General features: G+C 40.7%; 19 protein-coding genes across 36 annotated transcripts; 8 read left to right on the top strand and 11 right to left on the bottom strand.

The window, feature by feature from the left end:
• Positions 1–32,622: 32,622 nt before the first annotated feature.
• On the bottom strand, positions 32,623–77,503 carry LOC116264574 (thiosulfate/3-mercaptopyruvate sulfurtransferase 2). 2 transcript variants are annotated; one of them, XM_031644878.2, is made up of 12 exons: positions 77,270–77,503; positions 76,165–76,347; positions 52,147–52,206; positions 37,342–37,404; positions 37,097–37,221; positions 36,822–36,984; positions 36,400–36,459; positions 36,037–36,095; positions 34,830–34,911; positions 34,543–34,606; positions 33,965–34,032; positions 32,623–33,047 (listed from the first exon to the last, which is right to left on the bottom strand). In XM_031644878.2, exons 1-12 carry the CDS (start codon positions 77,369–77,371, stop codon positions 32,952–32,954), a joined length of 1,125 nt encoding a protein of 374 aa, XP_031500738.1. In that variant the 5' UTR covers positions 77,372–77,503; the 3' UTR covers positions 32,623–32,951. The 2 variants fall into 2 exon arrangements, with proteins under 2 accessions (XP_031500738.1, XP_031500737.1); XM_031644877.2 differs by having other exon boundaries at positions 76,165–76,350; positions 77,270–77,502.
• An 11,884-nt stretch (positions 77,504–89,387) lies between these two features.
• Positions 89,388–96,263, top strand: LOC116264363 (uncharacterized membrane protein At1g16860-like). 5 transcript variants are annotated; one of them, XM_031644510.2, is made up of 5 exons: positions 89,388–89,551; positions 91,226–92,310; positions 93,297–93,452; positions 94,498–94,709; positions 95,726–96,263. In XM_031644510.2, exons 2-5 carry the CDS (start codon positions 91,402–91,404, stop codon positions 95,916–95,918), a joined length of 1,470 nt encoding a protein of 489 aa, XP_031500370.1. In that variant the 5' UTR covers positions 89,388–89,551; positions 91,226–91,401; the 3' UTR covers positions 95,919–96,263. The 5 variants fall into 5 exon arrangements, with proteins under 5 accessions (XP_031500370.1, XP_031500371.1, XP_031500372.1 ...); XM_031644511.2 differs by having other exon boundaries at positions 89,388–89,555; XM_031644512.2 differs by lacking the exon at positions 89,388–89,551 and adding an exon at positions 89,601–89,717.
• An 8,007-nt stretch (positions 96,264–104,270) lies between these two features.
• LOC116264991 (F-box/kelch-repeat protein At1g51550) lies at positions 104,271–108,321 on the bottom strand. Of its 2 annotated transcripts, none has more exons than XM_031645487.2 (2): positions 107,678–108,321; positions 104,271–106,097 (listed from the first exon to the last, which is right to left on the bottom strand). In XM_031645487.2, the coding sequence occupies exons 1-2, from the start codon at positions 108,144–108,146 to the stop codon at positions 105,121–105,123; spliced, it is 1,446 nt and encodes a 481-aa protein (XP_031501347.1). In that variant the 5' UTR covers positions 108,147–108,321; the 3' UTR covers positions 104,271–105,120. The 2 variants fall into 2 exon arrangements, with proteins under 2 accessions (XP_031501347.1, XP_031501348.1); XM_031645488.2 differs by having other exon boundaries at positions 104,271–106,079; positions 107,678–108,318.
• An 11,043-nt stretch (positions 108,322–119,364) lies between these two features.
• LOC116264653 (myb family transcription factor PHL8-like) lies at positions 119,365–122,660 on the top strand. Its single transcript, XM_031644987.2, has 6 exons — positions 119,365–119,729; positions 120,464–120,540; positions 120,777–120,834; positions 120,945–121,029; positions 121,203–121,272; positions 122,012–122,660. Exons 1-6 carry the CDS (start codon positions 119,543–119,545, stop codon positions 122,417–122,419), a joined length of 885 nt encoding a protein of 294 aa, XP_031500847.1. The 5' UTR covers positions 119,365–119,542; the 3' UTR covers positions 122,420–122,660.
• A 270-nt stretch (positions 122,661–122,930) lies between these two features.
• LOC116263734 (uncharacterized) lies at positions 122,931–129,722 on the bottom strand. Of its 2 annotated transcripts, XM_031643483.2 has the most exons (10): positions 129,384–129,722; positions 127,866–128,036; positions 126,886–127,080; positions 126,628–126,730; positions 126,451–126,530; positions 126,272–126,349; positions 125,499–125,590; positions 124,361–124,472; positions 124,161–124,286; positions 122,931–123,326 (listed from the first exon to the last, which is right to left on the bottom strand). In XM_031643483.2, exons 1-10 carry the CDS (start codon positions 129,663–129,665, stop codon positions 123,201–123,203), a joined length of 1,365 nt encoding a protein of 454 aa, XP_031499343.1. In that variant the 5' UTR covers positions 129,666–129,722; the 3' UTR covers positions 122,931–123,200. The 2 variants fall into 2 exon arrangements, with proteins under 2 accessions (XP_031499343.1, XP_031499344.1); XM_031643484.2 differs by lacking the exon at positions 127,866–128,036 and having other exon boundaries at positions 129,384–129,720.
• Positions 129,723–131,014: 1,292 nt separating this feature from the next.
• LOC116263987 (DNA ligase 4) lies at positions 131,015–154,830 on the top strand. Its single transcript, XM_031643851.2, has 27 exons — positions 131,015–131,508; positions 131,804–131,895; positions 132,900–132,985; positions 133,075–133,211; positions 133,939–134,013; positions 135,698–135,789; positions 141,853–141,924; positions 142,185–142,264; positions 142,408–142,445; positions 142,536–142,542; positions 144,881–145,036; positions 146,996–147,071; positions 147,892–148,016; positions 148,101–148,135; positions 148,227–148,285; positions 148,373–148,456; positions 149,148–149,240; positions 149,331–149,379; positions 149,506–149,593; positions 149,946–150,140; positions 151,216–151,341; positions 151,416–151,515; positions 151,622–151,727; positions 152,356–152,486; positions 152,596–152,757; positions 153,086–153,226; positions 153,487–154,830. The coding sequence occupies exons 1-27, from the start codon at positions 131,173–131,175 to the stop codon at positions 154,310–154,312; spliced, it is 3,567 nt and encodes a 1,188-aa protein (XP_031499711.1). The 5' UTR covers positions 131,015–131,172; the 3' UTR covers positions 154,313–154,830.
• Positions 154,831–158,104: 3,274 nt separating this feature from the next.
• Positions 158,105–159,864, top strand: LOC116264246 (probable sarcosine oxidase). Its single transcript, XM_031644356.2, has one exon. It carries the CDS (start codon positions 158,121–158,123, stop codon positions 159,408–159,410), a length of 1,290 nt encoding a protein of 429 aa, XP_031500216.1. The 5' UTR covers positions 158,105–158,120; the 3' UTR covers positions 159,411–159,864.
• Positions 159,865–163,244: 3,380 nt separating this feature from the next.
• Positions 163,245–166,000, bottom strand: LOC116264247 (uncharacterized). The gene is made up of 3 exons (XM_031644357.2): positions 165,767–166,000; positions 164,860–165,707; positions 163,245–163,666 (listed from the first exon to the last, which is right to left on the bottom strand). Exons 1-3 carry the CDS (start codon positions 165,894–165,896, stop codon positions 163,508–163,510), a joined length of 1,137 nt encoding a protein of 378 aa, XP_031500217.1. The 5' UTR covers positions 165,897–166,000; the 3' UTR covers positions 163,245–163,507.
• A 1,737-nt stretch (positions 166,001–167,737) lies between these two features.
• Positions 167,738–187,858, bottom strand: LOC116264066 (pyruvate, phosphate dikinase 2). 2 transcript variants are annotated; one of them, XM_031644002.2, is made up of 21 exons: positions 187,703–187,858; positions 183,704–183,979; positions 183,570–183,626; positions 182,792–183,025; positions 181,968–182,105; positions 181,630–181,792; positions 180,264–180,499; positions 179,798–179,926; positions 178,990–179,169; positions 177,885–178,022; positions 177,140–177,304; positions 175,035–175,196; positions 174,563–174,652; positions 173,325–173,463; positions 173,012–173,189; positions 171,631–171,760; positions 170,746–170,874; positions 169,428–169,565; positions 168,206–168,283; positions 168,033–168,124; positions 167,738–167,926 (listed from the first exon to the last, which is right to left on the bottom strand). In XM_031644002.2, the coding sequence occupies exons 2-21, from the start codon at positions 183,971–183,973 to the stop codon at positions 167,884–167,886; spliced, it is 2,889 nt and encodes a 962-aa protein (XP_031499862.1). In that variant the 5' UTR covers positions 183,974–183,979; positions 187,703–187,858; the 3' UTR covers positions 167,738–167,883. The 2 variants fall into 2 exon arrangements, with proteins under 2 accessions (XP_031499862.1, XP_031499861.1); XM_031644001.2 differs by lacking the exon at positions 187,703–187,858 and adding an exon at positions 185,362–185,501.
• Positions 187,859–197,223: 9,365 nt separating this feature from the next.
• Positions 197,224–199,266, bottom strand: LOC116264245 (actin-depolymerizing factor 2-like). Its single transcript, XM_031644355.2, is given in 4 exon segments — positions 197,224–197,691; positions 197,694–197,719; positions 197,721–197,899; positions 198,731–199,266. Coding segments are annotated over 3 exon segments (351 nt in total). The 5' UTR covers positions 197,882–197,899; positions 198,731–199,266; the 3' UTR covers positions 197,224–197,527.
• Positions 199,267–199,758: 492 nt separating this feature from the next.
• On the top strand, positions 199,759–202,983 carry LOC116264244 (methyl-CpG-binding domain-containing protein 4-like). Its single transcript, XM_031644354.2, has 2 exons — positions 199,759–200,157; positions 202,159–202,983. The coding sequence occupies exons 1-2, from the start codon at positions 200,113–200,115 to the stop codon at positions 202,630–202,632; spliced, it is 519 nt and encodes a 172-aa protein (XP_031500214.1). The 5' UTR covers positions 199,759–200,112; the 3' UTR covers positions 202,633–202,983.
• A 1,203-nt stretch (positions 202,984–204,186) lies between these two features.
• LOC116264887 (piezo-type mechanosensitive ion channel homolog) lies at positions 204,187–227,855 on the bottom strand. 3 transcript variants are annotated; one of them, XM_031645330.2, is made up of 22 exons: positions 227,453–227,855; positions 225,771–225,981; positions 224,697–224,777; positions 224,334–224,493; positions 221,563–221,723; positions 220,276–220,432; positions 220,011–220,197; positions 219,291–219,406; positions 218,651–218,735; positions 217,081–217,296; positions 216,789–216,966; positions 216,272–216,400; positions 213,313–213,486; positions 212,825–213,067; positions 211,096–212,631; positions 208,454–210,993; positions 207,870–208,265; positions 207,257–207,415; positions 206,139–206,636; positions 205,892–206,036; positions 205,620–205,764; positions 204,187–204,912 (listed from the first exon to the last, which is right to left on the bottom strand). In XM_031645330.2, exons 2-22 carry the CDS (start codon positions 225,817–225,819, stop codon positions 204,777–204,779), a joined length of 7,491 nt encoding a protein of 2,496 aa, XP_031501190.1. In that variant the 5' UTR covers positions 225,820–225,981; positions 227,453–227,855; the 3' UTR covers positions 204,187–204,776. The 3 variants fall into 3 exon arrangements, with proteins under 3 accessions (XP_031501190.1, XP_031501189.1, XP_031501191.1); XM_031645329.2 differs by having other exon boundaries at positions 225,771–225,953; XM_031645331.2 differs by having other exon boundaries at positions 225,771–225,933.
• Positions 227,856–229,612: 1,757 nt separating this feature from the next.
• Positions 229,613–232,005, top strand: LOC116264884 (protein RESISTANCE TO PHYTOPHTHORA 1, chloroplastic). Its single transcript, XM_031645325.2, has 4 exons — positions 229,613–229,908; positions 230,476–230,686; positions 230,868–231,037; positions 231,643–232,005. Exons 1-4 carry the CDS (start codon positions 229,666–229,668, stop codon positions 231,667–231,669), a joined length of 651 nt encoding a protein of 216 aa, XP_031501185.1. The 5' UTR covers positions 229,613–229,665; the 3' UTR covers positions 231,670–232,005.
• Positions 232,006–233,685: 1,680 nt separating this feature from the next.
• On the top strand, positions 233,686–234,975 carry LOC116264886 (uncharacterized). Its single transcript, XM_031645328.2, has 3 exons — positions 233,686–234,140; positions 234,256–234,301; positions 234,669–234,975. Exons 1-3 carry the CDS (start codon positions 233,958–233,960, stop codon positions 234,725–234,727), a joined length of 288 nt encoding a protein of 95 aa, XP_031501188.1. The 5' UTR covers positions 233,686–233,957; the 3' UTR covers positions 234,728–234,975.
• Positions 234,976–235,667: 692 nt separating this feature from the next.
• LOC116264881 (peptide methionine sulfoxide reductase B5-like) lies at positions 235,668–251,218 on the bottom strand. Of its 6 annotated transcripts, none has more exons than XM_050080482.1 (9): positions 250,931–251,218; positions 249,109–249,265; positions 240,657–240,869; positions 240,201–240,401; positions 239,937–240,014; positions 239,556–239,708; positions 237,162–237,270; positions 236,542–236,708; positions 235,668–236,118 (listed from the first exon to the last, which is right to left on the bottom strand). In XM_050080482.1, exons 1-9 carry the CDS (start codon positions 251,023–251,025, stop codon positions 235,735–235,737), a joined length of 1,557 nt encoding a protein of 518 aa, XP_049936439.1. In that variant the 5' UTR covers positions 251,026–251,218; the 3' UTR covers positions 235,668–235,734. The 6 variants fall into 6 exon arrangements, with proteins under 6 accessions (XP_049936439.1, XP_049936442.1, XP_049936440.1 ...); XM_050080485.1 differs by lacking the exon at positions 250,931–251,218 and adding an exon at positions 249,352–249,711; XM_050080483.1 differs by lacking the exon at positions 239,937–240,014 and having other exon boundaries at positions 250,931–251,217.
• Positions 245,948–248,554, top strand: LOC116264883 (phosphoglycerate mutase-like protein AT74). The gene is made up of 2 exons (XM_031645324.2): positions 245,948–246,670; positions 247,741–248,554. The coding sequence occupies exons 1-2, from the start codon at positions 246,232–246,234 to the stop codon at positions 248,187–248,189; spliced, it is 888 nt and encodes a 295-aa protein (XP_031501184.1). The 5' UTR covers positions 245,948–246,231; the 3' UTR covers positions 248,190–248,554.
• A 2,995-nt stretch (positions 251,219–254,213) lies between the features above and the next one.
• LOC116264979 (transcription termination factor MTERF4, chloroplastic-like) lies at positions 254,214–256,910 on the bottom strand. Of its 3 annotated transcripts, none has more exons than XM_031645468.2 (2): positions 256,679–256,910; positions 254,214–256,274 (listed from the first exon to the last, which is right to left on the bottom strand). In XM_031645468.2, exon 2 carries the CDS (start codon positions 256,052–256,054, stop codon positions 254,483–254,485), a length of 1,572 nt encoding a protein of 523 aa, XP_031501328.1. In that variant the 5' UTR covers positions 256,055–256,274; positions 256,679–256,910; the 3' UTR covers positions 254,214–254,482. The 3 variants fall into 3 exon arrangements, with proteins under 3 accessions (XP_031501328.1, XP_031501329.1, XP_031501327.1); XM_031645469.2 differs by having other exon boundaries at positions 254,214–256,221; XM_031645467.2 differs by having other exon boundaries at positions 254,214–256,214.
• Positions 256,911–258,684: 1,774 nt separating this feature from the next.
• On the bottom strand, positions 258,685–262,509 carry LOC116265078 (pentatricopeptide repeat-containing protein At3g18020). Its single transcript, XM_031645614.2, has 2 exons — positions 259,770–262,509; positions 258,685–259,625 (listed from the first exon to the last, which is right to left on the bottom strand). Exon 1 carries the CDS (start codon positions 262,261–262,263, stop codon positions 259,900–259,902), a length of 2,364 nt encoding a protein of 787 aa, XP_031501474.1. The 5' UTR covers positions 262,264–262,509; the 3' UTR covers positions 258,685–259,625; positions 259,770–259,899.
• Positions 262,510–266,597: 4,088 nt separating this feature from the next.
• LOC116264962 (AP-5 complex subunit mu) lies at positions 266,598–273,174 on the bottom strand. The gene is made up of 8 exons (XM_031645446.1): positions 273,000–273,174; positions 272,172–272,318; positions 271,241–271,552; positions 270,341–270,633; positions 269,335–270,233; positions 268,454–268,510; positions 267,725–267,772; positions 266,598–267,139 (listed from the first exon to the last, which is right to left on the bottom strand). Exons 1-8 carry the CDS (start codon positions 273,062–273,064, stop codon positions 267,068–267,070), a joined length of 1,893 nt encoding a protein of 630 aa, XP_031501306.1. The 5' UTR covers positions 273,065–273,174; the 3' UTR covers positions 266,598–267,067.
• Positions 273,175–286,245: the final 13,071 nt, after the last annotated feature.

Here is a 286,245-nt window from a genome sequence, read left to right as displayed (position 1 = left end):
CATGGTGGTGCAAGGGATATGTACTCTATCACCCATCTTTACATCGCAAGAAGGATGTTTCTAGGTGATGCAGCCAAGACTGTCTGCAATCTTTTTCCCTATGAAGTTTTGTGATGCCCCAGTATCGACTAGGATCACAACTTCAAAAGTGCCAATCTGCCCAGACACTCGCATTGAATTTGTGACAATCGCTCCTACCAACATATAGGAAGCGACATTAGGTATATCCTCTTCCTCTGTTGTGACTATGATTGTTTTCTCACTGTTCTCATATGAGGAGAGATTGCTGGCTTCCCAGCCTCGTCCTCTTTCTCCAATATGTGAAATATTTGTAGCTGTTTGCACGTGTCATTTTTCCCATTTTTCATCATAGTTGAAACACAACCCCTTTTTTATTCTTTCCTCATACTCTTGGGGTGTTATTAAATGGGTTTTAGGAGGTGCGGCTGGCCTCCCTTCGATAGGTGCTGCTTGTTGTAGGGGCTTCTTGTAGTTGCCCGACTTTGTGAGGCTTGTTTATGCTTTTTCCCTGACCATTCATAGAAATCAGCCCATGCTGGAAGGTCCAGTCTAGGCTTCCTCCCAGCATTTTGAGCTAGCTCCTTCGTTGTTATTGCTAGGTAACTCCCTGTTGGTCAAGCTACATAACATTTCTTGCATCCTGTTCATATGAGATTGTTGCTTTCCTCGGTATGTTGCTATCTCCCTCACTTGGATGGACAGGAGGTCGAGCTGCCTCCACCGGTTAAGTTGGTCCTGGAAGGTAGTCCTTCCCAGCCCCATGTGCTAGATGTCCTTCGTAGCTTGCTTGAGGCCAGTTATTTCTCCTACCATCCTTCCAAAAGCCTCCAGATCATAATCCATATGAATTTATGGAGATTCTAGTATAGGAAACATGGAAGTGGTGTCTTTGCCTTTCCCTTTGCTTGACATTAGAGAACCTTTCTATACTTTGGTTAATGCTTCTTCTCTCATCTTTCAAGTGTGAAGAAGTGATCAATCTTTGGTTGCTCACTGTGCCAAAGTTTCGTTGAGCACAGTTTGGCAGTTGTTGTAGCCCTTCGAGCTTGCACCACCACACCCGCTTGGTGTCGACGGTGGTGTGCTTGTCAAAGTAATTTGAGCAAGCGAGAGTTCTACCTTCGATAGTTGGAGACAAGGCTAGCATTCATGTGCTGCCACACCAGCTTGGCATCTCGGCAACTAGCTGCACCCTTAGCTGGGTCTGAAAAGAGACCAAACTTGTTGCGCCCTCCTGGTGCCTCGCAACAAACCTCGGGTTTGGCCACCAATTTGGCTGTGTTGGTTGCATAGCATCAGTCCTTCTCTTAAACTTTTAGTCTGAATGAAGGCCATTAGACCTTCGCAATGCTCAGATCTCTCTCTCAACCTGACTGTTCAATGGACGCATAGGTCAGAACCTGTCTACATAGTCCTACAAGTTTGTCACAAGGGCTAAACTCTCAATTTTCTAGAAAATTAGTCCCAACCAACCATCACACAGTATAGCACGACTACTTATGTGACTCTAAAAATTTTCAGAGAATTCTAAGCTCGATTTCTCTCAGCACTCCATTTAGGTTGCAGACTGTAACTAATTTTCTGCTGCACCAGTTGTTGTCCATCGACAGCTCTGATACCACTTCTGGTACACCCACCTGGCCGAGGCCCTGCCTAGGCCTACCATTGTTGTTGGTCTAAGCATCACCACTCTAGACCTCTGTTGGAACCTGGCACAAATCGATGGGGAGGTTAATTCCTGTACAATAAACTCCCTGGTCGAACAGGACCCCGTCCTTACAAGGAATCCCTTAGATGGTACAACATATTCCTTAGCCCTTTACAGAGATTACAAAATGGGGTTGAAGGTTGGAAATTACAAGCATGAGCGACACAAGCTTAAATCACTCACTACCGCTAACTTGCTCAAACTAATCCACAAACTATGCCTACAAACAAACCATACCCTCTTCCCAATAGGTCTAGCCGAATCTAGTTTTGGCTCAGCCCTGCTTGGGTGCCTTGTGCACTCCAAGGGTCCCTTTCGACTGGAGGCACGCAGTAGCCTGAAAGCAAAACACCCACCTGTATGTCTATAGGGTATTTGAAGAGTCTCACCTTGCAGTCCATGAAGTGGACTGTGCCAATTTCGGCTAGGGAGGTAGCAGGCTGCAGAACAACATATGTTCGGCCAAACGGCTGTTGCAATCCATCTGCTCTCAACAAGATGTTGCAACACACTTGGCAATGACAAAGCCAAGGAATGCCCAAGTGGCGCTATGCTGTTGCAGCAAGGTGACTTGAAGAGTCGGTGGGTCAGCTGAGAACATTTGCAAGGAAACTGGTAGGACGGTCCCTAAGGCGCTGCAAACTATCGCCGAAGTCACTGCCTATACTGCCGCCCCAACCTCTCAAGATCTCTTCAAAGATGCTTCGGTAGTACTGAGTAAAGAGCTCTACCCTGCTCGAAACAGACCCAGCAAAATTCCCAAGGGAAGTAGTACAAGTAAGGGCTTTTCTCCCAAGCTACACTAGGTCTGAACCGACTACAATAGGATGGTTTCAGGCCTTACAAGTGCAGCATACAAATTGTCTCTCAAGCCTCACTCAGCAAACCATGCCATGCATGCCTAGGAGTCATGCAAACCAACACCCACACCAATAGGATGGATCACAACTCGGGTTCGTGTCCTCAGCCAAGGTGCTCGGAGGGAACCCCGTCAGCCACGAACCGGTCTGGCAAGGCTAAAAGCAGTAAAACCCACCCACGCTCTATAGGGTGTGTCGAGGCGAACCTAGCTGGAGCAAGTCCAGCCCTCTCTATCAAGGACAAAAACCCAGGTCCTCGGCATCCAGCACTCCCGTTGTGTGAGGGAAGGCGCCAATCTGCTCCTCGTAGCTGCCCGTGCCTTTAATGATCCCTCAACACAAATAAACAGGGCAATCACCGATAAAGCAAAGAGCAAAAGATTTAAATCGCCCAAGTGGAGAAGCGTCACCAGAGAATCAGGTTAACCCCAGGAGCAGACGTGTTTGGGGTTAGGGAAGCACCGATTAACGCCGGTACACGCGCGCTGCTGGGCAGCTAATGCTCCAAGCTTCTCCTCCTCCACCTTGCAAATGAGCTCCTTGTTTCACAGGCGTTCACAGGAGCACTCCGCACTCTAAAAATTGCCAAAATTCGTGTAGGACTCCAAACGAGCTGAAATTCGGGCCATGGCTCCTCCAGATGGTTATGAACAGACGTCCCAAATATGAGCTTCTAAGGAGTCTTTTATCAAAGTCGAAGCTCTGGTGAAGATGCCTGACCGATATAGGCACTGGGTGAGTTTAGGTTCTGCCACAGAGTAGGGGAGGCTGAATCTTCAAAAATTCACCAAAAATCACCCGGAGCTCGGATCAAGCTGAGATTTGGATTGATGCTGGCTGGGATGATTAGGAAGGGACACCTAAAATGTGGAATCAAATGGAGCGGCCTAAGTGCCAGTGGTTGTGGAGAGAAGGGGCTGGGCTGTCACTTGCTGTAGGCATCTCCAGAATAGAGCAAGGCCACCACGAGCTCCTCCATGCGATGTCAGTAGACAACAAGGGTAAATCCAGCTCCAACAGCTAAGAAAGATCAAAATCAACACAAATGAGAGGTTAAGAAAAGTCAGATCACCGTTGGTGGGGTTTTCTCCAATTTTCAGACGAAGATTAGGGTCACTGCCATCAGATTGGCGGATTTAGCTGGAAGTAGCCACCTATGTGCGCCAGATTTCGGCAGGGGTGGATTTCTCAATCATCCACCGTCGGATCCCCCTCCATTTTGGTCCAGATCATCTCTAGGCCGTGTAGAAGGCGGCTGTGGCGTTCGATTGCTGAAGGATCTTCTCAGATTGGCGCTATGTGGGTAAGAGCAGAGGTGTATGGGCGGCAAGATGGGTATGCAATAGGAATTGGTAATCCTGGCACGCTCCTCTAGCTGTCTCTTATGTGCAGCAGCGAAGCCCCTCACTGTAGTCAGTGGGAACCACCTTAGCTGCGCCTTCCGTGGCTAGGGAAGTTTGGATGAGGTTTGGAAGGCGTCAAAGGAACAAACACCAGGAAGAAGATGAAGTAGAGGAGGAAGAAGAAGAAGAAGGTGAGTAAGAGGAAGTAGAAGAAGAGATCCTCTTGAGTGAAAGAGGAAGAAACCCTCATGGGTGGAAGAGAAGAAACTCTCACGGGTGCAAGAAAGAAAATGAGAAAAGGACTCTCATAACATTCATGTTCGATAGATGATCCATTTCACGCGGATGTTCAAGCTTATAAGCTTGAGTGACCCGAGACGGTTTCAACCTGTACCGGTACATTACATACCAATAAAATACACATGCATAAAGTACATACAAATTATAAACCTGAACGAGTCGGTCAATCAACTGAGTCAAAACACGCCCATTGCTTGGGCTGGGCATTCGTCGTAAAGCTCGGCTAGGGTGCAAACCCCTTCACCCCGTCTCGGCCAGGGTGGTCCTCTCCTCATGTGTCTCGGTGAGCTGGGCGTCCTCCATTTGTCTCTGTCCCATGCTCGACTGGATGCTCCACTCCTTGGTACCACTCGTCCCTGGCTCCTCACTCGCTCGGCTCGAAGAAGGGTTAGCCTCATAGAAAATAATATCAGCCTCAACAGTGTGCTCCTTCCCTGTGCGGTGCGTAAACGCAGTGCCTTCTATGCTCGATGCCCCCTCGGCATCTGCTGGCCTACGTCTCTCTACATCACCTTCGGCCAATATAGGCCACCTTCAGCGTCCCTCGGTGCTGGCACTGCCTGCCCTGGTCGACGATCCATGGCCCCTCTCATCAAGATCTGGCGCTGTGGGGTGCGATGCGCCTGGGGTGGTCGTCTCCTCTGCTAGCCTCGCTCGGCCTTTGGGCGGCAAAGGGTGAGTCAATCTACTCTCTCGGCACTTGGCCGGTGTGGCTCGCCGTCTCTCGGCATCGTCGGCCTCGTCTCTCGGTGGGCTCCTAGGCAAGCCCATATTAGATCCACCCCCCTTACTTTGAGCTTGTCCCCAAGCTCGTGCATACAAAAATTGGTGGGCGATCTGCTCAAACTCCTCCCACGATGTACCTTGGTCGGGTCCTTCCCACTCGACCAAGACCTCATGCCTAGTGTGCCCTTGGCGCTGTGCATAGCGATGCCATAAAATCCGATAGGGTCAAGGCTACTGCTCGGGAATGTGCTCAATCTGTGTGGGAAGCTGCCCGACATGTGGCTTGAGGCAGGTTATATGGGGATGGACTTGTGTTGTGGCAGGTAATGCTAGGCAATATGCTGCTCTGCCTACTCGTTGCAAGATCAAATAGGGGCCGTAGTACCTTGGAAGCAACTTCGAGTACGGTTGCCCCCAACAATGATTTTTGTTTGAGGGGTAGCCGTTTCAGCCACACATAATCCCCAACACTAAACTCTCGGTCCTTGTCATAGACTTGTTTCATTCGGTTCTATGACCTGAGGATATTCCGCCTAAGTGAAGCCAAAACATCCTCTCTAGTCCTCAGACTACAGTCCACCTCTTCATCCACGGTAGTGCTGCCCTCATACCTCGGTATTTGGGGTGGTGGAACCCCATATAGAGCTTCATACGGGGTTATGTCTGTCCCAGAAGGAAGACTCATGTTGTAGGCCCATTCAGCCCACGAAAGATACCGCACCCATGAAGTTGACCTACCTCCAACGAAGCAGCGTAAATATGTCTCAAGAGTTCGGTTGACAACCTCGCTCTGTCCATCAGTCTGAGGATGGTGGACAGTACTGAAATTCAAGGTCGTGCCAACTCTACTCATACACTCCCTCCAAAAAGAGCTCATGAAAATAGAATTTCTATCGCATACAATGGTGCGGGGCATGCCATGCAACTTGCCGACATGGTCCTGGAAGACATCTGCCACAAGAGGCCTATGATAATGCTTGGGCAAAGGTGCGAAATAGTTGTATTTCGTCAGGCGATCAACAACTACTAGAACGGCCTCCTTGCCCTCTGATCGCGGCATGACATCAATGAAATCCATCGATATGTCAGTCCATAGCTTGGTCGGAATGGGCAAAGGGTTCAAGTGCCCAGGAGGCTTCATTGTCTCATACTTCTTATGCTGGCAAACCTGACTTTGACATACGAACCCTCTCACATCTGTTCGAAGTCCCTCCCACCAGAATTGGGACTTTATTCGACTGAGTGTCTTGGCCACTCCCTCGTGGCCCGCCGGCTGGAGAAGCGTAGAAGTGGAGAAACAAATCTTGCTTCAGTGTCGATCCCTTAGGCACCACCACCCGCCCCTTGCAACATAACAAGTTCCCCTTTAAGTTGCAAAAGTGTATGGATCTTGGGTGGTCACGCAAAGAGTGCCTCATGAGCCGTATGTCCACATCTTCTAACTGTTCTGCATCTAACGGATCCCACAAGTATGTCTCAACCACAGAGAGGGTCATAAGATGCTCGAAAAGTCTAGACAAGGCGTCTGCAGCTGTATTTTCGGGCCCTCGTTTGTACTTTATCTCAAAATCATACCCAAGGAGCTTAGCAAGCCACCTCTGCTATATCAGAGTTGAAACCCTCTGAGTGAGCATAAATTTGAGACTATTGTGGTCTGTCCTGATGACGAATCGTCTGCCCAACTGATACGGCCTCCACTTACTGATGGCAAGGACAATAGCCAAACGATTCTTTTCATATGTCGAATGTGGCTTAGCTCGACTGGTGAGAGCTTTAGACATAAAAGCTATGGGATGTCTTTCCTGGCTGAGCACAGCCCCAACCCCAGTATCACAAGCATCGGTCTCCACCACAAACTGCTTGGTGAAGTCCGGCAATGCTAACACAGGAGCGGTCATCATCCCATCCTTCAATCAGTCAAAGGCTGCCTTGGACTTATCTGTCCAAGTGAACGACCATTTCTTCAACATACTCGTCAAGGGTGTTGCTATGATGCCGTAACCTTGAATAAATCGACGGTAATAGCCCGTCAAACCCAAGAAACCCCTAAGTCCTCGTAAGTCCTTAGGAAGTTGTCACTCTTTCATCACACGGAGCTTATCCGGGTTAGCTTTAACGCCTTCTTTTGTTACAGTATGCCTAAGATAGCCGATAAAAGTCTGGCCAAAACTACATTTAGATAACTTGGCGAATAGACTATGCTCACGCAGACTCAATGTTTGTGCCAAGTGATCCATGTGCTGCTCCAATGATCGGCTGTACACAAGAAGGTCGTAAAAAAAAACCAGTATGAAGTCCCTTAAGTACGGCTGAAGTACGTCGTTCATGCACTACTGGAAAGTGGCTGGTGCGTTGATTAGGCCGAAAGGCATAACCAAGAACTCATAGTGGCCCTCATGAGTACGAAAGGCTGTCTTGTGGACGTCATCAGCCCTTATCTGAATCTGGTGATAACCAACCCATAGATCCAACTTAGAGAAAATAATAGCACATGTTAATTCACCTAGGAGCTCATCGATCACAGGTATCGGATGCCTGTCCTTCATTGTAGCCTCATTTAGAGCCCTATAGTCGATACAAAATCTCCAAACTTTCATCATTTTTCTTCACTAGGAGCACAGGTGAAGAATATGGGCTGCTACTAGGCCTAATAATACCTTCGTCCAACATTTCTTTTACTAACCTCTCGATCTCTGACTTCTGTGCCTAACCATATCGATATGGTTTGACATTAATCGGCTCGGTCCCATGGGTCAAGACAATCTGGTAGTCATAAGATCGTGGCGGAGGGAGCCTCTTTGGCTCTTCAATGACATCATCATACTGACTTAGGATTTGCTGGATTTTAGGTGGCACTTGTTCATCGTCATTTTTGGCCACAGGAAAAAAATCGATGACTATCGAAATCACCCAACACGCTAAGTGTTGAGCAGCAAGCAGTTTGAGTGCTGCCTTGGGTGTGACAGAGGACTCAATTTCCTGTAGAGTGATATGCTTACCTCCTTCCTCCTTCTAAAAACTCATTTTCATCCTCGCAAAATCCCAAGTAATAACCCCAAGGGTTTCCAGCCACTGAACCCCTAGGACTATATCGGCCCCTTCAATGGGCAAGACGAAAAGGTCGACGGTGAAAGGCTCCCCTTGCATCATTATCTCCATTGCCTCACAAATATGCTTGCAAATAATTCGGGATCCATTCCCGACTGCCACAGTAAGAGGTCAGTATGGTGCCAAGGTGTATCCCAAAGTCTGAGCAACCTTCGTCCTCATATAATTATGTGTGGCCCCGGAATAAAGGACAGTCACTTCCTTGGTCTGAATGGTTCCAATCACGCGCATAGCCTTCGGGTGATTCGGGTCGGCAATGGTGTGGCAACCACCACTAGGCGATTCCGGTCTCTCCGAGGTAGTGTCCACCTCAACCTCGCCATTTGAGGTATCCGGGAGATGACTCTCATCCTCCTCTACAACAATGACGAGCTGGAAGGTCCTACAAATATGCCTTGGGTCCCATTTCTCATTGCACTTAATGCATAGACCCCTCTTTATCAAATCCTCCCCTTCTGCCTTAGAAATGTATCTCACGGGTACTTTATCTCGGAAGGCTAGCCTGCGTTCATAAGGCTTACCCGAACTCGATTTGATAGCCTTGGGTGAGGGTGCTTTCCCATAGTTCCTCTTTTCCTTAGGAATTTCTTTGTAAGTTCGTTGGAGGGCTTGTTTTCTTCTTATCTTTTCTTCCTTGTGCCTAGCAACTCGCATACATTCTTGGAGATCCCTCGATGGTTGGCCTAAGACTGCCAGCTGAATCTCGGGCTGAAGCCCACCAATAAAAACCCCTACTAAGGCTTCATCCTCCCAACCGGTCACTATGAGAGGCTCTCAAACTGATGCTGGTATTCAATCACTGATCTAGTTTGTGTCAAGGTTTTGAGCTGGACGTTAAAGTCTGTAAATCTAGAATCCTCAAACATACGCATCATGGCAACTCGAAATTCTTCCCATCCTATATTGGGGTTCCTACGAATGAGCCAACGGAACCATTGGAGTGCATGTTTCTCGAAAAGAAGCATGGCATACGTGACTTTGTGCTCCGGTGGTACTCCTAAGCATTGTAAGTACCTTTCAACTTTGAAAATCCAATCTCGGGTGTGTGTGCCATTGAAGATGGGACATTCAATCTTCAATGTAGGCATTCGGTCATTCACCCTTAGAGGAGCCCATGGCTGGAGCTCTCCTCTTTGATGAACTCTGCGGCCATTACGAGGTGGATATGGTTCATCAACTGCATCTAAATCAATTTCAACACCGTTCCTTTAGGGAGGTCAATCAACACTGGCACTGCATGCCTCCTCGCTTGGTCTAGGGAGTAAACCCTCCCAATTCGGCGCTCTACCAGCTTGCACTATAACCTGCTGCATTTTGTCTAACACCTGCTGTAAATATGACTCAGTAATCCCACGCGGCTGCGGGTAGGAAGTGCTAGGGACATTAAGGCCGGCTGATATTTGGCTAAAGTGCGGCCCTTGAATGGAAGCACTAAGGGACATCCTCTCAAGATTGTCCAGGCGTTCAACGACCCTTCTGTTCTCACTTTTAACCTCCCTCATATCCCTTTTGGCCTCTCTCATTTCTGCCTCTATCCTCGCTAACATGGCCATGATGGCACTCAAGCTAGCCGGTGAGCCTCCCTCAACTGTTTCAGCCACAGAAACAGCTGTCTCACCTTTGGTTGCCTCGATTGTCTCCAGATCCTTAGCAGGCTGTTTATCCTTACGGGGGCCATATCTGAAAAACTGACCCAACCAACTGGTAATACCCCGAAAATCTGCTCCCTAAAGTCGCTCTGATACCAACTGGTAGGACGGTCCCTAAGGCGCTACAAACTACCGCCGAAGTCACTGCCTGTACTGTCGCCCCAACCTCCAAAGATCTCTTCAAGGATGCTTCGGTAGTACTAAGTAAAGAGTTCTACCCTGTTGGAAACAGACCCAACAAAATTTCCAAGGAAAGTGGTACAAGTAAGGGCTTTTCCCCCAAGCTACACTAGGTCTGAACCTACTACAACATGATGGTTTCAGGCCTTACAAGCGCAGCGTACAAATTGTCCCTCAAGCCTCACTCAGCAAACAATGCTATGCATGCCTAGGAGTCGTGCAAACCAACCCCCACACCAATAGGATGGTACACAGCTCGGGTTCATGTCTTCAGCCAAGATGCTCGGAGGAAACCCTGTCAGCCACGAACCGGTCTGGCAAGGCTAAAAGCAGTAAAACCCGCCCACGCTCTATAGGGTGAGTCGAGGCGAACTTGGCTGGAGCAAGTCCAACCCTCTCTACCGAGGACAAAAAATCAGGTCCTCGGCATCCAACACTCCTGTTGTGTGAGGGAAGGTGTCAATCTGCTCCTCGTCACTACCAGCATCCTTAATGGTCCCTCTACACAAATAAACAGGGCAATCACCGAAAAAGTAAAGAGCAAAAGATTTAAATCGCCCAAGTGGAGAAGCATCACCAGATAATCAGGTTAACCCCAACAGCAGACGTGTTTGGGGTGAGGCAAGCACCGATTAACGCCAGTGCATGCGCGCTGCTGGGCACCTAATGCTCCAAGCTTCTCCTCCTCCACCATGCAAATGAGGTCCTTGTTTCACAGGCGTTTGCAGGAGCACTCCGCACTCTAAAAATCGCCAAAATTCGTGTAGGACTCCGAACGCGCTGAAATTCATGTCATGACTCCTCCAGATGGTTATGAACTGACACCCCAAATCTGAGCTTCTAAGGAGTCTTCTATCAAAGTCGAAGCTCTGGTGAAGGTGCCTGGCTGATATAGGCAATGGATGAGTTTCAGGTTCTGTCTCAGGACAGGGGAAGCTGAATCTTCAAAAATTCACCAAAAATCACCTAAATCTCAGATGAAGCTGAAATTTGGATTGAAGCTAGCTGGGATGATTAGGAAGGGATGCCCAAAGGATGGAATCAAATGGAGCCCCCTAAGAGCCAGTCATTGTGGAGAGAAGGGGCTGGATTGTCACCCGTCGTAGGCAGCTCCAGAATAGAGCAAGGCCACCACGAGCTCCTCCATGCGATGTCAGTAGACAGCAAGGGTAAATCCAGCTCAAACAGCTAGGAAAGATCAAAATCAACACAAAGGAGATGTTAAGGGAAAAACAGATCACCGTTGGTGGGGTTTTCACTAATTTTCAGACGAAGATTGGGGTCACTGCCACCGGATTGGCGGATTTAGCTGGAAGTCGTCGCCTATGTGCCCCAGATTCCGGCATGGGTGGATTTCTCAATCATCCACCATTGAATCCTCCTCCATTTTGGTCCAGATCATCTCTAGGCCGTGTAGAAGGTGACTGTGGCGTCCGATTGCTGAAGGATCTTCTCAGATTGGCGCTATGTGGGGAAGAGCAGAGGTGTATGGGCGGTAGGATGGGTTTGCAATAGGAACCGGTAATCGCGGCACGCTCCTCTGGCTGTTTCCTATGTGCAGCAGCGAGGCCCCTCACAGTAGTCAATGGGAACCACCTTAGTTGTGCCTTCCATGGCTAGGGAAGTTCGGATGAGGTTTGGATGGCGTCAAAGGAACGGACACCAGGAAGAAGATGAAGTAGAGGAAGAAGAAGAAGGAGAGGAAGAGGAAGTAGAAGAAGAGACCCTCTTGGGTGGAAGAGGAAGAAACCCTCGCTGGTTGAAGAGAAGAAACCCTCACGGGTGGAAGAAAGAGAATGAGAAAAAGATTCTCATAACATTCATGTTCAATAGATGATCCATTACACGCAGATGTTCATGCTTACCGATACATTACATACCAATAGAATACACAAGCATAAAGTACATACAAATAATAAACATGACCGAGTCGGTCAGTCAACTGAGTCAAAACACACTCACTGCTTGGGCTGGGTATCTGCCGTGAAGCTCGGCTAGGGTGGAAACCCCTTCACCCCATCTTGGCCAGGGTGGCCCTCTCCTCATGCGTCTCGGTGGGCTGGGCGTCCTCCATTTGCCTCTGTCTCATGCTCGACTGGTTCCTCCACTCCTTGGAACCACTCGTCCCTGACTCCTCACTCGCCTGACTGCAAGAAGGGTTAGCCTCACAGAAAATAATACCAGCCTTGACAATGGGCTCCTGCCCTACGCGGCTCGTAAACCCAGCGCCTTTTACGCTCAATGCCCCCTCGGCATCTGCTGGCCTACGTCTCTCGACACCGCCTTCGGCCAATATAGGCCACTTTCAGCGTCCCTCGGCGCTGGCACTGCCTGCCCTGGTAGACGATCCACAGCCCCTCTCATCACGATCTGGCACTGCGGGGTGCAATGCACCTGGGGTGGCCGTCTCCTCTGCTAGCCTCACTCGGCCTTTGGGCGGCAAAGGGAGTGTCACTGCACTCCCTCGGCGCATGGCTGGTGTGGCTCGCCGTCTCTCGGCATCGTCGGCCTCGTCTCTCGTCGGGCTCCTAAGCTGGCCCATATCAGAAACCTTAGTTGCGGTCAGTGCTAAGATGTAGGAGGCGGCAGCAACAGGCCTTGTTCCACAGCTTCCTCTCCGTCCACGAGTTGACACACAAGCAGTAGTCAAGAACATACACGAAATGGAAACCTGAAGGGGAAGAAGTCAATGCATTTACCACATGGGGATCAAACAGGGGGTCTGATAAGCCGGCTCTCACGAAGATGGGAAGTGCTCGTCCTGGTTCAGACGCAGCTCCAATTGGTGACAGAACTCTTCAGGAAGGAATGGAGTCATTTCGATGGGCTACTACTCTTTGAATAAGTGTTTTGGAACTGGAGTGACGTTTCAGCTATTGCATGGATAAAAGCTGTTCCACGGTGATGTATATTCTTCTACAGGTTTGAGGGCAGAAGATACCTGACTCCAACGTTGTTAGGGGCTATGCGTTTGGACCGTGTTGGTGAAGGAAGGGCAACCTCGGAGAGTTAGATTGTTGTCGGGGGTGGAAAGTTCTACGTTATAGTTGATGGTCATGTTGTTTCAGGTCAATCGGATGGCTAGACAAGTTCTGCTATAGAAAACCATGATGCAGAAACACCCAACTAATAGAAACAGCAAGGAGAACCACGTCTAGCTGCTCCCAAGGGTTGTAGGGGCTTTGGCGACGTAATGTACCCTCAAAGCTAGAAAGAACCACGTCCTAGTTGTGGAAAGGGGGAGGAGGACAACCTAAAAAACCTATGTCGGTATTGTATTTTTGATGCTCGGTTGCTACCAGAGAGAGGTGTTGTTGCACAGTTACAAGAGAGCTCTTGCTCTTAACGAAAATGAGGATTACACAAAACTTAACCCTAATCCTAAACATCCTTAAGTATTTAAAGGAGGGTTGGGTGCGAAATCGGCTGGGCCTAGGTCGGGTCCAGCCCAGAAAGGCTCAGACTGATCCGCTGTAGAAGTTTTTGAAAACTTTTTCAGCTGGGTAGATTTGGAGCGGAACCTCCTGCTCCTATGCGCAGGTGTCCCAAACCTGCCGCACAGGTCTATTCCGTTGTCTCCTTTGTTGGGCGCTTCTCGGTGTGAGAACGTGGAGTGAACTAGGTGCTGGTTCGGACTGCTGGGCTGGGCTAAAAGATCTCCTTCGTCTATAACTGGTGGTGGTGGTGAGGATGTTTCAGATGGTTGTAGCTCTCTAAGTGCTGAAGCTGAAGACATGGTGTAGGGTTGTGGTCCTCTGAGTGTGCGAACTGTAAGCATGCAAAGTGGTAACGTGGCTGGAGTGGTGCTGCCATGCCTGGCAGCCTCTGCTTGCACCCAATTGAGTAACCCTTGGTAGGGTTCATGGCCATTAGCCCCCTTGCGCTCGGCATGATCCTGTTTCACTTGGTCATGACATAAAGATCTCTCGGCTACAAGGGCTTGGGTCGTTTCTTCGCTCGGATGGTATTGATAGTCCTTCAAGACTGAACAACATACTTGTCGGCTATGGAGGCTATTGGTGTAGGTTGTTCTCTTGAAATGACATGGTCAAGGGTGTGTGCCTCTTAGCTGAAGGCACTTGAGGTCCTGGCCATGTCTAGCCAAGTGTTGGGACCCAAGGCCACATGGGTTGCTGCCACATCCCTAAGAGGATGGCACCCATGGGCAGGTGCCTGTTGTGGCCCGCCATGTATGGACATTTAGTCAGTGTGGCTGAATGTCTTTTGGCGAGATCTCTATGTGGATGCCCGGGTGGTTTGTTTTTGTTGTATTTTTGCCCTGGATTAGCCAAGTGCGGGCCATGCAGGGACCACCCCGCCTTGTCTAGTGGTGTGTGAGCTACCAAAGGCAAGGAGGGGCCACAAGGTATTCGGTGTTCGGGCCTTCATGGCCGGGCTTTGAGGCTAGCTAACCTCACTTTTGGCCATGAAGAGGAACCCTCATCTCCCTTGGCGCGGCGTGATGTCACTAGTAAAGCTGAGACGGCCTAGGTCGTATCACCATGCCTGCTTGAAGTGCTTGGCCATGCTATGTCCATTGCCAACCCTGGCTCGACCATGGCCAGCAATAACCCATTCTCCTTTGTGGTTGGGGTAGACTATGCTCAATATAAGGTTGGCCATGCCACCTAGCATGGTTGAGCCCATCTCGGATACTCCGCCAGTGCCAACAGGGCCTGTGCTCGGGATGCTGGCTCTTGGCTATGCCCAGCATCCCTTCTTAGCTTAGGTCGGGCCCTTCAAGTTGTCAACTGTGGCTGGCCTTGCCTCACAAGCTCTTTGGCTATGGCTGGACATTGTGCTTTGTCTTCATGCCTGCTCTCTCGGCCAACCTCAGGTGTGATGAAGGGTTGCTAGGAGTAGGGAGGTGGCCGAGAGAGAGGCTAGGGAGACTAGCAAGTGAGCTAGCTTACCGACTAGACCTAGGCCTAACTAAGGCTCGGTTTAGTTCGGGATGAGTGGGCTCTATGGGTAGGCTGGTCTAGTAAAGAGAGGCTAAGGATCGGGTCAGCTGGGAAGAGATGGGCTTAGGCGGGGAAATGGGTGACCTAACTAGTCGGTAGGCTCAATAAGGTGAGGCTTAAGTGCAAGCACTAGGCTCGGGTAGGTCAAGATTGACCAAGGAGGGAGACGGGTTGACTAAGGGGGTTAGGTTTAACTAGGTGCAGAGCAAGTCAAGATGGGTCCGAGGAGATAGGTGAAGTGGGTCCCGTGAGTTAAGCTCGGGACTTCTAGGGTTTGGCTTAGAAGAGGAGAGGTGGGCGGCGGCTGAGATATTCCTAAGTGGGCTAAGACAACAAGGAAGTTGTCGGTTTAGGAGCAAGGCTGAAATTTAGGGGATTTGCCTAAGGGGATGGAGGCGGCTAAGGAGGCTAGGGTTTAGCCTTGGCTGGTTATGCCAAGGAGGGAGCCCCGGATGCTTGCCACGTGGCAAGATCTAGGGTTACTAGAGAGGGCGCTAGAGGAGAGTCTAGCGACAAGGTAGATCTCTTCTTTCCTAAAGAGTTGGAAGAAGGATCAGACGAGATCAAGGGGATTTGGGTGTGAGCCCAAATGATTCTCTCAATATCTCTCGTTGGCTGAGATGATGGCACGTGGAGAAGATGTTGGGCTAGGGGATGATGCGGGATTTGGCTAAGGATTGGGTGGAGATCGGCTGGAGACAAAGTAGGAAGGCTAAGGATGACACGTTAGGGGTTACCAAAACAATAGGAAGAAAACGCGTGGACGTGGAAGGCAAATCCGCGTGAAGCCTGCGTGGCTGCCGCGTGGAGATGTGTGGGACCAGCTGGGATACGCCAAGGGTGAGCTAGCGGATGATGTGGTGATGGGAGCTGGCTGATGGAGACACGTGGTGAGATGGATGGACGAGGTGAGCTTCGGGTTAGGGTTGACCTCCACCGAAAGTGCACCGATAAGGAAGGAGATATGACGCGGCTAGGATGTTTGCCAAAAACATTGGACACGTGATCCGAATGGGATCTCAGCCAGGAACTAGGTGAGCTGGGGCTGACACGTGGCTGGATGGCTAACACTTGGCAAAACGGAGGGCAGAGATTGGGCCAAGGAAGACTTACCCGATTAGGACCGACGGCTAAGGTTCGAGCTCGCACACGTGCCGGCGGCTAAGGTTCGAGCTCGCACACGTGCCGGCGGCTAGGGTTTCTTTTCTCGCGGCTTTGATCACAATTCCCTTCACAAAACTGAATGTGACTTCACGATAAGGAGGGCAGAACTGTCCTTGTTGGCCAGAAGTTGCAGCGGCGACCGGAAGTTGCAGTGGCGACCGGAACTTGAAGCTTTTCCGGTGAGAGCCGTTTTCGCCTATTGTTGTCCGATTAAGCCCAAAATCGAGTATGTTGATCTTCTTCCAATGGGGATTCGTTTGGGTATTCTTCGAACAGAGATCTCGTCCAGAACTTGATGTTTTACTAAGATTTTGATTGCTGGAATCTGAGTTCTCCTTAGATTGCCGGAAGTGGTTTTGATGGCTTATATGCCTCAAAACGACGCCCGGTTTTCTTCCCATAGCTTGGGTGAGTACCAAGATGTTGGAGGAAGATTCCAAGTGGAGAGGAAGTTGTTTGTAGGCAGGGACACCGTACGAATCGTGACCTAACACTCGGGTATGCCGAGCAAGAGACCAAACCCGCGGGGGAGGCGCCCAAGATAACAAAACCAAACCGACGTGAAACTCAACCAAAATCCAAAGTACCAACCTGGTTAAGCCGTCGATATTGAAGCCGTCACCGTCTTCAATCTTCCCGATAGTGACTCAATCTTTCAACCTTCTTGGGGGTTGGCACCGAAATCACATTTGAATGCTTGCGGGGTACACCGTGGTCAAGGGAGCCGCCTTCACGGCCGGAGCCGTGGAGAAGTCCTTGCCATTGATCCTTGGGCCGAGGGGTTGAGGTAGACTGAAGATGAGATTAGGAGAAAGAGGAGGGGCCGTCGGGTTGAAGAAGATGAAGCCTTCGCCACGTGAGGACGCCGGTTGATCACCAAAGGGATTCGGGTGGATAGGGGAGCACCACGCGGGGAGGGGGTGCAACGGGGGAAGGAGAACACCGCTCGTGAGAGGGGATGTGAGAGAGAGAGAGATGGAAGGGTTCGAGAGAGGAGAGAGAGTCAATTCGTTCAAATGAACTTTCTTAATAAAAAAAGTATAGTTTACACTTGGATCCAAATCAACATATACATTTCAAATGTGGACCGGGTCACATGCATCGAGCCGGTTCCTCTACCCAAAACCCAATTACATTTGGAGTTTGAATCCGCTCCTATTTACAATAGCAAAACCCAATCCGAAATCCAAAATGCATAAGTAAAAATGAGCCCAAAGCAAAATGACTAAGTATGAAAGCGGGCCTAGTGCCCAAGTAAAATAGACCGCCCCTGAGCCTTGTGAGCCTAGGGTGGGGACCTTGTGCGGGGATCCGCCCGCACTTCGGATTTGGGTCAAGAGCCAAGTCTGAGTGATTTAGCCATTTGCCTAAGACGTTTGGCCTTAGACCGCCTCAAGGGACCGAGGGACTGGACTCGCGATGGGTTCAGGCTTATCTAGCTTGGTGAGTCCAACAACTAGCTCAGGAAAACCTTGAGGATCTTTCGGTTCAAGCACGCACCTGGACCTTGTTGCTCCACCCGCTCCACCCACTGCAACCGGTTCTGGTGCTCCTTTAACCTCCTTGGGATCGTCAACTAAGCTCTGAGCCCACATGTCTGATGCTTTGCACTTTCTTCTGTTGGGTTCGGCTTGTTCTGCCTCGTCTGGGGTTCAACCTACAAGGGGGTTCGTAACAGATCCTCCATTTTTAAATTGAGCTCATCCTCGAGCGTTTAAAGAGGGGAAGCGATGCGCAACTGTCCCAAATTCTTCCAGGAGGTGCCCCTGTCGGGCCCTTCCCACTCGACCAGTACCTCATGTCTGGTCCTTCCTTGCTGTTGTACATACCGATGTTTAAGAATTTGGTAGGGAGTAGGTTGTGCATCCGGCACTTGTTCTATCAATGTTGGTACTTCCCCGTGATGCGGTTTAAGGCGTGTAACTGGAACACGGGGTGCACCAATGAAGCTCGTGGAAGGCCTAGTCTGTAAGCTGCCTTCCCAATTTTCTGAAGTACTAGGTAGGGCCCGTAGTACCGGGGTAATAACTTCGAATAAGGCTGTCTCATCAACAACTTCTGCTTCAGGGGCAGTCTTTTCAACCACACGTACTGGCCCACCCCAAACTCTCGGTCCTTACGACCTTTGTCGTATGTTTGCTTCATGCGGTTCTGTACTTTTGCTATATTTTGCTTGAAGGAGTCAAGGACTTCCTCCCTTGTGCGCAGCTCACAGTCGATGTTGTCGTCTTCCATTGTTCCTCCTTCGTACCGTGGAATAGGTGAAGGAGGGAACCCATAAACGCACTCATATAGGGTGATCCCGGTAGATGAATGCCAACTGGTATTGTATGACCATTCGGCCCATGGTAAGAATCTTACCCAAGTATTAGGTCGTTCTCCCACGAAGCACCTTAAATATGTCTCTAAGGACCGATTAACAATCTCACTTTGCCCGTTCGTCTACGGGTGATGGGCAGTACTGAAATTCAACGTGGTACCCATGAGCTTCATATATTCCTACCAGAATGTGCTCATGAAGATGGAGTCTCTATCACATACCACAGACTGAGGCATTCCGTGGAGTTTTCCCACATACTCCTGGTATACACTGGCCACCATAGGCCCTTGATATGACCATGGCAAAGGCGCGAAGTGACTATACTTTGTGAGGCGATCGACCACCACCAAGATTGCTTCCTTGCCTTCAGACTGAGGCATAGCATCGATAAAGTCCATGGTGACGTCGGTCCATGGTTTGGATGGTATAGGGAGATGATTTAGATGCCCAAGAGGCTTAATGGCCTCGTATTTCTCCCGTTGACAAATCACACATTATCGGATGTATCGCTGAAATTCAGCCTTCATACCCTGCCACCAAAACAAGGCTTTGATATGGCTCATGGAAATGTCGTAGGAGTTTCTGCTTCAGCCCGGATTCAAGAGGAATCACTGCACGATTCTTCCTATATAGAATGTTCTCTCTAACCGAGTACAAAGGAATTGTGCCTGGATTTTGGGAAACCGATGTCTTGATTAGCCTTAAATTCTGATCGGCTTGTTGTTCTTCAGTTAGCCTTTCCCATAAATCAGTGGTAACAACAGAAAGCGTCATGAATTGCTCAGTTAAATGAGAGAGGGAATCCGCTGCCGTGTTTTTAGGACCATTTTTATACTCAATCTCAAAGTCATACCCCAGATGGAGTTTTTGGGGTAGAGACTCATTGTTTGAGCATGTATTTGAGACTGTTCTGGTTAGTCCAAACTATGAATCTGCACCCTATTAAATAAGGCCGTCATTTATTTACGGCCAATACGATTGCTAGAAGTTCCTTATCATATGTGGAGAGAGGCTTTGCCCTACTGGTTAGGGCCTTGGACATATAAGCAATCAGATGTCCGTCTTGCCCGAGGAAAGCTCCTACTCCAACATCATAAGCATCTGTCTCCACTGTGAATGTCTTGTCGAACTCAGGGAGGGTGAGTACCGGTGCAGTCATAAGGGCGTGTTTCAAATGTTCAAAGGCCGCCCTAGCCTTATCTGACCACTGAAAGGCTCCTTTCTTGAGCATCTGTGTCAGAGGTTGTGCGATGTTTCCATAGCTTTGAATAAACCTCCGATAATAACCTGTGAGACCTAGGAAGCCTATGAGACCTTTCAGATCCTTGGGCAGTGGCCATTTTTTCATGGCTTGCAATTTTTTGGGGTTTGCCCGAACCCCCTCTCGGGACACGATATGCCCGAGGCATCCAATCGAAGACTGTCCAAAACTACACTTGGACATCTTCGCAAACAATTGATGCTCTTTCAAAATTTGTAGAGCAATTCCAGATGCTTCTGATGTTGTTCTTTGTTCTTTGTTCTTACTGTATGTCAGGATATCATCGAAGAACACGAGGATGCAGTTTCTCAAATACTCCCAGAATACATCATTCATATACCTCTGAAATGTAGCAGGTGCATTCGTTAATCCAAAGGGCATCACAAGAAATTCATAATGCCCATCATGCGTCCGGAAGGACGTTTTCATTACGTCTTCATCATTCATTCGGATCTGATGGTAGCCGGCTCTGAGATCAATTTTAGAAAATATGGTGGCGCCGGCCAACGCGTCAAGGAGTTCATCTATTACGGGATGCCAAACCTTAACGGTAACCTCGTTGAGTGCTCTGTAGTCAACACAGAATCTCCAAGTATCATATTTCTTCTTCACCAAGAGGACTGGTGAGGAGAAGGGACTACTACTCAGTCGGATGATGCTATTCAGGAGCATCTCCTTTACTAGGAGCTCAATTTCCGCCTTCTGGTTGTGCCCATACCGATATGGCCTGACATTAACAAGCTCTGTACCCTGCGTTAAGATGATCCGATGATCATAGGCCCGTTTTGGAGGTAGGCCTTTTGGCTCGTCAAAAAATTTTGGAAACTGATCTAGCACTGCTTGCACTCTGGTAGTGATCGGTTCTTCTTTGTTTTCTTCTGATCCTGGGACATCAGTTGACAAGGTAATAACCCAACATGCTGGCTGCTCATGAGTAAGGCATCTAAGAGCAGCCTTGAGACGGGTTGAGCTAGCTAGTCCATCGATAGTGATAGACTCTGTATCACCGTCTGGGGTGAAAGTCATTCTGAAGTTCTTTGCATCCCAGTTGATGACTCCCAAAGTAAAGATCCAAGGCATTCCAAGTATTAGGTCGGCTCCGTCAAGTGGCACGACTATTAGGTCGATTTTGAAAGTCTTCTTTTTAATTACGACCTCAATATCCTTGCCCTCTTGTACACTCTTGAGTCGGTGTCCATCACCCACCATCACGGTCTGGGTCTTGCTCGGCTGGAGGTCGGCCTTGCATCTAGCAGCTGCTTCCACAGTAAGGAAGTTATTGGTGGTGCCGCTATGTAACAAGATCAAAATTTTGTGCCCATTTAACCGGCCAAAAACCAGCATCGGATTCGGTTTATAAGGGTCGGTGAGGGAATGACAAGACTCCTCCTTTTCAGGGTTTTCTGTGTCTTTAGGAGTCTCGGCCCTTTTGTTTGGCCTCTTCACTTTTACTTCTTCTTCCTCTTCTGATGAGGAACTGGATCAATAACTAGAGCTCGAACTTGAGTCACTATCCGAACTAGACTCACTGTCATCCTCCAATTGAACCCGATTATAAACCTTACACTGGTGGTTCTTGTTCCATTTTTCCTCACACCTGAAGCACAATCCTTTGCGCCTAAATTCCTCCATTTGTTTCGGTGTGAGATACCGGGTTGGAGGACCTTTGCCCGGTTTAGAGTTGGGCTTATAATCTCTCCCTTTTTGTTAGGGAGCTATCTCGTTTCCCTTATGCCGAGAAACAGAAGTGTGCGAGGGTCTTCTCTTCTGCTTGTCAAATTTCCGTGCTTTCTTCATGGCTCGTCTCTCTTCTATTTTCTCCTCGTATATGTGGGCCATTCCAAAGCACTCTTCTAAACTCTCAAAGCGTTGTACCTTCATTTCTAACGTGACTTCATGTTTGATTCCACCCTTGAAAGCGCCAATGAGGGCCTTTTCTAACCACTGTACCATACTGGCTAGCCTCTCAAATTGCATCTGATAGGCTTGCACAGTCGTAGTTTGGACCAAGTTTTTGATGTCCTCATCATAGTCAATAAACGTGGAATCCCCAAATCTGGGTTGAAGGCTTTTCTTAAATTTCTCCAAGGTTGGGTCGACAGTCTTATGAACGAGCCAAAGATAGAAACTAGTGGCTTCTCTAGTCATGTTGGTTGCAGCCATTTCTATCCATTTTTCTCTAGGAACGCGATGACACATAAAGTAGCACTCTGCCATAAACATCCATTCTCTCAATTGTTCCCCATTAAACTTTGGAAACTCATATCGGACTGTGGGAGTCTGCCTTTCATCATCGTCTTCTTCTCCCTTAGAATCGTAGTATGTTCGATTCTGGCTGCTATTTGCAAACCTCTGCGTACAGGTTGAGGCACGAGGTTGCTCATCAAATGGTGGCCGGAATGGGGGACCGACTGGAGGTGGTCCTGGGGGACCCATTCGGTTGGCCTTGGCACCTTCCATGCTGGTGCCTACATGGGAAACACACGGCTCTACCTCGTTGTCTGTGAGGTAGTTTGGAGGGCCACCCAAAATGCCCTTTCCCTTGTCTTTTCTTGCAGGGGCCGGACCTGGAGTGGTCGTTTCTAGTGGCAGGTTAATGGAAGCACTGAGGAGCCTGAACATGCTCCTAAATTCATCCATCTCCCGTTGTCTGGCCAAGTCCTGCCTATCCATTTCAGCCCGACGGTCGGCTTCTTGTCTATCCATGTCTCGGTGCATTTTGACCAACTCACGCTCAATATGCGCCTAGTAAGGTCTTGGACCTCTACCTATTCCGCCTGTACGGGCTCTTCTTGTCCCTGAGGAACCTCTTCGAGGACTGCTTCCTCTAGGGCGAGTTGCTTCTTGGACTTGCTCATGTGGAGTATTCGGGTGAGAGTTTCCAAGGCAACACAGTGTAAATTAAGGAAAAAGAACCTAACTACGGAAATCCAAAGAACTAACACTGTAACTCTCAAACTGAAATCCAACTGACCCTGAAAACTGCCTAATCTGACTACACGCTGCCGCTGTCACTGTTGCCCATGCGTTTGTAGGCAAGGGAGACGGGTTGGCTCGCCTACTGTCGCACTCGCCTAGTGCCTCGGCAGTCCCGCACACACTAACTGAATCGCTGCGGAAGACCTAGGAAGGCCAAGAAAACCGAAATCTGAAATCTAAGAAGACCACTGCCGAAAACCAAATCTGAAAACTAGAAAACCCTGCCGAAGATCAAATCTGCCTGAAATCCGCCTGCACTGTTTGTTGAAGCTGAATCTTCTAAGGTCCAAATGCGTACAGGGAGCGGATATATCTTCATGGCGGCTCCGATACCAATTGTTAGGACCCGACCAGTTGTGACTAGAAAGTCCGAACCAATCGAGAACCTAGTTCCCAAGACCTACTTGAGGATCCATCTAAATACCAAAAATCTTATGCAAATTAATACAAGAGATCTACCCGGCCGGACAGGACCCCGGCGCAAACCCAATAGGAATGGAGTACAAGTCGGGTATTCCCAAAAACCTATCTAAAGTCAACCTACTACAAGCAACTAAGAGGGTGTGAGGCCTTACAAATCGCGAGCGATACAATCTTTAAAACTCTCACAACTCACTCCACAAACCACGCAAACCATAAGTTAACGAACAAACCACGCCCTTACCCGAGTAGGTAGGTCAAGCTCCTTGTGACCGTGTCTTTGGCGCTTGCGCCGCTGAGGTGCCACGAGTGGGAGCAATGGTCGAAGCCGGTCTAAAGCAATCAAAAAGCAAACCAAATGTAATCCTAAAGCAAAAACAAGACAACCGCCCCGGATATATAAGGGGGACAAGTGAACAATACCGGCCAAGGGAAACCTTGGCTATGCCGGATAAGAGACCGCGGGGATAAGACCAAACCCCGGGTAATGCAGCTCACGGTTCAAGAATTCCAGCTGAGGAGAGCCTCCACGTAGCTTGCTGCCGAGAGGAGTCGCCTAGGATGATTTGTCGCCGCGGAAGGTGCTGGCCGAAGACACGGGCCGAAGGTGGCCGAGGACGCGGGCCGAAGGTGGCCGAGGACGCGGGCCGAAGTTGGCCAGGTGGCGTCCACCTTCGCAGCCACCCGCTGCAGAGGAGACGCGCGGATGAAGCAGCCGCCTGCTGCCGGGTGCCGAAAGTATCGATCGCTTGTCACTAAAGGTGCAGCCTAGGTGCCAGTGCAAGTGCCGAGGGGGGCAGATGTCGGAAAGCAGCAACGCCGACCTGCCTGCGTCGGTGTGGCTCGGCCACGCACGTCGGAAGAGGGCCGACGGAAGAGGGAGCTGGCCGAAAGAGAGGCCGGGGAGACTAGCAAGTGAGTTAGCTTACCGGCTAGACCTAGGCCAAACTAAGGCTCGATTTAGTTCAGGATGAGTGGGCTCTATGGATAGGCTGGTCTAGTCAAGAGAGGCTAAGGTTCGGGTCGGCTGGGAAGAGATGGGCTTAGGTGGGGAAATGGGTGACCTAACTAGTCGGTAGGCTCAATAAGGTGAGGCTTAGGTGCGAGCACTAGGCTCGGGTAGGTCAACATTGACCAAGGAGGGAGACGGGTTGACTAAGGGGGTTAGTTTTAACTAGGTGCGGACCAAGTCAAGATGGGTCCGAGGAGATAGGTGAAGTGGGTCCCGCAAGGTAAGCTCGGGGCTTCAAGGGTTTGGCTTAGAAGAGGAGAGGTGGGCGGCGGTTGAGATATTCCTAAGTGGGCTAAGACAACAAGGAAGTTGCCGGTTTAGGACCAAGGCTGAAATTTAGGGGATTTGCCTAAGGGGATGGAGGCGCGCGAGACGGCTAAGGAGGCTAGGGTTTAGCCTTGGCTGGTTATGCCAAGGAGGGAGCCCCGGATGCTTGCCACGTGGCAAGATCTAGGGTTACTAGAGAGGGCGCTAGAGGAGAGTCTAGAGAGCAAGGTAGATCTCTTCTTTCCTAAAGAGTTGGAAGAAGGATCACACGAGATCAAGGGGACTTGGGTGTGAGCCCAAATGATTCTCTCAATATCTCTCGTTGGCTGAGATGATGACACGTGGAGAAGATGTAGGGCTAGGGGATGATGCGGGATTTGGCTAAGGATTGGGTGGAGATCGGCTGGAGACAAAGTAGGAAGGCTAAGGATGACGTGTTAGGGACGTGGAAGGCCAATCCACGTGGAGCCTGCGTGGCTGCCGCGTGGAGACGCATGGGACCAGCTGGGACGCGCCAAGGATGAGCTGGCGGATGACGTGGTGATTGGAGCTGGCTGATGGAGACACGTGGTGAGATGGATGGACGAGGTGAGCTTCGGGTTAGGGTTGACCTCCACCGAAAGTGCACCGATAAGGAAGGAGATATGACGCGGCTAGGATGTTGCCAAAAACGTTGGGCACATGATCCGAATGGGATCTCGGCCAGGGACTAGGCGAGCTGGGGCTGACACGTGGCAGGGTGAATCCGGAAGGTGGCTGGATGGCTCACACTTGGCAAAACGGAGGGTAGATATTGGGCCAAGGAAGACTTACCCGATTAGGACCGGCTGCCAAGGTTGGAGCTCGCACACGCGCCGGCGGCTCCGGTTTCTTTCCTCGCGGCTTTGACCACAATGCCCTTCACGAAACTGAATGTGACTTCACGGGAAGGAGGGCAGAACTTTCCTTGTTGGCCGGAAGTTGCAGCGGTGACCGGAAGTTGCAGCAACGACCGGAACTTGAAGTTTTTTCGGCGAGAGCCGTTTTCGGCCATTGTTGTCTGATTAAGCCCAAAATCGAGTATGTTGATCTTCTTCCAATGGGGATTCGTTTGGGCTATTCTTAGAACGGAGATCTCGTCCAGAACTTGATGTTTTACTAAGATTTTGACTGTTGGAATCCGAGTTCTCCTTAGGTTGTCGGAAGTGGTTTTGATGGCTTATACGCCTCAAAACGACGCCCGGTTTTCTTCCTATAGCTTGGGTGAGTACCAAGATGTTGGAGGAAGATTCCAAGCGGAGAGGAAGTTGTTTCTAGGGAGGGACAGCGTACGAATCGTGACCTAACACTCGGGTATGCCGAGCAAGAGACCAAACCCGCGGGGGAGGCCCCCAAAATAACAAAACCAAACCGACGTGAAACTCAACCAAAATCCAATGTACCTACCTGGTTAAGCCATCGATATTGAAGCCGTCACCGTCTTCAATCTTCTCGATAGTGACTCGATCTTTCAACCTTCTTGGGAGTTGGAACGAAGGTATTGAAATCACCTTTGAATGCTTGCGGGGTACACCGTGGTCAAGGGAGCCGCCTTCACCGCTGGAGCCGTGGAGAAGTCCTTGCCGTTGATCCTTAGGCCGAGGGGTTGAGGTAGACCGAAGATGAGATTAGGAGAAGGCGGAGGGGCCGTCGGGCTAAAGAAGATGAAGCCTTCGCCACGTGAGGACGCCGGTTGATCACCAAAGGGATTCGGGTGGATAGGGGAGCACGCGGGGAGGGGTGCGACAGGGGAAGGAGAACACCGCTCGTGAGAGGGGTTGCGAGAGAGAGAGATGGAAGGGCTCGAGAGAGGAGAGAGAGTCAATTCGTTCAAATGAACTTTCTTAATCCAAAAAGCATAGTTTACACTTGGATCCAAATCAATATATACATTCCTAATGTGGACCGGGTCACATGCATCGAGCCAGTTCCTCTACCCAAAACCCAATTACATTTGGAGCTTGAATCCGCTCCTATTTACAATAGCAAAACCCAATCCGAAATCCAAAATGCATAAGTAAAAATGCGCCGAAAGCAAAACGACTAAGTATGAAAGCGAACCTAGTGCCCAAGTAAAATAGACCGCCCTTGAGCCTTGTGAGCCCAGGGTGGGGACCTTGTGCGGGGATCCGCCAGCACTTCGGATTTGGGTCAAGAGCCAAGTCTGAGTGACTTAGCCATTTGCCTAAGATGTTTGGCCTTAGACCGCCTAAAGGGACCGAGGGACTGGACTCGCGATGGGTTCAGGCTTATCTAGCTTGGTGAGTCCTACAACTAGCTCAGGGAAACCTTGAAGATCTTCCGGTTCAAGCACGCACCTGGACCTTGTTGCTCCGCCCGCTCCACCCACTGCAACCGGTTCTGGTGCTCCTTTAACCTCCCTGGGATCGTCAACTAAGCTCTGAGCCCACATGTCTGATGCTTTGCGCTTTCTTCTGCTGGGCTCGGCCTGTTTTGCCTCGTCTGGGGTTGGACCTACAAGGGGGTCTGTAACAGAAACCCACCATTTGTTGCATTTTCCCTTTGGTCAGAACCCTCGGTCAATCTAGTCTGCCGCCTATACGAGTGTCTCGGCTTCTACGATTAGCAAAAGCATGCGCTTGTGCTTCTCTGTCAGACATCGCCTTCAACCTGTAGCAAAGTCGGCTAGGTAGGGTGATTGGGTCATGGCCCTTGTTAATCGTACTTGCGAACCAATGGGTGAGGCTAGGGGCCCAACCGAACACATTCCACAACTTTCAGTTTCAGCCAGCCATCATTCGCCGGCATGGTCCCAAATAGTCGAACATCTTCCAATGGGCATTGTTGAGGCAGAACTTCTCTCAAGGCAGTGGCAGCTCTTCAACGACACACTTGTGGCGTGTTTGAGAACCAGGCGATAGCTGAGAACTGAAGCAGGCCTTCAAAGACCCAGGCACTCTTTACAACAGCTCTGCTTCTTGAGACACACTTGACTTGCTCTAACCAGTATGATCGTGTTAGACCCTCTTGTAGATGTCAGGTAGGGTTGGGTTAGTTGTTAGGCTCGGTCGCCAACAATTGGGCTGAACAATATGTTGCAGGTCTTGGGCTAGGCCGACTTTGGGTGTTTTGGCCGATAGCCATAGATGATGTATGTGATGGATGGTGGATGCATGCAAAGATTTTATCAATTGCTCCATACCCATTTGTAAATCATAAGGCCTTATCTTTGTAGTCCTTTTGTAGTAGGCTTTGGGTGGACTATTCTTGTATGGGCATTTAGCCAGGGACACTGTTCAGCAAAGGAAAACCCATCTTTGTGTTCACTAAGCAACCAACCATAGCTGAACCAATGCTATACCTAATACAGCTCATAGTATCTTGGTAGCATTTTGGATTCATTGGGCTGCCCAAATAGTGTCTAGTTATGAGGTAGATGCTTAAGCCATACCTAGCCTCTCACGGTAAATTCCCTCTTGGTGTGCCTCTTGTCTTTGTATTGTTTTAGCTGGTGCTAGGTGTGCTGGAGGTTCCAATGCAAAATAAGTATGATCTCATCTCAGTTCATGAAAGCCATCTCCAAATCCTCTTCACTGGCCAAGCCGGTCTCATATGTGCACAAGGTGGGCAAGGCTTTTGGCCGTATATGTCCTCATAGGGCATCATGCCAATAGCCATGTGGGGACTAGTATTATAAGCCTACTCACACCATAGAGGTACTTAGCCCATCTGGATGGTCGATCACTGGCAAACCTCCTCAAGTGTGTCTCAATAGCACGGTTCACTTCCTCAGATTGCCCATCAGTCTATGGGAGATGGGCTGAGTTGAAAAGGATGTGGAATCGAGCCATCTAGGTGTACTCTCACAAGAAATCGCAAATGAATATGTTTCTTGATCAGACACTATGGTATGAGGCATGCCATGGTGTATGTGTACATACTTTTGGTAACCTCTGCTACCAAGCAGGCTGAATAGAGTCCAAGCAAGGGTGCAAAGTGTCCATACTTGGTCAGATGATCAACCACAACCAACATCATTTCCTTGCCTTTTGATTTGGGCAAGGTGTCGATCAAATCCGTTGATATGTGTTTCCATGGTTGCTCTAGAATAGAAAGGGGGCAAAGGTATCCCATTGTCTTCTTTGCTTCATATTTTTTTGCACTGGCAAATGGTGCATTGTTGTACATAATGGGTGATGTTGGTCTTGAAGCCTTCCTACCAAAAAACAGGCCTTATTCGCCACATGGTTTGTCCTTGCCCTCATGCTTGGCTGCTGGTAAAATGTGACGACGTCCATGAGCATCCTTCACAATGCATGAGAGTGGCTGCAATGACTCCATACCTGCGAATAACTCTACGGTAATAGTCTGTGAGGCCTAAAATCCTCTCATCTTGTGGCGGTCGTTGGGTAGTGTCCAGTCCTACATGGCATTGATCTTCTCTGGATCGGCACTTGTACCTTCTGCTGTCACTATGTGGCCGCAATAAAATATTCTTTTCAGCTCAAAGTTGCACTTAGAGAACTTAGCATAGAGTTGGTTCTCCAGAAGGACTCCCCAAATGGTATCATTACCTTACCCACTAGCTCTTCCCAAGTGGGAGTTGGTCAATTTTGTGTACCATCTGTACAACCGTGTGGCCTTATCCTTAAAATGTAGAATGACAATAAGAACCCATTGCTCTTGGAGTACTTGTTGGCATTCAAAGTATTGGTAGACCTTGTAAATCCACTTTGAGCCTTTTGCTCATTGAAGCGTGAAGAATCAAATTTGATCATTGAAAATGGACATGTGCACTCTTCTCATGGGTCGTCATAAAATGGATTGAGATCAATCCTACTATATCTCGTCTGCCTATGGCGAGGGCTAGCCAGTAGCACGTCTCAATCTGTTTCTTCATTCGTGAAATGCTCGTGCATGAGCGAGGGTTGCCGACACTAGCGGGCTTGTGGCAGGTTGTTATCCCTTGGCCATCTCAACCGATCATCAAGCCCGAAACCAGCTCTTGGCCTTACCTCTACACTACCAGGGCATGGCTGATGTGCTGCACTTGGGCCAGCCAGGCAGAGTACAACGGCCTGGCCCGGCCACTCATGATTGAGACTGGCCCACCGTGGGGCTCAAACCCGTCATCTCTCCAGTATGAGTCCTTCCATCCGTGTGCACGTGAAGGAGACTATTGCAGCTGTCTATGAGCCTCTCGACCAGGGTGTCAGGGCCTAGCCCCTCATCTTAGCCTATGATCTCTAGTCGGGAATAAGTTAAAGTCCTCATCATCTATCAAGGGAGACTCGATGTCCACCCATGGTCTATCACCGGGTGGCATCAGGCCTCTCCTACTCCTACTACTGGTCAAGAAGTCCCTAAATCTGCCCGTGGATCCAGCCAACATGGGGCCTGTGCTAATGTTGCCCATGCCCTCTCTGTCAGATGCTCTAGTGTTAGGCTCGCTATTTAGGGCGTCGATTGTCAGTATGGTGAACCTGTTTTCAACCTCCTGCTGCCTTCGTAGACATGTACTAACCAAGGACTAAAGTTCTTTGGACTGCACTGATTGCCCATTGCCTTGAGCAATCAAACACTAAATCATCATGCAAATCATCTATTTTGTTTACTTCAACATGCATGGAGCTCAATTTGTCCTTTCTTCCATGTGCCATCTTAGTTACTTATACTCAGCTGTGGCAAGGGGCCCAAGCTGGACTCACACTAGTGCCCCCAAAATGGGTCTAAATCTAAAATCTGTCTCCCAACACTCCAAGGGTCATGCTAGGCCCATAATTTAGTTACGAACGTGTTGGTTTGCACTAAAGTGCAATATGTGAAAGCGACAAGCAATTTTTGTTGGCAGAGTGCTGAAAGAGACTATTCTACCGAGCATAGGTCTGGCTTTGGGGTCAGACCTTCAATTGTGCACTACTGTGCCTGTCTGGCGCCTGCATTGGCTCTCTTTTGTGCCTTCAAGCAGAGCAGCCACACATGCACCCGCCATGAAGAAGATTTCAACCGCAGGTCCGCAGCTATGAATGTGCAGCATGTACGTGTGGCATGCAGTAGACGTTTACAGAAGCAACATCCAACAGTAGCCCAACTGGGTCCAACACCAGGCCTTCCTACACTGAGTCGAGAACCTCAGTAGCTTAGTGAGTTTGCCATCTACGAAAGGAACACCCGGCCACCTTCAGCCAGCCCCGGTTGAAGGTCGCCACACCTAGCCAATGCCCACCGGCGAGATGCTGCTGGGCCTCTAGAGGCTGCTCGAGTTCATCCAACCGCTTCCTACGTGGAGTCATCTGGCAAGGCCCCAATCCATATTCCCCTTCTTCAGCCTATAGAATAGGGCAAGAGCATATTTTGTTTTTGCTCGGCCATTGGTCTTGCAACCAGAGAAGGGCTCCTTCACAACTTCATTGCACAAAGAACACAGCCCCGAGTTGCCTTATCCATGTCGAGACCAATCCCTTGAGTGGGTGTGGTTTGACCGACTTTAGGCATGCTTGAATTGTCTGTGTGTGAGTTGCGTGAGATTTAAAATTCCACACCATATGCACTTTGTATAGCTTACGGCCTGGGTAACCCTATGAGTATTTATGGTGATATTGAGCATCAAGATTGCTTGTACTTACCATACAAGCATAGCATAGGTCGTTGTCTAGCCGGATAAATCGTGTGCAGCCTAACCCTATGCTTAGTTAGGTGAGATCCTTGGGGAGCAATTAGGCTTGGGCGTCCGGCCGAGCCGGGAAAAACCTGGCCCGGGCCCGATAGGCCGGCCCGGCAGCGGGACCGGGCCAGGTTTTCTGGCCCGGCGGCGGCCCGGCCCGACTCCCGGGCTCCCCTGAGTCCCTGACCCCTCCCGCAGGCGCAGGCGCAAGCGCAGCCTCGCTCGCCGCTCTCCTCCTCCGCCCACCGGAAGCCACCGGCAACATCGTGCTCCTCCTCCTCCACCCACCGGAAGCCACCGGCAGAGGAGGCCGGCCATCACGCCGGGCGACGGACGGACCACCCAACGCCTTCAACTCCAGCCCAATGTTCAGCCATGGCTGAGACCATCGATCCCAAATCCCCTATCGCCATTCTCCAACGTCACCATCGTCTCTGTCGTCGTCATCACCCTTCGATCCCCAAATCTGAGCGAGAAGGGCTCGGGCACTCACCAGATTGATTGTACGGCTAAGGCGAAATCCGAGCGAGAAGGGCTCGGGCACTCACCAGATTGATCGTACGGCTAAGGCGAAATCCGAGCGAGAAGGGCTTGGGCGCTCACCAGATTGATCGTACGGCTCAGGCGAAATCCGAGCGAGAAGGGCTCGGGCACTCACTAGATTGATCGTACGGCTCAGGCAACTCCGTCTGCACAGTTCAGGTGCCTGAAATCGCTGGAGACACCGGTGGCGAGCTTTTGAAGACGACACCAGAGTTTGTGCAGGAAATACATAGGCAGCCGGGAAATCGCACGGGTCTTCTCAGGAGGTTCGTCAAGCCAAGGGAAGAGGCCTGAACGTTTTGGGCGGTTGACGCCGAAGGTGCCGCAGCCGTCGTATCAATTCTTCACCGTCTTCATCGCTGTTCATTGGGAAGAAGAGAGCCCGACAACCACGGCGGTCATAGCAAGAGAGAGAGAGAAAGAGAGTTGAAGGCGTTGGCTGAACATTTGTTTCCCTGCTGTTTTTCGGTGGGCGACGGCCGGCCGTCCTGGCGGCATCCGCCGGCAGCCACCCACGAAGTTGGGTGGCCTGCCGTCTGCCGGTGAAAGACCACTGCACTACTGTTCGGCACTTGGCAGGCGAGCGGTGACGGGCGGACCTCGAACGCGGGTTGGACCGAACTCACCGAAGCACAAGAAGATCCGACCCGGCCCAACCCACCAAACGGGCCCGGCTGGGCCTGATTTTGGTGGACCAAGCCCACTACCCAGCCCAGCCCGGCAATATTATCGGGCCGGGCCCAGGTTTCAGGCCCGATGGGCCGACCCAGGCCGATGCACACCCCTAGGAAGCATCATGGTCGCAGTCTGGCCGAGCCACCCTGGCAACTCTCGACGGCCATCGATAGAAGCGACCCCACCAAACTAGACCATCCTCTCACAGCAAGGCAATTGACAACGGAGTTGGTTAATATCGTTTTTCCCGCAAAAAGAAGAACAGCATTTATCTTCCTATACTATTGAGATTCGAAAACCAAATTATGAAAATAATCCATCAAACAAAATGATAAATGGAGTTTGATAAGCATGGGTTTGTCACCACAAGAACCATTTATCCATCTATACCGTTGAGGTTAGGAAACTCGATATGAAACATTCCTTCCATAGGGCATACTTCACAATTATAGGTGTTTTGAAAAACATAGACCCAGCAATTTGTAGAATGAAGCAGTGAATTATTATACAACCTTAGAGATACATTAATCTTTAGTTGGTGACAAACAAATTGGCGTAATCCAAGAATTTGCATGCATCCAAGCCAGGGAAAGGCGCAGTTCTAACGACTTGGGGATGCTTATCAAGCTTCAGCTGATCAGCAAGATGGACACTTCCTGTCTTCTGATTTGTTCAACTCATACAGAAATAGAAGAATTGTCTTCCCATTTGAAACAGTGACTAGAAAAGATGTTTATCTTGGCCTTGGTAGATTCAGCCATACATCCCCACAACATTCTGGGAGAAGCCATAACCAAGGTGAAAGCAGTTAAGCAGTGGAAACTGGTGTGTCGGGATGTCCTCCCCATTCAGTCCAAGAGCCATCATACACTGGAACATCGGTTTTGCCAAGGCGATGGAGCCCCTGAAGAGAAAATAATGAACATCAATCAACTAGAAGCCAAGGCTTAAGAGCCACCAAGATAAAGAGATACAATGAACATAAATCAACCACTTTCAGTTGAACAAAATATGACTAATTGACTAGAAAACATTATGGAAAGCAGAATCATGGAGTGAAGCTCTTCTAAGATCTAGTGAAGCAAGAAACATATGAATCCAGAAGTAAAAAAAAGAATTGAAAAATATATACAAATGTGAAAGTAGTTTCCAGTTTAATTTTTTCGAAGCTGTAAACATAATTGCACAAGGACTAGCCAAAAAGCCACAGAGATTTCTTATCAACTTTTCTAACTTCTTAATTAGTATCCGATTATAAGATTTCATTCATAGAATAATGTTGAAAATGCATCTGAAAACATGTTAAAATTGTGTATTCCCAAAACACACTATCTCAGTTTCAAAACCATGATGACTATCATCCAGGAATTAAAAGTTGTTAAAAGCATGTGAAACAAAAATCATCTTCATGCAATTTTATAATTACCAACCTAAAAATTCATTTTTCAGAAAGAAATAGCTTGCTATGGAACTATATGGAATATAAATCAACCAGAACTGCTCAGAAGCAGATAAAAATAACCATTTCATGACTTTAGAACTTTTCGACTAGTGAAAAATAGAAGTGGTTGGCAGAAAGATTGGTGAGCAGGACAAGCTGTGGGTTTGGAACTTCAGGGTACTGACTAGCCATAACAAGAAAATTTTACATTGACGTGTTGCTTTAATTCAGTTATAAAGATAAACTCCCTTGAATATAGTTTACATCCACAAAGATAAAATCCCCTTGTTCTAGCATATGCACTTGAAAATCTTAATTGTAAATCTTGATACATAATAAGAGTAATATGTTACCCATGGTATAAGCATCCATCAACTTACCAATGCAAGTATGCAAGCAGTAACACCAGTTCCACAAGAAGCCACAACAGGACGATCAAGGAACAAACCTGTGACATGAAGGACATGATAGAGTCTATATAAGGATTGGTAACACAAAACTATGGCAAGGTAATCAACCAAAGCAGAAGTCATAAACATTGAAGAAATGATAACGATTCATACATGATGCGCAAACACCTGTGAGCCAGAAACTAGGGATCAATGTAAAGGAGAGAGGAGGATCTGTTGCTCGACAAAACAACTTTTCACATCAAAAGTACTATACAGAATTACTAATGAGGCCATGACCTTTTGACAGCCATGAACGCTCATGATACAATATTCTGATATTTTATGATTATCATGTGCTAGGGTTTGACATGTATAAAAAATTAAACCTCAAATCTGGAAAACTGCAGTTTCAGTTTCAGGGTGAGAACTATTTAATCTTAAATTTTAATAGTCAAATCGGTTTCCAAGGATGCATCTTGAACCACATTAAAGCAAGTCACCTGCTAAATAAAAATAAGTGGATCCAAGGTTACAAAGTATAGGGTGTAAACTAAAAGAAACCTCACCTTCTCCCTCAAATACTTGTGTAAGCTCACTTGTGGGTAGTAGGCACTGATTGTCATCTATCATCTGTGTACATCAAGAAATGATTTTAAACTTACAACATACTCATCAGGAGACCAAAGCAAAAAAGAAAAGAAAAAAAAAAGTTCAAATTCAATTTAATAAACTTATACATATAAAGATTATTAGCAGTTATCACATGGCATGCTCAATGTGTCAAAAGAAGAATTAGAGCATTGGTGTTTAACAAAGAGGACGCAATATGACTGAAGGTGATTATTGAGCACACCTTTGGGAAAGGAATGCATTTACTGCCTGGCACATGACCACCTCGTACACCTTTTCGGGGCTCAGGAGCTATACCATCAAACCTGTGACAGTGAAATCCCATTCCAACATGTTCTAAAAAGAAAATATACACTTAACTTTGTGTGAAGTATAATAAAATGGAGTTTCTGCAACCCATGGACTAATGACAGTTTATGATCTTAAACTTTTGAAATATCAAAATAACAGGTCCCTCTTGAAAATTGCAGCTGAATAGCAAATGCATTTGCAAAATTTTCAAGACCAAGTGAAACCACCAGCCAACCCCTATAGCTTCAATGAGTTATGTTTGTGTTGAATATCTAACACATGGACAAAATTAACTCGATTCCATAAAAGGAACACGAGTACCACAATAATCAAGTTAGACTACATTCCACTTTGATTGGTTGACCCTTTGGCTCAGTTAAGAAACAAGATCAGATTGAATGTTGATTTACAGTGTAAAGAGAGGTGTAAATGGAACTCAATGTGAGCGGCTCTTTTCTGTGCATACACTTAAATTTCAGCAACAGATGCATTTGGTGCATGCATGCACATGGTCATACATATATACACTATTCTACAGTGTACAGTCATAACAAGATTTTATGATTGCTCTTAACCAAAATTCTGGAACAACTTTAATCAGTTCATCTTCAAATAATAACAAAATGTTCTGTCAGAAACTCTTCAGAAGATACCTATGGCTTTAAGCAAATATTGTCGAGCTTTAGAACAACCATCTACAGACAAGGCTAAGTTGACTAAAAAGCATTAAGCAAAGCATTTGGACTATTTTATTATCCTCTCATTTCTGGTCAAAACTTCAAAAACTTTTCCAAATCAAAATTCATTGTCACATAAAACGCATATTATTAAAAAAAACACTTATAATACCTGAGAAATAAGCCAGCCGTATAAAACGGTAATTAAACGCGTCTTTTCCAAAAAAAATACCAAAAAAAAAAACGTGAAAAACGCGTATTATAGGCATTTTTTCCACTTTGTTTTATTAATGTTTATTTTTTTATAATTTTCAGGATTAAATGTTTTAAATTTTTAAAAAATTTGCATACCATATTATACCGGAGAAATTCCTCGCCGTATAATACCCGTACAAGATATATGTGGCAATGGATCAAATGATGATGAAAGGTTGAAGCACCATGATGCATAAGATACAATACCTAGGCTTTGAACGGGCATCAATATGCTGGTGTGTTCTCTCTTCAATGTTTTGCTTAACCTGAAACACGAGTTCCTCATGGATGAAGGAAAATTCAATATAACTGCAATGTATATGTCATTCAGATGGAAGGAAAGAACAGTAAAACAGAAAACTTTTGTGTGTGTGTTTGTGTGTCTCAATGGAGAGAGTGAGAGAGTCCATAGTTGGAAACCAAAGTATCACAAGCACATTGATGTGAGAGCCCACTTATACATATGTGGCATTCAGAAGGAGAAGAAATCCTAAGAAGCTTCCTGGACCATTTAGAAACAATTATAGGAAAAAGGAGAGGAAGAAAAGATGACCATCCTTGACCCCCTACCTGCTCAAGCGACCAAATCAAATGTGGTTGAAACCTTGCTTGAAAAGATGTAGGGACAACCTGTATAGAAAATAAACCACATAAATGAATACAAATAAACACAAGATAACAAAGAAAAGATTGGCCTTTATGGTAGTGTGCATGACAGCACCTACCGTCATAGTGAACAAGCAGCTAAAATATACAATTCCCCAGGAGGATGCCATAATGCACTATTTTCTTTGAAATGGATGAGCTTGTCACATTATGAGGGTGAACATCATAGGATCCGGTTAAGGATCAGGAGATGACTTGATGTAGTAAGCAGATACACAGTTTACGGGTGAAAAAGACATGGATATTCTTAGAAGAAAATGAATAGCTAAAAAACTCGGGACAAAAGAGAAAAAAAAGAAAAGGCAGACCAAGGATGAGAAACTTACTGCTTTTCCTTGGTAGACCTTTTCTATTGCTTCACTTGCAGCACTAGCCTTGACAATCGAATCATCAGAGGCACTGGATTCAACATCATATCCAGAAGCTCGCCATCTTGGCAAGCCTCCATCCAAAACCCAAATTCTGTCATGACCAAAGACTCTGAACATCCTGGGCATGATCAGTTGTAAGTTTCTATGCTAAAAGAAAGTTTTTATGTAGATAAACAACTAGACAACGCATCAGAACTAAAAAAATTCTACCAATTCAGCCAATATCTTACCACCAAACACGAGCTGCACTGAATAAACCCTTTCCATCATAAACAATCACACCATCTTGATTCTGAATGCCAAGGGCAGAAACAGCAGCTGCAAAAGCATCCTCAGATGGCAGCATATGTGGCAACTGATTCAAGATGATAATTACACAAATGCCATTTACATCAACACACATAGCAAAGAACATATATGACTACAATGAAAAACAATTAAGGCTGCGAAATAATTTGCATAGAAGAAATCTCACACTAGAGTTCCGATCTGATATACCATCAACATCAAAGAACAGTGCACCAGGAATATGAGCCATCTGCAAGCAAAATAAAAATGTTAAGGAGCATGAAAGTTCTTCAAATAAACGCACAATGAGCACACTAAGAACAGTTAATATTTTCCGCAGGAAAAGTGAGGCAGGAACATAAAATCACTGCATGAGTTAGAGTTGTTAAAAGGAATGAAGATGCTGCAAAGTAACAAAGATGCCCACTTCATGTTTTCTGCTTCAGTGCGATCAATTTGAGCTAAAGAAAATTTTCAAGACTCTGACAGCATATAAAAGTGTAAAGCCATAATATAATCTTAAGATTCAAGGTAAACTAAATCAAAAGTCTAAGACAACCATAAACATTTGCAATTTCACCATTTCCCATTAAGGATGTGTGTGTTTACCATCCACCTAGCACAGCAAGTCAAAAATGAAAATAATAAGCCCCTGTAGTTTCTGGTAGCCAAGTAAAAAACAGAAGCAGAACATCACATACAAGTATTGCAGGATTCATTGTGAATAACCAATCCATTACGCCCACTTCCTTCAATCTCTACCTTCAAAACAATAAGTTGGAGATAAAAGATCCCACAAGGGGAAATCCATGCCTCATCTCATCCTCCTCAAGCAATCTTTGTCTATACGAACAAGTCAGGTCCTAAGTCATTAGGTTTTAAAACATTGCTCTAATATATCATTGGAAACAACTTGTAGCAAGAGAACTACTTCAGACCATAGATACAAGGAGATATGGCCTTCAAAGCAACAGCTTAATGGAGACACGTACCTCCTGAACCAATATTTTACAGAACACTAGACCAACTTTTACATCCAAAAATAATAGTTGTTCCAACATAGCTAAAACATGTAAAAGCCCCAATTGGAATCTACAAGAAATGTCAGAGGGAAAAAAAAAAGAAACATTTTCGATAGTTTCTCTAAGAGGAAGTAACCAAGATAATCTACTATTCTTTGTAGGCAATGCAACTATAATTCAACAAAGAAAAAAAAAAGAAGAAAAAATACAGCAATATGGAACATTCTTTGCCACTAAATCTAGAAAGAGTTTTCTCCAGTTCAGATTTTATTTAGTCCTTCCTTAACTATGATAAATCTACTGATAAAAGGCAAGGAAAGGAACTGTCAACTTTAAGTAGCAATGCAAATTTTAAAATTTTTAAAAGAATGATTCAGATATAAGTGAAAAAATAAGATTTGATTCTACAATAAAGAATAGAAGAGATAGTTTAGCATGAACAATTAATTCGTTGTTGCAGCAGCAATTGTATGCATTAGAGAGGAAGAAAGGAAGTGCACTTCATTGAAACAAGGCATGGTTAAGGGAAAAAATTACTTTTTGTTCCTTAACCAACTTAAGTTAGCCATCAAGTCGGTTTATTTGAAATAATGATGGATGAAAAATATGTTAAGTTTGTATGATATGGATCGGGTCACCCAGACCCGACCCATTTGATCCACATGCCCAACACATCATGGGCAGTAGCATACTTGTAAATCTTAATGTTATTTTATGTATTTTATGTTATACCCTAAATTGTGATTAGTATATAATGATAACAAGAGGCAGATGTCAATTGCTACTGCTCTCTTTCATCTCTCTCTTGCTTGGACGTACAGCCTACTTCTCTCATCCTCCTCTTGAATCTAACTTCATTTGGTAGTTTGGCATTAGATATCAAAATCTCACATGGTATCAGAGTGGAGTTTTTCCACTGAGAATGTGCAGTAAAAATCTCTAATTTCTGCCCTAAACTTTGTTTCTTTTCTGCCCTAATCATCAAATCTCTGTTTTTGCCCTAACCCTAATCCCCAAATTTTCTGCCCTAATCGTCCTAATCCCCAAAATTTCATCCCTAATTTGCCTGCATTAATCCGTACCGTCTGCCACTTTTACCCTAATTTTTGTTGGCCACCTAACCCTAATATCAAAATTTCTATTTTCCCTCTATTTTCTAATTATTGCACCTATGGATCCCACCGCAATTCCAGCATCTTGTCATTCAATTTCTCTCCCAACTCATCTCATGAAAGCTAAATCATTCCAACTATTTGACATGGAAACGTCAAATAGTCTCGTTCATCAAAAGTCACTGTCTCTATGCACATCTCAATGGCACCACACCTGCGCCACCTGAATGGATTATGCGAGAGGTGAAGAATGCTGTAGAGCAAATTCAAAAGACCATTACCGAAATCAATCCTGAATATGGGACGTAGATGGCTCATGATCAATCTCTTGTTGCTTATATCACCTCCACACTATCAGAGGAAGTTCTGGCGGGAGTTGATGATGATCTTTCAGCACTTGAATTGTGGAACGTACTTGCTACCACGTATTCTCAAGTATCAAAAGCAAGATTTCTACAACTTAAGAGGCAATTTCAGGATATCAACCGAGGCACACGTTCAGTCTTGGAATATATACATGAAATAAAAAATGTCAGCAATCAACTTGCAAACATAAAGCATCCAATCAGCGACAAGGACAAGGTACAACAGGCTTTGAGTGGATTGGGGTCAGAATTTGATGTTTTCTGCACTGCTTTGGAAGTATTGTTTGTTCTTCCCTCTTTTGAAGACCTGAAAGCAAAATTGATTCAGCATGAAGCAAGTCGTGTACAACGACATGAATTAGTTCATTCTGGCAGTCACAGTGTGTTGGTCACTGGGACCCATGCTTTGCAAGGAAATCGTCCAAGAGTTTGGAACTCACAGGCAAGGATGGGGAGAGGTATCCTTCCTACACCTAACACAAATGCACAGACAAATGTACCACGAAGGATACCTACTTGTTTTTATTGCAATAAAAGAGGTCATGTGAAGTAAGAATGTTGGTTTAACCCTCAAAACAAGGGAAAACAGGTCAGGCGTGACAATAAGGTAGCAGGGTCATCTGTTTCGAACACGATTGCGGCGTCGAACATTTCCCCTTACGTGCAGCAGATTTTAATGATAGCGTTATCTAAAGTCAATCTCAAGCAAAATGAGGAAGTACAATGGTATGTGGATTCTGGTGACGCAAGTAAGCTTTCTAGTGCTCTCCCTTCTTTAGCCAAAGGCTCAGTTGTCACAGGAGATGGTTCCCATCACAAAATATCACATATTGGACATGCACACTTATCCATGACTCATTCCTCAATACCTTTAAAGAATGTTCTTGTTGTTCCAAATGTCAAGAAAAATATCATTTCAGTGTCAGAGGCAGCTTGTCTGTCGGATTTCCTTTAGATAGTATTCGGAAGTGGTTTTCTAGTCAGAAGTTTTCGGTTTTATCTTGGGTCAGTCACGGTTATTCTGGTTGTGTTAGGCTTTTCTTGCTCCTAGGTAGGCGGGCCAACCCGCCTCCCTTGCCTATAAACACACGGCAACGCAGCGGCAGTGTGGAAGGCAGAGTTAGAGTCTTCGACAGAGTCGGGGTCAATTTAGAGACTCAGCGTGCCTTGGATTTCATTCAGTAGCAGTTGGATTTCGTGAGAGTGGCAGTTTTGAATTCGTAATTTGGATTTCCTTTCATAGAAGTTAAGAACTGTTTCCTTGGCGTTGGTCGACTTACACCCTCCAAATGGGTAAGTCCAAGAAACAATCTGTAATCGAGGAACCCATCCATGAAGAGGCGACAATGGGCCAAGAAGAGCCCCAACAAACAAACTCAGTAGAGATTCAGGACGTTGCATGGGCCAAAATGCAACACATTGAGAGAAAGATGGTCAAAATGAGGCGAGACATGGAACGGCAAGAGGACTATAGAAGGAACGAAATGGAAAAACAAAAAGCAGTTTGGCGGAAAGAAATGGATGAATTTAGAGTCATGTTCCAGGCTCTTACTTCGTCCCAGAACATCATACAAAGAGAACAAGAACCACCAATGTAAAGAGTTCACCAGATTACAGTTGGTCGAAGACTATAGTGAGGACAGTGAGAGCGAGTCAGAATCGGGTTCCTCAGAAGAGGAAGAGGAAAAAACTCCAGAAACAAAAGCCCCTAAAGTCGAGTCAAAAGAAGAATCTGAGGGGGCTTACCACTCGATGATGGACCCTCACAAACCCAACGCAATGAGGGTTAAGGGCACCATCAATGGAAAGAAGGTATTGATCATGCTTGATTCTGGGGCGACCCACAACTTCATGAGTGTGGAAGCCGCCCAAGCTACGGAGATACCTCTAGTTCCGCTCAAGCCTTTGCCAGTCTTAGTGGGAAATGGATCGCGCCTTTCTTGTTCGCACGAGTGTAATGGAGTAGAATTGGTCATCCAAAAGAAACCCTTCAAGATCGACTTATTAGTGCTACCCATCGAAGGAGTTGATCTCGTACTTGGGATGACTTAGCTTCAAACCCTTGGACTCATCACATGGGACTTCAGGAATCTTCGCATGACCTTCACCCAAAAAGGAGAAACTAAGCCCACTACTCTCACGGGCATTACCAACACGGTTAGTCCCAAGGCTGCATTAAAAGCTATTACATTAGAGCAGCCAGCTTATTGGGTAGTCACCATGGCTACCGATGTTCCCAAAGCGGAAGAGATCGAAGAGGAGCCAGTTCCGGAAAAGGTCCAAACAGTTAGATCAGTTTTCAGATATCTTCGCCGAACCAAAAGGCCTACCTCCCTAAAGGGCCTATGATCATCGGATTATATTAACTCAAGCAACCGAACCAGTGAATGTAAGACCGTACAGGTGCGGATACAATCAAAAGGCTGAAATTGAGAGGCTAGTAAAGGAGATGCTTGAAGGAGGCATCATACGACCAAGTGCCAGTCCCTTTTCTTCACCCGTCTTACTAGTGAAGAAAAAAGACAACACTTGGAGGTTTTGTGTGGATTACAGAACCCTCAACGAAGCAACAGTGAAGGACCGTCACCCTATTCCGATCATTGATGAGTTGTTAGATGAGTTAACCGGGCGACCATCTTCTCCAAGATAGACCTTAGAGCCGATTATCATCAAATCCGCATGCATAAGGAAGATGTCTCTAAAACTGCATTTCGAACACATGATGGGCACTATGAGTTCCTCGTCATGCCCTTTGGACTCACAAATGCACCAGCAACGTTTCAGAGGTGCATGAATGATGTGTTCAGAAAGTACCTCCGCGAATGATGTGTTCAGAAAGTACCTCCGCGACTTCATCCTTGTATTCTTTGACGACATCTTGATCTACAGTGGGGATGAAGACCAGCACGCTGAGCACTTGGCTGTCAGTCTTCGGGTGTTAAGGGAACACCAATTATATGCGAAGATGTCCAAATGTAGCTTTGGGCAATTTTCCATCGCATAGCTTGGACACATTGTGTGCCAAGAAGGGGTTCGGGCAGACCCCGATAAACTAAACGTCCTGGATAGATGGCCACTGCCCAAGGATTTAAGGGTCTACGAGGCTTCCTCGGTCTAACGGGATATTATAGGAGGTTCATCCAAGGATACAGAATCATCGCTCAACCTCTTACACAAATGTTAAAGAAAAGAGCTTTTCAGTGGACCGAAAAAACAAGGGCAGCTTTCGTCAGGCTTAAGTCAGCCCTTATGACAGAACCTGTGCTCACACTACCCGATTTCAACAAAACGTTTACTATTGAAACTGATGCTTGTGACGTTGGAATTGGGGCAGTCCTCGGCCAAGAAGGGCATCCTATCGCCTACATGTCAAAGGCCCTAACCAGTAGGGCAAAGCCTCTCTCGAATTATGAGAAGGAGCTTCTAGCGATAGTGATGGCAGTAGAAAAATGGAGGTCGTACCTCATAGGGCGCAAATTTGCTGTTAGAACGGACCAAAACAGTCTTAAGTATATGCTCAAGCAAAGGGTATCCACACCTACCCAACAACGATGGTTGGCAAAACTCTTGGGATACGACTTTGAAATTGAATACAAGAAAGGTTTGGAGAATACGGCAGCAGATGCCCTATCCCGCTTCACCGAGCAGCTACTCGCGTTGTCGGTAGTGGAAACCAATTTGTGGGAACGTCTAGCAGCAGAACAACAAGCTAATCAGAACCTCAGGTTGATCAAGACGTCAGTCTCACAAAATCCCGGTTCCATTCCCCTCTACACGGTTAAGGGCGATTTGTTATATAGGAAGAACCGAGCAGTGGTTCCTTTTGAATCCGAGCTTAAAAGAGAATTGCATCATTTCCATGATTCTCCAGCCGCAGGACATGAAGGGGTTGTCAAGAACCTAAGCAGGATTAAGGCCAAATTCTGGTGACAAGGATTGAAGGCCGAAGTGCAAAGGTATATCCGCCAATGTACAGTTTGTTAAAGGGAGAAATATGAGGCCATCAAGCCTCCCGGTCATCTAAATCCCCTCCCTATTCCCACGAAGCCATGGACGGACATAACCATGGATTTTATAGACGCAATGCCTCGTTCAGAAGGCAAAGAGACAGTTTTAGTCGTGGTAGACAGACTGACCATGTACAACCATTTTGCACCGTTGCCACGCATGTACCAAAGGCCAATGGTGGCTAATGTCTTTCAGGAATACGTTGGTAAGCTCCATAGAATGCCGCAATCCATAGTCTGCGATAGATACTCGATCTTCATGAGTGCATTCTGGAAGGAGTATATGAAAACCCTAGGTACAGAGATACAGTTTAGTACTGCTCACCACCCGCAAACAGACGAGCTAAGTGAGATTGTCAACCGGTCTTTAGAGACTTAGCTACGGTGCTTCGCAGGGGAAAGACCCAACTCGTAGGTGAAGTTTTTACCATGGGCAGTGTGGTCATACAATACAAGTTGGCACTCATCCACGGGCATTACTCCGTATGAGGCAGTCTACGGATTTCCTCCTCCAACAATACCTCGGTATGAAGGAGGCACGACCACAGATGATAATGTAGACTGTGAGTTGCGCACAAGAGAGGAGGTTTTGGACTCCCTTAAGTAGAACATTGCCAAAGCGCAAAACATGATAAAGCAAACGTATGACAAGGGAAGAAAAGACCGTGAGTTTGAGGTCGGGTAGCACGTTTGGTTAAAGAGGCTTCCATTGAAGCAGAAGTCTCTTATGAGACAGCCTTATTCGAAGCTTCTCCGTCGTTATTATGGACCGTATCCTGTCATTCAAAAAGTGGGTAAGGCAGCATATCGTTTGGGGTTACCTAGAGAAGCATAAGTTTACCCTGTGTTCCACGTCACCAGGCTGAAACCACATCACGGGGATGTGCCCGCCCTTATTGAGCAGGTACCAGATCAGTTACCCACACCATATCGTATTCTCAAGCACAGGTATGTACAAAGACAAGGAAGAACGAGACATGAAGTACTGGTAGAATGGGGAGGTCCCGATCGTGGAACCTCTTGGGAAGAGTATGAGTCAGAGCTTTGCGGACAAGCTCAATTTAAGGAGGGGGGGATCTATTACGGACCATACTCCAGGTCCTAACCCAATCATTGTGGACGCAGACCCACGGATATGATGGCTCAGACACTACAAGGCGTTTCGGAAAAGCTTAAGGAGGTTAAACCAACACTCGAGCTGGTTGCAGTGGGAGGAGTGGGTGTTGCAACAAGGGCCGAGTGCGAGCATCAAATGGATAATTCCAACGTCACAAGCATCAGTTTCAATAGTAAACGTTTTGTTGAAATCAGGTAGTGTGAGCACAGGTTCTGTCATAAGGGCTGACTTAAGCCTGACGAAAGCTGCCCTTGTTTTTTCGGTCCACTGAAAAGCTCTTTTCTTTAACATTTGTGTAAGAGGTTGAGCGATGATTCTGTATCATTGGATGAACCTCCTATAATATCCCGTTAGACCGAGGAAGCCTCGTAGACCCTTAAATCCTTGGGCAGTGGCCATCTATCCAGGACGTTTAGTTTATCGGGGTCTGCCCGAACCCCTTCTTGGCACACAATGTGTCCAAGCTATCCGATGGAAAATTGCCCAAAGCTACATTTGGACATCTTCGCATATAATTGGTGTTCCCTTAACACCCGAAGACTGACAGCCAAGTGCTCAGCGTGCTGGTCTTCATCCCCACTGTAGATCAAGATGTCGTCAAAGAATACAAGGATGAAGTCGCGGAGGTACTTTCTGAACACATCATTCGCGGAGGTACTTTCTGAACACATCATTCATGCACCTCTGAAACGTTGCTGGTGCATTTGTGAGTCCAAAGGGCATGACGAGGAACTCATAGTGCCCATGTGTTCGCCCCGGTTAAGGTCTATCTTGGAGAAGATGGTCGCCCCGGTTAACTCATCTAACAACTCATCAATGACCGGAATAGGGTGACGGTCCTTCACTGTTGCTTCGTTGAGGGCTCTGTAATCCACACAAAACCTCCAAGTGTTGTCTTTTTTCTTCACTAGTAAGACGGGTGAAGAAAAGGGACTGGCACTTGGTCGTATGATGCCTCCTTCAAGCATCTCCTTTACTAGCCTCTCAATTTCAGCCTTTTGATTGTATCTGTACCTGTACGGTCTTACATTCACTGGTTCAGTTCCTTGAGTTAATATAATCTGATGATCATAGGCCTTTTGGTTCGGCGAAGATATCTGAAAACTAATCTATAACTGTTTGGACCTTTTCCAAAACTGGCTCCTCTTCGATCTCTTCCACTTTGGGAACATCGGTAGCCATGGTGACTACCCAATAAGCTGGCTGCTCTAATGTAATAGCTTTTAATGCAGCCTTGGGACTAACCGTGTTGGTAATGCCCGTGAGAGTAGTGGGCTCAGTTTCTCCTTTTCGGGTGAAGGTCATGCGAAGATTCCTGAAGTCCCATGCGATGACTCAAGGGTTTGAAGCCAAGTCATCCCAAGTACGAGATCAACTCCTCCGATGGGTAGCACTAATAAGTCGATCTTGAAGGGTTTCTTTTGGATGACCAATTCTACTCCATTACACTCGTGCGAACAAGAAAGGCGTGTGATCCATTTCCCACTAAGACTGGCAAAGGCTTGAGCGGAACTAGAGGTATCTGCGTAGCTTGGGCGGCTTCCACACTCATGAAGTTGTGGGTCGCCTCAGAATCAAGCATGATCAATACCTTCTTTCCATTGATGGTGCCCTTAACCCTCATTGCGTTGGGTTTGTGAGGGTCCATCATCGAGTGGTAAGCCCCCTCGAATTCTTCTTTTGACTCGTCTTTAGGGGCTTTTGTTTCTGGAGTTTTTTCCTCTTACTCTTCCTCTTCCTCTTCTGAGGAACCCGATTCTGACTCGCTCTCACTGTCTCCACTATAGTCTTCGACCAACTGTAATCAGGTGAACTCTCTACATTGGTGGTTCTTGTCTCATTTCTCCTTGCATTTGAAGCACAACTTCTTGCGCCTCAATTACTCCATTTCTTTCGGGGTAATGTACGTGATTGGAGGTTTACGGCCCTGGGTGAGTTTAGCTTCTCCCTTTTTGTGATAGGGAGTCATGTCGTTTCCCCTTGAATGAGAGCCCGAGGGAAATGACGATTTCTTTTTATCAAACTTGCAAGCTTTCTTTAAAGCTCTTTTTTCTTCCAATCTTTCCTCAAAAATCCTAGTCATTGCAAAGCATTCGTCCATACTATCATAGCGTTGGGTCTTCATGTCTATTTTGATCTCACTTCTGAGACCACCCTTGAACGCACCGATGAGGGACCTTTCTGTCCATTGAACCATACTAGCAAGCCTCTCAAATTGTTTCTGGTAGGCTTGAACCGTGGGTCGTTTAAACCAAATTTTTCAAATCCTCATCATAATCTATATAAGTTGAATCTCCAAATCGAAGTTGAAGACCTACTTTAAATTGTTCACAGGTTGGATCAATATGTTTGTGGTGGAACCACATGTACCAACTAGTTGCATTGCTCGACATATGCATAGTGGCGGTTTCAATCCACTCCTCCCTGGCCACGTGTTGGCAGACGAAGTATCTTTCTGCCATAAACATCCACTCTCTTAACCCTTCACCATTGAACTTAGGAAATTCATAACGGACGGTGGGCGTCCGCTTGGGCTCTTGCCATTGACTCCCTTATGACGACGAGGAGGGGTCTCATCTTCTTCTCCATCAGACTCATAATAAGTTTGGTTTTGACTGCTATGAGCAAACCGAGGAGGACAATTGGAGTTTCTGTGTTGGTCATCGTTGGTTTCATTGTAAGGACGGTTCAGAGGACCATAACATAAGGGAGGGACTCCGTTTCCTGCTCTCCTTGTTTCATTAAGCCTAGCTCCTTCAAGACTTGTACCAACGTGGGAGACATTAGGATCCACTTCGGTTACCACAAGAGGGCTTGGGGGGGCTCCCAGGACTCCTTTTCCTTTTTCGTTGCCCGTGGGTTTAGGACCTTGGGTGGTCTGTTCTCCTTGTATGATGTTCTGGGACGAAGCAAGAGCCTGGAACATGGCTCTAAATTCATCCATTTCTTTCCGTCGGGCTACTTCTTATTTTTACATTTCGTTCCTTCTATAGGCCTCTTACTGTTCCATGTCTCGCCTCATTTTAACCATCTCTCTCAATCTGTTGCATTTTAGCCCATGCAACGTCGTGAATCTCTACTGAGTCTGTTTGTTGGGGCTCTTCTTGGCCCACTGTCACCTCTTCATGGATAGGTTCCTCGATTACGGACTGTTTCTTGAACTTACCCTTGAGTTTACATCTTCTTCTGTTTATGTTAAGGATGCTTGAACAAAAAAAAACATTCGTTGAGGGTGTTCGCAAAGGAGACATGTACGTCATTGAAGAAGCTTCAAAAGTGTCTAAGTCCTGTGTTTCAGATTTATCTTTCCCCAGTCATAGTGAAGTCAATGTCATCTCTTTGGCACGGTCGTTTAGTACATTGTAGTCGATCTTTCATTCAAAGTCTTGTTGCAAGCGGACTATTACAAAAGTCCAATCTAAATCCTGTCAATGAGTCTAGCATGTGCTCAAGTTATCATATTTGTAAGAGTCATGCTCTTCCTTTTCAATCAAAAAACAAGCGAGCTTTAAAGTTATTTGACACGATATATTCTGATGTTTAGGGGCCTGCTACTATTTCTTCCTCTTCCGAGAGTAGATATTATGTTGTTTTCATTGATTCTTATTCACGTTACACTTGGATTCACTTCATGAAGAGCAAGTCGGAAGTTTTAGGCTTGTTCACTCAATTCCATAACTTGGTCCAAAACAAACACTCTAGTGGTGGTGAGTTCATTTCAAATGAATTTACTGAGTATTTACTAAATCATGGGATCACTAGACAGATTTTCTGTCCACACACACCACAACAAAATGATATTGCTGAAAGAAAAAACAGACACATAGTTGAAAGTGCTCTAAGTATGATGCATAACACGGATGTGCCCATGACTTTGTGGACTGAAGTTTTTCATACTGTTGTTCATGTTATTAATCGACTGCCACTAGAAAATCTTCATTCTATATTTTACATCAAAAACAGCCAAATTATGATGAGTTGTGTGTTTTTGGATGCATCTGTTATGTATGTTTCTTTGAGAAATAAGTTTCAAGATCAAGCTGTCATGTGTAGATTTGTCAGTTATGCAGAAAATTATAAAGGCTATCGTTACTACAATCCAAAGACTAGACGTGTGCATATTTCATGACATGTATTTTTTGATGAGCTCAGGTTGAAAGATTTAAAGGAGTCACATGCAGCACTTAATGTAAGAAATGATGTATATGACTCATGGTTGAATGCTGAAATATTAAGCCAATGAGCATATACAAACCATGCACAAAGTGACAGGATTATTGGTAAACCCGAGACAGCCACAAACACTCAAATGGACAACGTACCTGCATCTACTCAGACCAACAACACGAACATGACTTCACCTAATCGGTTTTAAGGTGTGGTGTATAATCGACGATCAGTTCCAGCAACTGATCCAGAAACTACCACTACTTGTCCACGTAGATCAAAACGTGTGCGGCACCCTATTGATAGATGGGTCAGTTATGATAATTTTTCTTTGGATTTTCAACTTTTCATGACAGAGTTGAACAAAAAGGTGGAGCCAAAATGCTATGAGCACGCGTGCAAAACCAAATATTGGATCAAGGCCATGAATGAAGAAATGGCTGCCTTAAATGAATGTCAACCTTGGTAGATTGTTCCTCGTCCAGATGGTAAGAATATAGTGGGCTCAAAATGGGTTTACAAACCCAAGTATTAACCTAATGAAAGCATTGATAGATAGATATAAGGCTCAACTTGTGGCTAGAGGCTTCACTCAGCAGTACGGAGAAGTTTATGATGAGACTTTCAGTCCAGTCATCAAGATGGGAACGATCTGGGTTATCATCTCTCTTGCCGTCTCATATGGATGGAATTTATATTAGTTGGATGTTAAAAATGTTTTTCTTCATGGCTTCCTAAAGGAAGAAGTATATATGGAATAACCTCCAGGTTATGCTACCAATGATCTAGCCAAATGGGTGTGCAAATTACAAAAATCACCGTATGGACTTAAGCAAGCATCTCGCTCATGGTTCGATAGATTTTCCTTTCATATACAGCAGGTTGGTTTTCTCAGATGTTCACTTGATCATTCCTTATTCATCTATCATTCAGGTGAAATTACCACTTGGCTACTCATATATGTAGATGACATAGTCCTTACTGAAAATTTTTCATGTCATATATCCCATGTTAAGATGGTATTGCAACAAGAATTCAAGATAAAGGATCTCGGTGAACTACGGTATTTTTTGGGAGTTGAGATTGATAGAAAAGGTGACACATTAACCCTTACGCAGCATAAATATACTATTGATATTTTGGATAAAGCAGGTATGACAAATTGCAAGCCCATAAATACTCTTAGTGTTCCTCAGTTGAGAGTGATGCATACTCAAATCCTAGTTTTTATCGGAGTAAAGTTGGCATGTTACAATATCTCACTTTTACAAGTCCAGACATAATATATGCAGTGAATCATGTATCTCAGTTTATGCACACACCCACAGAGGGGCATATGGATGCTACCAAACGCATCTTGCGTTATCTTAAGGCAACTCTTGGGGATGGACTCGTCTACACAAAACAATCAACTGTTTTGCATGGCCACAATATCTTCACCTACACTGATGCAGATTGGGCAGGTGATCCAGATGATAGACTATCAGTTTCCGGTTATTGTCTCTTCCTTGATTCAAACCTTATTTGTTAGAGTAGCAAGAAACAACATGCAATTACTAGGCAATGGCTGCAGGCACAGCTGAAGCCTTATGGTTACGTCATTTGCTTGGGAAACTCTCACTTTCCATTGCCCAATCGTTTCTATTTTGTGACAACCAAAGTGCGATCAAGATTGCCTTCAATCCTATTTTACATAATCGCACTAAACATATAGAGATTGATCGACACTTCATTCGTCAAAAGGTTGCGGAAGAGGAGATTGTTCCCACTTATATAGCCACGTCTCAACAAGTGGCTGATCTTTTTATGAAGGAACTCACAGGGCACCGTTTTTGGGAATTGAAGAACAAGTCGTGCATGATCAAACCTCATGCACAACTTGAGAGGGGTTGTTAAGATTGTACGATATGGATCGGGTCACCCAGACCTGACCCGTTTGATCCACACGCCCAACACATCATGGGCGGTGGCATACTTGTAAATCTTAATGTTATTTTGTGTATTTTATGTTGTACCCTAAATTGTGATTAGTATATAATGATAACAAGAGGCAGACGTCAATTGCTGCTGCTCTCTTTCATCTCTCTCTTGCTTGGACGTGCAGCTTACTTCTCTCTTCCTCCTCTTGCATCTAACTTCATTCGGTGGTTTGGCATTAGTTTTCAAAATCTTACAAAATATGGTATATATTAACATCTCAAAAGAACATGATGAATTTGAAAAGCAAGAAAAGGACAATTTTGGATGATAGTGGATGAGAGAAGGAATACATGGAAACTACTCTATCAAAAGGCATTTGAGTCTTACACCATAGAGCTTAAAAATATCCTAAAGGTTAAAATTCAATAAGGTGCTTTGTTTATAACATTTCTGCCTTCTACACGCCATTGTGTGTTCATCTTTCCCTGACCCATTCAATCACAAGAGTCTAGCCATCTCAAGCAAGGGTAAAGAATGCATGAAGTATAAAGATGCCATCAGGACCTTTTAATAATTGATGACAACCTAAAGAGTTAAGGAGCTCTTATGAATTCTAGGAAAGAAATGTTCAGAATTCAAATTGATGAAGAAACAACGGACATATCAAATACTTCTAGCTCCCACTAGCCAGCTGCTAACTCGTATTTCTATGAAGCCCCATGATACCACTGGCAAAAGTCTTATGTTAGGCAGGTGTTTGGCAGTCAAGTATCCTAGGTTTTTTTTTTTTTTTGGCTAGGCAGGCATTAAGCAAAAACTAAGAGAAAATTGCAGGTTTACAGCCTCTCTGAAAAGTTACTTTTTAAGTTAAGAGAATTGTGATTGGCTTTAAGCCTCCAAAAGAAAGGAGGTCAAGAGTTTAATATCATTAATACATCTTCTGCCATAAGTTGCAACATTTTGGGATTACTTTTGGTTGCCAAGAAGGTTACCATGGGGTTTTATACTTTGAAACAAATGAAATAGGAAAACATGCACCCATGTAGTTACCAAGTTAAAGGGAGGTGTTTCTTGGAACATCACCTAGGTGAAGTGCATTTCCAGCTAATTTGTCAAAATCAGAAGACAGACACAAGTCGATCAATCCCCTAAAAGAACTATTAGGCTAATTAAAATAAAATCAACAAAATAACAATCAAGTGCCAAAAACATTGGAAAGCGTAAAATGATAAAAAATATCATTTGTGAATCAAATAAACCACATAGTTCGCGAAACAAATACCTGATATTCTTGTAGAGGATTTCTTTTCTCATCTGGCATGTACCAGGAAGCATCCAAAACCTGGATTAGACAAATGAATTATGGATGGGCACTTAACTTGGAAAAGAGAAAAAAATCTGCTCAGAGTTTCAAACTAGATAGGAGAATCACATCAGCTCCAAGTTGCATGTCAGAAAAAGGACAACATAACTAATACACCTAATCAGTAAAACAAATTGTCTGACAAAACAAGGCTAAGCATGCCAAAATGAACCAAAATAAAACAAAAGAAACATGAACCAAAACCCATAATCAGTATTGTTGGAAGTGTATGCTTCATGCCTCTAAGCATATACACCTAAAGGCAAAGCGCACTTTCACAACCTTGAGGTGTTAAGGTGGAGTCTCTTGGAATGAAGCATGTGCTTCAACGTAATGAAACACATGCTTTGCTTGAAGTAAGCCTCAACAGTGATGCACATGCTTAAAGCCTTCCTATGAAATTCTTAAGAAAACGTATTTTTTAGTAACTTTCTTCCTTGCTCTCTCTGTCTCTGTCTCTCAGTCACTCTCTTTTTTTCCCGTTGCACCCTCTGCTGAACCTCTAAAATGCCACATGAAGCCACAAAATGGATGAACTCTCTCTCCCCAACCCTCTCCTGTGATCCCACCAACCCACAAAAAAAAAAAAAAACGAACTCAATGAGTGAAGGCCACCTGCAGGCAGCCCTCCTTATCTTTCTGTAGCCAATGGCCCTCCCTTTCTCTTCAATTTTCTTTGTCTCTCTATGGTTATTATTTTACTTTCACTTTTATCTAGTTATTATGAAATTAAAGTACATTGTAATTTGTGTGTAACTGTACATTTCCTGTTAACTTTTTTTTTGTTGTTGTCTTACCAAATTAAGGTGGTTAAATGTTATTTTTACATTGCTTTCTTACTAAGTAATATGGTGATAATGGGCGTCTAAACCTCCTGCAAATGATCAAGCAATTTCCCACACACGCACATTCCCAACACGAGGTCAAGCTTGAGAAAAACTCCTCTAACCGAGAGGTAAGTATCATTAACTTTACATCACCCTATGCCTTTAGGATAACAGTGTATATACTGTTACACTGGTCGCAAGTATGAGGAGAGAGCAAGAGCAGTAAGTCATAACATTAATCTGCCCTAATCTTTTATTAAAAGAGAAATAGGGTAAAACTGAACAATTACATAATAGGTCCAAAAATAAAACAAATAATAATAAAGAGCTGCTCCTAACTATTTAATATTCCAAAGAACCACCTAACGTAAATACTATTCAACACTCCCCTCAAGCTGTCAGCTTGTCACAACATCTACAAAACTCAGTAATATGTAAAGCATTAGTAAAAATATTAGCTGCTTGCTCTTCCGTCACCCATGTCGACATGACTCGGGTGCGGGTGCGGGCACGGGTGCGGCTCAGATTTGCACCCAACACAAGTGAGTCGGGTGCGGCTGACCACACCGATCATTTTCGTCCATTTTGGACACGCACCCGACTCGTGTTTGACTTGAGTCGGGTGCAATCAAGCAGTGTCAAGCCTATTTTGTCCTTTTTTATCATTTTTATTTTTTCAACGTTAAAAAGAGGGTTTAGGGCACGATCATATACCCTCTTCCTCTTCTCCTATGCGCTCTTCCCTTGCGTTGGCTTTGTTGGTTTCATTGAAGCATCTAGCGGAATGAAAGTCATTTCCGGCAACTGAGGGGGTCGAACAACTGTCGGCAACAACGTGCGATGGGTCTTCGAGTGGAACAAAAGACTTCTCTGCCCTATTTCAGTAGTATTGTCGTCTACATCTTTCTCAACCCTATTTTCGACAAAACGGCTGTTTTTCTATCTGTTTTTGGCTTGCTTCTGCCATTTGCAGTTCCTCATTGCACTCTTGAGTTTTGTATTTTATTTTGTTGTGCAAGCGATTCAACTAAGGACTCATAGCATATGTGCTTTTATTTTTGTGTTTTATGCTTAAATCGGTAAAGGTTCACATTTGGCCGTTAGTTTTTTCACTTTCTCAGTTTTGTGTTTTACTGCAACGATTGCTATTCCTTGTTTAGCATCTTTTTTCCATTCCTGTGTTCTGACCTGGTTTTGTTGTTTTTTGTTTACTTGTTTAATGTTTATACTTTGTAAGCATGTTAATGCTTAATATGTTACATTCATATACACAATACATTCTAACTTATATGTAATATATAATATTCATATATAATTTATCCATAAAGCTTGTAGTGCAAAGTGTAAAGACTATAGTGTATACTCTAAATTTCTTAATTCTTATGTGTGTGTGTGTATGTGTGTATAATAAATTAATAATAACAAATAAAAATTCTTGCCGCACCACCACACATAAATTTTTGGGATATGCCACTCCGGCACCCGCACTTATGTGACATAGGCTACATGTATGGTAGATATGATTCCTCTTGGACCATGTCTCTGATGTAGTAGCAACTTACTTCAATGTGTTTTGTTCTTTCATAAAATACAGAGTTATTTGCGATGTAGGTGACAGCCCTGTTATCACAGAACATCTTCATAGGTACGGAAGAAGGAATACCGAGACTCTCAAGTAAGGATTTACACCATGTCATTTTTGCAGCAGTTTGAGCCATAGCTCGATACTCTAACTCCACACTAGACCTAAAAACAACATTTTGTTTCTTGTCTCTCCAAGATATGAGATTTCATCCCACAAACACACAAAACCCTGTGGCAGACTTTCTATCATCAATAGAGCTTGCATAGTTTGCATCACTGTAGGCTTCAACATCATAAGACGTACCCTTTCTGAAGAAAAGACCTTTCCCAGGAGAGAACTTCAGATATTTGACAACCATCATTGCAGCATCGCAATGTGCCTTTTTTGGTCTTTCCATGAATTGGCTAAGTTTTTACATAGCAAAACTAATAACTAGCCGAGTTACAGTCACATATAGAAGCTTACCAATCAACGATCTGTAGGATCGGGAGTCTACTCCTTCGGACTCATCATCATAGAGGTGTATTCGTGTATTCGTAAGAAGAGTTGTAGGTTTTGCCAACATTCCTGTGTCCGCAAAAGATCAAGTACATACTTTCTTTGCGGTAGCACAATACCTTCATGACTATGAGCAACCTCAAGGCCAAGAAAATACCGCAGCCGGCCAAGATCCTTAGTAACAAAATGTTTTTAGAGAAACTCCTCCATTAGTGCTATCTCCTGCTTACATTCACCTGTCATAACAATATCGTCTACATGAACCACTAGCACAACGATACCTCTAGAAATAGAAACGAACTAGAGAGTTTTACATTCCCAAATCCCATAATAGGAGAAAGCCGCCATCAGCAAGCCCTAACATGTTGAAGCGGTAAGAATCTGTGCAATGAAGTAAATAGATGAGGCTGACTGCAATAGTGTTTTGAAGCCCCAGAATCAACAATCCACATGACACCTGGTTGGTGAGTAATACTACCAGTAGCTAAAGCAGAATGCATCATAACAGTACAGAAAGTTGCAGATGTCATAACAGGGAGAGACCGCTGCGATAGAATCTGATCATACTCTACTTTGCTCAAGGTCAAAGTATAGTTATCAGGAGTCACTACGAAAGGAGTCTCCCCTAGTGGTGTGACCGCTCGAGCAGATCTTACTGGAGTATGAGTAATAAAGGTCCCTCTACCACCTAAAGGACCAGATCCTCTGCCTTGCCTTGAGTTGTGGAGACAGGACGGCCATGTTTGTCCCAACACCTATCTTCTAAGTGTTCCAACTTTCCACAATAAGTACACTGAAGTCACCCTCTCCCCCTGCACTGCGGCCTTATCCTCTTCCCCTAGAGGCCTGTCCACATCCTCCAGGCACTGCTAGGGCTGCTGCAGAAGCCTCACTCAGAAGCTGAGAAAGAGAAACAGCCAGTCGACTGAGTCTATTATGTCTCAACAAGATCTGGAATCTCAACTCCAGTAGGCATTTGTAGTTCAGCTACCTCAAACTTAGGCGACAAACCAGCCAAGAACTTTGCCACCATTGTCTGTTTGAAATGTGTCTTGTAGCATGCCTAACAAGGAGGCCGAAGGGCCTTCAGTCATGCATATGCTGCTTTAACTAAAGCAAGGTATTGAGACAATTCCAAGTCACCCTGCTGCAGTTTGAGAAGTTCTTCCTCAACTTTTAAGATTTTAGAAAGACTCTTGTCATGGGAATAAGTCTGTCTCAAGAATGTCACATGTGCTTCAAGAATGTCATGTGTTTCGTAGTCGTATAATAAGCAAGAGTAGGGGCAATATCAGGTTGCACACTATTCATAATCCACAACATAACAATGCTTGGCATACTTCCCTGTTTTAATAAATCGGTTCATCCTCCTCAAAGACGTGGTTTTTTCGATGCCCTACAACTGACATAAGCATATGAAACCAAATTTCATAAATGTGTCCATCTAATTTTACAATAGAACCATAAAAAAATGGATTGCCAACAACTTTATACTCATTATGGATCTCGTTCTTGGTATCATCAGCCATATTGAGCTGTTGTCCAATAATTCAAAGTTCCACAAATCGATAAAAAAAAAATTGAAGCAAACTAACAACACCACAATCCCCACAATCAAGCAGAAATTCAACTTAGCATATAATCACTTTTGATTATTTGATTCAGCAACATATAAAACTAACTTCAGAATAAGAAGACAGAAACCCACTTATTTTCGAATATCAACGACACTCAAGAGGGGAACGTATGCAGGTTACATGGAACTTTAGTAAAGAGACGTGGGAGGGAGAGATTTTCTCCATTTGCATCAAGATTTGCCAGTGAAGAAGCTTTATTTCTTGTTGTGGGGAGTCTCGGGACGGTGGAAAGCTTGGAGAAAGAAGCTTGAAGAAGAACAATCTGTAATACTTGATGACCTTGAGGACGATCTTGATTTTTTGAACCTTGAAGGAGTAGCAGAGATTATTGAAGGAGAGGCTGGAGAGCAATGGAATGTTGGTGGCATTCCATTTCCAACGGAGGGGAAAAAAGCACTTCATGAAGAAAATGAAGATGATCATGAAGATGATGATGGAAATGACGATTGACGAGGATTGTTGTTGAAACTTGAATGAATCATGATTGATAACTGTAGAAACACGCAATGGAAGAGGAAAACAAAGACAAAACATAAGATATACGTGGAAAACCTCAGGAAGAGGTGAAAAACCACGGAGAAGCTCTAACCTAGGGGCAAAACCGCAACCCTAGGAGAGAGAAGATTATTTCCACTTAATCAACTAATTTACAATAAGTGGAGATTATAAGAGAGAGAGGTAGAGAGCCCGCCTAGGGTACCGAGCCAGCCTTGGTATCCGCGCCCATGGGACCGGGTCCATATCCGGACCTGGTTCCCTATTACAAGATATTTTAACACTCCCCCTCAAGCTTGGCATACATGTCAAACATGCCAAGCTTGCTAACATTCTTTTCAAATTGAGATGTACATAAGGCTTTAGTTAAAACATCTGCAACTTGATCTTCAGACTTCATATAAGGCAAGATCAATTCCTTTGAATCTATGCATTCCCGTATGAAATGGCGATCTATCTCCACATGTTTGGTTCTGTCATGAAGGACAGGATTATTAGCTAGGTTAATCGCAGACTTGTTGTCACAATACATCTTCATCTTCTCTTCCATTTCAACCTCAATATCTGCTAGAAGAATCTTTAGCCATAACATTTCTGTAACCCCCATAGCAACTGCCCTGTATTCAACCTCAGCACCGAATCTATAACAGACTTCCTGCCTTTTACTCCTCCATACCACCAGGTTACCCCCCAGAAAGATACAGTACCCTGTGGTAGACCTTCTAGTATCTGTGCATCCTGCCCAATCGGCGTCAGAGTATCCTTCAATATTCAGTTGGTCCTGCTGAGTATACAGTAATCCTTTCCCTGGGTCATTCTTTAGGTACCCCAACACTCTTTCTGCACTCTTCCAGTGACAATCAGTAGGAGCATGCATAAACTGACTCAACACATTTACAGCATAAATAATATCAGGGCGAGTAAGAGTAAGATAAATAAGTCTACCAACCAACCTCTGATATCGTCCTTTTCCTTCTTCATCCAGGATGTTACCAGTTTTGATACTTATCTTGGTACCAGACTCCATTGGGGTTAGAAAGGGCCTGCATCCCAGTTTACCTGTCTCCTTTAGAAGATCCAGAGTGTACTTCCTTTGGCTCATAACAAGTCCTGTCTTTGATCGAGCAATCTCTATTCCCAGAAAGTACCTTAATTTACCCAGATCTTTAAGATCAAATTCAGCAGCTAACCTCTCCTTCATCTTCCTTTTTTTCTTCTTCGCCATCACCTGTTACAATCATATCATCAACATATACAAGAAGAAGGCTCACCAGACCATTTCTCTGCTTAATGAATAGGGTGTGATCACCGTTTCCTTGTTTGTATCCATTAGTCTTCATCACTACCCTCAGTCTTTCAAACCATGCTCTAAGAGATTGCTTCAGTCCATACAACGCTTTCTTGAGATGACAACATTTTTCGCTTTGGGCATACCCAAGAGGCATGCTCATATAGACCTCTTCCTCTAGATGGTCGTTCAGGAATGCATTCTTGACATCAAGCTGGTCCATGCTCCACTTTTTTTGCACTGCTAGTGCTAAGATGACCCTCACTGTCTTCAGTTTAGCAACAGGAGCAAAGGTTTCAAGATAATCAATTCCATATTTTTGGCTGAACCCCTTTGCCACTAGGCGAGCCTTATACCGTTCCACAATACCATCAGGTTTGTACTTCACATTAAACACCCACTTGGAACCAACTAAATGAGTCCCCTTGGAAATATCAACCACTTCCCAAGTGTTGTTCTTTGCCAAGGCATCCATCTCATCTGTCATGGCCCCTAGCCATTTAGGATCTTCTTTAGCATCTTCCACACACCTGGGAATCACAGACATAGACAAGGAAGTAATAAAGCATTTGTAATCCTTGCTGAGTTTCGCATATGAAACAAATCTCTGAATGGGGTGAGAAGTACATGACCTGGTTCCCTTGCGCAAGGCTATGGGAAGATCTTCATTTAGTGGACTTGGTTCATTCGGGGAACTCACAGGATTGGGATTGGTTACATCAACATCTTCAAGCACATCTTTCTTCTTCCTGGTGTACACCTGGCCAAACAAATGGCCACGGGCAGTGGGCTGTTCATCCCCAGGGCCCCCTTCCACATGACCGTCTCTATCATCTCTGACTGTGTCTGCCACACTGTGACTAACCTTGTAGTCCAAGAACTCCATAAACTGAATCAGCTGGTTTGAAGAATACTCTTCCACACTGTTTCCTATACACTCCCCCTGAAGAGGATTCACAGGAAAGTACGCCTCATGTTCATGAAAGGTAACATCCCGGGAGACATAAATTTTGGAAGTGGTAGGATCAATACATTTGTATCCCTTCTGAGTTGAGGAATACCCCAAGAAGACAGCTTTGATAGACCGAGGGTCAAGCTTCTTGAGGGTTGGACTGTGGTCATGGACGAAACAAATACAACCAAACACCCGAGGAGTAAGAGGCCAAGGGTTATGAGTGGGCATGAGCACAGAATAAGGGGAACGACCATTCAACACACGAGTTGGCATACGATTAATTAGGTGGGCACTAGTGAGAAGAGCATCACCCAAGTAGCGTTTAGGAACGTGTCTATGAAACATAATAGCCCGGGTGACATCTAATAAATGGCGATTTTTTATTTTTCCGTTCAGCCACGCCATTTTGGGGAGGTGTGTAACTACAGGACGTCTCATGAATAATACCCTTGCTCCTCAAGAAGTCATCTAGGGATTGGGAGACATACTCTCAAGCATTATCAGTGCGGAAAGCCTGAACAGATGTCTGAAATTGAGTCTCAACAAATGCAACAAAATTTTTGACAATGACGGGAACTTCACTACGTTCTTTCAACAGATACACGAACGTACAACGGGAGTAGTCATCAATAAGAGTCATAAAGTAATGAAAACCACGACAAGTGGGTACTCCCGAAGGACCCCAAACATCAGAGTGAACCAAAGCAAACGGACGGGTGGTTTTATTAAAAGAAATAGGATACGAAGCCCCAACATGTTTAGCCAACTGACACACTTCACAGGTGAAGGAGTCCATGGAAACAGAAGTAAAAAACCTAGGAAACAACTTCTTAATCAACTGGAATGGGAGATGTCCAAGCCGCTCGTGCCATCGCATGATAGTAGATCTGTCCTCCACGCCTGACAACTGTCCACTAGTGGCTGAAATGAGAGCAGAAGCAACCTGCACGGGCAGTCTGTAGAGTCCATCAATAACCGAACCAATCCCAATCTTCTTCCCCGTCACCAAGTCCTGCAGGAAACAACGATCAGCAGAGAAGATTAGATTGCAATTGAGTTCTTTGGTAATACTGCTGACAGATAACAGATTCACAGGAATATTGGAAACATGAAGAGCATTATGAAGACGATATTTATTCAACAAGGACAAACTCCCTTTTCCAACCACAGAAATAGAAGACCCATCAGCCATAGACACGCGTTGCTGCCCAGAAGACAATTTGTATTCTTGAAACATCTTAGGGTCTCCTGTCATATGATGCGTAGCTCCGCTATCAACAATCCAATCACCAAGAGAGGAATTACCTTGATCGCTTGTGGCAACAAGAGCTTGGGCTAACTTAGCTCCCTCAGACGTGGATGCTTCCTCCGGAGTAGTAGAGGCCATAAATAACCGGCTGATGTAAGCTTGCAATTCCTTGATTTGATCAGAGGAGAGCTTTGATGTTTCAACACTCGAGGAGCTACCCTAACTAGAAGCAGGCACAGGAGGACCCCGCCGACTAGAAGGAGGACGACCATGGGTAAGCCGCTTTTCAGGGTGAATATCCCAACAAAAATCAACAGAATGCCCCAACTTGTTACAATGACTACAACGTCGAACAGGATGCTGTCCAGTCCGTGAAGTACGGCTAACAAAGGCTGAGGGGGAACTCCCATGACTGGAGTCAATATGCATCACCTGACGTCGTTGTTCCTCAGATTCCACCCGAGCATACACTTTCTCAATCCCAGGGATCTCATCACAGTTGAGAATTTGACTCCTAATGGATTCAAATTTATCACGCAGACCTCCAAGAAAAATAAAGGTCTGGTCCATCCATTCTTTTTCCCAGTACAAGGCATGATCAGAACCACAATTCCAGTCATCATTCACATGATAGTCCAGTTCCTCCCATTTAGTTTTCAGGGTTGCATAGAAGGATGCCACAGACAAGTCACCCTGTTTAAGGGAGTAGATGCTACATTTAATCTGGTACGTATGCAGGACTCTTTTCTTACGGCCATACATCCTCGCAAGCACAGTCCACATATCATAGGCGGTCGACTTTCGCAAAATAAGTGGTTGAATATCAGCAGAAACAAAGCTAATGATCAACACCTTAACTTGACTGTCTTCTAATGCCCAAGTCGCCCATCGAGGATCTGTTTTACTGGGAGCAGGTGTCTCTCCCATGATATAGGAAAGACGACCGCGACTAGTTATCCCTATTTCGAGTGCAGCAGACCAAGAGAGATAGTTGTCTTTATTCAGCCGAATGGAGGTGACTTGAACCGGCAAGTTTTCACTTTTGATATTGTTGCCCGTGTCAAAAGTCACATCGGACTTGGGCATCGTCTCTCCAGCCATAACGACCAAAATGAATCCACCAGTCAGAAAAAAAAAAAACAGATCTATGGAGAAGAACCCGGGCAGCGATAGGCGGGATCTCCGGCAAGAGGCACAGGGCGGAGATCAGGCCAGGCGACGGCGAGAGGCGTCAAACAGCGGCGAGACTAAGGGCGACACCAGGCGGAGGCAGACCGGCGGAAGACGATGCAGACGGCGGAAGGCGGAAACAGACCGGCGGAAGCAGTCGATGGAAGCAGCAAACGATGCCAAGAGCGCAGGGCCAGGTCGCCGGACGGTGCAGAAACCCACGGCAATAGGGACACAGCGGAACCCCACGGAAACAGAGACACGACGGCAGAAGCAGGGTGCCGCGGGCATCGGGCGGCGTCGGGCGACGGGAGAGTCGTCGGGTGCGCCGGGCGAGGAGCATCGGTCAAGGAGAAGAACCCGTCAGAGTCGGGCGGTGAACAGTGACGGGCGATGAGCAGTGACTGGAACAAGTCCCCTCCAACATGAACACAAGCAAACGGCCAACCAGGAACGCCGGAACTTCACAGCTCTGATACCATGTAGAAACACGTAATGGAAGAGGGAAACGAAGAAAAAACACAAGATATACGTGGAAAACCTCAGGAAGAGGTTTAAAACCACGGAGAAGCTCTAACCTAGGGGCAAAACCGCAACCCTAGGAGAGAGAAGATTATTTCCACTTAATCAACTAATTTACAATAAGTGGAGATTATAAGAGAGAGAGGTAGAGAGCCCCGCCTAGGGTACCGATCCAGCCTCGGTATCCGCGCCCATGGGACCAGGTCCATATCCGGACCCGGTTCCCTATTACAAGATATTCTAACAATAACTATATGTTTTCACTTTTGAACTTATGAATTGTGATGTAATGAATTCTCTTCAGCTGCTTATTATGTTATTTTGAATGTCTGATTTCTTATTTTGGAATGTGTTGTTCATAGTTCATACTTCATACTTCATAATCATATACATGAATGATGAATGTTCCTTTAAATACATTTTTCTTGATTTTTTCTGATTTTTACTTGTTTTTTTGGATTTTTTTTGGAATCTTTATGATTTTTTGAAATTTTTAACGATTTTTTAATATTTTTAAAAATTAAAAAATCAATTTTACGATACGTTACGATACGGCGTATAGGTCGGCCCGACCGATACGCAATACGCTACGCCAGTGATAACATTGGTATAAATATGAATAACAGGAACATCAACCTCAATTAGTCTGCCCAACTTCAATGCAAAAACAGAATTAGCCTGCCCAACTTCAACGCAGAGAAAGTTTGCCCAACTTCAGCACAGCATGAAGATTCCCCAATTATCCTACCTGACGCAGCAGCAATTCAACTTCAGATCTGATAGACTTCACTGACAACAATAGGAAGACATCAGCACCCTTCACGAGGCTGATTGAGACTAAACCAACAGGAATTGGAGGAGGTCAGCCTCCCTTCACACCAAACTCAACTGCAGCCACTCTTCATAACCCCACCATCATCAACGACTACGGGAAAACTACATCAACTTTGTCATATGATCAGCAACGCATGAGATTAAGTTGTGATCAGATCCCTGATCTATGCCACAGTGAACTTTAACTCCCAGCAAAACAGCCACAACGAGGTTGGGAGAAGAGGAACAAGACGAGGGAGCGACCAACCTGCAGCATCAAGCTCACTTTGGGTTAGGAAGCTCTGATACGATGTTACACCAGTCGCAGGTATGAGAGAGAAAGAGCAGTAAATCGTAACATTCATCTACCCTAATCTCTTATTAAAAGAGAAATAGGGTAAAACTGAACAATTACACAATAGGTCCAAAAATAAAACAAATCATAATAAGAGCTGCTTCTAATTATTTAATATTCCAAAGAACCACCTATCATAAATACTATTCAACATATACTAGGGAGATGGGTCTAACAACAAGGGAGACCCCACCCATTATTCCTATAAGTATTTATAAAAACCCCCCCTTTACAGATGCAATATTGCCCTATGCTAACAATTTCCCTCCCCTTTTGCAACACCTTGTCCTTAGGGTGTAAATTCTAGAAAATATTGCAGTAAAGAGGACGGTTCCTCCCACGTTGGGCTTTGGTCATACTCTCCTTGCCATTCAATCAACTAACACACCCTGGGTTGCTCATTAATTCTCCTGAAATATTTTTGAAGAATTCTAAAAAGCTGAGGAGAATGGAGCGTGAACTCCCTTATAGGCACCACAACCATCACTTGACCTGTGGCAGGTTGCTGTCCAGGTTTTAAACGAGAGATGTGGAACACGGTGGACATTGGACCCTTCTAGAAGTTCGTGATTATAAACAACCTTCTCCAGCACTTAAAATGGGCTTGCGTATTTTGTTGTGAACTTGTGAATGCCTGCTACCTTACCAGCAGGAAATTTCTTCAAGTAGACCCAATCCCCCACTTGATACTCTATATCCCTGCGGTGTTTATTATACTGTTTCATCATCCGATTTTGGGCAGCAGCCAAACGAGCCTTGATCACGTCCAATACTCTGTCCCTGTTGAGCAGCTGCATCTCAACTTAAGTGTTCTCCTTGAGGGTGAAATCTTCTCCGGTCAGGCGGTGGTCTACCATAGACTACCTCAAACGGGGAGACCCCTAAGGCTGATTGTGTAGCTGTGTTATATAGGCTAACTCTGCCCAAGATAGAAACTCAGTCCAGTTATGAGGTTGTTGTTCTGCATAGCACCGCAAGTATGTTTCATGTATGCAGGTCGTGACTTCTGTTTGCCCATCCATCTGAGCATAACAGGCTGTGTCATGCATAGTTTGGTCCCTTGCAAAGAGAAACAATGTTTCTAAAACTTACTTAGGAAGAAAAGATCATGGTCGCTCACCATAGATTTAGGCATTCCTTGCAGCTTACCAACGTGGTTTTGAAAGGATCGAGCAATGTCCTTTGCTGTGTTGGGATAGGATAAAGCAATGAAATGTGCATACTTGGAGAGTCTATTGACCACTACAAGTATAATAGATTTTCCTTTAGACTTTGGTAACCCTTCGATAAACTCTAGGGAAATATCTCCAGAAATACCCTTAGGTATAGGTAAGGGCTGTAACAACCCTGCAGGGTGAGGAGTTTCATATTTCTGCCTTCCGCAAACTTCAGAGGCGCACACATACTCACAGACCTGCCTTTTCATGCCAGGCCAAAAGAAGAGGCATCAGATTCGCCGGTAGGCTCCTTCTATCCCTTGATGACCAGCCTCTCATACATCATGGTGTAGTTCCAAGAGTTCATTTGTCATGTCGGAGCTGGGGGGAACAAAAATCCTTCCATGATAATATAAAAAAGGGTCATGCCAAGCATAGCCATATGTCTTAATAGAATTCTGCTCTAACCGCTGTTTCAGCTCCTTAACTTCAGCTGACTTTCGATGTAACACTTCCAGTCTACTCCATATCTCCGCAACTGGTCTGATAAGAGCTTGAAGTTGGGCTATTTGTCTGCTATCAGCAAGCCCAAATCGCCGTGATAGGCCATCTGCCACTAAATTATTAGCTCCTTTCTCGTAGAATATATCAAAATCATATCAAACGAGTTTCATTATCCATTTCTGCTGCACTGCTGTGTGAATTTTTTGTTGCATATAGTACTTTAGACTATGATGGTCTGTGGATAATTTGAACTTTCATCCAACTAAGTATTGATGCCATTTTTGTATGGCCATTACGACGCCCATAGCTTTGCTGAAATATGAAATTGGATGCCCTCTTTGACTTAATACATCTCCAACTCCCATTTCAGACGCATCAATTTCTACCGAAAATGGTTTGGAGAAGTCTGATAAGACCAGCACAGGAGTTGTCCTAACAGGTTCCTTTAATCGTTGGAATGCATGTTCTCCTTCCTTTGCCCATGCAAACTTCCCTTTTTTTAGAATTGATGTAAGTGGAGCTGCTATGGTTCCGAAACCTCTCACAAATCTTCTTAGTATCCCGCCAACCCTAGGAAAGCCCTCAGTGCTTTTAATCTCTTTGGCAGTTCTCACTGTTCAATGGCTGACACATTCTCGCTCTCCATTTGAACTCCTTGCTCAGATATAGTGTGGCCTAAGCATTGTCACAGAAAACGCGGTTTATTTGAAAAAGCGTGTATAATATGCCAAAAAACAGCCAGTCGTATAAAACTTGAAAAAACACATTTTTTTTAAATACCTGAAAATAAAAAACGTGAAAAAACTTGTATTATACCCATTTTTTTGCGTTTTTTCGTATTTTTATGATTTTTTATTTTTTATAAATTTCAGGATTTATTAAATGTTTTAAATTTTTAAAAAAATTGCCAAGATTTTCCCCAGCTATACAACTTTGCCGTATTATACCTGAGAAATTCTTTGCCATATAATACCCGTACACGATATATCTAACAATGAGCCTAAGTATGTCACTTGACTGCTCCCAAAGGCACTTTGAAGCCTTGGCATATAGCTGATTCGTGGCAAACACTTTGAGAACAAGGTTCAAATGTTCAGCATGAATGGTCTGATTAAAACTATATATTAGGATATCGTCAAAAAATCCAGAACAAACCTCCTTAAATAGGGCCGAAAGATCTCATTCATGATTGCTTGTTATGTTGCTGGTGCATTGGTTAAGCCAATCGACATACCACAAATTCATAGTGGCCTTCATGGGTTTGAAAAGCAATCTTATGGATGTAAATTCCTATCTGGTAGCTATCATGCGCATAAATCCAGCTTTGAAAAGATTCTAGCCTGTAGAGCTGTTAAGGACTGGACACTGTGGGTCAGGGATCCGTTTCAGTAGAGTCACAAATTGGGTGGATATTAGGTGATAATAAACTCACCCCAATCTAAAGAATCTGAGTATATAAGTTTCTTAGCCAGTTAAAACTAATTATGAATGGATATTAGAGATTTCAATGGAGGTTGGGCTTTCATCGGAGCAGAGTGCATGAGTTGTCTTCCTCTGTTAGTCGCAGGCTAACAAATTGGTATCAGAGCTATGGTCAACCCCAACAAGGTATCCTCAAAGGACATCATGGCAGCTGTGGAGGCGCACAGAGAGTGCATGGAGGAAATGATGGCATTGATGAATCAAAGATTGTATGTAGTCGAAACCTAGAACCAAGAGGCAGAAGCTCGGATGCAAGCATTCATGGCCGATCAGCATGCCTTGGTGATGATGATCAAGGACATGCTTCAACCGAATCGTGGATCAAGGTTGCCCAGTACCAAACGAATAGAAACGGCAAATGGTGAGTTCCGTCGACCTTGACCCCCTCCTTTCCCTCCTCCTCCACCGCCTGCAACGCGCCCGATTTTGAGTTCATCGGCAGAAACAAAGGACCCGGCGCAGGGCCTTGGAAGCATCCTAGAATGGACTTCCCGTGATTCTCAGGGAAGGACCCCCTGAGTTGGATCTTCAAGGCAAAGCAATTCTTCGAATGTCATGGAATCACCAGTGAGCAGAGAGTGGGCCACGCCACCATCTACTTCGACAGATCTGCTATCATGTGGTACAGATGGTTGGTGACGCAGCATGGCAGACTGGGATGGGCTAGTCGACGCCATGAAATCATGTTTTGGACCTTTGGCATTTCTTAACTACAACGTCGAATTGTCCACAATCAAATAGCGGGGATCTATCGTTGATTACCATCAGCGCTTTGAGGAGCTTGGTAACATGGTCAAAGGATGGCTAACTGAAGCACTGATGGGAGCATTCCTAGGTGGCGTAAAGGAGGAAATCAGGATTGAGGTGCAAGCCACCAAACCCTGCACGCTTCCAAACTGTTTTGAGATAGCACGAATGGTGGAAGAGAAACACAGGCATTTCAGTGAAAATAGCAGGCTATGGGGTATCAATAGAGGCAGCAAGATCCCCGGATCATAAGCAGAGTACACCACCACAGGTGTATGAATCAAAACAGCATCCAGCCCCTCGACAAGTGATTAGGTGTCTCACACTGAGCAGATTAAGGACAAACAACACAAAGGAATCTGTTTCCGCTGCAACCAACCATGGTACCCGGGCACGCCTGCATAAAGTTACACATGTACTTGGTGGACGAAAAGGACGAGCCACTGGTGGGGAAGAAGCCGCTGCGCTAGATGAAGAGACGTTGGGAGAGTCTTCAGCCAGCTTACCGCCAGAGATTTCTCTCCACACTCTAGCAGGGGATGAAGTGCCCCAGTTAATGCGAGTTGAAGGATCATTGAGAGGGCGTAGAGTCAGGTTGCTGGTGGATACGGGCGCCACCCACAGTTTCATAGCGGAGAAGAAAGGTAAGGCGTTAGGTTGCACAATTGAGCAGCAGCCAACGTTCAATGTGGTGGTGGGAGACGAGAGCACACTGAAATGCAAGGGCAGATGTTCATTTGAAACACTGGAAATTCAGGGCCACAAATTCTCAGTCGAACTGTTCACCTTGGCTATGACAAGAGCCGATTTAGTACTGAGAATCCAATGGCTTGCAGCCTAGAGGAAGTGGTGGGGGATTTTGTAGGCATGCGGATGCATTTTGATCAAAATGGAGGGAGCAAACAAACCCTAACTGCTACTGCTAAGAAGCCGAATGAGGAACAACCTGCTGCAAAACTATTAAAAGGTAAGGCTGCATCCCAAATGTGGCGACTGATTAGGATCCAATTGACACTTGGCACGGCAGATGGCCGATGCTAGCAAGCATGAAATCAACCCCAACTGCTTAGAAAAGTTGCCAAAGGAATTCAGCAATGTATTCGAAGCGCCAAGAGGACTGCCTCCAGCAAGAGGAAGTGATCACAACATCGAGCTCCAGCCAGGGGCCAAGGCCATGAAACTGCGCCCCTACAGGTACAACCACTATCAAAAGGAGAACTTGGAGAAAATGGTGCGAGAGATGCTTAAAGATGGCATTATCCAGCCTAGTCATAGTCCCTTCGCTTCTCTGGCACTGCTAGTCAAGAAAAAAGACAGTAGTTGGAGATTTTGCGTAGACTATCGAGCCCTCAACGCTATCACAGTAAAAGGCTGCTACCCATTCCTATAATTGAAGACCTTTTGGATGAATTACATGGGGCCGTCTATTTCTCGAAGCTGGATCTCCGAGCAGGTTATCACCAAATAAGGGTGAATCCTGCAGACATCCCCAAGACACTCACGATGGGTTGTACGAGTTCAAGGTCATGCCCTTCGGGTTGACAAATACCCCAGCCACCTTCCAATCATTGATAAATGAAGTGTCCAAACCATTCCTACGCCAATTTGTGTTGGTATTTTTCAACGACATCCTAGTATATAGTGCAAGAGCGGAGGAGCATTTGAGGCACTTACGACTGCTTTTATCCACTCTTCAGCAGCACCAATTGCATACAAAAATGGCTAAGTGTGTCTTCGGAACAGGGCAGCTTGCACATTTGGGGCATGTAATCAATAAGGAAAAAGTAGAGATGGAAGGGGATAAGGTGGAGGCCATACGAAAATGGAAACCCCCAAAATCTGTCAAGGAGCTGCACTCATTTTTGGGCATTACCAGTTATTACCATAAATTTGTGCAAGGTTATGGCTGGATAGCTGCACCACTGGTGAAGCTGACAAAGAGGGACAGGTTCAAGTGGGAAGGCCAGGAGGAAGATGCATTTGAAAGGCTGCAACAGGCCATCACAACTGCATCTTTCCTAAGGATGCCCAACTTCAATCTTCTTTTTGTGGTGGAGATTGACACATCAAGCCAAGGAGTGGGTGTTGTCCTCAGCCAAGAGCACCTGCCCATCGCCTTTTTCAGCAAAATGTTGGGGCCTTCATTTAAAGCAAGGTCAGCCTATGAACGAGAATTGATGCCCATCGTACTTGCAATCCTGAAATGGAAACAATATCTGAGGGGCCGCCATTTCCAGGTGGGAACCGACCACCACAGCCTCAAATAATGCTTGCAGCAGCAGTCCTTGTCCCTTACCTTACACGCTCGATTGTTAAACTCATGGGCTTTGATTTTGTGATACAGTTTCGAAAAGAGAAGGAGAACCCAGAGGCGGACGGGCTATCACGCACCAGCAATCAGTTGGATGAGTCTCTAATGACCCTAATGACTTTTTCTCAGACGTATAAACAGGTGGACAACAGCCTCTATACAAGACATAAGGAGGCGGATAAGCAGCAGCCCGACCAAATGCTATGGGTATGTGTGGCAATGACCATACATGCAATGTTGTAAAAAGCGTATCGTAAGGCGTATCGGTCGGGCTTTAAGATACGCCGTATCGTAACGTATCGTAACGTATCGTAACCGTATCGTAAATTTTAAAAAAATAATAATAATAAATCAGAAAAAATTTTAAAAAAATTAAAAAATTCATAAAAAATCAGAAAAAATTAAAAATAATAAATTCTTCATAGAAAACATGGTTTAGCCTTTTAGATAATGATAGACTTATTATTTTGCTAAATGCTATAAACTTACACGTTCACGGTTCATCATTCATACTTCATAGACATCAAAATTCATAACAATATCATTCTTTTTCATCTTTATCTTCATGGTTTAAAAAAAAACCATTTCCTCTCAATGGGAATCAGCCACCCATGCACAAATCCATGGTTTAATAGATGATTTCACGGTGACAATCGATGATTTCACAATGGAAATCGATGATTTCACAATGGAAATCAATGATTTCCCTCTAAAACGGTACAATCTATAGATTAGAAATGAGGAAGGGGTGGGTTTTTATAAAAAAAACTCGAAAAAATGGGGTTCAAGTCTCCTTTTTAGAAATCAGCCCGTATCGTACGATACGGGCCGTATCGCACCGTATCGTACGATACGGGGGCCCGTATCGTACGTATCGTACGATACAGGTACGATACACCCCCATTTGCGATACAGGGGGTGTATCGTATCGTATTTTGCAAACGATACGATACGTATCGTACGATACGGTCCCGTATCGTATGATACGTACAACACTGCATACATGTACTACCACGAAAGGGTGTTTATATCTCCGGAATCGGAGATGAGGGAAACACTTCTGGAGCATTTCCATAACTTCAAGGCAGCAAGCCATGAAGGAGTGGAAAGGACATATAGTTGGATGCGATCCTCTTTCTATTGGCCTGGAATGACGAGGTCAACCACATATTATGTTAGGAGATGCCAAGTCTGCCAACACAACAAGTAAGAAACCAGAAAGCCCGCATGGTTACTACAGCCACTTCCTATTCCAAACCGCATCTGGGAGGATATCTCCATGGATTTCATGGAAGGGCTGCCCAAATCTAGGGGAAAGTCAACCATTTTGGTGGTGGTAGATCGTCTATTGAAACATGCCCATTTCATAACATTAGCCCACCCCTTTTGCACGAAGACAGTGCTAGAGCTTTCCATGACTACATAGCAAACTCCATGACATGCCTCGGACGATAGTCCGCAATCGAGACTCTCTATTTCTAAGCTCATTTTGGAAAGAATACTTCCAACTTTAAGGCTCCAAGCTGCAGATGTCGACAGCCTATCGTTCGCAATCGGATGGACAGACGGAGAGAACAAAAGCCTCAAAACTTACCTCAGATGTTTCACAGGGCTAGGCTGAATATGCTTGTAACACGAGCTGACACTCTTCCACAGGGATCACACCCTTCGAAGCTATCTATGGACGCCCCCCACCTAACCTAAGGATATACCAACTAGGAACAGCAAGGGAGGAAGATGTAGATGTCCAGTTGAGGTGCAGGGATGCAGTCCTCCAAGATCTCAAAGAGCGCTTAGCTGCCGCCCCAAACCGCATGGTGATCCGGTATAACAGGAGAAAACTGATACTTGCAGCTGAAGGAAGGAGACCGGGTCTTCCTTCGACGCCCTAGTGGGCTCAGCAGTGAAGAAGGACAGTGGCAAGCTCACACCAAGGTTTGTTGGCCCATAAAAAGGGCATAGGCTTTATAGCCTATGAACTTGGGTTGCCTGCAGGGAGTTTAATCCACCCAGTGTTTCACATTTAAAAGTTGAAACCCTGTTTCAATCCACCCACAGGTGTGGAGGCCAGCGCTGCTCCTGCACTAACTGAACCAGCAGCCCTATATCCCTACCGCAGGTTGGGAACTTGAAGGGTGAGACAAGGGAAGCAGCTATAATCTGAATGGCTCATCGAGTGGAACACTTATGATGATCTGCCAGCAACCTGGGCGTTAGCAGAAGACATTACGTCTTGTTTTACAGAATTTACACCTTGAGGACAAAGTGTCTTGTAAGGGGGAAGTATTGTTAAGGGCTGGACCCTGTGGGTCAGGGATACGTTTCAGTAGAGTCACGAATCGAGTAGATATTAGGTGATAATAAACCCACCCCAATCGAGTGCATTTAGAACCTTGTAATCCACACAAAAACGCCAAGAGCCATCTTTCTTTTTAACCAAAAGTGCAGGTGAGGAGTATGGACTGCGACTAGGCTGGATTATTCCCCCACCCCAATCGAGTGCATTTAGAACCTTGTAATCCACACAAAAACGCCAAGAGCCATCTTTCTTTTTAACCAAAAGTGCAGGTGAGGAGTATGGACTGCGACTAGGCTGGATTATTCCCTCTTCGGGCATCTCCCAAATGAGCCGCTCTATTTCATTTTTCTATGCATGGCTGTCCTTGTAGGGCAGTAAGTTGACTGCTTTGGAATTGGTTTCTAGTTTGATTTGATGGTCAAAATCGCATGCGGGTGGGAGGCCAGCAGGTTTACCAGAAACCTCAGTACGTTGTACCGGAAATGGTTGTAAATATGCAGGCTGTCTAGAAATAAAGTCAGTCTTCTTATTCCGATCAGCACATTTAGATACTATCAACAAATGCAAGTTACCTTGTTTCACTAGTTTTCTGCCCTCAACCCTGCTTGTGATGCCTGTATCAGTGTCACTTAGGCCCCTCAAAAGCTGTGTTCCTCATCTCGCCACCGGAAAATCATCTTCATTTCACTGAAAACCCATTCCACCTTTTTGAGTTGTTTCAACCATTGTATTCCAAGCACCAAGTCAACTCCTCCCATTGCTATGGGACACAAATCTAGCTCGAATCCTTGCCCCTGAATTTCGACCACCTCCTTCGGGCAGCGCCCAATGCATCGCACGAAACTTCCATCTCCCACGACTACCTTGAACTCTGGTTGCCCTTCAATGAAACACCCACATGCATGGGCCGTCTTGTCACAAATGAAACTATAGGTGGACCCAGTGTCCACCAGCACGTTGATTTTCCCTCCCTTCAAGCTTCCCTTGCACGCGCATGACTTGAGGCACATTGTCCCCTACTATTGCGTGTAGTCAAATTTCAGGTGTTGCCCCTTCACCTTCTTCCAGCCCTTCTTTTGCCAGTGTTTCTGTCTCCTCTTCGTCGTCATTCTCATCCACCAAATACGTGCAATTTTTTGAGGTGTGCTCGGGACACCACTTCTCCTCACATTGGAAGCACACCCTTTTCGACGCCTCTCCCTAATTTGATCAGGGTTTAATCTCTTCACCAGCATATTCTTCCCTATGTTAGCCTTTCTAGGCGGCGAAGTAAGTGTTCCAACATCACTTGGGGGCACTGGAGATTTCCACGTTGTCAGTTTAAGGGGGTTTAAGTTCTCCGACATAAATTCCTAGTCGCTGGCATTTCTCCTCGGCCACTCTAGTAACTTCAAAGGCTTCCAACAGCGTCTGCGGTCTTGTGGCTTGCACCTCAGCGCTCAATTCCTCTTTCAACCCTCCCACAAAGGTCCCGACCGAGGCCTCCAGTGGCCACCCACAGACCATGTTATTCAACTCTTCAAATTCTGCCTGGTATTTGATCAGAAATCCACATTGTTTAATTTTTGACAACTCCACATTGAAATCCAAATACGCAAATGGGCCAAGTCTGACTGTGAGAACTTCTATGAATCTGGTCCAGCTTGGCTTCCCTTGCTGAGCCACAAGCCAGAGGTACCAGCATATGGCAGCACCTTCCAAATGCATGATAGCATGCTCCACGCAATTCTTCAATGCAATCCCTTACCAATCGAAATACTGCTCTAACGTAAACACCAAACTGAGAGGATCTTCCCCCGAAATTTCGGAAACTCCATCTTAGGTAGCCAATGAAATACTGCAACCTCCCCACTGCGCAAAGACGAATCTGATGAAGGCTGGGTTTGGGGATTCATATCTGGACTGTGTGGTATATTTTGGTGCGAGCTGCAGGAATCAACCCTCTGCAGCACCTCACGCAGCATTCCCACCATCTCTGACATCATTGTTTGCATGCTGGTGTCCACTTCTGTTAGTCATTGCCCCAATTTGCCTCAGTTTCTCTCGACGCCCAACCAGCAGCTGTCGGCGCTATCTGCCTGTTTCTTCATGGTTTCTAAGGTTGTGAGAGCCTCTTTACTCGCCATGGTGGCTCTGATACCAATCATAGTGGGTATCTAAACCTCCTACAAATGATCAAATAATTTCCCACACGGATGCACTCCCAACACGAGGTCAGGCCTGAGAAAAACTCCTCTCACTAAGAGGTAAGTATCATTAACTTTGTACAACGTATATACTACGAAGATGGGTCAAACAAGAAGAAGGACCCGACCCATTATTCGTATGACTATTTATAAAAAACCCCTTTACAGACGCGATATTTCCCTATCTGAACACATGGACACTCCCAAAAGAGAAAAGTACTAGTCCCAACATGTGCCAACATGGGTATGGGTGTGGGTGCAGCTGTGGACACAGCTTGGGTGCGGCTCTGACCGGGTTGGGTGCAGTCAACACACCCAACACCAAATCTGTCCAATTTTGAACTCGGTCAATTTTGACCAAGTCCAAAAGCATCCATATTTATGGCTTTTTTTGTTAAGTTTACACAATAGACAGCATCCCACTTTTAAAGGCTGTTCTCCATAGCAGAAACCTTCAATATCCTACCCAACTTTGATTTCTGGCATCCGGCAAACTTCTCCAGCAAGCGGTGGCATTCTCCGAAGAGACAGCAACTTTTTCCGATGAAGGCACTCTTCTCCAATCACTTTTTTCAATTTTTTCCTTTCTTTCATTGCCTATGTTCCAAGAAGAACCCACTTGCTGTTTTTTATTTATTTTTCAGTTTTTTTCCTCTTTTCCGGCTTCTTTTCTCTCTATATCTCCACCTCTTTCTCTTTCACCCTATATCCTCTTCTCTTTCTCAGTTCCTTTCATAGTTTTGCAGTTTCACTAACCTTTTAGTTTGTTTTTGTTAACAATAGAACTGCAAAAACAGTATTTATTCTTCGTTTGTGCACATATATAAGTGTGGACTGTTGACAAATGGATAATTTGTTTAGAATCTTATTGTTTGGGGTGGGTGTGTGTGTGTCTAATATATATGTACACACACATCCATGTCCCTATACCCAAATTTTTTTAAAGCACTTTGCAACTCATACCCATGTAACATAACTTTCTTATATACTTGTCACTTTAGCTGTTCTTTTTTATATTTTACATTAATTTTCATGAATATTATAAGTTCATTAATTCGATCTTGAAGCTTATGTTTCAAATTTCAATGCATCAAGATTTACACCTTGCTTCACCTTATTGCCTCTAGGCTCTAAGAACATTGGCCACAATATATTTTGCTTGGAATTATTACCAGAAAAAAATATTTGGGTGGGTCTCCTAAGTTATACATAATGCTACAAATTAATATGTATACAGTTGCAAGAAGAATCTGTTAACGCCTGATTTCTCCTGCAACAAAAATGGGAATTCGGCAAGCACATGAGAAGAAGAGAACTCTATTCTTTATTAAGTGCTTCCCTTTTCAAGGTGAGAGAACCTCCTTCACTTACAAAAAAAAAAAATTAGCTCCCTTAACCCAAATGACATGGTATACAAAGGGGACCCTCACTTTCAGATCCATCTCTCTATCAAGCTGATACTCTCCTACCTCACAACCCAGAACATTGACATTATACTAGCTGTTAGCCCTTTTATCGTGTTGTGGACTATTATACTCTTTTATTACAAAAAGAACAGACAATCAAGAAGTATGCTTTGTTCATCTTTTTTCTAATTGCTCAGGTTAACCCTTCAAGCCAGATTCACTACTTGTTTCTGTCAATGATTGGACATCACATATAATATCTAAACCAGGTAACCAAAAAATTGTGGCAAGTATGTTTTTCTAACCATATAATTGCAAATGGAATGAAACTAATACTAGAATCAACAACAATAACATACACAAATTGTCTCACGTCTACATAAAGTCAGATGAAATATTCATGAGAGTTCATCATCAAAGGAAATGGAAGAGGGAGAGGGAGAGAGAGAACCTTCAGGTACGGATCCCGAAGGTTATCATGAAGCTGATCAACAGAAACAACTGGTTCAGTCGTTGTTATCGTTTGAGTGGAATATGAAGCTTTGCATGTCTGGGCTGAACTGACTGCAACACAATGCGATGAGCCAGAAGTCGCAGAGAAAAGCGTCGGATGAACAAGGCAACACAAGAACCTCTTCTACAAACAAGATGTCAAGCCAAAAGCACCTCAGCTACTCATAGGAAAATAAACGACTATTCAAAATCTTGAAACCCCAGGGGCAAACAAAATATAACACCAACTCATACATGAGTAAAACTCAGACTCAAGTAGCAATACAAAGAAACAAAAGAAAAAGGAAATTAACAAATAAACTGAAGAGGAAGAGTGGAAGTAATGACGGCACAAAAAGGTGGTGCTCAGTAATTTTCAGCGTTGGACATGAAACCAAGCATTCATATGAGAAAATGGCAACGAAATCAACATGAGAATAACTAAAACCACAAATGGCAATGAATGAGAACAGCACGAGAAGAACTAGAACCACAAATAATCAACCTGCCTTATATGTGCAAAAGACGAAAAGAAAAGTAAATTTCGGATCAAACTCTTCTTTCTTAACATCTTCCAGAAAAGCGGAAGTACCAATAACAGCAATGAAAACAAAGAAAAACCCTTTGAGAAAAAAAAAAATCAATCATATAAAAAATTAAGAAAAGCCTAACAGACTGCCAAGCATTAAAAATGACTCCAAAATAAGCAAGTCTTACAAAAGTGCCTTACTACAGACAAAAACGAAAGTGTTGCACAGAACTACCTCCTTCTGAAGCATCATATATGGAAGAAGGAGAAGAATGAATGAAAGATGAGTAAATTGAATTGATGAAAACTATTCACACTCAAAACACCCTTCTCATCACAATAAATTCTTCCAAACAACAAAGATTAACAAAAAAAAAGCACCGCCAACCACAAGAAAAATCCACAAAAGTAGTTGAACATGGAAATAACTGGATTTGACTTGTGAATCTAATTGTTGCTTGGAAGACAAAATGTGAAGCATAATAAATTGCACTTGAAATGGGGTAAGCTTTTGGAAACAGTAACCAACACTCACTATTAAGAACGCGTTAGAGATTGGGGTTTTGCTCGCCCTTGGAATCGATGGTCGGACCGATCTCAGCCCCGAAAGGGATCTTCCTAAGATAGCAGTCGCCATGTGGTAGCAGCACAAGAAAACTTGGAAGGAGGGAGCACTGCGGATTCAGAAATTGAAGCAATAGCGATGGTCTGTACCGGCACCACACCCGACGCCGCTGGAGAGAGAGCGAGCCTCAGTCAAGTTCCACGCATTCTTTAATGGGAGCTCGCCGCTTGACTTCTGCGGATCGGGTCATATCTAAATCGACGTATTTCTGAACCGGAACTATGTCTATTTGCATTTTTATGTTTAAGCATTAAAAAAATGCATTTTAGAATTGGAAAATGTAAAAAGGAAAGTACAAAGACGTCGTTAAAATTTTAGTGAGGTTTTTGTGCATGGGTTTACTGGAAAACAAGTGTTAGCAGGATGAAGGTGTTGACTTGCAAATCTAGATAGGCACGTATACACATAGAAAAGCAAACTTGAGAGTTGAGACTATGGTTTAATTGATAATTGTGCATGGGTTTACTGGAAAACAAGTGTTAGGTTTGAGAGTAATGTATAACCATTACTTTTTCCACTCTCATACAGGCACATGATTTGCGTTCATGCATTGACATCCTTAGGAATGGGTCCTCAACAGTATATATTCATCAGATTGTTTCTGCTGACATATAGGCACATGATTTGTCTTCTTTGGATATGACACCAGAGTTTATCATTCTGAGAGCAAATTAGAAGACGCCTTTGGTAGTTTGACCTAGCAAGTCTATTAAGAAGAGACAATTCCTAAAAATATACAGAGGATCAGTGTTTGCACCATCGAGAAGGTAAGGTCGGCACCGGATCGAGTCGAGCAGTATCGGAAGCGGTCGGAGAGCTCATCCTCCACGGCATCATCCTCCTCACACTCCGCCTTCACGTCGGAGAGGTCCGGTGAGAGGAAAACAGAGGAGGAGGAGCAGCAGCGGTCTATTTCTGGCAGCGCCACGTTGCCCCCACCCTGCCCCCTTTTACGTCCTCCCCCAGGTGATGATGTAGAAGCACGATTGGCACTCTACGTTAAAAGAATCTACGTTAAAAGAATCATTTGAAGGTATGTTTAAAAAACTTAAATTAGAAAATGTTGAAAAATGCACTGTAGGTAGAATTAAGCCAACAATGTTGAAAAATGCACTGTAGGTAGTTTTAAGTTTGATTCACATATATCACAGTTCAAGTAATTATTGCCACTGTTAGATCAGATTGCATACAAATATTTTCTCCTGATGTTTTTGTTGCAAATTTATTTATGTTGCAAATCTATTTATCTTTTAATGTTGATGTTTTAGTTTTCATTTATTTTAATTTTTAGTTTTTTTTTAATTTTGAAATTTTTTTTCATCTTTTTTAAGCTTACTATATTATACCCGAGAAAAACTTTACCATTTAAAACTCCAACCAAAACATTATTTCTGAGCATAAAATAAACCAAGTGTTATGGAACTGTGTGTGCCCACATGCTGACATGTTGCTCCGCCCCATATACAATCCGACACAGTTAACACTAGGAAATATCTCGTCTGGTCCCAGAAACTCTACCAGTTAAGGTGGGATCATTAAATTGTCTTTTCAGCAGGAGGTGGAGAAAGACCCTTCGGGTTGGAGGGAAGCTTGACGTCTACCATAGCAACTCCAAAGAGAAGTTCCGAAACATTTCTTTTCCTGGCTAACTCCATTGTTTCCTTGTTTCTATACATGGATCACTAGAAATATTCCGGGAGATCGCCCCTATCTTTTAAACAAAACTCTTAATTTCCAAGCTTTGGATGACACAGTTAATATTCTCAATAGAATTTCTTGCAATGCACTAATGTCTTCAACATAAACCAAGATATACTAAATGCCCTTGTCATTCTTAGAAACAAACAGGATGTGTCGATTCCAGATTTAATCGATCAGCCAAAATCGAGTGCCATGCATTGGGTGCCACTTTAACAAGGCTTTCTGAAGTCTGCAGTCATGATTAAGAAATACTCTTAGATTTTCAAAACTGTGAGTTGCACCATAGACATCCTTTCTTAGATGACTATGTAAGAAGGCATTATGCACGTTTACTTGTTTGACATCTCTCCGTGATAGCTCAAGGCAAAACAGATCTTGTACAAATTTTACTGTAAAAGTGTATTCCTTCATAGTGGTTCCAAAATGGTTGTGTCAGAATCGAATTTGAGGCCAATGAGGCGCATGAAGAGAAACTCGAGGACTGCAAGTAATAAAATGCATTTGACTCTTCACCTGGTCCAATTTAATAGTCACCGTCTTGGGCAGATGGTGAGGAGAACCTGTTTCTGAGTTAAGACTCTTCTATCTGCATCGTCCTGATCCGGCGATGTCCTGGTTTCCCAGCCATTAACCGGCCGTGATTGTTATGCAACATGCATGGAGTTGAGCTAATGTTGATGGCAGCCGGTGCCGGTAATAAGACCAGATTTATTGATGGATCTACTGTCCAGCCGAACGGAAAAGCTGATCAACATGGGCCTCAGCGGTGATTCTCCGTTGCCTTGTAAATACTAACCAACACCTCCCAAATTTTAATCGTATCTTTCTTTAAAATGCAAAGAGATCAGAGATGGAGAGAGCCTGATCTGGTCGATATCGCCTCCTTTCGCCAGCAATATTTCTAACTGTGGTGATCATCATCGCGGATCATGAGTATAGTTAGGGGGTGTTTGTTTGTTATTGGATCTAGCATGAGGAATTTTCATCCTGGATCTACCATCTCAAATATTGGGCATTTATTCCAGATCCAACCAACCGGTTGAATCCCTTCCATGAAGGGATCCATTAATTTCCATATGCATATATACGTTGGTTGGAAAGCTTAGATTTTCCATGTTGTGGGAATGCTTATATATGCATGCTATCTGAAAATAGATCTGTAGTTTACTTGGATTGAGTTGATTGGTGAAGTTAGGAGGAGAGGGATCCCCATTATCCTCTATCCTCGTATGGTGTTTGTTTACTCTGGATCTGAAATCCAAGGCGATTAGTCGAATCACTGAGGATTTATGATAGGGGTGAGGTCAGACGCCCTTCCATCAGACCTCAAATCTGAGGTTTTGGCCACACAATGAGGATCTCAAATCCTCGTTTTTTATAGATCTGAAATCCAGTGTTTGTTTAATCTCCTGAGCCTACATAGAAGGAATTTCAGATCAGCAGACCTGGGACTATCACAAAACACACTTAAGTTTGAGCCTATAAAAGCTTGGTACTTTCTTGTGGATGCCTTTGAGTAAATTTGAGTTTCACAACGCAGGAAGGTAACTTAATTATGAAAGAGAAGATGAGCATGCATATATAGGGATACGAGTGGGTTGGATTCAGATCTGCAAAATACTAAGAAGATGGTACTGATTCTTATCCGAATAACTGGTTCAACCAAACATCACGTAAAGAAAAGACACCAACTCCAAGATCTGATTCATTTGCAGGATCCACTCCTATTCTTCTTACATACAAAAAAATTGATCACAACGTGGAAGCCCTTCAAGAAGATGCTCCCCAAGATTTACTAATGCTTGATCTTAGGATGACGAGAAAAAATTTAGTGGAATCAACTTGATGGTACATGGTAAACAACAATTTTGCGAAGGAAGAGGAACGTTTTTTAGGAAAAGTTTTCTTTACACGTGCTGCTGCTAGATGCAACAATCAGTTGTCCTGGACAGCAAAATGAAAGCAGGTCTCAAGGAATTAAGTCTTTCGTATTATACTCATGGGAGAGTTCGTTTGTTGATCTAATAAATCAACCAAGAGAATCATATCTACAGGGTCAGATTTGATCCGAAGCGAGATAAAACCACAAGGGTAAGAACAGATAGAAAAAGTAAAAGCCACTGTCATGGTCGAGTTAATGTTGATGACCCTACTACAATCTTGAGACTTAAAAACGGATCTCTCTTTACATCGATCTGATCGATTCTGTCTCAGTTTGTTCTGTTTGGAAAGAAGAAGAATCTCAATGAATCAGCACTTCTTTCAATTGCTGAATCTCTGCTCTTTCAAAGAAGAACAATCTCTGCTCAAGATGCATGGGCCTTCTTCAACTTGAACACTCTACAAGTCCTGCTCACGAATCAAGTCGATGGAGCTCTTGTTGTCAACTTAAGACTTCACCTAATATTTGACTTCTCAACTTGATTAGCATTTGCTTTTCCGTATCAGTTCCTCTCTTTATTAGCAATCAATGACTTTTCTTTACAACCAGATTTATGGATGTACATGATATTTGACGATTAACTCCAAAAGAGCCCTAAGTTCTTGGTCAATGGTTTTAGCTCCACCAACAACCACATGCGAATCCAAACTTTATGAAGACCAAATATCCCATCAACAATTATAAAGCCGCGCGTATTCGTATTTGATCAGAAAGAAAAATGAGTATGTACTGACCTGACCTGGATCTGTTTAATCAGAGGCCGATGCAGGCAGCTACCGATGGATTCAACAAACAACTGAACTAGGAAGGCTAAATACGAGACATTATGTCAAGGACTGAAGTTGGTTTGAAACTCTTTGGACATTGACAAACTGAAACTAACAGACAACTTAGTCAGGAAAGTGAAATGTGAGACATCATGACAAAAACTGTGGAGTTGGTCTGAAACTCTATGAACACGGGCAATCTTCTTCCGCCTCGCGCGCTAAAAGATGGGGCTTTGTGACTTCTGATGGAAAAAATATCCCAGACTTCTGATGTGGAATGGAAAAGTATTTCCACCTTCTTATGTGGAAAAAGGTATCCCAGTCTTTTGATGTTGATAGATTTGCCTTGTGATGGTTAAGAATTCTCGTGTGGTAATCCTTTGGATGTAAGGTTTTGAAATGCTTAGCATTTGGTAGCTTCCAATCTGAAATCTAAGGTGATTTGAGATCATTGGAAACTTTAACGTCAGCCCTCTTCCCGGGCGACCTTAAATATGAGGATTTTGGCCGCAAACTATGGATGTCAAGTCCTGTCTTTCACATAAAAGGAATCTTAGATCAGTCAATTTCAGATTTGCGAAAGTTTATATTCCAAAAAAAAAAATGGAAACAGGATATAAAGATTCAATCAAACTTGAAAAGTGGTATGCGAGGGAGGGATTATCAACAACATATATATATATATATATATATATATATATATATATATATATATATATATATATATATATCAAGAAGGAATTTGGAGAACTCATTAGATATTTATAAGGGAATTAAGCAACCCGAAGTATAACAAGGATCTTAAACATTAATATGGATTCATAATCCAACACACTAAAGCTCAAGGTTCAAGGAGCTAGTAAAGCCCATAAAAGAACAATATGCAAAAATATGTACCATTAATGATAAATAAATGACGATAAATAGCAGAAAATGTAACAATTTCCATGACTGCTCTGCTTCCTGTTTGGTAAAATGGAAGTGAAATATAACTCGCTTAATATATTATGCTCTATCAATTATGAAAGACATCACATGCGCATGTGTGGTTTATATCAAACTAAGTAAACTAATTAGTAGTCGCTCAATTAGTTTTATCAATGACTCGTACAGTTCTATGTTTAAAACTATTTGAAGGTGAATGGCAACTAGTTTAGTTTCTTTATAAAATCATTTTAATTGAACAACCAAGCTGAACCAACAACTTATAATTAGCATGTGTAATTAGTTGCCGTACATATTTCATTATATATTGATCTGGCATTTACCAATTACAATATATATATATATATATATATATATATATATATATATATATATATATATATATATATATATATATATATATATATATATATATATATATATATATATACCGTACACAGACACAACCAACGTGAAGAAAGCTAATATTCACTTAGCGAGTTGCTTTGTTAGATCATCAAGATCTTAATATTCAATTGTGAACCTCTTAGTTAAAAGAAAGGCTTCAAAGCAAAAGAGAAAGGAACAAGCCTGGGCTCCCCATGTCTGTCTTTTCTCGCAGCATTTGTACGCTAACACATAGGAGCAGTGGTTTTAGCCTTTTTTAGAACATCCGAACCATTGTGGCAAACCAAGATTCTCATTTCGAATAAAAACTTTGTCGCATTTTTTTTGGAAAAATAAATAAATTTAAGAAAAAAATATATAGAAATATGAAGTGGGATTAAAAAAGGCACCAAAAATGTTTTTGTCTTTATTTTGGTGCAGCTGATTTAGAAAAGAAATAACATAGTAATAAAAACATGCTAAAGATTCTTTGAAACTTGATAATGTGATATCTTGCACTCTAAAACTGGTCTAAAACTGAATCGAACTTCAAATTGGGTTTAGAGTCTATGATTGTTTGAAATTAAGTACGAGTCCTGCTAATTTAATATCGACCATATGTAAATTTACAGATCTTGGTTCAGATTTTGGATATGAGAGAACTGTATCAGTAATCCAAATTCAATGAAAAATTAGAATCAATTTTGGTTTACCAAATCCAACTAAATGAATCTAGATTCAGGCTAGCACTTCATGTATCAGATCCCTGCAAATGCATCATTTCAATTAGAAATGGATCTTGATTGAAAGATTTATAGCGTCTTAAGTGCAGGAATCACCTAAAAATAGTTCATCTTCTTGAATTATTTGAAAGAAATTGATGGCTTCATATAATCAAATCTCTTTATCACCTTCAAATGTCAATCTTATTCATTGCTAAATCTGGACCCGACCTGAGCTCTATTTTCGGCAATTTCTGAATTCAAAATAAATATTAGAAAGAGGTGGATCGTCTTACTTCCGAATTTGAGATCGGCGATTTATTGCTCGCTAACCAATCGCTATCCCGATTTGGACCCCTCAACGGCCAATAAGCGCGTTTCTTCCCGTAACACCCCCGGCTTTTTTCAGCAATTACCGGAAGATGGGTTCCTTTGATACCCAAAATGCCCCTCTTTTCTACAGCAACTGATTGGCCCATGCAGGGGTGGGTTAATGACGATAACGCCCTTACATTATGAAAACGTAGGCGGGGATACTCGGATCTCTGACGTGCACAGTAGTCCAAATCTTAAAGATCCGTGGCAGGTGAACGGAACTGGTTCGGATCCCTTCGCCGCAGCTTTTGCCACGCGATCCAGGTACTGTGATTGGATATTGCTTAATCCAAGAGTCGAGTGATGTTTGGATCATAAAAATTGCAATTCAGTGAGATTATGTATACATGTATACATATAATCATTGATTTCTTAGTCCGATTTGGTTAGAGCATATTGTTCAATTTATTGGATCGAATGGTGTGTTTAATCATATCCACCCTCGAATAGATAGAAATCCAGATGGCATGAGGATTTCACTTCTTATATAATATCAAGCTAGTTAACTTTTGGGTTGTTCTAGAACCAATCTCATTCAGGCATGCGTAGAAGTTGAAGCCGATCCAATCGAATCCATGTTGAATCCCTGATTTTTTTATCAAGACATGATTCTGGTCAGCCACAACTGGATCTAGTATTAATGAAATCCCATATGGGAGCCAGGAACAATCTTTTCTTACAATGGGTGCCTGTCTCTAAACTCAAACGGGTCCAGATCTAGTATCAGAAGAACCGGACTTGGACCTGGCTGACGTTGATAAAGCAGCAAATCCATAGTTGGTTCATGAAACCCTTTTCCATTGGAAGATGTGCTTGTCATTACATCTGGCGATCACATTGAATTGGGCAGAGAGATTACTATATCACTGTTTGAAGAACAAATCCACTTTGTCTAAGATGTCATGTGGCTGACATCCTTTTTGGCTGAACAAGTGGATGATGGACCTTTTCTTCCTTTATAAGGTCCTATGATTCACACACCTTTCCCCCATCACCCAAGGACCAACTTGTACTTAAATTAGCTGTATCACCAGTACAGCTATAGAACCATTATATATCCACTAGCTCTCATTATATATATATATATATATATATATATAGATAGAGAGAGAGAGAGAGAGAGAGAGAGAGAGAGAGAGAGATTGAATGGTGATTTTTGGTTTTCAGTAAGAGAAAAAGATTATGGGTATCATCTCCTATTAGTTTACAAGTTTTTTCTCTTGTTTTTCTCTTAGCAACAGTCTTGGTTAGAGAGAGAGAGAGATCTTGAAGTGGTGAAAAAAATGAAAGGGATAGTTAGCAAGTGGACCTGTTCTCTTAGTCATCATCTTCTTCCATCAAATATTTTGAAAAAGGAGTGCTGTCCCTACTTCTCCGCTCGTTAAGGTGAGTCAAGCTTCAGCCTGCAATCTTTGAAAGATTGACCTAACTTATCTACTTAACTTTGCATATTATATACATACATAGGAGTTATATGCAATCGATGTTGCAAGTTGGTTACAATTAAAACAAATAGTCACTGAATAACAGCCGCTGTGTGTGCATTAGTAAAATTTGCTTGCAGAGAAAAAAAAAAAGAAAACGCAGTTCACACATCCTTCTTGCTCTTTCTCCCAATCACGCTCACTTTTCTTTGGCAAGAAAAGGAGGTTAGGAGAAGGCAGCGAGTCTAAAGTAGTTCACGACCTCAGAGCTTTGGCATCTGCTGCTTCGTCTTGAAAGGAACTGCGGGGCTCCCTCAGCTTCATCTAGACGCCGCAATTGCTTTAGATCTTCTTTTTCCTTTTGTTCCATCAATATACGCTTCATCTTCCAAGGCAGCGACCGCCATTAATGGCGATCGATCGATCGAGAACAGGAAGCTGAAACGGCGAAAAAATTTTAAAAGCTCGTTACCTTTTTCATGAAAGAAGATCTAATTATGCCCTATACCTTGAGTGTTTTCTTTGAAAAAACAATGCACAAGTTGATATTCGGATTTTGACCCTTGTTAAATACATTTATTGGGCCAAACCAACATCAATTATTAAATGCCAACTTCAATGCATGTACAATTATTTGTAGCAAATATATACACATATGTAAAGGTGGTGTATATATATATATTGGTAGAAAGGGGAGGGTTTGCTTGGAAGCACGTGAAGTGTCGATGTTGGAGTTGATGAAGAAAGTCACGTTTTAGGTGCAGGCGATAGAATATTGACAAGTAAAAGTTCCAAACTTGGTCACGTTTCTGATGATGCTGTATAATCGTTAATGGGCATTGGAAAAAGCACTAGAAATCATGTATGATTGGCAATGATGTTTGGAGGAGAGATGTTTTGGAATATGTTCTTAAAAAATTAATGGCGCTGTTAGACAATTTTATATGACTAATGTGTCCTTTTGGCTTTGCTTTTATTAGCTTTTTCTTCCTTTGCAGTTGGTGATGAAGATTAATTAATTTGAAGACTATTTGGATTTGAGTTGTCGATTTTTTATTGGATTTTACTTCAAGGGGTTTGGTATAGCTAGTTGGGCCCCCATTTGTTGGTGTCAACCTCCCATGGGCTTTTCGGTTTTATGTCATTAAGTGGCTTGAAGCGCAGTTTTTTTTAGTCACAAATGAAAAAAAAAGACAAACAAACCTTATTGAATTTTAAATATTTTTATAATTTTAATTTATTTTTTACTGGTATGATCTTAGCAAATTTTATTGTGCATGAATATGAGAAAAAAACCTCGAGAACCATTGTCGCTCTGGCTAACGGGAAGCATGGTCTACAACACTCTTTGTACCAATTGAAGGAGAGTTATAGACTAGTTGTACAGGCAGAAACCATACCTAAAGGTAAAAATCTATGGTAAAAAGCTAGGTAACTTTTTTTCAGGGTAAAATTACTCTAATCCTTCGAATTGGGCAGGATAATTTTCCTTTTTGTTTGATTTGAAAATTAAAAGTCGCACAAAAAACGGCAAGTTTCTTTCGATGCACAGTTACTGTGCATTAAACGGGGTCTTAGGGACAGGAGAAGAGAATGTTCCACTCTTCTTTAAATTGTAGGATTTTCTTCCACTCCCCTTAATATCATATAGAAAAATTAACTAAAAAGGGTCAATTTTTTCAGCAGTGTTTTGGAAAATGAGCGCAAAAGTTGATGTTTTTCAAAAAACGTTGCAACTTAATAATTGTTGCACAGGTCAGGTCTCTCCGCAAAGTTACAAGGGGAATTCCTTTATCAAGTAGCTTGCCATGCCCAGGGTTAGAAAAAATAATATATATATACGTATAAAAACAGGAGATGACTTTATTCCGAACTATGAAAACAATTATTGAATATAAATATCTTGTCGAGGAACCGCGCATTTCAATTTTCATGCTATTTTGCTGACGAAAAATCAAATTCTAACTGGATGTAAAATACAATATTTTTCCAAAAAAATAACTCAATATTTCCACTTCAATGAAACATCAGGGAAGAGAAACCGCAGTGAATACACAGCTCTCCCTGTTTGAGTCAAAGTCGGCATGAAAAACAAACAACACCTCCTGACGTTAGAGCTGAACTTATAATTTTTTTTTATTTTAATTCAGTTCGATGCAATATCTCGTTGCTATGTGAGAACACTGATTGACTCAAAAACGACTATAGAGGCAAACGGTTTAGAATTTATGTGGAGAGGAGGCATGTTCGTGGGTACTACTTTCATGGATATCTCACTTCCCACTCTCTATATTCGTTGTATTCACTTTAATGTGATATTTTTTAATTGGGTCAAATTTAGATCCAAAACATGCATAATCTGAATCCTACAGGTGTAAGACAAGACTTTCATGCGCATTCTAGTGAGATTTTGGATCCAAGTGCCTGAATCCTATTCCAATCTGAAACTTATTAAATGAATGGGATCTAGTTTCTTTGATGAAAGACACAACACAACACAACATGCACGGAGTGTTTCCGACAAATTGAATCCAATTTTAGGTCAGTAATTGGATCTTGCCCACCCATTTACATCCTCACTTATGATGATACTATACACACCAAAGAGTGTCTCGGTCTGAATGGATCCAATTTCAGACCCGTAACCGGATCTTCCTCCAGACATGGTTAGGGACACACTCTGCAACCAATGTCGCCCTCTTTTCTAAAGAGCAGCAGATGATAAAACTCTGAGCTCTATCCAATGCTAGTGTTTTTAGGGGCTAAAGTATAATCCAAGTGGCTTTGAGAGTGGGCCTCCCAACCTCTTCATGCCTCCCCATCTAATTTCAAATCAAACACTTTATCATTGCAGATTGGATCCTGAATTTGGATCTTAAATCATTTGTTTGATATGGAGAGATGGTGCCATGAATGATCATCCACTCACAGTTGTTGCATGCACTTGATGGTTTCAAATCGAATCAGATCTTATCTTTCCTGATCTTAGGATCCGCTAGATTAAAATAGGATAAGATCTATCTATTAGAGATGTCAACGGTCGGATTCAAATTAGATACGCAGCCGAGTTACGTAAAAAAAAAAATACAAAAAATTAACACCCAACTAAGAACTTTGGATCAGAATCGGATTTGAGAAATAATTTCCGACCTGGTTCGGATTAGGATTCTGTTTTTAACACTTTCAAATTTGGAATCAGTTTCCAGCAAATTTTATGTCAAATATTTACACATTTTGAAAGTCGATTCTTCTCCACATCTGGTTGTGTATCTAAAAGTCGGATTCGTGTGCCAAAATAAAAGTTACATTTGGATTTAAAAAGTGAATTTAAATAAATGTGCATTCAATTGGAATTCAAATATGTAAATATTCAAATAAAGCGTAAATCCGATGGCCATTTGATTCTGCATTCAAAAGACTAGAATCTCAGATTTATTGTTTATTTCATGGCTCCAATAAACCCGTTAAATAAAATCCCAAATTTAATCATTTACATAATCTCATATGATCCAAAAAGAAAAACCTGAAGAAAATGCTTAAATATTTATTTTTAATTAGCAGACCGGGTCTCGGACTCTTCAAGTAGCCGACCCGATAAGAAACATAATTATCAATTTAGTAAGAAAAGGAAATAAGAAAAGACGGGAGAGAGAAAAAGGGCGGTTACAGTCACCGGCACCGCCATGCTAAACCCTCTGCCCGAAGTTTAAAAAGCTCGAAAAAGATAAAGGGGGAGGGTCAGGGGAGGGGCAATTTGGTCAGGCAGGGGGAGAGAGAAATTGTGGGCAGTCCAGGTATTACTGGAAATGTCATTGGCAACGCAGAGGATACTGGCGGAGGAAGAAAAGAAGACTAGACAAAAACAGCAAAGAGTTTTGGGGGGAGAGAGAGAGAGAGAGTTTGGTTGGAGACGTAGGCGATGCGATTGCTCTAAAATTCCATGATCAGTGGTACGTAAGTCTTCTTCTTGATCCTTTGTCGCTCTAAGTTGCTGCATTTTGTGAAAAGCCAATATAGATCTCATTGTGGCTTTATTATGGCGGGAGGTGTCAAAGGTGCTACTCACAATGTGGTTGTTTCCTTGGCGCATTATACTTTCTTTGCGTGCCTGAGACGGTACAGCTTATTGGGTTTGTTTTGTTACCATGTTTGGTGGGATTGATCATGTTGGGTTCAGGGGCTTGCTGGGTGACGGGGATCTCTTCTTGTGGGGAAGATGGGGAACCGTGTCTGTTTTTAGGGGTTCGTCCGTTTTTTTGTTTGTTTGTTGGATGGTGATGATTTTTCGGTTTTATGTTGGTGGGGAGGGGGTTAACTGTTCAGAGTTCTTGACTTAAAATTGTTGCCCTAGCTACAGCTTAGGTTTTCTTGTTTTTCGTTTCCCCTATTTTTTTTGTTAGCTTCTTTTTGTAAAAAATAGGTTTCATTCTGTTTTTCCAATGGGGTCTTCTTGAAACTTAGGTTTTTTGTTTATGGTAGGTCTGGATGACGTAACAGGATCAGCTCGTATTGGTATTCCGATGTTTACAGAACTTTTTGAGTACTTAATTTTGGCGGTTCGGTGTTATTGTTTTAGATCACACCTTTTTTTGTCGGCGTTTTTATTTCGATTGCTATTCTTCGGTTTTAATCTTTGATATTTGCACTTGCCAGGTTCAAAGTTTTCTATTAAAAACATTGGTTGGTTCCATGTTTTTTAGTTGGAATTATTTTCTGTATGTGCTTTTGGAAGTGTTCTGTCTGTTGATTCGTGACCTGAAATCCCAGTCTTTATTGCATCTATTACCATGTTTGCAGAGAATGATGCTCGGATAAAGACACAAGCTGTTCATGTTTACAGTGTTGCTGATCCTTTTTTTTTTTCCCTTCTTTGATTTTGATCTTCTAAGCATGATCATCCGTTCTGTTTTTTTTAGGTTTATAATTGGTTTTAAGCATTTTCTAAGAGAGACTTTTGTTTTTCCCTTCTTGACTAGGTAAGTGATTTGACGTATGATGTCATTAGGAGTTACTTTCAGTAAAGGTAGATAAAAATGTCCTTGTTTGTTATAAAGCTCGTTCTTCTATAATGGATTCTGCTCTTCTTATGCCTGAATATGTCTCCCTGTATTTTCGGTCATGTATCACTGGCTTCAAGTGCTTTGTTGTTTCTTTTCTTCAAATAGAATGTGTTGGAAGGCTTGCTGCCTTCAACTTTAATTCTTATGTTTTGGCAATGTTTTACATGTGGACGAATTCTTTGCACTGTTCTTGGTCCTTATTGTTTGCTATTACCATGTTTCATGAAATGGACTAGGGAGTTTCCCCATAATTGGACGTGTTTTTTTTTTCTGCACACTTGATGCAAAATTTTTCTTTTCTCTTTTTCTGATTGTCTTCCTCTTTTTTTTTTTTGTTGGGCCCGCTGGTGTAAGGCTACGATTTTGCAAGTTTGGGATTGTGTAATAAAGGTTCTCCTTGTTTCTGTTTTTTGCCACTCTTTATGTATGTGATTGTTTTGTGTTTATTTGAAATATGGAGACAAATTTGAGTATTCGTTTACAGGTATCTTCTTGTGAACTCATGGATTCTGTGCTAGGTATATCTAAGTCCTAAATTGTGTGTATTTGTTTTTTTTTCTCTAGAAAAATGCAGGCTTGATGCTTATTGCTAAAAGGACATGCTGGTAGAAAGGAATCCAGGGACTAACCTTTAACTGTCAGTCAGCTGTTTCAAGGGAGGCAAGACATAGCCCTTGGAGGTTATAAATAAGCACGGCACGTTGTTGTCTCTTTGCTGGGTTTAGTTCGTCAAGAGCTTGATGGGTTCAAGATTCCCATCTCACCAGCTCAGTAATGGGCTGTATGTCTCAGGCCGGCCTGAGCAGCCTAAAGAGAGGCCTGTAACGATGAGCTCAGCAGCCGTGCCCTACACAGGTGGGGACATCAAGAAATCTGGAGAGCTTGGAAAGATGTTTGACATTCCTGTAGATGGTTCAAAGTCAAGAAAGTCTGGACCTATATCTGGTGCACCTTCAAGAACTGGGTCTTTTGGTGGTGCTGCTTCACATTCAGGGCCAATCACTGGTAACTCTGGATCAAGGTCTGGATTCTCTGTATCTGGTCCTGTGTCAGCTGGTTCAGTCCCAGGTTCAGGTCAAGTGTCCAGACAAAAATCCAACTCTGGGCCACTAAACAAACATGGAGAACCTATCAAGAAGTCATCTGGACCTCAATCTGGAGGTGTCACTCCAGTCATGCGCCAGAATTCTGGTCCTTTGCCTCCGGTGCTTCCAACTACAGGACTCATAACTTCAGGACCAATTTCTTCAGGGCCACTTAATTCATCTGGTGCACCACGCAAGGTCTCTGGTCCATTGGATTCTTCTGGATCAATGAAACTACATAGTGTATCTATGGTCCACAATAATCAAGCTGTCACTAATCTCAGTCACGAGAATGACTATTCCTTTAAAAGGAGCTTCCCAAGGCCTATCTTTTGGTCACTCATTCTACTGTTTGTGATGGGATTTATAGCTGGTGGATTTATTCTAGGAGCTGTGCACAACCCTGTTCTGCTGATTGTAGTTGTAGGCCTCTTTGGGGTGGTTGCCACAATCTTCCTATGGAACAGTTGTTTGGGAAGAAGGGCAATTACAGGTTTCATTGCCCAGTACCCAGATGCAGAGCTCAGGACTGCTAAAAATGGGCAATATGTCAAAGTTTCTGGGGTATGTACACTTCAATTTATTTGGCTCAAATTTATTTAGTAATTAGTGGTTGTCAGTGTAGATGATTTTAGGTGAACATTGCATAACAAAGAAATCTGGTTTCATAAGATTATGCAATTTTTGTGATTGTGGTATTGGTTTTTAGTCATAGGTGCATGAAATATGGTTTAGCTGTCATGGATGACATGTTTGAATATCTCCGCCTATAAATGGCACAAGTGTTAATTAGTGTTTTATCTAGTAGATATTAGACTATAAGTTGGTTGAGATATTGACTAGCTGGTATTTTGGAAGAAAAGAACAACACTTTCATGATTTCTGGGTGGAGTGATCTGGAAAAATTTTCACGTGGTCTGGTTAACACTATAGAATAATGCTAGATATTAGACTATAAGTTGGTTGGGATATTGACTAGCTGGTATTTTGGAAGAAAAGAACAACACTTTCATGATTTCTGGGTGGAGTGATCTGGAAAAATTTTCCCGTGGTCTGGTTAACACTATAGAATAATGCTAGATATTAGACTATAAGTTGGTTGAGATATTGACTAGCTGGTATTTTGGAACAAAAGAACAACGCTTTCATAATTTCTGGGTGGAGTGATCTGGAAAAATTTTCACGTGGTCTGTTTAACACTATAGAAGTAACAGCAATTTTTTATATCTGTTATTGATTGATTATGAATATAAAAAAGAAGACACAAACACAATCTTGGTGGTGGGTGACAAGCAGTGTTTGGAATCATTGTTCCTTTTATCAATCTGTTGAAGATGACCTTTTATTGTCATTGAGATTGTCTTTGACTGTTGGTGTTCAGTATAATTAGTGTAACTAGTTTGTTTACATCCTTCTCCTTTTCTCTTAATCCCCTGCTTTGCTCTTGAGCAATTGGGTATGACTGGATAATGTTCTAATGTGCTTTCTAAGTGTCTCAATTTCTTGCTACTTGCTAGCTTTCTTATATTAGTTGATCTGATTAATTACAGGTCGTTACTTGCGGAAACGTTCCCTTGGAATCATCATTCCAACGGATCCCTAGGTGTGTCTATACTTCAACAAGCTTATATGAGTATAGAGGCTGGGATTCCAAAGCTGCTAATGCTAAGCATCGTCGCTTTACTTGGGGACTTAGATCTTTAGAGGTTGGTTGTAGATTTTTATGCTTGCAATGTTGACTGGATTCAAATACTATTATCCTTTCTATCTCTCCTTTTTTTCCCCAATTTAAACCCTCATGTTTTTTGTCAGATAAGTATAATGTCTGCTTCTTTTTCAGAAGTTTTTTTGCATTCTTCACATTGCTTTTTGAACACAAGCCGCGGAAAGTGTAACGTGTGGCTGACTTTTTATTTCTTTCAGTTGATAACTTGTATCCCATTCAATTTGTGAGGAAGCAATTCCTATACTACGTTTTTGTATTTTGGCATGTACCGGGAACTCACTTTTCAGGCTTTTCATGTCCTTTTCCCCTTAAAACGAGAATATCTGTTTGCAGGGATGTCTACAAGGTGTATGATCATTGTGGAGAGAAAAAATATGTGTCTGAGAAATGAATGCAGTAGCCATGACCTACGGGACTGTGTACTTTCATAATTTTTTTTTCCATCTTAGAGACCTGATATTAGGCTGCTTAGGAGATAAGTGACATAATTGAGCTTGTCTGAAACCAGTGATGTCAAATTCTTCTTTTGTGTACCTTTCTATAATTATTTGTTAATGAATTGAACACTAAGATTTAAGTGCTTCCAATGGAACTTATTATGTCTTATTGCTTTTTCGCTTATTTAGATGGTGGTTTGCAATGTTGAAATGACAGTATCAGCACTGTATCAGTTTGCTCATCAATACCATGTATTGACCAATATGTGTCAATGCATTTCAGCCCGTAAATGTAAAAACGAAAACCTAAATCAGGCTTATATCATATGGACAAGGGGCCAATACAACATACCGCTGATACCAGCCATTATGCTCCAATGTAGAGTTATATTAATAACATTGGTCATTTAAAGTAGAACTACATTATTGTATTTGTTGGGAATAAGGTTGTTTTGTTGCAAGTGCTTTATTGGTCATATAACTAAAGCTATTCATTGCTTTAATTGTATTGAGCAAGGTTATATTCCACTAGATCCTCTTGTCCTTTGGCACCTGTTGAGAAGTTGATTGCATTAACTTTTATCGCAGAGGCATGTTGTCGACTTCTACATTTCTGATTTTCAGTCTGGCTTGAGAGCACTAGTGAAGACTGGTTATGGTGCTAGAGTGACTCCCTATGTTGATGAGTCTGTTGTGGTTGACATAAATCAGAAGAACAGAGAATTGTCTCCAGAGTTCGTCAGGTGGTTAGGGGAAAGAAACCTATCAAGTGATGATCGTATTATGCGTATGAAGGAGGGGTAAGTTGCTTTTAAATTTTTCTTGTGTTTGATTTTGACTTGACATTTCAGATGCTTTGTTTTGCGATCGACCATAGGAGCATACGGTTCTTAGTGATATGGAACAATATCAATTGCAACTAGTATTAAGTTTATTATGGAAATATTGAAATAAATTATGGCAAGCAGAAACCTCAATTTACAATTTATGAGTTGTATAATTGCTAGTTTACAACTTTCAGAAACTCTTATTGTCACAAAACAAATAACAGATTATGCGGCTTAAGATCTTAACTGTGCTTGAGTTTAAAATTAATTTCAGTGCAAATTGTAGTGACGAATACCATTGTCAGCAATTTTTTGTGGAGGCTTGTCTCAGAGAATATTTGAAATTATGTTGAAATATATAAGGAATAAAAGAAAATTGCCTTCTATCTAATACCGATACATTGAAAATATGGCAAGATATAGTTGACAATCGACAGCATCTGTTGGCTCTCAAGTTTCATCAATATTGTTCGTATATTTCCAAATGTCTGTGCGGCCATGCAATGAGAGCTATTTATCGACATTTTCTAATCATAATATTAAGGTTATGGGTTCACACATTTGTAAAATCCAGCGTTCATGTCGTTTCTGTTGTGATGGTTATATGCCTTTGGAAAGGACCCAGCTGGTGATTTGGTAAACGCAGCCGAACTTCATCTCTCGTGGAATTTAGAGAGTAGAAAATTTGACAGGGGTCTCCGTTAGCTCATTGTGAAACTCGTGCTCCTGATTTGAGGTCTAATACCTGAGAGAGCACTTCTTTCAATGAACAATTCAATAATGGTTTGTGGGAGATGTTTTCTTAATTTTGTATTTTTTTGTAGTAGGTGTATGCTTGTATTGTTTGTCATTGTCGGTTGCTAATTGTCTGTGGGGTTCTGGATAACCTCTTGTGGGCTTGAGCCTAGATGTATAGCTTTTGTTTAAGTATTATGGTTGTTAGTTTTGGAGCCAGTTCTAAGTTCCAACGTCTCTCTCTCTCTCTATAGGTATATCAAAGAAGGAAGTACAGTGAGCGTGATGGGTGTAGTCCAAAGAAACGAGAACGTGCTGATGATAGTGCCGCCACCAGAACCATTCTCCACCGGATGCCAATGGGCCAAGTGCTTCCTTCCTGCCAGCCTAGATGGTATCGTGTTGAGGTGTGAAGACACTTCCAAGATAGACGTCATACCCGTATAGTTTCGTTCCCCCTTTTTTTCTACTCTCTGTCTGTGTGGTGTATCCTCAGGTACATGACATTAAGTGATTGCATGCTAAGATGAGAAAGAGAGATGGTGGTAGTGGTGGTTTTGCTGGTGTTGCTTGTATTTGTAAAGCTCTAATAGTTTTATTTGTTGTCTTCCTTTTTTTTTCTTATATTTTTTTAGTCCTTTTTTTGGTTTTTTTTTTGGGGGTTGGGGGGTGGAAGTGGGGAGAGAAGCTCCTCTTTGGTTGTAAGCTTTGTAAGAAATGGCTTTGCTGATTGATAGCTAGCTGTGACGGATTGGGGTTTCAGTGAAAATATTCTGAAAAATTTAATCTCTCTCTCTCTCTCTCTCTCTTTTGATGGCGTTGTTATTCCAACTTTGCTCTTTCAGCTGGCCAAATGTGACTAAAATCGCTAATTTTATTATGTTGTGTTGCTTCTTTTTTTCTTCTCTCTTGCTTTCAAGCAAGCTACAAGTATGGTATCTGACCTCAATGCAATGAAATCCGCACTGGCCGACTTGCTTGCTTCATTTCAGTCATGTAGTATAGGTTCGGAGCGTTTTTGGAGGAATGTAGGCTGACGGAAGTGGCTGATCCAGACAGCGCTTACACCTGGTCCAGCCACCGAGGGGGAAATGACAGAATAATGTGCAAACTCGACTGGTGCTTAGTCAATCACCTTTGGATTGATGGGTGCCCGGTTCTTTGAAAACGAAAAGAAAAGCTTGTTCAGATCACAAAGCTCTCGTTTTCACTATCAAGGACCCCACTTCCCCTCTGCCCGTTGTTTCAAAATTTTCAGGCCTTGTCTCTCTAATTCCCTTGTCGTTGATATAATTAAACAAGTTTGGACTCAACCTTGCCACGGCTGCCCAATCCTTTCAGTTATCAATCTTGGTAGGGTCAAAGCCAATCTGAACGCCATGACTACGCGGGTGAAGGCCTTGACTGGTAAGCTCGAAAGTCTGTAGGCAGACTTAGAAAAGGGCAACCACTCTCTTTGGGAGGAGGTGGAGCTGAATCACATGCTTCTCATGGAGGAATTTACTGGCGTGACAGATCTAAGTTGTGCTGGCTCCGGGAAGGCTTCCGCAACACGAGCTTCTTCCAAGCTATCTCTAAGGGTTGGCAGATTGAAAACCGGAATTCAGGAATTGCAGGTGGGAGAGCGGTTGAGAGGTTAAGAGGGTCGTTTTCTCTTTGGACCGTCATAGCGCAGCCGGACTGGACGGGATTCCAAATTATTTCTATCAAGATCTTTGGGGGATCATAGGGCCGGATGTGGCTAAAGCTGTAGCGGACTTCTTTAGGACTGGGAAACTCGTCATTAGTATCAACCACACTATCATCATGCTCATTCCTAAAAGGTGGGAGGCGCAATGCGGATCCAAGATTCCAGGCTCCGTGCTCTTTGTAACAGCATCTTCAAGGTAATCGTTGCTGGACTTCAAAATATCCTCGCCTGCATGATAGGTGAGCAGTAGGGGGCTTTCATTAAGAACAGACTTATCCACGACCGTATCGCCCTAGCTAATGATGTGGTGGACCTTCTTAGCTCTAGAAAGGATGAGTCCTTTTGCCTTAAATTATAAGGCCTATGACAGGGTGTCGTGGAGCTTTCTTGCTAATAGCATGCATGCTTGCTTGGTCTTTCCCAACAGTTGGATTAGGCTCACTACTATGAAATGCGTTGCCTCACCCACCTTCTCGATGCTCGATAATGGCGTGGAGGGTATGACGTTCAAAAGTGGTCGGAGTCTCAGACAGTGTGATCTGCTCTCTTCATACTTGTTTCTTATTGTCATGGAGATGGTTGCCAGGGATATGAATGGCGGAATTGCTGAGAAGGAGATCATTTTAACTAGTTGTGTGAAGAATCTCCCTCGAGGTTCGCCGATGATCTCTTGTTATTTGTTAAAGATCTCTTGTTATTTGCCGACCCTCTTTAAGGAGGAACGTTAACAGACCTCTCTCTAAAAATGGAGAGAAACTAAACCAGCTGGAAAACTGACCTTCTTTCTTTTGCAGGTAGATCTTGTCTTATCAAGCACAATTTCGGGTTTTTGATCTCCTTCTGAATGCAGGCTTCCCCTTTTCTTAAAGCCACCATCATCAAGTTGGAAGGCGGCGTTCTTATGGGCTGATTCTCCTTGGGAGCGCAGAAGTTGCTACAGTCTCACCAAAACCATTCTCGAAGACGGCATTGGATTAAAAAGGATGGACGAAATCAATTCCGTCCAGTTACCTGCCAGATTTTGTAAGACTGTTAACCTTAACTCTCTTCTGCTCAAGTGGATTGCAGGGAGATACTTGAAATGGTCCAACAGTTCGTGGTCTAGAAATGAGAGAAGGGAGGGCTCTTGGACCTGGCACAGTCTATCCTCAAGCTGGAAGAAAATCAGGTGTAATGTTAAATGCAAAGTTGCTTCAGGAATGATGCTCGCTCACTCGGTAGAGGAGACTTGGAGGAATCGAGTTGTCCTACTTGAAATTTGCCAAGGCCGGACTCCACAGGAACCTTAAAATGGATCGGGTTGGATACAAAACTTTACCAGATCCAACTAGGAGGTTGAATCCTGCAGAGGCTAGATCCAACTTTGCACACTAAAAAATTGGATTGAATTCGTGTTGGACATGGAACTTTTACAAGACCTAACTTTATGGTTTTGGAGGTTTGTAGCTCATGGAGGGGGTTTTCATTTTCTGGGAGTGGAGGTCGGTGGTGGCTGTTGGCGCAGAGGAGGAGAAGTGGCAAGCATTGGCATTGGCAGCGGCAGAAGGTGTGGTGAGAATTGGAGGAGGACACGCTGACAGTGAAGCTCTCCACTAGAGTTCTCTTTTGATTCTGTGCGTGCCTCAGATATCCTCGGGGATGCTACCAGGGCTGCTGTGAAGATCACCGGCAAGCCGGAATCTCTAAAACAACCTTTGGCTCAACAAAAACGTCCTCAAACTGTCTCAGGAGATGCTGAATTTCTGGCGACACTTGTTCATCGTCATTTTCGACCGCAGAAGGTACATCTGTAGCCACTGAGATAACACAACAAGCAAGGTGCTGGGCAGCAATAAGCTTAAGTGCTACCTTGGGTGAAACATTAGGTTTAATGCCCCGAAGTGTAACATTCGTACCTCCCTCTCCCTTCTGGAATCTCATTCGCATCCTGGCGAAGTTCCACACAATATTCCCAACGGTTTCTAGCCACTGAATCCCTAGAACAACATCGGCTCCCTCAATGGGTAAGACCAATAAGTCTACGATAAAAAGCTCTCCTTACATCATCAAATTCACTGCCATGCAAACATGCTTGCAAGTGAGACGGGCACCATTTCCAACAACAACGGTGAGGGGTCTGTGCGGTGACAAAGTGCAACCCACTTTCTGAGCAACCTCAGTCCTTATATAGTTATGGGAGGCCCCTGAATCCAGAAGGACAATCACTCCTTTAGACTAAATGGCTCCAACCATACGCATAGATCGGGGGCGGCTGGGGTTGGTAACGGTGTGGCACTCACCACTAGGTGACCCTGGCTGCTCTTGGGCAGCTTCCTCCTCAACTTCTCCACTGGGGGTCTCCGTGGTACTTCCCTCACCGGCCTCCTCAAGTACCACAACCAGTTGGAAAGTTCTACAAACGTGTCTGGGCTCCCATTTCTCTTTACATTTAATGCATAAACCTCTTCTGATAAGATCATCTCTTTCGGCCTTAGAAATATATCTGATGGGCACCTTATCCTGAAAGGCAGGTCTGCCCTCATGCATCTTTCCTGTGGCAAGCTTGATAGCCCGAGGTGATGGTGGTTTCCCATAATGCTTCTTTTTCCTCTGAACATCCTTGTAGGATTTCCTTATCTCTTGTTTTCTTCTCATTTTATCCTTTTTATGTCTAGCAACACGCATACACTCTTGGAGCTCTCGGGATGGTTGGCCTAAGACTGACAGCTGAATTTCGGGTTGAAGCCCGCCAATGAACGCCCCAACTAGGGCTTCATCGTCCCATCCAGTCACTAAACACGCGAGGCTCTCGAACTGGTCCTAATAGTCTATCACTGAACCTGTTTGCGTTAATGATTTGAGCTGAACATTGAAGTCTGCAAACCGAGAATCTTCAAATCTACGCATCATAGCAGCCCGAAGCCCGAAAATCTGCCCATGTGATGTTGGGATTTCTGTGGGTAATATAACGATACCATTGGAGGGCAGGTCCCTCCAAAAGAAGCATGGCATAAGTAAGCTGATGCTCTGGGGGGTACTCCCAAACACTGAAAATACCTCTCTACTTTGTAGAGCCAATTCCTAGTATTCTTGCCATTGAACATAGGGCATTCTAACTTCTAAGTGGGCATCTTGACATCCAGTCCCCCTTATCTCCTAGGATGGAACTCATCCCTATTTTGCGCCCTACGGCCACCTGGGTAGTGCCATTCACCCTCGTCTTCATCGAATTCAGCGTTATCTCCTTGGAGAGTTGGAGCAATAGTAGCACTATGGCCTTCCCTAGTCGGCGGGGAGAGTAAGTCTTTCCCAACTGACGATCTAACCGAGTTAATGATAGTCTGCTGCATCTGGTTAAGCATCTGTTGCATAGCTTACTCAGACACTCCGCCATGGTGCGCATGGGAGGTGGTAGGAACATCATGGCTGGCTGAGGCCGGGGGCAAGGGTGGGGCACCTAAAGGAGCCTCAAGTACCCTCTTCTCGAGGTTGTCAAGGCGCTCTACAATCCTGCGGTTATCTTCTCTCATCTGGATCATCATGTCCATTCTCTCATCTGGATCATCATGTCCATGAGGGGCCTCAAAGCAATGGGTGTGACTTCCTCCCCAGTTTCAACAACCATCCCCTCTTCGGTTACCTCCTGAGACTCGATATCCTTGGCGATATGCTTATCTTTACGTGGTGCCATAACTGCCAAACTCAAACGGAGTAATCACTCTGAAAGTACACCGAAAACTGATTCCCGAAGTGGACACTGATAGGACGCAGACCGTAGCCACTGTAGCTGCCGCTGAAAACCTGCCTGTTCTGCTGTCCTGACCTCCCAAGACCTCTTCAGGGACGCTTCCAGTGATAGATATAGTAAGAATACAGGCCAAATGTTATCCCACTGGGGACAAACCCAGTAAATGCCCAATGGTAGGAGTACAAGGAGGGCTTTTCCCACCTACTCTAGGTCTGAACTTACTACACAAAAGGGTGCAAGGCCTTACAACCGTAGCGTATAAATGAGCTCTCAACCTCACTCAATCAAACCATACATTCATGCCTAAGCGAGCACACCATTCCCCAACCCATAGGAAGGTCCACACCACGGCTGAAAGCAAGTAAACCCACCTCGTTCTATAGGGGGAGAGTGAGGCAAACCTCGCTGGGGCTAGCCCAGCGCCACGACCAAGGGCAGAAGTCCAAGGCCCTCGGTATCCAGCAAACGTATGGCAAGTCAGGTGAGTACCAGCCTCTTCCACGCTCCTTACCGCGCCTTGAGAACACCCTCAATCACCAGCAACAGGGCAATTACCAAGTATGCAATTCATAAGGATAAAGGAGGCTAATGTAGAGGAGCTTCACCAGACGGCAATATGAACCTCGGGAGCATACGTATGGGGTGAGACTAGCACCGATTGACGCCGGTGCGCGCGCGCTGCCAGGCAGCCTTTGCTCCCAGCTCCTCACGGCTGGTACAGTGCGGCTCTTCAAGCAACCCTCAAAACAGCAAACCGAGTAGTCAATGCTTAATTAAACAAGCAGGTTTAGTCTCATGAAGTAGAGAAGCGTCACCGTGTGAGATTTTAAACCCCGGGAGCAGATGGAAGTGGGGTGTGGCAAGCGCCGTTCAACGCCGGCGCAGGCGCGCTGCAAAGCAGCAAGAGCTCCAGCTTCCCACGGACGAGACTAGTGAGTTCTGGTTCACGGGCGTGGACAGGGGGTCTGCCACTTCAGAAATTCACCAAAAATCGTAAGAGTCTCCGTTTGAGCTGATTTTTGGTCAGTAGCTCCGCCTATTAGTTACCCGAGGATGGACCAAATTTGAGCTGAAGATGATCTACCGTTCGGGTTCTGGATTTTGATGAATCGCGCGGACTGTGACAGGCGATAGGCTGCTGGAAGGGTTCTGCCGCTGAACAAGGCTGCCGATCTTTGGAAATTCGCCAAAATTCGCCCAAGTGTCGGATTGGGCTGAAATTTGGTAGGGAGGTCGCCTAGATAGATACGAAGGGACGCCCAGAATATGGGGGGGGGGGGCAACTGCCCACCCTAGAGCCAGGTCGTTGAAGGAGTTAGGGTCTGGACTGTCACGCGTAGCAGGGGTTCACGGCAAACAGGGCAGAGCGTCTTCCTCCTCTCGGCTCCATCCAGCAACGGTTAAAACCATTTCAACAGCTAGGAATTGAAGGAAATCAACTAAGAAAAGAAGGAGAGTTAGTCAGATCACCAGATTGGGGATTTCCCCCAATTTTCCAGCGAAGATTGGGGATGCAGCCGCCGCTCAGGCGAAAATTACAGGAATCGCCGCCGATAAGCTTCTGGATTCCGACGGGAGGCCCTCCTTCAGCTGCAGGCTGACGAAACCTCTTCAGAAATGGGCCACGGCATCGCCAAGACGTGGAGAGACCGATGGCGCAGTCCCTTGGCCAAGTGGGGATCGCGGGCGAGATGGATGGGAGTGGTGCGATATGGGCGGCTGAGGCTTCTGGCGAGGCAGCAGGGCTTCAGCTGAGAAGGGAGGTGTCGGGGCACGGTTTGGACTTCACGGGCGAGCTTAGATGAAGGCGTCGGGGGTAGGGACGCTCGGAGGAGGCAGACGAGGCATGGGGTCGAAGTAGAAGAAGCGTCAGGAGGTAGGGACGCGAGAGAGAAGCACGGGGGAGAAGCCCCTCGCCATGGCGAGAGCAAACCCTCGAGCGGAAGGAGAGAAAAAGTCACGAGGAAGAGAGAGATATCGGGAACTTCATTTCTAAAACGCATGTCCTGTACAATAGAGCTCAAGCGTTATATAGCTTGAGTGAACCGGGTTGGCTACCGAACCGGTTCCAAATCAATAAAGCTTATAATATTAAAGGTCTGAGTCTAAAATATATACAAGCATCAAAGAGAAACCGTTCCGCACAGTCAACCCACTTCTCCCAAACGTAAGGAGGGTGGTCTTCATCTCGCGTGCGGCCGAGTCCGGGTCGTCCTCCTCAGCTACAGTCCAACGCTCAGTGGGTCAGCTAGCTCCTTGGTTCCGCTAGGCCCGGGTTCTTCCTCGACCCTGTCACATGAAAAGTTAGCCACAGATAAATCTAAACGCGGGTCGACCATCGGCTCTTTTCCTGCTCGGCGGGTGATGACGGTGTCTGCTCTGCTCGAAGCCCCTATGACGTCGGCTGTCACGCGCCTATCGGCGCCACCTTCGGCCATAAGCGGCCATCTTCGGCACCCTTCGGCGCTGGTATGGCTGGTCCTGGACGGCACCCTGCTGTCTCATTCGCCCAAATCTGGCTCAACTGTAGTAGCTGACTCCAGGACGGCAACCTCATCCACTATTCTGGCTCGTCCCCGAGGCGGCAAAGAGCAGGCCTCCCCACTTCCTCGACGCTTGGCCGGGGTGGCCCTCTGTCTCTTGGCATCTCCTGTGTCCTGTCTCGACGGGCTCCTAGGCAGGCCCGTATCTGTTCCTCAACAGGGATAGTTCATGGTTACACTAATTAACTGATGCTGCTCTTGCTCATCTCATGAACAATTGTGTTTGCATGCTCTGTTACTGCTTTTTATTTGGTTCTTCGGGACTGCTTTTTATTTGGTTCTTCATGCTGACATTGTAATTGGTTCTTTACATTCCTGTGAAAGAGAATTTCCTTGTACTCAATGGCTCCATAGTTTAAGCATTCTGTTTGATGATCCACAAGTTTCACTAGATTTTCGCTGGAAATTTCTGGTGGTTCTCGGTAGGAAGATGGATATGTTATTTGGCAACGGGTTAACATGTTGATGTTATATTCTGTTTTTGGTACCAATCAGCTTGTTTTTTTATAGTTAATCCAATATCCATGTCATCTTACCTTGTAAGTATGACTGGTTCTCATTTGATTGCTTCAAGTTTTTACTTGTGGCGAACTTGAATTTTTCATAGAAACTTGTTGCACAGACTGCAATTCATTAGCAAGATAGCTATTGGTGGAAGTTGCTCAGACCACAGGATCCATTACTGGAGGAAATTGATATAATCTGCCTGATTCTTAGAGGCTTACAAACTATTGCCAGAATTATGCGGAAATATTACTAGTCTAGTAGATAGACATCACAAACAGTTCACCTAGAAATGCAATTAATGCTATACTGATTTCTTCTCGGGACAAGAACACTAAAATTAATAAGAGTGCATTTCAAGTTTTATGACATTATTATATCGACTCCTACTTCTCAATGAGTAAGCAAAGCAACCCATATGACCTGGCATCTTCATGATGGATTTTAATTTCAGTCAAATGACCTGTCATGCATTTCCAGGGTCTTATTTGTACAAGAGATGTATAAAGTATACTTTGCATGACTCCACTGGCAAAGAAATGCTTTGAAGAGGAGATCTTCGAAAGGTAGAGGCTGCCCATCTCGACAGTAGGATGTGGTGGCTTTGGCATGTAATGGCCAGCTTTTCTTTTTCTTCACTCTTAGGAGGGCATTGGCTGCTATCCAGCAGCCTTCTGGATGGATTTCTCATTATTAAGGTGGGCCTAAGCTAAAGGTTCTGCCAGTTATGAGTGAGTCACTCGGGCCCATTGAATCGCTATGTTCAGTTTTGACCTTTCCATATCATCTTTTTGCACAAATCAACCACGACAGATTCCAACAGTTCCTCCTTTAAGCTTCTTGCTTGCAGAGAACCTTGGCTGTTTGTGGAGAACTGGTAGAACATAGTCACTGTCAAGAGAAAAAGGAAAAGCAAACTTGTACAAAAGCGTCGAGGATGGATTCATGGAAGGACGATCTACTCTAATCATTTCCATAAGGATAGGATGGAAGATTCAAGATTTGGGATTAGCATCCTTGTCCATTTGGAAAGCAAGGTTATGGTATGGCTTGGACCCATCAGTACTCTGAAAAAGGTTGTTTTGACTCTTTTGGACTAGAAAGAAGGCCGTGGTGCAGCTGCATCTGATTGATATTTTGGGCAGGCCATACCATGCAGATTCATCTTGATGCTACAGTTTCTTTTTAAGATTGAAGATCAAGTTCTACAAGGTATAATTCTGCATCAAACCTCAATCCAGATGATTCTGCTGGATGAAGAACACCATCGACCATGCCACCAAATATGTAAATCCTGCATCTAGACCTGTCAGCACATGTTCTATGAAATGATCTGCCAATAGGAAGATGGCCCTCAACATTCAGCCTTCTCCACATTTTTCTTGGTGTCTTATTTGCATCTGTTGATGCTTGAGAGTTAACACTTGCAGTTGTGGCTGCACCAGTATCAAGAACCCAGAAATCATCTTTTCTGTGTCTCTGTGAATCTTCACCCCCAAAAATCAGCACTCTTCCTCCAAGCAACCGAGTTGCAGAGTGACCAACACGAGGAAGTGGGATGTCATGTGTGTTAGAAGGCATAAGCTCAAGCCACAGTGGACTTACACTGGTTAAATCTAACAGCCAGACATCATTCAGCACCTCATAACCCAGCCCCCTGCCTCCGAACAGGACAATGCAGGAGCCACTAATGTATGTTAGTGTGTGCCCTGAACGAGCCAAAGGAGAAACGGAGGTCACTATTTCTCTCCATGTCCCCGACATCCCATTATCAAAGAGCTCCAGTAGCCAGGTATCTTTCAGCCGCACCCCGTCCAGACCAATGCCTCCATGGATCACCATTCTCCTTTCGCCTGCATAACACCCTGCATGTGCTCCTCGAGGTGGAGGCAAGGTGAGACCCACTTCCAATGGCTTCCATGAGATGTTTACGCTATGTAGTTCATCATGGATGACATGCCCAATCCACGTGTCATTTTTTCGGATACCATTGTCATCTATGCCACCAAAAAGGACAAGCACATCAGCAACAACGGTACAACTTTGTCCAAATCGCCCAGTTGGGGTCCCTGAGCCAAGGTATTGCCATTTCAAACCTCTTTCTTTACCAGCGTGAGCAACCCACGTATCATCAAGATGGCGTCCTACCAAGATGGCGCGCACTTAGCAACGTTACACAATGTCAAAAGTTTGCATTCACGTTAAGCAACATGTTAAAGACATTCAAATGCGAACAGAGCAAACTCAGTCTATGACTTCAATTGTCCTACAACAATTGACACAACTTTTCTCGGTCATTCTTTGGATAGATGCATGAATGTTGGCAATTGAGGTGTTATGAGTTTAATGCATCAAAGGAACCTCATCACATGCATTAGGAGTAGCAAAGCTGTCTGCTGCTAGAAAATTGAAAAAATCGGCGAATGCTAGAAATGGTTCAAAAGTACTGCTCACTAAGAATCAGAAACTGCCAACAGTAAAATATTTGACACTTCGAATTTGTGCACAGAAATATGGATTAAAATGAATTGTTGAGGGTGTTAGATGACGTCGTCATGATCAATGAAATGGCAGATATGAACATGCTTGCAGTTTCCGTAAACTGGGTGGACTCTAAGATTCCACTTTGTCACCAAAAGAGTACATAGGACGTGGGAATGAATTTGTATAGCTGCAAGGGCCGCTTACTCTACCGTCATGGATTTCTCATTTAACGTCCAACGGAAGACCAACCAAGGAAATGTTGTAAAATAATGGATGAAGGGCATCAACCATTTGGATTCTGTAACTGCAAGCTCAAGTTCAGGCAGGGCATAAGGTATCCCTTTTTCTAATATATGATTCCTATGGCATCATTTTAGATGTCGGCGCATATTTCCCTGAGGAAACAAGGAGACATATGAAGCAAATCATTATTTACAATCCAAGTACCTTAAAGCTCAAATTTACAAGTCAAGCCGTTTCGTGATTCCACTAATATGAAAGCGAGAAAGCAAATGCCAAGTTGCAATAGATTGCTAAGATAAAGGATTTTTCTGTTCTTATTTCTTAAGCTATACAGTCAGATCATAACCTGTTCTGCAATAGTAAGGCATAGCCAATAATCGCTCAAACACAGCTAAAGTGAAGGCTGATGATCATAAATAGAAAAATGAATCTCCCCGGAGCTGGGAATTCAGGGAGCTGACAAGCGGATTCAATCGATTCCTAATATTGACTGCTATCACCTTTAGGATGTACTAACTAACCCATTTGGCTTTCCAGTGACCGTCATACAGTTGCCTTCTCAACGCCGTTTGACCTAGATATGACTACCTTCTCAACGCCAACTCCAAATAAACGATACCATATATAAGCTCCAACCGGATCTAATGTCGATGTAGTTTAATGAGCTACTGCTACCTTCCGCTAACAGCTCTATCAACAGCATTCTTTCTGATCATTTTTTTTCCTGTGAATACCACTATCAGCAGCAGCATAATGCTACCAGCGCTAGTACTAATACCATGACTGCCTATTTGCTGTTGTTACTACTATTCATGTGGAACGATACGGTTATTCTTCTGAGATTAAAATTTCAAGAGAGAGAAACAAACACCCTAAAAAGCAGGAGCAGTGAAATAATGAATCTAATAGCAAAAAATGGAAATGCACACAACAATAATAATGGCAACGCGGAAAACCATGAAATTAGCGACACCAACTTTTCCAATTATCACGTAGTGAGACGGAGAGATCTCACCTCCTTCACATCCGCCCCCAAAGAGAACAAGCGAGTCAGATATGAAATTGAGGGAATGGGAGGCCCTGGGATGAGGGGCAGCCCCCTTCTGTGTCAGCCTCATGCAGGAAAGGCATTTCATCTGCTGCACCTGCTCGTACACCCTCTTCCACGACCACCCGCAGACCTTTCTCCTCTCCCCTTCACACGGCGACAGCGACATCGACGTCGATGAGGATGAAGAAGAGGAGGAGGAGGAGGAGGATGAGGACGACGAGGACAGCGAGGTGGAGCAGCGAAGCATGGCGTCGACGGCGAGGTTGCCCCACTCCCTGCGGCAGATGGACTCCCAGAGACGGTCGGAGCAGCAGATGTCCCTGAATCTCCGGCACGTCATCCCTAAGGCCAGCAGCGATTGGAGGGGCAGCAGCTCCGATATGCTCATCATCTGCTCCGAATCCAAGTACGTTATCCAGCATGTCTTGTCCATCTCTCTCCTTGGTGAAGATGCCTGTTGAAAGCTGATTAACGGTTTCCACAGAGAGAGAGAGAGAGAGAGAGAGAGGGGGGGGGGAGGGAGGGAGAGAAGGAGAGGTGTCTGGAAATGAAGAAGAAATGGAGATATTTTGAGAGAAGTATTTTGGCGCTTGGCAAGTAAATGGTGCTCCTCTTCTCGTTCATAACCCTCTCTCTATATAAACGAGGAACAATCTCCGTATCGGTGTATGAGGTGGATCGTTTTACAGAAAGATACAGAAAATCGTCCAGAGATTCCGATACATGTTCAGCTTATGATGCTGAATCAGACCGACTTCACCATTATTCATTTGAGTTTCAGCCAACGTCTTAAATGGATGATGTTGGCCTATAAATAAATCGAGTGAAGTGGCAATACGATACGCAGCGTATCGGTCGAGACGAGATGATGTAGCAGCAAATGCAAAACACTGGTGCCATTGCCAACGGATAGAAGGATGGGAAGACCGATGAGAACGGGGCATGGGACCCCGGCTTCTTAATGATTCTTGTCTTGTGTCGGACCCCATTTGGACCCGCATCCTAGGATGGGAGTTTGAGCCTCAGACAGCCGGGCCTGATAAGGATGTTTCCCTTTTTCCGGGCCTGGATCTGTAATGCCATCCAGATTCAGGTCCAACAGTCCTGGATCTGCCTCACCTGTTTTGGATCCAGATGCAAGCCGGTGTTCGGTAGGTCTGCATCTTGGATTGGACTGATCCACTTCAGTCTAAATCGTCTGGTCTTGAACCCGAATCAGAAAGGACCAGTGCAACTGATCCGCTTTGAGGACGGCTTGGTTACTTCACGGATAAAACACAGGAGGCACCCTTATCCATCAGCCTCGTCATGCCAGTTGAAGCGTTATAGATCTTGTACTATGGTGTAGGAGAGGAGAGTTCAAGTCCGGGTCTAGTTAAGATGTGATCATATGATGTGTGAGCCATACCAGTTATTCAGGAATTGGCTGATACGGGTCTGTGAATTGTAGACCATGTATACCCTAACTGAACCTCATAGATCCAATCCAAATGCCTAATTGATCAAATGTATCTCCACAGGTGAATCAAGATCTAGTGACTGGTCCTACTCGATCGGGCGAGTTGGAGGATTATTATCACCATCCGAGCGAGAGCCAAAGCACCACCCAAACCCCTCAAATTGCGGGTCGAATTGGAGGCGTGCCACATTTCATTTCATGAAGTCTAATTTATGACCATGCTATGCTTTTTCACAAAGGAATTCACTTCAAATTTGAAGTAAGAAAAATGGTGCTCTCAAGTTGGCATCCAAGTGGGGCCTGGCTGGCTGGCTGGCTGGAAGAGATGATGCTTATGGAATTCAAATTTGGGACGTCTCTTGGACTCGGGGACAAGTTGCAGTAACCGGAAACCAGCAATTGAGACATGAGTTTCTGACGTGAAAACAACTTGACAAGCGCTTGGTGGATGTTGATTGGAACTCCTTAACCTTGTTTACATCATGTAGTATCACTCATCAGCCATATCTACATGGATATTTCGGTTTCATCATCTTCACTTCCGACCAAGATTTTCAATAGAAAAATGCTTACCCTGTCTTCATTTTAGTTGCTGAAAAGTAACAGAGTCTCAGTTCTAAAGTGCTTGTTGATCTCGTTTTTGTGTACAGAGACTGCCAATGGGAGTATGAGAGCACCACCGATTAAGTATGCACGGAATGGAACCATTCCTTCATCTACGAACTGAATGAAAAGGCAGGTGTAGAAAATCTTCTTTCTTTTAAGGTCTTTAATGATTTTGTTGGGGACTATGTCTTAAGATCCTCGTGTTCATCCACCACAAAAGATAAAGTACAACCGAGACAGGATAGTCTTACATAGATATGTAACTCATAGGCGGATCTAGATCTGTGAATTCAACAGCTCCCAAAACCATATAATCCTTTTCATTATACGGAAACTCCAAACTCCAAACTCCATTGGGATTCATCTTATAAGTGTTTAGCTAGTCACAACCAGTCACCCTGGTGTCCTCCACAAGTGAGTCCTACTTAACAGATAAACCCTTGTATGCAAGACAAAGGTTAGGATTCAGAAACCCACGTTTCTCCCATGAAACCAGATCTCGGACTCCCTCAAGTTAGTTTTGGATGAAGAAAATGGAAATCTAATGCCACGTTTTCTTCGAATTTAGTTGGAAGGCTTAAGTGCCTGGAAAAAAAGTAGCCAAACACTAAACTAGGAAGAAGAAGGACCAGATTTTTCAACTGGGGTTCACCAGAATATGGTCACTAGATGAAGCAAACACAGGAGGGAAGAAAGGTGCTGAGACTTATTTACCTTGTGTCTTGTCACTAATCAGAAATGGCTAGAACAAGTGCAGCTTAAAGGGGAAGATTGAGGCCTTAGACTGAAAGAACAACTCTAGCTTGGGTTAATCAAACCCTGCAGCTTTTCAGATCCCGGAATCAACTGTGTTCGGATTCAGAAAATGGAACTTCCATCCCACACCAACTCTATTCTAAGATTTCAATGTCATTTCAAAAGGCACTTACTCTTCAGCTTCTTATACTCGTTTCCAAATTGTCCTTTAAGATGAGTTTGATTTATATGACAGATCAAGATTTTCAGTTGTGTGGTTGAAAAAATCAGATTGCCACTTGACAACCCAAGCTCAACAGCAAGTTGAGTAATATGCCTGCCATAGATAAAACTGGATTTTCCAGTTGTTGGCTTGGTTAAAACTACATTCATTACCTAGAAAAATGGGTCGCATCTTTCGAGCTCGAACCCGAACTCGAGATGACTCGATCTTTGTAACAACCCGACCATTATGTGACATCGTGCAACTTTACCTGTTTCATAGATGGTTATACAAACTCCTTAGGGGCCATTTGGCAATGGGAACAGTTTGTGATTATTTCATGGAACAGTAACAGATTGTTACATTGCCAAACAGCCTGCCAAATGTTTCAAAACCATCGATATGGTGATAATTTAGCCATCCCCACCTCAAGATTGACTTTTTAAAAATCTAAGATACTAAGCCTATCTTGTACTTCACTTTAGAACTAAAAGCCAGTTTTTAAGGTCAAAGTGCTAACTAAATATGCGTTTGCTTTTAAAAAGGAAATGATGTGATTTTGGGCCAAGACTTATCTGAAACCCATTTAGATGCTCTTCTTCTTGAACCTCAAGTTTTTCAATTAGGAAAGAAGTTGTCTCTAAATTGTTGTTAGTTTGGGATGCAGCAAACAAAGAATGTTCCCCTCTTAAAACACAGGCGATGTTGTGAGTTTACCATCGGCATGCCACGATTCTGTGATGGAATCCTTTGAGGCAAATTCAAGCTGTTGGAACTTCTATATTAACAGAACATCTGCATCATGGTTGTTAATACCAATCAAATTGCATGTCTAGGAAATGAAACTTGCTTTAGCAATCCACAATCCACAATCCACAATCTCTCTCTCTCTCTCTCTCGAATATATATATATATATATATATATATATATATATATATATATATATTCGAGAGAGAGAGAGAGAGAGAGAGAGAGAGAATGACTAAGACTAATTGGTAAATACCAAACAATTCGGGTAAGGGATAAAAATCAGGCCTCATAATTTGTGCTAAAAAAATGTTTTAAAAGCAAATGTGAACCTCCTAATATGTTGATAAACATTAATTTAAAATAAATAATGTTTTAGTGCAAGTTATTTTTGTAAGAAATTGATTTTTCTACAATCAAACTTTTGCTGTTATAAGAGCCATTCATTTTTAAATTATTAAATTAAAAAACGAGTAACTTAACATATGTTTCTCATCAAATCACTTTTAAGATAATATTTATAAGGTTAGATTGTAGAAAAAATACTTTAATAATTAATTATAATGGATTTGGTTTTTGCCTCTTATCCAAGTCGTCTGTGTGTGTGTGTCTATATAAGTTCATGTTTATAATTTTAAAAGAAATACACCCCGTATAATAACCATCAATTGTTAGCAAACGTACTCATAGCAAGTTCATTATGCATATGAGCTTCAAGACATGCACTTGAGTATCGCTGCACGGACTCTTGGTCTTGTTTTTACTGCTTGTGGACATGCAATATGAGCACTCACAGATGCCAAATCGTTCTCCAGGGAACCACTGAGGGTGGAATTTCAGATATACACAGGAATATTGGATTGAAACTAACTTTTCAAAATCTAGGAATTTCCACTGTTTCGATATCATAAGAATGGCATCATGACATCCTTGGGAAAAAAAGGTTACATGAATGAATATTCCTCATCCGACACCTCTTTCATCCTTTTTAAGATGTGGCCATGGTGGGCACGTACGATTTTGAACTCAAGAATCCACGATGAAGATGCTCAATCTCCATCATCCACCTATCATTGTTTATTCCTTGTCTAGTAGCTCTGTGAGTGCATATGCCTGCACATGCATGAACAGTCCTATGGTTGAACAAGAACCCAAGGTTCGCTTCTTTTCCGTTTCCCTCTAAGGTCTAGGGCTGTGTTGGTTTATGCGGAGAATTGATGTCCATGAGAATTGAACTAGCAATTAGCTTTCTACCAATCATTGGTCTGATCAGCTATGCCGAACTGATGCCCATGAGAATTGAACTAGCTAACCTCTTAGGGCCACCTGTATACACAGTGACAGGAAGAAAAAGAAGTGGTACAGTTTTCATGCTTTCTTGATTCTTCCTCACTTAAAAGCGGAATTTAAGAAAAGAAAAAAAAAATGGTGTGATGTATATCTTGATAATCAGCACTTGAGGATGTGCTTATCTTGGTTAGTTTAGTAGAAATGTGTTCAACATCAGGAGTAAATGGAAGTTTGGTTTGGAATGGAGCATTTATTCCATTCCAAAGGTTTCATGCATGGTGAGAGACATAGTTGGCAAACTCACCGATCTAAGTTGTCGGTTTGGATCGTTCATTTACTGGGTTAAGGGTTAGGGTCAGTGGCGGAGTCAGAAATTTTTGGCTATGGAGCACCGTTATAGAAATTCTTATTTCTGAAGGGGCAATAACTGTAAGAAATCTATATAAAAATATGCAAAAATAAATAAAAAAAATTGTTGTTGGTGTAGGCAACAGCCTACGCCAGCCTATATGTAGCTCTACTACTTAGGGTTCACCGAGTCGGCTGGGATCATCACCTAATTGCATGTTTTTTTTCTTGTCATGTGATGTTGAATGCTAAATTTTGTTACTTTTTCGATTGTAAGATATCACAAATTGTACTAAGTGTACACAAATACTTGTATTCAGTTTTAGTCTATGAAAAACTCAGTATTCATTCGATCCAAGACTGAGTCATGAGTTTGCCAACTATGGTTAGAGATGGTACACCTGAAAACGGATTTTTAAGAACTCCCTTGTTTCATAAAACATCCCGGAGCAAAATACCCCAATTTTTGTAAGCTGGGATCTATTCAAACGGCATTCTAATGTGCAATCCACATGTTTATAACAGATTTCCTTTTCCATGTACTGCAGAAACAAGTGAATTAATCTAGAAGATCACTAAATCAATTTCACCCTTCAAGGTCGTTTTGCGCATAACCCTTTCAATTCATTCTTGGAAGCTCACGGCCATCTCCTGCCTGAATGTTCTAATTTTGGCTTGTAACTTATATACACATATAGCGACATTCAACGAGTCAAGCCAAATCGAGCTCGGTTCAAACTCGAACCCGCTTGCTAAACTCGAGTACTGGAACTCAACTCATTTAGTAAAGGAGTTGAGTTCGAGTTAAGAAATAGACTCCCTTAATAAACGAGATAAGTTCGATCTACAAAGGCTCCATTCGTTTACACTCGGCTAAACTTGCAGGAAAAATATATAAAAATTGTCACACAATACTATCACCCAAAAAAAAAAAAAAAAGTAGCCCATCTGAACGATGGTTGGGGTGCTTTCTTTATGTTTGTATAGAGATAGGCAAACCAATTTCCTTTTAAGACGGAGCCTAAGCTTGCCGAGATGTTTGTGAAAAGGAAAATGAAGAAAAATGTGAGGGGAAGATGCCCAACCGGACAAATTCAGAAAAGTAGGATATGAAAAAAAAAATAATAATAACATTTGATTAAGGAATTGGATCAAATTTTTATTTTTAAATGGGATTTGGATTCGGTTATACATGCGGAATACTCCTTCTGCAAGCATTTGTTTTATTTTATTTTATGTTCTTTATGTGGCCGACGCTGCATGGGAAGGCCAACATGCAGGAACTAATTCTTTCTTGAAATAGCTGTTTGCTTTTCTTCTTTTTCACATGCTCTTTATCAGTTTTTTTTAGTCGTGTATATGATGCCTGCCTGCCAAAGTACCTTTCTTGCATTGAACGCTAATATGGAGCGCTTCGAATGCACCACAGTGTGCCGCTGCATAAAGAACACAATTTAAGGAACAATACAGCAATCGAATCGAGCAGTGTTGTGAGAACCGATCAAGCAGACAAATCAGTAAGCAGGCTGCCAATTCGGCAAATCGGAATTTCAGCTGAACTGGTTGTGAATCAGTGGAAACATTAACGAACATTTTTTTTTTTTGAAAAACATAAGTGATAAAAACTTAATCAAAAGAAGAAAGCTGTTAACATATTTCAGAAATATTTGAAAAGTTACACATGGTACTCTTGAAGCAACCACTGAATCAAATCGAGTTGCTACCAATACGATTTGAATCGACTCATCGTGAAATTCATTCTTTAGAGCAGATTCATCGAACAAGAACATACCGTTCCCATTGCTAAAAAGATATTGGTATAAGTGAAATTTAGTTTTTGAAGCAGATTCATTGAACAATAACAAAAAAGACTCTTATACTAGTTGGTGGAACCCATTCGAACAGGAAGAGCTACTAAAAAGAATGGGGTTGAATTGATCGATTCGAATTGAACTAATGGCAAAACCTATTTGATTCATCGAACAATAATAGAGGTTCCATATGTCATACACCAATCACTTTTTATTGTCTTTTAGACAGTTTTTATGTTTTTGCAACTATATTTTCATTAATTTTTTTAAAAAATAATGTACTTTTTTTGTTGCAAATTCATAACCAAGATCAGTTTGAATCGTGGAATCGGCCAATTCGATTCGATTTCCCTTTTCACAATAGCAATATTACCCCTTTAGATGGATATCTAAAAAGTAAACAAGACATTTGGTTGAGAAGAACGATGCATCATTGCCTTTGAGGTGATGATAGTAACTTTTCTTTTTCTTTTTTTTTTTTTCAAAAAAGCGATTAGTGGGCCCAGATATAATGGAATCATATGATAGAGGAAGAAGACTTTTTAAAAAGCCTGGGTTCTGGAAGCTGCCCAAGTATGGGTTGGACCATTCTCTATCTAAATTCTGAACCCATCTCCCACAACAAACCTGAAATAGCCAACTTCTGGTAAACATTGTGCTTGCATGGGTCCACTACCTGGGCGGAGACAGAAAATTTTTAAGAAGCATTTTGTACTTTTTAAGGGGCACCAGTATATAAATAAATAAATAAAACACTCAAAAACATCAATATAAAAATAAAATGATTTTTGGGATTAGTTACACATACATAGCCCACACCTCCCTATACCCCCGGGTTCGTATATATCCTTTGGAACCTCTCTCGTTTGACTGAATCAGGCGGCTGCACTCGAGTATAGGTTTGGGAGATCCAACTTCTCTACAATTTACTGTAATGATCTGGACCCAAAACGAGCTGTTGAACATAAAATTTGTGATGCAATTGGATCTACAAGGGTCAAACCAACTTAAACGGGCACAACAAGAAATGTACTAGCACTAGCTTTTAAGGGGCATAATATAACTGGTCGGGCTGGTGAAATAGTAAGGGCTCAGTAAATTATGTGACACTTAAGTGGACAGATGTGCCAATTCTACACACGTTTCAAAGCAACTCTAAACTTTAAAAGCAAAAGAAAAAAAGGAGAAGAAGCCTCAAAACAAACATACCACTGGTGCTAAGAAACATTCTCACTATTAGATCTATGACATTTAGATCTATGACATTTAGAGACAACGGAGTCTTGGGTTCAAAGTTTTGGCTGACTTGACTCAATGAGTTTCAAGGTGTTGAGGATATAAGGGCACTTGTTACAGCTAAAATTGACAGGCCAAGAGAATATTCCGTGTGGGTCGCCTTTAAAGACAAAATATGAGTCGTGAGAGAGAATCATCTCTCTCCACTCTCCACTAGAAAAGAAATTCCTCTTTTGATCCATTATCGTCTTCCCTCTTTATTCCTTGTGTTCCCTTCTGTTTGTAGCTAATCGACTCGGGAAATCGAGTTCGTATTTTTACATTGGCAATACCATAAGTTGTATGCTGATTATTTTAGTTTTCCAAGACTTCGTCAAATTCTTTTGGCCGTACCATTGTCTAAATTCATTTTTTTCAGGCATCTTTTACACCTTTGGCTCAGATCATTATCCTTTTTTATGCACGCCGACATCAAAACTACATTTATATGAATGCATGACACTCTATTTGACAGATGTATTTTCTTTACTCAAGTTCTAAAATAACCTTAAACTTAAGGCATAGGAAAAAAAAATATGGGTTTCGGCCTCTTTTAGGTATCTGCTAGTTAACTTCAAATACAGGTTCAACATCATCTAGATTTTGTGGTGATTCTTTTGATGATCTTGCTAAGGGTTTCGCTCAAGATTCTTAAAAAAAAGTATAAAATTCATCAATTCACATGATTTAGTTTGAGGTTCAAAGCTTTTTCCAACATGAAAATGTGGACTCATCACTAATGAATGCGATGCTTATACATTGGCAAGATGAACGCATACCGTACCGAGCCCAGCTTTTGATGGACCAAGAGCACTGTCCTGCGGGTTCGGCAAGTGGGACTGCACTGACCAGTCAGCCATCATTTAGCTTCTCCTTCTCTCTCTCTCCCTCTCTCTCTCTCTAACCGGGACAACCTCAAAGGAACCACAAAAAACAACTACCATCTTCAAGGTTTTATAAATGAATTATTAATTAGTAGTTAGATATCTTGGTTTTATTTTTCTAAATTGAAACCGAAACAGTTAAAGAAGTGGGCTAAAATTTAGACTTTTTTGGAAACATTCAGGAAAATTTGAAGCCTTTCTCATGGGCAGTGCCGATTTTCCCTCTCCTGTCACACTCCTGGTTCTTGGTTGAACCCTCGTCCTTCTAAGCTCCCGTATAAAAAATGAAACTGGAAATTGCCTTTTCTTTCTGGCGATATACATGCAACCAATCTGCAGAATCTTTCAGCTCTAGTTGGTGAAGCATTGAGAATATTTTCAAATATTCATGATATCTTTAATCTTTAGAGAGAGAAAGAGAGTGGGGCAGAATCTTTTCTTTACAGAAAGGTCAATGAATGGATTGAAAGCATTTGGGTCCACTCCCATATACAGGCAAATGATAATGGGTGGAAGATAAAAGATACAGTAGCAGTAGGAAAATGGAAGTGCTGGTCATGAGCAAAGGAGTGGCGCATAAGATCTAATGAGGTCTTGGAGAGAGACGATCTTGGCCGGTGTCAGATGGGACTAGACATTGTCCAAGGATGATTTGTTTGGTGTATAGATTCCTCCTTTTTGGTGACAAAATTCCCATCACCATCTTACTGATATGAAATTAATCCCATCTTTCCTTGATTAATTATCGCACGTACGCCATGAATGACAGTCTGCAACTCACCTTGTTATGATGATCTTGGAATTTTTGAGAGATCACGAAGCCTGTGGAGGGAAATGTTCCCTTTTGATGCTTTTTTAATCTTTTTGAGTAAGAGTACGCCCCGAGGTTTGATCGTCTTCCTGTTAGAACTAAAAGCTCAAGTTTTTCGAATACTCAGATGGGACTTTGTAAGCACTAAAGTAATATTATTCCACCTTTAAATCTTTACAGAATCTTATAAATATATAAATGCAATGAAGTGATTTTCCAAATATAAGGATAAAAAAAATTCCTTTTGTTAGGCTCACTGTTGTTGTAAATATAGTAGAAATACAATTTCAATTTAAAGCATATAAGACCAGCCAAAAATAAGAGATGGACCCATATGTTCTGTTGGAGTGCGTGTGTGCATGTGTGTTTTTTTTTCTCAATCGATATATATATATATATATAATAAGAGTCCAATGCTGCCATGTACCGGATGTTCCCATATTGTTAAAATTTAAAAATTATTGATAAAAAACATGCACTACTATGGTATTAGCCATAATTTATAATGCAATGATGGTTTATGACAAATTTTTTAAACTTTACCCGTCCAGCAACTATACAGCTTACATATATATATATATATATAAGTTGCTGATAGCCAACCAAACAATCAGACCACACTGACGTATTCACAATGTCCCAAAATATATAATTATTCAAAAAAAAAATTGATCTTGTAGATCTGAAAATTACGACCATATCCAGATGGTTGGTTAGGGAATCTGGTGGAAATACTAGAATATATATATATATATATATATATATATATATATATTGTACACACGCAAAGATTCTGGTCTTCCGGTTCCAGGTTCTGTTAGGCGTAGAGAGAACAAAAGTTGTTCGCCCGCATGGATTATACGACTGGTACATGGCATGCTAACTAATCCAAGACGAACTCTCTCTGTTTGTTGGAATACTCTCGTCTCGTTCAGTGTTTTGATTAAGCTAGTGGGGCAAGAAATCTTCGCCAATTAGAACGTTCACTTGGCAACATGCAAAAGCTTGAGGTTCCGTATAATTTTTCTTCCAGGTCAAGAGAGAACACCCACTAGTCAGCACTTGCAAGCATTGAATGGGTTACTAAAACCCTGCTCCTTGTGGGTTTTGAACTCATGTCATTCCCTCATTTCCTGGCTTTCACAAGTATCTCCTGAAAGAGGCTGCAGAAGATCCAAACTTGGTATTCTCAGTGCCTGTATATGTTACACTGACTTGTAATTTGCTCTTATTTCATGCACCTTTATGCATTGTCACTAAAAGAAGGACTACCCAATGAAAATGGCACATCAACTAAACTTTATGCATTGTCATATTTATTGCAAACCAATTTTTGGGTAATGATTATGTATGTGCGCTCCTGCATGTATGTACATGTGTATATATTGGGGAGGTGAGGAATAAAGTCAATGGCATGAGAATGATGTCAAAGGCACCAGGAATTAAAAACAAGAAAAGATTAACTGGAGTTGCGGAGAGAGAGATAGAGGAGGTTCTATTTGTTGTCAGTTTGTTGGTCCAATAGAATAAAAGGAGGATTGGGTGAGAGTTGGTTCAGCTTCTCAGGATACAAGCAAAAAAGAAAAGGTTCCTTGGATAATCCCGCAGCGGGGGAGAGACACAGGGAGAGAGAGAGAGAATGTATGAAGGCACAAGAAGATCTAGTGCAAATTCTGATCTTGACAGAGGCAAAAACCAGGAGCAGCAACAATCCCAAGAATCGTCCAGTTTGATCTTGTCAACTGATCCTCGACCAAGGCTAAGATGGACGGTGGATCTGCACCAGCGATTCGTCGATGCCGTCAACCAACTGGGTGGTCCAGATAGTAAGAAGAATGCTTAATTCTTAATAGATGCATACTAATTAGAGAGCAACAGAGTTTCATTGCTTTCTTATCTGAATTTTCTTCTAGAACGGGTTTTACACTTGGAACATTGATGAGATCAATTTCCTGCACGCTTGAGAATTGATCATTTCAGAATCAATTGCAGTTCTGTTATACTACAGTCTACAGACAGATTTTCTGCCATTTTCTCTCAATCTAGTTGTCGGCTCAAGGAAAAAGATGTAAATCGCTTCGCATTTTTTCTGTTCTCTTCATATGAGCTAAGAGCTTAATGTTCTTCGAAGAATGAAAGGATTATAACATAGTGGTTCATCAGTATATGATTTGTGTTCATAGCATTACAGTCAACATTCACATGGAGAAAACTGTACATGCTATCGTGTCTACGCCCAGGATTTGTGAATCTAAGTTTGCTTCCCCAACGTTTCAACAGAATTGACAATCATGTGATTGTATGCATGCGTGCGCCCTCATGCATCTGCATGTGGCATGTGGTATGTTGCTCCGGGATGAGCTCAAGAATATGCGCACTTTATTCTTTTCCTGATATCAAAGGAAACTACCAAAGTCCTGTGGACTTGTCCAATGTTACTAGTTTCAGAAGGATAAGCTCTGGTATTGTTAATTTTCTACCTGCGTCATGATCATGAGTGCGATTCTTTGGGTAATAATTAAAACATACGCCTTTGTTTCCCTTGCTTATTTGGTTTCAGAAGCAACACCAAAATCCGTGATGAAAATTATGCGGGTGGACGGTCTTACCCTGTACCATCTTAAGAGTCATTTACAGGTCATTTCTTAACCTGCTTTATTAAAGTTCCTGCATGCGCATAGCACATGACTCTGTAATATGTATGTGTATAGCTGTGTGCATGATTGTGTGTGTGTGTGTGTGTGTGTGTGTGTGTGTGTGTGTGTACATGTCTGTGTGTGTTCGTGTGTGCACTGACACATGTCTGGGTGTGTGAGAGAGAAAGAGGGGGAGGGATGTGAGATGTTATGCTGACAGTCGTTATATGGATACAGAAGTACAGGCTAGGAAAGCCGTCGCAGAAGGATGGAGGAGGGCCTGTTGGTGGAGATGGTGAATTAGATTTCCCTTTCTCTTCTTTAACTTCACTCCACTTTTATTCTATTTACTTTAGGAACTTTGCTTTCTAAACTTTCTTTTTTCTTTCCTTTCTTTTGGCCTAGTGTTTCGAGGGGAAGCAACTGCAGTTGTAGATTCATCAGCCTGTACTTTGGCGGCAGAGAGCCAACCGACCAGCTTCATGGCTGAGTGAGCATAAAAATCATTACTTTCTTTTTTTCGGAAGAGAAACAATTAACTAAGCCCACCTGACATTATCCTCTCTCTCTCTCTCTCTCTCTCTCTCTCTCTCTCTCTCTCTCTCTCTCTCTCTGTGTGTGTGTGTGTGTGTGTTGCTTCTTTGACCATTTGGTTTAATACAGGACTCTGCAGATCTCTGAGGCACTGAGGCTACAGATGGAGGTACAGAAGAGGCTCCATGAACAACTAGAAGTAAGAAACTGAAACTCCCTTGCATCGCTTATTTTGGTTGAGTCTAAAGCCTACCATCACGATCAAAAGACTGTGAGACAGTGTCCCTGATGGCCTGCCAACTAAAGCAAAAAAGATGTACATGGTGGGAACAGGGATCAACATCCTAACTCAAGCATAATCTTAAATCAGTGGTTGTCCAAAGCTTATGTCCAGTCTGCACGGACAGAAAAAGTGCTCTCTTCCTTCTGACAGAATCGTATCACATGCCTGACTTACAGTTCAATTTCCAAAACCCCGAATCTGTCACTATCACATACTGCACATTTCTTTGTAGCTTCGATGGATTCAACCAAGAACTTGATAAACTTAACAACTGCTAGCCGTAGGATAATAATGACAATAATAGAATAGTTGAAAAGGTCAGGATGTTCATTTTATTCTTATAACCATGTTCGAGGACCGCACCAGGACCTTGTATACGAACTTAATAAAAAATATCGATGGTTTTTCAAAAGGATACGGTGAGATAGATAGATAGGTGTGTCACTTTATTTGTACATCAATGTTTTGATATATTTGATTGTTTAGATATATAGATGCTTCTAAAAGCACTAAAGTTATTGAATTAGTGCCCCTCCAGCCAAAATTTCTGGCTCTACCAGTTATAGATAGTCAAACTGCTATAGTTGTAGAAATGAGCTCGAAAGTTATCAAGTTCATGTTTAATATCAGCAAGGTTGTGCGAATTTGTTAACAGGTACAAAAGCATTTGCAGCTTAGGATTGAAGCCCAAGGGAAGTACTTGCAGTCGATACTCGAAAAGGCTAGAGAAACGTTAGCAAATCATCACAACGGCATCCTTGACCTTGAAGAGGCCCAAGCACAGTTGTCAGCATTATCATCAAAGGTGATGAACGAATGCCTCAATCCAGCAGTATCTTTATTGGAGCTCACGATGCCCACAGACAATCCACCATCACTCGACACAGTCTACCGGAAATCAAGCAAGAAACACAAAACAGGATTTCAGAAAGAAGAGCCAGACCATCGCCGACCCTCCGAAACTGGGGAGTCGCTCACTTTTGATCTAAATTTGGAAGATGAACCAGACACAACTGCCTTCAAAAGAGAGTTTGACCTTAATAACTATGAATTGGGCTTGTAATATGCTGCAGGTATACAAAATAATGTTCGCTACCACCATCCACATAAGTTAACTACAACTATACCAGAGGTTCTGCATGATAGAAGCAGTTCTGTTTGGAAAAGAAGCATGATCAGTCTAGAACATCTGGAAGACAAGGTAGACTTTTGGGTAGATCCCATCCCATATGATCAGTTACTTCGGTTCCCAGTGTAAACCAACAGTTTCACGGTACAAACCAATAGCTTCTTCCACTTTTTCATTTCCAATCTCCTGGCGAAGCATAACAAGGTACAGAAACGTAGAAATGTAGACGCCTGAAGAAAAATATATTTAGCGTACAAAGTCGAAAGGAGAAAATGATGAAAAATCATCTCAATGAGTATTTCCCAGTGGCGAGAGTAGAATTTTAAGATTTGGTCTGTAGCTCATTTTCCATGCTGCATCAACCACAGCCAAAAAACTACGTAACCGTTGTATAAAGAGAAAAGCAAAGGCCCCAGGTGGAAACGACAACTAAAGAAGCACCATATGAAGAAAAGGAATTTATTCCAATGAAAAAAAAAAACCGGGACAGGTAGAACATACATCGTCTTGCAACATAAGGAGAATGACATTATTATATTTGGGAGAAAAATTAATCTGATTTTACGAGCATAAGATGACCTCCTCGAGAGGGGCATTTCTAGTGTCTTTTTATTTTAAATAGGCATGCATTTCCACAGTTGGCTACAATAAAAGAGACCGATTTATTTAACATTTACCTACCAGAACAAGCAGAGGAACATAATTAAACAAATAGTTAGCTTTGGTAATTAAGTAAATTCATTCCAGAGCCCCTGTCCAACAATTTTTGAAGTGCAGCCTTCGCCTCCTCAAGAGTTTCAACCGCGTGACCAACTTCAAATGGTATTCTTTGAACATTGAACTGCATATAAAGGTGAATCAGATATGACAGTGTATGAATGTGCATAGTCAGTGGTAAAGCATGCATATGTGCTCCAAGACTCCACCTTCAATGCACATGGTGCACATGCATGCCACAAAAGCATCATCATGGATAAATGATGATAAGTAAATATGTCTTACGGACATGGTTGGCCCTGCATTCTGCCTATCACAAATAGACTATCATTCCGAGCACATGCAAAAACATGAATTCCAGCTGGGAAACACATGCACATACATCTCTATGCACGAAAAATGAATCACGTCTTTTATGTGAGATTTTGTCATCAGATTTTCCGCATATAAATTTTGGAAGATGAAATGTGATCAAGAAACACAAGTTATTGTGCATGATATACTAATACATGCAGCACCCATGATCTAAAAGTCCTTTTCAGATTATCTGGATATTTGTTTTATGTCCAATAAAGCAGCTGTGATGTCAGACACTTGAACCTGCTACCCTTTAAAACAACCCAGTTATTCAAGATAGGGGACAACTTTGTGGAATGAGTTTCCCAAGTCAATAAATAGCTTGGAATAGGGGACAACTTTGTTTGAGTTGCCCAAGTCAGTAATAGTTAAGAATAAAGTAATTTTGGTGCGATTTATGTGAGTTTCAGTGGATCAAAGAACCATGGATTAGAGATTCCCCTAAACTGGCCTATGTTTGTTGGGTATAGCATCAGTTTCGCTAATAGAATTGCTGAAATTCTGTAGCATGGCCTTCAACAAAGTTCCAAGTCATCATCCTAAATTACACAGATGACATGATTTATGATGTATCACCCTCAGAAGGCACAAGATGTCACACCTGTGTACCCTGTCTAACACGGACATCAGTTCCTTTGCTGTCTATGGAAATGAGAGCAGCATCATCTATTTCTGTTTCTGATGATAAAAGCTCTTTGAGTGGCTTTGAGAACATTGCATTCAGCTCCTGAAGAAAAGCCAAGTAACCCTTAATCCTCAAGGAAGAAATACAAGCCCAAAGAAACACGAATGAGTCCTTACTTTCAGATTTTGCTCCCCACCATTAACTGCAATTTTATCGGGATGAATGGTTTCATATTCCTTGACATCCACCCATGCCACGGTGCCAAAGCCACCAATAAAGTAGATGTCACTGCAGGTTTAACAAAAAATATGCAAATCAAAATGTTGAACAAAATAACTGGGAAATACATAATGGTACTTTTGAGAGTTAAGGATTTTAAATCCATGGATCTGATGCAGCATGGCTTCGTTGATGTGGCAAGCGATCCACATACCACAAGAAACTCCATGGTTCATCAATCTAAGGGCCTAGGTCAGAAGACTCACCACATTTGAGACTTGAGAGCTATGTCACATGGGTATGGGTGCCAGTGTATGGGTACTGGTGCGGAGCATTTTTCAGAAAGTCGGGTATGGGGGCCATGGCTGTATACACACACACACACACACACACACACACACACACACATATATATATATATATAGTCATAAGATTTTAGTTAAATAACAAATAAATTCATTGTTTATATTCACAAAAAATACATTGCTGAACAAAAAAATATTTTACCCAAAAGGTACAAAAAATACTAAAATGTACTCCCAAAAATGCAAACAAGTAAGGCTGTCGTGTCCAGGCCCACACCCTTACCCGCACCTCTGTCAACCCATGTCAACATGGGTGCTTGGCCTTTTCAACCATACCCATTTTGTATTGTACACTGTCCAAAGGTCTGAACTAAGAGTAGAGGGGGAAGGACGTGACCTTAAATCCATGGATTTCAAAGCCTAAAGATCTGAGACCAGATCAGATACACACCCTCCAAAGTTTAAAAAAGGACAAAGCAAAAGGAGCTGTCAAGATGGAAATCTTCAGCATGGACTCAAATGCATTATAGTGATATGTAGGGTGCACTTTCTAGTTTCTACCATGCATTGCAAAACAACCTACTTCTTAAGATGCACGAGCATAAGTACAAACACAAAGGTAGTTCACAGTTCTGTTAAGGACTACAGACAACTTTACAAGCAAAAGAGGATCGTTATATAGAAGCACAGCAAGAAACTCGACTTCAAAGTGATATTCACAATTCACACAAACGACTCCACAATACACCCTCAACATGTAACTATGGGCAGTGGCAGTTCATGTATAAACCTGATAGATTCCATCCTGTAATAGTATAAATTCCCCCATTGTTGGGAAGCACCTTGATAATGTTTCGCGGTATAGTGCTGATGAGCCCATTCCTGGAAGCGTGATCACATAAAAGCAATAAACATATGTACCACAACTTTGCATATATCAACTGAAAAGCAAATCTATAAGTGAAACTAAGAATCTTGTCAAATAAGCAATAAAGACACCTTCTCTCATGAACTTATGTAAGTTCAGGGAAATGCAAATGCACCACTAACAGACAATTTTTAACGAAAACAACAAAATTTAAACAGCAAGAGAGAACTAAGCTGCTGATCATGCCTGGGGTTATGCCTTGAAGTTTCATCTAACAAGCTTCCAGTATACTTGATTGACATGAAAAATGATGGATGCTTGGAGAACTGTCCAAGGAGATGAGCTTAGAGGATTGACAACAATGACAAGGGAAGCTTAGCTGCAACGAGAATGGCCATGAAGTGTAGGTAAATTTGAAAAGAGAAATTTGTAGAGGAGCATCAGTTATCTAGTTCCCAATTGCCCTTTTATTCTGGGGAAAACATTTAACAGTTGCATTCGCTAGAATCAGAATTTGATGAAAGGGAGTATAGTAAACTGTATTCCAAGAAAGGAGAAAGAAAACTGTTAAATGCCATGTATGCATGCTATTTGTCACATGCAGTTATCCTGGTGTCCCTGCTAAGCAGAGACCAAAAGTCACCATATTACATGAATGAATTCACCTATTAGAATTTTCTACATCTAAGGAGCACCTGTTTATCTGCAGGAAGTGGATAAACATCTCCAAAAATGGTTACACGTGCATTTGACAGTCCACTCCATCCAGGGGCCTGTAAGTGCAATTAACAGCCATAAAAAATTAATACGTCAGATAGGTACATCAGGCAACCATGAGATTTTAAATGGCACAGTTGACAGTACGCTAGTTTACCTGGACAACAAGTGTGCATCGTGGATCAACTAGCAAATTTCTTGTGTGGATAGCCAATGGTGAAAATGAAAAGATTGGATCTGTTTAAATTATCAGAATTATTACCTGCAACTGAAGACTCTATAGCTACTCATTAACTGTAATTATTTGCAGCTAAATTATAAATAGTAAACTTACGTCCCATTGAGTCTGATGCAAAATCAACTAAAGAGCCAAATGGGTATCCCTCCCTCTGATGATGCATACGTGACATCAACGTACATAAATGAGCAAATCTGGCCTTGAATTAACAACAAATAAGTGGTACGACAACATCTTCAGTAAAAGTCAATGTTTGCTTTGCAGCATTAAGAAAATCAACCTCAACTGGTGGTTTTAAAAGTTAAATACAGATCTGCTGAAAGCAGAATCAGTAATAGCAAATATTTGTTTCACCTGCTCCATTAGATTGCGAACTGCCAAAGCTGGCCTGGGTAAATCATGAACAGAAGTAGCACTCTGAACACCACCAGAAATTGGTGTCCTAAAAAGTCCACTACGACTTCCTCCACTTGCTCCACCAACAACAGGCACTGTTGTCACCAAAGTTTCTCCAGAACGTGCTTGACTTCCAAGTTGAGTTGAATCATCCTTCACAAGGCAGATCAAAAGGTACATATAATATTTATACGACAAAGGTATCGTGAAAAACATACAAGTGAGATGTGCAATCCATCACATGCAAATCTTTCATGCATCTTGTGCAGCCACGACAATGTGAAAACGATCCAACGCATACAAATGAAAAAATATCAAGTTTAAACAGCTAACTGAACCCACAGAAATAACTAATAACACATATTCCACAGGTTTCACTGAAGAATGCAAAAGTCATACCAACAAAATCATAGATACCCTGAAGTTGGTTTAGGGTTTATACTTTTAATAGGAGGATCAACAGGCAGTTGCCCAAGCGGTCATCAATACAAATAGTATTTAAGTATGCCAGCTAACCTGAATGGTCAAAACGTGCTTGCATGACCCCCAAAGGGCCAAAACAGTTCACACAGAGTCATACTATAATGCAAAATGAAAAAAAAAATGCTGGCTTTTTCAAACAGAATCACATTAAGGTCGTGTTTCACATAGCAATCAAAGGAGAATCCATATCTACTGCATGTAGAAGTGGTGACACTCATTAATAGTGCAATAATATCAGCTCAAGAAATAATGGATTACGTCAGTAGCACATGAAGATAGAAACACATGGATGGGTTAATAAATTCAGGTTAGGAAATATCTTCCAGCCAACCTGGAAGAGAACGTGATTTTTTCAAATGCAGACAGGTAGATTCTGCATAATGGCAAAGCAGGATAACCCTAACCAGTTGCCATCAGGTTAGAGTCAAACGGCTTAACAAGTGAACTGTGTGTACCTGAGATAGGTGCTTAGTTCCTTTCCTTTTTCTTGGAGCAACATTTTTGAGTTGCTTCTTGGATGTTCTAGGGGTTACACTGATCTCCGTATTTTGTTTCATCTTTGCATTCTTCTTGGCTTTCTTTTGGTTTCTTTTGATTGCCTTCTGCTTGTTGAAGTTCTGCAGTTGCTAAACACGAGTACACAAATAAAGGAGAATTTCTAACTCAACAAGCAGGTCATACACATGGCTTGCAGTTACCATATTGTGAAGCAACATAAAAGGAGAGGAATGGAGGAGGGTGGGGTTTGTGGACATCCAGTTAGACACATCTACAGCCACATATGACACATGAGTAAAAGGAGACTTTCTAAACTACCCAGGAGACTATATTCATTCAGTCGCTATCGTAAACACCATTTATTGTTAATGAATAGCTGATACCGAAACTTTCCTTGTTTTAACCAACCCTTATATATAACCCAGCGCAGGACCTCAATGCTCCTTATTTATAAAGCATGCCCCACTAACTGTTAACATTAGCACCCATCTCAAGCATAAGCAGAAAAAAGCGGCTTTCGCTTTGAAATATTTTCTTCATCGCTGCTGCCCACCTTCCTTAGCAGTAGTCACACATTGTCACATGCCATGGCAACAAACCCTCAACTTAGAAGAATCTAAGTTACATTTTCATATGATAGCTTACAGCCCAGCTCATATACTATCACCCTCTTTGAAATCAGTTCAATACACCCAACCACTGTGATCGATAGGTGAAGGCATAACCATCAACAGCAACAAAATTGGAGGGCGTACGAATGCAACTGCACTTGCAAGTACGAAATACGAATACAACCTTTCCTCTAATCATAGCAAAAATAGCTGGAAAAGAAAATTGCACGCCGAAAAATATTACCATCACCTAGCAGCATAAACCCAAATTCTTGCTTCATTGCATCACCTTTTCTTGGGCCTGAGTCTCGTAATAAAGGACAACCTCCAAAGGGAGAGCATGTATGCAAACTGTCTCTTTTGACCACTCGGCCACTCCCTTTCCAGGCCGAGGCCGCCTCAATGGGTTCCAGAAAAACCAAAACAGAGCAACCTCCACTTTCGTTCACTAGAAGTTCACAAGTGTGGAATGCAGATAGCTGATTATCCTAACAAAACAACAAATAAACTTCCTTTTCTTGCAATGCATTAACCTTTCCTCATTCGTAAAGCGCGTTCGCATGAACAAACCAAAACCCAATAGAAATACACTCTTTCTTGAAATAAACGTACAGAAAGGGGAAGGTGAACAAGAAGAAGAGCAATACATTAAATCTGCCTCTTTTCAAAACCAAAAACCAAACGCACACAACAGTGCCACTAAGGAAAAAAAACATGCATTGAACAAACAAAGTAACAATAAGACAACCACTCCAAAAACCAGAGTCCAGAAATTAACCAAAATCACGATATAAATGAGCCGCCAAACTACCGTGATAGAGACAATCACAAGAGCCGGACGACAAGGCAATCGACATAGCTCACCTCAGAAGCCAAACTGAACAGGCTCTCCGGCATCCCCTGGTCGGCGCCTGAGTCGTTCGTCTCTTTGGCGACCGCCCGAACCGGAAAACCTGACGCCCTCAGACGGAAACCATGATCACAGTTGTATATACTGCAACCATGATTGAAACAATCGGCGGCCCGGGCGATCTTCGCGAACCCAAGGAAGCACGACGACGCCCTGCATGAAGAAGCCGACGATTGCAACGACCGAGAAGTTTCCACAAATCCTGGTCTGGAGACGGAACCAGCAACGGATTCCATGGCGCGATAGACAGAGAGAGAGAGAGGAGTGAGCGCGAGAGGAAAAAGCGAGGGTGGTGACACTTTATCAAGTTGAGATTTCCCGTCTTTCTCGTCTTTTCCTGGATATCGAGAAATCGATACTCTCGTACAGAGCGGTACCCAATAAGATCCAGAATTCCCCACATGAGATCCGTTCCCCCGCTTTTGGTCCACCTCGCACGGTCGGATTTGTGCCGTCAGTGGGCCCGCCCGTCGGGGGAGAGAATCTGGACGGCGAAGATTCGTTCGGACCTTTATGTGCATTTCGGATCAAATCCACGTCTTTGATGAAAGCAAAACCTTCTTCTACGTGCAAGCTTTCCCAATCTTGGCGCCTGTTTGCTTCGAAGGTGGGACTTTTCATACCACAAAGAAAGTTTTTCCATTTTGGGTGGAATATAGTTTTGGCAAGTAAAAGAAAGCTCAGTATTGTCAACGGGATTTATGCAAGGTCGATAGACGGTTTGTTTTTGTTTTAAATTTTCATGGCATTAACTTTGTTTTGTTGCAAACAACAAACCATTCAAGTGCAAGCTAAAAAACAACATTTATAAATTAAATAAATAAAATATATAATTGTTTAAATTTTAGTACAGAGAGGATAATCTTCTGGACAAGGTTGCTTCACATTTATAAATTAATAAACAAGCATTCACTTTTGAGCAAGAATTCCAAGAAGTCGCATGTTAACATAAAGACAACAGATTTTAATATACCTATAAATGCTCCTTTTAAAAGACAACAAATATCTTTTATTGGCTAATGGAAGGGTTGTTCTATAAGAGGCAACTTTTATACGTCAAGAATTAATGTTTTATCTCGACACGTGGTTCTTTGATTTGTTTTTAAGCTAAATGCTCGTTTGCTAACTTTTGAAAGTTGTGGGCACGTTCATTATTCACCCATGTCTTGAACACCTTGTTGTAATTTTTTAAAACTCGTTGTTTAACCTTCTTTCATATAATACATACGTCAAAGTAAATATTTTAAAATTAAAAGTTATAATTAATTGAACATATTACGGCAAATTATCAAAGCAGCTTTAGACTTTGTGGTCTGAAACAAAAAAAGAAAAAGAATTTAAGGGGTCGCCTTGGATGCAATATTTTCTCTACTCACTACTCAGTGGCAAAGCTGAGACAATTTGTCGTTTGCATATACTTAGGAGCCATTATGAAAAAGCCATACTTTTGTGGTTAAGATAGAAAGGCCTAACTTTATGGTTTCCGGATCTGACATTAAGAAGTTGGACCCGAACCGTAACGCAATGTAGTCGCTTGCAATGAACGCCCGATAAGTGGTGTTGGCGCGCTTTCTTCCACCGCCAAGAGAGAGAAAGCTAGAGGGAGAGAGAGAGGATCCGACTTACGACGGGGAATTTTTTTCCGGTGGAAAGACGGAGGAGAAGTTGATTTTTCTCCGGCGGGGATCTCTACAGGACCATAGGAACGAGAGGAGAAGTGAGAGGAGGTGGAGGAAGCGGAAGATGTCGGACGAGACTGTGAAGTTTAGCGTCCTATGCAGCATGTTCCAGGCGATGGTGAGGGCCAAGTCTCCGGTCATGAAGCGAAAGCATTTCCGGACGTTCCTCGATCACGTCTACCGGACACGGGAGTACTTCAGCGCCATCAGGCTGGTCCTGCCGGCGCTCGACAGGGAGAGGGGGACGTACGGGCTCAAGGAATCGACGCTGGCGACGTGCTTGATCGACGCGCTCGGGATGTCGCGCGAGTCGCCGGACGCTGACCGGCTCATCAACTGGCGAAAAGGAGGTGCCAGGGTCGGCGCTAACGTCGGGAATTTCGCTCTGGTGGCTTTTGAGGTAAGCATATTTCTGAAATTGCTTGAGATAGAATTGGAACGGCCACCGCTTAATGTCGTTTAACTTGCCCCTCTTTTGTGTAGACCATGAAACTCTTTTGGGGTCTATCGAGAAACGTATCCATTGGGAGCGAGAAAAAGACTATTTGAGAAACTTGTCTTTCAAAACGTTGCTTCTCATATGATTGGAAGTTTACGTTGTTTATGTGTTAGCAATCAAGTGTGTGTTTGTGTGCTGACGTCACGTGCAGAAGTGAGTATCCCAGAAGCACTTATCATTACCGTGTATGTACCAGATTCTACAAGCCAGACAAGGGGTAGCTTCTGCAGGGATTACCATTAAGGAGTTAAATGACTTGCTCGATCGTTTGGCCTCTGCTGAGAAGCGGTATGGTTTTGTATTGTTGTCACCATGTTTGCGGTCTACTAGACGGTGCACGTGGTTATTCCACATGTTCAAGAAATCACTTATTGTTCATGGTTTTCTTCTTCCAGTGACATTTATTAATTGCTTAATTGCAACTTATTGTAGTTCTTTTATAACTGGATTTAAACTTTGAAGTCTGACCTTGTGGACTTCGGCTATGGAGCACATGCGGATGTGCATATGTAATTGCTTAGATCATTATGATTTCGATCTATGCCTTCCGTTTTTTCCCCACTGATTAGGACAAAGACAAATCGTCGTCACAGATATCACGATATTTTTTATACTAAAGCATGGGAAAACACATGAAAATGCATGTATCATGTTTTTAACATGTTTTCCCCCTTCGCCCATTTTTTCTTGTTTTTTTACATCAGTGGCATCATGAATTCAATTTTAAACTTAAATGAAGTTGTTTATCATCATCAAAACATAATTTTTATCATATTATATAGTTTTTTCAATGTCCTTTCATTACTTTCTCACTTGTTTTATTTTTACCTAATTTTTAATTTTTTATAATTTTCTCAAGATTTTCTTGAGAAAAACAACTTCGCCAAACATTACTCGAGAAAAACCTCACTGTTGAAAAGCCAAAAATGATATTTGAAACAATGGAAAAAACATAATTTGCTTAAGTGAATGTTACAGTTGTGATACTGCTCAAATCCATTCCTTTCATGAATTTATTTAACCTTGCTCCTTGTGTGTGTATTTTTCTAATGGAAGGGAAAAGAGGGTTTCCATTCATTCTGTATTAATCAATAAACTTATTATTGTTAATGACTGAAAGGGTCGCACTTTTGATTATATTTTCTCCAATTCAACTCAATTTTAAGACTTGGTTGCATTCAACAGCCTGAAAACATTGAAGCTATTGTTGCCTGGCACATTTTTTGTCCAATGCTTATAATGGTTTTCTCTTTACGTTTGTTGTTTATTAAATGCTTATGTTCCATCAACAGGGAAGAGAAGACTGCTGTCCTCTCTGAGCTCATTAAGAAAACGAATGCTCAAGAAATGAAGTGGATTTTAATGATTATACTTAAAGGTTTCATGCCAATTCTCATTAGGTTCAGTTATTTATATTTATAAATAAACAGCCAGTCTTTTAATCTATTTATCCTATGTCCTCTGCAGACCTGAAGTTGGGAGTCAGTGAAAAAAACGTCTTTCATGAGTTCCACCCAGATGCTGAAGACCTGTTTAATGTCACGTGTGATTTGAAGTTAGTGTGTGAGAAACTGAAAGATCGGACTCAGAGGAACAAAAGACAGGTACCTAAGTGTTCTTTCACTCCCTAATTTTGAAGTACCGAGCTTTTGCAGACATTACTGAGTAAATTGAAGAATAAGTTCCATGCTCTTTTGGTTGTCGGAAAAAAAAACATGTAAAATCTTATGGTGGTACACTTTGGAACTTTGTTTATTCAAAAATATCCTAGATGGGACAAAGGCATTTTGTTTGGTGCTATGCAGTTGGATGTGTCCTAAAATGGAGTATTCATATTTGGTCTGAAATTCTGTAATTTTAGTTTTATTGTTGTTCGCAATTTTGGCATCAAAAAATTTGGAAGAATCGTGATTGGTCTTGGACCTCTTGGTAGACTATGTGCAGTTGGATCTCTTGATTTCTGCAGTGGTCAACGCAAGTATTTGGTACTAAATCCTGTGATATATTGTCAGGCGTATTGTGTGCCTTCTTAATTCTGGTGGTAGCTGGTAGGTATTGGATACTGTACCTCCATTACCATAGAGGAAGTTATTACCACCATAGAGGAAGTTATTATGAAGCATGAGGCTTCCATTTGTGTTCGTACTTTATACAATTTTAAAGTTCTGCACTAATCTATGACCTTACATACTCTTTAAGTGTCACAACTTAGTGGTATTTGCCTTTGGAAACAACTGAGCTTTTGGGGGAAAACTCGTATATGCATTGACTAGCAAAATGACGATTTTAATTTGATGTTACATGAGGTGGCTATTTTTACTTCTCATGCAGGACATTGAGGTTGGAAAGGCAGTTCGTCCTCAACTGGCATTGCGAGTTAGTGATGTGAATACTGCATGGAAGAAGGTCTCTATTTAAGATAATGTTTCTTGTGGCTTGTCTGTTAAAGAATAAAATGGGATTTTGTTTATGTAAAGTCCGTGACTTTATTCAGGTCAGCATTTGGAAAGTGGTTATTAGTACTGAGCCTGTGTTTATTTTCATATAGTGTGGTTATCGGCAATGCCTCCTAGTTTGTTTTGTCTTCTTTGACATATTCTTTTTCTTTCTTGGCAGGTTTAAACTTTAGAGTGTGATTTCCTTACAGAATTACTTGAATGACTTCTTTCCTGAAGAGTTTGTTTTTGTTTTTATGGAGTGTAAGCTAAATAATATTTTCTATAGGAAACATGAACTGAATTGCTACTTTATTCACTTGCCCCATAGCATGTCATGTCAATGTTGGTTTATAGTCCATAGTCACAAATAACGTCTCAGAGTTTTAAACGGCGAGGTTTTTTCGGGTACAATACGGCGAGCTCGAAAAAAAAGGGAAAAATACGAGAAAAATATGGTAAATTTTTAAAAATTTTAAAAAACTAAAAATGAGAGAAAAATAAAATAAGTGAGAAACTAATAACACAAACATCAAAAGATAAAGTACATTTGAAACAAATAAAAAATAGAAAATGAAAAAAAAAAACTGTTTGACATTAAAAAATTGAAAAAAATGAAAAAACTGAAAAATTGAAAAAAAATGAAAAAACGCGTTAAAAATGTATTTTTTTCGTTTTTAACGTTTTAAAAAAAACACGTTTTTTTAAAGCTTTAAACGACCAGTTAATTTATCGCATTTTTTCGCGTTTTTTTCGAAAAAAACTCGTTTTTTGTGACTATTACATGAAAATGAGCTTGACATCCCCACATTTATCTATAATTGTATATATCATTTTTAGAGAAAAATAGTCCAATCTTCATGAGGAATATGTCAATCTACTTTGGATGGTAACCCTGTCCTGGGGCTGGGACAGACAAAATCATCTGTGGTTTGCTGGTGTTCGGACCATAAAAAGCTTCTTCTGCACCATGATAACTGGGCAAATGGTCTTTCCCATTTTGAAGAGCAACGGTCCATGATCTTGCAGCATGAAGAAAGGACAAATAGCCAAATAGTCAGAGTGCTAAATGCAGATCTGGTGCTTCCTAGAATGTACAAGTAGGTTAGGAGAGAAAGATGAAGTAACAAACTTCAAGGTTAAAGAGGAAAATGGCTGCAAGTTGCTATTTCATTCAAATCCATACTAACATTCATGGAATATCATGGATTTTTGTTTATTGCACAATCACAGTACAAAGAATTTTGGCCTCTAGGGGCAGGCAATTTTGGGAATAAATCTCCTAGTATGCTGTTCCTACAATGTTGTTGCTGAAGATATGCTATAGGTTGCTTTGAAGAATGGCTGTTCATTCTTTGACAGACTGGAATTCCATTCCAAAGGAAGCTTTTCTTATAGCTGTTTTATCCTGCCTATGTGATTTCTTTATTCTTCTGGTCATCTAAATATAGCTAAAATAGTTTATAGAATACATTTGTGCTTGAGTGGAGTTTGAACAAAAAAGTTTATTTTCTTGGCTCAATGTTCATTTGGCAGTTAAATGAGATACTTTGTTACATTTGCAAAATGTGTTTGAATGTTCCATGTAATTGTTCTTATTATTAGTGATTTCTTCGTTCTACATGCAATTGGTGCTCATTCTCTCCTTGCCGCAGCTGCATGGTAAACAAGTGGTTGCAGAATGCAAGTTCGATGGTGATCGTATTCAAATTCACAAGAATGGATCAGAGATACACTTCTTCTCAAGGTGTTACTTTTTGAAGCATGATTTAACATTGTTGATCCCATAACCTTGTATCTAGGTCTTTCTATTTTAATAGTTTTAAAATAAATTCTCGAGTTTGGCTCATTTCGAGCCGATTTCAAGCCAAATTGGGCAAGCTCAAGTTTGCTCAACTCAACCTGCGCAAGCTCGAGTTTGGTTTGGTTAAGCTTGAGCCTGTTAAGCATTAATTTTTGCTTTTTAATTTTAAAATAGGAGGACAACAATTGGAATTTCAAATGGAGACCAAAGAAAATGAGACATCCAGTACGTCAAGAAAATTGGTGGCTAATACTAAGAAAGATATTGTCTCTGTATGTTTAAATGAGCTTATTTGAGCCTAAATGAGCTGAGCTTGTCTTACGGGAGCCCAACATGTGAAGAGAAAAGAGTGTAGTTCTTGGCTTGAGTTCAACGAGTTTATTGAGTTGAGCTTGAGTAGCTTGATCATTGTGCATCCCTAAATATAGATTGGGTTACTGCACTTACCTGCACTCAATTAGATAAAAAGTTAGGTATTTGTTCAATAATCAAGAACAAAGAAGCAAGGGGTTCTTAATAATGTACTTGTGAGTTTTAATACTGTATAAATATGCAACGGAAGAGAGAAACAGAGAAGAAACACACGATGTACGTGGAAAACCTCAAGAAGAGGTGAAAAACCACGGAGAAGCTCTAACCTAGGGGCAAAACCGCAACCCTAGGAGAGAGAAAATTAATTCCACTTAATCAACAAATTTACAATAAGTGGAGATTATAAGAGAGAGAGGTAGAGAGCTCGCCTAGGGTACCGAGCCAGCCTCGGTATCCACGCCCATGGGACCGGGTCCATATCCGGACCCGGTTCCCTATTATAAGATATTCTAACACTCCCCCTCAAGCTTGGCATACATGTCGAACATGCCAAGCTTGCTAACATTCTTTTCAATTTGAGATGTACATAGGCCTTTAGTTAAGACAGCTGCAACTTGATCTTCAGACTTCATATAAGGCAGGATCAATTCCTTTGAATCTATGCGTTCCCGTATGAAATGGCGATCTATCTCCACATGTTTGGTTATGTCGTGAAGAACAGGATTATTAGTTAGGTTAATCGCAGACTTGTTGTCACAATACATCTTCATCTTCTCTTTCATTTCAACTCCAATATCTGCTAGAAGAATCTTTAGCCATAACATTTTTGTAACCCCCATAGCAACTGCCCTGTATTCGGCCTCAACGTTGGATCTAGAGCAGACTTCCTGCCTTTTACTCCTCCATACCACCAGGTTATCCCCCAGGAAGATACAGTACCCTGTGGTAGACCTTCTAGTATTTGTGCACCTTGCCCAATCAGCATCAGAGTATCATTCAATATTCAGTTGGTCCTGCTGAGTATATAGTAACCCTTTCCCTGGGTCATTCTTGAGGTACCCCAACACTCTTTCTGCACTTTTCCAGTGACAATCAGTAGGAGCATGCATACACTGACTCAACACATTTACAACATAAGTAATATCAAGGTGAGTAAGAGTAAGATAAATAAGCTTACCAACCAGCCTCTGATATCGTCCTTTTCCTTTCTCATCCAAGATATTACCAGTTTTGATACTTATCTTTGTACCAGACTCCATTGGAGTTAGAAAGGGCCTGCATCCCAGTTTACCTGTCTCCTTTAAAAGATCCAGAGTGTACTTCCTTTGGCTCATAACAAGTCTTGTCTTTGATCGAGCAATCTCTATTCCCAGAAAGTACCTTAATTTACCCAGATCTTTAAGTTCAAATTCAGCAGCCAACCTCTCCTTCATCTTCCTTTTCTCTTCTTCGTCGTCACCTGTGACAATCATATCATCAACATATACAAGAAGAAGGTTCACCAGACCATTTCTCTGCTTAATGAATAGGGTGTGATCACCGTTTCCCTGTTTGTATCCATTAGTCTTCATTACTACCCTCAGTCTTTCAAACCATGCTCTAGGAGATTGCTTTAGTCCATACAAGGCTTTCTTGAGATGACAACATTTTCCACTTTGGGCATACCCAGGAGGCATGCTTATATAGACCTCTTCCTCTAGATGGCCATTCAGGAATGCATTCTTGACATCAAGCTGGTCCATGCTCCACTTCTTTTGCACTGCTAGTGCTAAGATGACCCTCACTGTCTTCAGTTTAGCAACAGGAGCAAAGGTCTCAAGATAATCAATTTCATATTTTTGGTTGAACCCTTTTGCCACCAGGCGAGCCTTATACCGTTCCACAGTACCATCAGGTTTGTACTTCACATTAAACACCCACTTGGAACCAACTAAGTGAGTCCCCTTGGGAATATCAACCACTTCCCAAGTGTTGTTCTTTGCCAAGGCATCCATCTCATCTGTCATTGCCTGTAGCCATTTAGGATCCTCTTTAGCATCTTCTACACACCTGGGAATCACAAACATAGACAAGGAAGTAATAAAGCATTTGTAATCCTTGCTGAGTTTTGCATATGAAACAAATCTCTAAATGGGGTGAGAAGTACATGACCTGGTTCCTTTGCGCAAGGCTATGGGAAGATCTTCATTTAGTGGACTTGGTTCATTCGGGGAACTCATAGGATTGGGATTGGTTGCATCAACATCTTCAAGCACATCTTTGTTCTTCCTGGTGTACACCTGACCAAACAAATGATCACGGGCTGTGGGCTGTTCATCCCTAGAGCCCCTTTCCACATGACTGTCTCTATCACCTCTGTCTGTGTCTGCCACACTGTGACTAACCTTGTAGTCTAAGAAATCCATAAATTGAATCAGCTGGTTTGAAGAATACTCTTCCACACTGTTGCCTATACACTCCCACTGAAGAGGATTCACAGGAAAGTACGCCTCATGTTCATGAAAGGTAACATCCCGGGAGACATAAATTTTGGAAGTGACAGGATCAATACATTTGTATCCCTTCTGAGTGGAGGAATACCCCAAGAAGACAGCTTTGATAGACTGAGGGTCAAGCTTCTTGAGGGCAGGATTGTGGTCATGGACAAAACAAATACACCCAAACACCCGAGGAGTAAGAGGCCAAAGGTTATGAGTGGGCATGAGCACAGAATAAGGGGAACGGCCATTCAACACACGAGTAGACATACGATTAATAAGGTGGGCACTAGTGAGAAGAGCATCACCCCAGTAGCGCTTAGGAACATGTCTATGAAACATAATAGCCCGAGTGACATCTAATAAATGGCGATTTTTCCGTTCAGCCACACCATTTTGGGGAGGTGTGTAACTACAGGACGTCTCATGAACAATACCCTTGCTCCTCAAGAAGACATCTAGGGATTGGGAGACATACTCTCGAGCATTATCAGTGCGAAAAGCCTGAACAGATGTCTGAAATTGGGTCTCAACAAATGCAACAAAATTTTTGACAATGACAGGAACTTCACTACGTTCTTTCAACAGGTACACGAACGTACAACGGGAGTAGTCATCAATAAGAGTCATAAAGTAATGAAAACCACGACAAGTGGGTACTCCCGAAGGACCCCAAACATCAGAGTGAACCAAAGCAAACGGACGAGTGGTTTTATTGAAAGAAATAGGGTACGAAGCCCTGACATGTTTAGCCAACTGACAAACTTCACATGTGAAAGAGTCAATAGAAACAGAAGAAAAAAGCCTTGGAAACAACTTCTTGATCAACTGGAATGGGAGATGCCCAAGACGCTCGTGCCATCGCATAATGGTAGACATGTCTTCCATGCCTGACAACTGTCCACTAGTGGCTGAAATCAAGGCAGACGCAACTTGCACGGGCAGTCTGTAGAGTCCATCAATAACCGAACCAATCCCAATCTTATTTCCCGTCACCAAGTCCTGCAGGGAACAATGATCAGCAGAAAAGATTAGATCACAATTGAGTTCTCTGGTAATACTGCTGACAGATAACAAGTTCACAGGAATATTGGGAACATGAAGAGCATTATGAAGACGATATTTATTCAACAAGGACAAACTCCCTTTTCCAGCCACAAAAATAGAAGACCTGTCAGCCATAGACACGCGTTGCTGCCCTGAGGACAATTTGTATTCTTGAAACAGCTTAGGATCCCCTGTCATATGATGCGTAGCCCCACTGTCAACAATCCAATCACCATGTGAGGGATTACCTTGATCGCTTGTGGCAACAAGAGCTTGAGCTAACTTAGCTCCCTCGAACGTGGAAGTTTCCTCTTGCGTAGTAGATAGCCGGCTGATATAAGCTTGCAATTCCTTGATTTGATCGGAGGAAAGCTTTGATTTTTCAACAGTTGACGAACTACCCTGACTAGAGTCAGGCACAGAAGGACCCCGCCGACTAGAAGGAGGACGACCACGAACAAGTCTCTTCTCAGGATGAATATCCCAACAGAAGTCCACAGAATGCCCCAACTTGTTACAATGACTACAACGTCGAACAGGACGCTGTCCGGTCCCTGAGGCACGGCTAACAAACGCTGAGGGGGAACTCCTATGGCTAGAGTCAATATGCATAACTTGGCGACGTTGTTCCTCAGATTCCACCCGGGCATACACCTCCTCAATCCCAGGGATCTCGTCACAATTGAGAATTTGGCTCCTAATGGATTCAAATTCATCACGTAAGCTTCCAAGGAAAATAAAAGTCCGGTCCATCCATTCTTTTTCCCAGTACAAGCCATGATCAGAACCACAATGCCAGTCATCATTCACATGGTAGTCTAGTTCCTCCCATTTAGTCTTCAGGGCTGCAAAGAAAGATGCTATAGACAAGTCACCCTGTGTAAGAGAGTAGATGCTACGTTTGATTTGGTACGTACGCAATACTCTCTTCTTACGACCATACATCCGCGCAAGCACAGTCCACATGTCATATGCAGTCGACTTACGCAAGATCAGAGGCTGAATATCGACAGACACTGAACTAATGATCCATACTTTAACTTGATTATCTTCCAATGCCCAAGTCACCCATCGCGGATCCGTTTTAGAAGGCGCAGGTTTCTCCCCAGTAATATAGGACAGGCGACCGCGGCTGGTTATCCCGATTTCTAGGGCAGCAGACCAAGAGAGATAGTTGTCTTTGTTCAGCCGGATAGAGGTGACTTGAACAGGCAAGTTCTCGCTCTTGGTATTACTGCCCGTGTCAAAGGCAACATCTATCTTGGGAGCCATCTCTTCTGCCATCACAATCACCAAAGAGACGCAATACCCAGCACAAGGAGACGCGGCACCAGTACCAGAGACGACAGACAAGAGGCGCCGGAAGCGGAAGAAACACTGGCGGCGGCGGGAAAAACCTTGACAGCGACGGCGGTGGCGGAGAATCGCGGCGCTGGAACAGGCGACGGCGATGGCGCTGGAACAGGCGACGGCGGTGGCGCTGGAACAGGCGACGGCGGTGGCGCTGGAACAGGCGACGGCGACGGCGCTGGAATGACTCTGGAACAGGCGGCGGCGGCGCTGGAACAGGCGACGGTGGCGCAAGGAGAAACAGTGGCGGAAAAACGACGGCAGCGGCTAATAGAAACACCAGCAGCGGCGGAAACACACGATCACAAAGCAAATCCCACACGCGCTGGCTCTGATACCATGTAGAAATATGCAACGGAAGAGAGAAACAGAGAAGAAACACACGATGTACGTGGAAAACCTCAAGAAGAGGTGAAAGACCATGGAGAAGCTCTAACCTAGGGGCAAAACCGCAACCCTAGGAGAGAGAAAATTAATTCCACTTAATCAACAGATTTACAATAAGTGGAGATTATAAGAGAGAGAGGTAGAGAGCTCGCCTAGGGTACCGAGCCAGCCTCGGTATCCATGCCCATGGGACCGGGTCCATATCCGGACCCGGTTCCCTATTACAAGATATTCTAACAAATACTAAAATGTTATTGCTGAACATGAAACAGGGTTTAGAAATAAATGCTTGATAAAGCTTTGATGTTTTCTGGGTCTGCTTCGTATCATATCGTACAATTCAGAGCTTGCTGTCTAATCAATGGATATCTTGGAATCGTTCTTCCTCATGGGCAGTAATTGGGTCATTTGATGACTTATGATGTGCTTGCAGGAATTTCCTTGACCACTCTGAATATGGACATGGAATGTCAGAGGCTATTGAGAATAACATTGTGGCTGATAGGTAATTCTTTACTTTTTTTTTATATATGAAATGTCTTTAGTATAACATGTAATATATCAAGCTTTGGATTTTAGTTTCATTTTTCCACGTGAGATCCTCAAATTATAGATGACTTCCATCGCAGAAAGAAAAGGAAAAAGAATTTACTTAATTTTCTAATCAATGTGTTTCTTTGAATTTATTGTAGGAAGGCTGCTTTTGTATTTCATGCAGCTTTTATCTTTGTTTCATCCTCTTTTCTCTCTGTGTTGGTTGTTTAGAGTCATTCTTGATGGTGAAATGTTAGTCTGGGACACTACAAGTGGACGATTTGCAGAGTTTGGTTCCAACCAGGAAATTGGTTAGTTTCTGTTTTTATGCAATAGGAGGTTCTGTTTTTCATTCCTTATTTGCTATACTCATCATGTATCTTGGATGGTTTATCTTAACAACAAACCCCAGGAACTTAATAGTTAATACTCACCATCTTTTCTTGCTTTGCAGCCAAGGCATGCAGAGATGGATTAGAAAGTGATAGGCAGGTATATCAGAAGTTTAATTTTACTCTGTTGCAGTTGATTGGTGTTATGTACATCGATGACTAATAAATTTTTCCTCTTGTTATTCTGCAGCTTTGCTGTATCCTTCTGTCTGAGTTGCTGGCTTTTCAGTCCTATTAGAAATGAGAAGTTTTTCTTGTGTATGAGACCAAGACTGTTGTTTGACACAAATTCGTTCTTTATCTTTTTGGAATTTGTTTTCATGATCTTGAGATTGTAGTCTTCTGGTTGTGTTGTGGTTAATAATGCTAATCATGTTAAACTTTGTTGTAGTTGTATCCTTCATCTTATAATATATTCTGAAGAAGACCCATAACATGTGTTGGGATATGTTGTCATTTTTCCCCAAAGGAAAGGTGATTGCTGAAGAATTGGTTTTTAGTCCTTTCTTTTTCTTTTTTTTTTCTCTGTTTGGATTGATCCGCCTAGTTGGCTTCTTTTTATGTATGCATCCTGGTGATGCTGTTTTTCTTCCTGGTGAACACCTGGCCAAGGTGTGGACTTCTTTGTGAATGTCATTAACAATTTTCTTTCCATGCCTGTGTAGCTCCTTTTGATAATAGTTCTCATTTTGACGTCTTTTTGATGATTGAATCAACTTCTTTGTGCTATATTTTGTAAAACTGTTTGGTCTGTTTGATGATGGATTATCATTTCCCTTGATTAAAGAAATGGCATGAAGGCTATCACAGTTGCATTCCATGGAAAACTATGTTTCTTAGGTGGAGTGCTTGCCTGGTCAACTGCACATTTTATATGTATATCAGCTTTTATGTCAGAATGTAGGAAAGTCTAGTTAACCAAGTTGAGATCAAAGAAATCATAAGACAAATTCTGGGTTCTAATATAGCAATTTTTTTTGCAAAATAAGTTTTCCTATCTCAGAAAATAAATCCAATCAGTGGATGTAATATAGCTCTATGAACAAGTGGGTGTGTGCATGTGTGAAGTGTGGAGAGGGGAGATAGGGGTCCAGTAGAGCTAGATCAGTTGATGCCCTTGAATTGCTTATCTAGGAAGAAAATCTTAATCAAGATAACATCAAATTCAATAGCGTACATAATGGGTAAATCTGGCAATGGCAGTATATCCTGAAGAAGTTTGACTTGACTATATTTGGTATAAGGACTACTCATAATTGTCCTTAACGTCAGGTACCTCTTAATATTGGTTGGTAACAATAGCTTTACTTAGTGATTTCATTGTATTATTTGTGGTAGCAGGTCAAATTGTTTTTTGATACCCATGGATTATTCATTCCAACTGCTCAAGTTTCAAGGGATGAATAATATTCAAGAACGCTCCAAATATAGTCAATTTCTGACTGCTTATTCCGCTTTTCTTTTGCTTTTGACCATTTGGTTTTGCCTTTGGTTGCCTGGCTGAAAAGAATTGCTGCTTAGGTTGCTAGTATTGCTTCTTCTGTTGGGGTTTTGATATCTCTTGCCACTTGCCAGCTGTTTGTATCTGAGCAATCTTTTGGGTGCACCAGAAGTATGTGAGCTAGCGTTTTGTTGAATGTCATCTTTGAAGTGGTCGAAAATTGAAAAAGAAGAAACTTAGATAGGTGCATTGCAATTGAATGCATTCGTCTGTTATAGTTCAGAAACTTTATTTTCTTATTATGACAACTGACAAGTATCACAGTCTTTTTCAAAGTATTGTGTTAAAGATGGGAAACTAAGGAAAATGTAAAAAGTTAAAAATTTGCAATATTTTGAAAATATTGCCAAAATGAAAATATTAGGTTTTATGGCGGTATTTTTGGTTTTGTGTTCTTTCCAAATAATATTTTTATACTTTTATTAGGTTTCAGGTTTCTGTAAAGAAATTTGGTAAAATAAACTCAAGATTTCGTTATTTTTTCTCTTATACTTTATATTTTTACTAATTTTTTGAATCCCCTAGCTTTTCCCAAGAAAAATAACTTTCTGATTAGTACCCAAGGAAAACCTCTCTGATAAGAACCTAAAAATGATACTTGTGACAATGATTTTTTTCTCTAATTCTATTTTTAGTTTTTTAATTCTTCTTGCAAGTATACATTCACATATAGTTGCTACGGATGAAGACCTGAGGATACACTTTCTGCAGACTAAGTTGTGGTGCATAGATGGCATAAAATCTGTATGTGGTTCTTTCCAATAGTCAATTTGTGGCAAGCAGGCCTACTGTGGATAACTCCACTTTTTTTTGTGCAGCTATTATTAATTTTAGTTTGTTCTTTTTTGCTTCTATTATGTCTGGCTTGGCCCTTTCAGCTTTGCCTCCGTTGTCCATGTACATGCTAATTCTTGGTCAGAAATTTGTCACGTACGTCTATCACTGTACTCATTTCAAGTCTTGCTTAGTGTGATATCAATAGAATTTTTTGTTGAAGTGTTTGTTAATAAAAGTTTCTTAACCCAGTTAATCAGATGTTGCCTTTGATATTCTTTATGTGGGAGACACCAGTGTAATCCATCAAAGCCTCAAAGAACGACATGAACTTCTTCGTAATGTAGTGAAACCAATTAAGGGACGGCTTGAAATTTTGGTGCCGGATGGAGGCCTTAATGCTAATCGTCCTTCTGGTAGCAGTTGGCTGGAAAGCTGTCTCTTTATCTTCATCTGTTATTTCCTCTTGTGCTTTTTTATGTTTTAAATTTTTTAATTTTATGGAGGCGGTGAATTGATAAGAGAGGTTTTCCTTTTCTTTGAAATGTCTTTATGGTTTGACATATCAATTTTATTACTTGTTGCGTTTGTTCATCATTTGTTGTCCATGTTCAGTGCATTTGAGCCGTTTCTGCATGTGCTGCTTGCAGTAGGGTATTATGTTACATGAGAAGAACCAAAACCCCTTTGTTGCTGGTTTGTTGTATATGAAAATCTGGAAATGTATGTGTTAAACTTAAATCTTCAGGTCATCTAATATGTGATCCTGCTGGATCAGGCTTTTTAGATGGCCAACCAGCCCACTGCAGGTGAGGCTTGCTTTTGTCTGGGCTAAGGACTCTCTCATGTCCATGCGCTGCTTCTCTTCCAATCCTTTATTCTCCATCAAGCCTCATACTAGTGCTTGACATAGAGGTTGGAGCCTAATATGTTTGATACTGGGCACTTGGCTTGATTATAGTTGTAAAGAACAATTCATGGCATGGAGCTTGGTTGTGCATGAGGTAGAATTATATTTGCTAAATTATTCTTTTGGCGCTGCTTACAATTTCTAAAGATGCGGTTGCAGAATAGACTGACAACACTGGCTCCTATACTTGACCCAGAGATAACTGTTGTCAGAATCAGCTGCTTTTTAGCTAATATGTCTCACCCATTGTCACAAAGTTACAAACTGAGATTATTCTAGCCGATACTGGGGTTGAAAGAGTAAGCATTTTTTTAAATAAATTTTAATATTATGAATTCTTTTAAAATTAGAAAAAGAATTTGCCTGATATGGGCTAATGCATGATAACAACATGTATCAATTTTTAACTTTTTAAGGTTCTCGATATGAGATGGAAAATGATTTTTGCAACACTGCCACATGTTAGAGTGGGACAAGGTTGGTGGTAGTGGCGCTGCTCCATAAGCCAGGAGCTTGTGTGATTTTAAACTCATTACTTTTAATCTGTCACTTTGATGTATTGAACATTAAGCAGTTATCTATCATATAAGCACACTACAAAATTTTCGAAAACGTGAGCACGTTCTGCATGCAATTTCTAAATTTTATGCGTGCACATAAAAAGGTATTTGCAAAAATGCACAATTATGTCAAATTTATAAAAGTTGCAGTTGTACACTGTCATTACAAACCAGAAACCAAGAGCATGGTAAATATGTACAATTATCTAATAAATATAATTAGTGAAGACGTGGTTATCTATAAATGGTTGACACATTATATGCAAGTGATCTCACATTGTTATATTATGTGACAGACACATTTTGAGTTAAATTTTGAAACTTTGTCCCATGATTTATGGGGATTTTTCTGCTTGACTTTTGGTGGGGGCTTTAGGAGACATGGGTATTACTTAATTGTAGTCACAAGCATCTGAAAGGCTTGATTCAGCATCAACATGGTAACATTTATCTGCCATTCTATTCTAAGTATTCATTCTGCTGTTTGAGCCAAATTACCAGTTTAATTTCCAACTAGTTTTTAGTGGGATACTGAGAAACTGGGATTTGGCATGAGAGAAATGAAAATCATATAATCTGCATGGATGAAGACACCAAACTTCTTTCTAGCCCATAGCCTTTTTTGCTTTTCAGAGGGGTTGGTAATTATGTTAATAGACAAACTTTTTTGGTTGCTATGTAAGATAAAGCACAGAAACTTTTTCTCCTGAAACTTACTTTCTTTCTTAGAGTAGGCAGTGACACATGATCTATAATTTAATTTGGACTTTCAGCTTTTTTATTTAAATTGTTGTACAACATGTGCTATGTTATTCTTTTGCTTGAATAAGTAAATGCTGTTGTGGAGCTCTTTCAGGTTGGATTAGTGCTGTAGCTTAATGCTTTTCTGGCAATGAATCCTTCAGGTGAACCTTGTTGGTCTCTTCTTGTATACAGTGTGGGGGAAGTTGAAAAGTTTTTCAAGGAAACCATTGAGAACAGGTAAACTATTGCTTCACTTCACGTCCGTATAATATGAAGTGTTAGTGAAGCTTAATGGTTCAGCTTGTCATGCCTGTCGAACTCATAGATCCTTCAAATGTTAACTTTGAAGATTGATTAGTTTCTGGTTTATGAAGCTTTGATGCCTTTCAGTCAGAATTCATGTCACAGCACTGTTACTGAAGTTCAAAATACCAAAGGGATGTTCTCAGATTTTTAATGATGCACTTGTTATGAGAAACAAATTGACGAGGAAAAGCATTTATGTTGAAGACTTGAAGTATGTTCATTGGAAACTTCAAAGGCTAAATAGAAAGTAAGGTCATATTTTATCATATAAGGGTAAGTCATCAATGTATCTTGTTTACAAGGGAATAGTGGTCAAAAGTTAATAACAACTAAGCTAATTGCTAAACATCTGTCTTGCCCATGGGTGTAGAGGGACATGGAAGCATTAAGATGTTTTGGTTATTAGACATTGACCATCTCATTTCTGTACTGGAGCTTGTGGAACAGTGACAAATATCTTCGATCTTCACAGATTCCTTTCTCCTATTCATAAGGGAAAAGGGAGAGGTTCACTGCCGTGAAATTTGATGGATTGTGGACACTCTGTGTACTGACTGTTCCAGCAAATCTCGTTTGTTATGAACTTGTGAACTAATGGAGTCCATAAAGCCCTTGATTTAATTGGAAACATGGTTTTCTTATCTGGTGCTTTCTGTTAAATATGAAGCATGTCATATATATGAAGATAATTTCCACGTGGAGCTTTTTCTTTCAATTCTATCAGGCCTTTACTCCTTTTTCTTTCATGCAGAGATGAAGGAATTGTGCTGAAAGATCTTGGTTCGAAATGGGAACCAAGTGATCGTAGCGGCAAGTGGTTGAAGTTAAAGCCTGATTACATTCATGCTGAGGCAGACTTAGATGTGTTGATCATAGGTTTGCACCTGCTGCAACTTCTTATTACATAATATTTTGTATTAACTAGATAGGCAGTTTGATTTCATCTCCTTCTGTTAATAGGTGGATACTTTGGCTCAGGACGTCGAGGTGGTGAGGTCTCTCTCTCTCATTCAGTCTCTTTATCCCCTCTACTGTTTTGCTTTGTGTAGCTTTCATTCAGATTTGTTATTACTTTTCTGGTTCCAGGTTGGCCAGTTTTTGGTTGGACTTGCAGAAAGATCAACTTCAAGTGGCCATCCCACACGGTATGATGATTGTTGCTCTATTGAATCACATTCCATACGTCATATTTGTGACACCAAAAGGGGATGTTGCTGAATCTTCCTTTGCAGGTTCTTCTCATTCTGCAGAGTTGGTTCTGGACTTTCAGATGATGAGCTTGATGTTCTCATATCAAAGCTGAAGCCTTATTTCAGGTTCAGTTTTTGGAACCCTTCCTGGTACGCTAAATAAATTTTGGCTGGTGGTAGTGGTGGGCAGAATAGATCACAGTACAAGTGGTGGAAATGCAGAGTGCTAACTGCTAAGCTTCAATTACTATGTGCTGGTGTTTATTTGTTTACTGAATACCACTGGAGAAATCATATGTTGCCTTTCCTCTAACCAAACTTCCCTTTTTATCCAAAAGAAGTTTTCAGACACTTTTCTTTCTTTTAATCCTTTGGTGGAAGTAGAAGTTGACGTGTCCCTTGAAACTGACAACATGGTAAAAGATGCATGCACGTTGAGTTCCGGTATCATTTATATCTGAGTAAACTGTGTGAAATGTGAATGCTTAAAGATTAATTTCATTTTCTTGTTTTTTCAATATGTTTTTGAGCATCTTCTTTAATCCTTTTTCTCAAGATATAAATTTCTACAATGTTGACTACTTTTATGTTTGACACCGTCAAGATTGCCATTTAGTTGTTCGTAGGATCAGTCTCCCACTGATCGGCTGAGGTGGTAACGGTTTTGACTTCTTGATGTGTTCACCATTCTTTACAATGTCGTTTGTTTTTTTTTTTGTCTTTGTGTGCCTTATTTTCTAATGTAAGTGTCTCACTTCATCTCTACATCATGATGGGCAAGAAAGGTAATTTTTTTCCCCTGATATCTTGATTGCAGGAGAAATGAGAATTCGAAGGCGGTCCCAAACTTCTATATAGTTACAAACAATGCAAAGGAGAGACCAGATGTTTGGATAGATAATCCTGAAAAGTCAGATTTGTGGTTTTGATATCTCTGGAAATATAAATCAGATCTAGTTGGTTTCTGTATTAACACTTCACAGCCTTTTGTGATTTACAGATCAATTATACTTTCTATTACTAGTGATATTCGAACTATTAAGTCTGAGGTGAGCTTCATTTTCTGTCCCAAATGGCACTTTCAATTTTATGCAGAGTCAGCAATCCCTGTGGCATCAGTTATCTCTTTTCTGTGATTCTTGATTGGCTTACAATATTGTAGGTGTAAAATGCAGGTATTTGCTTCACCATACAGTTTGAGGTTCCCTCGTATACAGAGGGTACGATATGACAAGCCTTGGTATGAGTGCCTTGATGTGCAATGTAAGTATAATGGTCTGGTGGCCGTATTATCTATGTTTGTGACTTATTTAACTTTTTCATATTTAAATACAAAGCTTACATGCACTGGAATTGCTCGTTTTTCCTGTACCCCTGTTGCACTTTATTGATGTGCGTTGTGCAATGTGACTATTTCATTGTTTTCAGTTTTCTCCAATTATTTTGATTTCTAATTGTAGAAAACGTGATCTATCTTTGGATTAATCAGAAACAAGGCCTTTGCTATTGCAAATTTTACTTGGTGAGAGATCAAAGAAGTATTAGTCAAGAGTATTGGAATATAAGGTGGCAAGGATCAACCAGAAATGACATTTCTTCTGTTACGATGTTTCAGCATTTGTGGACTTGGTTCATTCCAGTAATGGCAACACTCAGCATGGAATGCATGTTGGGACAGACCATATAACAAAAGAAAGAAGTTCCTCATCAAAGAGACAGAAAAGAACTCTTGCTGTTCCTTCTCAGTTCATTCAGACTGATGTCTCTGATATTAAGGAGCAGAGTTTGGTGTTCACAAACATGATGTTTTGTATCCTTCAAGCTTTTCAAATGATTGCTGTATATTTCCACCTTGCATAAGATATTCTGATTGTTTTAGTTTTGTCTTCCCAACTTTGGATCTTGTTCTACTCATTTTATTCAACACCTGCTGATATGAAAAGTGACCAACAAGTTATGTGAACAAAAACTCATGACCCCATGGGAATTACGTCCAGCTTGTTGATGAACATAAGCGGATTGAATGGACCAACCTCTCTGCATGTACAGAAGACAAGCCCTGATGGCTGATCCATGTCTGCTAAAGTTCTTGTTTTGTTCGAACAATGCACACATATGTCATTTTAGAGGATGTTTTCAGAAAAAAAGCGAGTTTCTGCAAACTATATCTAAGCTCTTTTATGGTTAATTGAAATCACCATGGGTCTCTTCCTATCAATTTGTTTAAATGAGTAGCAAATTTTCTATTTTTACCTCTAAGAAAGATCTAAAAAGTAAGCCTAACTTCTAGTGCTGTTCAAAGCAATTTGCCTAAAGTTTTGCTGATTATAGATAACCTACATTCTGACATTGTTAAGATGAACCTGACAATTTAAGTGTCGTAAAAAAGACACTAGCTGGGATGTACTCCAAAAGTGTCAGGTTCAGGTGTATAGTTAATCGGATTATGAAAAAGGCAAAGATGAACTTATTGAGGATAATCATGTTAACTCATTAACTCAACGTGATATCCCTGGGTTACATTGATTAAAATATGTTATTAAATTAATTATGCAAAAAGAGGGTAACCCTTGTAGTTCATTAGCTCCATTTCGGTTGTGATATCCCTCATTAGATTGTTGGATGTGGTTTTTTGTGTGAGAAGTTATGTTTTGACAATATTGAGAACTTGGGAGAGGAACTTTAGATGTGCTTTACAATTTTCCTTATTCAGAAAACTGTATTTGTTATCCATTGGAGCTGGTAGAAGTCTTTGTCAAGGAAGTCTCTTTTTGAGGTTGTGTTTGTTCTTTGTATGTTTCTGTATGAGATCTTTTGGCTATTGCGATTTGGCTGGAGAATTTGTATTCTATCTGTGTGTATTGGTTTTTCCTTGACATATGCAGACTTTGTTAATATTCCACCTACATATTCTCTGGATTTCTTTCATAAGCTTGTGGTTGAGAATGGTGGTTCTTTCTCAATGAACTTAAATGATTCAGTCACTCACTGCATAGCAGCAGAAAGAAAAGGTTTGCATATTTCCTACAGTCTCTGTTAGTTAGTTGGATCTGGTGACAAATTTTACCTATTGTACATTTCACAGGGATCAAATATCAAGCTGCTGCCTGCCGTGGAGATGTTATCCATTACTCGTGGGTCTTAGATTGTTGCTCACAGAAACGCTTGTTACACTTGCAACCAAAGTTAGTAACAAGCTTTTTTGCGTAGTCGTGCTGCCATATTAGGTTTCATTAATATTATTAATTTGAAGATGGCTTCTTACATCTTAATGGATATTGTTTCTGAAAGGTACCTGCTGTTTCTTTCTGACTCCTCCAAAGAGAAGTTGCAAACAGAGGTTGACACACTGGGTGACTCGTACTTTTTGGATCTTGATGTTAGAGATATTACACAGGTAATGCCCTACATTGGTTTTATAATTTCAGTTTGACTATTTCTCAAAGAGATTGATGCATGTTCTAATTAGAAGGTCAACTTTATTTTTGATTTGTTGGGCAACTGTGCTATGGTTTGCCTGTTTTATGCCTTTCACTGTAAGGGTGTAATGATCTGTCATACCTAATTTTTATTAATGGGTTCCTAGTTTTGATTATTCATCTTGTGCTTGGCGTTCTTGCTGTTGCTTGTATAACTGAATGCTGTGTCTATCGTCATCTTTATGAATAATGAGAAACCTCTGCACCTACCAGCTCATGTCAGACATCCCATGTAATAACATGTCCATCATCCTCTTGTAGGCCTTCTAGAGTACTCATTCTTTGTGGAATATATAAATTCTTACTCTTCGATACATTTATATATAATGATAAACAAAACTGTCCCTAGGTTAATGAAATGCTTTTAGTAATTCTAGTAAAAGGATTAGCTGATACCTACATGTCAGGCCCTAAAATGGCAGTTTCTTTGATTCTGATGGTTGTTTTGATTAATTAACTGATTTCTAATGCTAGATTTTTTTTGTCTACAGACTTATTTACAGAAATAGAGTTCTAACATCACCTACTTGCTTGAATCTTTTTCAGCTATTTGACAACATGCACAAAGTTGAATATTCTAGCTCCAGTAATTACTATAAGAAAAAATATTTTCCCACTGGAAAATGGTCTTTGTTCTGGGACTGCTGTATTTACTTCTGCCAGCCGTTGCAGTCTGTGTAAGATGTTGATATTCTATTCTTACCTTATAATATTGTTCTTTACCTTGCTTTGACCCACTAGCACAAAAAGGGGTGATAATTTTAATTGGTATTACATATCATGCAGGGACTTGGATATGAAGGTTCTGTCAGAGATTGTCTTGAGAAGGCTGAAGCTTGAAGTCTCCATTTGTGGTGGCAAAATTAGCAGCAATATTGCTGATGCTACCCATTTAGTGGTAGTGTCGTGCGACGAGTTTCACATGGATTTTGATAAAATATTGGAGAGGTAAAACATAAGTTGATAAATTGCTGTCTGACACCGTTTAAGATATATTTATGGCCAAGAATAGTTTATTGTCTGTATAGATATATTTTCAGTTACTTTACTTTTTGTGCTGCAGAGTATTTTCAGAGGAAATTGTATCTACTTCGTGATGACCTTTTGAGATTCTGAATGCTTCTTTGTGTGAGCACATAAATGTTTCTTTACCTAAAATTTTTGTTTTTTCCTTTCCTTGTATCTTGTTAACTGAATCCTCGTGAACTCCCTTCTAAAACATGCTTTGCAAATGTGCCTGTATGTCTTATGACATTGTGAATTTGGGTTTCTGCAGCTTTCCTGCTTCCATGGCTCCTATTCTCCGAAGTGAACGGTTGCATGTTCTGGGCGGCAAATGGTTGGAAGATTCCCTTCTGGGCCATAAAAAGGTGGAAGAGCAAGCATACAACTTACGTCCAAAATCCATGGAACTAAGGTAAATTGATACTAAGAACTTTGATCATATCCTGGATGTTGAGCTGCTGTCCTGACTGAGATATGGTTTATGTGCATTGCAGTTGCCTTTTGTAGGTTCTTTGTCCATGTGTTTAGTCCGTTCATGGTGAAGCTTGTGGGCACTTGCTTTCATTTCATTTTTTCTTTTTTCTTTTGATCAGTTGAACTTTCATTCTCTGATGGAGGCAGAATCATGCTTGTGTTTTTGTTCTTATGTTTGTTGACGTATTGTACTTCCAGTGGATCGGACTTGTTGCTACCTGCTACTGATGATAATGAGGCTGTGGCTTTGGCATCTCATGCCCAGGAGGGACCAAAAAGAAGGGAACTTGTCCAGTTGCCTCACAAAAGAAGAGTTAAACCTACTGGGCGAGGGAAACAGTCAGTTAAGATTAGGACAGGTGAACAGGAAGGCAGTGGTTTAGATGGAGATGTCAGAGTACAAGGCCTGGATAAAGGAAAGGAGCCGCTTCATGATAAGCTTGCTGGTACTCAGGCCACTCTTCCTTCCAACCATGTGAGGACAGGGACAAAGAGAAGATTAGTGCAGGTTTCCCGAAAAAGAAGAGCAGCAAAACCTGCTCAGCTGGGATTTGAGCCAGCCAATATCAGTACAAGTGAAGAAGAAGGCAGCCCTGGTTCAGATGGTGCAAGGACAAAAGGTTTGGCTCAAGGAGAAAAGGTAATAAACGATGATAATATGAACAGAGCAAACATGGATGCAGTAGAACATGCTCAGTTAGATGTAGCTGGAGTACCCACAGAGTTAAAACAAGAGGCGGAAGGATCAATAGATGCAGAACGTGCAAAGTTAGAAGGAAAAAGCCCAGAGAAGAATCCTATTTTTGAAGAGGAGAAAGGACCAGTTATACACAGGACAGAAGTAATGAGTGATCCTTTGCATGCTATGCTGTTAGATATGATCCCAGGTCTTCGCACCAAGAATGATGATGGGAAAAGCTTAGCTCAGGTAAGAGAGACTCATGAAGCAACAAATAGCGAAGCTCCGGCAAAGAAGAAGAAAGTGAGTTACAGGGATATGGTTGGAGCACTTCTCAAAGATTGATATTTACCATATCGATCAAGAAGTTTGGTGTCCATCATTTTTTCTGTGATCAGGTGGTTTGGTGTCCAAACATGTTTGCGCATGACCTGTGGATGACTCTGCCTGTGAATGATAGTGTGTCTGAGTCCTGCCCCTGGCAACAGATGGATGCATTACTCTTCGTGTGAATATTTCTCTGCGACATGCCCAAGGAGGCATACTTATCTTTGTGGGCCATCACATGTCGGGATTATGTAAATTTTTTCTCTCTATGTATTTCCTGTTTGCGTATCATGATGTTGAAATCTCTAGATAATGCGCAAATATCTACATTGCTTCATCTCTAGGCCCATTGTGGAGTGATTGCTGAGACTTGGTACCTGGATTTGGCACAGACACAAGGTGAATGTTTTGTAAGTATCTTGAGTCTTATTTTTTTGCAGGTTATTTTGACAATTGATACGGCTCGACTTTGAGCCATGTCTTGGGGAAAAAGAATCTCAATTTATGAAATCTTTATATAGCTTATGATTTAGGATCATTCGTCTCCGAATTTGTATGGGAAATGTTGCGCACAGGAGCATTTTGGTGATTTTAATACCAATCTTAGCGATGGTTAGAGTTATGTGAAACCAACGCTAGCAATTTCACTGTCGTCTGCTTACCTCCCATGTGATTTCGGATAATGCGCAGGCGTTTTCTCCTCGGGCCCAAGGTGGCAGCATCCATGTGGGGATGCTCCTTCACATGGCGAAGGTACACTTCTGGTGTTGTGAGTACAATGAGGAAAAACCACTTTTCATAATTGTTAAAAGCCTGTGACCAACATTTCTGAGATAAATTTCCATTCGAGAACAAATTGACAATAATTTTGGACCCGAAACAAATCTGCTGAGAGATGGTCTGGCTTCCTTTATTCCAAAGAATGAAAGAATAATAGAATGCACAAATCAGACTGGTTTTGGTTAGGAACTTGATTAGTTAAATCATGTAGAGAAGGTAGAATCTCATAAAAACGCCATGTTATGGTGATCCAGTAACATTTCAAAAATCAAATGATTGCAAAAATTCCAAATGTTGATGATTTTAACAAAACAGAACGTTACTTCAGTAAACCAAAAAAAAAAAAAAGTCGAAGGTTATTTCTGGTGAATGAGACCTAGAAACGGCTAAAATTGACCAAGAATAACCTAAGAAATTAAGAATCAAAAGATCATATACTAGTTCTAGTAAGATCTGGCTTCAGAAGCACAAACGCCCAGTGCATAACGGCAATTTTTCATAAGACTGTCAAACAAGTGCTTTAGGTAAATTCTGCTATAAAAAATACGGTAAGCATTTAGTTGAATGAGAGGGTAATATAAAGAAAGTTGCAAGCTTGCTTTCCATTTCAGAAGTCTATGTCATTCCATCTTCATTTAAGCTGTGGCTTTTACTTAAAAAATCTAAAGGTGGTTTTTTTTTTTCAATTATAGGGAAAAAGTAGACCTGAAAACGAACAACTTTCCAAAAGTTTTCATAAAAAGTTAAGACATTATATGGACTGGGTGTAGGTTGAGTCTTATCACCATAATTTTAGTGGGGGTAAGGCTTACTTTTGCTTAACAAAGATTTTTATTTTGAGAGGGTGTTCAAGGTAAGGCTGTACATCGGGTGGAGCACCCCGCTCAAGGTTCGACAACGCTAGGTTTGGGCCTGCCCAAAGCCCTTGCTGGCTGCCGAAGCCCAGCCTACTTAGTTATCAGGCCGGTTCCAAACGACAACTTTATGCTCATCAACTACTTAGTTTAATGTCCATCCATATTTGAAACCTTTAATATTTCATATTTTAACATCTTATAAACCATTGACGATGTGCCAAAAGTTTCTAATTGAGCCATCGGCGGCACACATAGGGTTTCTAAGAGAGTCAAATGTGAAGCACCAAGAGTTTTTGAGTGAGCCGACTGCCAGCATCATGCTATATATATATATATGTGTAACAAAATAAAAAATATAGAGAGATAAGTTTTAAATACACATCGGACCGAGTCGGACTCCCAATACCCAACTTGGGCCAGCTCAGCTTGACAAGTTTTTTTGTTAAGCTGGCACATGTGTCAAATAACCAGTCCAAACCCGGTCCTTCACGGGTTTAGGTACCCAATCCGTTGCCCGCCCTTAGATTGATGGTTAGATAACTTTTGTTTTGTTAGTAACTTATTAGTTTGGTGACTTAGATTACTTTTTTTTCGTTCGTCACTTATCCTGTTATACAAAGAGGTCATCACATAAGGTGAGAAGGTAGGAGGAAAAGGTCAGAATCAAAGGAAATCTTCTATTTAAACAAACATTGGATTCCAGCAGCACGGATCTCCATCGGATTCTTAGAACGAGTACGATGGATCTAGAGACTGGATTCTTGGATCAAGTCCGAAGGACCTAGAGACGAACACATAGGAGCAAGTCCGGTGTTGGATGCTTGAGTGCACTATGTTACTTAATAAACCAAGTTCAGGTGAAGGAACTCTTGTTGAGCATGCATCTAAGTACCCACTTCCACTTGATGGGTGACTCTATACTCGTTTATTTTGCTTAGATGTCTGAACATTAAGCAACCTGCAATTCCTCAGTAAGTTCTTTATTGGTTTAACTATGACAGAGAAAGTGGATCCATCCTCAAAACTTAGCCTGATTGAATCTGGAAGAATAGTGGTTCTTGGGGATCGATGTTATTTTAGGTTGAGATAATGATCGTTTATTTAGCAATTGGAACAGTAATAAATTGTTTATGAATTTATCCAAAAGATTAAGCAAATTCATGAAATACTGTAATATAGTGTTCCATGAATCTGCCGATATATTTATGAAACAATTTGTTATTGTTCCCACTACAAAACGGTCTATTTGTAATATTCATTCAGTGTAGTGTGGTGGATAAGGATGAAAACGCTTTGAATTCAGATGGCCTGAACGATGTAGACCACATATTAGTCAAATTGGATAGAACCAAAGAACCAAAATCTCAACATCATAGTCTGATCAGCATTCCGGGTGGCAGGCTCCATGCAGTTGGTTTGCCTATCATATCATTTCTAATAGGTCCATTTTTGCAAGTTGGCTGGTTTTATTAGCATGAAATTCTTGAGTTTGATTTGATGGACAATACATCAACTTTAACATGCACTTGAACCACTTGCTAGCTTAGTTATGTGAAAACCTGATCCGATTCTTGTGCAAAAGCCATTTCAAAATTATAGTTTCTCTTTCTCTCTCTCTCTTTATATATATATATATATATATATATATATATATATATATATATATATATATCATTCCGCGGAATTTTATTCATCTTTTCCACATTCACGGGTAATTTCCAAAGGTCCAAATTTATAAATCTGGAATAAATCGCCGAAATTGTTCTGCAATTTGAATTTAGACAAGATTTAAAATCAAAGGTTTTAAATAGCTTTAAATTTGTAAAAAAAAAAAACGAAGGATCATAAATTGTTTTGCATTAAATCATCAAATTAGATTTTGATTTTTTTTTTTTTTTGTTTCCAAACTGGTGAGTGTGAGTTCTTCAAGTTCACTTAGTGGGTTTTAAAGAAACCTGCTGAAATTATCGGTGTGCACTTGTTCATCCGTTTTCTTAATACAAGGAATAAAAAGAATGGGGGAAATGAAAAATTACTTTTAAAAGGCGTTTCAATAGATTGCATGAGCTGCCCTTTTTCATTCGTTTAACAAGTGGCGTTCTTGAAATTTGTCTAAAATGCAAACCCATTTACATATTGCATTTTCTCTATAAGCGCTACCCGCCGTCACGGAGTGGACAGCTCAGTATATGTTTCTTCCCGGGAACCGAGAAAGAGAGAGGGAGAGGGAGAGGGAGATGGCGGATTCCGGCGAGCAGTTCGACGTGGTAGTCGTCGGAGCAGGAATAATGGGAAGCTGCGCCGCTTACCACCTGTCGAAGCGAGGCCTCAAGACCCTTCTCCTCGAGCGCTTCAGCTTCCTCCACCACCTCGGCTCCTCCCACGGCGAGTCCCGCACCGTCCGCGTCACCTACCCGGAGCCCTACTACCCCGGGATGGTCGCCGAGTCGATCCGCCTCTGGCGTGAGGCCGAGTCGGAGATCGGTTTCCGCGTCTATACCCAGACGCCCCAACTCGACATGGGTGCCCGCGACAACCCGACCCTCCAGTCCCTCGTCGCCGTCTGCCAGCAGAACCGGATCGAGCACCGGCTCCTCAGCCCCGCCGACGTCGCCGCGGAGTTCGGCGGAGCGTTCCACCTCCCGGACGGCTGGATCGGCGTTGTGACCCGGGATGGAGGCTTCGTCAAGCCCACCAAGGCCGTGGCCATGTTCCAGGCCCTCGCCCTCCGCCACGGCGCGGTTCTGACGGACCACCAAGAGGTCACAGCCGTCGCCAGGCAAGAGGACGGCAGTCTCGCGGTCTCCACGAAGACCGGCCGGCAGTTCCGCGGGAGGAAGTGCGTCGTGACCGTCGGCGCGTGGGCCGGCGAGCTGGCGCGAGAGTTCTCTGGGGCTTGCGTGCCCGTGCAGCCGCTGCACACTACCGTCTGCTACTGGAAGATCAAGGACGGCGAATCCGCCTCCAAGTTCTTGCCTGAGAACGGTTTCCCGACGTTCGCTTGCTACGATGAGCCGTACATCTACGGCACCCCCACGGCGGACTTCCCAGGGCTACTCAAAATTGCCATCCACGGCGGCCAGCCGTGCGACCCCAACCGGCGGGATTGGTCCACGAACTTGGAGCTGCTTCGGCATGCGGCGTCGCCGTGGATTCGGGCACGGTTTGAGGGTGCAGTGGAGGCCCAAGAGCCGGTGTTGGTGCAGGGCTGCATGTACTCCATGACGCCGGACGAGGACTTCGTGGTCGACTTCCTCGGCGGCGAGCTCGGAAAGGACGTGGCCATCGCTTGTGGGTTTTCCGGTCACGGGTTCAAGATGGGTCCTGTGATGGGGAGGATTCTAGCGGACCTAGTCACGACTGGCGAAGCCCAAGGAGTTGACCTCAGCCATTTCAGGTTGGGTAGATTCAAGGACAACCCCAAAGGCAACTCCAAAGAATATGGGGACCAAGTTTCATCTTATTCTCAGGCATCGTAAAATTCAGAGTGTGGTGATTCTGTGTTGGCCATGGCTGCCGTGTAATGGTTACTCCAAAGAATATGGGGAGCAAGTTTCATCTTATTCTTAGGCATTCTAAAATTCAGAGTGTGGTAATTCTGTATTGAACATGGCTGTGTTGTCATGGTAACTCCAAATAATATGGCGACCAGGTCCCATCTTATTTCTCAGGCATCCTGAAATTTACAGTGTGGTAGTTGTCTGTCATGGTGATGGATGCTTCTGAAAATGGTATGGTCACTCCGTGACGATGGGCTTTCAGAGAGCAAGTGGAATAATTGGCTGCCACAAAGAGTGACATCTACTAGGCACTCTGTGTAGGTCGCCTCTTGCTGTTGGCTGCTGATTCCTCGCTCTCTGTTATCTCTCTTTTCTGTTATAAGATCGGCTTGCAAAGCCTTTTATTTTAATATATCATTCCATTTCGTCGTTATAGTAGAAGTGTGATTGATTGTCATCCTGAGAAAAATTGTGGAAGTAATGCAAAAAGGAGAAACCAACAAATAAGCTGAGTTGCATCTACTGTATTTTGTCAGGCACTAGACGTTTAGGTCAGGAGTCCAATCTATGTTTCTTATTATTTATTCAGATTTGATAATTTTAACAAAATGCAACAAATTGCACATATATTTAACACGACAATGCGTTTAACAATTTTAACAATTATCTAATCTTCTTTGATCTTAACCTCCATCTAGAGCCCATGACCTGACCCAGAATGGCCGAGCCGGGCTCAGGTTTTAATGAGTCTGAAGATCGAATTTCAACTCAGGAACAGGTCATTGCCTAATATTTAAAAAAAAAAAAAGCACTAAACGGTAAGATAAATTAAGAAACGTGATTGTATTCGGAGTTTATGTTGTTGTGTGACGGATAGCAAAAAATGAAAATCTAATACTGAAAAACAATTGTTACATGAGCATCGATGATGGTTTACAATGTCCATGCCAACAATGTATGGTCTTTTTATCAATGATTAATGGTGCCTTTAGCAACAGATTCTTTTTTTAAAAAAAATAATTATCTAATAACGTCTAACACATGACAACACAGAATTATCCTCATTATATACTCTTGTTATATATATATATATATATATATATATATATATATATATATATATATATATATATATATATATATATATGTGAGTGAATGAAGATTTTAGGTATCTAGAACTTAATATAGTTTCTCACCAAATCACTCTTAAGATAATGCCTATAAGGTTAGATTGCAAAAAAATAATAATTAATTTTAATAGGTTTGATTTTTGTCTCCTACCAAAATGATGTGGTTTGTACACAGACTTATGCACACATGCACACCAAATTGAGACACAGTCATTGGTCTGATCAGTTATCCATGTCGTGGCGATTAGTGTTAAAACTTGAAAACAAATTAACACGAAAGCGGTCATTGCGCGTTTAATTTCCAACTATGTTAAGTAGGAGCTGGATTGCATGATTGTTGCCTCTTTAACACTCGGCCGTTGAAAAGCTCAAGCCGACGTCCGCTACTTGAATGTTGTCAAGAAGAGCCAGTCTCATATCAGAAATTCACAAATATAATTAATGCTCATCTTTGAGATCGTAGCTAATCTCAAAAGGGGTTTCTCCGTTTTGTCAGAGAAAATACTAGGGCGGTTTTTAAGCAAAGAATGAATGAAAAGGAAGAGGACTTGATCGGACTAAAGAAACTGTCCCCGTCTTAAGGTTGAACTAATTTTGGTAAAGGACCGGAAAAAGGCCCCAAGGCCAGTGAGAACAACCTCTGTCTGGAAAGGGAGAGGGAGAGGACTCCCAAGGGCCACTTGGACGATCTATTTAGGTGTTTCAGGTCGTCTGCACTAAAGTTAGAGTCACATAGAGCTTAGGTTTTACCGCTGTTTTGGTAATGAAGCTGCACTCCTTGAATGAGGCATTGAAGTTGTTACATATGCACAGCTTGGAGGAGTGGGCTTGATGCAGGAAAGATCAGCTATGCCATGTCGGAAATATTGGCTGGATATCTCAGAGTCCCCAAGTGAAGGTATTCCCACTATTTCCCGACGATCAAAGAATTGAATGAGAGTAAAGACGACAAGTTGGGAGGGCAGATCGAGCAGAAAGGAATTGTTAGAGGACTACGCTTCCGCTTCTGAAGAAGCTGAGAATAAATTACTGCCCAAATTTTAGCGTACACGCCCGACTGTCCATCATTGGGGGGAGGAGAAAAGTTGACGCTTGAGCTTTGAAAAGGACGGATTTTAAGGGATGTTCGAGTTTCATGAGTTTATCGAACTGCCCATCACTGGAAATAGTATTGCTCCGCTTGAAACCCTTTCACATGAGTAGTTAAACTGCTCGAATCTAAGCATTCCACCAAATTGCCTGGCAATGGAGCAACTGACAATCTGAGACACATCATTTATGCACTTCAGAGAAGAAGCTTTGCAGCAGAGAATGCATGGGATGAAGAATCTCAGAGCTTTGGAAATCGAGAGCTGTTCCCCGCCATTGGAAATATGGAAGCACTTGATCTTTGCGCATTTGTTGATTGTCCACACCTCGTGGCTTTGCCCCACCTGCGACTCAAAATGTCAAAACTCTCCAACCTATCTGCGGTCACCCGTCCCTGATCTCGAGCTCGCACTAGCAGAGAAGCTTCTACAGTGCTCGACATGACAAGGCTCGGATATCGGAGGACCATATTGTTTGTGCCGGAAGCTGAGGACACTCCCTAATTGAGTTTAACGTCTTCCAACACCTGAAACTTTGATGATAATTGGGAGATGCCCTCTTAATACAAGAGTGGTGCCAAACAGAAGGGGGTCGACGGGGAACTACTCCACAGCTCTATCACAAATGCACGGGAGTTATCACCGAGTTCTGCACTGGAAGAGGAGGCCAGACGAATTTGAGTAGCAGATACGTGATCCGGTTCTAACATGGAAGGAAGTTGAACTATAAAAGAAGCACGATTTCATGGAAATTGGAGGGATCGGGGTTGGAGTCGATCCGGTCCAAGCCATAACTGATTGTCAGCATCAGGCCTGAACATCAAGCCAGCGAAATCTTGGTACTTATAGTCCAGATCATATTCCAAGTATATATTCACTCAATGCTTACTTGATGTCCAATAGAGTCCACTCAGCAACTCCTTGTTCGGCTCGATCTTTCTTTGATGAATTCTGTAATATGTACAAACACACACACAGGATATGTGTAGCATTCTTTACTCGATATATTGTAGAGATCGAGTTTTAAAAGGACCAAACAAAGAAAACATACAACTATTTAAGGGGTATCACATGCTGGAATTCCTATGAGGTAAGCAGAACGTCTAAGAAATAAACTATCTGAAAGCACATGATTTATACATATTCAATATGGACCTGTTGCAACTTTGATCTCAAGATGTAAACAAGAAATCAGCTCAAGTAAATTCGACTTCAAATGGATGGAATTTTGAATGAGATAAAAGAAAGACTAAAAATGACAACAGTGCTTGTGGCTGAAGGCTGGCTAAGACTGTTAAAGAAAGGCTCCTAATTTTCGTTACCTCAAGTCAACTGTCTAGCTAGGTGAACGAAGTCCTTGTGAACGGTCTAAGCTTAACACGCCATTCAACACAATTTTCAGGAACTGTTACCCTCTTCGAACTGTTTTTTGCAGAGGGCACCCAACATTAATATAATAAGCTGCAGAGTTTGTTCACCTGCTATAATGACCATACTTGTTCAATCACTACCACGAGCAAACACGTTGCCGACGCTATTACCAAGTCAAAACTCAAATGCTACCTTATTGTACCCTTCCTCAAAAGTCAGACCACTTCTGGAAAGTCTGGACCTCTTATCTCAACCATATTGCAAAGTAATATACAATGAAAATTTTGCCTTGAAACCAAACTGATTTCCAATTTTTTGTTCCCGACTTGAATTGACGGAAATCCAGCAAGTTTTAAAACCAAAACGATTACAACCATTAAGACATTCAGGAATTCATTTTGCAGGGAACCAGTCTTCTTTTCAGCATATCATACACGCCCAAACGGATTTTTCCCTCGCAAGAAACTAATGTAATCATACAACCTTCTCACCACCCATATTTGGCCTGTGTTTGTGCTTTAGTAAGAAGACCCTTGGCTCGCCGTTCTGCAAGTTCCGTCTCTTTCTGCTTCATATCGTAGTACAGTGACTGTATTTGGTGTTTCCTCCTATGCAATTTCGAAGGCTTCAAACCTGTAGAGACAGGCTGCAGGCAGAAGAGCATTTAGTTGAAGAAGACAATAACGCTTCACAATTCACAAACTTCTTGCTGACATGCAAAAGGTAAAATACTGATTCTCTTTATAAGTCATTTTTATCGATACTTATCCACTTCGAAGTACATCAGCAACTCTAAACTTAGGGAAGACACTAGAAGATAGGATCATTTATCGATATTCTCAGGCAATTTGCATAGAACATGAGCAAGATCAGGTTTCTCAGCGCAAGAGACTTGCAAGCAACTAATTATGGTGAAACAACATTCAAAAGTAAGTGGTTATAGAGAAAAGATTATTTCTAAGAAGAAAAAGACAAACTGATCGATAAGTGTAGTCCTGGCAATCTGGCATGCCGAATCTTCAAGGTCCAAGTGCTTGCGAAGTCCGGATTCTCCTCAAGGCGACTCTGATACCAATTGTTAGGACCCGACCGGTTGTGACTAGAAAGTCTGAACCAATCGAGAACCTAGCTTGCGTGTGTTTAGTTCATCTGTGCTCATTTTGATATACTTGAAGCCAATCGTTATTTAAATTATTTTCTCAAATTTAAGGTAGAATTACCTACGAACCTGCTAATAGGCATGGTACAGTTTCCCATTCAAGTGAATAATGACTTGTAAAAATGCTTCTAGCTAAGAGATGGCAGTCACAGGTGAAGTATAATGATTAGACAAGCTCTCCTACAAGATACCCCATAAGATGAAACAAACTCATCCAACTGGGAATTCTGATTCTATCGTGCATAAAGAAGCCAAAATGGTTATATAGGCCGATATCCTAGCAAATTGCGGTACCAGAAATGTCTGGGCTCATTTATACAAGATGTATCCTCCATCTTCTCATTAGTACTACTATTCATAGTATTCCCCTTACAGAATTTCTCCAGGCAAATTCGTGTAGCTACGTACTTACCAATTCAATGATTAAGAAATATGACAAAAAAGGTACGAATACAATATGGAAGAAATGGAGACAAACATGGCCTAAAAGTCCAAAACTTTCTGGGTGTTTCTCGCCACATATAATCAATTGTATCACCAAACATGCTCATCATCTTCCACTATGATCGATTACACTGACAGCACCCCAAAAAAAGAGAAACTAACTCTTGAATGAACGCTGAGTTTCTACATAATGGCGTATAATAGAACAGAAATAGAACCAGAAGCTGGAAGCAAACCTGATGACTGGGCCCGAAAGCAATCCCCGTCAATTTGACCTGGTCCTGTCTAGGCCTGTTACTCATCAATTGGTCCTGTTTCACCTCAATTACGTTGGCGGGGATCTCATTCCTTCCTCTCTTTCTCTCCATCTCATTGATACTCGCAACCAAGGATTCCGATTGATCTCCTATGGATGAAGACCCGTCAGCCCAATTCCCGTACCCACTGTTACCGTCCCAGTACTGCTGAGTACCATACTCTCCATAATTCCCCTGGTACTGCGATACATCGCCACTCATCCCGCCAGCATCACCATCCATCCCGCAGGCATCACCGCCATAACCCCAATTAGGGTACTCAACCCCATGTTCCGGATATGAATCCTGCAAGGGAACGTCCCCATTCAAAGAAGCCTCCGCATTCGAAGAAGCCCTCTCCTCGACTCGATCCTCACTGCGGTCGGTTTCTATAACTGATCTTCGTGAAAATGAAGACGTCCCGAGGGACTGCTTGGGTGGGGGAAGAAGCGCGCTGAGGTTCGAGAAAGAAGATATATTTGAGCTCGAATCCGCCTCTTTTTTTCTGGGTATCTTCGATTGTCGCTCATCTTCGTCGTCGTCGTCATCGTCGTCAAATCCTCGTTTCAACAAATCGGGGTCAATGGGAGGCCTGAACTGGATCACCTTCTTGGGGGCAGGGCCCGAAGAAGAGCTCTTGCTTGTCTTGGGAGGCGGGAGAGAGGTGAAGAGAGACGAAGAAGACTTGGGAGGAGGAAGGGATGAGCTTGTCTTGGGAGGAGGAAAAGAGGTGAAGAGAGACGAAGAAGACTTGGGAGGGGGAAGGGACGTGAAGAGGGAAGAGGAAGCTTTGGGAGGGGAAGGGAACCAAAGGGACTGGCCTTTGATTCAGATTGGCCCCTATTGCTTGCAGAGAAGGGTTCCGGCAGGGGAGGTGGTGCAGAATTGGGAGGACGAAAGGAAGGTCTTAAGGTTCCTCCCTCCGGCTGTTCATCTTCATCATCCGAAGAAGCATAGTTGGCCAACAACGAATCCATGGACGGCGGGGACTCTGAGGATTCTTCAGGGCGTTCCAACAGCACTGCTGAAATACCTAAGCAGGCTATGCCAATTTGGGGGACAACTATGGACCGGATTGTGGCTGCTCTAAACTGGATCCAAATCTTAATGAAGCAGACCTTTGATCTATTGGACAAGTAACCAGGTCTTCATTGATTTTCTGCTAGAGGCTAAGCATGGGACTGACATTGAGGGGTGTTTGCTTGCTTATATGAACCATTCAGATTAGGAAAAAAATAATGTAAATCCGGAACCTCACTTGTTTAATCATTAATGTGAAGCACTTAAGGTAATGGAATTGCGCAAGCCTAGCCTATGCTTATGCAGTGTTGCAAAAATCGGTTTGTAAATTGAATCAGCAGGGCTGCCAATTTCGTGAATTGATTACAAGTATTAAAAAACAGTTTACTGAAAAAATAAATAAAATGTGTACAAATGAAATTTTTAAAAAGTATTTTAAAAACATAGTTAATAGCTAACACATGGCACCTTAAATCAGCCACAAAAGCCTATTATAAAATCCAATTAGTTTGCAGAATTCAAGCCAAACAGGCATACTAGTTTGGCTTAATAAGTTGAGCTTGAAGATATATTGACTTCACCCACGTCCTAACACAGCCATGAACCCTCAAGGTAAGGGAAAGTGAGAGTCTTCATGTTAATAAGTTGAGATGGAACACCTGGTTTTCATGTGTCACTTGTCGTACTGTATAAAACAAAATCAAGGTAGAATTTGAGCAAGAAGCACTCTATCGAGTCGGCATGCCGTATAAACCGAAACAAGGCTTAATTAGGCAAGCGATGATGTCCTAAGTTGGAGTCTCAACATGGTAATCAAGTTGTTCTAAATCTATTATATTATAAACGTTTCAGGAATGCATAAACAAGTGCCACATGGTCCAAATTCTTTTTTCTGTCAACTAAACAAGTAAATATAAAAAAATCGACGATAGAAGCACAGGCCAGAGGCCACATATGTACATATGACATAAGCTTAGCCAGTCATAGAAATTACTGTAATTTAGTATATTTAAAAATATATTAGTTCGTAGCTGAGCTTGTATAAGCTGAGTTGAACCGAAGAAATATTGTTCATGCTGAGCTAACGGAGCTCTTCTAGTTCGATTGCACAGGGAAAGGCATTTGCTATTATATGTCAACTGTACTGGATGTTGGGTCCAAGGACGTCCATTCAAGTATGGGAACTCGAGTGCCGAAATACAGAATCGCCATGTGTGATAACTTTAGCCAAGATGTGCAGAAAGGAGCCTCACACAAAGGAGTCCAAAGTTTACCAAACTAAACACCTTAACACAGACATAAAGCTGGCTTGGACATCTACACTTTCTTAATTTTATGTGGATGAAAGATCTGATTTATGGTCCTTAATTAGATTGTGTTGTGTTGTCCTCATTCGTGTGATGAGGGGTATTCAGACTAGATCGGATCTGATCTCCTCAAGCGTCTTCTCTCCCCCTTACACACAACACACAGTGATGAAGATTCCTTGCTGAGGCAAGATCTCTTGATATTTTAAAATGTATGATTTTCCATTGGAATGGCATCCGTAAATTCACACCATCTGGATGAAATGAGAGATGCATAGTGGGTAGCTGCTTCTCTCATAGCGAAAAGATAGACACATTGCCAACAATGTAAGGGGACTGTTCTCTATTTAAAAGGTCCATCATCTATGCAAGAACATTCCAAATCTATTTGCATTGAATTTGCCATCCAACAGTATTTTCCGATGATAAACAGTTTTTCCTTATCCAACATATAAAGGACAACTGTTCTCGCATCCCAATATAAAGGACAATGATCAGGAAATAAGATACTTTATCACAAGGTGTGATGCACCAAAGTAATTCATCATCAACCATGGAAACACAACATCACTGAGCATCAACCCAGCCAATGTCATTTTGTTATTTGAAACAGAACATTTATTATATTTACATTATATCAAATGGCAACCTGAGCTGCAGCTAGCCTTGCAATCGGAACCCTGCAAAACAAGAATGAGCATAAATTAATAGTGAGGAGAGTATAAAAATATTAGTAGAACAAGCATGTATTCAAGAAATAAAAGAGAAAGGGTAATGAATGAGTACCGGAATGGTGAGCATGATACATAGTCTAATCCTGCCTCCGCAAAAAATGCCACAGATGAGGGCTCACCGCCATGTTCTCCACATATGCCCAACTGTTTCATCAGAAAGCAAATGAATGTGTAAAACTTGTCCAGATGTTAAAGAAGAATAGTAACTCTGGGAGTTTGGCTCACCTTCAAATCAGGCCTAGCTGAACGACCCCTCTCTACAGCAATTTTAATCAACTCACCAACTCCTTTTTGATCAAGCACCTGAAAAATTGAAGCAGCTTTAGAACAAGAAAAAGGACCCAAAGAAAGGCAATGAAGACAAATAGAATGCCAGTGAACTGGGTCACATTAGGAAAATCAGTTGTAAGATGCTTGATGTTGGGCAAGATAACCCAGAAAGTACTCTCACCATCTAATCACTGGAAGAAGATAGGCTACATACTAGGATGCTTATGCGCTAGTTAATAATATCTCTAGTCCCGTACATCTTTAGTTCAGAGTGCTACTTTGCTATATAACAAACATACAATTTGGATATATCTTACAATGAAAAAAATTGAATAATATAGATTTGTAAATTAGTCATTTTCTTGAAGAAACCAGACAAATAAACAATCAAAGAAGTACAAGAGACAAGAAAAAATGAGAAACATATAGATATTAGAAAGAAGCGCCCAATCCTATCTTAAATTGTTAAGCCAAGTAAAAAGATTAAAGAAGTAAAAAAAAAATATATTTAGTAAAAAAAATATAGTGATATTATCAAAGTATCCTGACGGATCATGATGATATTGCTACAAAAATATCCATCATAGTGATGTTGCTATAAACTGTCTCGTGAAAGTCACAGAATATTTGATTATTTCTCCCAAGTGCCAGGTTAAGATATGGTGGATATAATTATAACACTTGTTAGTTGTTAGTTTGAACCAACCTGAGAACCTTAACCAGGAGGTTCCAACTTTTATAAAGTTAAGAGGGGCTTTTTGGCCAAGACAAATTAGTCAGACGTATTCCAGCCCTTGTATCCCTCACCTTGATTACAGGCCAAGCCAGTCAATTATGGCAACAAGAGAACAATAGCTCCATACATAATGTCCCTTAAGAAAAGTGTCTGCAAAATTGTGGTTAGAAATCATAGCCACCAAGGTCATGGACTTGAAACCCTCTGATGCAAATATGTGGATCAAATGTTTCAACGAACTAGTGGATCATGACCCAACATGTATGCTAAAGTAACTCTACCAGTAACGACAGAAAATCAAATTATATCCTCCACTTGTGCATCTTTACAAACAAATTTCAATTAAGCATGTCATTTGGGAGGCAAAGCAGAACCAACAGGACTTCTAGTATATTGACAACAAGGAAAGCAGGATATACGAGAAACATATAAAGAACTTACTTGAAAAGGGTCATTTTGGAGAAGTCCATTTGCTAGGTATGTTGGAAGAAACTTTCCCACATCATCTCTGCTATAACCAAATGTCATTTGGGTAAGGTCATTAGTCCCAAATGAGAAGAACTCTGCATGCTCCGCAATCTGAGAAAAGTTAAATGTATACCAAGTTGTCAGTTCAAAAACAAGTCTTTCCAATCAATCAAATTATTAACACATGGTTTTCGTTTTCATTTGCAATACAGTTCCATAAAAGTTCACCATAGTCACTACTGCATTAGTTTTCTTTTATCATAGTGATAAAATTCAGAATGAGCTGCTTTCAGTGTTTGAGAACAAGTCCAACATTTATGGCATACAAAACTCATATCACGTTTCATAACCTTGGAGTTTGAATGTATGGCTAGTAAAAGAAAACAGCAGCTTGTATCCTGGTAGAATTATAACTAATTTATTATCTCAAAACGAAAGTGGCATGGGATAAGCACATAGCACGTACTAATTATTATCTTTCAACTATATATATTTCTCATTCTTAGATTTTTAGTTTGTAATCAGTAGTCAAGCATTTTTCAAAATTTGCAAGTCACCATTTTGCAAAATTTGCAAGCCACCATTTTGCAACTTCCAATGTCATGCCCCATATTGGATGTCATTCATTGAAATTTCTAGTGTGATGTATAAATGCTCCCAAATGCAGCTGCTTCTGTGCATCATGATGCAGGAGCAGGTCCAATGCAACAATAGAGACATGAAAGAACGAAGTGTTGCAAGCTAAATGTACTTTGGATGCAGTCGATATAATATATGTTCAATACAGTCCTGGTCATAAGTTGACCAAGACTTTATAACCAGAAAGGGGAAGGGAACTTCCCTTCCCCTTCATATTCTTCTCCCTCGTCATTTCTGTTCTTGATTGATGGTTTGAGCTGAGAGGTACCAGTCTGCTTCAGGAGATGGGACTATAACCTGGATAGGTCTGGGATCCTAATCATTGAAATTACATCTACTTAGGATTAAAAGGTTGGTAGTCGGATTTGTCAAGTACAGGTTCAATAACTATGGGCCTAAACTTAGTTATCTCTAGTTTTCCTTTTTCTTTTGCCAAATAAGAAACCCAATTATAACTGAAAAGTATGTGTATGAGTGACTGTGCACCCTTTTTGCGTTCTCAAAACCAAGCTATCTGAGATTACCGCATTGCAACCTTCATAACTGCTGCTGCAAGAAATACTTTTCACCTTCTACCAGTGGCAATATTACTTGTGACGAAGATTTTCTTATCTAACCCCATTAAAGGATAAACAGAGATTGTATATTTCACCTCATTTGCAACAAGTGCCGCCCTGGGGATCTCGATCATAGTTCCAACTTTATAACTTAGGGAAGTGCCTGTCGCTGCAAACAAATTTTCGGCAACTTGACGAATCAATTCGACTTGATGCTTTAATTCCTGCCAGCAAAACAAAATCATTTTACTATGGAAAAAATGGTTATATAAAAGAAAAAAAGAAATCTCAACCAATTTTTTGTGTTGATTTAACATTTTTCCATATTGGATTCAACCTGAACCTTGCCTATGTCACAAATCATAGATTAAGGTGACCTACGACAGTTTAACAAAATAATGAATGCAGTCTTCCAGAAAGGAAGTTAGATTACTTCCTTCTTCCCGTACAATATAAATCACTGCAAATCAGACAATAAAAAATCTTCTGTTTTGAATTTAGATAAACAGAGAAAAGCCTCCTGTTGAAAACTTCAGGTCCCCAGCCATCAGGAAGTCCACCTGACTTTTGTTTCACAAGGAGATGCATACCCAAAGGTGGTTAACTCATGAAATCTAATGGACTTGGTGATGCCCATGGGTTTCCACATTTTATCCAAGATAAGTGAAGCATTTATGCAATGCCAAAGAAAGGACTTGAAAGCCTTCATGCAGATTCAAAGAAAGGACTTGCAGGGAAAAATGCAGAAGCAAAACAAAAGATACATAGACATCCATCTACTTTGATTCAGACATCCTAGAAGCAGTCAGAATTCCGTTAATAATCTATATCCTTTCTGCCATTAGACAGCTAACTTTATCAACAGATGTAACCAGATATCTAATATTCCAAATGAAAGACTACTCAAAAACTGTGAAAAACATGTTTTCCACAGAAGCAGGTAGTGATTGCAAAAAATTGGCTCTAAGATAGATTAGTACCTGGGGGGTTCCAACCAAAGGAACCATTATTTCCGGGAAAACTTCAACACCTTGGTTGCTCATAGCAATTGCAGCCTCAAAAACAGCTCGAGCTTGCATTTCTGTTAACTCAGGGTATGAAATACCCAGCCTGTGAAGTTGAAATTACTTCAATAACATTACTGTAGCATGTGTTCCCATTTCATTATCAGTGAAGATTAGATGCTTATCAATGCTAAGCCAATAGGAAATTAAACAAGGAAAACAAGCTTCACATGCAATACAATGCTATTTAAACAAATTACAAATGAAATATCTTCTTGAGCCAAAAATTGAAGGCAAAATATACAGACAAACAGCTTGTGAGTTGTGACAGAAGCATAAGCATGACTGCCATGAATTGCATGGTCTTACAAAAGGTAGTTACAAGTTATGATTTATAACAGTAACAACGAAAATGAAGGAGTAAGAAAGCTAAGGTTTCAGTAGTCGAAAGAATGCTAGGCCCCAGGCGACCTTTTTGATGAGGCTGTGCACCAAGGTGCCCAAACAAAAAAAATTGTTTAAATTTTTTTCTCTTCTTATTCTGGTTTTACCCTTCTTCATTTTTCTCTTCAGCTTTTTCCTTATTTCTTTTTTCTTCTTCTCCTCGTCCTTCTTCCTCCTCATCTGTTTTCTTTCATTTGTTTTTTCTTTTCTGACTCACCCAGGCCCTACTGCTTTTGGTTAGTTAAAGGTAAAGCTAAAGTAACTGGTTCAACTTTATAAGTAATTTTCTGCCACTTGAGAGTCCAACAATTTGTTACATGACATTGCAAATTATCGACAGATACACTTGGCTTTGCTTCAAGTTACAAACTACTCTTTTCTCCAATGTAAGCCAGCAACTTGGAAATGAATAGTTCTGATATATGCAAATCTGTTTGCACATCAAACTCTTAGTACATGTTGGATGAGGCCAAATTCTTCATAAACTCGGAGATTTATTAGCCTCATTCTCATGATAATTTTATATGCATGCTTATGCTATGTGCCTTAAAATTAACATTAAAAATTCAGTAGTATACTTCATTCTCGTTTGATTCTTTTGACTAATTGACTATGTCATGTCTCTTCAGTTAAACATTGATGCTTTCTTCTCATGAAAAATTACTATTACTTATTTTATACTTTAACACATGATAAATAAAGTTTATTGTTTACTGGCTAACTATGAGATAGATGCACCAAATGTGTGTGTACACATGCCAGTGTGTAGGGGTCTGGGGTATCATGCCTGAATAAATTTCTGAAATGCACATGCAGACTTTGTGTTACCTATCTCTGACAGCCAGACTTAATAGAGATTCTAGCAATTAACAGAACATTAAATGAAACTAATATTCTTCCATTTGTTTATTACCTGCAACCGCGAAAGCCTAGCATTGGGTTGACTTCTGAGAGTTTCTCAATTCTGCTAAATACTTCATCTTCTGATACATTTGTGTCTGAAGATAAGTTTGCAACAATCTCATTAATATCCCCTTCTGGTAGAAACTCATGCAATGGTGGATCTAATAGTCGTATTGTCACAGGAAGACCTGAAAGTAATAAAATTATGATGAAAATGAGACCAGGGCAAAAAGAACAAGTAAACACACCAAAAAAGACCCCATATCCATCAAAACAGCCCATGGTTACATGTAAATTTGCCAAGCAGAATGAATATAATATACCATCCATTGCACGAAAAATGCCTTCAAAATCAGACCGCTGATAAGGCAAGAGCAGGTCAAGTGCTTCCTTCCTCTTCTCAGGAGTTGGAGCCATGATCATCTGCCTCACAGCCTTAATCCTCTCATCTGATGCAAAGAACTAAAACAAAGGCCATGCGTATAAGAAATATAACTTTCCTAATCACATAAATAGATAGCAGATAGGCAGGTTAAACATTTATTACATCACATGGGAGAAAGAAATTAAGAAACTAAGAAACTTCCATCATAGCTCTTCAGTTCAACCAGAAGGGACATAGCAATCTTCCAATAATCAAAATCACAAAGTACTCAGCTTGAAGAAGACCTAACTTGCTTATTGAAGAGCAAATCCGTCAGGGTACAGCAAAAATTCTTGTCTAGTTTGAAACCAGATGAGTGCAGAAATATTTCATCGATCATCCTAAGCAAGTCGTTCAAAGTAGGTCAAAGTCTAAATATATTGAAATTTGAATGAAAGACTAAACATAATCTTCAGTAATGGTGGTACTAATTAGTCTTTCCTTCTTTTTGGGAGATGAGCTGAGCACCTAACATAATGCAGCATCATATGACTAAGGCTATAAAAAATCAGGTTTTCCTTGAACCCTTGATCTGAAAAGAACATTGGATCCAAGTTGGGCACAAAAGGATAAAATAAAGCAACCTGAATCAGGTTTATAAGTATCAGCCTGACCTGATCTCACTTCTAAGTTTTTTTTTTAAAAAAGAACTTATAACTTTTCCTGGTTCTCGAATCAAAGTGGACATGGCAGCCGTTGCCATCACTACAAGGACATAAAGCCAGACATACACATGATGCACAGGTGCAAGCCCTGAAATGTATCAGATGTAATAATATCTGCTATTGCTTTAGATGACAAAATTGGAAAAGGAAAAGGGGATCGAAGGAAGATATAAAGCCCATCCGGGCAGTATGGTCCTTGGGTTAAACAAGCAGTGGGCAAGTAATATCCAGTCAAATTTATACCTTGTTGTTCACTCCACATTTTGTTTTACTGCATACGACAGTCTAGATATGGAGCTGACAATACCTCTCCACCTCTCTCTCTCTCTCTATATATATATATATATATATATATATATATATAAAATCTCCCTTGATGTTAAATTAAGAGCCGAAAAGATGTTATTCTACCAGCACTTGCAAGGAAAAAGTTCTTCAAGGATTCAGGGAAGCTGCATGTGGCCTGACTCACCATGTGTTCTGTCCTGCAAAGTCCAATGCCTTCTGCACCATTATTTCTGGCAGTTACTGCATCATCAGGTGTATCTGCATTCGCCATTACCTGTACAAATTTCCACCATCAGTAAGAGGAGTACATTTTGCAAAACTACCTAGAAATAATATGTCATTGTAAATAGAAGGGTAAATAGACCATCCCCAGAATAGAATGCCCCATAAACTACGGAGCATAATATGGTCATTTTTAAGCTATCAGGCTGTTGAAAACACATTTAATGAAAAAAAAAATGGCTTCAATATCCACAGGCTTGTCTAAGTGAAAAAATTCTCCATGGAATTACCATCAATGATAAATAAAACAGAAGAAACCATTTCAAAATAAATAAATAAAGGGTGACCACATGACAATTGCACTGGGAAAGTCATTCAGAAATGCCATAGATAAACTGTAAGTTATTGCAAACTATTGTAGGCTTGTGGATTACCTTAAGCTTCCTTCTTTCATCAACCCATGTCATAAAGGTACCTAGATCACCACTAAGAGCTGGGGGACAGAGTTGCTGCTTTCCCATAATGACTTCACCTGTAGTGCCATTAAGTGACAACCAATCACCTTCACTAAGCACTTCCTCCCCAATCACCACAGTCTGCAAGCAAATTTGGAAGTTCAACAAGTTAACAATATGGTGCATATGTTTTTATCTAATTGAAGAAATAAAATGTAGGAAAAGCAAATTAAAGAAGATTTAGCAAAGCAAGAAGGAAGACATAATGACAGAAAGGAACCGAGTCAACAAGTACCATGAACAACCCATCTACATCACCAAGCAAAGACATCAAAAAAGCATAATGAAAATGGAAAAGAAAAAATAGCTCATATTGTGGATAAGCAAATGAACAGCTAATGAAGAAGATAGCAATCAACAGAAAATGTACTGAATGTTTTTAACAGTCCCAGAAACCGTAGTTTACCAACCAAAAGGCAACACAATGCAGTATCAGCAAGACATGCTTAATTGATATCAAATCTGAGGTTTAGTTTGGTTTTGTTTTCTATGCTGATGCAAATAATAAATTTGAAATTCTTACTGCAGCCGCTATAACTATATCAATCAGAAGTGTTCAGACAAGCAATCAACAAGAAAATTATAAAAATCAAGAAACTATATAATTTTCTCCTTTTTTTCTGAAAATAAAAAGACAATCTGATGTTTACAAAATTCGAATAAAAACAAAACAAAATAACGTCAAAGGCATAATATCAGAAAATTCTAGTTTACTTCTCTTTTTTAAGGTGTCAAGGTAATTTCACTAGAGAAAGAAAAAGTTTTCCTTGATAAATTTAACTTCGAGGGTTAGTTTGAATGTTAAAGTAAAAATACAGGTATGGATTTGTCATTAGCTATAGGACAGGGGTGAATACACTGACAGCCCACAAGGTAGGGACGAATATGGAAGTATGATCAAATGGATGTATACCGGATATACAGCATCTGTAGAGTACATAGTAGGAAAAATGAGGAAAAATGCTTTCCATATCATGACTCATTTTGGTGAAGCCTCCAAATCAGTTTTGGCAAGAAACTATTTGCTTCCAATACCTGACTTAAGGATATATCTAGACGCCATGTTTCACATTTTATTCAAATTAATTAATGGATCATTTTGTTTCATCTTCAGATTTTGGGAGAGAAGAGAATGGGGGTTTTTCTGGTTCACTATCCATTGGAAAGCCACTCAAAGGTTGCCTATCAATAATACACAATCAAGAAGTTGACCCAGCACCAAACAAAACTCCAGATTAAATTCAAATTTCAGATAATCATTGGACCATGTCCATTGAGTCATTATCTACATCTGGATATGCATTGAGAAACTAGAACTCAACTGATGAATATATTAGCATTTTGCCTTTTTCAAATACAAACAGTACATAGCATGTGTTTACCTATTAGGTGGCAAGAACTCAGCATAGCAAATGCATGCAAGTGTGTGAAACCAGGTCAAACCAAACAAATGAATCTAGAGAAGGAAATCTTCATTTACTATGCTGTATCTTTTGACCTCTATATCCCATAAAACTGATTCAGGTGGAATTGGACAAGCGTCCATCTTGTCAACACACATTTTCCATTCTTATAGCATGTTAAATCAGTCTCCTGAAATCTCTTGAGGAGGCCTTTCTTGGCCAAACTTTGATGAAATTATTGCCGTTCATGCCAACCCCAAAACTCTAAAACCCTAAGAAGTATTATCCTAGTGTTGGAAATATAGATCAATTCTGACAGATAAAGAAGTGAAAAATAGTATTGTCGTCACCAAGCCACCATAAAGATCAGCTAATGAGCCATGCATTGAGTGCTCAAAGAAGAAGAAAAAAACCCTTATTCCTAAATATGACTCTTGAATATTTAATAGATACTGCATTATACACAGATACATCATTGCGTCATGCATAAACATGCCTCTAGATAAAATATAAGAAACCACCTATTCCAATGCACGATTGCTTAAATACTAATAAAGATATACCAAGCATCATATGTCTCTGCAGACTTAACTTTTAGATTGAGACACGGGGCTGTCATACCTTATCAACATCATTCACACGAACATCGGAACATCCAGAGACACAACATTTTCCCCAGCCTCGAGCAACAACAGCAGCATGTGATGTCATGCCACCTCTAGCTGTCAGTATTCCTTGAGCAGCATGCATACCACCAACATCTTCTGGGCTAGTATCCATCCTCACCTTCATCATACACAGCCAATGGTTACTATTAGATTGCAAGGATAAGTTATAAGCCAAAATAGCTATACTTCTTAATAGATGTTTGCATAGAGGCCTATCATCAGTGTTGAGTTAAAGACCATAAGAAATAATACATTAGCGAATCAAACATCAACAAAGAAAAAAAAATGGTTATATGCATTCACCAAATCAATGCAATAAAAATAGGTCACTTGATACAACTACTCATTATGGTGCTTGCTCTTAGATGTGCATGTTTATGCTCTGATGAATTTGCTTTTTATGTCATCTGACTGCCATGCAAATCAATGCAATAAAAAGAAACCACTTGATACAACTACTCATTATGGTGCCTGCTCTTAGATGTGCATGTTTATGCACTGATGAGTTTGCTTTTTATGTCATCTGACTGCCATGCAATTACGATTTTAGGCTGTTTATACAGGAAAAGATTTTCATGAAATTTAACCCGGAACCTCTCATTAAAAAACATAAGTGACAAATTGACCAAAAGTCATGAATCACAAATCTATCAAGTAACATGTTATGAGGAAAGTTAGGCTGTGAAAATGGAGAATACCAAAATGGCAGTCTTCCCTTGTGCATGCCACGCCTCTGCATCATCTGCATGAAAAACAATCTGACCAACAGCAGCTCCTGGAGAAGCAGGCAAGCCAGTTGCAAGCACTTTATCTTTGTATACTTTTGGATCCTCAAACTGACAAGTGATGCAAAAATCAAGAAAGAAGGATCAAGTTAAAGTCAAGTCTTCACAAATGCGAACCAGAGACATAGACAATAGGAAGCCTAAATATGCAAACATTCAAATGAGCACAAAAAAAGATGCAAGAAGTTCACCTACAGAATAATTTGCACTGGACTATGAACACCAAAGGAGGCAAAAACTGGCAAATGAGAAAGTCAAAAGGCAACAACTTATGCTGCTATGCACAATGCTACCTGACTTCCTACAGGGTTAAAAATAGTGACATATTGCAATTTGCAACATACAAGAATGACCACAAAAAGTTGATAAGAAACAGTTCCATCATTTAAAGAAGTCATAATTTCTTTTTGTTCACTTTAAAAGCACAGCAATACATGACAGGAAAAAGTATGTTTTCAACACAGAAAGTGCTAACTATCATCGTTATCCTTGATTTAACAAAGTCTATAGTTGAGGAGACCGAAATTCAAGAGCCTAAAAAACTTGATGCTTCCATCAGAATTTGCTTCATCATGTGCCACTTTAATAAACTATCTGATAAGGAACATTAACGTAGCATATCGGATGACAAGAATACTGATGGAGTTGGGTTCTTGAAGACAAACAATGCAACGAGCAGGATACTGAGACCAACGTAAACATTATGGAAAAATTCAGCAACATAAATATTTGAAATCAAGATCGTGCACTGGACCATCAGTGGGCTAAAAAGTGCCTGACATGCATGAAACCTTGTTAGTCTCAGAATTTTAGTCCGTGTATGGCATTCATCCATGGACCCAGCACAATGATGGATGCAGCATAAGTGGCCACTTCATTGAGCATTATAATCCGCAAGCAAAAGAGAAACAAGCAAAGGAAATAAAAAAGGAGAAAGAAACTGCATTGACGTAAAGAAAGGAGAGTATTAACAAAGTCAGTGTGACAGCTATTATCTTAATAATATGATGGGATCTACCTGTGGATGAAGAAGTTGATCAAGATGCCTGGGTTCCACCATTTTGATGGCTGTTTGGGTATCAATAAGTCCTTCTTTGACCATATCTACAGCAATTTTTACAGCACCTTTCCCTGTACGCTTCCCGGTCCTGCATTGCAGCATCCATAGCCTACTCTCCTGTATAGTAAACTCTATGTCCTACAAACATGAAAGAAATTATCAATAATGCCATACGATATATATATGTATATATATATATATCTGTTCATGCACACACAAACAATACTGATACAAATTTTTGGCTGACTTTAGGAACTATAGGAACAACACTTATATATTAATCCAATGTTTGCACTTGTCATCCCAGGGGTACAAGTATGACATGAACATGTTCTGCCTCCTTTGACACTGAATTGGAGGAAGAAAAACCGCTATGCACAATTATGGTTAGGGCTCCTATCCTCGGCAAGCAGGTTTCCACAGAATATAAATGTCCCCAGAAGAATGGCAGTGGAGAGTATAAAAGGGCAACATCATACACTACAATTCCTATTAAATACTTGATCAGAAGATGCTAGCAGAAATCTATCAATCTGCAGATGGAAAGTTATAGAGATGTCCTGATTTAAACATTATGTGAACCAGAAGCCTTAAATAAATATGAATATGTGTATTCTTGGGTTTTGAAGTTTTATCATCCATGAAAAAGAGAAACTCCTCACGGACTATAACCACAATGTAGCACTAATAAGAAGCAGTGAGAAATGGAACAAGCATGTCTTAGTTACTTAAAAATATAGTTAAAAACAAGAAAAGAAAAACTTACCATCATATCCTTGTAATGCTTTTCCAGAATTTCACAGTTTTCTACAATCTCATTATATGCTTCTGGCATAAAGCGCTTCAGTGTGTCAATATTCTCAGGTGTTCGAATGCCTGCAACTACATCCTCTCCCTGTTTGAGTTAATCACTGAAATTATCAGAAATCTAGCAGTAACTATTTCCCTTAAGGAGTAAAAATTTCATGATCTCAGAAGAAATAGAAGTACATCGGTGAAAAAGTAAATTTTTTAAAGCAAACTTTATCAACTACAGTCAAGTAGAAAGGAAAGAAAAATAACGAATCAAAAGAAAAGAGACTGAGCACAGATAAAAGAAGGAAAATTTTTGAAACCCGCAAAATAATTTTGTCAAAAATTAAGAAAGTGCCTCTAAAATTATCAAAAAGAAAAAACTTAAACATTAACAGGCAGAAAGAATAGAAACACAGAGTCAGGAGTGACTGACAGACCTGTGCATTAATTAGATACTCGCCATAAAGCTTTTTCTCGCCTGTGCTAGGATTCCTAGTGAACAAAACGCCAGTACCAGAGGTATTTCCCATATTACCAAACACCATGCACTGCACATTCACAGCAGTTCCTCTCAATCCATGTATCTGGTTGATGCTTCTGTATTTAATTGCTCTAGGGCTGTCCCATGAATTAAAAACAGCCAAAATAGCCAAATATAGTTGTCTTTTCGGATCTGCAAATTGGAAATACAACCCAAAAGGAAAACTGTCATTCCAAAATGAAGGTTGATATTTAACATTTAATTAGAATATTTTTCCACGAATGCCCGCATAGTTTCTGTCTAATGAGAAATTCATCATATTCCTTGATTCAAGAAATACAACTACTTTCATGTTAGGAAAAAAGAAAAGGGGGCACATTTGAACTGATGCACATTTTAGGTACTTCACAAGGGTCCACTACTTGCAATCTAAAATATGTCTACAAGGTAAATTTGAGGAACAATAACCGACAGGATTATATCCTAGACATAGCTGAAAAGCCTGCACAAATCAATCTATCCCTTCTGTAAATCAGATGATGTTCATATGAGGAACTTTTTCTCCTTTTCTCATTAAATAGATTAACAAATTACATTATCGAGATGGGATTCCACTACAGCATCTATCTTATATCAAACCAATGGTGTATGATGCAAGATATTGTTGTTTTTCCTTCTCCTGAAGGCTTAAGACTGTATTTCTTGCATATCCTGATCCATGAAACTCATTAGATCTATACAACAAAAGGCAGCCAGACAGCACTTGAATTTTCGTCATTTTCTTGCCTGCGTTTCCACTCATTTTTCATATCTCAGAATCAGCATTCCTCAATGACTTCACCATCCTTCTTCTGACCCAACTTCTATCACTTTACTGCCAATTCTTTCCTTGTTCACTCCTGCAATTACTTTGAAACAGGTGACAACATCCACCTGAACAACTATTTATCTAAACAAGAACCTTACGTCCTGCTTGTCTAAAGGCCTTTGTGGGAATGAAAATTATTGTCAGGAGAAAAACTAATGGATGACTAAGTTAGGAGAAATAAGACTTGGTGTCTTCGAAAATCCTTGCTGGTCAGGCATTGAATATATGAAGATATTCAGCTAAATTTTTCTTTGATGCATGTAAACTCCATCAACAAGACAAACTACTGTAGCAAATGAGACATGAGCAATACATAGAACCTACTTCTATCACTCAACAACATAATACTAATAACAATAGTAATAGCAATAGCAATAACAATAACAATAACAATAATAATAATAATAATCCAATAATAACAAGACAAGAAAGATTGCTAGAAGTGTTTGAATACCTGAGGGGAACTGTTCGCCTCTAGCATCAAGATACACCTTTTTGTACCTTGTAACTATGTCTTTAAGATCAGAAGCTGTCAACTCAGTATCAAGGCTTATACCTTTTTCAGATTTGATCTTCTCTAGTTCTGCCTCAAACAAGGAGTGAGGAATCCCGAGTACCTTCAATGACGAACATAGAGAAAATTTAGTATAACCAATTTTAGGTAAGCATGCTTAAAATGGACTAATATCATCATCATAGCCTAGCATATTCTTAAACTGCATGTTCATGAATCAGACAGTAAAGCACCAAATCATGTGTAAAGAAGAAGGAGAATTTCTTCAATCAGCATACCACATCACCAAACATGTCAAGGAAGCGTCTGTATGAGTCATATGCAAAGCGTTCACCACTTTTTGCAGCCAATCCATCAACGACATCATCGTTAAGGCCAAGATTCAGCACTGTGTCCATCATACCAGGCATGGAGATCTAGATGGATGGAGTATTCAAAAACCAATTCAGTATTGGAATATAAAACAACCAAAGAGATCCATGCATAGTGTGGTAAAATAATTGTCCTTAATTAACACAACAAGTTACATTTTTGCTAAGCAATTGAACTATTGCACATCGTTATTTTTGTTGCCAGTCATGCTTACAAGAGAAAACCTAAATGAGATGAGATCTCATGTGCCTTGTCTCTTTATAAACCTATATGCAGATAAAATTACAAAATTGAGCTTATACATGGTGTTTTAGTCCATTCTTAAACAGTGTCCAAGGCCTACTAGCTGTGATAATAATCATTTCAAGAGTGACAGATCAATGACAGACTTATGCAAGCACTTATGCATTTTATGCATGCAATTGATCATAATAAATCTTTTGGAACTACAGTAGTAAATCTGTTACTCAATTGCCCTTACAACCAACGCCTTGTTCAATCAAATCATAGGTGTTACATTTGAACCACAATTCTCAACTTTACGTCTTCAAAAGCTCACTGGTAAAGCCTGTTATGAGCTACGAGGATGCATGCTTGCACAAACATGGGAGATTGATCTTCCAGTCTAAGGGAATCATCTTTCGGAAACAGATGTGAGCTTCCAATATTTAATTGATGAGACTCAGCTTATTAGAAGTGCTATAAGAGTTAAGTTCATGTTTGAGCTTACCGCAGCTCCTGAGCGAACTGACAGGAGTAATGGCTTCACAGGATCGCCAAGGGAAGCACCCATATCCATTTCAATTGTTTGCAGGCCCTCCATTACTTCATCCCATAAACCTTCTGGAAGTTTCTTCCCATTTTCTTGATATTCTTGACAAGCTTCAGTTGAAATTGTAAGTCCTGGAGGAACTGATAAACCTATGCTTGCCATTTCAGCAAGATTTGCACCTTTTCCTCCCAACTAGGAAGGGAAAAAAACAAAGGACATGGAATCCAATAAGTCCGACTTTCTAATAGTTGAGAGAACAAAAAAAAACGTTGTGCTAATAGTAGATATTTATGCATCAAATTGCAATTTTTTCTCCATAAGAAATAAATAATAATGAGATTTTCCTTTTTCATAAAAGGTCTCAGATGCAAAATCACATACTATCTGTAGGAAGAATAACTTAACCACGTTCATAGAACCACATTTGTCTCATAAATAATAGTGCTTCTGCTAGAACAGCAGAAACATGATTTTGAAAAATTTAACATCCTTTAAGAAAAGTGAAACTTGAGAAAATAATAAATGATAACAACAAAGGTTCACCAAGGGGCAACCACATGGTGTTGAAACTGATATACCCAGGAATCAGTACAATCACAAGAACTTTTCCACAAATGTGGGTAAAATAAAGGCTTAGACAAGCGACATTGTTTAATGGAGTGCCTTTAGAAGAAGGATGAAATCCAGTATTTTATAAATGTGAATATAGAAAAAGCAATAATGTAAAGCAACTCACCAAGGACTTCATGCTCATATTGCCTTCACTCCTTCCTTTGCCAAAGGTGAAAACTCTCTGGACACAAAAGGAAGCACTTGAATTTATGCTGCAAGCATGAATTTGATCCCATAAAACAATTCCAGAAGCCATACCTTTGTCTTCTGAATTTGGGTAGCAACAGCATGGACAGTGCTGGCACTCCAGCTCTGGTATGATTTTTTTTGTGTCGAGTCCAAACCATTCTTCTGACCATGATGTAGTGTTGCCTGTGCACATATGCCATGACTTTGAGATACACCGGGCCCATGCGGGGCTTGTACAGTGAGTTGCTTCACTTTATTAGTACCAATTTCATTTAAACATGTGTCCTTTAGCAGCCTGTCAGAACCTTGTGTGAAACTGCTCTTTGATGCAGTAGGCATATCGTCCTAATTCCAATAAGGAGAAGGCGAATAAGTGTCATTGTCCAAATGTTGGAAATTAGCATGAGGGTGGTGGGGGGGGGGGGGGGGGGGGGGGTCGAGAGAGAGAGATGTTGAGTGCATCTGATGCATAACCTCTTGACAGCTATTTTGATTTGAGCATACACCAGTCAAGTGCAAGCCACCCCACTTGCTTCCTTTTTTAATCAAATATTTCATATCAAACAAACAAATTAAATCCATGGGTTCCAATCATGTTCAACCAAAATTCCATAAATGTGAAGTATTGGAGAAAGTCAATATCGCACTGAACTATAATACCTCCGTAGTTCTAAAAGGATTCACCAAATTAATGGGAAAAAGCATGTTCATCAGTAGAGAAAGACTGGTATTTTTCCTTCCAACATCATTAATAGCTCCAAAAACTGCAAAATCATATCTTTGAAACTTACATCCTTTTTTGTAAAACAGATCCTTGACTTGAAATTTTCTTAACTACAGTTGACGTGTCAATTTTTAGAGATGTACTGTATACAGAGAGAGATTTCTAGACAACACTTCTTCAGCTACTTAGGTAAGAAGCATCATATCACCCACAGCAAGCAGAAGCATCAAATTCACGTGCAAAGCAGATGGCAGTTCATACCTGTTGAAAGTTCAATGATGAATGAAAAACTTCCTTTCGAGGATATCCAAAAAGAAATTCCAGAGAAATTGTTTCATCTTCGGAAGTTTTTACCATTTCCAAATTCCAGAACCAACCTCTCGGTGTATTTTAATACCGAATGCATTCTAATGACTCAAATGCAAGGGCAAATATCATTATAAAGGATGCATTTGTATTACTAGTCATGCCACCCTTGTATGAGTTAACGTAAGTTCCTCACCCATGGTTTACTTGAAATGCAAATCCTGCCCCTGATATAAAGTCCTCAAATTATCCCTGGGGATCACCAGTGAAGCATTGACAAGGCTAACCCGAGCAGGGATGGAAAGACCATCACAGATGCCCATAAAGGCAACTCTCGGTGTCAATGGGCGTGGATGATAAAGCAGTTAGGTATGTCCCAAGTCCCAACCACTGGAAACGGAATCACATTACGTAAATCTAATGAAGTGATCCGTGATCCAGTGCAGTTTACTTCTGCAAGACAGCTAAAGGAATGGCTTGTCTCCTACCGACAGGAAAGGAAGAATATGCGGATTTGAAACAATAAAACAAGGTCACCCTTAAATCCTCCGGATTTGTTCTTCGTAAGAGATTAACACAATGGAGGCTGCTTCCATGAACACCTAGAGACTCAATACTAGACCTCAAATTGCAAGACAATCACACCGAAGTTATTTATTAAAAAAAAAGATAGCTAACCAAAATTAAGAACAGAAACCTTGGGCAATAAAGGTTTTTCTAACATGATTGCGACGCAAGCTTGAGTTATTGGCGAGAAATGAAGCACCGTCCACCGGATGAAACTCTAATTCTCCCCTTTCCCTATGCTTCCTTATCCATGCACTTGCTGTAGCGAGTAAGCTACACCTGGATGATATAACCAAGAGAAAGGAGTTCGGTTTTTAAGAGTCGCCCACTCTGACCAATCCCCATCGATTCAGGAGAGGATTAAGGAAGACGGCGTAGAATGTAACAATTCTTGCCCTCCTCCTCTACTTGTTCTCAGACGCGTTTCCCGCGCGATCGCGTGGCGGGAGGGGCCGAGCCCTTTCAAACCGTCACTTGTGTAACGGTCGGGGGGCTTGTTCTAAAAGAGATCCGAATATCCTTTACGGGCTTGGCGGACAGGACCCAAAAGTTTCGACAAGAATCGGATCCAGATCCGGTTCATTTTATGTTTGTTGTATGGCCACAGGACCTCGATCCAATAAACTCGACTGAGGCCTTAACCTGAAATTAAAGGTGTAGGTAGGTCCGAAAGGTTTGATTCTGATCCAAATTAAGCACCCCAAGTTTTTAGCCGATCTGGATCTGATTCTTTCACAGTTAGAGAAAGTCAAAATTTTTATTTGTTTCGAAAAATACAATAGGCGAAAGGTTTTGTTGTCATGGGACCATACGGTTGGGCCAGCGGCTAATAGTACCAGGATAGTTGTCAGCTGAATCTCCTAAAAAGAATTAGAGCCTCAAGATTCTTATTTGAGACACCAAGTCTTTCTCAGATCCTGATTTACGAGAGCTTTCAACTCCCATCTTGAAAATGTGTTCTTAGATTTCATTAATAATGGACCTTTCTTTTATTAAGCACTAGTTCTCAATAAAATTCAACTCTAAAATTTTAATTAACCACTAAAACATACTTAACTTCAAAACTTGGGGGGCGTGTGTGTATACATATATACATGCACACACAAACAAACACAGAGACATAAATGTAAAGGTGAAGTATGAGAATTAATGAAACACAAAAACTCATAAGCATCATGACGGATGAAGTGAATCGCAGGGCTCATATATAAACATGTTAAAAGTACTTTTAAAACCAAACAAACACTTAGCATAAAAACATGTAAATCATTAGATCTATTATTCCTAGTGGTTCTCTCATATTTTGTTCAAATTAGTCTCCGATACATATCTGGTCATACTGGAGATCCTGATTCACCCACCAACTCCGCTGTCACACATTCATTATCTTTAACTAAGTTATTAAGAACAAAGTTTCACTTCATTGGGCGTTCCTGGATACTATGCAGGAGGGACCCATCAAAAATATTAAAAAAATACAAAGAAAGTTATTAACTTGGCAATTTTATTTTTTCAATATGCATCTTTCTTTTGACTGAGAAGGTGGAGCAGAAGTTAGCAAGCCGACTCCAACACTCAAGTTGGAAACCCAAAAGGCAGCCATCAATTTGTCTTCAGACGTCAGCTCTGCTGCCATTTCTTTCATATCCAGAAAGCTAGGATCAACATGCTAAAATGTTCTTTTAAGTGACGTCATCAACCACAACGCAAGTTTTCCTTTTTCAGCAAACATAAGCACTAACATAAACCAAACAAATTTTTTCGGCAAGAATACTTTATTAGTGAAAAATTCAAGTTTTACAGTTAATGAAACTTAAAGTGGAAAATTGGCATAGAACTATAAAATTTTTAAAGATTTTTCACACCCCAGTATATAATCGATTAAACATAATTTGATCAAGATTATATACTTAATTTCTACCATATGCAGCATGAAGGCTCCCATCTAGGATCATGCTACTCTCACTAGCTTGTCCTCATTATTATTCGATGGCATTTCATCTGCTTGGAGCAAGCACATCCACACACATATATGTGTGCGCGCATGATGATGAAGTGAGACAAATGCTCATATGACATGAAGTTATCGTTCCTGCTCCAGAGAGGCTTCAACTCTGAGTTTTCCAGAAAAAAAAAATCTCATTTTCATTTCCGACTTCCATGTCAGGATTTCTGGATAATCTGTTCAAGCTGGTGTATATCAAGAAAATTGGCCGAGTGTCGGTGGACTTGATCATTTAGACCTGCCGCCTGAATCGAGCTGCAAAACTTTTAGTGAAGAACAAAAACCGCCGGTGATCAAGGAACCTTCTTCATCTATCAAGATAATCTTTCACATTATTGCTTGCCAAAATTTCTTTGAAAGGAAAAGGGAAAACAGGGGAGAGACTGACACGAAGCAAAACAATCTAAGCACGGAGCAATCGAAGATCATTACTTCGCTGAAACTTTATACACAAGCGTCGTCATACCTTCTGTGATCAGACCAGCAATCGGGGCAATTCTGCCCGGAAATTTCTCCGGCTGGGATCCTTCCTGGAAAATTCTGAACCAGAAAATCGCGACCAAGTGATGAAATGCTGTCCAAACGTTCAAGAAACGAGTGTGATCACCAATTCCTCGACTGGAACCCGCCTTATATACGATCGCCCTTCGGCTCGATTACGATACTACCCTTTCTTTCTTCCAATATTCACCATCCTCGACTCCTCAATTCGTGGCAATTTTTTTATAGTTTTTAGAAAACGGTGGGCGCTGGGGACATCTAAAACTCCGTGGTGCTGAGTCACTTATCTGTCCATTACGTCCACGTGAAATTACCAAATTACCCTTTACAAAGTACAGAAAAAAAAAAAAAACAAACTCTAACGCAGCACAAAAAGTTTTTGTGTTATATAAGCAGGAATGTCAATAGTTTCGATTAAAATTAATTGTATCAACACAAAAAGAGAGACAAAAACCTTGTTTAATCAAGTACTTTGCAGCCACCAATATAATAATTTAAGGTATAATTTGATTAGCGGGAAGCAATCAGGTATAAAACAAAGTAAAGAGCTGAAAAATCCGCAAAAAAGGTACATACACCAAGGGTGCCTCCTTAAGCAAAGGAATGCTTACTTATCATATTCTTTCCACAGAGCTAGTAGCTCCAAAATGCTACCTTGGCCCTGTAGGATGCAATGCTACAAAAAAAAAAAGTTCACGTGGTCGGACGTCGGTGCGCGATTCTCGTTTCTCGAGATGTTGCTGGTTTTAAATTGCAAAACTTGGATTGTTTTTTAGATCAGTTCTTAATTTGCGACATGGATCGATTGAGATGACTTCGTATTTAGTTATGTTGTAGTAATTATGGGGAATGGGGAGCCTTCAGACCTCTTTTTAAAAGCGGCGGTAGATTGTCAACCTTCTGCTCACTCGAAAGACTAGACTAGATGGAGAGCTTTCATGTATGATTTTAGTGCTTGTTCAAGTGTACTAAACAACTTTCACTGTTTCCCTCCACGCGAAATTGAGATGGAAGGTCACTGATGACGCCAAGAAACTCACCTTCCTCGCTAAGGACAAGATCTTGATCTTGGCTGTCCTAACCAAGACCCAGAGTGGGACCTCATAGTAGGTGACCGTGATGCACCATTATTCCTCTTTAGCTGCGGTTTAATAAATATGTATGTTGCCAAAATCTCTCATAATCTTATCTCATTTTCCCCGTGAAGGAATCAATTGATGACGAAACTATTGGGCCAAAGTTCAAAGGAATCAGGAGATATCCCATTCTTTTATTGAGAAATATGTTGGTTTGGCATTGAAAACTTATAAAGTATGTGAAACTAATATATTTATACGCGTATTATTAGGATAGCATATGATAAAGACTATGAGTATATTCCTACCATATTAGTCCATGCAGAATTAACGAAGTAAAATACGGGACAAGGTATCAAAGCCACGTCGGAAGAGGACAAGAGTCCAATGGAATCTATTCTACAAAAAAAATCTTTAACCAAGGGCATTATTTAATCTCTCAATGTTGTTTGTTTGAGTTGGTGGCCGGTCTATGTTTTCCGTAGCATGGGACACATTATGCACATCATGAATGTGCAAGGGCACACTTGCAGCTCCAACTTGCATTATTGTATAAAATCATCAATCTCTGTACGTAAACTGTTAGTGTCATCATCTCACTCCAACAAGTTGATCTCGACAGCCATGCTATTTGTTATAGATACACAAGAGATCCGGTAACTTCGCCGATTCAACTGGCCGGATTCCGGCGAACTTCAACAAAGCCCACCGGGCAGCTTGCACGTACTCGGCCTGTTTTAGAAGCAACTGGTTCTGTAATTAGGGCTGCAAACGAGACGAGTCTACGACAGCAAAATATGCCTTGGAGGTCTGATCTGGTAGGTGAGAAGTTACCACCCAAGAACATACCAACCATCATCAGAGTGTTCAATGAAACCCACATTAGCTCAAATGAACTTATCATGTTGACAAAAATAACATTATCATGAAGCTTAGGGTGTTGGTGGACAAGACTTGATCTAACTGGATCTTCATCTCAAGTCTAGATGCCTCTCATTGCTTAATAATTCAATGAAGGACAAAGGATCGGACTATTTAGTGAGCCCAGTTGTGAGATGCCAACTCAAATGAATTCAAATCAATCCTACTAAAGCAACATCATTGAGAAGCTTTTGTCAAGTTGCACCACAAGAGTTGATTCAGGATATTATTCATCTCAATGCCCTACACAACTTAATTAAAAAAAAAAAAAAAAAAACAAGGGCCATGCCAATGGAAAGCTTATGGCATGGAGTTGGTATGTGAGATTCGATCCGGGATCTTCATCTCAGGGACTCAATGCCCGAAACAACTTAGGGTAGTTTGGTTGAAAGGACGTTCTGTGACTGTCTCATGAATCAGATCAAAGACAAAAAAACACTAAATTGGTCGGCCGGTATTGATCAAAATGAAGAACTCAAACTAAAAACGATTTGCTAAAACAAAGGGCGGAGTTGGTACTTAGAACTTCATCCAGGATCTTCATCTCAATGCGCTTCACAACTTTGTTTCTTATCGAGGTTCGCTCTCGGCCCACGATTTTTGGTTGTAGAAGAAGTTAAAGAACTACAACATGATGTAAAATATCTGCCCATGACAGAAGCAAGTTGAGGAAAAGGATAAGCTTAGAGGAATACAGAAAAAAACAAAAACGATAGTCGGTTACTTCCATTTTCGTTTTTCTTCGCTTTCTTCACTCCCAACTATACCACTATAGCATGGTTTTGTCTTTGTGTCCTTAATTAGCCCCCTTTTAGAGCGGGCAACCCAAGTGGATCCACAGCTGGGCTAGGTTCTTCGTATGATGGGACATATCTTGGCTTGTCAAACTAGTCGAAGTTCATCTCCTACTTAACCAAGGCGCGGTTCAATGACCATGGAGCCTTTGATTACTCTAGTGAAATCGAATGTGACTTTAAAATTTATGCTTCTTAGTTCAAACATAAGATCAAGATCAAGTAATAAAGTTTCCAAAGAGGTTAACATAGATTTTTCTTGATTTTATATATATATATATATATATATATAGAGAGAGAGAGAGAGAGAGAGAAAGAGAGGGAGAGAGATTTCCAGTTGGCCTAGATTTTTTGGTGCCGCTTCTGCATGTTTATCTGTAGAAACAGAGATCGACACAGATTGGCATGCAGAAGTTGTAACCAAAAGATCTACGACGACCTCTTGGAAGCTTTATATTTAATATATATACGCATGCAGAGTGTCCAACAAGTTACCATGGCTTTTTGTGCCGTACTTGTGCATATATCTATGGCCATCCATCACCCTTTCTTTCTCTCTCTCCCTCAGTTGGAGTACAGTGGGGATAAGCGCAGGCCGCCAAGCTTTTGAAGGACAACACGATTGAAGAGCTTGTGCAAGAGATTGACAAGGTGAAGGCCCTTGAGTCAGGATCTTGAATTACACGCTTCTCCTCTCTATAACACTTACTTCACCGCAAGCGGTTTACGCTTGGTTTAAAACTTACGTGATCAAGTTTCTCGCTAGCTTTACGATTTATTCGATTTGGAGGTCAACGTATTATGATCTGATCGCTTTCAGGCGCCTTTTTTCGCCTTCTCAAGGGAGACGGGCTGCGGCGGATGTCCGTTAAATTAAATTTGAAGGGAGTTTTTAAAGGTTTGATATCGTTATGATGATTCTACAAGTGAAGGGTCCTTGACCGCAAACATCGGTGCGTTGGTGTCTTTTCTTTGACGGTGACGAAGGCTAAGGCGATGACGGGTCCCATGCCCATGCAGGTTAAGTATGTTGCTGTTCGGGAAGAAGCATTATCTGAATCCCACGTGGAGTAAGGATAAGCACATATGACTCATCGCCCAGCCCCAAACTCATCCGTCCACAGGTTAAGTTACCCGGACATGGTTAAACGGCCGCTGTATTCATATCGACACGCGGACACGGCTGAGGTGACACACCGTTAGGCCTGCATGCAGCCCGTTTTTTTTTTTCTTGAAGATTTTTTTGTGAAGTTGTGCTTGTGATTTTTTTTTTTTTAAATCTTACATATTTTTTTTAAGTATTTTCATATATATATATATATATATATTACCTTAAAAACTCTGGGCAGGTTACCGTTGACTTATTTAGAAACTTTGGGCAGTCCATTGAGTGTTTCCTTAAAAACTCATGATGCATCGACTACGGTTTATAAGATGTTAGGAAAGAAAATATTAAGAGATTTAAGTAAGTTACCGGATGGAGATGAAGATAACGGGTCAGGACTGGATAGTTAAGGAGGCGGGGCTTGAACCGTAAAAATTATTGATTTGGATTTAATAGCTGGACATAGTATTCTTGTGTATCCGGTGGATTTCGCAAGGCTTGACCCACAGACACTTGCCGTTGGTGGAGAAAGAAGGTGTTATAGCTAAAGTTTCAGATTTAGCTCATATCAAATCAGATTTTTAGTTGGATTTGACACATATCGGATTAATAAAATGCTACTTAAAATATTGAGATCCAAATCTGCAAACTTTTTTTTTTTTTGTTTTACTGGTTCCAACTTTTTCAAGTTTTGAGCAAAGCCAAAGTTCTTGCTCCCATTCCTAAAGCGCTCCCTCTCTTTCTCTTTCTCTTTTGATGGTGTCGTTTCGTCCTTCCATTCTCTCTTCATTCTTCTTATTTCGTTTTTTTGTGAATTGTATTGTATATATTTTTTTTTTGCTTCTGTCTTATGATTTGTTAGTATAATTAAGGGACATATTGTCTCCAAATTTTTGTAACTAGAGAACTTCTTGTCTCCAAATTTTGATATATGCTTTTACGTTTGCTTTCCCTGACCCATTTGTCTGCTCGTTAGACTAAAGAAGACCGACAGACGCAAATGGGCAACTTAATTGTAAAAACAAAGTGATTTAAACTCCCTTTGGTTCGGTTTTTTGGACGCTTGCTAATAAAGTAATGGCTGTTATATTGGAAAGTTTAAATGCAAATGTGCTGTAGATTTCATGCTGGCCAGGCTGCCATCCAGCACCCAAGAGCACTATTTGGAAAATAAATTTGACCAGCCATCAATGATGTTTGGCCATGAAAATTTTAAAAAAATGCGACTATCTCATCCTTTTTCGAAAAATCTTACAAGAATCATTACCAAATTTTGATAAAATAATGGAAACATGTATAAGTTTTGATTTCTTTCCTTTTAACTATTTTGATTATATAAAGGGTTTCCAAGGGGTTAGGTGCAAACATCTTGGGTAGCAGCTCATTAGGTGACCAATATTTATTTCGAGTATCAGGGGTATCAACCCACCGATATTTATTTTGAGTATCAAGGGTATCAACCCACGAGAAAGGGAGAAGTACTAATAAGCAAGTTAAAGTGTCGATGCATCTAAAGCAGGTCTTGTACCCTAGAAGGTTAAGAAGTTATTTGGCTTTGTGCTGACTCACCCGAATTATATAAGAAGCATAAAATAGTTTATATGTTGTAGCTTCTAACACCCGAATATGTTATTAGTTTAGGGTGAAAGTGGAACAAAAAAACGCCCATATAAAATGACAGAAATGTCCATCTGATTTAACCATAGGAACATAGCTTCCCGTGTTGGACCTATATGAAATGACAAAAATACTCATTGAATTAAGCCAATAGAACACAACGTCCCGTGCTAGCAACATAACACTGTAAAGAACAGTTTTGCCAAATGGAAAAAGAACCGAAGGGGGTGTTTGGACGACACTCTCAAAAACTTGGTTTTCTTAAAACCTGGCTTTATTACAACCTAGTTTTTAAATGAGTTTTTTAAACCTGGTTTGCTTGTTTGGATGAAGGCAAAAGTCAGGTCATCATTTTTCAAAACCGGGTTTGTGTTTGCATGACAAAAAATGAGTTTTTGAGGATAATTGTAAAAGAAAAAAAAAAAGAACCAGTTCTTTGTTATAGCTACAAAGTTAAGAGCATTCTCAAATATAAATTTCATTATCTACAGTCTTAACAAATTGGACAGCCTTATACCTGAGGAGGTCCAAGTTTTTAATCGTCATATCAAAACTCAGTTTTGTGAAAACTAGGTTAACAAAAAACCGAGTTTTCATGTCATCGAAACACCACCAAAACTTGGTTTTAGAGGTTTTGAGGGTGTCATCCAAACAGCCCTTAAGTGGGTTATTGTTATATCACTAAATTTGAATGCACTTTTGTAATTTTTTTAATTTCTTGTAACAATAAAAAGGTTGTGTTTTTTTAAACAATTGTTTCAACGTTTCTTGCCAAAAGGAGTTTGAAAGATAATGTTTTCAAAAAGAAAAAGTTGTAAGAAATTGGGTATCGAAGTTCCTTTCCTTTAAAATATTTCTCATCTTGCCTCTAAGTGGTTCAAGGAAAGGCTGGAGTTGCACGCAACGAGTTCAGCTTAAGGCCTTAAAATGAACACATCACGAACACGAGCTCGAGCCAAGGCCTTAAAATGAACACATCACGAACACGAGCTCGAGCCAAGCTTAAAATGAGCCTACTGCCTACACCAGCCCGTCTTGGCTTGCTTTAGAGCCAACATGTATTAACTAAATCGACTTGACCTGCTTTAGCGACAACAGTCCCAATCACTACTTATTTTAAGACGGGGAGAGAGAAAGTGGCGCCGCTGATGATTTCTTTTCTCATTGAATAAGAAAGAAACCCTACAAAGTGGGCGGTCAGTCAATTAGGTGAAAAATAAATTTTAGGTAAGCCACTACCGTCACTCATGTCTTAAAATAACAGTCTCTAAAAAATTAATTATGAAATGACAAGTTCGAGACTTGATTTAGTCTGTATTGTTTAACTACATCTTGATTAGCAATGTTCATTAATCTAACAATTCAGTCAGGTGAGCGCTCATTGCCGTTGGTAGAAACTTTGCAAGAAAAAACTTACGTGTGCTTGTAAATATAATATATGTTTTTTAAAAGGCAAAATAATAAATTTTCAGTAACATAAAAGTTGGCTTGTTGGAACTGAAACTCAGGGATGTTTCCAATGAAGCACAAAAAAAAATATGTTTTTGGAATTTTTTCAAAGGGTAGCTGAAAATAAAACATCTTTTAATTACTGTAAAAAAAGTAATATATATATATATATATATCGACATCATCCAGCATAAGGGCCTGTCGATATTTTCTGTGACGCACTATCTTTGTTTTAAACTTTATATAATACTTAAAATGATTTTATCGTTTACGATGGACAAATGATTGAAGAGGTGATCAAAATGACGATCTTTCCATTTAACTTTTTATTAAAATAGAACGATTTTTATAATCATTTACACGTTTGAAAACTTTACCTCTTCATAAATCTTGAAATTGTCGGTGGTTGAGGCATTTAGCCGTAGGGTTCCAAAATCCCGTGATCCCGTCATCTGCACTGATCGGGTTTATAATTATGACATTTGTTTAAGACCATTTTATCGGAACCTACGTGATGCCATGCATATTTTAAAAGCACAAAAACTCCGTTTGCAGTGCATAGGTTTTCACGTGTAGTTGATTCATCTGTACCTTAGAGGGAGGATTTGTTGATTCCTTGCTCGGAAGAATCAACGGCCTCACACACTTCCATGTATGCATCGGACCATGAAGGTCATTGATCATATCATATATGTAATAGTTTTGTACAAACGTATTTTAGTTGAGAATGAAACCGTCGTGGAAAACATTGAAGGGTTGCCATCAAAAGTGTTTCATATAAAATTGGATGCATCATTTATCAGATGGCAGATAGTACGAAAGATCGTCAATCAATGATGATTTTGGAAGAATGATTAAAGATGTTGGAACATCCACTGTATTAAAGATGCAATACATTTAGGTAGATGAGTTTTTTAATACGATTGTTTTATATTTGGAAGAATGATTAAAGATGTTGAACATCCACTGTATTCAAGATGCAATAGATTTATGTAGATGAGTTTCTTAATACGATTGTTTTATATAAAAAATTTATGCGGGTGGATCTATAAAACCTTTGGTCTGTTGCTTGATTTGTTAATTGATGCATTTTCAACAAAAGTAGAACTGTTGAAGTCAGTTTATGTGGCAAAAAAGATAATTGGAGAGTTGGGGTTTGATTGCTAAAAAATTGATGTGACGCAACGAAAGATACATGTGATAAATATGGCACTTTGCGATGAAAGAATAATGATGATGAACAGAGGAGGTCAAAGGTCAGTAAGCGTCCGATCTTTTTTCCTTACTGCATGGTTAAAGAGAATACTCACAATGACTGAAGTTGTAATACATATGTTATGACATAGTGACCAATGTGTAAATGATGGAGTCCTTAGACACGCAATAGATGGAAGAACTTTGATGAGATGCACCTATCATTTAGGTTTGACGCAAGGAATGTATGCTTGGGATTGGCTAATGATGGATTCAATCCATTTGAAAAGCTAAGTTCAAGCTACAACATATGACCTGTCGTGCTGGTGATATATAATTTGACACCTTAAATGTACATGAAACAACCATATATGTTATTGTCATTAATAATCTTAGGACTAACCGTTCCAAACACAAATGACATGGATGTATGTAAACAACCATTTATTACGGTTGAAGGAATGCGTGTATTTGACTTTCATAGATGACAACATTTTCAAATGTGTGCGGCTTTATTGTAGACCATACATGATATGCGTACATATCAGGTTGGAGTACGAAAAGTCAGAAGCTTGTCTCGTCTGTTATAATGATCCATGTAGTTGCAGACTAAAGCATAACAAGAAGATGTGTTATATGGGTCATCGTCGTTGGCTTCCATTGAGTCATAGAGATTGAAAAAACAAATACATATTTGACGGTATAGTGGAATTAAGACCAACTCCCCAACACATATTGGAGGGCTAGAATTGCTGCACCAGATGATGTTGAATACAGATGTGAGAGACAAACTTAGATATAATTGAGGGGCTGTTTCATGGCCTGAAAATGTGGAATTGAAAATAAATTTCTGGAAATATATTTGCTAGAAAAAATGAATGAAAAAAATCTTTTCTATTCTAATTTGTGTAAGTGATGACTGAGAAATATATTTCCAAAAATATATTTCTGAGTTTGATGGTGTAGAAATATATTTATAGATTTCCAAAAAACTAATTCTTAGTTTGATAATAAGAAAACATTTTTCCAGATTTACAACAATTAGATAAATTACCACACCACAAAGATAAATAACCCTCAGTGAATTCAAATCCCAATGATGGAGATGAAGATGGCGGTGGGGAAGAAGAATTTGCATGTGGCACTACAACAAATGGAGATAAAACAAGTTAAAACATAGATGAATATATTCACCATAGAAATAAGAAACAGCTTCAGCTGAATAAATAGGAGCATTTTGGTAGCTCACACGCATAGCAACTAATACCTCTTGATGAAAAGCTTGCGAAATTGCACAAAGAACAACAATTACAATTATGTAACAACTAACTAAACTCAGGAAATGGGAAGCTACCTTTTCATTATGACAAATTCTCTCAATTCAACAACAAATTAATATTGATAATAAGCAAACTACATAGCCATTAGTCAGCTAACTCAGGACTGCTACAAATTTGTCAGAAATGGTCTCAATACAATGTTACGGGCGAAAATGCTGATAACTTTTAAACACCAACTAGAACAAAAAAAATCAAGTTAAAAGCTTAGTATTTAGCAACAATACCAGACACTTGTATACAGACAAAAAACACAAGAAAAATAAAATTCTATGGGTTTATAGTAGATATACAAAGTCAAGCCTTGATCTCATACATACAAGTGCAACAAGGTCTAATTGGCACCACCTCTAATAACATAAGGCCCATTTCAGTAGGGTCAGTTGCTTGCAGTTCAACCTGGATTCCATCAAGTTCTCTCTTGAACCTATCCTTCGAACTAGCATACAACATCTTGCTAAATCATAGACAGCATATCGGCACTCATCTTGGCAGGCTTGCAGTGAAATCCTCATAGCTTTGGTTTGGCTCCCCAAGTTTCTCAAGAATGACCTGCTTGAGCTTCTCCTCAATCTTGAAAACTATGAAGCGGTAAGTCCGTTTTGCCTTCAACTCTAAGAATTTCAGTTTGCAGTTGTCATTGACTGCCATGCCTGATGCAGCATTGGCCTACATCACCAAAAAGAAAATTGTTCAACATTGGGAATCTTTCTGTTTGCTTATGAAAAAGGACTAGTGTAGTGAATCAGTATAATCAAGAACAAGTTTTCATAGACATTCTCAAAAAACAAATAAAAACTCGAATGTTTATAAATGGTAGAAACAGGGCGACTATGCTCAAAGTTCAAACCCATGTGAGGTATACATGCTAAGGGATCACGACTTAACAGTTCAGGTATTGTTTTCGGAAGGTATACCTATCCATAACCATATGTATAAACAGAAGTGCAAAATCCAATTACCACAGGGTGCCTGAATTTCAGGGGAAGTGCAAAAGTTGAAGCAATTTTATCTCCGTACAGAGGGTTCTTACAAAAAAAAAACACACACAAATCTCTTATTCAACCTTAAGCAGCATCATAACATACACAATGTTCGATGGCGAAACATGTAAGCCAGGAGCCATATAATCAGGCAAAAGGGAACTCATCAAAATAAAAGAAAGAAAAGCAAAAATGACGGAATTCAAAGCATAAAACCAAACCCTTTTGATCAACCTCCTGCCAAAGCCAGGAGCCACACCCCAAAAAGGAAAATAAAAAAAGAAGCATTAACACAAGCTAAACCAAACCCTAAGAGCAGATCGCCATGCAATTCCTAAGATCAACCTCCCGACAGCCTTGAGTCACTCCCATCAAAACTTCATAAGCTATATCTCATATAAACACCGATCGATTAATCAGAAACGGAAACATGTGTAAATCACATTTAAAAAAAGAAGAAACGGAAAAAGCAAAGAGGGAAAAGCGTCTAAGATTCGCTCCACTCAGAAAATTGGACCTGGGGAGAAGAGGGTTCTGCCGATCGGTGTTGTAGAGCAGAGAGCCAGAGTTGTCGAGATTAATGGCGACGCTTTTGGTTGTGTTGGAAGCAAAGTAGTCGATCAAAGACCTGCCATTCTTCAGGCAGGCATAGACTAGGCTCTTCGCCACCGATTCCTCAAGTACTGCCAACATCCTTCCAAGCCGAGCGAGCAATAGAGAGAGAAATAGAAACAAAGACAGAGACAAACGAAGCGCAAGCGAAGAAGAAGAAGAGGGATAAGATCAACAATGGACCAAACAACGGAACTTCTTTGTGGGTTTGAGGACTCGTTCGCTAAGATTCACTCAGCCACCGCAAAGCTACGGTGAGGGTTGAAGCAACAGCGGAGGATGAAGACGACAAGCGGAGCCCGACGCAGAGGAGGAAGACGAGCAGAGCCCGACCCACGATGAGTCTAACAGGCAGAAAAAAAAAACTGGAAACATATTCCCACCTCTCGCGGTGGAATGGAAACATGTTTCGAAATTACAGCGTAACAAACGCCCCCCTGAAAGAAAATTAATATATTTTTTACTCTGTCCATTGACTTTATTTGCCCATGATCTCTTGTTTGTTTGGCTTATGTCAGCAAACGATAGAGCTAAAAAAAAATCTAGGTAAATGGCACGGCAACCTTGAAAAACACTCAATACTTAAAAAAAGCAAAAACCTATTTAAAAACACTCATACGTAAAAATACAAAAAACTATTTAAGTATTTATATATAAATAAAATAAATTTTGACGTTCAGACCCTGCAATTTTTTCTTAAAAACTTATTTAAATAAGATATAAACATTATAATTATTTATAAAAACTATTTTGTTATAAACCTTTATTTTTATGAAAAAAGTTCAATTTTTTATTACCAAAATGACAAGTATTAAAACCTAAAAGTTATCCATTTAATATATGTTTTACGTCAAATTAAATTAGAAAAACATTTTAATATCACATTTAAACGTTCGGGTTTTTATCCTGATGGTTTGTTTTCCACCACCACCGGCAGCAGGGCTTCTAGTTCGGCCACTGGTCCCCGCCAACGCGCTCTTTTTTCTTCTCTGCCGTCTCCACCACCACCCTTTTCTTCCTCTCCATCCTCGTCCGCCGCAATTGCGATCCTCCTCCTGCCGTCCAGCCATCGCGCCATTCCTATCTTTCTACTAGAAGCAGGAATTTTAGAGACCGTGGTTTGAATCTTAAAAAGTAAAAGAGGGAATTATGGAAGAAAAAGTCAGCTGAAATGGGAATCATGGAAATTTCCCTGTGGGAGTTTTCTACGCAATTAAATGGTGGTTTCAAGCTTTAATTTCTGAGAAGCATATAAGGCCTCCGATTCTTTGGTTCTCTTTTTCGTAAATGGAAAAAGAAGCTTCAGAGCGACGAAGCTCCAAGAAGGCCAAGGTATGGCTTCCATTGCTGACATGTTGTTAATTGTTTCTTTCGGGTATCTTTGTTGGATGACCCTAACTGCTAATGGCCTTTTCACGTTCTTGGTAGTTTCAAGATGATCGTCAATATGGGCGTTCTTGTTTTCTTTTTCTCCAAAATCTTTTTGGAGTTTTATAGGAAAGAGGATTCTAGAAGAAACACTCGGGTTTTGCATTTTGGAATTTTTCGAGGATAGAGATGCTATTTGGGTGGTTGCGAATTCTGGGTTCGATGCCTTTTGTCACTGTAATTCATGGTTTCCTTTTTTGGTGCTTGGGTGACGTTTTGTGGAGCGTGTATAAGATTGTTATTGTTATAACTTGTAGATTCATTTTTGCCTGCTCCCTAGGTTCGTCTTTTCCTAGAAACGAACAAACTGATAATTTCTTCTTCTTTTTTTCTCATGTTGTGGTTTCAGTACTTCTAGAGCTTCTTTAGATGCTTCTGTAAATTATATCTTTCTTCAATCATTCACTAGGTTCTTTAGTGAACTCATTTTACGAATCAAGATTGTGGTTCTGTTAGGCCATCTAAGAAAAATAAAACATAAGCAACACACTGTTTAGCTATTGCAGATGCTTGAAAATTTCGGGGAGATGAAATCTTTTATACATGATTGAGACGCAACAGCGTCAACAGTTCATATAGGACAACCACTGGTGCTAAACGTGATGCGGAGATTTAATAAATGAAGCTGAGTCGATGTGTCCTTCTCCTTCATTAACAAGACTTACAACCATTGTTTTGGCATGCTTTGTGTTAAATGTCATTGAACCATCTGTGAAAAATTGTTTCATTCTATGATAAGTTTGTGGCTTGTTTATATGTGTGTATGTAAGCATATAATTTTCGTTTACTTTGCTGCAATTGTAAAAGAATCACTAAGGCATCATAGAGGTTGCTCTGACCAATTAGCATAAAGAACACAGTCATATTGAATGAATATGGGGACTTCTTTGATAGTGCTTACTAGAGATAGAGGCTTAATCCAAGCTCAATTTGAGGATGAAATGAATAAGTCTGTCGATCATGAGTTTCAAGGATGGTAAAAATAAACATTTTTGACAAGATTCATTTTGATGGGCATGGGCTGATTAGTTTAGCTAAAGTTGCCTTTTTTCTGCTGGAATGACGATTACCCCTGGATTTCAGTTCATGCCGATGTGCTTGGTAATTTAGTCCTCATGTTGATCCTGCACATATCAAACTTCTGTTGTAACTTGCTTCTTATCCTGGTACTGGTTGTCTAAGCATTCAGTATTTCAGTGCCATATTAAGCCAAACAAGCTGCAGAGGAATTGTTCCTAGCATCATATGCCTTTTGATACTCATGTTTGACTTTGCCTTGATTTTCTAACCTTGTCATTTGAATTTGCTCATTTTTAAAAGTTTATCTTTATTCGTTTATTATTTAATTATTTTTTAGTGTAACTTATGACACAATTCTGTGAGCTTCTTTTACTGCAAAATGTCGAGCTTCTTGGATTTCGTTTAGGTTTCATGTATCTTGACCTTATCTTCTTTCGTTGTTATTTGACTGCATATAGTCAACAACTCTCTCTCTCTCTTTCTCTCTCTCTCTCTCTCTCTCTCTCCCCCCTCTCCCTCTCACACACGCACACACACACACATATGCACACACAATCTTAACTTTGGTCTTCCTTTGCCACTTTGCTTTTTGGAAATGGGCCTTCAAAGAATTTCAACACTTGCAAATCCACATTTTCTCATAAACCCAGTTTTCCTTATTTTTTGTTTTCCTGCTATTGTCTTTAAGAAATTTCAGAACTTGCATGCACGGTCCAGAATTTCTCAGAAAGCCAGATTTCTTGTGATTTTTTCTTTTGTTGCTATTACCATTCTATTTTAGTGATAAGAGAATCAGAGATGATCAGGATTGATTGTGTCATCAATCGGCGTTGGCGAAATGAAAGACTCTCTGAAACTACCTTCTCTTTTATTTCTTTTCTGCAGAGAGATGAAAACTTCAATTACACAATCGGTGAATTTGCTGTTCAGTGTTATAAGTGCTTCAAATGGAGACTGATACCCACAAAAGATGAGTATGAAACTATTCGACACAATTTTATTGAGGACCCTTGGTACTGCAACAAGAACCCAAATGTTACTTGTGATGATCCTGGTGATTTAGAGTGTGATGAAACTCGAATATGGATGATTGATAAGCCCAACATCCCTAAACCACCAGCCGGATTTGACAGGAACATAGTCTTGAGGAAGGATTACTCAAAATCCGATTCTTTCTATGCGACTCCAACAGGGAAGAAGGTGAGAGCTCCTGCTGAGGTTGAGAAGTTCCTTGAAGCAAATCCTGGATATAGAGATGCTGGAGTGTCTGTTTCTTCTTTCAACTTCTCAGTTCCAAAAATGATGGATAACAATCAGAAGGCCGCCAATGTCACACCTGGCAGTGGTAAGAAAAAATAAGCTTGAAGAAAGTGCTATGTTCTAATGTTGTATTCAATTTTGGACTGGCAATCCCATTTTGCATTGACGCCTTCTCCTGGATTTGTCTGTAAGATGTACTTCTAATCAAGCAACACATCCCATTTTGAGTTCATTCCAAACTCTTTTTGACGCCTTCTCCTGGATTTGTCTGTAAGGACTTCTAATCAAGCAACACATCCCGTTTTGGGTTCATTCCGAACTCTCTTTTATTCCTTTTTCTACCATTTGTCTGTAAGATGTACTTGTAATCGAGAGACGTCAAGATATGTATCTCTTGTTTGACAGTGAGAGAACTTAACAACAGTTCAGTCTCTATGCATCTACCGCTCATTTGGTTTTGTTGATAACTGTTTACTTGTTCTGTTTGTCATGACAGAAGCAAGAACTTGGTTTTTAACTTGTGATGCCAACACGCTGGGAGATAAGGCTCTGCCTGTCTGCCCTTTATTAGAAAGGGATAAAAACATATGTACAAAGATTACAAAATACAATACAAAAATGGGGTCCCAATGCTAAAAGATCAAACACCAGGAAGCACATCCCACTCTAACATAATCTTCATTAACATGCATTTTGAGTAGACTAATCGTATCCACAAAGGATTACATTTCAAAACCGATATTGAGAAAGGGCCTCCAAGACTAAAAAGTCTTTCAAAACCTTCTCCTGGTATTTGTCTGACTGCTCTTTTGAAGGCATTTCTCCATTTTACTGGGCCAGCGATTACTCCTATTTCTACTTTCATTTTCGGTAAGTTAATTAAGATCTCCTCTAGGATTTCTTCTGCACTTGTGCGGCTGAATTTGTGTTTCAAACCGATGCCTGCATACAGGACTTCTTTGTTAGATGAAAAAACTGTGACAGCAGTTTCTTACCGAGAATATTTATCCATTTGAATCTTGTATCACTAGGCCATGGATCTGGCCTCATACCCGTGCTCAGCCATAACATGATCAGATCTTGGTTTTTAATTTATCCCATTTAGCTTTCAATGAATTGGGTTCCGTCCATATCTAAAATAGTGAATTGATTCCGGAATACATTAAGCATGGACATCAGCGACTATTATTGACCAATGAGTCGCTATGTCTCTGCCATTTTGAAACCATTTGGAAGTTTGAGATTTTCTATCTCTAGGTGGAAAGATGATCATGATACCGGTGAGCCTGGCCAGGGCCCGGCCCGATAGCCTGGGTCTCGGCCCGATAGCCTGGGTCACGGCCCGGGCCCGACCCAGCCCAGTCCACTTGAAATTAAAAATTAATTTTTTTAATTATAAAAATTTTTAAAAATATAAAATGTATTTAATAATACTAAATATATATTTTTAAAACAAAAAAATTTAAATTGCCCAAGCCTAATTTAATCCTTTTGAGAAATGTGTTTTCTTTAATAAACTGGCATTTCTCCCTTCATTAGAACTTGACAAAGTTGAGCAGCACCCAGAAACCAACTTTAGCACCTCCAACCTATTATAAAGCAGATGGACCTGCACTGTTAGCAGAACTCAAGCAAACAGCATGGAGATTTTAGTAATCCAGTACGAAAATATATTCAATTGATTGGATCTTCAATGATTGATGCTCGTGTGATTGTTCACCTCGCATCTTCAATTACAGAATCATATAAAAGAACCGACATTGCGTAGAACGGCATTTACAATGAGACAAGTCAGTCGGCCATATACTGGCAGAATAGAGGCCGTGATTATGCACAAAGAGATTCACGCTTACTGGAATGAAATGACCACCTCGCATCTTCAAGAATATACATGTGCAGTTACGCCTTTTTCACATAATAAAGAACAGTATGCCTCTGGAACCGTGTGACCTGTATAGTTGATCCCTTTTAAGGTATATATGTAAAGTTATAATTCCTGCACGACAAGCTAACCATGAAATCGGTTCTCAGTTCTTCATATGCTACACCAAGTTGCTCCAAACGGGGAGCGGCTCAAGCTGACACGACGTATCTTGTTGACCACTGCAAGTTAAGGATTGAGCATACAAAACACCTGCAAATAATTTCCATGCAGAATTTCACCATGATTCTTTCATCTGCTCGAGGCTGGTCGAACCCTGAATTTGATACAAGAGGTGGCTGACAAGGTACGGTGTCAATGGTCACTCACGTTTGGTGTATTCAAGAAGCATGTGAGGTGACCGATATATTTTCACTAATGTCCAATAGAGTACTTCTTCAACTTCTAGTTCTCCTTCTGCTCTTGCAGCATAAATATTTACGCATATTGCTAACAATCTACATGAGTCGCACAACAAGGTGGGTTAGAATGTTGAAAAATCCTAGATTTCATACTCAAACACGGCAGATAGAAAATGTGTTTTAATTCAAAATGTAAGACAAATGGCTGGATGATGTATAGGAACTGATGCTTCGTACATCATGCTGATGCCCTATCAAAATGTAATTGGGTGCAAATAGACTTTTTTCTTTTTTTCTGGTGTGTGATTGTTGGAGAGAGAGAGAGAGAGAGGAGGGACAGAAAATGCTACCTCCAAAAAGTGATGAAAAAGTTACATGCTACAATAGTTTCACACAATTATTAATCTTATCAATTTCAAAATAAGTTGCATCAGGATTCCACCTGCAATTAGATATCCTACCATCTCTCCGTTAACTCCTATAGATCATGTACCCTTCTGCTTTATGTGCTGGCACCTTATGTTTCATGTGCTAGTAATTGAGAACCGAATACTCATTCACAGAAAGTCTGCTTACCCTTTAGTCCATGAGATAAAACAACCACTCGCTTCAAAAAGCAGAATATCTAACAACAAAATCTAGCTACCTTTTTTTTTATTGAGGCTAGGCTACAGTTAGTAAGGAGACTTCTTTGGAGGTGTCGCTTACTGGGTACATTTTTCCAACAGTTCTCCAAAGATCCCATGCAGAGGGAGGTAACAAGATGTGAGGCAAAGAAAATGCCAAGGTAGGAATTAACTTGCCTGTCACAGGTGGGAAGGTTTTCATAAGGTATCCTCATCCTGAGGTCAGAACATTGCAACCTGATAAACCGACCAACTGCCAGCACGAATGTCAAGTACAGACTCCAGATGCTAAACTTGCTAAGAGTCTCCCCAAGGATTCCCTCTGATCATGCAAAACAATGTGACAAACAAGATAACAAGATTATTAGTCTTTTCTGATTTGATCACTATCAAAAGGTAGGCGAGTACTTATTAATCAGTCTAGAACCAGAATCAGCATAAGAACATACGTGGTGTCTCCTCTGATATGACAATTGCTGAAGGTCCTTTTAAGCCCCTACAAAATTCTTCCATGACTGATGCATTTGCATCATGAAATGACCACCACTGCGTACTTCCATGATTCAAAACAAGATCACCACTAACTGACTCCACCTGTTTAAATGATGGAAAGAGTTTGAATTATCACAAAAACAACTCAAACCAAGAAGTCGTTAACTTTCAACTATCAAGTGGGAAAAATGGCTATGCTCTTACATCTTCTTCAAATAGTCGTACTTCACCAGAACCTGTGACCCTAAAATATCTTGGATATACGTTGTTAATCCTGACACTCTTTGCTGTTCCGTTTAGTAACTTTTTGAGTTTTAAAGGATCTGGAGGATGTTCAACTGGATTTCTGTACTGCACAACCTCCTTGCCTCTTGGCCTGTCCCTAGTCAACACCCATGAGAAGAAAATGTGCATGTCATCCAGTGAATCCATAAATTTCAACTGGACCGGGTGAGGGAGTGACCATACAGAACTGGCATCAGCTTGACAGCAAATCAACTGAATGTCATTAACGTTGTACGTTTCCAGATAACCCTGGCGGTCAAGTTCAAAACCAGATGCCTCGAGCTCTTCCCAAGGAAGCATTTCACAGAGGGTTGTCTGATACAGAGTCAACCTTCCAGCTGTAGTTTTAATATCGACCTGGACACTAGCATCCTTGACAGGGTTGGCTATATTTGTGGGATTCCCACTACTGTACATCTGCATGTAGCAGAAAAATTGCATGTAGTATTAGAGCCCCGTTCAACGAACCAGGTTTCAAGTTAACATAAAATGAGATAAACGAAAAACCATACAAATCAATGGTGTCACTAGCTAGAACATATAAGGTCAATAAAAATTAAAAGGAAACCACTTTTATGCTTTATCAGGCCAGAGAAACATGAATCAATTCATCTCATCAATAGCCTGTGACATAAGTATCAAATATTTCTCGAACCCGTGCAATTACATCGGACTACTAGTGACACTAAAAGAAAGGCAGATAAATCCATCACATCTCGACATGCTGTAACCTTTTACAAACTATAGTTATCGTTACCAACAGATATGATTCTATGTGATCCAGTAATGCAAAAAAGGAAATACAGTGTTGATCACAGGGATCATGATTAGTGCTTGTCTTCTAACACAAAAAGTCGCTTAACCAGTATTTCTGTAGGCAGCATGTTAAATGAGAAACTGAAGTAATAACTAAATCTTGAATAGACTAGCTCAAAAGAGAACACATGAATATAAAAATCAATCCCAAACTGCCAATCTGACGTTTGCTGCAATTTGCTGTCAAAGTAAACCTGACAGCAGCATGAAGAACCTCTTACCAGCATTGGTGCCCATATAACACAGATCAATATGAAGAAGAGGCAAATCCCACTGCAAAATTTTGTCATTTTGGTTTGCTTCTGTCCTTGTTGATGTCTTGCTCTATTCAAATCCGCATCACATTTGACAAGATATAAGCTTGCATAGATATCCTCCAACTACAAGTATGAGTATGTGTAAGATGCAGGCAAACCAATGGAATAGACATTCTTGCAGAAAATGAACAATCTTGAGAAAAGAAATTCTGACCAAGCAAAAATAGCGATGCACAGTTTCATGTCACACCAGATATGACATGCACACTGCATCATAACTCTCTCCATCGTTATGGGAACCCATGCAAACAATGCTCACATTATACAGTATCTTGCTTAACTATTCTTTCCACAAAAGTAGTAAGCACTTTAAACAGAGGATGGAAGTAAGGGTACAGTCAATGCCTTCTTTCCATTCCCAGTTGGCAAAGATCTGCTTATAACTTATTATTTTCAATAAAAAATTCAATAGCTAAAACATGAAACCAGCTTTTTTTCCAAAAATTGCTGAAAATAAACAATTCTTTCAACACAAATGGTTACAACATAAGCTAGTTAAATTTACCAGGTAACTTACCTTTAACCAATCATACATTGTCAGCGATGTAGATGTGCATGACCAGTCAAGCACGCATCGCAATTCATAAAGAAATGGCAAAACACGATAAAGCCGAAATCCGAGATAATTAATATGTGAAACTTTGCTAGTTAAAAATTGCTGATACAAAGCACTTTTATGTGGAATTCCGTATCTGATCTGCAAAGCCTGAAGCACTAAGGAAACTGCTTTTGTGAGATAGATTGCACGAAGTGCCAAACCTCCTCCCTGTTGTCTGGTAAGCTCCAAGTACCAAGCATACTCGGTCACAGAGTATGTAAACAGAACAAGATTGGACAAGTAGAAAATAACTTTTGCCACAGCAAATGAGCAAAGATAGATAATGCGATCAAGAACAATGAGGAAAAACAGAACCTGCAAACAACATACACATTAATGAGTATCAAATGTACAATCACATTTGGTAGGTAAATGCATCTAAAAACAGAAACAACGAAACAAATAACAATCAATCCAAACAAAAGTAATATGTGTACATGTAGACTTTCCTGACCCTCAATAAACAAAATCATGATAATTTAGCTACGGAATAAGATTCTTACCATCAAAACAAATACAAATTCTTTAGGGAATTGATCTTCAAGCTGATATACATCAAGAAACTTGCTGTTGTTTTTAATAGCAGATTGATATAGAACAGCAACGAGAAAAAATGTTGCCATGTCTGCCCCAAAAATGTACGCGTAAAGGTCAATTTCTCTTTTTCCTCCAGCAATGACAGATATTATGGAGTAAGGAAACCCAGACTCCTCAACAAGGCCAATTGCTTGAGCTCTAAGAATTTCAGATGCAACATCTGCAGCTGGAGTAAGTGATGTATGCCAATCACTTGCAGCGCACTCTGTCAAAGGGGAAGCATACATGACTTCAAAAACTGCCAAAACCACATCAGAGCTTTCTGGGCTTCTTTCAATGCTTTGAACACGAACATGACTATAAGAATGGCTGGCACCAAAAGATTTTCTATCACATCTTTCATTATGAGCTGCTTTAAGCAGATTGTTGATTCCCGATTCTATTCTATCAAGTTGTATTTCATATTCAGGTGGCACATCAACTTTCAAAGACAGTTGAACAAAATATGGAGGGGCCTCTGATCCATGTATAAGAGACCTCCAGTAGCTAAAAAAGCTTTGTCTTACTATTTTCAATAGATTCATGACAGGTGATGCAAGATGTTTTAACCATTCCATTAATCCATACTGCAGAAACACCTCATCATGATAAAGGAGTTGCCTACCAAAGTCCTTGAAACCTGAAACTGATGCATAGTCACCATCTTTGGCAGTAATAGAACTTTGTAAGAGGGTTGATATATATACCAGGAAAAGAGGCAGGGTGCTGACAACAAATGACGATGTGATTCTATGAGCAGGAAAGCCCAACCTTGATAAAAGATCAGGATGAAAATTCAGGGCACAATGTTGAATAATTATCTGATACAAATACTGCACCAGTATGTTGACCTCAGTGTAGATTAACATGATAACCCAGAATGCATGACCAGGACCCGGATTCACGCATAGTGCATACAAGAACAACGCTGCAAGGTAAACCATTGACAGCACACTGAAGTTCCAAAGGAATACAAGAATAAAGCAAGAGAAACACACAGCATCATTATTGGCTTGCATTTTGGTCCATATGTATTGGAAGATTTTCCCAATTTGTGTACTGAACAGAACATTTTCACTACTTGAAAGATTTGAAGATGTCCGGTCCAGATGTTCATGTCCGGGAATCCCTGAATGTCTCTGAGCCAGCAATTCACCATATTCCACATCCTCCGCATTTTCATTTGAATGAGACTCATCATTCTCTATATTCAAGAAGCTTACAATATTAGTAACTGCTTGATTTCCAAGGGACTGGACTTGAGAAACACCATCACCTATAAGATGTACAGCAGATATCAAAGGGTTTTCCTTATTGCTGACTTTCTTTTTCTCCCTCAGATTTGAACTATCAATTGTATTTTCATTTTTTTCATCAATTTCAGTGATCTCACAAAAAGAAGAATCACCGAAGCTATATGATGACATCAGTTCTGAAGAATCCAAATCTTGAATGTGATTCCTTCCAGGTGGTATATTATTCTCGGCTTCAGAAATCTTCGACTTGGACGTATAACCAGAACGGTTGAGAGAAATACCATCATGATTCAGTTTTGTTTCCTTGTTTACCTGTTCCTCTTCAGTTGGAGCTTTAGGCACTTTACGCTGATAAAGAAGAGAATGCTTCTGCTGACCAACTTCAACCTCTGGACAAGGGCTGCTGCATTTCCCTGGTGAATTAATACTGTCAAGCTGATTCTGCAGATTGAGCATTTCAGCTTTCATTTTCTCAACCTGTAAATTGCGTTGGCGTTTCTGCTCTTCCAGTTTACGAATATGCTGCAGCTGAGCAGTCCTCCAAGCAGCTTTTTTTGTTTTAGCACGCCATATGGCATCAATTTGTTCAGCCTCAAGATATCGTGACACATAATCAAATTCTCTCAAGCGAAATATGTATGATTGTGCAGATACTAATATGAAGATGATTATCTCAACCAATGCAGAACGAGATGTGATTCTGAATCCATAATCATATTTATAGAATCCAATGACTTCATATATAAAACCTATCGTTTCACATTTTTCAACAACTGTGCCACCAAAAAAGGGAGATTGGTAGGCAAGCGACAGAACAATAACAGCAAAATTGTACATGCGCAAGTACTTGAAAATCTTGTTTTTCTTCTTCAGTATTTCAAGCCTCATACGAAAAAATACCAGAGCAAAACCAAGATATCCAAGATGTAGGATATCATATTCTAGGGTCCCAGTAACAAGTATCAGGCAGAGAACTACATCCAGCAAATGACAATAAGAATAAAGTTTCAGATAGTCAAGAATGGTCCACTCGCTTTTAATTTCAAATGAAAGGTCCCCCCAGACCAAAGGATTGCTCCGATGAGGTACCATTTGAGGATATGCATTTGATTCATTGAAATTTGATAAATGGTCCGCACGAAGCTTAAAAGATGCAAAAATGAAAACCAAGTAGTAGCTTATTAGCATTTTTGGATCATCCACAATGGTTCCTGCACAAAAACAAATTACAAGTCACTTCTTAAGAACAAGTGATGACTCATCTAGGAAGCAAATAAAACACTTTAGATGACAATAATTATATAGAGTATCACCTAGCCAGCAGCTTTTGCAGTAGTCAAAATTTGCATTGAACTTGCTCCAGCAATCATGGCAGCATATTTCTTCCTTGCGAGGTACCACTTGATTCCAAGGCATCAGATGTTTCCAGACGGCAAAATATTCAGTAATTAAAATTGTTGCAAAAAGGACAAAGAATAAAGGCCATAGCTTGTGGACGAGCCGCCGACTTAACAGAATACAAGCAACAAGGCATAAAATGTAGAACAGTGACATGGCATTTAACACGGTAAAGCTTGCAAGCAACAATGCAATCATGTTTATCTCTAAGCCAAACAGATTAAACACATTTTCTGTCCAATAGTTCATAAATATTCTCAATGTTTTCATCTGCATATCAAATCTTGCTTTTCTAAGGACATGTATGGACTTCCTACGCCACTGGTGACTTTCATGGGAACCTCCATTTGCAGATCCACATGAACTTCTTGCTTGATTGTCCAAACCTCCAGCATCAACATGCACAGATCCCGAATCCTGATTTCTTTGTGAGATAAAACATGGCGATAAGCTAAAGCTTGAAGCCCTCTTGTTTGCAGATGCTGGAGAGATGTCAGTTGAATGCAAAGAAACAGAAGTACTAGCTGGAGTGTGTTCACGTAATACAAATAGATGGCAAGGCTCTTCCCATTTTCCAGAATTTTTCAAAGTGCTGGGCATCTTCTCTATCCAGTGAAAAACATTATACTGAAGAGTACATGCAACAATAACAAGTATTTTCCCCCTCAAACCTGCTTCAATTCCCCAAAATCCAGAACTGAATACTTGTAGTCCAAGAAAGACAGACAAATTTGCATACTTCTGACCAGGAAACATTTCTGCATCTCTGCCCCACATCTGGAAAAGGTATTCAAAAGTAACAAGAATGCCTGTATAAACCAAGAAAAACTTGGATGGAATACGAGAAGCTTTAGGTAAAACTGAACAGACAACCAGTGCTAAAAGATAGATGAAACTAAATGCACTTATTGGAGATACAGAAGCATAAAATACTGATACAGATAAGATTTTCTCACTGTGCCAGGCCAGTAACCTTTTGAGGAACCCAAGAACGCCGATTTCATGCAAGTAGCAACTGACAGATTTATCATGATACCTGCTCTGTCTTCTCTCATAACTATAAAGTTGCATTACAATCAGAACAGATAACGATTCCCAGACATTCTCCAACAGTGAGGCTTTGGGGTCATATCCCAGCTGTGTATAAAGATTCACAATCCGTGAAATCCAGAGCTGAAAGCTGGGAAAGACACTTAAGCTGTAAGTGAATACAAAAACCAAGATGGCATATGCCTTTAAAGGTAACCATAGGCGCCTTCTTGTCTTCTCCACAAGTTGTCTGCCAATAATCCAAAATTGAAGAAAGAAAAGGTATCCAAAAGATATATAATTAGGAACCACCAAGTAGACCGTAAGCAAAATAGTCAAGAAGGCAATGTATGTCCCATATGACCGGTATGTTGATAGGAATTTCTCCCCAATCGCACTGAGATATGTTGCCACCCACTTCTCTGATAACAGAACAAGAAAAGACAATGCAAAAACATAAGAAGCATATAACAAATGCTGCAGTAGAAACTTTTTCCTGTAGATGATTCCATATCCAAAAAAACAAGGGAAAAATCATAAGACGAAGGTCCGACAATGACAGTGCAGAAAATTTACTAGGAGATGATTCAACATCAAACTCAGATGCAGCTATACCGTGTGAAAAAGAAAAACTGCGAAACTGACTATCCCTAGCAGTTGGAGACGAATAAACAGAGAGGAGAACTGATTTGCTAAGGCCAGCTTTCAAAATACTGAAGCCAATGGGAGGATGTGAAGTGTGCTGCAGAATATCAGAAAAAGAATATAGCATCTTGAATCCATGGTTCTGAATAGCACAAAAACACAAAAGCACCACAATCTTTAGAAAGTCCAGGGCAGTAACACGATCTAAGAGACCTGCAAAGAGAAGATAAAAGTGGTCTTAGGAAACAGAATTTACATTCGTCAGAAGATTAGAAGATAGGAAATACAAATCTCTCTCTCCCCCCCCCTCCCTTCTCTCCCTTCCACACACACACACACACACACGTCTGTACAAATAAAAATAAATTAATATATACATATATCACGAACAAACAAAACTTTTACTAAAGATGCTTTGAAGCCAAAGATAAACCAAAGCAACAGAAAAAGGGAAGTACCGAGCTGTGATAAGATTTCGGTTATAACAGAACCTTTGTGCTTCAAAGCCTTAGAGATCATGTTGAGATTAAGGATATACAGCAAAGCAAAATGTGCCTCACATAGAAGTATCAAAGATTGTCGAACTTTTCTGCTAATTGAGTGGCTCAAGATATACACTAAGAAGAAGATCACTGAAACAAAGAAAGACATATATAGTTAGCAATTAGCACCGAAAGAAATTTACATGAACTTCAACAACTGTCATGAACATGTATAAGAAACTAGACAAAGTCCTCACAAATAAGACTTATTTACAAATGGCTCCTTGGTCCTGGTTAAGATACCAGTACCTGCAGTCTTATCTGACAGAACTCCACCATTGGTTCTATGAAACATTCCAGACATTCTTTGCATAAACTCCTTTTGGTTTATGAAAAGAAGAGAGTCCATACAAGTGATACAGCTATGCAGAGGCAAGAGATATGGGCCATGAACACAAAGTAAAAGACTAACAACTGTATCAACTGTTTGATAGCATCTTCTTAGGGCAGCACAAAGAATCGAGCAACTGAAGCTAGGCTCAAGCTCAACTCGTATAAGCCAAGTTCAAGATCTAATCATTTATTAAATGAGTGGAGTTTGAGGCAGGATAAACTAATTAAATGAGTCGAGCTGAAGTTGTATACGCGTGACTCATGAAAGCTTGATTAGGCTCATTTAGACTATATATATGTGTGTGTGTGTGTGTGTGTGTGTGTGTGAGAGAGAGGGGGGGAGAATGTATTACACAGTTATAACAGAAAAAGAAAAAAACCTTTACAATGGCCATCCCTTGGGGTCAAGTAAAAGGTTATGGTTTCCAAGCTCACACTGCCCTCCTTTTGAAATATGCACTCATACCCAGCCCAGCTTGAGATTAGCCGAGCTGAATTTGAGTCTTGTTGAGGTCAACCAAGGTCACCCTGTGCTAGTTAGCATATGTTTATGTTTTATAAGTGTTGACTATTTGTTAATCATTCCTACAATCTCACTTTAACATAAATCACGTCATTGTGTGTATGTGTGTGTATATATATAGCTGTTCCACACACCCAAGCTTATCGAAATAGCCCTGTACCATGTGGCACTGCACCAGAACCCATATGACATAGGTTGCAAGTGAAATTTTAGAGTCAAATTAATGGATAAAGTTCCATTTTTGCCCTGAAATGGTGATGTGCTCGGTCCTTTTACTGTTTTACAATGATCATTCTATTTAATAATATGCATGTAAAAAGAGTAAATGGTCAAAATGAGTTACACCATAGATATGACCTCTGGCTTGTCTTGGGCATGATATTATGCAGGCTTAGAAAGAGAGAGGGAGTCTCTGTTACAAGGGAAGATATCATGGCAAAAATAAGTTCATATAAGTCCAAAACTTGCAAAATCTAGGTGATCTCCTTGGTTCTAAGAAAGTTGCAGCATTTTATTTGGCTTTCCAGCTTTTGTTCGGACTTCTGAGCATGAACATGTGAACCATAGATCTTCTAATATAAAATCATAAACTTAGAAGCACCCAAACATTAACACTAACTAGTCGAGTGAAAAAAAAAATTACACAGAAAAGAGAACTAATCACTGAAAACCTATGTCACACGGGTACTCCTCTTAAGGAGGAGTACCCGCACGGTACCGGTACGACACCGGTACCGGTACGGGTACTGTACTGGGTACGCCATTAATGAGGTGTTGACCGAACCGGGTGCGGTCAACGCACCCAAGTCTACCTTCGTTTGTTTTCAGACTCGGTCAAAGTTGACCGAGTCTAAAGTTGTCCGTTTTAAATTTTAACGTTTTTTCATTTTAACGTTTTAAACTATTGTAACGTGAAATTTTTCGAAACCCTATTCCCCCTTTTTCATTTCGTTTGGCTTCATTAATTCATCTCTCACCGACGAAGGCAGCGGCGACCGGCGAAGGCAGGGGCGGCAACCGGTGGCTGTAGGCGACGGAAGGAGGCAGCAGGCAGCGACCGGCGACGGAAGGCAGCGACCGGCGACGGAATTTTTTCATTTTCTGTCGAGCTTCCGAGCCTTCCATCGCCTGCCGAGCTTCGGAGCTTTTGTTTGTGCTTCTGCTTCTTTTATTGATCTCTCATCTCTCCGACCATCACCACCAATCACCAGATTCTCCATCCACAATCTCTCTCTCTCTCTCTCTGTGGCTCACAAGTTTTCCATATTCCATTTTCCTTTCATATTCTAGACAATAGCATGTGGTTGCCGTTTAGAACCCGGCGACCCAAAAGGCGTGTGCCGCGGCAATAATATGTGTTGTCATAAACAACACATTTTTATAGGGTATGAATTTTTTCAACACAAAAAATTATAGTTATTGTTAAGTGATTGACGGAAATGGCTGAACCTAAGCATTTTAATACGTAGTAGCATCAGTTTTCTGGGCACATGACAGATCCCAGCTCTCTCTGTTCTGGTTTCTCCTCCTTTATTCTCTACTGCTGTGACAGATCATTTTACTATGTATTGGTTGGGAGGACTTTATTCATCTTTTGATTAGGGCTTTCGATCGTTGCTTAAGCGGCACTTTGAGAGTCCATTAAGTTTATGAATATGTTATTCTGTTTGTGATTTTATATATATATATATATGTGTGTGTGTATGTGTGTGTGTGTGTGTGTGTGTGTGTGTGTGTGTGTGTGAATGTGTATGTACGGCCATACCCCTGCACCAAAGTTTTTTAAAAATGATTCGTACCCGTACCCGCACCGGCACCCGTACTCGTACCTATGTGACATAGCTGAAAACTATCAATGTAGACTACACCCGAAAAAGAATTTCAAATGCATAGATTGCATCAATCTCCTATCTGGAGAGGGTATCAATCTCCTATCTGGAGAGGGTATCAATCTCCTATGCACAGACAATATCATAAACAAAGAAAAATGTTTCTGAAAGGCAGATATGAGAAACATACTGTAGATGGAATGGATAAATCCCGGCTTCATTGCAAGAAGAAATATCAAAAACAGAGTAATGGCTCGAGAGCACTTGCGCAATCCCCAAGCAATTGTAGCAACAAAAAGCACCTTGGTCTCCTCTTTTTCTGCCATCAAAATAAAGTGTAGGCACTAGATCAGCCCCAAAATCCAAAGGACCAAAAGACAATCAGCAGAAGTTATTGTTCTACAACAAAGTATTGGACAATAATACTCCAGCAAAATCCACCTAACTGCTATAATACTGAGCTGAACAAACCCAAGGCCATATATGCACATGGTATATGGAGTCAAAATTTACTGTAGGAAACAAATATCTTACTCCGAGCAAGGCCAGGTAAGGAGGAATACAAACTAGAAGCCACTTAAAAAGCAAAAAGTGACTAAAAATTTCAGTCAGTTCAGGACAAGACAAAAAAAAGTTCTAAACCTGTCAAAAGCGCTAATTCTGTGGTTGCACAAGATTTCTATAAGATAAAAACAAACATTCCTCACCCTCAACAGTAGCATCACCACTTGAAGCTTGAGTGCCTCCATCAGACAGGTACAGGAAAACTGAGTTGTTGACAAGATTACCCATAGCTACTAGTACCCCAAGGCAAAACTGTGCAAGTAGAAAGAAACCTGGTATAGGATAGTGCCATAGACCAATAGTTTCCCAAATTTCCATATCCTGAATGCAAATCTTAGAAAAATAAGTGGTCACGTAAAAAGCTTGCAAGTGTTTCATTAGATGATGCAAAAAGCAAACATGCAAAATCTCAATTCGCCAAGTACTAGTAAATACCTTTCGTAATTTTCGGTTCAGAAGTGTGAATGCCACATTGAAGACATAGGTACTTGCAGCCCAAAGGAGGATGAAAACGAGGAGCAATCCATTCAGCCGATGCAAACGAAACAATGAAGGGAAGGCATATAATATATAGCCAACATATGCTACCAATCCAAAAGCACATAGACTTGCAAAATTGAAGCTCCAAAAGGAAAGAGCAAGTAATGACACCTGTAATTTTTGTCACTGAAAGTTTTATGGATGAGCCATAATGAAGTTAAAGTAAGTGAAAAGTGAACTATGCATCCATGAGATATAACATAGGGCAGATAAGGATGTGCGACGTTTGACAGAAATGGGACAAAATATACCAAGAGAAGTTGAATACTTGAATATGGGACGTTCCATTTTTCTGATTTAAATGGAAATTGAATACTTGAATATGGAACCTGCCATTTTTCTGATTGAAGAGGAAACTATTCTCTTAGTTATACTTTCTTTAATTAATTAACTTGACTATAGTAACGTATGTGTGCGTGTGTCCAGTCAATTCCACCAATATGGATGGATCGTTCAAGCTGCATGTTTCCAAAAGAAACCACTAAATTCAACGTAGATTGGATTTTGTGAAATCAATGGTTTTAAGTTGACGAAGCCATAAAATTTGGTCTACACAACGGATTTCGGTTATTTTCTTTAAAATATATAATTTTGAACTGTCTGGCTATATCTGTGTGGCCAGAATTGTGAGAATCAGTCAGACAACAGCTTGGCTGCAAAAATTGTAGACAGTAGAATCCATACACATGCAGATCTTATGCCAATCTAATGTGCACCTATTATATGACTATTCTTCTAGAGAAAATACCCGCAGATATCTTTAGATTAGTTAAGCTTAGTTTCTTTGTTCTTTATCTGGTTGTTCTCTACTATCAAGTTTCACTTCAGTGCTCTCAGATTTTGATTTGTCCATTAAGGATAGAATTCTACTTTGCACTTCCATTTTGATGTTCGAAAATGTTTCCTTCTTCATCATCTTAAATTTATTGTGGAAATGAGAACAACAGGCTTCATTCTGCCTGAGGGCATTTTTCATGTTTCAAACTTCAAAGTAACGTGGACAGTTAGAATACATCTTTTTTCTTAACCTTTTTCTATTTCATTTATAAGATTTTCAATTGTGTATTTATTACATAGACATCACAAGCACATAGTTTTCAGATTTGTACTTTTATTCAAATAGCCAAACAAAAGGGTAGACATCACAAGCACATAGTTTTCAGATTTGTACTTTTATTCAAATAGCCAAACAAAAGGCCAAACTCTAAAAGGTTATGTAAGAGAATCAACCTCTACAAGCTTATGTATTTGTATTGCAAAGTAAATGAAACTCATAGTCTTGAGCTCTTCTTTACACATGCATCCGTTGTACCAGCACTAGGTTGACAATAAGCTACTACTTGATTTCTTTTTCACGAGAATAACAGGTTGTGTTCAGTAACCATCTCATTCTGTGGAACCTCAGAACTTCACTAGTAAATGTAAAATCAGGAAGTAAGAAAAAGGAACACTAGCATTTGCTTACCGGAAAGCCATAAGTGAAGAAATTGATACTGAAATTTCGGAAGATCGAACCCCTTAGGAATACATTGGTGTGCTTCACACCAGATCTGATTGAAAAACCAAGACAAGAAATGAAATGAATATTTAAGAAGAGAGACTGTCATCACAAATGAAAGAAGGACAAGGAAAAACAATAGGAGAATCAGATTGGTGTCACTGAATCAACTTAAGAATTGCTTATGATGTGCCCTAAGCCTGATAAGAGCAAAGGAGATTAAATGGTGCAGGTTCATGTTCTCGAAAAGGAGAAGAAAGGAAAATGCTCCAAAGTATTCATTTGCTATTATTGATGGAGATCAAAAGTTATTCCATGACGTGTACAAACCCCAAAAGATACTCACATTGAAGCAAATAAACCGCCTAGGACCACAAATTAGTGCTCAAATCTATGAAACACTACTGAAACACCAAGAAACTTGGATCAAGAATTTATTTTAGGTTTGCTAGGATGCAAAGTACTAGAAGTACAAATGATGGAAAGAAATACAATAGGATAATTTTTAGGAGATGCACTAGTGAATAATTCATATCTTTTAACAAAGAAACTGTTCTAGAGTCTTGAACGAAACAAGCAACATGCATCAATTTTCTGACAAAATTACCTCGATTGTTTGATAAAAAATGAATGCCTTGATGGTAGAAGCTGTTCACTCAAGCTGCTTTCTTGCATTGACATTATGAAGTCCATTTCTTCTAGGTCTTGTTTAGCACTTGAAAGCTGTAGATTATACATAAAGGCTTGAGACCATGCAAAGAAGCCTCTTCAATTATCTAAAGAAGATATTTTTTTGAGTAATCAACTGCAGTACCATTTACAACAGAAACTTTAACTATTGGTTCAAATGCTGTGTGTGTCTGTTTTCTATTTCAGCCTTCTAGTATGTCCTAGCCCATATATTTGTATGTTTCTTTCATGGCTAAGAATACCACAAGAAATTAAGTTTTAAAGAATCCTCACGAAAGTAACTTATTAAATTTTACAATATTTTAACACAATATTATCAAGATCAAAAGCATCATACCACGGTTCCTGCAATAACAAAAGCAATCTAATCTAGTATTTTCCATGCCTGCAACTTTCTCATTTTCTGAATAGTTCCTCCAGCCCATATAAATACAAGTCTAAGTCCTGAAAAATACTATGTAGCTGCCATCCTTTTTAGAAAAGGAACCATATAATAACGAGCTGCCACTCTCAAACTTGAAGGTTGTTGTCTAGTACAACTAAATTGCAACTCCCAAAGGTTTCTTATAGCATCCAAATAATCCAGGCTAGCTCAACCTATTGCTGTTAAAATCTGCAACTCAAGTGCAACACATACCATGAAATAGAACAAGAGAAGTGAAATTCCAGACAAAATTTCAAGCCACTCTGAACTTGCAGATGCTTTATAAAACCCAAGGAAATCAGCCAACACTTGGGCTATCTTCGGTAACTGAATGGGAAGCTGGAATATGTAAAGCATTACGATGTTGAAAGCAGAATAAAGCAGCAGAGGCCTCCACCACCTTATACAACAGAATGACTAAGTTAGGCATCAATACAATAATCAGAAATAGAAGAATGAATAATAAATGGAGTATTACCAGAAAAGGCCCAAAAAGTTGCTGGAAAGTGACCAGTGAACAAGACCAATACAGCTACACAAGAAGAATGGAAGAGAAACCCAAGAGGGACGAGTAATGCCAACAACTAACTGGACAGGAGGCAATAATAGGCAGCAAGTGATCCTAAGGCGAGAACCTGCATTGACATATAGTAGGAATAAAACCAGATGGAATGTACAAAAAAATTAGAGATTCAACACAAACATGCGGCAATGGCACAAATGTCCCACATAGGGAAGCTAAGAGCATTCTTGCATTCTGATTCCACTTCATGTGGAAATGATAAAATTCAATAGCATCAAATTTGCAGTATAACTTGACCTTGAGAAGAAAAAAAAAAGAACAAAATTTGAGCATTTATAGATAACAAAAATGAGGAGAAATAAAACTTTAAAGTAAAGCAAATTATTTACCATAATCCAACTAGAAATGCTAATTTTTCATTGGCAAAAGAAGACTCTCTAAACTCTTTCAAAATTATTATCTACCAGAATCATTCGTACCAATAAACTTGCACTGGAAATCAGATATTTGTTTTCTCTATGTGAATTTACTCCATTTGTGCAGATGTCTCAGCTGCTTATTATTGGTGGAATAATTTTGATCCATTGATAGAAAGTTGATTAAGGTATGACTGAAGCAAGGACTCCACTCCATGGAGACATTATAATATATTTTCTAATTTATTTTTAAGCAGCCAATAGAAGTTCTTCGCCAGCTACACGTTACCTGAATCATTTTAAATCAGGGTAAAAAGGGTCTGCCTTCCAAGCTACTTATAAATATGGACAGCATCAATTATGTAAGTTTCTCTCAACTTTAGATGTTTGTAACAAATCCCTATAGAAGACTTGCAACATGGAAAATGCATCTACAGCTACTATTTGAATGGAAAAAAAAACTAACACTCATAACACAGTTTTCCTTCGTGAAGTTTTTTGTCATTTACACAGGAACTTTTCTAATAAGGTGGAACTTTTGCCCTCAATTCATATGTAAATAAAATGTAACCAATGGATAGACCAGTTGGGCTCCCAAGATAAAGTTAAATGTTATAAACATAGGTATTTGGGCCTTGGAACTTGTTTTCCAAACCAGAGAAATAAATTTTGCTAGTAATTTTTTATCAAATGCCAAATCCTGATAAAGGGTCTGCAAAAGATTTCTCTTATTCCACCGATTTAACTTTTAATATATTTTTTTAGTTCACACCAGGCACAGATTTCATAAGAATTAGAGAGAAAAGGGACAGACTAGAGCACATACCAATAGATTGCATAAATAAATTACTTCCCCAACAACATGACCCTTCCAGAATTTCATAACCAAACCTAATTCTGCGAACTTCAAAAAAAGAAATTGCAGCGACCACAAGCTGTATAACCAAGAAGTAAACAATAGTTCCAGGAGATTTTGTGGGTTCAAGCCTGAAAAAAAAAAAGGATTAATAAAAAAACATTTAAGATCGACTGAAGAGAAACTGCAAAAAGCCACTAATGACAAAATATGATTTAGATAACAACAACAGGACCATGCAGGATAACATGCAAAATATAAGAAACGAAAGAAAGAATTCATATCAAAGACTCCTCAATGTTCAAATGGCCAATTAACAAAACCTCATGATGAGTTCTTAGCCTAGTTTGCAGCGTCTATGCTAACTAAGCTAATGATTAGACGTTCATTCTTTGTGGGGAATGAAACAATAAAATGTACTTTTAAAAATAAAACTAAAAATTCAGAGGAGAAATTGCATTATTTGATCATTACAAGTGAAAAATGAACATGGAAACAGTTTAAAACTTTGAAATTATAAATGATCTCTGTGTAACAAGTCTATACGGCAACTAGACTGAGCTAACAAATAAATGTACATTAAACAACCAGGACAAAAGAATTCTTAAATGGAGGCATCATATTCTTTCATCGTTAAGAGCAATGTTGTAAAAGGTGTACATCACATATCTAAAAAACATTTCATCTGGATTATGAATCATGCATACCCGGTCAACCAACAACGCGTATCGGTCAGGGCCGACCTATACGCCGTCTCGTAACGTATCGCAAACATAGCGTAGTGTATCGTAAAATTAATTTTTTAATTTAAAAATATTAAAAAATCATAAAAAATAGAGAAAAATCATAAAAAACTGAAAAAATAAACAACAAATCAGAAATCAAGAAAAATGTATTCAAATATAAAAAAGATCATAAGGAACATTCATGTGTATCAACTATCAACAACACATTCAAAAATAAAAATCAGAGATTCAAAATAACATAATAAGCACCCATCACAATTTTAAACTTGAAAAGTTTATAGAATCTTAGGACTTACAGTCTTAGGACTTGGAGTGTTAGGACTTAGATTACATCACAATTTCATAAGTTCAAAACATGTGGTTATCATCTTTCATGATTCAACAATAATATCTACCAAATCGATGAATCCTCAGTTACTTTTATGAAAATAGGCAAAATCTCTCCCTCCCACGTCTCTTGGAGCCTTTAAACACAAGAATAGAGAAAGGGAGAAGTGTTTAAACTTTAAAACATAACGAATTTTGTATTTTTCCCCGTATTGTATGATACGGGCGATATGCTTACGATACACGAGCGTATCGTGTATCGTAAGCGTGCCGTATAGGTTTTCTAAACCTATACGATACATATCGTATGATACACATGCATAACGTATGATGTGGATAACATTGGTTAAGAGTGCAAGCCAAAACAGTTCTTAGAAAGTGATAAGAACATCCCTTTATCTAGAAGCCTACATGGTACCTAAACTAAAGAAAATGCATTCATGTACGTATACAAATTTACACATGAATGTGCTGGTCCATGAATCTTTAGTTAGGTGCAAATGTAGGCCCCACCAAATTTGTTCTCCCAAAGGTGCTTTAGTAGTAAGTTATGTGTTTCATATGTTATATTTAGCAGCAGACATGTATAGATTGGTTATCTTAGAGACCCACATTCTTTAAGAGTGAAAAATCAACAGTTGATAGTGCACTAAAAGCTGATGTTAAAAAGACCAACCTTTTCTTTTAAGCTAAATGAACCTGGACTCCAAAGTATATCCCATGGCAAATAACAATAAGAAACACATCTATAGGTTCAGGCTGCACTAAAAAAATCAGCAGTTAAACTTTTTGACAATCTCAAAAATGGGACCTAACCAAAGGGACTCAACGTGTTTCCCTATGTGGGTGTGTGTTGGTACAAAAATGTACTGGAATAACTGCATGTCTCTTGCCTCCTTTCACAAATTTGATCCTGAAGCTAGCAATCAATTTGTGTTTCCAGTGAAGATTCAATTATTTGGGGCTTCAGTATTCAAGAAAAATATATATCAAGGTAATTGATTTTTAAGCCTAATAAGTTATAAATACCAATTAACGGATAACTCCAATTTTGATGCTTAAAAATCAATCTCTAAACTCACATCCATGTGGCTACTTCCAACAAAAAGAAGAGAAGCTCCTCAGACCTTAGTATGTATGTAAATATGCATATTCCAGTTACCTTATGCATATGAATGCAGACATACATAAGTACATATATAAATCTGCAGTACACATACATTGTATAATACACATTAAAACAACCAAATAAAACCCCAGACTCATCAAAGAAATCAGAAGCATATCTGTCATGTTACATTGATGACAAAAGTAGCATAACCTCTGATGAACCCTCAATAAATAGAAAAACATTCTACTTTGAAGTGCATATTGTTAGTATTTCTTAAAATTATGAATAACAACTCAAGAATTTTCTTGCAAGCTAGCTTGATAATAAAAGAAGCTATTTACGTAAACTTCATAGAAGCATGAACTGTGAACTTTTCTTAATGAACAAAGGAGGAATGGTGGCATTGAAAAAATTAAAGATTTTCTTGTCACAACGGAGTCATGAGACAGGAAAACAATCAGGCTTCAACCAACACAAGTGACTTAGTTAGTTAGTTGTCTAAAAGCCAAAGGATAATGAATAAGTGAAACAAGAAAAAGCAAAGGCATGACTGTTACCTAACAAATCCAATAAGCTTTGCCCACCAACTATATGCTAAACTCCACTCTTTCCCCATAATCAGCCAAATTCCATAAAACATAGTTTCCGATAGAACAGTAACTGCTGAGAAAATGAACAAAACTAGCAGCACAAGAGACCTCAGCCGGGAATGAATTCCTGTTAAACAAAGAAAAAAAAAACAATGTTGTCATGAAAGAAATAATGACATTCAACAACCTAAGAATCAAAGAAAAGGAAAGCCTGGGAAGGCATTCATCAGGAAGGGCTTAACCTATACCCTTCATTCAAAATTCAAGCATGTGCAATCAGATCGATTTTGGGCAATTTATAAGGAAAATATAATAGTGTGCATTGCGAACCTCTTCTTGGACCAACATACTGTATGATGAGAAAAGCCAACAAATTGATGAAAGAAATCAAGCTCCAGTTAAGCAATGAACCTGCACACAGAAAACAATGTCACAATACTCCAAATTAGCAGGAGATATCCACAGATTCACTGATTCAGACATAAATGGCAGAAATCAGTTCTGACACAGCCAAAAGATGTTATGGACAAATTACTTCATTTTCCAGCCTACATTGAAGGAAAATATGAACATGTTGCACAATTATAATTGAGTTATCCCTACATGCACAGATTGGATCCCTGAAAAGGTAGACATTGTGAATGCATCCCTTCCACAGAACATGCTGACATAATTATTATACAGTTATCTTCACGCACACCGAAACACAGTTATCCCCACATGCACACATCAGATCCTGAAAGTGGGAAGACATACTGAATAAAGCTCCCCTAATATTGTGTCACTCCCACTGCTATAACCACAACACATAAAATTAAACAAACAAATGAGAAATGGCCCTAGACCAATCTGAGTATTATGAATTACACTTTAAAAACTAATCTTCATGATAACCTAAAACCAGTCACACCATTGCTTCACTAGAGTGCAACGGTTAACACATTGAAGAATTTTGATCTAAATTAGCGGCTTTTTCAAACCAAATACATATTTCAAACACAACATATAAACAACAAGATGTTAACAAGCATTGGAGATTACTTGCTTATAATCAGAATTTACTTCCTCAGAAGCAAGCATCCACAGTTTCAATATCGCTAACCATCATCAAGATAAACAACGTAAAATTCCAAGCATGCAATCAATGTATTCTTCCATGTATACTTCATAAACTGGCTAAGTTACAAGAAGAGATTAATGCATAAAACAAAATTCTGCAAAAGTACCAATTATGAAACATGGTTAGCACGAAAATCAATGGGTTCATGTCCAATGACAGTTTCCACATGACCTGAAAATCATGTGTAAAGCTGCTAAATTTAATTCCTTAAAATCATCGGCTAACATATCCATGACGCAAAAAAAAACTAATGGCTCATACCGAATGGTTAGCGAGACAAGTACCTATAAGGAGCAACAAAGGCAAGAGAAAACCAAGTGAGAAATCCGCCATGCTTTTCTATCTTCCAAAGGCCCACCGCTCAACAATCGAGTGTCACCATTCCAGGATGATCCTTCTCTTTATCTTCCACAACAATACAATCAGCATCATGAAACCCACCAGAATCTTCGTGGGTAGACCAGAGACTGAATCAAAACCATGAGTTATGGATGCCTAAAAGCAAAAACAAGGTACAGACTTATTCTAGACTCAAACACGTTCAAAATGCTTAATTAATTTGTCACTGATACTTGTTTTAGTGGAATTTAACAAAAACCATGTCAAAATATTGGTAGTAAGTCTTCATAAAGAAGGACACATGTAGTCAGCTCCATCTGTTAAATCTCCACATCAAGTCCTGTAAATGCCCTAAAAGAATTTATGATGCTTTTGCATGTCTCAGTCATATATAAAAGACTCCAAAATTTTCAAACAAAAGATTAATACAAAGTGTTGCATATGAAACCAAATAAAATTCCTCTTACATCTTTGGACTATCTTTCCTGCAGTCCTGAAAGGACATAAAATGAAAGGCCTGGTCTCATCTAAAACCATACCTGCCAACTAGTATTTTGTTATGTCTATTGATATATCAATAGTTATGGAGTCAAAAAATTGCACCTAAGAATAACCTAGGCTCCTAGATTAATTCTAACATCAACATGCCGGATGGCACCTAAAAGTTAACGTCACCAAAAGGCTCCATAACTGAATCTGCAGTTCCCAAATCGAAAAAAGCAATCAGCACGGCAGTTCAGTTCGATTGAGAAAATACTAGGTATCACAAAGGGAATACCCTTTTTCATTCTATACCTATGTATCAGAATAAGCATACATCCTTTTTTTCAATAGATAGAATTGGCATATGCCTAACATAAGATCTTCACAATCTTAAACATGGGAAGAATGGTACTGGTAGGAAGGGGATAAACAACGGTCACCGTTGACATTCTTCTTCAATTAAGTTTGATTGACTATCTTAATTAAACTTTATTCCCCGGTAAGGTATGGAGATGGCATCCTATCCTAATGTCGGAAGCGTTTTTACGAACTTTGTCAATATGTCTCATGTTTTCTTTTTCTTCAATGGCCTATAGGACCACAATCTTGATGCGTGGAACGAACTCACAAGAGAACGAATCGAAAAACAAAAAATTGAAGATAAATAAAAGCAAATAAAAAAACTCCAGAATTAGTGAAACCTCGTCATGAGAAGAAGAAGAGGAAATGATCATTTTTTTCATTACTGGGGAAAAACGAAGCTACATAACAGGCGTCAATGAACCGAAATTTTATCAGAATAACAATCTCATATATGCTCCAGAAATGTCATTAAGAACAAACACCCAAGTTAAAAAAACAAAAAAAAAACGATGAAAAAGGCATCAAATCCTGAATTTCCAACCACCTAAATGGCACCCTTCTCATCCAAATTTCCAAAAAAAAAAAGTACTTGAACATTTCTTCTATGATCTCCTTCGCTTAAAACTCCAAAAAGGCTTGGGGAATAGGAAGAAAACAACAGCACCAAGATGACGACAATCTTCATATTACCAAGAACGGGGAAAATACCACGAACAAATATTTTACAGCAATGACACCCGAAGGAAACAATTCACAACTTGTGAATAAAGGGAAACCGTACCTTGGCCTTCTCGGAGCTCTGTTGCTGACGAGCTTCTTTCCCCATTGACGAAACGATAACTAGAGAATAGGAGGCGTTCGACGCCCTGTAGAATTTGAAATTCAAACCGCCATTTGATTCCCCATAAAAACTTTTACAGGAAATTTTCCATGACAACCATTTCGGCTGATTATTTGATCCACGAAACCTTTCCACCTTTTATTTTCCCGTGCGCATGCCGGGATAATCGTCTAGAAAAAATGAGGTCTCTACGGAAAAGATCGGAATGGCGCACGATGAACGGGGGGAGGACGACAGTGGCAGTTGACGACGATGGAGAAGAAGCGGAGGGTGGTGGTGGAGAAGGGCGAAGCGCGGTGGCGGAGAACAGGGCAAACTAGAAACTCATGCGGGCCCCAGCTGGCAATAAAGCTTGTCTGACAATCTAGCGGTGTAAAATATGTTCGATTCAAAGAAAACTTGCACGTCACTCTTTTTATTTACGTTTAATACGATGGAAGCCTGTAAAAAATAAATCAGATAAACAAGACTTATCCGCTTACTGGTTCTTAATGGGAAACAAATTCTGTTTTGAAAGTGAGGAAGATAGTTGTAAAGGGAAAAACCAAGTTCATTATTTAATATTTTGTATTAAAGTAAGAGCTCTCCACTTTTTTATAAAAATACTTTTCTTAAAGTTTTAACATAATTTTCAAATATTAAAACGACCAATAAATCTTATAGAGGATGAAATGATTGCAACAATGCTTGATAGTAATAACACATGAATAACCATTTGCAAATTTACGAATATTGATAGGAATCCACGTGATGGCCAACAATTGAATAACTCATTTGCAAACATTGATGGGAATCCAATACTATAACCAATTTGAATACATTCATCCAATGATTTAGCAAATAAAATTTGGCTTTGGGTACTGCTTTTGCCTATAATTTAAGATGTTTTTTTTTTTAAGTCATATTTTTTTCGTGAAAATAACAAACAAATTACTGAAATGAACCTAGCTTAATATATGAGTCGAAAAACTTCTAGCTGCATTTTTTTTTTCATGAAAATCGAACTCATTTTGGTAGATCGCATTCTTACCATTTTAGCTGACGGTGTTTTGTTAATGGAACCGACAAATGTTTAGATCAAACACTCTAATTATCCAAAAAGTGCATTCCCAATAGAAGACGCATTGTTCAATTCCAATTTTGATGGGATGCCTATGAGGTGACAATTTATTCAATTATTGTAAGCAGCACATCAGTTAAAAGATTATTTAAAAAAAAAACCCATAAATGGCAAAGTGTCCCTCCTCTTTTTAGTTTCAAAATTAAATATTAGAGTTGATGACTAGAGTCATATATATTAATCCTGAAAAGACCATTTGGAACATTAAGAGTAATTTTTTATACTTCAATTCAGTGTCATCAAATCATAGGACCAAAAAAATATGTATATTGAGTTGTCTCATTACCATATATATTTATATATTTTAAATAAGACAAAGTTAACCAAGGGTAACTTGGGTGGCAGTGGAATGCCCTAATAAATAACGTGCTCCTGAAACTTAAGAAAAAAAAAACGCTAAATATTCTATTTATAAGGAAAAAGTTCTTGGTACAAATTCAATTACTTGTTTATTCATGCAAAGTACATTGATCATCTAATGAAATGGCATTGATGCCCTGAAAAGTTGAGCGATTCAAATATCAAAATGATATTGTTTTATTTTGTGTATCACATAACTACGGTAAAAGTTATAATCCGTCGAAGGAGGGACCCATCTTAAAAGGTGAAAATTCAATGACAAATAAAGTTTAGTATTCATGAGAAAAAAACATGAAATTGAAATAACATTAAAAAGCTTCTTCATTTTTTAACAAATAAAAAACATGCATGATTTTCTCAATAGTTTTCTCTTTTTAAAGATAATTTTGATTAAGAGAAATGTTTCTGTAAACTATTATTTCACTTTATTACTTTTCACAAATATTTAAGATTTTTCATGAAAAATTAAAAAACCTATATGTATTTCTGATTTGATGGCTTACGTGGTTGTGGGCCCACGCACAAAATAAGCCACATATCCGAGTCGGTTCCGGAGTTTCAACGGGATCCGATCCGTTTTTGGCTATCAAGTATCAACGGCCTTATCGCTTCGAGAACGGTACTGAGCGGCAAGAATGAGGTGAAGAAGGGAGGGAAGCGAGGAGGTCCCAAGATGATATCGACAACGTTGGCGGGAACGTGCCTCTGCAACGCCTCCCGCCTATGGAAGCTCCCCGCCGTATGCCCATCGATCAGGGCCAATACTTCTGCTGGCAGACGAAGAATCGCCGCAAATTCCAATGGCGTCGACGCCCCCACAGTCGAGGAGTGCGAGGAGAAGGATCCCAACAAGGACGAAATGAATCCTATTCCTCTAGCATCGACTTCTTCTCCCATTGATAAGGACCTGAAGAAGGTAAGAATTGCATGGCATGGGTCCCCCCTTGTTCGTTTCTCCTGAATTTTGTTGTTTTTCATTCTTCACAATTCGACAGTCTCCGGGTTGCTGATTATGCTCTTTATAGGGTTTCCATGTGGTCTTTGTATTGGTCTTGATAGCAGATGCAATTGAAGTAGGATTTTTAGCTGTTAATTAACAATCTAGTATCCATCGTGGTTTTTTCAACTTGTTACCTATATCGGCTGGTCTTTGATATTTTAAGAATTGATGACTCTTTTGCTAGTCTGTCTTTGTTAATGTTGGACTCATAGAGATCGTGAGTGTTCTTCATAGAACCCGGCGTTCGGGCGTTGGTTATCTAAAGACTTGTAGAGCTCAAACTTTAGAGACATTCATTCTGACTGTGTTTTTTTAAGGACCTGTAGGCACATTAATGGACGAAATAGTGAGCGTATAGGTTGTGAAGTAATCTATTTTGATTCCTGAGGTAACTGGATGGAGTTGAGGAACTTTCCTCTGTTCATTGGGTTGCCTCTCAATGAAGATGGTTAATCTACGCTTTGATCCTTTGACCTTTGATAGGTTGTCCAGAAGACTGCAGCAACCTTTGCTCCAAGGGCCTCCACTGCGACCAAGAATCCTGCAGTTCCAGGAACAACCTTGTATACTGTATTTGAAGTTCAAGGTTATGCGTCCATGTTTCTGGGAGGAGTTCTTTCTTTTAATCTGATATTTCCATCAAATGAACCAGATATATGGCGACTTATGGGGATGTGGTCCATCTGGATGTTCAGTAAGTTGTTCTTTTGAGTTTTGATACCTCGTGTCTGTTCTTAATCGGAGAAGATCGTGAAGGGGAGTTGTCAGACTACTATAGTTTCGAAAGTACTTGAAAAACTCTCAGTATCTGCATGATATGTACTGCTGTAAAATTGTGCAAGTCAATTTGACTCTAAATCTTTGTTATCTTGCAGCAATTCCTTCGCTCCGAGCACGAGATTGTTCCAAGAATGAAAAGGAAGCCCTGAACTATCTCTTTCTTTTGATCCCATTGCTTAATGTTTTGCTTCCATTCTTTTGGAAATCCTTCGCAGTTGTTTGGTCAGCTGATACTGTTGCCTTCTTTTTGATGTACGCCTGGAAGGTACGCCTCTAACTTTTGATATCCTTTAGTTGTAAGGATGAACATTTATTTCCCCGATCAGATATGATCTGCTACACCATGCGATATAGGATTGTGATTTAGCCTGTTCGTGCAGTAGGCCACTCTATCAAGGTCTTAGATGTTAGGGTAGTTACTTGGGGTTTTGCAAAATTGGACGCTTGTTGCGGCATTTCTTTTTCCGAAGCCTTTGTGGCGATTGAGCAGACATGTTTAACAAAAGTGCATCAAATAAGAACTTGAAGATTGTTCTTCATGTTACAGATTCTACACAAGAGGTCTACTTAGATTGAGAAAATTCATGACAGTAATTTAATTATGTCTGAATCAGTAGGTTATTCTGTTAATCTTGACATCCACATCAAATTTTAGATGTAGGCTTACCTCAGGTGGATGGGTTAAGCTTGGTCCTTCTTCAGGCTCCCACTTCAAGATCTACATGTTTTCATTGGAAATTTGGCTTATCAGAAGCTTCCAGTTGATTATGTTTTTGAGTGCCCCTCTTTGGTAGAGCAGATAGATTAATTCGCAGCAATATCTTTCTTATATTACTCTCACTCTAAAGTGGTGATCATCTGTCTCCACAGCTCGGTTGGGTGAAGAAGACAGAGTGAGGCATGGTGCACAAGTGAAGTCTGCTACTGACACGAGAAAGGCTCCTGATTCATGATTGTGATGAATGGAAGCGAAAGCTGCACCGTCAATTGTTCATATATAACAACACGGTTGAATATCTTTCTTAGTCGCTCACTCTCATCCAGGTTGGGGTTTTAGATATTTCATTGGAAGATAGAGCTGAAGATCTCTCCCTATCTCCTTATTAGGGAGCTGGGTTGCATGGACAATGTCTAGCTTAGCAATGTTAAAAGCATGTGCTCTTATACTGTATTTCATATTCAAAATCTTGCTGATTTATTGTATTTTTATACAAGTTTGAGGGCTTTCTTTTATGCTCTTCTTCAGTGCAAGTGTGCAACTGTTCTTTCTGTTCTTTTTGCTGGCAGTTATTGCTTCTTTTTGGGCTTGTTTCTAATTATTTGCTGCGATACTTTCCCTGACTTTCATTGTGTTTACAGTTTCGTGCTGTGGGCGAACGGGAATAGACCAGGTGGAGTGCAATTGCGTTCTTTTTGTTTAATTAAACTTCGTAACGCCAATTCAAATTGCTTTTCCTAAATTTTCAACTGCACGAATGTGATCCCCTGTGATCCAAATTGAAGGGATACATTATTGGGGTAGCTGCTTTAAATGCGCAAATCCGATGGTTAAGATCTAGAACTCGACAATCTGAAAATTTCAAACTATGCACAGAGATGTCACTTTTAAAACTCACAAGAATTTTGGAAATACTAAAGCTTTTATACTTCTAAATATTGGAAAATCTCAAAAGCACCTGATCTGAGTCATCTGATCCCTGGACGGGTATCTGACTATCTGTTTGGAAGTGAGTAACTTTCCTTTTTTATAAGCTTCTGGGCACGATTGAGAAACCCGTCGGAAAGCACTATCCTCTTTGTGAAAGGGAATGGCTACGTGGGGTCTAGTGCCACTCCTCCAGCAAGCCTTATTTCTTTATGGTGAAGCACCCTCTTTCTCTCTCTCTCTCTCTCTCTCTCTATATATATATATATATATATATATATATATATATATATAATATGCATAATTTTATTTATTTCAATTGCTTATATGATATAAAGACTACATGGTAATAAGGTGAGGACTTTGGACAAGTTCAAGTCTTACCTTTTTGTGCCCTAGCTTTTCTACAGTCTTGTTTTGGTAAGGCACAATAATAGAGACTTACTTAGAGGGTGTCTCTTTCTCTCTCCTTCTCTCTCTCTCCAAGTAACATAAATAGGCGAAGTAGGAAAAATCAATGCTGCTGTGTGCTGGATAGTTGGTAGATGGCTAAAGTCTAAAAAAGCAACAGCGGAGCAAGGGGGAGCCAGCAGACCCCATGGCTCCTTTAGTTTTGAGAAATTAAAAATCGCTGTATAAAGCTTACAAAAATTTCCATGATCATAATTAATGTCAATCTAGTAATAGTTTTTAGCGATCATTTTTAAAATTTTAGCCATCCCAATAATAACATTAAACTTTCCGGTAAAATAATCTGTGGTGTATACCGTTGTTTCACGAGAGGAACATTATTCAACTCATGTCAAGAATGTCTCACCCATTGGACTGCCATGTTTGATGGTCTCATTTTGTTTCTTTCCCGCAATCCGTGAAAGAGAACCATTCGCTTCACGCGTCAAATCGGGAGAATAAATTCAAGATATTTTCAATTCTGTTCAAATTAGTATCGTGCGGTATAGACATCTCAACTTCTTAAACTGGTTATCAGGAACCAAAGACGCCTTAAAAGTTCTCCTTTCGAACAACAAAACTATTAAGCGGTTCGGTATTAAAGAGTTGATCGTTAAAATGAAGAGGACAAAATGTTTGGCATACTAAAATACCTGAAGATAGACAATCCTCCCTTTGGATCCGTTGAAATGGACCTACAAATCTTGGAAGATTTCGGAATTCGGAGTCAATTGTTTGAACTTCTTTGACTTGTAGCAGCTGAACTATAGATTGGAAAATATGTGACCGATTCTTCTTCCATTTCTTTATAACTAAAAATTGCATCTTCGTGTGACATGTTAGCGATCATACTAGATCTAGCCGAATCATATGGATGCAATTTGTGATGACGCTTGCAGAGTTCCAGACCAGCAGCCCCATTTTCTCTGCCCGAGGTGGTCATGATGCAACCCTCAGAAAGACTCGAACCAACAGCTCCAAGTCAGGGAGCGGGCTGAAGCATGCCAATATATTGACTAACGTCCCTGCTCGCATAGAAATACGGCTAGTAGCAGCTAGTTCGATTTCCCAGTGAGGAGACGCGGGGAGGATGGATTCATCGTCATCACAGCCTTCTTCGCCATCGACATCAGCACCACCACCGACATCGGCATCACCACTACAGCGTCCAGAGGGCCCCCTTTCTCCTCCACTTCATCAGACAGATGCCGACGAAGACGACGAGAACGTGAAGCAGCTCAAGCAGTGTGCCTCCTTATATTTGGCTCTGCAGGTATCTTTCTCTGTCTCTCTCTCATGTCTTGAGTCAGATGTGCATATGCTTCACAATGTTCCACCATGGTTAAAAAAAAGGACCCCATAATCATTAGGCGATCTGTCGTTTGCAGGATTGCTTGGTTAATAGCAATCGGGATTGGAGGTCCTGCCAATCAGGTACTTGAATTCTCATCCCGCCCATCCTCCCCGATGACGTGTTTGTTCGGGAAATCGATAATTTCGTTGTTGGTAGCTTCAATATCATTGGTAGAAGCGCGTTCACTCTGAGTTTTCTGTGATTTCTTTTGAACGTATATATTTGCTCAGTTGCTTCTATGGAAGTATTCATGCCAAACGTTTCTTCCTTACTAAGTAGGATAATATATACCCTGAGAAACTTCCTTATCTCCTTTTCTTTTGTCCTTTTCTTTCTTTTTGCTCCGATCACTTGGGACATGCCTTTTTTGGCTTCTTTTTCTTTGATTCCGTGATCATCTTCGTGTTGACTGAGGCGGAGTTTGTTTTTTTTGTTGGGTGAAAACAGAAGTTCAAGCGTTAAAAGCCTGCCACGAGAAGCAAATGGACAAAGGAAAATCGAAATAGGACTCCTGCTCATTGCTACTTCTAATTGCAAAGGACAGTTCCGATTGGCGATTTTTTTTCTAATAAAAATTTCCATGGATAGATGCTACCCTCTCAGCACCATTGAGTTGTCTTTTGATGTTAAATACCGCATTGAAGCGCATGTGAACTTTTCTTTTCCATTTTGTCTCAGATATAAAGAATAAGATGTACTTCAGAAGCTTATACTATTTGCTTTTAATGGTAGTATGAAGCAATCAGCATTTCAATACTGGCACCCAGTTCTGTAACTAAGCGGCTGACCTGATCTTATAGGAGAAAGGATTAGAAACCTATCAGTGACTCCGCTGGTGATATTGATTTGCTTGTGATCTGGCATCCGTAGCAGCTGGTGGCATGAGGTTCTCACCCTTTTCATGCTTACAAGCAGCTATCTTGGTTTAATGCTGAAACTTGCTTGATCCATTTGGTTCTTTGACAGATTACTTCCACTGAATGTCACCATGCATCTGGAACCTAGATTTAGTTTAAAATATCCGGGGAAAAGTAGTGATAGATCTTAGCACATCTATTATCCTACCCTGAACTTATAAAAATGGCTGGCAAGGTTGCCGTATTCTTTCAAGAAAGGCCAACGAATAATAAACTGGATTAGTACAAGATTGTTTTACATTTACAGCTTTTTAAAATTTGGTAGTCCGGGCATGTGAACAAGAATTACATCCATACTGTGTAATTTTTTGGTTTATACATGTTTTGGTCAATTTCTTTGTTTGGTTGTTTACCGCAACAAATTTTTCACTGTATGGAAGTTTTTGAATAAATCTTGCATGCTGCATTCTGATCCATATATCATAACTGTATCTGGAAGAATCAAGCAACATACTATGCATTTCTTAATTTCACGTCAAATGCAGAAGTACAGATGCATAACAAAAACATGGAGATAGGCCACAGGTAGTGCTTAATACTATTCCTTGTGTTCACTTCTACATTTATTTTTTACGCAGTCATTAATATCACCATGATTATAGTGTGTAAGAATCCTCTGGGACAGACATATTTATGATCTTCAGATTTTGGGAACCAGAGTGATTTATTAATGCAGCTAAACATCCAACAAAAGCAGCGTTCATATAGGTAATGGGCTCTAGGTGAGAGTGGTCAGACCTAGAGTCTGTGAACTGGTCTGTGGAGTCTGGACCCCCAACAAGTGCACCCATGTGTGTGTTGGGGTTGGGAGTCTTGGCCTTATACCAAATTGAGTATCCCTCTTGGCAGCCCACCTTGTTTGGGTGCATTCTGATAGATGGGATGGATGAACCGCGATGATGCAGCTGCTGTGGATATTTCCTCCCAAATCCTACCATGTATGACATGTTCAATGGATTCTTGCCAAGTATATAGTCCACCTGGAAAGAATATATTAACATAAGAAATGAGAGGTACAATTAATAAAGGTGGAATGTGCCATTTATGCACTATTTGCAGATGCACATGCTGTTCCATTTCTATATTATAGATACATAACATTTTGTTGACATCATCATATTTCAGTAAAGTTTCTGAAAAGGGAGAGACCTGGTCACCATCCAGATACTTCCAGAATATCATAATATTTCAATTAACTGGAGTACCCTCATGATACCAAAACAATGATCAACCAAAGCAGATAACGACTTGGCTATTTTAATCCATGTCTTAGTATTGTATCATGGACCAAGTTAATCCAGTAAACTTGCTCCAAGTTTTTTTAGACTTGTCATACCTGGGATCTGTCCAGGTTTCCAGTCAAGTCGCAAGCACCAAGCATGTCCTTATCTGATAGAAATTACCTGAGACTTCACGAAGGTTCTAACTTGAGTGGGAGAAACGGAGATCGTGCCACATTGAACAGATGTTACATTGATTCTTTGGAGTGTTTTTGAGTAGATGAATAGTAAAAGTGAGGCACTTGTAACATATTGTAGGTTGCTGCTCTCTCGTGTATACAGAAGTCCACCTGCACATACTTCACCTTTAGCATATGCATATCTGGAACTAATAAATTTCTAGATCATGTTTCTTAGTTTACTGCTGGTAGTGTTGAGCATTAGCTAATTTGGTTGGAGAAGAAGTTCAAAAACCTAAGCTATTGAAAAAATTGGTAGCAAGGTCAGCATATAATAAATATTAGGTAACTTGAAGATAGACTGTCACTATCGAAAGATGGGGAGTATTGCTTTCATTAGATCCATAAAACAACAAGGGCCTGCTAATGAATCTATTGTTGAGGCAACCGAAATTATGCTGTAAAACGAACCAAAGTAAGTCCACTCATCTGTAGTGACAGTGGTCTGAAGACTCTGAACTGTGAATCAGATAAATCTTAAGCCACTCACGTTACTTGTTTTCCTCCCTGAATTTCCAATTGGGGATTCAAGAGATGGGGTGCATTCCTTGCAACAGAAATTACCTGGAGTAGTGTGAATTTGCACACTGCTGCTCTGTGGCATTAAGGCACATAGAAATGAATCAGCATCAGCTTTGTACTTTTTGAGTGCCTGCTTTCCCATTCCAAAGACCTGTGGTTCGTTTATGGAACGTCCAATTCCATAAACAGATAATTGAATTGTCATACTAATATAATGCAGCCATGGAAGATAGAACTCGTAGATGGTTAAATCACAATATTTGTGTCAGTTGGGCTTCTTACATGTGCAGAATACATATGGACCTAAGAAACTGACATAGGATTTAGTTGCTTATTGAACATTTCAGTTCAACTTCTGTCAATCGCTAGGGCAAAGTGGCCTGGTTCATAAGAAGGCCAATTTGACTTTTTGGAATCCAGATACTGAGCCAGCCAGAAGTCTCCAGAACCTTGTGCATGTGTGTGTTTCATCTTTACATGAGGAAATCGCACCTAGGCAGTGAGGCTTAGTCGCATTCCCATTTCCCAGCAGCGCAAAACACTAGAGGCTAGTAAGCCCGCCCTCAACGCGTGCACATGCTTTGGCTTATGAAAGGAGTGGCTCTGCTGGCGTTTAAACGCTGACTGCTTTCTTGGTTGTCCAAGCCCCACTACTTACCATACTTTATTGGGGCTAGCTCGTGTTTTAGTTAGTGAATATTCTTTCAGATAGCCAAATATCCATGGTCAACATGTGAAATGTTAAGCACTGTTATTGTTTGCAAGTAAAACGGCGCAGAGATACTGAATCCATGTCATAGTGTGCAACTTGGCACACTGAGCTTGTGGATATTTAGCAAATCAGTTCTTTTCGTCCAGCTAATTCCTTTTGCATCCTGGACCCTGACTGCACAGTGAACTTGTTGTCCGAACCTGAGCCGATAACAAACTTGGCCAGGTCTTGAGATGGTTGAATCTGATGACAGAGCTTATCACTTTGTCAAATAAAATGCAGCGTAAGGACAGCATGGTTCTTTTATATTTGAAAAGCTGTTGGAAATCGTGAAATCACGTGGACTCACACTGAATGATCTGAATATCAGAATTCAACCACCTCTAATGGCAAATATGTTGTCTGCTATGAGGTAACAAGAATTGGGAAATTGAGACTAATTCACTGTCTATTGGGAGAAAAGGATCTCTTTCTGGAATTGCTAGGCATTGCTCAATGAGAGTTGAAGTTAGAATTTGATATTGTTGGAAAATAAGTTTTGTCGGTTATGTGGTTATTAGCAATTTCTAGAAGTTAATAACGTTCTTATATTTTTATTATTTTTTGTCCGAGATTTCTTTAATAATTTCTGTTTTAGTGCTGAACTGTTTCTGTAATTTTGTAGCTGCTACCCGAATCTCTTTTAACGTGAGAGTATGGTTAACGTGTATGAAGAATTCACTCTCCAATCTGGTCGCAGCATGGTATCAGAGCTTTTCTTATTTCCTATCTAATGATATAGCCGCACCAAATTCTGTTTTGTATTTGGATAGCTCAAACCAATGCTGTTCTTCAATCTAGTAAATTGTTTTGCTCCAGATTTCTTTGATGTACCAATATGTAAACCTTCTCTCGAACTTTAGGGGAAAAGCTTAATTCCAAATCAAACAACTTTAGTTAATAACTAGAAAACCAATGTTGTAAAAGGTGCATGTAATATGTATCTGACGGGCCGACCTATACACTGTATCGTAACATATCGTAAACGTAGCGTATCGTAAATTAATTTTTTAATTCATAAAAAAATAAAAAAAATAGAAAAAATCGGTAAAATCAGGAAAAACAAAGAAAGGTTCAGAAAAAATGTGTTCTATATAAAAAAAAAACTCATCACATCATTCATAAGCCATAAAATATTAACACACATTTAAAAATGAGGAATAAGAAATTCATAATAACATAATAAGCATCTATCACAACTTTAATGTTTAAACTTTAAAGTGTTTTAGATTACATTTACAATTTTACAACATATAATATATCATGGTTATCATCACTCAAGGTCTCATCATCCCCATGGGCACATGAGTAAACCTTCTTCTCCACCAGCGAGTTCTCCTCTAAATCAATGATTTGTCACATAAATGACAATTTTTGTAGAAAAACTAGTAAAACTTTATCCCCTTACAATTTTTAGACATGTTTGAAAATAAGAAGCAAGATGTTCTTTTGTAAAAAAAATACAAAAATTTATTTTATCCCCGTATCATACGATATATGGGTGTATCGACTGTGTCGAGCGATACGTCAAATACGCGTACGATACACAAATGTATTGTGTATCGTAGGTGTATCGTATAGGTTTTTCATACCTATACGATACATATCATGCAATACAGATAACACTGCAGAAAACAAACACCTATATTTAGCACAAATATGTGATTTCTTGAAAATTGAAATACCTTTGACAATATAACTTGTGCTCCAGCATATTTATTGTCCCAACTGAACTCGGACACTGGTTCGCTCCACGCTTGGTTACTGTCCACATAGGTTAGATACTTCTCACTTTTACTGGCTTTGAATAGCCATGCAGCTGCCCATAGAAGCTCATCCTGTAAAAGGATTATATAATGATCTATCAATGGCCCAACAATGTAATTCCCGAAAAGCAATAAGCATGCCTATGTGTAGCGCAGTACTGCGTGAGGCAACTCAATGAATTTGGGTAAATCATCATATACAGGCTCTCAGCGAATCAGTATTACTACTAACTAGTTCTTGAATCCCTTGGACCCTGACCTTTTGAGGCTAACGTTAACTTTAGGAACGATCTAGCTCACCTGATAGCCTGAATAGGAGCAATAGAAAGGGCAGGATTTTTGGTATGAGCCTTTGTACTTGTCTGCAAATTCAAAAAGCTAGGCGGAATATGCTGTGATTAGTCAGATAACAGTAGTCATTTTATCTTGACTGTAAGAAATACTTTTGTTCCCTATTCTGTCAGGAACTTGGGAGAGTTCAAATTAGCTTCTGCAACACCTTGAGAAGAGAGAGAGAGATTAACTCTGATATACTTTTGCGAAAGGTTTTTAATGGTTACTTACTGTTTTGGAGTTCTTTAAGAGCAAAGATGAATAGTTTCTGTCCACTTTGTGAAATGGTATGGAGGCTGATGCAAGTGCGGCAGCAGCATCTGCAGCAGCTTCGGAGCCTGGTGAAGATGCATCAATCTGATAGACTGTCCGGGCTGTATCCATGTCCTCAGGCCTCTCCCAGCATTGATGATCTGCATTCCCATCTCCAACCTATGATGTTTCACCATACAAGCATCGCTTGGTCAATGAAGGGCATAAAAACCTGACATCGTTACAAAGAATCGAGCCTAAGTGTTGTGCAGCAGTCCAACTGGGCTGTCTTGCACAAGCTTGTATAGCAGTCAAGCTTTGCTAGGTGGTTGTGTTTTCTCTTGAATGGTTCATCTGATGAAAAGGGTATGCTTTTACTCTACCCTGACTTTGTCTTGCACATTCTAATTTGATGTGCATGAGATGTCCATTTACCTGTGTATATAGGGTGGTTGGTGAAGTGTGAGATTTGAGTATGAAGTCGGTCCCCCAACGTATAGCTTCAAGCAAGTGGTTCAACTGGTTGGCTGCCTGTAATTGCTTCCTGAATTCTGTTGCCCCCCAGGCCAGCAAGCTCACCGTGAATGACATTGGCCACCCAAATTTTACGTTGTCTCCAGCGTCATAGTACCCTCCAACTAAGTTCACCTGCCACACATCAACAATTCACATGTACCGTATCTGCATGCACTTAAACATACGCTAAGCTACTATCTTTTCATCTGTTGTCAGCAAATTCAGCAGGCTAGGATGGCCTAACATGGATGATCCCAACTTCTCGCGGTAGTCCAAAATGGGTTGAATGAGGGAAACTACTGAAAGAAAACGATCAATTTTCAGTCAGAAATTGGTTGGGACACTGGTACATTCTATGACTGTTCTCTTTTTTCTCTTTTCTTTGCTGAACTTTGTTACCAAGTGGCTAACATAACTGTAGAAAGCCTTGTCTAATAGGCAGTGGGTTAGAACGGGTTAGTGTTTAATTGCAGCTTCTTGCAGGACAGAGTCTCCTCGTTGCAGTTGTCTTGGTGAAGGTTCTCAGAGTTCAAGAGGCCTTCACCATGGGGTTTTACTAAGTTAGAGAGACAACCATATACATGACAGAGTAAGCCAGTGTGGAAGCATGCCTCTATTTGGGAGTCTTTGATACACCCATTTGAAGAAATAAGAAGGCTGGTTAACTGATAAAGTTAGTCTAAAATCTAGAACAAACTCTGGATTTTGAGTGTATAGTGAGTACATTTGCCAGCCGTCCATCTGAGAGGGCAGAGTCTCCTCTCCACTTCACTCTTTGGTTTGCCGGCAACTTGCCAGATCGCTGGCCTTCAAAGAACAAAATGGCTTTTCCAAGCGCGTCATGATAATCAGAATCAGTAATCTCAGCTGCCTCCGATGGCGGCCAGCTTGGTACCATCACCACCACTGCCATTACCATCACCACCACTGCCATTTTTAAAAACGTGGTGAAATTCATTGTCTCTCAGTCTGACCAATTCTTCTGTATGTGAAGGAACAGTGGCATTTGTATTTATACATAGTGAAAAATCGTCTTGCATCTCCCTCCCTTGATCCCCCATGTCAAACTGTCTGGCTCTGCATCACTAACTTGTTCAAGCACGGCGATAGCAATGCCGCTCAAATCTCATGAATTAGAATGATGTCTGCCTTCACGTGATTTTACGTGGAGAAAAAGGATGCTGATTGTAGCACGCTTTGATCCATGATTAACAAAATTGAAATAATTGTATCTTAATTCCAGAGTGAAGGTGCTTAATTTTTTTCAATAACGGAAAGAAAAACCCATATGAGTTCATTAGCCTTGTTTGTGAAAAAGTATACACAGCATTGACTTTTGCAGAAAGAAATTTTATTTATATAATCTTAACAGATCGAAAACGATTTAGTTTCAGACAACAAGAAAAAGTTCAACCTGATTAGTATTTTCTGTTCAATCCACATAGGATAGATAAATTGGCTGGCTTTCTAGCATAAAACTGTGAGTGCGTGGTAAAATGATAATTGTCCGTAAATATCTATCAGAAGACTTGGGCTGATAATATTGAAACCAAAAAGGTAAATATCTTAATATGAACTTTTCATTTCGGGGCGTTCATGGGTCTGCTTCCAAATTTCTAGCCCGATAAGAGCACTGGTAAACAGAACCCGGCATACTAATAAAAGATAAAAAAGTTTTTGTTCCTAACAACTATTTGTCAACATCTAGCTTATATGTGTATATGTAATAGACACACACACACACACAGAGTTTAAGGCATAACTTGGTGAACATAAGTTTAGAAAATTAATATTGATTTCCTTTAGTACTAGACGACATTTTCAACTTATTTTCTCCTTAAGAATGAGAAACTGTATAAATATCTGGTCGTTATATATTCAATTAAACAAGCACAGTGGAATCACAATTCAGAAACTAAGCATCTCAAAGATTTAATAACCACTTGTTTCCTGATTAAATGAAACAATCATCATAAAAGGTCAGAGACTTGATCGGCATGACGAGACTGAACATGTCATGTAGCAGTTCAACAAATTAAATGGGAGGCAACTTTACAGCTATGATATCTATGAGATTCGTTTGATAACGTTGGGAAAAGAAATAGTGAACCAGACAAGTGGTCTGCCTTAAAAGTGCATCTTTATATCATACCATCATTTTTCAACAGTAAAGAAACCTCCATTGAAGGCAAAATGATGCACAAAGATGACACTCTCTCGCAGTTTCTGCGTCATGAAGATCAAGCAATTACGTATTCATAACAATCGACGAAGATTTTTGAAGGTTCACAACATTTCCAACTCAAATACTTCTAGAAGTACTTTTACATAACCTAACAACCATCAAAATTAACAAATTTTATGAGTGACCTAGAGGGTCTGTTTGGTAATAGGAAGAGCAATAAACTCGTCTTTGAATCTTTCCAAATTCATAGAATATTGTAGCATAGAGCTCTATGAATCTGCCTGTCTCATGAAACAGTTTATTACTGCCATTGCCAAATGACCCTATAGTGGTGTTTCTCATTAACTGGTGTTATATATCTGATCTATATTTACATCCCTAGTAGCATTTTATCTCTCCATTCTTTTTGGTTCTCAAATGTGCTTGTAAACTTTCTCGTACATTGTTTGTAGAGGCAGAAGAACCGAAGCTAATGGTGTGCACAAAAAATTGGTTAGCAGAAGTAGCAATGACCAAAATACTCTCATTCAAATAATGAAAAAACTTTTTAAAAGGGTGAAAAAAGATTGTAAAAAAGTGTAACAGTCTGAAATGTCCACTTCCTGTATAAAACATTTCAAAAAAGCTCATACTCTCCTTTGGTGCATATTTGTTGTGTGCACACCTCTGTGCACGCAACTCAATTTCGATAAAATGGTAGACAGGAGAACACTTTCCGCTTGGATGGAATCCCTGCTGACCATATAGACTCAGTCATGCTGCATATATATAAAGCAATTGACATTAGCCAACTGGCAAAATGTTATCCAATGACAGTATATTTATAAAAACTATTGTCAAAAACCAAAGCACAAGCAATAGTGTATGGTACAGTGATAGTTTATGATGCAGTTCTAGCAACAGTTTACAGTACAATAAATATTTAGTTGTCTTGCAACATCCAGCAACTGACATAGTTCAATTTTTTATATGCGTGTGTGTATGAAGGGGTCCAGCTTTCTTCAATTAATTTTGGGTTTAAACTATACTTTAGTAAAAGTACACTCAGGATCCAGCATTTCATGATTAAGCATGTCCTGAAAGATTTTTTTTTATTAAATATTTCAATATATTTGTTAAACATCTTTTAAAATAAAACAAGAGAAGTAACTCCAGCGAGGCCGATAAATATCAGCAGAATGCCGTTTGGTGCCAAAGGGGCAAACTCACAGTGAAATTGTGTGGGCAGTTGCTTACATAATCCTATAATATTCATTTATCTATGTATTGGTTGGCCTCAATTATTTACTTATCTATAGATGGAGCCCTTCAATCGTTTTACTATCTAGTTGTAGAGTATTTTTTTTTTTTTTTTTGAAGTAGTGCCTTTCATTTAAAAACTTCCTATTCCACCACTGGTTGGTGCCCTTGAATCTTGTTGAGGAGCGTACGAAAAAACCTTCAAAGTGGTCTCCCATGGCCGCCACAGCATTTGCTAGGACTAGATGTTCTCATTGCCTCTGTGAGCGTTGATTGTTTAGCTTTGAGATAGTTCCCTCCCCTTTGTTCATACTTGATGCCGTTGATTTTTTTTTTCCTTCTTTAAAGTGAACTTTGAAAATAATATGGAAGAGTTGGCAGGTCAACAAACTCCCCTGTTCCGGCCACACGAACAGTAAAAAAAATTACTGGAAAGAAATAAGAGGCAGGAACAAAAGGTGAAACACACACACACACACACAGTGTTTGTGAGAGAGAGAGGGCCGACAAAATGAAAATTTATTAACAAAATTGAGTGACAAGTAAGTCACTTAAGAACACAAGAGAGAGAAAGAGAGAGGGTATGAATGCCTTTTAGATCAGATATAGTTATATGCAGCTTTTGATTGAAGGGCACTAATATATACCGCGACCCAATTCTAGATCCTTCAAAAGCTTTTAGATTTGAGAGGTACCGATATGTAATAAACTAAATTATATGGGAACATCAACACATAAACAACTAAATAAGAAGGGTCCTGCAGCTCCTCTAGTGGTTATAGGTGTATTGGATTCGGATCCGAAATCTTAGGTACTTGGGTTTCAAAGCCAGGTATTTGAAAACTAATGCAACTGCTCGAATTGGTGGAGTTACATGTCAATAAATGCACTTCCTAAATCAAACAGGGTTGCTACTTATTTTTATCCTTTTGCGCCTTCTCATTCAACTTAGCAACACCTTAAAGAGGGGTTTGGTGCACCGACCCCGGCCAGTAACCAGTAGGTTTAATCCAAAAGCAAAGAGATGAGGACTCATCTTAAATTCGCAGATCTCAAATCTTAAAAGCATGTTTGATAACAGTAATAACTGTTGTTACTGGGCAGATTCATAAAAGAGTAACAAAAAAAACCCAAAGATGTTGTATCAAGTAGATCAAGAGCTATCAAATGCCGCACTCACGGGGTATACGGATTGATGAAACTGATTATAAAAATGTTAAATCCATCCAACGAATTTGCAAAAGCATTGCGTAATTAGATTCGAAGTTGGATTGGAACTCTGTATATAGAAATATTGAATAATTGCATGTTGGTGGTTGTCTATTCACAGTAACATAATAGACCATACATGACTGGAACTTTCTAAATGAATCCAACTACTTGAATTCATATTTCAATTGAATATTGGATTATAACAAATCTCTCTTTCAGATTGGCAGGTTGCCACCAACCTAGCCAACAAAAGATCCACTTCCAATATTGAAACTCTTTACCTTTCATCAACTTGAATAAACAAAGATGTTAATGAAAGAGTGGAGAACCAAACACTTATTGGTTCATATACCATTGATAACACACTGGCAAGCCAACCAAAAAAAAGGTTCAAGACAGAACTTTTAATAGAAAAAGTAAGATGCTATGTCTTCGAATTCTAAAGGAATTTTTGTCAAAAAATCTATTAAAAATGTAGTGTGCTTTTATTTCCAATTTTCATTCTTTTGACTTCTTTACAACCAAAAAAAAATGTTGAATACTAATTTTTCCATGTTTTTCTCACCAAATCCCATTCTAACAGAAAGCCAGTGACTTAGCAACTAATTTCACTGGTTTTCTGTTTAATGGGATTTAGTGAAGTAAACGGACACAATTTCGGAAGGACGTCCGGCTCCCTGAAAGGTGGCAACAGAAGATGCCGTGGGCTTGACTTTTGCATGTTAGAAAGCGTCAATCGATGTTGAACACAGAAAGAGAGAGGCAGAAATAAAATGGGTGAAGAATGATTGGGAAGAGAAACGAGGAAGGCGAGAATCCGCAGAGAAGAAGCAAGTAACAACCCTAGGCGGAGGAGCGATGGGATCGAACCGGATACTTCCGAAACGGATCATACTGGTCCGCCACGGCGAGAGCCAGGGAAACCTCGACAACGCCGCCTACACGACCACCGCCGACCACCGTATCCCGCTAACAGCGGCCGGAGTCCGTCAGGCGCGGGAGGCGGGGGCCGAGATTCGCCGGATAGTCGCCTGGTCGGAGGAGGACTGGAGAGTGTACTTTTACGTGTCTCCGTACGCGCGCACCAGGGCGACGTTGTCGGAGATAGGCCGGAGCTTCAGCCGGAGAGAGATCGCCGGTGTGAGGGAGGAGTGCCGGATCAGGGAGCAGGACTTCGGCAATTTCCAGGAGGAGAAGAAGATGCAGGCCGACAAGAAGAAACGGCAACGATTCGGACGGTTCTTCTTCCGGTTCCCGGAGGGCGAGTCGGCTGCCGACGTCTACGACCGAGTCACCAGTACGTCTCTCTTTCGTTCTCTCCCCTTCTCTTCCCTGTGGCACAGAATAGGGGTTCGGTAGCTTGGGTTTGGATTGGATATCCGACTTGAAAATGGCGTCGAGATGGGTCTGTTTAGCTCCTCCCTCCTCCCAGATCCAAAGGTATTTGCGGTTGGAGCTGGTTTTCACTTCGTTTGCTTGACCAGATTGGCAGCAAAACTTAGGTTGTCTGGTATAGAAGCGAAATTATATTAATGAGAGCACATGAGCGGAAGCCCATGAAAGTTTCCGGTCAATTGGAGATAGAGGTCCATCTTCCATCTCTCTTGCATTCAAGAGTTGCGGACTGAGTCAATTCTTGGACTAGGATGTGCCATGAAATTTCTGAAGTCACCCCCACTGTAGAGATGTGAATGGATCTGATCAATCTACTTGGTGGATATACAACTGACCCTGAATCCAAGATCTCAGAAATTTATGAATGGAAGGATGTCATCCACCGGCATTATGGAATTTGTGGATGTACCTGTGGTTACCCCGCGAATTTTATATGTTTACTAGTATGAGGCATGCTCTAAATGCCCTTCAAAATTGTGAAGATTGTCTTTACCAAAATATGATTCGAGGCAGGTACTTGAACTCGACTATATCTTATTTAGACTCTAGAGTCTGGACAGATACTAGAAAACCTGATACGGCACATACCCCAACTCAACTAAATTGAAACCTTCAAACTTCCCCCACTAAATCGGGCTTCTTTCCTTCATATACACCGGGATTGTATCAGTTTAATGAGTGTAATCAGGTCAATCAGGTTTTACTGAAACCAATTAACATTTCATTCATAGGTTTGGAATAAACTCAGTGTAGCCAATATCTTGTAATCTATCAAAAAACACCCGACTTTAGGTCGTATAGCAAAAACAGGCTTGAGTTAAAATTTCGTTCGTCTAATGGCTTTTTGCTGTATAATTCAGGTCAAAACTCGAGTGTCTATCTGTTAGCCTTCAAAAATCGAACGCAATTCCGTGAAGTTTTCTTATTTATGGCACAGACTTGGGAGATTGTGACATGGGTGTAAAACTGCAGGTTTCTTGGAGTCACTCTGGAGGGATATTGACATGAATCGGATCAATCGATGTGGTATCTCAAATTTTAACATCGTTATTGTTTCCCATGGCGTCACCTCCCGGGTCTTCCTCATGAAGTGGTTCAGGTGGACCGTCGAGCAGTTTGAACGCCTACACAATCTAACCAACTGCCAGGTGCGGGTCATGCAGTTGGGCGCAGGCGGCGAGTACAGCCTAGCAATTCATCACAGTGACGAAGAGATGAAGGGATGGGGACTGTCTCAAGAGATGATAACTGACCAGAAAATGCGGGCAACTGCCAAGAAGAGTGACTGGATAGATGATTGCCCATGGCATCTCAATGACTTCTTTCAGCACTTGAGAGAGTCTGATGAAGCTGACTGTTTAGAAGAAGACCAACAGGATAGCTTGAACTTGATTGGAGACAGAAGCATAGACTGCTCCTAGCAGAAGCGTACAATTCATCTTTAAAGAGGTTGTGTAATACACTTGTTTGAAGCAAAAGGGACCAACATAGCATGTCAGAAACTCTGCGACAAGAAGATTCGTAGCAGTCTACGAACGCTACAGTCAAAGGACAATTACAGCAGAAGATGGGATAAAGAGAAGCAACAGAACAACACCAAGCTGTGCAGTATAAGACAGAATGCACGGACTCCTGACGGCATTGTAGGACGTCTACATGTGTATTCTGTAACGACACAGCCTTTCCAAGCTTATGTAGACGGTACACATGATACTTGTAAAGCGTTTAAGTGATCATACACACAGCAAACTAATTGTTTCCTCATCAAGACATTATTGAGCTTTTACATGTGTATGAGCCGCCGGGGCAAACTGGATAGAAATGCTATTGACACAATGCCGCTCATCAGTAGGTGTAATAAAACCCTCGCCTTTAAACACATGCCCCAAATGCCCACCACAGGCTGCACAGGTGATCTCCGTCCTCCTCCCATCAGGGTCAGGCTGAAAATTTGCAAGCCAGGAGTTCAAAATAGCTGAATGCAGTTAGGGGAGGTTTCTCACAGAGTCAAGAGTAAGAGATGCTAAGGACTTCAGTACTCAAGCCTAAAACAACTGATTCTCAAGAAGACTTGTCTCGTTTTCTAGTAAACGCTTGCCCTAGGCAATAGCAGATAATCTCGGGATGGTTAAACCAGCCATACAAATATCAAACAACAAACTACCCTGTACCTCGGAGAGCAAAATGGTAATATGAGATTGTGTCTAGTGACTAGTCGGTTCATGGTCTAGATAAGACCACGCACTACTCAAGGGTTCAGCTTCAACATGCCCCGGCATTACTGGCTCAAAGCCCTAACTGTAAACTGTGTTCAGTATTGAGATGGAAGAGAGAACTTACGCTGCGATTGATAGCTCCAGGCAGTCCCTCATAAAATGCAGGCCACCCACATCCGGAATTGAATTTAGTAGTTGACCTGTAAAGTGGAGTCCCGCAACCTGCGCAGCTGTATATGCCATCTTCGAAGGATTTGTCATATTTCCCCGTGCCTCGTAACCTACAGATTCATTTACGCTCATTAATGCAGGAAAGTGGAAATGGATGTGCCGAGCATCAAATCTTGAGTCAGCTTAGATTAAATACCGTATAGCTAAAAATAACAATGGCAGAATCCCATATAATGATGCAATGCATCAGGCTTATGAAAGGGCGGAGGTAACATTTATGCACAGAGCAATGTTTCTAAACAGCGATAGGGTTGAGGTGAGTCACTTCAGTTTTTCTCCAGTAACAGTTGACACATTCGCCTACATGAATTCGTCACCGTGTATAGTTCTGTTTTTCTTTTTCCCCTTAAACCCTCGATCACAGAGGAAACGTTTGGCCAACTTTTGAAACCCTGAAGATTGTACACCCAAATGTGAGCTTGTCTGTGCATGTGTTTGTGTCCGTGTCAAAGCAATGAAGCATGAATATCAACTCAAGCACGAACTCTTGAGCAACATTTCTAGGTCATTGTACCTTAAAACATAAAATCATAAAACTAAGTCGAAATTGAAATGTTACTTACATGAAACAAGAAATATAAACAATCAAAATCACAAGAGAAATCAGACAATTCCACGATGTAGCTATGTCCATAAAGTCTTCTAATGCCAACATGTATAACAAATGTCAAGTGAAACGCCCATGTGTTACAGGAGAAGGTACACGTTGACATGCTTAAACAATATGTTGAGATTTATTGATATATAAAAAAAATCTAAGTGGAGAAAAGGGAAAATCTCTATTGTTCCTGATCTGAGAGCAGCTAATATCATTCCAATCCACCAAATCAAGGTGGAGCTCCTCCAATAACTAAAAATCAACCAAAGCATAATGCAACAATTATAATCTATTGCCCGGATACTAACCAAGTAGGGGCTGATAAATAAACTATTACATTAATTTGAAAACGTGGAGGTGCTCAAATCTACAGATGGACTGGTGGTAATTAAGACGTGCCCATAAAATGAAGGCAACTGCAGAAATGCACATGCCGCCATGCGAACATCAGAATTAGAAATCAGAGAAAAGGAACCGTCTCGTGTGAAGACACTTGTGAACTATAGAGATGAGAAACGATTCATGGCCATGAAGATTTCAACAGAGCAGAGCTCAGAGGCCAAGATTCAGCAAGGAAACTACAAAAAATCACGCAGCGGATATTTTTACTGGAAAAGAAAGCAAGTCGAAGGTCTTAACGACTGACATCAGGCAGTGACAACCTAAATGACAAGTAAAAATTGAACAATTTTCTGGCGCCATGAAAATAAACTTCTGGCCTCCAAAACATACCACCACAGTCGATTGGTCACGTAACGATGACCACGATGACGGAAAAAATCACACAAGATCTAGGAACCACAGTTCAGCAGAAAGCTGTAGAATTCTTCACTTTGACGGGCATGAATTAACCCAAAAGATGGAAAAACAAAAAAGGTAGTGACGACCATGACTTCTGGAAAGAAGAACAAACAGAAAGTCGCAGCACAATACCACAGAATCAGTCACTTGGTCAAACACAAAATGGGCCAAAATTCGACGAGAAAAGCTAAAACAAGATACCACGAACCGAACATGTGTCGGTCGGCACAAAAGATGCGGCAGAAGATGAAGAAGGAACAGAACTAAATTTCACAGACCAAGGATAGAAAGCTCGACTTTCATCTTCCAAACTTACTCTGTGCCTTTCTGTCTCAGAATCCTGAACTGCTCCGGCGAGAGGACGGCCCTCCATTCCTCCTCGGTCTTGTTATCCGGACCAGGTGAAACCATCGTCGTCTCTTGGTTTCGAAGAAATCTGCCAGAGGATTGAAATTGGCAGCTTTAAATCTTAAATAGTTTGGCAATGGAGGGCGGTTACAGAAAGGGAGGCGTCCGAAAGAGTGCACCTAACCCATAAAATGGGACGGGAGGAACTGGGGCGCTGAGAACTTGGAGGCCCACCCTCTTTATTTTTCCCAAAAACAATAGAAAGTTATAGTTGTACAATGAGGACTTTAGATTTTTTCATTAAACGGAGGATCCCCTAAAACACAGGTTCAAATCCAAGATGCGAAGTTATTTAAGGCTATCAAACGCATCTTGGGAATTGATGCTATCAAACCAAAGGAATAAAACGATGAAGCCAGATTTTTTAACTGTACAACATGAAGGCCCTGCATTCCTTCATTCTTTGTCTTTATTAAGGTTACACCTCTTATGGAATTATGAACAAAATTTTACGACGTATAGGAGGAAAAAAAAGTTATTACATTTAAGAAATATCAAATCAAAGAAGCGAACTTTCATTCTCTAGTGTTTGGAAGTAGGGAAATTGCACTTCAGAGTGCCTTTGTCTTTCAAGTGCACCCAAGCAAGATCATCTTTAGCTTGGCTGCGCATTCACTTTCTATTCTAAAAAATGGATTGAAAATTTTCCAACTACGAGAGGTTTTTTTTTTTTTTTTTTCATTTGAAAATCAGGTGCTTTCTACTAACTTCTGTGGTTTTTTTTCAAGTTCATCTGTCGCTGGAAAAAAACTAATGGGATAATTTCTTCTCCTTAGCAATGCAAAGTACGCATAGGGGAATTTTCCTTTCATATCTTTTTTGCGTTGCAATCAAACAGTAAGGATAGGTATATAAAAGGTTGTGCCCTACCGAAGACCTGTTGAAACTGTCGACACTGAAGAGGCTCAAATGGATGAAGAGTGCAATTAGGATCAGGTAAAGTAATTTTTAGGAGGTCTTGGCAACAAGAACATAATATTTAGGGATTCATGGAAATATGAGTTCTAGCATTTCATGAATTTGCCTTTTAACCTTTGGATAGGTTCATGAGCGCTCCATGAATCTGCTTCACTCTTTAAGACATGGAACACCAGGTTAGTGTTATTGTCAAACCTCCCCATAGAACTCTCACGAAAATCTCTTCTTTTTCTCGCTTCTCTCCCTCGTCTCTCTCTTATTGTGTTTTTCTTGTGTGGTCTTTTCTTTTGCCATTTTTTTTGTAGCTCTGGTGACGGCTTGTCACCTGTTCCAAGTGTAGCCATCACTAGTATTGCCAAAACTTAGTTCAATTAACAGATTAACTATCTAAATTCTGGAAGATGCAACAACCCAGATTATTAACGTGGATTACCAAATAAGTGCCAATGAACTGTGTAAATGCGATCTGCATTGCCAGACACAGAAACCAGCTTTTGCATCAATTTTTCAAATTTATTAACTTATAAACTAGAAGAGCTTGGACAACTGACGTTAGACTGTCATAAAATCTAATTTACATGTCAAATGTAAATTTCTAATTATATAGTGATGGAATTCACATAGTCAACTGGGCCAAAAAAAAAAACTCAATTATGAGTTTCAACTAAGGGTTTCAGAATCGAATACTACTCCAGTGCAAGAATCAGCGTCATTCTCCACAACTTTGTGCTGAAAAATGCTTGAATTTTAAGATATTTATTCAAAAAGCTAATTCATTAGCATGCTCCGATTTTTTACTCAAAAATTTCAGTGACAAACATCTAAAAACTGACATGATAGCAGATCCATTCACCAACAAAACCCTATTGCAAAGGTAGAATTGGTAACAGCAGAAGCCAATCCCCATGAGAAGCAATCCAAACTCCAAAATAATACAAGAAAGAGAACTGTACTTGGTAGTTTTTCTGATGGAGCTTACGTGTACATGGTGGGGCTACGGCTACAACTCGGTAAAGCACCGATCAAACGTGTAATTCAGCAGGACCATATATGCATAGTCCTACTCTTAAATTAAACCAGATCTAACAGGGAGAACCATATTTATCAAAACGATACTCAGAAGCATTTTCGCATGTGAGTGCATATGTGCTTGTGCATATATCCACTACATCGAACATGAAATTTCACATCCAAAGCCTGATACCAGTTGGTGACTAATGCGGTCCCTTTGCAAATTAACTGGATGTATCATCCTCTCAATCGTGAAGATTGATAAGCTGTGCCTTGGAAAAATATCAAAATTTAACCCATGGATGAACATGTAATGCACAATATATAAGGTTAAACACAGGCTTGAATCTTCCAAATATATGCAGCCAGTCAGTGGCCCATGTGACCAATTAAGGCACCTTTTAAATTATCGAGCCCTTGGTTCTGCTGAAATAAAGGGGTTTTGTACATGAAGCAGATAATGTGTTCCCAAGTCATAATGCATCTGCAATCCAGAGTAGCAAGTTCGAGTATTCAACTCTGACAATCTCAAAGTTATTCTTCAAGGATTCCGGCATTGGTATCTACATTAACATTGTCATAGCGTGAGAGAAAAAGGGCATTTCCCTTCATCCTTATTACTGCAGTATGTGTTCAAAAGGATGAAGAAAAGAGGCAGCATGCAGAAAAAGTTTACTACGATCATACAACCAGCACAAGCAAGATTTTTCTTTACAATTTCACAATATATGCAAGTGCTTCTTAATCATTTGATTTCCACAAGCATATGTACAATTTGTCATTGGTCAAGCTCGACAGTGGAGAAGCAGCTGATGCACATATGATGCTCAGTACAGAGATAAACATCTCAATGACGATCATGTAGATATGACAGTTGGATTTGATCATACTACTCTGAACTGGAAGCTGCACCATAGGACATGATATATGGAATCAAATACAGTTATGATTTGGTTTTATTTGGAGCATCCAAAAAAGGTGTAAAGGTGACATGGAAAATAAGGGGTTGTAACAGATTGCAAAAGTATAAGGAGGGCAGAAAAGAATAATTCATTATGGATCAGCACATAGACATTATTCGGTGGCTGTTAGTATCTCGATCGCTGTATTGCTTACTGAGTTATGCAAACAAAGACTCAAGTCCCACAGAGCCTATTGCCTTCAGCAATATAATGCTAGTTTAACAAGTAAAACAATCCCTTAATCAGTTCAAATAACAAAATTCATGTCTCACCAAATGTAGCACTGAGTCAATTAACTAGTAACTACGGAATTCCAATCAAGCCCTTCATTTTTAATATTGGACAAAATGATGCGAGAGAACCAAGAGTGAAGTAGTGAGCAATACAAAATAAAGGTATAAATGCTACAAATTTTACAAAGGATTGCTTGATTCGGAAGGAAATAGGCTGCCAAAGAGTGCACATAAATAACAAATTAATCATTGAATTTTGTTCTACCTCCCCTGTTAAAGCAGATACCTTTTTCTGACGATGCACTAAGCATCAAATTTAAAACTTCAGATAAAGTATCACATGTCATCATCATCCTCACTGTCGTCATCATATTCCGAAGATGATTCATATTCCTTTGGCCGTGAAAATGATTCCATATCAAATGAAGGCTCAGCTTCCATTTCCTCGATGTCAATGAAGTCGTAGCTCATCCGTTCATCAAACTTCTGATCACTGCAGTTCAGAAGCCAGCCCAACGAGCATTTCAGACCCTTCTTAGCAATCCTCTTATGCCTAGGCTTGATAGTTGCCTCTAAGCTATAAGTAAAGAAAGCTGGAAATGCGACAATATCCTCCAGTTTCCTCTCCATCTCATGTTGAAAATAGTCAAAATTTAGTTTCATGATGTCAATGTTCAATGCAAGAATCTGAGGACAACCAAGGACCATAGTTTTCATATCTTCCTGTGAGAAGCCGCAGCCTTTCAAGAAATCAATGTGCTTCATTATTGGAGTCTGGTTAAGGCTAACAACCTGTGGCATCTTTTCCACAATTCCACCAAACTCTTCAGGATTCACATCAAGATTGTACTTAAAGAAATTCTGCTGAGACAGAAGCTTTGACCTTAGATCAAGTCCTGCAATCTCAGGATAGCGAACTATGATGGAGGGCAGACTTTGCTTTCTCACCCCAAATTCAATCAAAGCATCTATATTTGGTCTCACCTGATCTCCCAAGCTAAAACCAAGCATGTGAGGTCGGTTCTCAATCAATCTTGCAACAGCTTGCCTTGGAACCCCTATGCTCTCAAGCATCTCCACAAATGGCTTGATCACCCTTCCCACTCTCATTCCCAATATCTCTGGATACCGGGTAAGAATTGGTCCAATTTCTCTTCTTCCTACCCCAATGCCAACCAAATATGCAACAGAAGTACTCATGGTACCCTCCAGTTTGAATCCTAGAACCTCTGGATACCTCTCAAGAACTCTTGGAATATCATTCTCCTTGATATCCAGACCCTGGAGGTACTTCACAACAGGCTGAAGATCCACTACTACACTCGAATGAAGAACTTGTGGATATCGCCTCAAGAAATCTGCAAAGGTGGATTTCCTAACACCCAGTTTTCCAAGATAATCAAGTACAGGAATCATGTTTTTCTTCACACTGCAACCCAGAACAAGAGGATAGTTGTTGATGTCCGAGACTGTAAGACCTAGTTTGTGCAGGAAATCTATCCTTTCCCTCATGACTTCGATACTAACAGGAAGCTCAAGACCGTTCAACTCATCAGGAACTATTCCAAGACTCCTCAGAAACTCATAAACAGTTTCACGTGCCTTGAGCCGATCCTGCTGCATTTGGAGCAAACTGGGCCTGGCATAAAGAGACGACTTACCGGCAGGCTTTCGATCAGAACGGTCACTTGCTGAAGCCAAGCCTGAGGAGGCCGCCGAGTACATTCTTTGGGAAATAGCAGACCCAACTCCGACTTGAAGGACATTTCTCCTCTCAATTGTGAAAAGGATTTTGTTAAGCGGATTGAGATGTGCAAAGTTGAAACCAAGGATGGAAGCCTCAGAGCGCGAACACCAAAACCCAGATTTTGTTACGCCAGCACAGTTGATCATCATGATGTTTGACATATGTTGAGACCGGAAAACGATCAAACCACTAATCTACTTGCAATTCGGAGTGCATCACGTGAATTGGACGCGACGACCTAATTTGCTTCCATTTCGTTCAAGTCTTTTTTGCCTTCTCCAAACTAAAGCCGCCAAAATAAAGATATGCAGAAATCATCGCCTGATAACTCCATCACATGAAACCGACAGATGGTTTACGAATCATAAAATGAAAAAACACCTAAAATGGAAGAAATGATTCAGCGCGACAAGACAACACCATCTAACTCCAACTTCACAATAACAGCACCATCGACCAATGGACCCTGAATTAAGTTTTTATAACTTCATTTACGTCCATTTGCAGGCCAATGCTGGAAATCCGATAAACAAATTTATGAACGCCAATACTGGTGGTTGAGCTATCGTTAACAGAAAATCTCCAGTAAACAGGTCCCTGATAGTGAAAATTCCTACCCTAAAAAATTAAGCATTTGAGTTGGATTTTCTATAAAATTTGAATTCAGCAAGCTAAAAGGGCATGGCGAGAAAAAAAAATGACCGGCGCCAACAAGGGCTTAAGGTTTAAGCAATGCAACAAGGTAAAAAAAAAAAACGCAAAAACAACATCGAGAGAGAGACTACCTGAGACTGGCGGTATGAAAGAATCGGAAGTGGCTCATGGGGTTTATGGCAAAGGAGAAAGCAGCAACTCCGTCTTGCGGCGTTCATCTATCCTCAGGCTTCAATCCCCATATCTATGACAGGAAGCAAAGTCCAAGACAATACGGGTTTTATCCAGATCCAGGCTATTTTCCGAAGGAGAGAGGATCTACGACAGTAGTCGATTCGGTTCGTCTCTAATTCTGCAAAGATCTCCGCGACTCCACCCGGTAAGTCTTGAACTCGCCTTCGACTCTGACCACGCTGGCCTATCTGAGACTCTCTTCTGTTGGATTTGTTACCAAAGAAATCGCTTTCATTTCCTAATTTTGATTCTTTATCGTAATTGACATGAATAGTAATTCAGCTTAGTTGCTGCTGTATTTATCTATTACGTGGAACTGCACATTTGACTTGGTGGTTTTGACCCACATGTATCACTTAATACGTTAAACAACTAAAATGAATACTTACGGGTATATGAAATTGCTAAAAGCCTAAAATTATTTCGATGAGTGGGAGTATTACCAAGCCACTACTTAAAAAAAGACGTTCAAGTAGGCAGGGAGAATAGTTTTCTGAGAGAAAACTAGAACCAACTAAGAAATGATTTAAATACTACTGGAGATATAGTGTCTTGAGTCATGTCATTGAACGTACTCTGACTTTTTTTAAGATTTGTTCTTTTTTTTTCTTATCCAACTCTGGCTTCTAACAACTTTTCTGAGTTCACTTTAAGTATATCCTCCAAGTTCTGGAGTTTCTTCTGCTGCTGTTTCAGCTAGTTGGACCACTTCCAATGCTTCCATTTTGTTCTACTGCTTAAAAGAACGGCTGCATGCAGTGTTACCCGCTCCAGGGAGAAGATTACAACTTGGTGTGTGCCTAGATTACAAAGGCCCCTCACCAATTCCGAATGGCTTATGCCTCCAAAGTTGTGGGCTACAATGACATAAATGATAGCAGCAGCATACTATTCAACTTAGGTATTGTATCTTACCACTTAAGATGCAAAATCATAACACTTATAAGAATTGAACCAAGTGTGGAGCAAGGATTTGTTTCAGAGGCGGGCCAAACAGTCCATCAAACTTATCCGGGTAGGACTAAACTAAACTCGAATCTAAAAAATACATTACCCAACAATTTTTTTTTTAATTTTTGTAATACAATTTTTTTTTTCTATTAGTTGGGATGGGGCCACGGCCTAGGCGGGCCCACCCCTGCCCCTGATTGAACTGGAGACATTTTTTCTCGTGCCCCTAGCCTGACTACTTATTGAGGCAAAGTTTTATTTGTTAGAGGAAGTAAGAATTTGGATGTTCTTGGTTGAGAGTTTTCTGCAGTCAAGGTTACTTACTATCCGTGCAATTTTAGCGTTTCTGCATTTTCTCGACATGTTACACTTGAAATCTTATCAGGGAACGCCAAAACAGATTGTATCCCTGAAGTTCAGAGCGAGTTATTAAATCTTGCAAAAAACCTGGATTTGATATCATCAATCAGCAAGAGATGGCTACCATGACTGGCATTGAAGGTTAAAACAAATGACATTGCAAGATTACCTGGTGGAACAGTGAGAGCCATAATGGTGGATGATTATACTGGCAGACTACGAAAGGAGGAGCAAGAGCAGGAAAGAACGTCAAAAAGTGGGAGTTCTTGATTGGCTGGCTAAGGATCAAGGGTAGCTATTTTCGTTGCAGGTGATGTACTTTCTCTTCATGGACATTTAACAATAGTTCTGTCGTTGCCACATTCTTTTGTAGTCGATGGTGGGCTCGGTAATTTTTTATACTCAGCAACCTTTATCAAGAGCCCAGTGGTTACCCTGTACTAATAGTTATATTTTGAAAGGTATTCAGCACGACACCGTGTCCATCACTGAGCTAGGCCTCGGTTCAACTCCTAGATTCAGGAATTTGGTTCCGTTTGGATCCATGCATCTCAATATTCATGATTTGTGCTGATGCCGTTGGCCAAGAGAATGCATGTTAAACCTTTAGATTTTTTTTACATTGATTGAGCAGCAGTTATTCCGGCAAAGTTAAAGCCCGTTGTTTGTGATGTTACCTGTTTCAATTGTTCAGGCAGCTGCGACTGAGTGATTAGCAAAATTTGTAATGAGTTGCACATGCAGCTTCGAAGTTGGACTTTAGATACAGCAGCATGGGCTTTGAATATTATTGGTCAATGAGCAAAATCTTCCCCTTCAAAATGATTACCTGGTTTAATGGTAGCATTTTCTTGCTAGCCCTTGGAACGTGGAGAAGTTGCACCATGAAGTTTTCTTGATTCTCAATTTCAACAGGTGAGTTCAAGCTAGTCGTGGATGAGCACTTGTATATGCACAGGCCGCTACATGAAAGGAATCCTCGTGGCCATCTCACCGTACCGCCGGTGCTTGGTTTGATATCACGTCGGCTGAGATCACATAGATTCTCAGTAAGTGGAGCAGTGCGCTGCGTCTTTGAGCAACTTGGCTAATTGGTCCATAACGGAATTAGTTGGTGACCGTCTTTTGTAACATGCATATGATAGATGAGAAGGCCCTTTCTTAGAAGCTGCTGTAAAGGGTAATTATGATGAAGAACCTATCATTATCAAGTCAAAGTTCATTGTGGTAGTGAAGGAGAGAGCTCTAAATTCTATTCTTGAATGTATGAGCCAGCTTGTTAGCGCCCCATTTCATGTCCAGACTGTGACCATGGCATCTGCGGAGAATATATGAATCATCTGATTCGATGTTCCGTTTTTCTTCATTTTCTGGATGAGATGTGACCCAACATTTCGTATCACAGTTTGGTTGTGTTGCTTCAGGCTGATTATGTCTGATCGTGCAAAATGAGTTGAGCGGGGAAAGTAAGCTTCTCTGGTGGCTTATGTCCAGGTTAAGCCTAGTCCACGAAACAGACCAACACCTCTGGGCCTGCATCCACAGTGCAATCCAGAATTTGGTTTCATCAATAGAATCCAAAGTCACCTCTTAGAGAGAGAGAGAGAGAGAGATTTTCCAATCTAAAAGAAAAAAAAATGTGGAATTTGCCGAACTCCCCTTTTTTTAGTTTACAACCTATTTCTACAATCTGAGAAGGTTTCTCGTCTCCCAACTTTTGTTGACGAACTTTGGTTTGATGACTTGATCCAAACGAACGGCTTAGACTTTGAATGAAGCAAAATCTAAGACGCCTTTCATGCCTCTTCTAAAGCAGTCCAAAAACCCTTCGTGCCATCTTCGATAAAGGTTCCCTGTTTTCAGTTGATCTCTTCTCCGTGTTTGAAGTCCTGCTTTCCAGGCTTTCTTCCTTCATAATGTCTTCTTCTTCTTCCACATGAAACATGTCACTGTTACACTCAAATAGAACTTCATCATTTTCAACGTTTAGATTTTTCCTTTCATCGCTTCTTTCTGATATGGCTTCAAAATTTACTTCTTCGCTGCCTTTATCGTGCTTGAACAACGACAGAGATCCATCATCCTCCGAATTTATTTCCGCTGTAGAATTACCTGCCACACTCGGGAAGTTGAAATTGCAAACATTGTTTCTATTGTGGTTGTCATGCAGCTTCTGTAGTGTTCTCCAGGTCACCGCATCAGGAACTAAACCATTCTTCCGCATTTCGGCCACAATCCTGTATGCTTCTCGCTTTAAACCAAGTTCGCAGGCATTGTCAATAAGCACGTTATAACTGATAACTTTAGGAGAAACGCCTACGTCTACTAATTCATAAAGAAAATTACATGCATCCTCTAACTTGCCTGCATTGCACATTCCTCGCAAGACTGCAACGTAAACAAAATCATCATGAATTTTGGAAGGCCAAACTGTTTCTTCCCAGAATCTCTTAGCTTCATCGAGCCTGCCAGCTTCACACAGTCCATCGATGATGATGGTAAAGGTCGTACTATCAGCAGAAACACCATTACTCATCATTTCAGCAAAAAATCTCAACAGGTCACCTGTCTTCTTAGATATGCGCAAGCCATGTAAAACTGAATTGTAAGTTACAAGACTTGGGTTACAGCCTTTCTCCGGCATCTTCCTTAAAAGGTCCATGGCCTCATCTGTCCTTCCTTGATCTGAAAGCCCGCAAATTACGGTAGTAAAAGTAATGACGTCAGGACTGCAGAAGTTCCCCTCCAACATGTCATTTAAAACCTTCCCTGCTTCATCAACCTTTCTTGCCTTGCACAAGCCATTAATCACAGTATTTAGGGTGATGACATCTGGCTGACATCCGTTCTCCAGCATCGCTACCATGACGTTCAAGAGTTCAGTCGAGTCCTCCGAGAAGCAGAGGGCATTCAAGAAGATGTTATACGTGCGAGTCTTATCAATTCCTCGCTGCTGCAACATGAATTCCAATAGCTTCTTAGCTTTACCAAGATCAAACTCTCTGCATAGCCCCTCAACCAAGACTTTATATGTTGGTTCTGACGGCACATAGCCTAGCGGAATCCCTTCCTGAAACAACTGGAAGGCTCTCATACAACCTCCCTGCTTGCTTAAGCCATGAACTATGAAGTTATAGGAGACCATGCTAGGAAGTAGCTCCCTCTTCCTCATTATGTACAGAATTCTAGACGCCCCATGATTTTGCCCAGCCCTACAAAGTGAATCTATCATCTGGGCATAAGCAAACTCCTCAGGAACATTCTTTCCCTGAGGCATTTCTTCAGCAATCCGATAAACCTCATGGAAAAACCCCTCTCGGCATAACCCATCAATCAGATTACTGAAAGCCGCCGAGTTTACAGAACGATCACTTTCTTCGCTCATCCTACCCCACATCCTGGACATCAGTTCTCTCCCAGCATCAACCCTGCGCTCGCTTCGATAAAGCCCTCGAAGAAGAACACTGAACGTTAAAGAATTCGGAATAACTTTTTGTTGGATCATTTCGTCAAATAGTTGGTGCGCATCTTTAATCCCACCTGATCTGAAAATTCCCTGGATCATGGAGGTATAAGTAACAGCATTAGGCCTCTGGCCCCTCTTTTTCATGTCCAGGAAGAGGTCCATGGCCTCCCCGGTGCGGCCGTGCCGGCAGAGGAGATCGATCAAGCGGTTGTAGTTGGTGATCGACGGAACAAAATGTGGTTTCACAGAAATCAAAAATTTGAAAACTGGGTACGTGAGGGATGGAGAATTGGCATCCAGGAGACGGGCGAGTAGAACATTGCAGGTGCGCTCGTCTGGGATGCAGCCGGAGTTGTGCATGAAGAAGAGGAGGCGGTGGTGGGCTTCCGCGTACCTAGACGAGTTGCAGAGGGAATGGATGATGCTGCTCAGGTTTAAGGAATCAGGGCGAAACCCGCTCAGGTAAAGGCGACCCATCAGAGACAAGGCCTCATCCACGCCGCCGGAAAGGCAGAGGCTATGAATCTTCCGGGACCAATACGATTTGTCCGTGATCTTGTCTTCTTCTTCTTCTTCTTCCTGCTCTTCAACTGGGATGGAAGGGGAAAGGGGAGAGAGGCAAATGGTGGGGGAAGAAGAGAGATAGCGGGATAGGCTTCTCAGGAAGGAGGGACGATGCGAGACAGACGACCAACTGGACGCCATGGCTCCCCAGGACGCACCCAACTAGGACTATAACTAATTTAACTGTCCATTTGTGAAGTACTGCCTCCTGCAGGAGAGAAAAGTAGAAGCAGAGCTAGTGATCCCTCTTTAATTTTTTTTTTTTTCAAGGTCATCAAACTGTGTATCAACGTTCGGGTTCTCCTTTACCAACTCCTTATTTCCAACTAACAACCCTAACTTGGTAAGGATGAATAATCGATCCGTAAAGACGGTGATCCCATGAACCCCTTTTATTCCATGAGCATCTTTCGCGGCTTTTGGAGACATGCTAGGCAGCTGATTTGATTAGGGGGTGACTATGATCATAGTTAAAAATCGAATCGGCAGAGAGAGAGAGAGAGAGAGAGCGTGTTCGTGTGCATGCGAGTGTGTGTGTAAATTTTTTGAAAAACTTCAATTTTTGCTCAAGCTCAACCGGATTCACAAGAAATCATTTCGTTTGCTAGTAGTGGCCAACTCGACGTATTACCAAACCACGCTCCTGTTGCCGTCGCAGTAGATGTTGATATTTTAAGAACAAGTAGATGTTGATATTTTAAGAACAAATTACCACAATGAGAAATTAACCTTTTTGTAGTAAGATGAGCCTAGTTAGGTTTTTCGAGTACCTCTTGCTTGTATTCATTTATCTATTGGGTTTGCGCCCGGTTCTGTCCAGCCGGGTAGATATTTGTATTTAATTTGTTTAGGATTTTTGGTTTTTAAATTGTCCTCAAGTAGGTTTTGGGAGTAGGATTCCAGGATTAGTCATGAGGAACGGAAAAATTTTCACCTGTTTCCCTTGAATGCAATGAACATCTGTCTTTCTTTTCCCACTGGTCAGCAACTTAGCATCATCGCAAGCTCTCCACATGATAGAAAGAGAATGCTTTGGCGTTAAGTTCGGACCCATCTGCTGCTTTATCAGATTTGTCTTTTTTTCATTTGAGTTGGATTCCAATTTGGTTTTAAATTATATGTTTGTTGCCCTTTCTTTTCCCACTGGTCACTTTGCTTTGAACAACCAGAGAGGCTTTCCTTCCTCCTATGTTGCTGCATTCTCCTTCAAATCAAATTGGGAATTATATGCTAGCTGCTCCCTTACCATTCATCTCATTATTTCCCAGTGCCTTTGGTTGTAAAGAAGCAATTTGTAGATATTTACGGCAACAACAAAGGTAAACATTGCGTAGAGTCCCCTTCTCAAAACTATTTTATTTGTTTAATTAATCTTGTGGCTTGAGACTCATCTTTGCCAAGATCAATGTAGTTCTGGGACATTTTTCTAAAGCATAACTTGCAAAAATTTGGAAGCACCAATTCTGGTATGATATCATTGTGTTATTTCCTATATTTTTTAGAATATATGTAATTTCTGTTCTACTTTCAAATATACTGTTTGAACCATTGGATGGCTTAAATTAAGTCACTTCTGGTGTCAAATATGATGACCCATTCTCTTCAACTATCTTGAGATTCTATTATTAAGAAAGAGTTAAGTAAATGATTTCTTAATCATGTGTTTGACCAAGTTATAATTGTCTGAAATGTATTTTGATTGCCAGAAGCTGAGATCATGATATTCAAGGACACTTGATACCTATTTGGGGAATGCTAAGCATTCTCTTATCCAGTAAATGTGTAATCTGCTGGAAAATGTTACCACCATTTCCATGTAATAATACTAGTAGAAACATGACCACGTTTACTCTGATATGATTATGCTTTAGATGGCAATGTACTTTAATGGTGCACTATATATGCCTTCTTTTGTCGTGAGCTCTATTCGTAACAAGAAATTTCTATTGGTTTAAGTTGTTTGGCATGATTCAAACTTGGTCATTGCTTGTCCTTTCACCAGCCTTTTTTAGATAAGAGATCTTTCTACACAACTTCGGCCTCTATATGTCACCAGGCTTCGAGTATATCTGATATTTTGTGAGCATCATGAGACTTAATACTATGGGCGTGGGTTGATTTATGTGAACTATGAACATTAGAACAATTCCATTTTGATGATCGTACTGGTGAAATCTGTTTTTTTGGTCGTTCAGCTCTCTCAATTACAATTAAGTTGGTGAAATCTGTCTTGATGAATGTGATCCTCTTTGATTTTTCAAGTTTTTTTTTTTCAATTTAGGTGGTCATTGTAAGACAATAGACTACATAGAGTTATTTTTTGGACTAAAAGACTCTTCTAGTTTCTATTTCTTGCACATCAGCATGTTAAATTGTTTACAACCATAATGCTATTGATGAAATCTACATTGATCTCGCTTTTGCTTTGTTAAGGTGGGAGCTTTTAAACTAATATAATCAATTTTAGGTTGAATTGTCTTCTGTTAAAACGAGTCATTTTTGAGCCTTCTAATCTCTTCATTTTTATAGCCATTTGCCTGCAATCTTGTACAACATGGAAGCTGCCAGTGCTTCTGCATATGCATCTGTTCCTGTATCTGTATTCACGAACCTTTTATCTTTGATGACATTCTTCAATTGCTGTTTAATGGTTTAGCCTCGATGGTTCTTTCATGAGGTCCAGCATGAACTTGCTTATGGAGAACATAGATAGTTTAAAAGCTCCCACCTTAACAAAGCATACTCTTAAGTATTATCTAGCAGGTTAAGTAGTCGAGGTTGCCTTGCTGAAACTTGCTACCATCGTCTTTGATTTTCAACTCATGTGATTAGAACTTTAGAAATGTTATTGGACTTATTTATGAACTTGTTGGCTAATGTAGCTTTGAAATTTCACAGGTGCTGATGCTTGCAAAAGATAGAGAGAATCCACCTAATGGATTCATGTGCCCAGGTGGCTGGAAGGTTCTGGTTGAGTACCATGAAAGTCTTGCTCCTGCAGGTAGCAGCAGCAAAACTCGTGAACCTGTTCCTCTTTAATATCAAGTTTGCTGTTGAGAAAGCATATCTGTGGAACTTCTTTATATAATGTCAAATTCAGAACTATGCATTTTCGTAACAGGCTCTACTCAAGCTAGCACCTTGGGCAACAATTGGCAGCCCGGCATTGTGATGCTTGTGTTTGTAAAATAGTTTGCCGCCATTGAACCTTAATGGGCAACAGCATTTAGAACTGAAGCAACTGAACAGTATGATGCTTCTTGTTCTCAATGGTTGTTTGTGATTACGATTCCCTGCTTCTTGGAGGGTTTATAACTTGTACTAATAAGACTGGGCATTGTTGGTTATTTATTTATTTGGTGTGGTTATAATTCATTCTGTTGTCTCTTTTATTTTCTTCTTCTTCCCTCCCAACCCCCGTCCCTCCTCAACTTTATTGGCCCTCACGTGCCAAAATTTTGTTAAGACCAAGTTAAAAACTTCTTTGAATTAAAAACTTTCAAGTTTTTTTAGGGATGAAGTTTGGTAGATGGTTTATTATTTATCCGTGTGTTTAAGAAACTATATCAAAAAGATTATGTAAATCTGAAAATATGTTTCCAAGAAATAAATTTCTAAAAATCTAAAAATATATTTCTATTTCATCAAACTAACAAATACATTTCTGAAATTATATTTTTCAGTCAAATAAGAAAAATTTTTCTCATTCCTTTTTTCCAAGAAATATATTTTCAAATCAAAATTTTCAGGCCATCAAACGCCACGCCACTGTAAGGATAAAGGGTCCTTTCTGCATATTTAACACATAACCACATTTATCTTCATCCCAAATTCAATTGAGAAAACAGTTTCTAAGGCGGTTAGCAACTAATCTAGAAAAAAAGGTAGAAGGTTGAAGGAAAAAGTATACACCAATTTGATGCGTAGCCAGCTCTCATCATCTACAAACAGAACTTGGGTTGGCGTTTCTATTCAGCACATACAGTTCTTAACACATACGTTCGTGTTGGTATGTACATCAATTAAACACCCTTACGAAGCATAATTGGCAAACCATGACTTGGATCAGCTTAAGACTGGGTCATCCGGTCAGACTTGACTTGCGATTCAGTTGGATTAGATTATAACTTTTATGGAGCATCTTTTCTATACATAGATAAAGAAGGTAAGCCTGTTGGAACTTCATGTTTCATGTATATTTAATAAAGTTTGTGATGTTTCATAATTTAAAAATAACACAACTTCAATATTTAGCAAGGTGTGATAAAAAAAGAACATATAATTAATTGACGATCCCGGCTGACTCCTCACTCGTAACCCAGTAAATGGATAATCCTAACTGACTCGGATCAACGAATTTGCCAACTATGTTACGAAGACCCATTAGACATTGTCCCGTACCACCTTTTTCGACATCATTCTCTCATACAGACCAGTGAATACCCACTTTCTCACCATTGGAATCACAAGGTCCCTTGGAAACAAGCAATCAAATTAGATCAGTTAGTATTCCAGCCAACGGCATTCAAATACTTCAAAAACCGTCACTGTTTTTTACACAGTAAAGGTTTCTTTACAGATGGCCAAGTTCGAAAGAACACTATTATCATCACAGCCTCAACATAGAAAAGCTCGATTTGATGTGGAATACAACGCATAGGACTCGACAGTGCAGCACTAAGTAATGGATTACGTTGCCAGGCCCAGAAAACAAAAGGTAACATTCTTTACTTGGTGAGGTATCAAAAGGAGGACCAAACCCCAAAATTGATTAAAAACTAGTATCGGCTAATAATGAAGAAAATAAGAGCAAAACACAAACAGGATAACATGTCGAAACTGAGCAAAGAAAAACCAGCTCAGAATGACCGGATGCTAATGCATCCACCAAAAAAAAATTAGAACTCCCACCTTTTTCATCTACATGACTTCCTCAACATCATGGCTACACTTTTGAAGATGCAGCAGAAGGACACCTGCCCAAGGTGTTCCACAATATGTATTCTCCAGAAGCAACCTGCAGTCATGTAATGTATAACATCAAAAGTGACAAAATCAGATAAGCACAAGGGACCAAAGAACAACACCAGCATGAAATCCAGAACTAGGATCCATTGAAAACCTTCAAGGAAGCCATTAGGGTGAGCAAGCATCCTAAATTTCCATGGTAAGACAGTGTGGCCGTGATGCATTAACCAAAAATATTAATTATTATGGAAGCAGCTTCTGTATGCACTTCCTGGTTCTGATGACACCAGTACTCGGATAAACTACAAGAATCCGCCACCATTTCTTGGTAGTCATTATCTCATTCTCAAACCACATTCTTGTTTTGAGAAGGATATTTCAGCTAATGTGATGAGCTGTGGTGGAGTCAGAAACTTTATTAGGGAGGAGGGCATACATATATAATTTCATTTTCTTATGTTTGTATGTCCAAGATTATTTTGTTGAAAATATCATATGATCCACCTCTTTTAAGGCTTACTTGACATTGGTTTCCTAAAAGAATTTATCAAGTGGTCATTAAATGGAAATTTGATAATCTAATAATTTTAATTCTAGGAGAAACAATAGCAGGAATACACAAACATCAAGCTACCTGAGCTGAAAAATCTACTGGAGCCCTGACAGCAGGATATATACTGACCTGCACAAAATATTAAATGACCATTAATATGGGATCAGAATTGAGAATGTCAGTAGCACACAAAAAGTGCACCATTCAAAATAGACAGCTGTTTGACCTAGCCAAGGATCATCTTGTGATAATTTGGACACAGTTACGCAATTATGCATGACTAGCACTATCATTTCAACTAAACCTTTTTTTAATAACGCTGTCGTTTTTATTTCAATTCCCCATGCTGGCATTCTTATGTCACCTAGGGTGTCTATGATTGCAGGAAGAAGTTTTCCATGTCAAATATTCTGACCCATTTGTGGGAATAAAACAATAGGGAAAAACCCATATATAAGACTTTGTAAAAGAGGAAAAATTTCTCACAAAAGAATTTTGCCACTGCAGATAAACCCCAAAATGGTACACCTAAAAATTTTTCTTCCCTCCATCAAATGCCCCTAGAGCAACAAGTCTACAATCCCCTTCTATCTTTTAGGCTTAGACAGGAAACAGGTTAAAGAAGAAACCCTTATTCTAAGACATTAATTGTTCACAAACAAATCAGATGTTCGTTTTGTAAATAAGTGTGGTAAGGTGACTTTTTCATGACATTAATTTTTCCCCCATGAATGGTTGCCAAATTATTTAAACTAGAATAAGAAGCAAGATAGTCTGTGCATGTGTATGTCTATGTTGCATGAATCATACCAATTTTGGATCTATTGACATTCCTGATAATGTCCCTCCAACAATCTTAAATGCTACCTGCAAAATGCATGATATACAACTTATGAAGAGCCAAAAGGTACATTTTGAACAAAATAAAGAGAGAAGAGACATCTGTAGCTACAAATGGTTATTTCCACAGCAGGCGCACACAAGGACAACATACTTTTCAAAGATTTTGAGAACATGTGCAAGTCATGGAAACGTTTTTATTTTTCAAGATAGAAGACAAATTATAGTCCTGAAGCTTTACATAGAGTAATGTGACCCTACACTTTGAACTAGTAAAATAAGATAAGAATTTCTGGTCGTTATACCTTGAACTTTTGCAGCTGTTGGTCCTAATCTCTTCAATCAACATAGAACACAATCATGACTTACATTAAGATAGTAACCAGAACCTAATTCAATGTCAGCAAGAAATAGTGATAACAAACTAGAAAGGTTTATGGCATGCACAGCATTCTATCTCCAGCACTCATTCATGATATTTGAAGAAGGTAAGAGAGCGATGATGTTGATATCGATAATCAATGCATGACACTGCCGAAGACATAAGCATGCACCGTTTGGACTTTGGATCTGTTACTCATGCAGCCCTCAGCAAATAGATGATAATCGTTACTAAAACTGAAGGACAGCAGAACCTATAACGAAACAAAAAGTTTGGACCAGCAAAACTAGATATTTGACAACAGTTTCAATCATCACCTAATGGCCATGTCAAATTAGATGTCAACATTTTTTGCACGAAGTCCAACATGTTAAGAAAAGTTGAACAAATTTGATGGCTTCACAATGTATACGTTCTACATAACCATGGAAGAAACCAAGGACAAGCACAAAATGCCAAAAGGGCTTACTTTGGCATAGTTATATGCATCCCAACAGAATGGCTCCTCCATATCAACTGGCGGAAGGTCCTTATTCATCTTTTCCATCAAAAAATCCTCAATGTTGACTACATTGTTTAAATTTTCTGATTCTGTATCACTCTCATCATCAACCATGCTACCCTTCCCAAATGACAATGAACCATGAGATTTCATAGTGGCTCTTGGGGAAAACCTAATGGTTCCAGGAAAAGTTGCCTCGACACTTTTACCTGGAACACCTCGACCACTAGGAATAATTTTCCATTCAACAGCATGTTCTGTTGTTGCAACAGTACCAAGAGAAGGATTTCCATCAAAAAACACAATTTTTCTTCGTGGGAATGGCATTGTTATGGTACAGAACTCCATTGCTAGGGGAGCCTTGTAGCCTTCCATTAACCTTAGTTTAAACAAGAAGGCACCTTCATCCTCGGAAACCATTGAAAGCTGATAAAACCCTTTTACGGGAGGGCCAAGGCTGCAGTATGCTTGGTAGCGCATCAAAAGGAAATTCCCAAGTGGAGGAGAGAACATTAATGCTTGCTTATCTACGCCATGTTCCGGAACCTGAGCACAAGGATGGAAGGACAGAACTTCAATATGAGCAGTGCTTAATCCTGCCAGAGGAAAAGACACATCAGGCAATCCTTCCAACTCTGCTCTGCAGTTAACCTGACCTGAAATCAATACGGTATCTGGTATTTCGTCTCTGTCATACATTGCTGCATAAACTGTTTCAAGAATGCTAAACATAATCCGTTGCTTTCCTCTATAAAGATAAGGCTTCCAAGCAGGTTGCTTGAGATCCGTTGGTGGCAAATCTGAAGACTGGAAACCATTTGCCTTGACAGCTAGTATGTTGGAGACATTAAGATCCAGAGGAGTTCCTGTATACACCAATAGCAAATATCAAGTGGCAGAGTTATGCTAATTGCAAGTACAGAACATGAATCAAAATTTTAAGATGAGAAACAGCAGACCAGAAATTACCAACCAAAAGGCATTGAGCTGCTTATAAAAGTCCGTAAAAGTTCTTTGTCAAGTAGCCTTGAACTATTTCTTGGAGCATCAGATACAACGACACCAGCAGCACCAGAGCCTGTACCAGTTGTAGCTGCAACTGGTGCAGCCACAGGTTTTGACCTAGCAGCAATGCCTGATATTCCAATACTACCAGTTAGAGAGTCCAACAACCCTCCCACTGTAGGAGATGCCGCTACAAAAACTTCTGGTTCCTGAGCGTCACCAACGATGATATCGCCCAACACATGTCCCACCAAAAAAGCTCTGTAAAACAAGTTACACATTCCATAAGCAGATTTTTTAAACAAGAAATTCGGAATTTCTTTCAAGTTATTTTATTAATTTTTTCCCTTTTTTACTTATTTCAGTAAAGTGAGGAAGACTGATCCTCATCCAACAATGATACAGCCCAACACATGTCCTACTGAAAAGTCCCTGCAAAACTAACGTTACAGATTCCACAAGCAGAATTTTCAATTTTGTCAAGGATATGGAGTTTCTGTCGAGTCCTTTTATTTCTCCTTTTTCTTTTTCTACTTATTTCAGTAGGGAGATGAACGTTGATCCTAATTTAAGAATAAAAGATAACGACTAAAGCTTTCCAGCACCAAATATACTGCTGCAATTAAAAGAAAAAACTCATTCACGCTTTCAAAATAAAGTGCTGAATAAACCAAGTTATATTCCTTAAACTTTCTATCATGGAAAATGTAATCAAACTTCTGCTCCAGCAACAATACAAGAAAATCCTAGTATGCAAAAAAGCATCAATAGAAGTAGTAACAAAAATTAAAAATGAATATTTCAACAGAAAAGTTCAAGCCTATGTCATCATTGAACTTAAAATTAAGCAAGAAGAAACTTACCATACCCTGTGATGCAAGGAAGATCAAGAAGAAGAGAAGATATGCCTTCCTCCATTCCAACAGAGTTTCCACAATCTGGTCTTTGCAGCATTTCTTTATATGCTTCTAAGTGGGCAGGTTCAACCAAGGGTAAGATAAGAATGCGATAAGGGCCTTTTGTATGCAATATGAGAGGCCAGAGCAAAGTACTCATTTCTTCCTCTTCTTTCTCAATGTGAAGGCTAATAACATGTCGAGTTATTGGATCATCAACCCATGAATCAGAACCAAGAGCTGATGATGCAACACGTATCCCGTAACCCCGTACTGAACCCTCACTGCACAAGAACAATACTGGTCATGAAAATGTCAACAAGTGATGCTCATGCACATATCTTTCCGTCAATTTTAAACAGTTGGTGTATGAAGCATGAACTACAAAAAAATATCTTAAAAGAAAATGCAGGACTGTGTACACCGGCTATACATAGTGTAGATCAATAAGTAAGGTCACGACAGTGCCAATAGATAGTTAACAGTTAACAGTTAACACAAACAAACATATCTTCCCCCATAATTAATCAAACAGTTTCTGGCTAAACTGTCAAAATGAGACGTCGGCCACAGGTCAGTCGAGGCCCAAAATGGACTAGTCAGGACTGGTGTTGACTAAAATAAAATCAATAATGAGGTACAAAACGCATTTACATTGCCTCGAGCAATCAAACACATACTTGAGTTCATGACAAACAAAATTAAACAGATGCACAAATATATATTGAACAACTTTACAGGAATTCTAAACAATAATAACACTAATTTCCCGAGTCAACGGATTAAGCCCTAACGATTTGGAGGCCGGAACTAGTCTGGTGACTAGACCGAGTAGTCGCTAGTTTAGCAACTAGGCACTTGCTAATATTCACCCAACAAGTGGAAATATATTTCGCTACTAACCTTTGCTTTCTAGTAGAAAATGCCGATGCAATCTCCGCATCACCTGGAAGCAAAAAAGAAATTCCAAATCGTTTATCTTCCTTGTACAATGCCCCATACTCTTTCTGGCAAGCTAAATGCCATCGCCTTTCTACCACGGGAAACCGTCTGGATAGTCAAGCAAAAACATCCCATTAATAACAACAACAACAACAATAATAATAATAACTGTAACAATAAAAATAGTAATTGCTGTAGACATGAAGTACTGAACCGAAAGAAAATACCAAAAAACATGCTGAAGTGTCACGCGGAAAAGATTTGTGAGTCCGCTACTTACTTACATTCGACGCCCATTTTGGACAGCGATTTAACTATTCCTATCATCATTTTCCTCTAAAATTAGAATTACAATTTCTACGCCGTGTTTAATCCTCAACGCGATACTAGCTATGCGTATTCCCGTTGTCCCAAATTCAACATTCAGTAAGCTTACACTCTGATTGCAATTCCAGATGTTTTGTCGCAACCACTGAATGCGAATCAAAAACTAACAAGACAGCACTTCAAGACAAAGAATGCATAATTGCATTAGCATATCATACAAGGAGAAAATATCAATCCCTGTGCATAACTAGATAGTTGCGAGGAAGACCCCAAAAAATACAGCGACCATTGCAGAATTTCCCTATCAAAGGTAGATCTCAAGCCCGAAACGACATAAATCGGACCTTAGACCACGTGATTTTATCATCCACAACAGAGATAACGAAACACCGTCGTCGAAATATGGAAGCACGAGAGAAAAAAAATAAACATTAAACTGCAAGAAGAATCTGAGAGTCGAACCTGGAGAAGACGACGTTGTCTTGGTTGTTGAGGATCCAGAGGGCCCTGATGCTGCAACCGGGCATGACGGGAGAGAGACGGATGGAGGGAAATGGCGAACGGAAAGGCTTACGGGGAAACGGGAACCTGGAGTGAGACGGAAGGGGGCTTCTCCATTCATAGCCGCTTTGGAAGATCTTCCCAGAAAGCCCACGTTCAGAGCCCTTATCTACAGCGGCGTCCACTTTATTCACAGCCTGGAAACGAGATCCTGGTCCATATGCGGGCCCGATCCAAGTACTAAGTCAAAATTTTACAAAAACACGTTCGAGTTTAAGTGGAATGACAGTAACCTGCTTTAAGTTTAATTATTTTTAACTATCCTAGGACATTTCATCCGAGACAGATTGCCCCCATCGTTTAATGCTATGCAGCAAGTTTTGACATGTGTAGCCAGGTATTTCGTTGTGACAGATGAAATGCCTTAACATTAACACCCAAGTTGTCATCCTTAGATTATATGTGGAGTAAAATTTAAATGAAAGAAATATGTATATTCAATGTTGAATAAAACATTTTTGAAATCCTTTATTCTCTTGTCCAAAAAAAATTAGAAAAAAACGCCCAAGCAGATTACAAAAAACCCAAGTTTTACATTTTGTCGCTAAGCACATATGCAATGCTGGAATTGAAAATCTATGCGAATGCATAATTATTTGTATGTCTTTGGATGAAATGATAAGATGTGTGCTCTTTAATATCGGTTGAATTGCTTACATGATCATGTATAGTTGTTGTGTACACGGTAAAAAGACAGTCGAAAATGGTGAAAAAAAAAATGAGTATAGCCACTTTGTCCTGTGGGGGATTGTTTGATAAATGAAAGATTTTGTGAGTGCTTTATGAATATGTCTTAAATATTAAAGTAGATTTGTGGACATGTAGTTCTAGTGTTTCATGAATCAGATATTATTTGGCAACAATAACACTTTGTTACTATCACATCAACTTGTTTTAAAAAAATGATGAAGATTCATGAAACACTATCACAAATGTTTCATATAATGTTGTCAAACGGCTCTTAATAAATTGAGTATGGTTATGACTAGAATATCAACTCTATGAGCTCTTTATCTAGCCATTCTCAATGAGACCTTTTGCGTAATTGGTCCATATAACATAAAAAAGAGTTATGAAAAAAAATAATAAGTGTGCCCTTCTTAAACCTAAATGAAACTTGACATTCTAATTATTTATCAGCATAAACTTAGTTTATTTTGGTCGAGTACCCGAGGCAGTTTTATAAATCAATATGTCCCATATGAACCAATGTAGCGTACCATTTAATTGTTTACAATGCTTACATGGTGCCAATGAACAACGTCAAAAGAATATTAAAATATGTGATTTGTTGGTAATACATGTGAGCATTAAGCCAGAACACATTGAGTTTCAACTTGATGCTGATATTTCCAAAAATGCTTTTTATAAAACAGACTCCCTTGTGACAAAAAATGCAAACTTAAATTTTTGTTAATGGTGGAGCTAGAAATTTATAGTTGAGGGGCACTTTAAGTTTAAATTTCAAACTTTAAGAGACACTCATACACAGGGGTAAACACGAGCCGAGTCGAACCCGAGTTCAATCAGCTCAAGCTCGGCTCGACTAATGAAACATCGAGCTCGGCTCAGCTCGATCTCGAAAATAGCTCGACAGAAGCAAACAGTTACGTGTTGAGCTTGAGCTTGACTCGATTAAAGCTCGACAAACTCGTTTGAATAGAATTAATATTCATCATTGTGTGTTGAACTCAATCTCGACTTGATTAAGGCTCGACACACTCATTTGAATAGAATTGATATTCATCATTGTGTGTTGAGCTCGAGCTTGACTCGATTAAGACTCGACAAACTCACTTACTTATACGAGTTTGACTGAGTTTGATCAAGCTTATTTGTTAACTCTAGATGAAACTAGCCTACATGATATATGCCTTTAATGTACTTAGAACCCATCAAATACTTTGTCAAGCACACGCACACAATATGTATGTAGATGAATTAAACTCAGTCAGTTGATATTGCTGGATGACAAAATATTTAAAAATTTGTTAAAAAACTAAACAGCAGAAGCAACAGGTATAGTTTATAGCATAACGGTGGTTTGTGCTGTTTTTAGCAACAATTTATGATATATTTAACCATAACATTTAAATGTTTAGTCATCTAACTGCATTTGCAATCTATAGATTCAAATATATGTATACATATATAGTGAGTTAATAACAGCTCTCACTAAGTCACCTAACCATCTAACCGAAATCTTTCATTATATATATATATATGTGTGTGTGAGACATGGAAAGGAGAGGTCGGTGCCTAACATGCTACCCCTACAAATCTTGTTTCTATCATTATCAGACAAGTGAATTATTTCTGAGTGAGTTGGTTTTTGGTAAAATTTGAAGATAGACATGTTATTTGAAATACATATGTAGATGAATTAAAACCAGTCAGTTGATATTACTGAATGACAAAATATTTAAAAAACAGTTATTTAAAACTAAACAACGGAAGAAGTAGCAATAGTATATATTGTAATGATTGTTTGTGCTGGTTTTAGCAACTATTTATGATATACTTGACCATAACTTTTAAATGTTTAGCCCCCTAACTACATTTGACAATCTATATATATATATATATATATATATATATATATATATATATATATATATATATATATATACACGGACCATACTCTAGGTCCGAACCCAGTCACCGCTTGTGCAGGACCACGGTTATGATGGCTCAGACACTACATGGTGTTTCGGAAATGCCTAAGGAGGCTAAGGCAACACTCGAGTATGTTGCAGTGGGAGGAGTGGGTGGAGCAACAAGGTCCGAATGTGAGCATCGAAAGGATATTCCTCAAGGCCCCTTTGAACTTATTGTAGGACTCACCGAGATAGACAAGTCTAAACCTAATGCGAGTTCAGACCCTTGGCCTCTTGAGGCGATCTAGGACCAAGCTCCTAGGCAAATGGGCTAAGTCACTCAGACTTAGCATGGATCCAAAATCTGAAGTTCAGGCGGTTACCCGAACGAGGTCCCCACCTTGGGCTCGCAAGGCTCAAGGGCGATTTGGTTTGAGTTGGGCGCTAGGCCCGTTTTTTTATTATGCATTTCGTTTCTAAGTTTTTTGCTTTTCCATAGATGTAAATACAAGACGGGTTGTGTTTCGATTCCTTTATTTGGACCGGTTCTATGTGCTTAAGAACCGAGTCATTGGCTCTTGTATATAAGTCAGAAACTCTGTTTGTAAACGATGCAACTTTTGAGCTTGGAGTTTTGAGAGGTTGAATTTCTTGAACGCTTTGTTACCTGAATTGTATTAATTTTGCATTTTTCCCACCTGAATTGTATTAATTTTGCATATACCTGTGCGCTCATGCGTGCATACCTACCTGTGCCAATATGCGTATGACTTAGGCTCTCCCTCTCTCTCTCTCTCTCTCTTTCTTTCATGTGGCAGGCGTTCTTCCCTCTTGGTTCGGCTGCAGTTGCTCTCTATGGCGGCTTCGGTGCTATGCTTTTCTCTGCCTACATTGTTTATGACACTGACAAGCGATTCAACTACGATGAGTACATATGGGCATCCGTGGTTCTTTACCTTGACATACTCAATCACAATCCTCCAGGTGCTGAGGGGTGGTGATCGGTAGGCTTTCAGGAATATCACTTCTGTCTGTTCTCCTCCTCATACATCACAAAAACCAACATTCTAAAAGTACTCTTCTTAGTGTGTACTCCACATGACTGAGTTACGTATATTCTGTACATGAAATTATTCGAGAGTGATGCTCTTTGTTTGCTGAACTTCCTTGCGTTGGGCACTGACTGATCTTTATGGGGCTGATACTGCCCATCTACCCTGTTTGTTGAGCTTAAAAGTTTCGTTTTGTCTCCCAACAATCTCGTGACTGGTTTTCTGGGTGCCTTGGGGTTCTATTCCCTGTTGGGGTGCCTGGCTTTTCTGGCTGTCCAGGAAAACCTCCTGCGTCGGGTATTTGCTGCAACAAAATGATATTTACGCAGGAAAAAAAAGGGTTTCGAACTAGCTGGATTTACATGGTCAAAAGAGAAAAGCACATGGCTCCTTATCGGTCAATTGAAAGTCAGGCTCATTCCGGCCCTGCCCGACCCAGTTTTAATTGAAAAACATCTAAAATATATAACTTTAATATATAAATATGTATTTATAAAATATATTTTCATATATATTGTTGGGCCTGAGGGCCCTATTTTAGTGGCATGGGTTCAGCCTGTCCCTCGCTCTTAGCTCGAAGGGGAGAAGAGCGTTAACCTCCCAAGAGGAGTTCCCTTTGCTTTTCTGGTTATTCCAAATTAACTTGAAGACGATGTTTTAAAGATCACAATGGGGCTAGAACTAGCGGTTGGGCTAGCTTTCGATAGCTCGAATTCTATCCATTGGGAGCTGTTCAACAGCCAACTTCAAGGTCAGAAGTTATTCTTGAACTCAGAATAAACTGAAAGAGAAAGAAAATTAAGTTTACGAGAAAACAAAAGTAAAAAAACAATAACAATCCTACGTGGACGATAAATCTACTTATATATATATATGTACACCAACAACGTATATCATGGTGTGCATATATCTGCATGCGTGTAGAGATAATTTCATTGGGATTGTATGACAGATGGCCAAAAATTAAAAGGGTTTCTAGAAAAATGGTTACTATGGGATTATCAGCGCATTTTATGGTGCAACAATGATTCATGGTGCTTGCTACACATGCATGCAACACAAACAGACATGCTCACTCACACACACACAGTGAAATACGTAAGGTCGAGCTCTTAATGAATCTATCGTGCATAGTAGTTTGGTGGATTCATTCATGCCATCAAACATTCCCCATAAGTTGAAGGAACTTGTGGTACAATTTTTAAGCAACGTGAACCTTCCAGAGTAGCCAAGACAATGCTGGAGGTTCTACACTAGAAGACAACCAAAGGGGATCATGATACATGTATCTTGTCCTTATAGAACGTGGTGGTTGGGGTTCCCCTACTGGCTACCTACTCGTCAAGTGGTCCAGTCCTTGGATCATTGTTCCTTTCCATAGAAAGAAAATCCCAGAATTGACAAGTTCGATGGCCCAAATAAACCTGCTGTTTCGGAAACATAGAAGGAAAATAGGTTATTAGTTGCGTTGGAAGTGCCAAGCTATAGATAGACTGTTGTCCGAAGGGTTTATACTTTCTAGAGATTTATAGTTTCTAGACATATACTGTGCATCGTTATCCTCTGTAAAATTAGCGCAGATGCCCTGCAGATGATCAGAGAGGGACGGACCACCCTATCTGCAGAACTTGGTTTTATGCAGAGGAGGTGAAGGCCTTCAAGTGGGCATAAGATGAATATGATTGAATTCAGCATCTATTCTCTCAGACTTTGGAAAATGAGCTTCACTGTTAGATATCATCTTGCTAGGATCATAAACTTGAATACATCTGTCAGGAAGCAAGGAATTGTAAAGAGAGACAGAACGAACGGAATCAATAGGTTGATCATTAACGAGAGAGATAATGGTAGGCTTGGTAGCTACTCATGAATCATGATGGCATACGCATATACAGAAGAGCAAAGAGCCCTTTTTCTACTTGGCTGATTCATGTTTATGACGATCACAGATAAACTTGCTGCGAGTCGAGCCGCTTAATTTCTTAGTTCAGTCATCAATGGAAGTTGAGCGTCAATTAGTTTGAAACCTGCTCCCTAAGGTTTGAAATTCGTATCTGAGATGGGTGCCTTGTGCCCAAGATGAATTCCACAAAGAAGCAGCCTTTTTCTGCAAGTAGGTTTGGTAGCATCAGAAAGTCAGCCTCTCTTCAATGCAGTGTCCCAAACAGGACTCACAGTTGTAGTCACAACATGGAATATGCAAGGAACAAGGCTCTGAAACACTGAGCACCAGGATTTGATGTCATATATATGTCAGAGGCCATAAAAGAAAACTACTGTTCTTTCTCTTTTAGTCTTTTCTGATCAGAGAAACAGACCCCTAAGCATTGGAAAAGCTTGTCTGTCTTCTCTAACTTTCATGGAAGCTTGCCTTACAGAAACACACATTTCAGGTTTAGATCTGGTTCAATATGAAGTCAGATTTAGATCAAATTCTGGTACTTGGATTCAGATTTGGCTCTGGCATAATCCAGAGAAGAATCCCATCTCTGTTCAGGGAAGAAAATATTTAACCAACTAGATGGGATCCCAGGTTTGCAACATTAAGAATTCAGGTTGTCCAACAGGGCATTTGCACGCTTCATGACGATGGCATTGGAGGAATAGACTCAAGTTGCATGCTCTGTAGCCATCAACAGGGCTGATGAATGGTGATGGGGATGTTGGCATTTTAGCCAATTCAATAGGAAGCATGTTTGGCTAACTAATGATGGTGACATTAGCAGGCGGCAGTATGCAGCATGTTTGGTATCAGACATACCATCAATATATGTATATGATAATGATCTTGATGATGCCAGCGATGGCAATTTGAAGAAGGTGAATTGATGAGGAAGACTGTTTGTACTGATGATGCTGATGCTGTTGATGATGCTGTGAGAGAGTGGTAGTGCAAATTTAGTATGTGGTGGTTGCTGATGATGATGATGACCATTATGCTACCAGTTTCCTACCAACTCTCTCTCTCTCTCTCTCTAACAGTTAATAGAATAGCATTGCTTTCATGATACTGAAGGAGTACATAAAGAAACCAGGAAGAAGCAACATGAGAAAGAGTAAGATGTCAAATAGATGGAAGCAAGTGCAATGAGTTTTGTAAAGGCTTTTTTTTTTTTTTTCTTTTTTCTTTTTTGAGGTGGATACCTTGAACATAGTTCCAACTAATTATTGGGCAATTATACAGGTTTCTCATTTAAACGCCAATTAATAAGATATTTAATGAAATAAAAAAACTTATCTTTTTGCGGCAATAAGGGAGATTTGATGTTGATGGCTATCAAGAGGAGTTGACCTCTCGATGAGCGGATCCATTAAGGGGGCAATTGTTTACTTCAGATTCGAGATCCAAGGTAATATGAGGTCATTGAGGATCTCAGAACTGAAAACTTGAGGTCTGATTCTCTTCATCCAACCTCAAACCTGGGGTTTTGGCTATATAAGATCTTCCTTTTTACACAGCGATGAAATCCGGTATTTGTTTATTCTATGGATCTTATATATAAAAGTTGCGTTTGATTCTTCACAGATCTCAGGTCCGAGGAGATCTGAAATCGACAGTTTTTGGATTTCAACATCTACCCCCAACATGGATCTTAAATCCATGCAATAGTGTAAAAAAAATGGATTTGAGATCCAATGGGGAGTTATAACCTCAAAACCGCGGTTTTGGGATTGAGAGTAATCAAACACAACCTAAAAGACATTTCAAATCAGCATTAGTTCCGAGATCTGAAGCTATCAAACACAATGAAGGTTAATGATCTCGTTTCTATAGTGTACTAAATAAAAGAATCTTTTAAAAGAACAAAAAAGGAATCACTACATGCATTGATGTGAGAAAAAATAAAAACAATTACTACAGCCAAGACAAAGTGGAAAAGCATAAGAAATAAATAGATTAAAAGAACATAACTAAAAAGCGACTTTTCCATTTATTCTTGAAATAATTCGGTTTTCTTGAGATCCAAAGCTGATCTAAGATCAGAGGGAGGGGTCCAAGGAAAGACTTGGGGTTTTCAAATCTCCACAGATTTCAGATCAGCTTAGATCTAAGCTTCTCTTTGAGCGGAACTACAATATTTTAGAAGTAATAATCCTCCATTTAAAACAAAACTTTTAAATTTTTAACTGTAATTTGTATGTCACTTAACAATAAAATTAATTTAATCCGATCCAGAGTTGAACCACATTTGGTGCCCAGAACATTGAAGAGAGAAATATCTGTTGCATGGGTCCCAGTTATTTATTTAATTTCCTCTCATCGCCGTCTTTTGAATAAAATATGAAAAGGCGGAGGGACGAAGAAAATCCCCGGGATGCCGCCGGTTTTGGTAGGTCGCCGGTGGTGGGCCCACGCTCGTGGAGGATGACTGCCTTCATTGGATGCTTTTATTTGGAATCCGATTCTGATTGGCGCCGGCGCGGGTCCCACCTATTACGTAACCCCAACTGGCTTCCATGGATCGGGTTTGTGTTGGATATTGGACCCGAATAGCACGCAAGTAGATTTTGAATTGGTTTTTGAAAGGCATCCGATCCGACCGGGCTCATCCCATCCTTGTCATGTTCTTTTCGGATGATATCTGGACTTGGAATCGGTATGTTCAAACCACACCACGAGATTGGATTTCGGGTTTGGAGTCCATTCATTAGGTGCATTTTCTCATATACAACCAAGAACATAAAGCCTCCACAAAATTTTTAAAAATGGATTCATAAGGCTTATGGCTTAAAATAGTAACAACATACAATAGTAAAGAAAGCATGATCTGCCATGCTAATTAAATACATAAACCTTTCGAACAATGACCAACCAACAAACTAAACTATTGCTTAATCATTAGGAAATAGAAACAACACTAATACTACTTTTGGTTGCACTAATATTATAGTTTACAGAAAAGGGTTAATGCCAGCACAACCAAATGCAGTAGTATAAGTTTTGTTTTCTTTCATATAATTATATTTTCAGCAAAACTTGTCATTTCCTTCCCACTCCTGCCCACAAGTCCCTTGTTTTTTAATAAGTGCCATGGTAATTAATCTCAAATCCTCTGCCGATTATGTAGCGATAAAATCGTCTTTATTATGATAGATGACGATGCCGGCGGCCGGACCCCGGATTCCGGCGGCCGGAACCCTCTTTTGGGGCCCTATCTTTTACCAAGCATGTGCTTGAGTCAACTTTTGCATGAATGAGAAAGGAGGTGGACCAGTGTTGGCACTGTTTGGTTCCACCATGGGTGGTTGAGAGGACAATGAGGAAGCTTCAACCTGTCCTTTACAAAAGCTCACCCACCCAAACCTGTTCTCATTCAAAAAAGAAGGAAGATGAAAACAGAAGGGAAAGGAAAGGGAGAAATTTGTAAGGAAAGGGGAGAAGGATAGAAAAGGCAGAGAGAACCAAACTCCCTCCCCTTTGTGACAAAAAGGAGGTCCACTCAGAACAAAAAAATCAAAGAATCATATTTGAAAGCAATGGGGAGCCACCAAATCACCTGCTCAGATATGGGGTGGAAAAGTGGATCCTCCACTTCTCAGGACCACTTTAGATCTGGACTTCAGATCCAAAGTCTTGTTACATTTGGATCCCAATTTCTGTTCAGAATGGAGACTGATTTGGATTTTGGATAGTTGGGTGTCGCCAAAAGCTTTTAAATCTCAATCTTGAAGCTGCTTTTGTCAATTTTCTGCTGTATCCAGATCCAAACTTTTGTTACATATGGATCCCAATTTCTGTGCAAAATGGAGACTGATTTGGATTTTGGATAGTTGGGTGTTCGCCAAAAGCTTTTAAATCTCAATCTTTAAGCTGCTTTCGACAATTTTCTGCTATCTATATATATATATAATCAAGAATTAAGTTGACAAAAATTGACTTTATAAAAGCTTGTTTGACTGTCAAAAATTGTTTTTTCTTGATACCTAAAATTTGGGGCCTTCAAAAAGTCATGTTCATAGATTGGATCTGGAGATCCACGGAGTAGAGTCTCATCAATCTCAACTATTGTACGGTCAATATTTTTAAAAAAAGCATGTTGAAATATTAATTTTATTTTATAGGCAGAAATTCTGTAGATAATGCTCGTACTGGATCCGACTCGAATTTGGACTAAAGTGGCAGGTACGAAGCATTAAGTACGTCTAAAATTCAACTCAAAATAATTGGGTACCATTAAATTGGATCCGGATCTCACCGGATCCACCTGGAACAGCAGGCAACGCGGCGCGTGCGTCCATGGATGCGAAAACAGACCATGATAAAAAGATATGCATATTTAAAGAGAGTTACCCCAATTAAGAAATATCGGTTGCTCATAATAGAGAAAGAAACGTATAAAATACTTCTTCTCTTCAAAATATATCTTTTATATTAGTTCACTTGATCCACTTTTATATAGTTTTTTACAAGAAAGATGTATAATTTTTTACGGGTCTCCCCATTCATTAATTTTCAGTTGTAATTTTTTATTATTTGACAGAACATAACTTCTCTGAATCATTGAGTTTTTCCTTTTCTTCTCGCTCCATTGAATCAATCCTTTTGAAAACGACGGATCGGCCGTGAAGGGGATGGGCGGTTTTCGTCATCAAGGTCATCATACTGAAAGCACCACAATGGACAGGAAACAGAGCGGATCTGGATCTGGTGATCCAAAGTAAATTTGATTTGGATCCAAAGCAATATACTTCAAGTTCACATGTCGGTCTGTTTATAACGGGATATCTACATTTTATCTATTTATTTATGTATTTATTGGACGAATAATGACCATACTTTTGCTTCTTTTTGCAGGATGGTTTTTTGTTTTTTTCAAAAAAAAATGTCAACCCAAGAACATGGCTGTTGAACTTAAAACCTTAGAATTGAAGCAAGAAATAAGCATGAGTCCCTAGAAATAATTTAATTTAGAAAAGTTTTGCTTAAAGCGCAGCTACGACTAATATTATAATAAAGCAAGTCGTGCATGTCGCCTGGTTCAAGCCACATGTTGATTTTGAAAAAGCTACAAGTGGCATCAATATATAAAAGTATATTTTCGAATTGAGAGCGAGTTTTGTGACCACCAAGCCTTACGAGGACAACATCAAGGAAAAGCGTAGCGATCTCAGAGTGTTCACGAGTTGAGTTGAGTCGAGTCGAGTTCAAATCATGCCGAGTTAACTCGAGCAGGTCAGGCTGAGTTTGTGAACTCAAACTCGACTAGGCTCAGTGAGCTCGAGCTTGTTAGTTGCACATATCTTAATATAGATCAAGGGGAAATCAAAATTCACAATGGGGCTCGCCGACCTAGCCCGACCCGGCTCGGGCATCTTTCTTTCAACGAGAGCGGGCTCGAAAGCGACCTAAGCGGTTGGTGGATCCGAACTTGTGGTGCTCCACGTGCTTTCCTCGCTCCCGTTGTTCCCATTTCTCCTCGGCAGCCAGCGGCCGACGGGCGACGGGCGACGGCCGGCCCCCTCTCCCTTTGGACGTATTTCACTCTCGTTATTTTTTCCATGGAGTCGAAAACTTCTAGTTGACGGAAATCGCCCTGCTCTTGCATCAAAACGACGTGAGCGTCCTCCATCGGTCAAAGGCGTATTATATTCGGATTCTCATCAATCATAGCCCACGCTCCGCGTGCGATCTTACTCCATACAATGACTAAATTATTGTTAAGGGTGTTTTAGGAAACACAGGAGAAATGTCGACTTACCTTTTCAGCCTCGACTTTCAGGGTTTTTTCGATCCAAGAAATTTGGGATTAACTCACGCTTCGAGCCGCACTGTACTCCGATCTCTATATTAGGTGCAACGAGACGGCTCATCTCCCACTTGCGATCATCAGCTGCATTTTGTCTCTTGCTAGCGCGGGTACCAACATCATGAAAATATACTAAGCAAATATACATATTTATTTTAAAAGTATATAAAATTCGAGTAAACATACGATAATCTACACTATAAGTGAGAGTCGAAGCTCCCTTCCTTTTAGGTTCATCGGTGTTTGATATGAAAACCAATATATAGTATAACACGCCAACTCTATTTATATAAAACATAGTGCGCCTACGAGAATCAAACTGGCCATGCGTTGTCTCATTATTAGGCCGACTAACTATGCTTAAGAAAGCAAGGAGCAGCAGAGCTATTAAATTTAGGTTGACGGGCATTAATTTACAAACATTCATATCTTTTGGCGTACCACTATATATATATATATATATATATATATATATATATTTGGGTCTTACCAAGATTCATTCCATACAAATATATATAGAAGAAGGCTGACAAACGCGACTGGCGAATACTGTTTCGAATTCGTCCACCGCATCGGCTTTGGACCCACGGCTCCAAATTCCGTCTCCTCAACACCAAGGGCGGTTTGGTAATTTGCCATAGTCACGAGAAAGTCGTCCATGCGTGGCAACAGTTCATACGATGCTGCTGGGCGGGAATTTTCTTTGAAAGAGTCGTGACCTCCACGCTTCTCTCCCTTCTCGAGCCCGATGACTCGAACCCAGGCGCGTTGACCCGCTCGGCCAATGCTCGGACATAAACTCTAGAAACAAGGAATTTCACCTCAAAGCGATGTTTTTAGTTGGGCGTCTGGTCAATGAATAAGAAAACTCGGCCTATTTTGCTTTGACCGGCGTCTAAGCAGCCTAAAGATTCAAAATCGACGTCTTCTACCAATGAATATGGGTCGGATCCAGACCCGTGAGGGAGACCCAGATCTGGATCCAATGCATAAAATAAAAACTTATGGGTCGATCGGTCGTTGAAGCTTTATAAATTTCTGCATGCGCATGTATTTAAATATAAACAAGTAAATGAGAAAAATGTATACATATAATTGTATGTACATATTACCAACATTTTATATTGTAATATAAATGCAAAACACGTGTAGATGCAAGGAATGCCAACACGTCAATAAATGTCGTCCTCTGGTCTTAAACGAAATTTAATTATACGATAATATATATATATATATATATATATATATATATATATATATATATAAGTTTGCTATGTGAAGCCCATACTAGAGCCTCGTGAAGTGTGCCATCGGTGTTATTAAGCCCGGTTGACGTTTTCAGACTACAATTGCTGGAATTTATATATAACTATTCGAACAAAAACTATCGCATTTTTTAGTATCTTGGGTCCTTCCTTTTTTTAATATAACTGCATGCCTTTAATTTTGATGCGCTTTAATTTTTCAAATATTTGACTATAAATTGAGGTTCACTATGAAGTTTTTTTTTTTTATGACGCTTGTCCTTAAACATATACTTAGAATAGGCCTAATCGAGGCCTTTTCTTATTTTTTAAATATTTAATGTCGTTGAATTCTTTTATTGTATAATTATTTATTTCCGTTTCAAGAAATGAAGCTCCATTTATTATTATGTTTGGGAATTTAATTAGAGAGGAGCGCTTCTCGTGAAGGCTTGACGGGAGGATGGGGGCACCGGTTCGGTACTATCTAACTTCACGAGTTTGGT

The sequence above is a fragment of the Nymphaea colorata genome, chromosome 11, assembly GCF_008831285.2.
Source record: "Nymphaea colorata isolate Beijing-Zhang1983 chromosome 11, ASM883128v2, whole genome shotgun sequence".
Taxonomy (NCBI): Eukaryota; Viridiplantae; Streptophyta; class Magnoliopsida; order Nymphaeales; family Nymphaeaceae; genus Nymphaea; species Nymphaea colorata.
This window is presented reverse-complemented; position numbering and strand designations above follow the sequence as displayed.

What these genes read in the sequence shown, in the direction of transcription:
- LOC116264066 (XM_031644001.2), bottom strand. Translation starts at nt 185,388, where the DNA reads ATGTTAGAAAAACCTTTATTGCCCAAG. An exon ending in AAAAACCTTTATTGCCCAAG is followed by an intron (nt 183,980 to 185,361) that starts GTTTCTGTTCTT and finishes TATTGGAATTAG; the next exon opens with GACGATATGCCTACTGCATC. An exon ending in CAGTTCGCTCAGGAGCTGCG is followed by an intron (nt 182,106 to 182,791) that starts GTAAGCTCAAAC and finishes CCATCCATCTAG; the next exon opens with ATCTCCATGCCTGGTATGAT.
- LOC116264962 (XM_031645446.1), bottom strand. Translation starts at nt 273,064, where the DNA reads ATGCCCGGTTGCAGCATCAGGGCCCTCTGGATCCTCAACAACCAAGAC. An exon ending in TGTCAATAGATCCAAAATTG is followed by an intron (nt 267,773 to 268,453) that starts GTATGATTCATG and finishes TATTTTGTGCAG; the next exon opens with GTCAGTATATATCCTGCTGT. An exon ending in CAGTAGATTTTTCAGCTCAG is followed by an intron (nt 267,140 to 267,724) that starts GTAGCTTGATGT and finishes ACATGACTGCAG; the next exon opens with GTTGCTTCTGGAGAATACAT.
- LOC116264991 (XM_031645487.2), bottom strand. Translation starts at nt 108,146, where the DNA reads ATGGACAAGACATGCTGGATAACGTACTTGGATTCGGAGCAGATGATG. An exon ending in TGGGGGCGGATGTGAAGGAG is followed by an intron (nt 106,098 to 107,677) that starts GTGAGATCTCTC and finishes AACGTTGCTAAG; the next exon opens with TGCGCGCCATCTTGGTAGGA.
- LOC116263734 (XM_031643483.2), bottom strand. Translation starts at nt 129,665, where the DNA reads ATGGAATCCGTTGCTGGTTCCGTCTCCAGACCAGGATTTGTGGAAACT. An exon ending in TTCGCAATCTAATGGAGCAG is followed by an intron (nt 126,731 to 126,885) that starts GTGAAACAAATA and finishes TGTTAATTCAAG; the next exon opens with GCCAGATTTGCTCATTTATG. An exon ending in CACTTCCTGCAGATAAACAG is followed by an intron (nt 125,591 to 126,271) that starts GTGCTCCTTAGA and finishes TCACGCTTCCAG; the next exon opens with GAATGGGCTCATCAGCACTA.
- LOC116264246 (XM_031644356.2), top strand. Translation starts at nt 158,121, where the DNA reads ATGTTTCTTCCCGGGAACCGAGAAAGAGAGAGGGAGAGGGAGAGGGAG.
- LOC116264884 (XM_031645325.2), top strand. Translation starts at nt 229,666, where the DNA reads ATGATATCGACAACGTTGGCGGGAACGTGCCTCTGCAACGCCTCCCGC. An exon ending in TTGATAAGGACCTGAAGAAG is followed by an intron (nt 229,909 to 230,475) that starts GTAAGAATTGCA and finishes GACCTTTGATAG; the next exon opens with GTTGTCCAGAAGACTGCAGC. An exon ending in TTTTGATGTACGCCTGGAAG is followed by an intron (nt 231,038 to 231,642) that starts GTACGCCTCTAA and finishes CTGTCTCCACAG; the next exon opens with CTCGGTTGGGTGAAGAAGAC.
- LOC116264653 (XM_031644987.2), top strand. Translation starts at nt 119,543, where the DNA reads ATGTATGAAGGCACAAGAAGATCTAGTGCAAATTCTGATCTTGACAGA. An exon ending in CCAACTGGGTGGTCCAGATA is followed by an intron (nt 119,730 to 120,463) that starts GTAAGAAGAATG and finishes ATTTGGTTTCAG; the next exon opens with AAGCAACACCAAAATCCGTG. An exon ending in AGGGCCTGTTGGTGGAGATG is followed by an intron (nt 120,835 to 120,944) that starts GTGAATTAGATT and finishes CTTTTGGCCTAG; the next exon opens with TGTTTCGAGGGGAAGCAACT.
- LOC116265078 (XM_031645614.2), bottom strand. Translation starts at nt 262,263, where the DNA reads ATGGCGTCCAGTTGGTCGTCTGTCTCGCATCGTCCCTCCTTCCTGAGA.
- LOC116264247 (XM_031644357.2), bottom strand. Translation starts at nt 165,896, where the DNA reads ATGGATTCGTTGTTGGCCAACTATGCTTCTTCGGATGATGAAGATGAA. An exon ending in GCCGGAACCCTTCTCTGCAA is followed by an intron (nt 165,708 to 165,766) that starts GCAATAGGGGCC and finishes CCCCTCCCAAAG; the next exon opens with CTTCCTCTTCCCTCTTCACG. An exon ending in CTTTCGGGCCCAGTCATCAG is followed by an intron (nt 163,667 to 164,859) that starts GTTTGCTTCCAG and finishes TTCTGCCTGCAG; the next exon opens with CCTGTCTCTACAGGTTTGAA.
- LOC116264883 (XM_031645324.2), top strand. Translation starts at nt 246,232, where the DNA reads ATGGGATCGAACCGGATACTTCCGAAACGGATCATACTGGTCCGCCAC. An exon ending in CGTCTACGACCGAGTCACCA is followed by an intron (nt 246,671 to 247,740) that starts GTACGTCTCTCT and finishes GTAAAACTGCAG; the next exon opens with GTTTCTTGGAGTCACTCTGG.
- LOC116264363 (XM_031644510.2), top strand. Translation starts at nt 91,402, where the DNA reads ATGGGTTCAAGATTCCCATCTCACCAGCTCAGTAATGGGCTGTATGTC. An exon ending in GGGGACTTAGATCTTTAGAG is followed by an intron (nt 93,453 to 94,497) that starts GTTGGTTGTAGA and finishes CTTTTATCGCAG; the next exon opens with AGGCATGTTGTCGACTTCTA. An exon ending in ATTATGCGTATGAAGGAGGG is followed by an intron (nt 94,710 to 95,725) that starts GTAAGTTGCTTT and finishes CTCTCTCTATAG; the next exon opens with GTATATCAAAGAAGGAAGTA.
- LOC116264881 (XM_050080482.1), bottom strand. Translation starts at nt 251,025, where the DNA reads ATGGTTTCACCTGGTCCGGATAACAAGACCGAGGAGGAATGGAGGGCC. An exon ending in CTGGAGCTATCAATCGCAGC is followed by an intron (nt 240,870 to 249,108) that starts GTAAGTTCTCTC and finishes GATGTGTGGCAG; the next exon opens with GTGAACTTAGTTGGAGGGTA. An exon ending in CACAAGTTATATTGTCAAAG is followed by an intron (nt 237,271 to 239,555) that starts GTATTTCAATTT and finishes AACGAACCACAG; the next exon opens with GTCTTTGGAATGGGAAAGCA.
- LOC116264574 (XM_031644877.2), bottom strand. Translation starts at nt 77,371, where the DNA reads ATGGCGACTGCTATCTTAGGAAGATCCCTTTCGGGGCTGAGATCGGTC. An exon ending in TGATTTGGTCGCTTGAGCAG is followed by an intron (nt 36,096 to 36,399) that starts GTAGGGGGTCAA and finishes CTCGTGTTTCAG; the next exon opens with GTTAAGCAAAACATTGAAGA. An exon ending in CTGCTTGCATACTTGCATTG is followed by an intron (nt 33,048 to 33,964) that starts GTAAGTTGATGG and finishes TTTTCTCTTCAG; the next exon opens with GGGCTCCATCGCCTTGGCAA.
- LOC116264887 (XM_031645330.2), bottom strand. Translation starts at nt 225,819, where the DNA reads ATGGCGGATTTCTCACTTGGTTTTCTCTTGCCTTTGTTGCTCCTTATA. An exon ending in CGAAATCTTATCACAGCTCG is followed by an intron (nt 213,068 to 213,312) that starts GTACTTCCCTTT and finishes TTCTCTTTGCAG; the next exon opens with GTCTCTTAGATCGTGTTACT. An exon ending in TACGACTATTTGAAGAAGAT is followed by an intron (nt 206,037 to 206,138) that starts GTAAGAGCATAG and finishes TCATTTAAACAG; the next exon opens with GTGGAGTCAGTTAGTGGTGA.
- LOC116264244 (XM_031644354.2), top strand. Translation starts at nt 200,113, where the DNA reads ATGGAAAAAGAAGCTTCAGAGCGACGAAGCTCCAAGAAGGCCAAG. An exon ending in GAAGCTCCAAGAAGGCCAAG is followed by an intron (nt 200,158 to 202,158) that starts GTATGGCTTCCA and finishes TCTTTTCTGCAG; the next exon opens with AGAGATGAAAACTTCAATTA.
- LOC116264979 (XM_031645468.2), bottom strand. Translation starts at nt 256,054, where the DNA reads ATGTCAAACATCATGATGATCAACTGTGCTGGCGTAACAAAATCTGGG.
- LOC116264886 (XM_031645328.2), top strand. Translation starts at nt 233,958, where the DNA reads ATGGATTCATCGTCATCACAGCCTTCTTCGCCATCGACATCAGCACCA. An exon ending in CCTTATATTTGGCTCTGCAG is followed by an intron (nt 234,141 to 234,255) that starts GTATCTTTCTCT and finishes TGTCGTTTGCAG; the next exon opens with GATTGCTTGGTTAATAGCAA. An exon ending in TTGGAGGTCCTGCCAATCAG is followed by an intron (nt 234,302 to 234,668) that starts GTACTTGAATTC and finishes GGGTGAAAACAG; the next exon opens with AAGTTCAAGCGTTAAAAGCC.
- LOC116263987 (XM_031643851.2), top strand. Translation starts at nt 131,173, where the DNA reads ATGTCGGACGAGACTGTGAAGTTTAGCGTCCTATGCAGCATGTTCCAG. An exon ending in ATGTTAGAGATATTACACAG is followed by an intron (nt 151,728 to 152,355) that starts GTAATGCCCTAC and finishes AATCTTTTTCAG; the next exon opens with CTATTTGACAACATGCACAA. An exon ending in TGCCAGCCGTTGCAGTCTGT is followed by an intron (nt 152,487 to 152,595) that starts GTAAGATGTTGA and finishes CATATCATGCAG; the next exon opens with GGACTTGGATATGAAGGTTC.